We start from the raw sequence: 235132 nt of genomic DNA, 5'->3' as shown, positions 1-235132 counted from the left end.
GGCTTTGCAGCCAAGCACGGAAGAGGAATTAGAGCTGGGTTATTGTAGGGCTTGCACAACTTCTTGGCTTGTGTGATAAAGACCATTCGTTGCTTGTGTTCCACAAAACCAATTTCTCTGCCTCCTGGTTCCCTCTCATTCCCAGGCCTGGCAGTATATTTATGACTTGTTCTTTATTCTGGGGATGAAGGGCAAAGCTCCCATCCCAGGAACAAAGCTCAGGCACAGCTCTCCTATGGCAGATCCATCTCAGAAGGCCACAGACTTCATCTTCTCTGAGCAGGGCTGGACTGACACCCCCACTCCACCCATGGTGGCCTTTCCCTTTGCCATTAACTTTCCTGGATGATTGTTTTCTTCTTCTGCCCATCTCTTCAGGGTCAGTAGACAGCAGAGTTAGGGGCAGAAGTGTTGAAGAGCCAGTGGCTGCTTTGTTAATATGCAGCTGAGTTCAAAACATTCCAAATAGTGCTGCAGCTCTGCCCAGAGATCTTGGGGAAGATCTGTGCCCACAGTCGGCTTCCTCCAGACACAAAAGGATACATTCCTGCTCTGAAAAGCTTGCAGGCCAAGGAATTGTCAGACTGCCTTGCAAACAAACAAAATGCCCTGAGGACAATGTTTGTCCTCTCTTGGTTTCTGGGTGAGTTATGCAAATGGATAAAAAGTAACCTCACTTGCTTCCTGCACTCCAGCTAACTCCCTGTGACAGTACTTCTAGAAAAAAGAAATGGCCAAATACTGGTGATATTACCTGTCAGACTGAGAGTGGGGCAGGAGTGTCCCTGAAGCAGGTACCCTGTGTTTGTGTTTCTCAGTCCATCAGAAGCCAGGAGATGCTTTTCTGCTTGGTCCCCAGGGAATGGGTTGGGATTAAGCTGACTTAATATTGACACTTTGCAGGGATGCTTTTGTGAGCAAACATACCACAGGCTTCAAAAATAAATTGGGCAGATTTTTCTAAACCTGCTTAAAATACAAAACCTGACAAGTGGTTCTGCATCATCTTAGGAGGGGACAGCCTGCTTGGAATGACCCTGCCTTAGCCTCTATGTGCGCATACACGTCACACTGCTTGCTGCTGAGATCCTCTCCAGTGGCACAGGGATATCAGGAATCCTCCAGCTTTGCTGTTTAAACACTGCTGTGAAACTCAGACTCTGTTTTTGTTTAAATATTTGCAGTTTTTTTGCATAAGCTAGAAGGCGATTTCCAGAGCTAGTGATCATTTGTCAGTTATTTAATGGCTGAGAATATACAAATCTCAAGACGTTTGTATTTTAAGTGTCTCCAGAGACCTTCAAACACATCAAATAACACAGAAGCAGCCTGGGATGAAGTGGTTTCTTTAATGCCACGTGCCATGTGGTGGTTCTGCTTTCTGCATGGTAGGCAGCGGGTAACTCAGGCTGTGAGACTGGGCAGCCTCCCTTAGCGCTGAACACAGGATGTCATCAAAGTGTCTGTTGCCCTTCAGAGAGATGACATTTCAGGTGTAGTAATGATTTTAACTTCTTGCACTGTTCCTCATCACACCAGGAAGCAGTACTATTGCTTTTATTCCAGCTGCTGTAGTTACATTGCCTGGCCTTCCTCACACCCCAGGCTGTGCAGACACTGTGTACCAGACATGGTGGTGTTACTTCAGAAGTATCTTTGTTTATGACTTTGAAGGAGAACTGGTCCTGTGAGCTTCCCAAGGACAGATGGCTACTCTATAGCACCCTTAGGCACTGAGTCCTGCCTTAGGAGAGTGTCCTTTGTCACTGGCCAATGGAAACCATCCCACTCCATGTGGAATGCCATTTTGCTCTGTGAGGGGTTTCCAGTCTTCTGCCATGCATGCTTTTTATCTACAGTTGCTAAAACTCTTTGGAGCTTTTTCCACCCGTCTTGTGTGAAAGAACCTATTCCTAGTTGTTTCCATAGCCCTAGAGATGCAGGCTCTCATTTTGTAGTGTGAGAAGATGATATTCCAGGGCATGGTAGGGGCTCTGTTTTCAGAAGTAGCAAATGTTTAGGGCATTGGTTTTGAGACTCAGGAGGAAACACCTTCCATCTTGGAAAATTTCTTATGGAGCACTTGCTGAGTACCCTGTGGAAAAAGCTGCAGCTCTTGCAACCGTTGCAAGCTGCAGCAGTCGTTGCAACCCAGCACCATTTGTCCCACCTGCTTTTTCTCTTTGAAGTAATAAGCTACAGGTAATTCTGTGGAGTCTACTCTTAGCAGCAAAGACTTGCTCTGACAGCCTTTCCATAAAGATATTTGTGGTGTTCCCAGACTTCAGAGGTAGCCTCTGTTACTTCCACCTTTCAAAGATCCACTTGGTTCAAGTGCTGTTATTTACATGATGGATCTGGCATTCCAGCCCCATGCTCAGTTTTGTGCGTCCTGGTGAAATCCCAGGCTGGCCAGTGCTGTGCACGTGTTCTTTCGGTATACCCTGGCTATCATCTTTCTCTGTTACCACGGGGTCTCTTGACCAAAGTACATGCCATAAAGGTGAAGAATCCTGCTTCACCTTTCAGCCTCCAGCTGCCACCCCCAGTGCCACCTGTCATGTCTCCCCATGTCCTTTCACAGCTCTTTTCAGAACAAATCCCATGTCCCTGGCCACATCATTCCTCTGCCTCTTGCCTGTGCTGGCATAGCTCTGATCCTTGGCACTGAAATCAAGGGAGAGTCTGGACTTTCCTTCAACTAGTATAGGAGAGTTGTCCCTTCCTCATGTACCTCACAGTCCTGTCATCCTCAATTTAGCCTCTTCTTGCCACTTGCCTACTTCTGCTGTAGTTGGGTTTGCTTTTTCTGACCTCTATGGTTCAGATGTGCTCTCCAGCTCAGTCTGAGCACACAGTTTATCCTTCACAGAAAGCTCACTTGCAATGGCTGTCTTCTGACCCATTCCACACCTAGAGCAGTCATGGCAGCATCCTGTCCTATGCTAGAGCATAGGACATAACCCTTTATGTTCTTCCTTCTGTCCTCTGGATGTTTGTAGGCAAAAAAGACAGGAGAAGATGATTTCTTTTTGCTCAAATTAAAGGATAATTTTGTATTTATTTCCCTACTGGGCAGATTCTGAGTACCATTTTGTCATATGGGCTGTTTTAGAAAGCTAGTGAAATGCAACTATTTGTTTAGCAGCAGGAAAATCAAACAAAAGTAAGAACTATGGGAGATTCCTGGAAGGGCAGCAACAAGGGCAGGTCAGAAACTCCACTGCAGGATAATCATGAGCAGCAGAATGGAAGTAAATGCTTCTTGTTCTTGGGTGCTTTTCCATCTACTTCAGCTGTGTGAAATGGATCTTTCACATTATTGCTCTGCATATATAAACCTGGTATTGTGGAAATGTAGATATTTTCCTTGTTCCCTCTGTGTATACTGTTAAACCCCACACACCACAAAAAAAAGGAAAGAAAAAATTCAAAAATGGACTTTGGTCATACTGATTTTCACACAGCAGCAACTGCTGAAGGTCCTGTGAGGCTGCTCTTAAAACCATTTCAGAAGCTATTAATGCTATAAAGTAGGGAGAACTTGGACATGAACATGCAGACCCTCGCTTAGGTTCCAAAAGCTGAACGGTAATATGGAAAAAGCAGAAGCAAATTTCCCAAGTGTTCCCACTGCACTGATTATGATGAATGGGAGACAACATCAGCTGCATGCCCTTCCTGTGTTACACCACAGGCACTCTCAGATGGTGTCCTCACACTTTGCAGCGTACACCGGGTGGAAGGGTAGTGGGTTCCCACCTGTGCCTCACATGATGGCAGTACTTTGCTGTGTATTCACCTGTGCATATGTTCCTGGTCTTGTGACCCAGTGAGAACCAAGTATGCCTCCCCCCCTTCCACTCTGCACCACATCTGCCTCATCCATGTATACAGACAACCCTTATGGTTTCTGAAAACAGGGCAAAACTGGGGAAAAAAACCCAGAGATGGTATCTGAACTGCTCCTTTATAGTCATTTCACGTGGCTGTTTGTTAGTATTCACCTTTAAGCTACAGAAGTGCTGCAAGTGCTAGACTGGTTCTTCAGGACAACTCCCAAGGCACCCAGGGGAGCAGCAGGAACAAAAAGTTTTCTAACACGTGGCTCCAATTTCAGGGAACCACCCAAAAATGACTGATATATCTCTGCTGTGTACTAGGCCTTCTGGGAGAAGATGCTCCCCACAGCCCAGTGGCAGGACTTCCATGGGCACTGGGAGATAGTTGCAGGTTCCACCATGAAGATGAAAATAGCCCATGCACTCTCACAGGGAGGTGCCTCTAACCACCAAGAAGATAAGGGAAATGCAGCTTTTCCAAAGGATTCATTTTCTCAGCCTACTCTGGCTTTAGCAGTGCAGACTTCCCAGTGCTTCTGGATCGGGCCATAGCCCTGAACATGATGTGTTCATTCCTCAACATGCCTGCCCAAAGATGAGATGTGGCAACACGATGAGAAACTTAATATACAAGATCTTTCTTGTCAAACTTGCAGTGTTTCTTGCTAAAATGGTTTACCTCCATGCCCCTAAATGTGAACCACTGCTAACCAGATGTCAGAGCTGTCCTCTGGCTCTGCAGAGTGCTGTGATATGGACGTATCGAGCAGCCTCACCACCAACATCCATCTGAGCCACAGCACTCAGTGAGACCAGTCTGCACTCTGTTTCTTTGCTCAAGCCACAAGAGATTGCCATAAAGGAGCTTGTTCCTCTGTCCCCTGTCCTAACCTGTCTCTCAAGACAGGCTAAGGAGGCCTTGTCTCTCCTATTCCTTTTCTTTCAGCACATCTGGCAGCACGCTGCTGCTCTGTGTGTGCATGTGTGTGCAGGTAAGCATGGAGGGAAAATAAAAATTAGCCCAGAAGCTGACATGTAAAGCTTAGTGCTAGCCCATAGAAAATTAGTAGCACGGTCTGATCCACGCAGGTCCATTACTGGGCAGTCCCCATGCCGAAGGTATCTATTCACAGACCAGCTGCATGAGTTTTCTGTGCATCAGGGCAGTCACATTTACCCAGTGCCTCACCAGTGACTGGTAATGAACATGCTGAGCACTGCTGGCAAAGAAAGATCAACCACACTGCAACAGAACAGGCCTGATATATTTTATTGGCATTACTGGTGTCATACTTGGGAACCACAACCCTTTGTCAGACTATTAGTGTTAACTTGCATGACAAGTATCAGTGACCAACTGTATTTGAAACATAGTTAAAGTGCCTAGAAATAATAGGCATCTTTAAAAAAAAAGGAAAGGGAGCTCATTCCATCCACTCAAGCCAACCTTTAAAGATCTTACATCTTAAGCAGAACTGATGTACTGTAATTGTTACGTGGACTTTAATGTAACCTCTACAGCAGCACACAGACAATGCAGTTCTCTCATTATGCACATGCTTTAGAATCGTTTATTTTAATGCTTTCAAATAAATATGTTCCATGCAGCACACCGCAATAAATAAGGAGCAGCAACGTTCGTATAGTACATCCATTCATAATGTAAGTCACCATGTGATACACCACATCTAAAGTCTTTGGCCCAGTCCCATACAGTGAAGCACACCACATCTGCACATAATCATATCTGGCTTCATATGGATTTAATAGGACTATGCCAGAAGGGCAATGTGAGCACAAGTTTAACCAGGGGTTCCTAGGTATTAAATACAGCTACTAAGTAGTTAAAAGGCAACAACTAAACCCATAAAGGGTTGATTTGTCTTTTCTTTCTTACTTTTCAGACAGAAATATAAAGTATGAAACTGCTCTGGATATTTTCAGCCTTGTGTAAAGCCGTGTGATTAATATGGAATGCTTTGAGCAATACTGGCATGTACACTGGCATCAAAAGCCACAGCAAGACTGACTCTGACACTGAACACTGGCGTACTCAGCGGGAGAAGCTGCTGTTCTGGTGGGTGCTGCTCCTCTCCCTCTATGTCGAGAGCTCCACCGCCCCCTCTTCCTCGCTGTCGGCTCGGTTGGCGCGGATCTCCACCAAGGTCCGGGCAAAGCGCGTCCACTCGTCATTGTGTGGAACAGCCAGCTGCAGGACAAACCAGCGGAGAATTAATTAAGACACTGGTGGTGCATGACTGGTTCTGACCCTGGCCCAAAACTGAGGCACCTCCTTTGAGGAGAGCTCCTACCACAGTCAGCACGGCTGTACACAGTGAAGCACCAAGGCAGTGCCTCACCAACCCGCTGGAGGCTGCTACCTGGGATGTGTGGCCAAGTTCACATGGCACATCTGGCAGTTTCCTATTCAAGTACCAGCCAGAAGGAGCCTTTAGTCAGTGTCAGAGCAAAAGGCTTTATCTGCTTGATTTTGTAGTGCTGCTGCAAAATCTACCCCTTGGTTAAAATATTTCAGATTTTCCCAACAACAGCAAGGCCTCAATCTCTACAAGTACACATAGGTATGTTTCACTTTACATACACAAGCTGGCCATTGGCAGTCAGCAAGCCTGTGCCCAAGTGTAATTCTTTGTAGGACCCAGGTCAGTGTGTACAAGGTAACAGAGCTTTTAAAACACTCTGTTGAAACTATTTTCCTGAAGTTCATTAAAACTCTAAGTAGTAAAATAAATATATTGTGTTATTTTAGTTACCCTCCTCTATGTTAAGGAATTCATAGTTACAGGAAATGCATTACAATGGAAATGTTATACCAACTGGATACTGCATTACTAGTCTGATTTTTTTATATCGTCATGCAAGATCCATTTCCATTTAATACCATTGATGTTTCTAATGAAGAACTCTTGAACATTAGGCTTCAAGAGGGACATGTAATCTAAACAGCTGAACTTACAGACAAAATGCTTTAGTGCTATGGCAAAATAATACTGCAGTCATTTCCAGCTGGATCCAATACTGCAATTTCTGGAAGATAATGCAAGCTGGGATTGAGATAATTAAAAAGAAGAAAAAACAAAACAAAACAAAACAAAACAAAAGACCAAAACAAAACAAGCACTTTTCTCAACTTTGTTCTCATTAAGCCAAATTCCAGAAAACAGTAACAAGCATCCACATGATCCATGCAAGTTTTTACTGCCCTCCTGAAGCGCTGTGATCACGTCCTGCATATAATATGAAAGAATAACTGTTTCAAGACATTATGCAGTGCTTCGTACTGAAGAAGGCAACTATTTTGGAAACTACAGGAAACTATAATAAACTACTGTCCACCTTATTAAATGGATGCCTTTGGACTGAAGAATGGGTATAACCATAGCTAATCCAGTCAGTACTACCCAGTATTCAATCTGAACTGACTTTAATATTTTAATACACCACAAGAAGTGTCAAGCAGATGGTCAGCTAACTGTGTCCATGTGGCACCAGTAGGTCATAGGCGCCCATGAGGCATATGATACATTGTACTGGAAAACAGTCAAATTATTCTCTTCTAGTTACATCTTGACTGGATACACAGAATTGGAGACTAAGAAAAGCATCTGTTACATGACCAAGCTGAGGAAAGAGTTTGTGTATATGTCCAAGATTACCTGCTTGTGAAAGCTCCACATACACTGCTGGAAGTGTTAATCGTATGGCCAGGAATTTGTAATACAAGATCTAAACATCTCTGTATCTCACTGGTGATTATCAAGTTTTTTTTTCAATTATTTTTTGATCTAGCTTTGCCTCTACATCCAGTATTTTGCAGAAAAGTGTTTTTTAACACGTCCCATATATTGCACATGTATTATACATATATCAGTGACTGAGTTACATTATGTAGGGCTGGTGTGCAAGTTTGGGGTTTACAAACAGTTTATAGTACAGTTAGCATTAGCTGAGGCTACAGACTGAGAAATGCAACCTGTGAAAAAGCCATTTCAACCCAGTTAATATAGGCATCGCTGCAGTCTCTGGGTCTTCCCTTCTTTGTCTTCCATTTCTGGCATTTTTCTCCTTTACTTCTCCCAGGAATGGAGACCAGAGTTACAAGAGTGAATAATTTTAGACAGCTGTCTCGCACGCTCACATACACAGATGTGGAACTGGGATGGCCTATACTTGAAAGACCCCTCTGTTTTTTAAAAATCCTCCAGCAGAAGGAACTGTAGCACCAGAAGAGAGGTCAGTGCATCAGCTCACAAGTACCTGTAGCACATGTTTGGCCACAGCCACACACCTAGACTGGCTTCTGTATAGTAGTAAGGGGCAGTACAGAGATCCTGATATCAGAGATGGAACCAAAACCAGCCATGCAACCATCTCCTTGTTATTACTACATCTCCTAAAATATTTCATTTCTTCTGATGTGTACAGCACTACCATTTGTCAAACTCTTGAATGAAATGAGTCTCACTAATTTCAAGTAGAAAAATCTTTAAAGTGGAGCAATATCCTAGGCAAAGGACTTTCTGAATCTAATAAAGCATCACTGCTCCTTGTCTTCTAAAGTCTTTAACAGCATTACATTGTATTAAGTGGCTGAAAAAGACAATATGTCATTCTAAAGAAAAAAAATCTAAATATATTTATGACATTGAGATAATTTAATTGCCTTTACTCCACAGCATGGCCACAGACAAATAAAATCAAACTCCAGGCTATTAAAACAACTTGGTATCTCAAACTTCAAGTGTCTCCCCAGGAATGTATGCATTACATGCATTATTTTTAGCTGATAGTGTTAGCAATGTCTGTGCCATTTCTAGTGACTCAGTTCACAAAGCAATTAATGACTGAAGTCAATACCTTTAGCACAGAGGAAAAGATATTCAATGCCCACATGCAACCTAATTCCTTACAACTTCATCTTATTTTACCTTATTTAATCTCATGCACTGCATCATGTTTTCAACAAGGGGCCAATCCTGCTAACAGACTGTTAGTAGAATAAACCTCTCTAATATAAATTCCTCAGGGATGCAGGGAAACCTTGGCAAAAATAAAGCCAAAGGAAAAATTGTCTTTTATCCTCCAAACCCCTTCTTTCTGCAAAGGCCCCAATACTAAACCACAATAGTTATACAGGAAAAGACCACAAATAAAAACAGAAGTATCCACAAACTCCAATTCAAATTCTTTTCTGGATTAATGCTCCCCTTCCAGTCATTTTCCATTCAAGCTCCTTCATCTGGGCACACTGACACCCACAAGTGCTGGAGACTTGGGTCTATCTGTGGGATCTCCCTCTCAGCTTTTCTGCACATATTTTTTCTGCAAACACCATGGCAGAGGTGGAAAAAATGAGGAGATACTCCATGGAGGAAGGGCAGAGGTTTAGAGCTATCTGGGTGTTCCTCACTCATGTGGCAATTTCTCTGTCCACTTCCAGTTACTACAAAGCAGCATGTGTTAACTTTCATGTCATGATTTTGATGCAGGGTAGAAATGTTCACCAAACCACAATAATTTAACATAATTACTTATTTGGGTCAGGTTATTTGAATGAACTGATGCTAAGGTATGGAGCAGAACAAGATCATAAAAGCTATTAAGTGTTTTCCTCTGATCCCTTTACAGTGAAAGGCGAATGCTACCCACACCTAATTAATTGACTGAATTACCCTGCTTTAGCTTTAACATCATGGTACGTTTAGGTTGCATCAGACATAATTCTAATGAGGAAAACCAGTATTATCTATAAAGAATGGCTGCTAGGATCTTCCTCACAAGCACCCATCCTTGCCTTGCTGATGTGTCACCATTCTACATGATTTATCCAGTAAACAACCAAACTGTGTCTCACAGAGCTCTTGAACATTCTGAAGCTTGTGTTTCTTGGGAGGTCACTCTAGCCAAGCACTTCACTTACCTGTCAGCTTTCCTGCCCTAAAATGTGTCCCACTCCCTGCTAGGACTAACCAAGAAGATGGTTTATGTGCATCTGGTAGGCATGCGACAGTGCCCCACCCCTGCGGCTCACCAGGGAGCACAGGCAGCACCAGGCATGTGAACTTCACCAAAACCAGCCTCCTTCACCTTCTCCGGGAGCCAGAGACTTCCTCTGTGTACAGATCTTCCAATCCATGAACCAGAGATTTGACAAATGCAAACTGTATTTCTGTGTTTTCCTAGAATCTGTGCAATTAGCAACTTCACTGAACACTACTACTCTGAAAACTGTGACAGAACAGAGGAAAAGGAGATGCTCTGACCAGACATCTCTTGATGCTGTCAGAGCTCTGAGTCAATCCCAGCAAGCAGAAAAGGAACAAAAAAAAAACCCAAAAAAACAGAGCCTGAAGATACAAATCAACATCAGTTTCATTTTCAGATAAACTAACACCTTCTAGTACATTTGCTCTTTAAAGTTAGGGAAAAGGAAAGAAAAGGAAAAGGAGAAAAGGAAAGAAGCAGAGAAGGAGAGAAGAAGAGAAGGAGAGATTTTTGAGACAAAACTCCCAAATCTCTGAATGTGCCTTTTAAAGGAATCTATCCAGATGGTTGAAACAAGATATTACAGCATATTTCAAGACTTTTGTGTATTTCCCTCCTATCCATCTTTTTTATGGCTGAGAGTGTGTCAGATGAATTTGTCCAAATCCCTGTATAGCTTTAGTTTCCCTAAAAAAAACACTTTCCAGCCAATGAATTATTCATTGAGGATATTTCACTTTACTTCTGGCTCCTTGCCTTCCCTGAAGCCTCTAAATCTTTGGGATGGGAGAGTGGACAATCTCTTCCTGTCTTCATCCCTCTAAGCTCTTGTCCATCACAGTTCTCCTTTGAGGGCAGTGGACTCTCCTGAGAAGGAATCAAAATGCAATTTCAGCTCCAGCAGCCACCTCCACTTCAGAGGAACCAGTCTCCTATAAGCTCAAAGGGAGCACAGTCGTCTATGTTGAACCTGTTCCATTGCCTTTTAATGACTGTACCTTATGGGCGTATTTGCCTGTCACTGAGACTCTAGCTCATAACCTGCAGCACTGATCACTGGTGAAATAATTGTGTGATCCCAGTCACTAGTTTAGTAGTCACTGTTTTTTGGCTTCACCTACAGCTCAGAAGCCTCAAAGCAAAAATAGCCATGGGAAGAATCTCCTCAGCATTGTCAGTGACTGCGAGGTTGCTGTGAAGGGGCAAGGTTTTCCAACCAGCACGGCCTATAATGCTTCTGACCCACATGTCCCGTGGACACAGGTGTAAGTGGAGAATCTGGCAGCGAGCAGCTACACCACGGCTCGGAAGATCTGCAGAGCCTGTGGTTGCAGCCGGCCCGCGCCGCCCTGGTGCCACACACTGTTTTCAATTACCAGTTTGCAGACGAGCCGGCATGGTGGTCCAAGATACACTCCAAGGGTGATAGCAGCTCCCAGTTCAAAAATCTGTGACCCATTCAAACATTTCATGGAAGCAAAATGCTTTCTTATTTTTGGGTGAAGAACAAGCTTGTTCTGATCTAAATTGATGGCTTTGTTATAGCTAATCACCATGCTCCAGAAGGTCAGACACGTTCTGATTTACAAACATCTTTCGTTAGTTACATTTGGGTTTGTTGCTGTTTGAAGGCAAAAGGTGATCTTATTTTAGACAATTCTGTTCACTTGTCTCTGCTTCCACAGAGCTCTATATGGCATAAAATCTCATATATAGCAGGAAAAATAAAAACTATGTAAAAATTGATGTTCTAAAATAACCTGTTGCTATTACAATTTTTTAGAAGGGCAAGTTAAACAACTTTTTACGAAGGCAAGTTGAAGCCATCTCTTTGAAGAGATAGCTAATTAAAACTTACAAAATACTCAGATTAATCTGAGCTTGTGGCAAGTCTGGTGAACTAGTGACTAAAATCTCAGACTTCAAGCTAAGTTATTTGTGTATGTGGCTTATCACCATTTTAATATTCCTTCAATTCAATTTAACAGCATCATCAAATAAACACAGCTTCAGGCAAATGTAGTTGCAGCTGTATTTTCTCTGAGCAAAATTTTTTCCAACCTATATTGTCCATATAAGTGCTGAAAATAAATCTGCTGCAAATACTTTGAGCAATAGATTAACATCTGAATTCAGCTATGACATTGTAGGTAAAAGTGTGTTTCATGATGATAAACTATTTGAGCTTGATGATTTCTAAAAAGTAGAACAATCACAATTTTCTGGGTAAAAGACAGCACTTGCAGAATGAGGATCACAAATCTCTACAAACAATAATGAACAATTATAGTTCCTCTTTCAGAACTGATCCTATCTTCTGGAGTTCAACAGATGTTTTGTCACTATTGTTGAGGTGAAAACAGATATGAAAATGTAAATATTAAATATCTTGATACACACATACAGCAGGCAGGAACACACCTATTCTGGCCCGGTCTTGCCCCCCAGAATCAATTACAGGCTGCCTTTGATATTTTTCTCAACCTATATGGATATTTTATTTCCTGAAAAAGCCTATATTTTTTCAGGCAACACCCTATGCCACACACATGGATGGAAACAAAGTGGGAGGTAATATGCAGTGAAATGGCCACCAAAGTAACCAAGAGCACCCTCTCCACATAACTAAAGTACCACTGTGTTTAACTCTTGGGAGAGCCGAGCATCACTGTTAACAATGGATGAAACCACTGGCAGGAACTCAAACCCCACATACTGCATGCAGATGATTTTAATAAGATACAGTGTTTAGACCACAAAGGATACACTCAAGAGTAGCTCTATATATATTTGTTTACTTAATTGAAGGGGTGGAATACCATAGGCAACCTAAATACTGCATTTATTCTATGCACAGCAGTCAGTCTAGTGTCACAGACACAATATACACCACCCTTCTATGAAGTTAATTATTTAGCCCTCATCTAGATTAATGTCTGTTGTGATTTATTTCTTTGCAATTCGCCAGCAGGGTCTGATTTAACTAGTGCTGCCTTAGCAAAAAAAAAGACAAAATATTAGCTTGTATCAAAACCCCCCAACTTAAACAATAACCTGAATCAATGTTCAGCAAACTCTGATTTTTTTCATCTAAGGAGAACAGTAACTTCTGAATTGTTATGCAGCTGATGCCAAATTATGTTTTGAATACCAAGCTAACAATAGTGTTATTTTAATAATTTATATGTAATGTGCAAAGATATGCTGTACAAAGGGCCTACATTGGAACCGAACATTTGAATGCTCATTAAGTCTTTTCTAAACTTAGTACTCTTTGTCTGCATCAGTCATCTTGATGCCAGTCTAACAGGAGAACAAAATAAAACATAGCCTATAAATTATACATACATGACACATAAATGCATGTTAACAGAACATTAAGACTGCAGACTGTAACACTTCAAAGATAGGAAATGTCAGAGTTAAGACTAACTCCCTCAATTTGAGCATGCTATTAATTTTGTGTTATGGTACTGTCTTTAATCTGAAAAAAAAAAAAAAAAAAAAAAAAAAGAAGTAAGAAACAACAAAACCAGAGCTAGAAGCAAAGACCAATTATGGAAAACTTCAGCCTGAAGTATTACAACTTGATAGGGCATATAGAAAAGAAAACACAAGGAAGTAGGAAGTATCTTTAATTGTAGACAATGCTACAGTTCCACCTCCAAAACCAGAGTTGGCTTAAATTCTCCTGGATTAACCAGAAAGAATGATGTCCAAGCTATCAAACAGATAATGCCTCCCTCAACTAATGTATCAAAATGCTGCACTTGATATCAACTATAGAGGATGAAACATTCAGTAATCATCAGTCATCCTGAAAGAGTTGACTTCAAATTGAAATTTCAAAAAACTTTTATTTCCTTAAATCACCTCTTATTTTTAAAATGCTATGGCTGACTACAAGTTTATAGCTTGTTCTTGAGCCCACTGCTTTCACCAGTCATATTGGGAGAAGCCTCTCTTACGCATCTCCCTGGAGGGATACTTTCAGTGGCAGACAGTATTGGCCTGTAAGCCCTTGGAAACAAAAGAGGTAATCAGCAGAAAGACCAGCTGCCATGCTTGAGGAAATCTCACAATTTTGCTTCAACAGAGGTGGTGACCTAAGTAACAAAGTTCTTGCAGTTCCTGCCATTCCACTTCTTCTGTAATGCCATCAATTTACAGGTGGATTGAGGAAAACAGTGAGGCATGCTGCCTGTCGTTCACCTCCTATGGGGATCTCAGCCCTGCTCCAATTGTCATTTCTCAAAGTCACTGAAAAGTCCTGGAATTTTTTACATGCGTTTCAGGACATTTAACATTTGGAGCGAAGGCATCAGGATTCCTCCTCTACCAAATTATGTTATCAGTTGTCATCATTGCACAAGAAAGCCTAAAAATACCAAATGAACTAAACTAGAAGGTAAGGAGCCTTCGACCTGTTCTTTCCAATACCTACTTTATTTTTTTTTTACTGACAACTACATTGATTGGAAGAATGGGCCCATCGTTCTCACTTGAACTACCAGAGCTTCAGCTTGTGGTGTAGCTGCACTGGCAAAGGTGCCTCCCTGGAAGTTCAGCTGAGCGAAAGACTGTTGCCTCAGGGAAGAAATAAATCAAACTCAGCTCAGCTTGCTTCCCATCCAGACCAAGCTGGCCATGTCCATGCCATGATTCACACCAGGAAACCTGTCAGAACAGGAACTGTAAAGGACTTCTGCCACAGCTTTCTGGCTCTCAGTTGGCAAATGGACTCTCACCATAGCAGCTTATAAACTGCTCAAAGATTTTAATCAGTGGGAGAGTTGCTGCCTTCTTGGGATTTTGTACACATCCCATTATCTGCAAGAGCTCACCCATCATGAAATAGCAGTGGGTTTTATTTTGTTGTTTCTTTGTTTATTCTAATTCAGACACAGATTATTCCATCACTTTAAGCACTGCAGTACAGATTTCACATTTAAATTAAACACAGAATATAGAATTTTAGCTACAAAATAGGATGTATTAAGGCCCAGAGTTATCCTCAGTTGATATTTTAGCTGTTACTTTCCAAGTCATGAATTAAGTATTTTTTCATATTCAAAATACAGACCATTCTGCAATCCATAAAGACTGAAAACATAGTTAAGGGTTCTCAAAATGAAAACTGCTACTGGATGTGACAGGTTGAAACCACAGAAGCCCCCTGAAAAAAATTAATTATAAAAAACAGCTGTTGTCTCAGAAGTGTTTTAACATCACAATGGTAAGTCATGGATTTCTATGAAATTTGCAAATTGCTGCACACAAACTGAGTTTAAACTAAATTTCATACTTGGCAATTTTCTTCTTCCATACTCTCTGTTACTTAAAGCTATGGATATTTTTCAGTAACATTTCTTTTTATATCAGAAAGGGGGTAAAAAATTTCAGAGCAATAGACTATCTAGATATTTAAAATATCTAGATAGTTGTGTCTGTGACACAACTAACATGTACTGACTACAGCTGTGCTCCCCCACAGTGTTCCACAATACAGGGTTAGGATGGGGGCAGACCAGCTAAAGCTGAGACCACTGTCTCAGCTACAGCTACCACAGAAAGCCTGGACCCAGATTCTCTTCTCCACTAAGCCTCTTGACAAGCTTTTGGGAGAAGCAGTAACTGAGGAACTACTAGTGAAGCCCGAGCAGCGTCCATGTGGACAGATGGGTATGTCTGATCTGGGCTTCCCTTTGCTCTTTTTCTCTTGCCCTTTACAGTGCTTCCCAGCACAGCAGGAAAATACCAGCGGGAAGACTGTCACACACAGCTCTCCTTTCTCCCCCTCCTGCAGGCTGCACTGTGCAGAAAGGGAATGATCTCTTACAGATTCTCTTCTGCTGCTCTCATCACTTCGTTATCTGAGTGCCTTCCAATAGTGCATTAAGCTACATGATTAACTCCTGTCACATGTGGCTTGTTCTCTCTGATCCTCTCTGCAGGGGGAGGATCTGGGCCTTTGCAGAGGCAAAGGAAACATAAGTCAGCTTTAAAAGTAGTGTGCAAATGAATAAAAAGGACTAGGGCCAGAGTTCTGTTGGTTGGTTGACTGGGTTTCTTAAGGTTTTTATTTTGTATGATGAGAAGTTGAATAATTCTTCTAAAAGATATTTGTATCATATTGGAAACTCATGTCTTTTTACCCCGTGAAATTCTCTGGGGATCTACTAAGCTATCTCTGGAGAACTACTGAAATATTTTATCATAAGCAAGTGGAAACTAAGAATAAAGAATCAACTGAATTTTTAAGATGACCGTTTAAAACCACTATCCTTTCTGTCTGTTTTCACTAACACACATTTAATTCCATTGTCTAATCAACAAATGAGAAAAAAAAGGTACTTTCATTAAAAATCTGACACTTCCTCCTTTAATTTTAACAACTAACATTCAGATAGTAAAATCGAAGTAGAATTTCATGTCCATTTATCTAGAGAGAGAAACAGAAGAAACTGTTGTTGCCAGGAATAAGCAAACATCCGGGCATGGGCAGGAGAGTGACCCTGTAGACCAGGTGTAACCCACTTCTGCATCACACACAAGCACATCACAAAATCCTGGGGACAGACTCCACTTTGAGAGGATGTCTGTCCCATCGTCTCTACCCACTCTGGGACTTCTGCCTTCTGATAGTTAAAAATATTCTTTTAATTTTTGTCTCGAATACATGGCCAGCTTGCAGTCACATGCACTGGTGGCAGCATGTCCTCAGCTCCCCTAGGTCTCCTCCTCTGGCCCCAAGCAGTCTGCAAGAACATGGAACATCTCTATTGCCACCAGGCTCATGCTTCCCTGGCTTAGTCACACCAAGTTCTTCTGTCCCTTTCTACAGGCTACTCTCCTCTCCCCATAACCCACATCCATATCCCTCTCTGACACACTTCAATAGCTCTTTTTTAAAATAAAATACTTCTTTAAACGTAAGAGTAAGGGATTTTGCATTCACAGTGCAAGTAGAATATGACCTGGAAGAGATAAATGGGGGAAAAAAAAGAAACACGAAATAATAGAAGGTAGATGAGAGGCTGCTTCTTTTACCACCAAAGGTGCAAAGAGCATTTGCAAAGTTTTGATCTTTTAAACAACACCAGTTTTATGAAGCTGCTTTGTAAGTCTGAAACCCACAGTGAGGGAGACTGAGAAGGGCAGAGAGCCAGTGATGCCACATGATACGCAAGAGGTGGCAGAGAAAGGGAAGCACAAGGGCCCAGGCTGGCACTGGAGATAAAGATCTCCAATCCTCAGTAACCAGCCTTAGGTAACTCGGATTAATTAGATCACGGCTCAGTTTTCCCTCTTGAAACGTACTTCCCTAATAAAGATTGTTATTAGGAACATAAGCCTCCATTCCAGCTTCTTAAAGTACCCAAACAGACTGAAATAACAAGGTAACTCATATCCCTTGCCATTTCTTATCAGATTAATACAACCTCACTGACAAGCAAACAGCCATCAATAGGTGTCTATAGGGAAATTTATACTCAGAGGTATAAACTTATGCATTTCTATTTATGGATGTAGCTAAGCCTCATTTTAAACTGTAGAAGTATATAAACACTTGGTTTTAACTTATCAACATAACATTGTTTTTCTACAGAGGAATAAACCAGTGCTTACATAAAGACCTCAAAGCGTTCACAGTAACCTAAAGTAATGAATATTGTAATGAGAAACACAAGTATTTAGGGTGATAATGACTGGACTTTGCTCTACTTAGATCAGCTCACCCCCTATGGAGGCTACCAAAGCTTAAAGATTTTATCACCCTAGTAATCAGCAATGGGTAATGGCCTTCATAAAACACAGTAATTAAATTGACTGATTTCAAACTAGTGCGTTTTTTTCATTAGGGAGTTCTTATTTAACCTACTTCAAAAATCCCTTTGTGAATACAGACTGTATCAGTCAAAATTGAAATGATGAGGGACAAGGAGCTTGTTCTGCTCAATATTTCAGACTATCAAGTAAAAAGCTGAAGTTCCTAGTATTTTATTTTGTAATCTCTAAATGCTTCCAGTTTTAAAATCTTTCAATTTATAAAACTGGGGGGAAAGAGGAAGCAAATCAAAACCATAGGTCTTTACATTTTCCAACAACGCTTAAGAGATTCTGCTTTCTTAAAACATGTTTTTTAAATTCTCTAAGGCCAGGGTTCCAACCTCCCTAGCAGTAATATCAGTGGTGAAATTTAATTATTTTTATGCCTGGATTGAGCATGTTCTTGTAACTACTGTGTCTTTCTTAATGTTTGAATGTTTTTGAATAAAACTTGGTTGCAAGCACAACCCCTTATCATTGCTCAAATTTGCCTTCATGATATGTGTGTGAGCCATTAATCTGTTCAAAGAATACTTGTAACTCAACACAGATTTTAAAATAAAATGTTTTATGGCAAGTCTCAACTCTGCTTTTGTGGCAAAAATATTTCCCAACTCAATATATGCTCTACAGAAGCTTTAGGATGGCAAAAGCAAACTTACTGGAAAATCTACCTGGATAACCACATGACACAAAACCTAGCTTCATATTTCCCTCTCTGGGCTACAGCAGTTTTTAACTGCATGAAAGAGATGCTGGATATGTGTTTTCTGCATGAAATCTACAGTGAAACACAGGGATCACAAGACAGAAGTACAAAGTACAAATGCTTCCCCACTCTAGCCAGAAAAAAAAAAGTGACTCAATAGTCATGCCAAAATGTGAGAGCTGGTCATAAATATACTTTTGTTTCTGACTAGAACCCTAAGAATCTCAGAGCAGCTGTTAAAGGCTGCTGAAATCAAAGGAAATTATTTTATAGGCACCAGTGGGATATCCTTACTGTACCACTTCATCCATGTACTTCAGGGCAGTTACCAGCTCCTCCCTCGCTGGTCACGTACTTGAAAATGAGATATGGGATTAACACCTGTGATGGAGCAAATGGGGAAGTACACAAACAACCTAACACAGCAGCCCTAAAAAGGCTTAAGGCAGTATTAACTCTGAAACCTATCAAAGTCACATAAACATCCATAGGATTCTGATTTCACTGCAAGGAAACAAGGATGGAGGTAATAACCGTACAAAGAATCCCAGGTAACCGCTTTGTTGGCAGAGCCAGTCTTCCTGGATGGTCTTGAGAAAGACATTTTCTTACTTCTCTCCAGTCCACCTGTCACACTAGTTGCCTTTTAAAAGCATGACTAGAACTAACTGTCTGAAAGACTGCCAAACAGATGCAACAGTTTGTCCTGTAACCACTTTAGCAGAATAGTGTACTGCATTATGCTCCTTGTGATTACAGTTTCAAATTCTGTGATCCTATGCTGCAAACTTGTTTTATATTTTATTAGAATGAAATAACAAGTCATTCACTCACAGTTTCTATCTATGTACTCACAGTGCAAGCAGAATATGACCTGGAAGAGATAAATGGAAAAAAAGAAAAAAAAAAAAAGAAATAATAGAAGGTGGATGAGAAGCTGCTTCTTTTACAGATGAGAAGCAAAGGTGCAAAGATCATTTGCAATAAGCCAGGTAAGCAACAAACATGGTTGTTAGAGAATATTTATGACAGCAGGCACTGCATAACATCACTGAAGCGTGCACAATGGGAACAAGCTTTCTAGAAAACGTATCTGCAAAACAGACATGCAGTTAGGCGTAACTATCAATCACCTGAACATGTGAATAAATCTACAGGCAGTGGTCTGTGCTCTGTTGAAATCAGCTTCTACCATACAGAAAACTTGCTGCCCAGTAAAGAAGCCATAAGGCCACAGGAGCTAAAATATATTATACAAGCTATCACAATAATAATATCACAATTACTATGCCAGCAGAAGTTTGAATACTTAGATCGTACAGAGACTAAAGTGTAGGTACAGTAATTTGCTATATGTACTAGTTTAAGATCCCATCACACTGAAACAATCTGATTTTTACGTATTTGGTTTTTATTTCATTTCATAATTCACATTCTTTAAAACAGTGCTTACTGATCCACCAGAGCACATCTATATGGACTGTTTAAGTCTCTTCTCTGCTGGAATTGTGTGTGTGTAACTCCCATTAATGCTAATGGGCATAAAGCACACGCATAGAGGAGAAAATAGACCTCTCACTGTGAAAATAAATGTGTTCAGTTATTTTCAGATGTGATGCCAAAATCAAACAACTAAAAGTACATAGTCAAAGGAAATAACACTATATAGGCCTAACTGAAAGTGTCACCATTATTTTTAACTCCCTGGTCGTGGACCCTGCCATGTTCTTCATGTGTCTGACATTTCTTGTTGTCATGAAGACCATGACTGGATAACATATCAACATGGGTCAAATCCTAAATTCTTACACAAGTGAAAACAGCCCTGATCCCACACTTCTTACCTTCACAAAGGATGCAAGGTTAGGCTTTATGTCTTATGTTTTTCACTTAGGTCATATGTTTTCTTTTTATACCATATGGGTTAATAGCAGCAGTAAACTTTACTGCTCACTAGGATAGTTCCTTAAAACCGTGATGAATCTATCAAAGTAAAAATTCCTACTACTTAATTTTTTCCTTAATGGTTGATAGCCTGATGTTTTCTGCTCTGATTAAAATTCACAGAGTCAATGCTGTCTAAGAAACAGGTAAGAAAAACTTTATCTAGCAAGGTGAAATTCAAAGATACGATGCTGTATTAAAATACAAATACAGGATTTTTTTCTTCTGCTGGAACCAGTGCTTTATGAGTTTACAGCTGATCTAATGTGACATTTGGAACAGCCACAAGTAAACAAAGGTTTTTAAAAGGGTGCAGTAGAGGTGGAGCATTAATGATTTTAGTGAATGTATTTAGGGTCTTTGTAAAGTGGCCTGCTGACTTTCTAATGCAAGTAATCGCACCCATCTTCCCAAATCAGGGAGATGTATCTTCAAACAAGTGGATGCTACTGAGTTATCAGCCAGGCAGAGGTGAGTTCTTCCAGTGATGAGGCCTTTTCAGAAGCTGATGTTGTAGGAGATGAGGAGAGTGATACTGCTGAAAGGTCAACTTTCAGAGCTTAGTGTCAGGATTTGCAACAGTGCTGGGTCAAATAGGAAAGTTAGCTGCTGCTGGGTGCTGTATAGTCCAGCTCCTAGCCCCCTGACCCCAGCTACGTGCTCATTCGTCTACTCCCACAGGAGTAATTTCACGGAGAAAAACAGCCCAAACAAAACAAAATAAATAAATAAACATATAAATACTTCTCTACTGATCCGTCCTTCTCTGCATAATGTGAGTGGTGACAAGCCCTTCTACCTGCACAAAAAACTGGGCAGCAAAGCTAAGGATGGCTGACAGGAGAAGAACTTTTCCTTTTAAACTGTCAGACCAGCCCCATCAGATCCCAGAATCAAATTCCTACAAAAAGGACAGTCAAAGGAGGACCCCAGCTGAGCCAAAAACTGGCCAGTGTCTGTACAGTGAAGTAAAGCAAAATCCTTAAAGGCTGCCATATTTCTGTACCAGACACTTCCAAGAGTACATGCACTGGGAATCCCCCACACATCATGCCTGAGAACAGCTAACAACTGAATCTCTCATCAAGGAGCTCTTTACAGACTGGCCTACAGGCTTAAGGACCCAAGAGGCTGCTACTCACTGTACATGCCCTTGGTTCCAGGCTATTGATCTCCAAAGTATTTCTGTATCTCACTTGAGGCTTTATAGTGAGAACAGTTGGCCTAGAGAATATATGAGCACCCTTCTCTTTTAAACCAGAAAAAGGCACTAACAACACAGCAGCCCCAGCAGTGCTGCAGTCCAGATGACCTCTCCTAAATGTCATGCAGGAATTACTGCAGAGACGGATACTGCCTGACTGAACCAGGCAACAAATTAGTGAGCTCTTTCATTCATTACAGAAGAGCAGGATTGGCAATGGTCTCTCAGTAGCCGCGTGGACAGACATCCATTGGTTTACTTAAGCACATGTGGAGCTGAGCTGGAGACAGTGAGGCTCTGCATGGGTAGGGCACACAACATTCCTGAAGCAGAACTCTTTATGTAATATTGAACTGAACTCACACAAATCAATACTGTTGAATGACTCTTTTCTTTTTCAAGTAATAGAAGCCTGTCTTTCTTTTTTATTTGAGTGTATCATTGTGACTCATTTTGCAAGATGACGTGTTACTACACATAGGAAAGGTCAAAAATGTCAATATTGCTACTTCTGCAGTTCTGCAATATCTGCAATTCCATATTTTCTTCTGGGTGAGCTTGCAGGACTAAATAATCCTATGAATGATTTGGTGTATGATATGCAAAAAGAGACATTTCTACAGCCTGTCTAGACTCTCAGACAGGATCAGACTGTGCTGTCATCAAAGACATTTCCACAGCCTGTTGTATCGCTTGAAAGACAGAACAATCATGCAAAATGAAAAATAAATAAAAACAGCTGACCTGCCAGTGTCACAGTGGAAATCTGAGCACAGTAACCTTAGACAATTTAGAGATTATGCTAACAACATGGCAAGAAGTTTCAGCAAACATTTGTAAGGAAGGGCAACTCCTGCACTAGCGAATGAAATCCAAAAGATGAGTCATGCACAAGCGATTTTGCTATGGGCCATAAAATCACTTTATGAGAGTTACAGATAATTCTGTATGCATTCTATAATGTTTTCCTACTGTGTAGAGATGGGTATCTCAGTATCCTATCACAGATAATGATGGAAAACAAATTCTCTACATAAAATCTGATTGCTCAGAGATTCACCCCTACCTGTTCCAACGGATTGTAATGCTGATGGAACACTTTTATACTGCATTTATCAGCAAAGAGTTAGATTCATCACTGCCAAACACACTGCAGTTTAGATGCTTGTTATAAGATGTAGCAGGGTGAATTGAGAGCAGCCTTAGACACAGAATATGCATCCTACTATAGTCTATCACACATGCCCCTACTATCCTTCAAAATGACACCTCTCATTTCCTGCTGTTAGTACTTTTGCACATATTCGGACATATGAAGCAGTATCAAAAGAACAGATGCATTCTATGCATGTCAGGCTGACAAAAACTTAGAGCAATAAGCCAGTCATAAAATAAAAGACACTGGAGTATAAAAGATGAACCCTTAGGACCAATTTTAGAACAGCACTGCCTCTTTTTGCACCTCAATTTTTTTTTTATGTTCTTTTAACTTTTTCCAAATGTACCCACAGGATCATTATTAAAAACAGCTTGAAAAACACTGTAAGCTTTCAAAAGAGACTTCTCTCATAAGACTTCAACAAGTTAACTCTTTTGCAAGGTAGCTTGACGATTAACACACTGTTGGCAACCAAAATGCAATGAGGACTCCACTGAAAGAGTAAGACAGATTTCTCTCTTAAACTTGGATGTGGCAGTCTCCAGGAGTTGAGCTTAAAAATAAAACACAAAACCCAAACAAAACAAACAAACCACAAAAAAATCCCAACAGAAGATACCTCTCCAACATCATAGACCCATATGCGGCCTTCTGAATCACCAACTGCTACCTCCTTCCCAGCCTGGGCCCAGCGGACACGGTTGAGGGCAGACGCTCCTTCTATGGTGACACTGGCTGTGGGAACCTGTTGAAACAATAAGAACAGGAGGGACAATAAAATCACACTGCTTACAAACCCAGGGGTTAGTTTTGAATGTCCTGGATGAGTCAAAGTCCCTCAGCATTGCGGGAAGAAGCAAACAACTCTCATTGGGGCGAGAAAAAAAGCAAAAGGTTTCATTGTTTCTTTGATGATGTGCTAAAAAGGGGAGAAGAGTAACAGATTGCTTGGAATGAACAGTAAAGGGCAGTAAATGAAACCATGTTTTCCCTCCCTGTCAGCCCTGGAAACATGCAAAACCAAGTATTTTTTTTCTCAAAAGTCACTAACACGACTAAGAACCAACTGAGAGCAGGATTTGGCTTGAGTCCTGGCCTGGCTTCTGACTCAAGCCCAGATAACCTGACAGTCAGCAGACACATCTCTGTATTCATGCTGACACATCCTTTGAATCCATACTCACCTCTGTGGCTAGATGCAGAGGTTGAAACTTAGGTATTCTATCAGAAAAGTCCTGAGCTAATCACTTTAGAGTGAGGACATGGCAGAAGTGAGAACAGCTGAGCTGACATTTTGGAACTCCTACAATATATTTCCACAATTTTCTTTTACATCCCCAGGACATTATTTTTGCTTTAAATGGATGCTGTCTAATTCCTAAACCCCCTCCCTGCCCCATGTCAACCAACTTAACAGGTGATCCACAAGAACACAAAGATTCTGGTTAATGCGTGGGATGAATAAAGCAATGAACATGATCTCAAGAGAAGTATTTGTCATCTACACTGGAATGAGGGCATCAAAAGATGCTGCAGGAGGAAGGAACTGTGTGGGTGTTTGTCCCAGATAGGTGGATCACTCCGTTGATTTAGGTCACCTCATATGACAAATGACAGTAACCTGCAAGCCTACTAATGCTCCACCCGGCTGCCTTTAATAGGAGAGAACCTGCCTGAGCAAGGAGCCTGTAGCTTGGCATAACAGTCTTCCAAACAAGGCTTTTTAGTTTCAGTGCCTTTTAGGTCAAGGCAAATGGGATATGATAGCTGCAAAACAGCTCCTCAGCTGCATCCATCTAGTGGGAAAAGGTTTCAGTAACATCGCGAGATAACAAAGGAGTGACCCAGGATCTATAAATGGGCATAGAATGGAGAGCAGTCCAGGTTAAAAAAAGGTAGCTGGACAAGAATCGGAGTCCCAGCTACTCTGAGAGGAGTGACCAGGTACTCCTGTCCTCACTGGCAGTACAGTGCAGCAGGAGGAGGAAGAAAGCAGCTTGAAGGTCATACTAAACCCTGGTCTGAACATTGACAAACCGGCAAGATTAACAAAACCAGTACTTTGCTGACTTCATCTCAGATCTCTGACTGTGAGAACCGAGACAGGTCTAAAGATCCTGGAGAAAAATAATTTTAAAATTAACATTGTACAACTCCTATGCTGGTCTCCTCCTCTCAGCCCTAATGCCTTCATTGTGTCACACCAGATGAGTGACAGCAGGAAGCCAAACCTCTGCAGACTTGCTGAGACTCTTGTTGCAGCCACAGCCCGTGCACTGCCACGCCAGCAGCTGGACAAGGACCGGGAAGCCGGGCTGCTTCCCTTGACTCTCCCCCTGGAGGCTCCCTGCTCCCCACCACCAACCCTGACAATCCAACTGGCACCTCAAGTGCAAGAATTCTGCTACAGCTAAAGCATCACCTCGGCAAAGGACTTCACAGTAGTGTCCTGAGCCCCACAAGAGAAATGAAGGAGGATTTTGTTTGCAGAATGATGAATGATGTAGAAATAATGCTGGATACCAATCAGAAAGCAGATACCATCCTCCCCCCCTTTAGGAAGTCATTCAAATGCAAATAACTACTGGGCTCATCTCCCCATTGTGCAAGGCCTAGGTCCCATCCAAGGCAGTATTACCCAAAAAAGCTGGCATGCACTAACTCCTTGTCCCGTGTCTGTTACCTAAGAAGAGTCAATGGCCTTAAGCTGACATGGAGTCATTGATCCATTTTAAAAATCACAGTAGAAAACAAGCAAGTTTTAGTGCTGTGATCACGGATTTCTGAGAAAAAAAAAATCCAGACAAAGTTAATTTCTTAACATTTGGGAATGTGTTTTTTCAAACAGCTAAATGCCACATTGTAGAGGACTAAGCCACTAACCAGCTACATTTCTCAGAAAACTGCAGATCACGGATATATGTTTCATGTAGAAATATACAGTGTATATTTAAGGCATTGAATTTTCACAAAATCTTTCAGGAGGCTGTAATACATAACTCTAGAGCTGGGGTTTGGTTTAGGTTTTTGTTTTTGGGGATTTATTTTTTTTGTTGTTAATACAGCATTCTTTTCAGTGTTCCACATAAAAATAAGCATGAATGCTGCAGACACAAGACACAGCCCAGACTTTTTTCAAAACCCAATGGTTTTGAAAACTCCTGTTACTAATCCACAAAGCTATCCAACAGAATAAAAAGCAATACTGAAACAGTCTTTAAAAATCCAAAGAAAAACCCTTTTCTCCAGTGATACGGAGAGAAATATAGTTAAACCATAGTATCTTAAAATAGATTTGTCTGTTCTCAGTAGTGATAGTTTAAATTACACATGCCTGTTTTAGATTTCAAGGTAAGAGTTTATTTATAATGGTAGCATTATGTTTTAAAATCACATTTGGAATACCTTATAAATTCTCTGAAGTTGGTGCTTGTCAGATTTTAAACAATTTTGAAATGAAATTTTAACAGATAGCAGATTAAGAAAGATGCAGTCAGAAAAACCTGCATGATAAGAATATAGCTTTTTATTATTATTTTTGTTGCCTATGTAGTGTCAAAACCTGCTTGCAAATACATCTGCTACCTGTTTCTAGATATAGTCACCATCCTCACCCTTTAAAAGAACAGGACATAACAGAAGAAATAAGCAACTTTTAAAGTCAGTTTCGTATCAGATCATACATAAATAAGACTCATCAAGCACCAAGAGATCTTCTCCAATCTTGATCAAAAATAAATGTTATGGATACATTGGTAATAAATCAGCATTTGCTATCCTGAAGCTTTTTGCAAACCTCACTACATTGATCCATAAAAATAATATTCAGTTTGCAAAAGAACAATGGAGTGAGTAAGGATTTTTTTCTTTTCAACTTTTTTTAATATGCATTTATCAGATATAAAATGAAATATGATGATTTTCCTTGCAGTTACAAAAATAATTTCTGATATGCAGAAATAAACATGAAGTACACCAATAGCCTTGCAACTTTGCAATGAGATTTTGAAAATAATTATTACACTGATTAAATCCTTGGTACAGTCCAATGATCTAAGTTATTTGGTCAGAAAACATCTAGCTCCCAGGAAAAATGTTTTCAATAAATACCGAGAGCATGAGTGGAAACTCTGCTGCGATTCAAAAATTTGAAGGTAGCATATTGTAACTAAACCCAGGTGCTTTCTTAATTGATTTTCAAAATGATACCTAAATATTAATGCGGCTTGTTTCCCACATTAAACAAAGCCAGGACTCATTAATAATAATCACATTTAGTTCTTACACAGAGATTTTTATCAATAGCTAGCAGTTAAACACAGTAATAGACTTGTCATTTTCTACTGTCTTCACAAATACTTTGACATCACATATCTGACATCTAAAAGTAATAACGATCTAAAAAATAGGTGTTTCAAGATCTCTTATTACAAAGGCAGAAGTGCTGACAAGGAGTTTTTCTTAGCAAATAGCTGTGCAGACTTAAACAGCATAATCAATTACAGAAATCTGGAAAATTATTAGCTAATTATGACCTACCAGACAGAGGGTAAAAGCAAACAACGATCACTTTCAGTTACGATGCTCAGAACTGTTTGCACTTCTCTCTTTCAGAGATACTTTTGTTGCTTCTCCCGCGTAACAAAACTTCACATCTATTCAGAATCTGCCAGTTTATCATTTATATTGATTTTTAAATTTGTTTCATCACTACTCAGTAAGTAAAGCAAACTATATTTCTGTGTCCAGAGACCCAAATTTGATTTTCATAAAAATACAAAACTTGGATACCATGGAAATAATTCCAGTCTGATCCTTACATGAGAGCTGATTTTGACCTCTCAGAACGGAAATAATTTGTGAAATCAGGGGGTGGCCTTACATGCAGAATAAAAGCAGGATGAAGCTTGAAATTAATTTTTTTTTATGTTCCTTTATATTTATATGTAAACACACTGAAAGCAGCAGCGGTTTGCTATGTACAGCTTTATTATTGATGGGAATGGGATCAAGCAGTCCAGACTAATTTTTTGGAAAGAAATTATGGTCTCCTTGAGTAAAATGGCAAAACATCAGTTGATTTCAATTTCAGCCCTGGTACTTGGGGGGAAAGGGTTTTTTTTTTCCCTCAAAATGCTGGGTTTTATGCTCTGTGTTTAAGCCTGCATTAATGAGAACACCTGAAGGATATGTCCCTCCCTTCCCAAAATAAATTCTTAGGAGACTCCTCCTGAATATCCTCCAGCTGTATGTGCTCTAATTAAAAAGGCTGCACTGCTTCCTGCTCAGAGCACTTCAAAAGGCCTCACTGCTCCCCTTGACAGTGCAGTGCCCGGTGCTGGTTCCTCTTACCTGTCCATGCTTATTTATGGCAAGCAGCACTCACTGGAAGCCATAAACTGCGCCCATATTTTACTCTGACTGAAACGCATAGCAGGTTTATGTGAAAGGTGTATTAATGATCCAACTGATCTTAAAAAAAAAAAAATAATTAAAAATAGGGTGTAAGGAGGAAAATACTGCTGCTTGCTCTTCCATCTTCTCTTTTTGGGATGTAAAAATAAACTCGCCAGCTAATATGTGGCCTTCTATTTTTTTATAGTCTGTTCTTAGTTTTACATTGCATTAAGTAAAAACAAAGAAGACTTAGTGTGTGGAAAAATACTTCAATTTTTGTGCTCGAAACTGATTACTGGCCATCTAAGATTGACCTCAGGTGATTATAGGTTTTCTGAAAATCATTTTAGGGTGAAACTCAAATCCAGAAAAAACCAGTATCAATTTAAGCCTCCGGTGTTTTTAAAAATTTGAAATAATAAGAGGAGAAACCTGAGGTTTGGCACATTTAGAAAGATACTCTTCTAAAAAAAACACAGTGTTTATCAGTTTCAATCTTTGCTAGAAGTGCTCCGATTAATCCTTTCTCACCAGTGAAATTCAAAGGCGAGACCTTTCCTTTCCAATGGTCCCCACTATTTAGCTAATAGCGGTGAAAAGAAAAGGTAGTTATTTGCATTTTTACCTTTAAGTTCCACAGTAAAGTTTAAACACAAAAAAGGGTGAGGGTGTAAAGCCCCGAATAACATGCGAGAGATACCCTGTGCTTAAAAGACTGAAGCAGAGTACCCAGCGACTCAAAGGTAGGATGTGAGGGGAGATGCAGGGGCACACGCTTGGTTTCTGATCCACTGGAGACACTGGCACGGGGCTTCCAAGTTACAGTCCCCAGAGAATGTGGCGCAGAGGATAATGAATTCAGAGGGTGAGGAAGTTTCGCAGTCCAACACGCGCCCGGTCCCCGCTGGCAGTGGCGGCGTGGCCGGGCTGCCAAGGTGTGACCCCCTGGGTTTGGGCCGGAATCGCAAACCCGGCTCTCGGAGAGTCAGAAACGGGGCGAGGGGATAAAAAAAAAAAAAAAGAAAAACAACAAAACCTGCGGAACGGGCGCGGTTTAAAAGTACACCTTAAAATAACAGAGGGGAAGGAGCCTCCTCCCCGAGCCGGCACCGCGGCATTTAATTGCGTTGGCTTTCTGCCGGGGGTGCCGGAGTCGGCCCTCCCGCCCCTGGCAGGTACCGAGCGCCCCAGCCCTGCCGCAGGGGAGGCAGCGAGGGAGGCGGGAGGGAGGGAAGGAGGGAAGGAGGGACGGCAGGCGGGAGAGGGGGACGGACGGGCGCCCCCGGCAGCGGGACCTGCCCTCCCTTACCCTCCCCTCCCCGCCGCGCCCCGGGGCGCGGGCGGCGGCCGACGCCGGGTTGTCCCCGCCCCGAGGGAGCGCGGCGCCCCTTGGAGCCCCGGCGGGGAGGATGGCGAGGGGTGCCCGGCAGTGCCGGCTCTCACAGGGTTAAGGTCTCACCCGGCGCCCCGCTGCTCGCCCGCCCGCGCCTTCCCACCGCCGCCGAGCCGCCTCACCTCGGTGTCGTTATTCAGGTTCCACAGATCCAGGCGCCCCATCCCGTCCACGCAGGCGAAGAGCGCGGGATGCACTGGCGACCACATGACATCGTAGACATAGTCGGCATTGTCTTCAAAGGAGTAGAGCGGCTTGTTGTGCTGTAAAAGCAGAGAGCGGCATGAAGACTTCGTGGCGCTAGTGCTGCCTGGGGCTGTCTGGCGAGTCTAATTAAAAACTTTGCACATTTACAAAGTGTCATAAAACTTCCCCAGATGAAAGGTCCTCCGTGAAGGGCGGGACTGCGCTTTAATGGGGCAACAACTGTCCGGTGGGATAAATGAGATGCCCGGTGTGAGGGGTGTGGGACGCGCGGAGGACGGGGCGGGGAGAGCTCCCGCTCCCGGCCGGCACCCCGGCGGCGGGAGGGGGTGCGGGGGGCGGTGCGGGAGGCAGCGGGAGGCAGCGGGAGGCAGCGGGAGGCAGCGGGCACGGACCACCGCTCTCGCCCGAGCCCGGCGCGCCGGCGGAGGCTCCGATAAGGATCGTGAGAGCGGCGGGAGCAGCGCGGCGCCTCCGCGGCCCCCCGCGCACCGCGGGCGGCGCCTGACACCTAGCGGCGGGCGGCGGCAGCGCACCCGCCCCGCGGCCTCGGGCTCCCCGCGCCCGGCGCGCTCCGGAGGGAGGGAGGGAGGCAGCTCCGGAGGGAGGGAAGGCTGTCATCTGCAGCAGGCGGGGAGTCGGAGGGAAGTTAGGAAGTACACCAGGAATAAAGTGTAATTGTCCCTCATGAATTATTCATCGCATCTGGCTTGTCTTTAATTTTTGCATAATGGCTTCGCTAATCCCCGATCAATTAATGAAAATGAAATTTGAATGATAATGAAAACTCCAGAGATGAAAGAAATTAAGTATTCTTATGGCTTATGACAGAAATCTAAACAATGGGACTTCTCCGAGGGTCTCCCTGAGTGCCTCTCTCTTCCTGCCGTTCCCTGCCGCCTCCCTGGCGAGCGCGGCCCGGCGGGACGGGCGCCCGCTGTCCCCCGCGGTCTCCCGGCTCCGGGAAATGCAGCATCACTGAGCGAGCTGCCTAAGTGTCCAGGTCGCACACGTAGAGCATCTCGGTTAGGTCCCTCTGGAATGCACCCTCGTGCATTTTACAAAGGAAACATTGTCCGAAGTGCCTCATTGCGTAGCCATGCATTATTTTTTTCCAAAAAGTGGAGTGACCAATTGCAATTATTATATAGCTTTCCTCTCGTATATTATTAATTTAAAGTGATAATGCAGTTGGTTTGACGTCTATTTACAGACGGGTCCTTGCTAGTTTTGGTTTTGGTCCTCTTGCACCCCATGTTGCTTGGATGGATTTTGGGGCTGGAAGCACTGAAGGGTCAGCACATGGGACAGGTGTGTGTCCATCTCTATGCTGCCATGTCTCCGAGTATTGGTGTGGTGTGTTGCTGTTGTAGCACTGTATTGTAAACAGTTCTGTAATATTTCTGGCCACCAGAGGTATCATAAAAATTACTGGAAGTATTCAGAGATTTAATTACATTACTCTGTCATTTGAAAACATACTGAAAATACATAGGGGAAAATACATACCTTCCAGAGGCTGGGTTTTCCACTGCTTGAATTAATGAAAGATGCTTTGATTACAGGACCGGGTCTCAAATTTTCGTAACTGGCCTAATGGTTTTTGTCCATTTCTTAAGACTAGAAAACATTTTGTGTAACAATGAAATGAAATAAGAGCTTGACCTTATTACCTCGAATTTGTACAGTATTTTAGTTTCTTTTCCTGGGCTGGAGTTTTGCAAAAGAAAATTTTAAAATTACAAAAAATATTTTCGTTCCTGAAGAAAGTCTTTTTGTCCAAACACGTGTCTGCTTACTGTATTATCAGTGGAGTTACTTATATGTGTTAATGGAATTACTTAGCCTGTGCTAAGCTTTTCCAGGGTTTAGGGCCCAATGAACACCAAACTTTTGAAGAGGCAGAGGTATTTAATGGGAAATTTCAAAGTGAATCTTTACAACTGTGAGCTAGGAAATAGTATTTAGAAAGAGCTACATGGATTCCCAATGCTGCACTGTGGATTTTCACTGAAAACATCTATTAGATTCAGATATATCAAGTGTATAAATCCTGGTGGGCATTGAAGATAGTAATATGCCAAAATAAAAAGAAATCTGGTCAACTGCTAGATGGATGGTATTTTTCTTATTCTTATATATGGGAAAAGTGTTGCACATATAGCACTTAATGTCATGGGAGAAGTAACAAAATTCCACAGAAGTTAAGGGCCTATTAAGACATCAATCAATCCAGGGCAGATTTCAATCAGCGTTTCCTTTTTGTCAGCATATCAAAACTTGTTTTGATCTTGGGTGTGGCACTTTTTAAATGTTTTTTTTTTTAGTTCTGTTACATTATTTTCCACTTCATGCCTAAAGACCAAGGCATTAAAAGGAAGGGTCAGGAGATCTGGTGCTAGTCTATAACTTGCTGTACACATGTTGTGTAGTCTCTGGGAAATAGCTTTAGCTGACGTGCCTCTGCTTCCCCGTTATCAAAATAAAAACACTTTCAAGGTGCTGGGATTTGAGGTGAAAAGCCTCAAATGCCAAAAATGAAATGCCTTTACCACAACAGTGGAAATATTCAGTCAGTTAGAAAGTCAGAGGGAAAGTGTGGACAACAGGAATAATACGGCTTTTGAGAAAGATCTCAGACATGCAAGGAATGACACACAAATTAATGGAGCAGAATAGGGTGTGGAGCACTGCAAAGAAATAAGAAATTGCAGGATTATGAGCAGCCCAACCAAAAGGCAAGATGAGCTGCTGTGTGGTTGGGAAATCAAGGAGAAATCATATGGCAGAAATCACGCAGTGGCAGTGGAGCTGAGTTACACCTTCATACTGCCCCCAATAACACTGTCCTCCCAGCTTGACAAGCTGCCAGTGAAAAAAGAGAAAGTATTTCCCATACTGTCTTGTCTTCTTGCACTGTTTAACCGGAGAAGAACACAACAACTGCATATGGTCCATCTTGCTTCATGTCCTGTCTCCAATACTAACAGTGACTGGCCTTTTTAAAAGTTGACATTTCATCCTGGTCTGAGAGCAGTGATGTCAGTTTCATTGTGAAGACTCCATTTCTGAGTTTAGGTGTGCGTATAAATGTTCACAGGACTTCCTTACTGTAAGCCTGCTTCCTTACAATGGGCCCAGGCCTGCAGATCTTGTAATGCAACAATTTATGAGTAAGAACCTCTACCGACTGCTTCTAGAAAATATTGAAATGTGGAACCATGTAAAGGTCACTTTAAAGCAGTTTTAAATTACCAAAACTTCAGACCTACACAATCCATAACTAACATATGGCTGCTATTATTATAAAACAACTGAAATTTAAACTTGATGAGCTTTCATTCTTAAATATGAACCCACTCTGTTATTCTATAGAACAGAAGAAAAAGTTTAAAGCAGTGTCTTCAGAAAAACTTGGGCCAAATCTACTTATTACTGTAAAAGAAGAATGTAGGGTGAATATACGGCCCTAAAAATCAATGGAGTTTTGCCATTGATTCCAAAAGGACATGCTTTGAGTGTTTAGTGGAAAAAGCAAAAAGTCAATTCCAAGATATGTGGGGTTTTTTCTCATTTATTTAAATATGTTATCAATCATTTATCCTCAGTGTTTGTATAGAGGCATTGTTTAAGAGGACAATGAAGAGTGAACATTTTATATACCCGTTGGCTGTCTAGGAAGTAAGACTTGTCTATGAAATAAGAAGCTCATCTAAATAAATTCTACACATTTGTATAAAAGAGGGGTTTTTTTACACATATAAATTTGTCCAGTCTATTCCACTTATTTGCATAGAATTTTCTTTAATCCATGAGGTGCCACACATGAAGTAGCTAATTATCTATATAAAGGAATGTATACATATACACAGGTTTTAACTAGCATCTGACTTCTAAAAAGCCATGGAAAAAACTATTGGCTTTGCCCATTTCATGAAACGAGCATTTTTTGCATGTTGCTACAATTTCTGTGGTGCCAGCTCCACTTAAAGGTACTTTCCTAGACTGTACCTTCAGCAGTACAGATGTGACACCACACACTCTGCTGTCTCCACTTCTTTCTTTCTACTCAATTGTCTTCCATTCTAAAGGTCATAAGCCAAACACCATACTTCTGGCTCTCACCATATTCACAACAGCCATCAGTATTGTGCAGTACTTGCAGGTTGATTCAAGCTGATTTTGTTTCTCTAGGTGTGCAACAAATACGACAGATTCATTAGCCCTTGGCATAGAAACTTTCTGAACAAGCTAATGCCATTTCTTTAGGCTCAAGATGAGGCTTTCAGGCACTTGGAAAGAGCAGAGCCAGAGTGGTCCTGAGCAGTGTCTGTTCCTCTGTTTGGCCCATGAACAAACCAGGGAACAGGAGTTGGGAATGAGATGATCTTTACAGACCCTTCAACCCAAACCATTCTATGATTCTATGAACTTGGTCCCTGTGAGATGAAGTATTCTATAAATAGTCTTTATTAATTAAAAAAAAAACGCAAACCACAACATGCAAAATGGTTTCAAAGAAAGCCATTTCTTTCAGCAGAGATAACACATAGGGAAGGTACAATCTTCTGTCTTTCTTTAAAGTGAGTGCTGCACTGTCACACTGACTAGATGATGTGAAAGAAACTGGGACAGGGAACAGCTTGTGGAACTTCTGCTCAGGCTAGGATCTGAGCTTGTCCAGTGTTTTATAGGCCCAGTCTTCTCCATCTTGAAAGAGACCTCAGTATTTTGCTGAATCCAGGCTCATTGTTTCCCTTCTGATGGTGCCACTTAACCAGGCCAACTCAAAACATGCAGAAAGCATAGCAGAAACTAAAAGCTGCTGGGAATATTGAGTCAAATACTCATCAAATTGGCTCTACTCTGGTCTTGACCTTTCCCCCTTCAATGGTGTCCTTGGGACACCAGCTATTAGCTGTTTAGGGTTACTTCTCCATACCTCTTATGGTGAGGAGTTCAGTCCTCTGCTCTGTATAAGGCTCTACTGCTCTTGTAAGCTTTCATGTTCTCTGTTTGTATGGAGTCAAAGAGGCCCTGCTTTTCATTCGGACTGACTGATCTCCACAGGAATTTTGCAAGTTCTGGACTATCATGTTTCTCCCAAATCTGTTTTCTAATAGTTACAGTGATCTAGGATTATCCAATAGCTCCTGCTTGGATGCTATACTTGTGGGCCTTGACTTAATTCAGTTTATGCTCATTTTTAAAAGTTACAGCATTCTCAGGAATTGTTATTTGATGTCATAAATCAGAGGCAGTAGTTACAGGTACATCCCTGATGGCTCAGCAAAGCCTGTCTGCATTCTCCACAAAGGGTATCATTATCCTACAGACCCCAGTCCTATGCAACTCACAACTTGTAGCCTGCTCCACCTTTTCCAGGACTAGCCAGACCTTCAAAGGATGGTAATGGGAAAGCAACAGGGTCATGTTCAGCTTTAGCCACCCAATGTCACTGGCAAACTGAGGTACCCTGAACTGAGTCACAAAGTCCTTTACCTGCCTTAAAATTCCTTCTGGCTGTCAGTTTCAGTGCCGGAATGCAGATCCACTGGCACTCAAAGAACATTTCACTGGGCTATGACCTATCTGTATGTTGTGTCACCTCACTGTCAGGTAACTACTAGGTCGCTGAATCAAGTCTAAACTGACTTGATTGGCAAGATAATACGCTTAAGTTTTAGATTCAGTAGCAATAGGGGGAAAAAAATTAGTGTAGAAACGATCCCTACACTCTTCACAACCCTTTTGTTTAAGTGCTGTAGTGTTGTTACACTGATTGGGCTTTGGCATTCTAAAAGTTGCAGACAGACAAAGCAGAAAACTGTTCACTTTTAGGAATTATTGTTCTTGTAGAGATGCTGAAACTGTTGCCTTTCTTAATTGTCAGTAATAAAAGAAAGTCCAATATTTTTGCATAAACATGTGGGAATTATTATGGATAGAGTAGGGGACAAGGGTAAGACTGAAAGGAAAGGGGCTATGAGAGCAGACCAAGTCTGGAGATAACCTGATGATTACATATTTGTGGTTTCCTTCAAAGTCAAAGCGCCACAAGTGAGTATAAAAGTAGGAAGCAAAGGAAAAAAGGCTCAATGATTGGCACAGGCGGTTTTAATGAGAACTGATCTTAGTGTCTAATACTATGGTATGAAGAAAAAATAAAAGAACTTGGAAAGTCAGACAGCACTTGTCTTTTAAGAGCATCAGAAATTCAAAGGATAGAGCTTTTGAAATCTGTGGATATAGCCTGGAAGCTAGTTTTACTGACAGGTAAACTCCTTATGTGGTTAATCCTTCTTAACTCTTTAAGTACTCAGCAGAGGTGCAACACATTCTGGCTGTGCTGCTCTACTTCCAAAGTTCTCTTCTACCATGCCTTTCCATCTACCCAATGGAAAAAGATCTTTTTGTTTTCTAAAGAAAAAAAAAACCAAAAAAAAACAAAAAAACAAAAAAAAAAACACAAAAAAAAAAACCAAACAGAAAGCATGGCATGTTTCTTTACCACTGCATATTAGCTGAGGAACTATTTTCAGTGAGTTTGATATAAATGCGCATTACTTGATGCCTATGTAAATTTAAATTATTTAAATTATTTACTTGCAATGGACGAACTTTAAAAATGTCAGAATGTATGTAAGGCAGACTGGCTTACAGTGTTTCCCAACTCACTTTTATCCCTAGTTCCTGCTGGCCAGGCTGGTGTATTATTGTTTCTGTGTTTTAGATCATCCGGTTTAATTCCTAATCTGGAGCCCCTCTTAGTCCACAATTACAAGAATTGTGCCTATGGGTTTCCACTCTGTGAGGTTTAATATTCTCTGCTTCATTCACCCACATCAAACTGGAGGCAAGTGCAGACAGCAACACTGGAAAAGCCTATACAGGTATCTGCCATTTGTTCTGTATTTCCTCAGACTGCTGACTTCATTGCAAAATGCTAATCGAGTTTTCCACCTTTTATCTAAAACACGCTGTAAGCAGGGCAATACTTTTTCCTAAACTACTTATGCATTTGTGTCATAAGACTTATTTAAAAATACTATTGTTTTCTTTTGGAATTTCTACCTACTTCTAAAAATGGCTCAATTTCTTTTAAGAAGCTCAAAACACTATAGAAAGTCCTACTGTCCTTGCCTAGCAAACTGATTCATGGTTTCTGTAGTTCATACTCCTGCCTTTGTATTACTGTATTCCTGGATTATTTTTCAGAGAAGCTCTTGAAGGACTTGCTGAAAATTATAAGCAAGGCATGTTGATAGAAGAATCACCAAATCCTGGTCAGAGGAAACACAGAGTGAAACACTGAAGGGCAGATTTGGTCTTCTACCTTCAGTTGTCACTCCCTGTTTATATCCCACATATGGATGGGACAAGGAAGCAGAGCTGGAGAGTGACTGAGATGATTTGGGAGAAGCTGGACCGGTGCTTTCCTGTCACGCAGGAGAGGCAATGGCACGCACGGAGGTCCTGCACGTACCTCTTCTGGGGTCAGTGGCACTGTCTCCCTGCTTCAGGCCTCAAGTTGTTAAAGAGAGGTAGTTTAGCTCAAATTGCAAGGCGAGGAGAGGAGTGGGATAATGTATCTGCGGTTTGGTTGGGTCCCACCCCTGTGATTCTGACAGGAACATTCAGTATGAGGCCCCTGAAAATTCAATTTTTCTTTTTAATGGAAAACGCTGCTTCATCGCAGGGTACCTGGCCCAGCCTTGCGTGTGTACTCAGCGATTGCCAGGCTTTCAGGTGACCCTGCTGCTGCAGTTCAGCTGCCAGGAAGCTGGAGCACAAGGAGCACTGCAGGATGGCTGACACAGCCTGATGTTACAGCCCTGTCTGCTAAACAGTCAAGATTAGTATTTGTAGCTGCTGCCACCAGGATGCCCGCAGAGCTTTCATGGGTCAGCAAGCAATGATTTTGAGGCTAATTATTATTGAAGATGACTTCATCTTGTAGGACTTTGGACACAGTTCCTTTTCTTTTTTATTGATAACAAAAGTCTCTCACGTGGCAGAGAAAGGATGGCTGCCTGAAGCAGGTGGGAGAAAATTTCCATTAGGGAAGAAGTCCTGGGCTTTATATACTCATAATTGTCCTGAAATGCTTCACTATTCCATGCGAGCTTGATCCTCCAGTGTAATTCTGCAACAGAACTGTCAGTGGGAGGTTTGCATTTTGATTTCAGAGAAAAAAGGAATGATGACTTTGTTTTGCACAGATTATATAAGCTCCTGAAATCCAATTCTGCTTTCCATGTGCAAATAGAGCTTTCACTGCTACAGCTGGATTTATATTAGGGTTTTCTGAAATACAGTTTAGCCCACTGAGTTTTTAAAACTCAGTATTTTAGATGTTTTATTTGTGTGTGTGCCATTGTTCACTAAATATATCACAAAGAAGCACCATGTTTCATGTCAGTAAATTAAGTATGTTGGCCAGCTGATGAATATTTTCCTAACACTTATCAAATATGGCTACACAGGCAACTGAAATCATGAGAAGTATTTCAAGTGAAGAACTTGGGACTCATTTCAAGCCACCTGACTTGACTTTGGTTTTGCTCTTTAAAATTACCTAGAAAATACCTTTTTTTTTAATAGTTGGATGAGAGCCAGACCTCTGGCTCCAGAGGTAAAGGGCAAAACCTAAAAAAATCTTGTCTGAACAGGCAACTCCACCCTCTTCCCCAAGTCAGCTTGGCCTTCTGACAGAAAGTGTGCTCTGAAGCAAATTCATTCATTGCCTTGTTTTTGGATCAAACTCAAAATTCTGAACTCACACCACAGAGAGACCATTTCCATGAAATCCCAGCATGCTATTTTATCACTCTTTGTCATTCTCTATAATCAAATAAAATTAACATTTGGACAGTGATTAATCAAATTAATAATTTTAATTGCTTTTATCAAAGAGAAAAGAAGGAGCTTTGTGTGGTAATGCATCAATGAGGGAGACCATTCTAGTCAGGTATCCAAAATAAGAGGAGTGAAATTGTCCCTTGAGATAGACATTTGAGCCCCACCAAAATCAGTCAGAGGGAGGAACAGTAAAGGATTCCACAAGACTCTGGCTGCAAATCAAGGTGCATATGTATATGTGCATGTGGTATGGGATAAAGAGGCTGATTCCTTCCTGGTAGTGGTTTGGGAGAAGACAGGGTAAGAAGACAGACTTGGGAGCTCAAAAGTGCTGACATGTCTGCCAGTTTAGATATGGCCTGAGGCTGCCCAGATGCAAAAAAGCCACCAAAAGCTACAGCAACTGATCCTCTGCCAGACTTGGGCTCCTGCATAGACAGTGGTGGGCAGGAATGGTGGGCAGGAAGAGATGTCTAATGTATGCTGTACGGTTATTTCTTTCCAGTGGCTGCATAAGAAACCAAAGTGTGAAAACTCTATATAATAAAAGATCCAGGATGATCCAACTTCATATGAAGAATCATCTAAAATGCCTTACATGATTATATGAGAAGATATGGGCCAAAGGTGACCATAAAGTAGTGCTCTGGTTCATTCTGCAACACCCTTTCCCATTACAGTAAATTTGGTCTATTAAGTGGATCTGATCAGATCCCATCAGCAAGGCTTCTGGGGAAGGGCAGAGGTACCTGTCTATAGGAACACCACCACCACCACCACCACATGCTTCTTTGCATTTTTCTAGAGGTAGGCTTCAGCTGGACCTTGGAGGAGATGGTGTTCAACTCTAGGCCAAATGAAAACCAGTGGAGTCTGAAGTTACATGCTGATAGGAAGGTATGACAGGTAATTTGCTCCAAGAGACAGAAGGACTGGGTCATACCCAGGTTGTTGACAAGCACAGGGGCATAAGATATTCAAGGTACAGAGATGTATGTGAAGGCACATAGCATAGAAATGAGAATGTTTGCTGTTTAAAATGTGGTTTCTCAAAAAAGCTCAACAGACTGGAACAGCACAGCATACCAGAAGAGAAGAGCAGCATGTGAAGAGCATAAGAAAAAGAAAGACAAAGGAGAGGGATGAGGAAGACGCTACCATTGATGCACGTACTAGTAAAGCAAAACTGAGCATAGACACACAACGGGTAGCCTGTCACTGAGGGCACACATGACCTCTGGCTCCATTAGACCCTGCTACTGGTTATGTGGTGGCCCTACTACCAGTCTGCTCAGCTCTGAGCCTCCTTCTGATTTTGGCATTACTACCACTACTTAAACATTAGGCAGAGGGAGACAAGCATGGATGGGGATACAGCAATGTTGTTACAGTTATTCCAATCTCTGCCCATTTGAGCATGACTTAGGCATAGGTATAAGAGGAGAAAACTAGTCATTAGCACCTCTCCTCAGTGGAAGGCTAAGAGCTAAAGAAGGCATGTGAAGGATGAAAAAGCTAACAGAATCCAGCTCTCTGTCCAGACCCTTATTAACACCCTTAGCAGCAAACAAGCCATTTCCTAGGCTTTAGATGAAACCAGCTTATGTTTTGCTATGTTTTAACAATTCCAAGACAGCTTCCATCTCTTAACACAATATCAAAAAATTTGCTCTCCAAACAGCAATTGCTGTAATAATAACAATACTTACATTTCATTATTTAACCTCATGCTATTCATTCATGAGGATTAGTGTTTAATTAATTAACAACACTTAGCATTTCCACTTAGCACTTTACCTCTTCAAAGCATCATACCAACATTACTTAATTAAGGGCAGAGCTCCACAGACACTTCACATCGGGACTTCCCTTTGAAAGCTCTGCATCTAAGACTTGCTCACATGGTGTAGCATGAATTCAAGCTGAAAGCCCTGTTAACTTCATCAGGAACCAGGTAATGCCGTGGTTATCAAGTAACTATCTTTGCAAATTCTGTTTCTTTTCCTGTTGCTTCTGGTTGCTTGCCATTCACACAGGGATCTAATTTTTGGCTAATGTGATGGATGATAAAATGAACCTTGTGCTAGTGTTATCTACAAAACGCTCATTCATCCGCTAGTGAAAATCTTATTTGCAGTCACCTGGTTGAACTGCCTTTAGCTAGAAAATGTGTTAACCACAAAAACATTATAAAATGTAAAGCGAGAGTTTTTAAGGGAGATGGTGCTTTCAATCCATCAGTCAAATGCCTGCTATGAAAGTGCCTTTCTTGTAAGCACCCCAGGATACTACACAACATCAATAGACAATATAAACACAAAGCTTTTATGGTTCACTTTACAATTGGACATTGACTCTGAACCTGTGAAACAGAAAGGAATTGAATTTCATGACCAAAGAGGATAATGTGCACAGGATTAAGTAGACAACGCTGGTAGAAGCAGGAAAGCAATATGGCTTTGGATGCTGATAGGGAGATTAAATTTACAAATAAGAAACTAAAGGAATAAACCAATTCTGACTAAAATTTTGTTAGCTAGCAGAAGCACTTAATACTTTATATCAATCCACTATTTTTTTTTCAGAGCCCACTGATTGACTGAGCCTAGACTATGAGAACTGAACAAAGAGAGCCTTAAATATGTAGTAGCTGCAGCCAAGAAAATTATTCAGACAATATGGAAATAAACTTCTGATGCAGTTGAATGGGGAGAAAAAGAAAACATTAATCACAATTCAAGAACTTGTCTAGTGTCTCAGAGAATGTTTTCACAGGGCAGTGGCTGGCAGGGCAGCAGCCAGGGGCTGCTGCTGCTGCTCAAACCTGCTCCAGAAGAGTGATCCAAAACAGCCATGTAGCTTCCAGCTCTGAGCTGTGCTGTGGTGTGTCACATGCACATCACAGCTCGCCCAGCTCAGTCAAACAGCTTTCTCAGGAAGCCTCTCTTGCCAGATAAGCCACAGCTTGATAGATATCAGAAATTTAAATTGTTTGGTTCTTTGAAAACTGATTTTCTTGAACAAAATCAGACCCACCATTCCATTCTGGCACTAAAATATTCCACAAGGAGATAACTGTGTATTACTATCTGCAGCGTCTTTGTGCCCAAAATGTGCTGTGTTAGTGTTACTAGTAACTTCTAAAGTCCCAAGAGTTTAAAATAAAAATCAGGCTTTATTATCCCTTAATGCAATTTCATTTAAGCTGCAGATGAATGAGACCCTTATTGCCATATTCCGCCTCAAGCTGACAGCTAAATACCAATCCAAGACTTTGCTGTACATGTGTGATTGGAATTCAATACTTGCCTTTCATCTTCCCTGCACTCCCCACAAATTCTTCGCCCCTTACGCAACTTCAGCGTTCTCTTGCTCCCAAGGGAAGTCACCACTACCCAGGACTCCCTTGTGTCACACACCAAATGGCCTATCTAGCCCCAGTGAGCCAACATCTAAGTTGTCCATCCCTTGGCTATCCTGCAGCCTTTTCAGAAGTTTACCACCTAGGAACCATCCCAGACCCATTCCAGCCTGCCCATGTCCGCTCCTCTGGATTACTTTTGCATTGGTTAAGGCTGGGTCTGGTGATGTATATAGTTACATGTGAATTAGGTAAATCATGCACCTTTCTCATTATGAGTTTCCTGAAGTGTAATGCTCAAGACAAAACCAACAGCTGTGGTCATTGCTGATTAGGAAAAGATACCTGTTAATTAGCACACACATTGGATCAGGCCATTAACAAAAGCATTGGGAAGCTGCTATGGAAGCTGATTCAAGTTACCATCTAGGTAACTGCTTCTTTTTCCAGCACAAGGCTGTCACGTGAGCCCTTCTGATCACTTTTATATTTACATTTGCTGTACATCTGTTCTAGCATCTCCAAGCCCTGATGTCTTGGAGGAACACATGCTGAGATACTTCCTGACTGTGGTTAGCTTCCAGTATGGGAACTCTGCCGGGTGCAGCTCAAGATGTGAACCAAATGCAGACATAAAACCAACTTGGTTAAGGCAAGAACCTGACATTTGGAAGGCAGTTCTCTACTCTGGTGTATAAAAAAAATAAATTTAGATTACTAAATCTAAATAATCTAAAATAAATTTAGATTATAATTAGGATTTTATATCTCATTGTCCTATTTCACTCAGCCTGTACGATAAATCAGGTTATTCTGTTTAGTCTGTCCCATGGAGTGTTGGGGTTTCAAAGTTTCACGGGACTGTGCCATTTCTCCTGTTCTGCTGCTCTCTCTGAAAGAGGTCATGGACAGACAGACACAGAGTAGTCAGCAACAGATCCCTGGTGTTCATGAATGTCAGTTCCAGCATGTACTTCCTCCCTGCTTCCAGTGTCTAATGTCATTGGGACATTTTATACTTTTTGGCTATCACAGCCTCCTCCAGCAGTGAATTTCACAAGTGATATTGATTGCACTAAGTTGTACATGCACTTCTCCTGTTGCTTCATCAGAGGAAAGTGTTCCTGCTCCTGCACCACCACGGTGCATAGTATTAGCCTTGCAATTTAGCCTGCACAGGGAGTGCTGAATGGATTGTTTGATGGCTGGGAATACAAGACATCCTCATCTCCTTGCCTTGTGAAACTGCTCAGTGCTAGGGTTAATACTGAAATGAAGGCCCGCTAAAGGGCAAGGTATGCTCCAGGGCAAATATGATTGGGAGTTACTACACTAGCTATATATTTTACTTACAATTCTATCACTATGCTCATTCCAACCATAGCCTTTCAATTAATTGGTTCTTAGGACTTGATAGACAGTACTAAAATATTTCTATTCTGACAACAGCATTTTTACAAGTAGAATTACTTGTCCTAGCCCAGCTTGGATTTCTTACCTTTGTGGTCCACAATTTCACTGTCCAGTCAAACGATGATGTGACGAAGAGATGGGAAAAGTCTATTGGACCCACTGCCATATGACAATTGATTCCTGTGACAGGTCCTTGGTGGCCTTCAAAAATTTCACCAATGCCAGCTTTACTGCAGGAAGAAGAAGGATTTACATTCAGAGAGTGATTTACCACCTAGGGCTTTAACATAACTTTTCTTTATTGTTAAGGTCTTGCTTCCTTTTAAAGTTCTATTTAACCTGCCAATCTCTCTCCTTCTGCTAAGGACTTAGACTGCAGAGGTTTACTCCACTGGGCAAAATTAATGCTCAGAATCGAGCACAGGGAGAATTTCTCTTACTTCTGAAGACTTATGTTACTGACTTCTACATACACTGTCTAGTCCTGGAGATTGAAATAACATTTCTGTATAATTATAAAATTCTGAATTGTAATTATACTATAGCTTATGCCTCTGAGTAAGCCATTATCACAAGGAATAACCATTAAAATAAAAATGCAGATATGTTAATGACTTATCATGGGCAATTCTTTTTCTCTTAAATATCTAAGATAACTTTTCACAGCAGTCAATCAAGTCACTAGGAAGTAAATGCTTTTTCACAAAAAGTGAAGAAACTGATCCTGTGATCAGATATCATACAGTCATTACTTTGAACAAGGGGAGATGTGTATTTCATCAGCCAGAGGCTGGAATAACTATTAGGAAGGAAAAGTACAACGCTGTGTAAGAGACAATGTGCACAGTTTTCTTCTTCCTGGAAGCAAATGATGCCCAATCAGTTGTCAGTGCTGTCTCACAGTGTACACAGAAAAGGGAATAAAGAAATTACCCTTTTAGCTAGATTATAGAAAAATTGCAAGTGGAAGAATATACATTAAAAATAGCCACAGCTCTGATGAGCCTGTCAGCCCTGTGCCAGTGGGAGTACAGTGTACTGAAAGGAGATATGGAGCTGTGCCAGAGGAAACTGGTCCCTCATCCAGCTGGTGCAGTGTCCCCTCACCTCTCCTGTGTGGACAGTGTGGCCTCATTTATGTTCCCCTGCCAGACCTCGCAGCATGTGTTGGAGCAGGGGGCTGAGTCTTGCTGTGCTGGATACAAAGGACACCTCTTATTTTATCCCAGCTATCTGCCATGTAGTCAGTGGGGTAAGCGGAGTTCTGGAGCACTGAGAATATCCTGGGTGTGTGCTGTGCTTTGACACACCTTTTTCCAGAATGACATATGGCTCTTCACTGTGCTGGGCTGAAGGACACAGGAGCATCTGGAAGTAAACCAGGGATGATAGCAAAAAGCTCCAGGAAAGACAGGCAGGAGCAGAAGAGCTTTTGTCAATGGTCAGTAGAAGGGCTCTAAAAAGGCGTGCTAAAAAGAGGATCTGGCACCTTCTTCCTCTTGTGAGGAACAAACCAGGCAATTCTGAAAGTTCATAAGTGAGAAATGCCCTTGGGCATGCTTCATTCATCCAAGCAGCCCAAGACTCATTCAAACCATGAGCTGCCACACAGCCTATCAGTATATGCCTAAATAGCCACAATTTTACAACAGTGTCAGTGGTCAGGCTAAAATAAAAATATTTTAAAATAAAAAAAAACATTGAACAAAACATATGTAAAACAGTGTTTATAAAACATTTGGGATGTGTAGAAGCCTTGCAGTCTTAAAGCACTGTATCAATGTCTTTTTGGTCAACATAAACTCAGAATAAGATAAAATATGAATTCAGAGAACATTGCGTACCACTGGCGGGGATGAGCTCCAAGTCTGTCAGTGGAAAACCAGGCTTTTGTTCTTTACAAAAGCCTTTCAAGTTTCCCAGAGATAAAACTACTACTGGAAGCTAACACAGAACACTAGCATCCTGCAGGTTTGCAGGGTGCCAAACAAGGAACTTGCAGTATCAAACTACAGCCTGGGTTATATTATGCGTGACCATAGTGTGAGAGAGCACAGGATTCTCTAGAACCCATGTGGCACACTGTGACTGCATGTGTGTTATTAAAGGAACCAGGCCCATGGTGGCTTTTCTCTGATTTATCCCTGTGGAGACTGAAGATGGAGTTGAGAATGGTAAAAAATAAAACAGATTACCATCTGATATTGGTTTAGGCTGGATTATCCTGCAACAGAAGTGTGTCCTAGGGCTTCATTTGACCTGTGCAGACATAGACACCTGCATCTCAGCTAGGTGTATAAACCTGTACGCAGCTGTGTAAACCTCCATCTCATCTCATCTCATCTCATCTCATCTCATCTCATCTCATCTCATCTCATCTCATCTCATCTCATCAGTGAGAAAGAGGCATTTCTGAGGGTCCAGCCATCTTCCCTCCAGGCACACGACTGAAAAAGGTAAAGGAAGTCAACCTAAGAGTAACCATTACTCCCCACCAGCTACACAGGGAGCCTGGGGTAACTGCCCCAGTATAACAGGCTGTAGCAAAGATGCTCGAAGTCGGAGAGCTCCTGTGCTAGTCACAGGAACAGTACAGACATTGTTAATCCATGAGAAGAAAACATTGAACACTTCACACACACTTGACAATCTCTCATCGACACAGGTACATGTTTTATAAGTACAAAATGCTGAACTTCACCTTCCATGACGACAGGCTGTGTAGACTGTTCCCTCTTCACTGCCCACGACAAAGTTATTGACATCTCCGGTTGGGAAAGCCATTCCTGTGACCGCCACTGGTTTGGACTTATTGTATACCAGCTCCATGCTCTCCTACCAAAACAGGTTTTGTTATTATGCTGGGATCCTCCTTTTGTTAGTCTGGGTTGGGTTTTTTTAAAACTGAGACTTAATATATGCTACCCCATGTAATATTTCTAAATATTTAGAAATATTACATGGGGTAGCAGGAGAGGAAGATGAAATCATTTGACCCCGTCACAGGACTTTGATTTCTACATAAGATGTTGTAAGAAGATGCAGTGTCACAAACCAGGATGTGCCTGCCATCTCCAGTGCTGTCTGTCACACATATGAGACTGGAAGGAAGGCACAGGTCTTTTCTGCATCATCTTAAATCAGCCAGAGATGACAGCTGAGAATTTAAAATCTAATGGTGCAGAAACTAAAGATAATACCTTAATGGTTACATTTGCCAGCCTCAGGCTTTAATAAATCATGCAATACCCTTCTATTTACATTCTGGAAATCAGTTGTCAGGAAGCACTTGCAATATCGCGTGCATGTGAGGCATTTATTTCACTGTGTCATTTGTCCCTTTGCAGAACAAAATAAAAAAGTTGGGGTCCTGTCACTACCACCATTCAAAGCATTGCTTTTCAGGGATTTTCTGAGGTAACCATAAACACTCCCTCTAGACTCCACCATCAAGCTACAAACCAGCAGGAATGTCTTCTGTTTTCATTTGGTAGCTATATTTTAAAGTAAATCAGCATGGCCATTTTTGCAATTGGAAATAAAACAACCGTGCAAGTTTGTGGCTGTTGCAAGATGTGTACGCTTTGAGCAGATTTTGCACAACTTTTTAGTTTTTCAGCCTAAATGGTGTAACCCAAGAATCCACAAAAGGCCTGAATGATTTCACCATTTTCATCTTTAGCTATTTAAGTGGTTATATTCTCTATGTTTAAAAGGCCTATGCTGCTGTTCTTCTAGGGCCAAAGCTTGTACGGTTTTTCTCAAAAGGGCTTTTTTGCTGTAAAGAAAATGGGTATCCCTGTGAAAGGAGAGCGATGCAAACCCACAGAGAAATACTTCTGCTTGGTTTATGCTTTTCTTTGAAATAAATTTGGTTCTATTATAAAGGCAAAACAAGGCATAGAAAATGCATTGGGAGACCACCCCATATTTCTGTAAACATGTGAGTGTGAGAGAGAGAAATTCTGTTAATATGGGAGAGAGACCATGTATTTTTGTTAAAACCTTCTGGGGTGAGATCATCATTTGGTGTCTCTGCAGGGACATGGCCATAGACTGTGGTGGATGCTCTGCTCCCAGCGCCCACACCATGACTGTACACAAGTGCTCTGGAGCTGTGTCTTTGGAAAGTTTCAGATTGACATGCATCAGCAACACTTTACTCCTCCCAGTTTAAAGCTATAGCATGCAGCTTGACGTCAAGTGCTGTGCCTCTCTTTTCTAGATCACCATGAGCCATGTGCCAAACTTCAGTGTTTGGGCTGTGTTCCCATCCTTGTTGAGAGCCAGATTTGGAGCAGGGAAATTCCATTTGAGTGATGAGATACTGGAACTCAGATGTTCACAGATCTGTGCTTCAGATTTCAGTAAATGAAATTTACTAAAGTTTCATTTTAGTAAATTTACTAAAATTCCAATAAATGAATATGCAGGGGTGGGATTTATCTTCCTCATGTTTAGGTAAGAAACTGGAAGGCATTAGAGTGCCTGAAGATAGATGCCTGGGCCACTTTAGATGCTTCCATATCGACTGTAGAAGAGTATTGGTTTCTTACAGTCCCAGGGCACAGCTACCAGTCCCACACTGTTGCCTTACATGAGCAATGTAATGTCGAAATTTGAAGCTGGTCTCACTTTGAGTAGAGGAGTAGATGTAATGACTTCCAGAATACTCCTCCACCCTAAGATAGGACAGTTCCATGTCCCAGGGTGGGTATCTGAAATGTCTTTTCACACTTGGATGGGATGAATCACCCTGCAGAAGTACCAGTCTCTCTCTACCTCAGCAGTACAGAAAACTTGAATTTCTAACTTAGACTTGACACATCAACTTTTAGATGGCTGAGGTTAGGATAGAGGAGTCCCACCTCTTGTGTCAACACTGAAAAGCAAGTAATTCAATAGTAATTGCACATTAGTGCATGATTAATGGAATCATTATAGGGAGTTTCTATGCAGCATTTTGAAACAAGATCAGATCCCATGATGCTTAGTAAAAATTATATTAATTTTTTTCTACAAAATTGTGTATAAAAATGAGTGATGTGTTGGAATAGAAAATGTACTTCTTCAGAAGATAACACTTAAAAGATGCTTTCTGTACACCTTTTTCAGCATTGGATTCTTTGTTTAGTTTCCATTATTATAATCACTAGTGGTTTGGGCAATTTTCCTGCGTTTCCTTTCATTTCTAATACAAAGGGGGGGGGGGGGAGGGCGGGAAGACGATAGTAGCAAACATTCCAGAGGGGGAGAATTAGTTCTAAAACTTTTGATTTGCATTGTTTGTTCCTTTGGCTACTGAAGGCTGCCAGCAAAATAAGTTTCTGAGTTTCTGACTGTGCCTTGGAAACCTGCAGTGCCTAGGGTGTGTTCAGCAGCAGTGCAATCTAGTCCACATTTGTTAAAAAATGCTGTAGAATAAGTGCAATTTATACCACAGGCGACTTCTGTAATTACCATGCTTTAAAATGGACTATTTCATTTTCACTTGAAACTGACCTATGTATTAACGTATTACAATAATTACATGATTTGTGGTAAAGGAAATGGGGTTTGGCTCTTAGCAAAGACTGCTGGAAGCAAGCTGTACTCTTTCAAGCACATCCACTGGTTTTAGTTTGTATAGGATGCGAGATTTTGGCTTTTAGGAGCTATGTTCCACTATGCAAGTATCCTGCTCTACCAAAGACACTTTTTCCCCCCACGTTGGTGAAAACAAACCCACCTGTGGAGTTGAGAGCATGTCCAAGCTCCAGGAGCACATTTTGCCATCCGTAGAGACAGTAATAAGATTGTGTGCATTCTGTGTTCCAACTACATTCACACAATACACAGGATGCTGAAAACACAGAACACTGAAGTCAGAGAGCCATTCTTATATTTCCACAAATTTCTAATGTCTCATATGTTATTTTAAAGAATGATTAAGTAGTCACACAATGCCTAGAAAATAAAAGACTCAGCTTTTGCCAGATAGGAATTATTTTGGTTGGGTTTTTGTGTTTCTTTTTCATTTAAATTTTAAGAAGTACATTATGGAGGTGGAAATGTTTTCAAAGTTTCGTTTTCCTCATAATAAAACAGCCCAGCTGAGTAATGCTGTGAAAATACCAAATTATGTGGATGAGATTTCACCCACAGGGATATGTATCATTCTACTGATGGCTTTTGACACTGAAAATAACCAGCAGAAAGAGGAAAACTGTCCAAATGGAATAAAAATGAAAACTTTATTCAAGAAAACAGCTGCATAAAACTTGAACTCTGTCAGAATTTGGCTTGCATGCTAAATATTTGCAAATGTAGTCCAGTTGAAGAACATGAACAAGCCCATCAATGTTCTTCAGCATCGGCCAATACACCTTTTAAAATCTGTCACTGTAAGTGGGGAGTGTCTAGATTTAGGGTGTTACACCTGGTTCACCATGATGCAGTCATTCCATGGAGGCTGAATTCCAATTAGTATGCATAATGAAACTTGGCCTATTCCTTTTCCAAGGAACCTGGTAACACTTTGAGCCTAAAGTGTCATCTGATATCTGATGGTGACATATGAGGGATGGGTCAAGTTCAGCAATCTCCAGAGTGAAAAATCAGTCAGACTGAGCAATAAGATTTAATTTCCTTTGACCAGTACAAGTGGTACTGCTAAATTAAGGGTTAGAAATATACAAAAGTCAAGCAAAGAAAAATTTAATTTTTCTGCAGTGTTTACCAATAGAAGACCTGCATCTCCAGAAGGCAAAAACAATTTTTCTCTAATACCTTGCTTAATTAAAGAAAATTAGGACCAACTTTCAGGAGATCCCTAGGGAGCTTCTAAGCCAACTCCATGTAGTGTTAGGAATGTAGCATTTGGTCCTGCTGAAAGGAATGGCAGAACTGCCACTTACGTCAAGATCCAGCTGCAGATCACCTACCGAGTCAGTGGGGAAATGGTAGAAATCCTCAAGAGCTCTGGCTCACTCTCAGGTTTGATTCCTGAGTGGGCCCAGTAAATGTCCCCTCTCCAAGAGCAAAAGGTGCAGCACCTGTACAAACAGTGTTTGTGCCCACACTGAGATGGACTAAGCAGTTGCCGCTGAAATAGTATCTTGTGCTTGGAGGCAACCTGTACACACCAGTAAGTCACAAGGTCCATTTGATGCTAATTTTTTTCTTTCTCTCAAGATTGTCAGGCACCTGGTTTCTCTCAGATCATCAAATGGACCCCAATTGGTCCCTCACATGTGTCTCACACTATTACACTCCTATCATAGACTTTCTTGCTTCTTAAGTGTAAGCTAATGACCCCAGTGCTAAACATGGTAACTGCATACTGATGTGTGAAATAAGCACAGACCTATTTTTTTCATGGGCTTTTGACCTTCAGTAGACCAAACAGACAGAGTGGGTGGGAGGAAGCTACAGCAAGCAGTGGAATATCTAGAATATTTAGTAGGGGGGAAAGAGTGAGCTATGTCTTTCCAACAGCACCTCAGTGTGTCAGCCCTGGCTTTAATTAGGGCTACCAGCCATCAATTTAATGCACAATAAAACTCATGGCAGAAATGAAAAGATGTAAGGAAAGCGGATGAAAAAGACAACCAACTGTACGTAACAGAAAGTCTAAACAGGCTCCTTCCTTTCAAAGGGTTGCTGCCAGCTTGCTTTTATTTATCTTGGAAATGAAATCATCATGCAGAAAGGTTTTGTCTTAATTAAAATTTCCTGTTGTCCCAAGTGCAGATGTGTGGTGGGTGTGAAAGGAAATTAGTGAGTAAGCTGTGGGTAGAATTCTCTTTCCTGGTGAATCCAGGCAGTAATCAGTGATACTAAATTTCAGGAAGGTTTAAGTCAGGGAAAACAACACGATCTATCTGTTTCAAATAAACAAAGCAAGAGAAAGAAAAGAGAAAAATCCTTTTTTCACATACAGCATGAGTTGAAATTAAAAAAAGACTATTCAGCTCACGTATCTAGCAGTACAAAAAGTAACATCATTAATGTAGCATTGTCTTGATTTAATTTTTTTTTGGCAGTAAGGATTCAAACCAGCCTTTTGCAACCAAGACCTCATTTACAGTTTATATAAGTAATTCTTATAAACAAATATAAAGTAAGCAACTCTTATTGTAAAATCTGAGCACTCCTTAAAACATCATGCTTCCTCATGTTAGACTGTGTAAACACTAATTTATACCAATCCATGACAGCACATAAAGTGCCCATCCACCACTGAAAGTAATTTATTTATATTTTTCAAAGGGAAAACATTGTTTTATTGTTCTATTGCAATAATAAAACTGTTTTAATATATAATTCCAGGAGGTACAATTTTGCCTTAAATGATTTTTGAGTGTAAACAAATTACTTCCCATTAATCTTTGCTTTTCCACTAGATTTTGAGTCCCAGTTGTTCAATTTTCAGTGACAGTCAGCTTCTTGCCACTAGTTTTCTGGTCTGCTACATCTCTAAATTGCACTTCCAGGAGAGACTGTTTCTTTTCATGCAGATTGAACAACATTACTGGCAACAAAATGAGCAGAAACATTAGGGAAATGAAAAGCAATGTTGAAGTTGCAAACCATGGCACAGATCATTAGATAATTACATCAACATTCATGATAGTGGAAATTTAGGGAACAATATTGGTATTGCCTGGCCCACTAAGCTTGTCTGTGCACACCTGTAATTTTTAATATAGGAGACTTGCAATCATAATACTGGCCCCATACTGAATCTTCAGCGGTAATTCACATGGCATGGCTTCTGGAGTTGTCTTTTAACTCCAGGAATTATACTGTCACAGTCAACTGAAAGCTGAACCTTGATCTGCAAATTCCAAACATTAGAATCACAGAATTGTAAAAGCCGGAGCTGCAGAAGTACTATCACTTTGTCTGAAGTTTCATTCTGCTAGAACAACATTATCATCTTATCTCTCAGAATGCTTTGTCAAGTTCAGTTCCTTTTGTTACAGAAAATCTGCGGTTTTCTGCACCCTTATATCATACTTTTGCATTTTTCTCCTCCTTTTTAGTTTCCACTCAGGAACTGCCCTAAGCTTGCTCCCAGGATGAGGTACTCCACCTTCCATCTCTCCTGAAGAGTCTGCCCATGGCCAGACTCTGGAGGAGGAGAGCTTAAGAATGCACAAGTCGGTTGTGCAGGATGGACTGGATGTCAGTGCTGTAGCAGAGTGAGGACACTTTAGCAGGGCAACCCAGGCTTGTCTCTTCCTCTAGCACAATATGAGGATTTTGCAGTGTAAGAGACTCTCCTGTCACAGACATCATCCATGTATCACAGACGAAGTCTCTTCTTTCTCAGGCATTTTGTGTTACTGCTCTGCCCATTTCTCTCCCAGACATCACTAGAGCCCATTGCCACCATCAATAATTATCTGTAAGTACCTGTGTGTGTCAGCAAAATGCTCTCCTGCATCATTCTATTGAAACAAACTCTCCCTCAGTGTGCAAACTCGGCCCTGTGGCCCTGTCTGGAGCAGAAGACCATGGCAGGGATTTATGTGTTGCTCTTTTAGAAAACAGAAGCAAATTGCCCCACTTTTTCTGAGGGCACCAGTGTCTACTTATAAGGAATCCACTATGAGACCCTCACAGGTGCCTAATCTGATTCAAAGGAGAAGTTTGTGTACACCAAGACAACAATAATGACTCAAATTGCCTGCCACGTCAGACTGAGAGGCATACAGCCTCCACAGTGGTCTGGCTCTCTTTACAGACAATGGGGACAAGACTTACAGTGCCACTGTGCTGGTACATGGGTGCCTCACTCAAGTGTTGTACTCAATCCTGCCTTCTTTCTTGGAAAGGAGAATAACGTCCTGACTTGGTTGTACAACATGTGATGATTAAGCACTTACAAGAGGTGGTTGTTAGATGTCTTAGATCTTAGATCTTAGATCTACTTTTTTCCCTTCAAGGGCCACACTTCTGTTTTCATCTGTGTGGCAACTAGCAGTGTAGACACAACTAGGCAGCTGCCTTTCCCTGCTGACCATCTCCTCTAAGGGAAGAGGAGGTGATTTTTATCCTTACCGTGTGAGCAGCAGCAGATAGGGGAGTTCTCTGAACTGGAGTGCGCCTGTGACTGCGATTATCCCACAGGACAATTTGGCCAGAGTATGTTCCACCAACGACCAGGTTTGGGTGAAAGCGGGCAAAACAGACTGACATCACGGAGGACTGGAGGAAAAGAGGTAGAGAAGAGAGGGATTACATGGTCAGCCATCTTCAGTTGTCTCCCTAGGGAAGCACACTGTAACTAGCATTTTGTATTTTAGGAATCACTGTATCAAGTTTATTCATACTCCTTGCACACTAGTAATTCTACTAAAGCAACAGGAGACATGCAGAGAACTAACTTTGACCCTAAAATGTGTTGTCCCATTGGTCCCAGGAAAAATACAAGATGAGTCTGAGCATGATGCTAAAAACCTGAGATAACCTTTCCATGACAGTGATGGTAAAGTGCTTAATTTCTTTTCCAGAAGTGAGAACTTCAACTAACCAGTTCCAGCCAAACAGAGAATGGCGTCCTGGCCCATGACATCCCATCAGGGAGAGCTCTTCCCCTGTTTCTCCTCTAACTTTTAACTCAGGCAGCTTTCAAGTCTGTGAAAAAAAGCCTCCAAAGTTCACCTCAAGGTGTGCTGTCTTGAGAGCGTCAGCTGACAAGCTGTGTCTCATTGTTGGATCAATGACTGATTCCTCTGCTACCAAGGTCTAAGAACAAAGGGAACCACACTTTACACTGTTTAAGCAGAACTGAGTTTCTTTCTCATCCTAATGACAGCTGAATTATCTTTGTATATTTTCTTTAGCTGGGGATGCATAGGAGTCAGACAGGTGTGATGGGTACCCTGGCTACTTGGTAGAGCGCCCCACAAGCCAGTATGGAGATTGTTATCTATCCCAAATACCACTTTTCAATGTCCTTAAAATAACACAACAGCTAAAGTCCTCAAGGGAACAGTCCCCAGACCTTCATGTGCCTACAAGCTACAGCCAAGAGCAAGAAGCAGTAACTCCTTCAAGTCTTCCATGCTCTTCTTAAATAATTACTTCCCATTTTTATATAATTGGTCCTGGATGATATGTCTTTATTTTATGAAAATATTTTTTTATATATTTTAATGACTGGATATTTTGAAGTGTTGGCATTCCTGTCTGGGAACACAATTTACCCAATGACAAAGGGTTGACTAAATTACTATATTTCATTTGCATAAAAAGCATGGCAGACATTTAAGTAAACTTTGTTGAATTAGGAACACTGGGACTGCCAAGCTGAACTAGACCCAGTGTCTACCTAGGTAATGGCCCTGTCTCTGGGAGAAGTGGATGGGGTTGTAAAACCTTTGACATGGGCAGATGTGTTGCCTCCTTTTCCTGCTGCTCCTCATGAGGATTTCTAGTGGCTAGAGACAGATTTGAACTCATGAGAGACTTGAAACCCCTTCTGATAGGGCTAGAATTAATTATGCTAACTAACTCTTGATGCCTATAACTAGGTTATTAAGAACAAAGTAAAATGGGAAGTTTAAACAGTTTTTACTGAATTCATGTGGCTGCCTGATATCAAATGTTTAAAGCCAGATTATATGCTAAGTGAACGTAATAGACACACTTACAGCATACAGCAGTATATTTATTGCTGGGTTTTTTTGACCTAATAAGATAATCAAGACAATGAAAAAAACTGCCATTACTTTTTTTCTTCCCCACTCTCTCTGGATCCTCCTGGCCATTCACGTGACATCTTTATACTTTCCCCTCTTGACTAATGATTCTGCATACATTTCTGTTTTGTTATATAGTCTAGCACCTAATGACTAGATGATTAGTGTACATAAATGCCCATTTTAGTCTGTATCAAAAGGCTTGAGCACAGCAATTCCATTATGGTCAGTCATAGCAATGAGAGGTAGCTTCCAAACACCATTTCCAAAGGACCTAGCTTTACAGAAAAGAAACTCCACCCCCAAGGAACAGGATGTCGGTACTGTTAAGAGGGTTTTAAAATGCAGCTACACTGCAGCTGCCATCCAGTTTCCACAGATCCCCCCCACATTATAATTAAAACTACCCTACAGCACATGTTCTACATTTTATCTCTTTGTTTAATGGCTTCATGAGTTGTTTTAATCAACCTCTATCATTCCTTATAACTAAGCTGACAGATATTCTTACATGAAGTGAAATAGTCAGATGATTTTAAAATAGTACAGCTCCACCACTGGGTACACCCCACAGCAGCTACAAGGCTCCACATGTATTTTAAGAAACCCCAATTCAAACAGTCATTCCACAACAAAGTTCCCAAGTTTGTCCCAAACAAACTTAGGAGACTCTGAGGCAGGGCAAAGAAGCCAAGTGGACAGTGTATTTTTAAAAGTTCTGCTTTCATGGTTAGCATGTTTTTGCATTTAGAATGCCAGAATACAGTTGAATGGTCAGGATATAAACTGCTAAAGTGTGTTTTTCATAAAGTTCAAAAATAACCTACAGACATGACATGGGCTTGAGCTCTTTGCACTGCTTCTAGTTTTACATCTCACTCCAAAGCAGCTTGCAGTCTTCAAAAGGTGAAATGTTCACATCCTTTTAATTATGTCAGTATTATTTTTCTATCCAATAAAAAAATATGTCAAATATTAGAATTTAACAATTTAAGGACTCCATTCCACAGCACTTAATACAGTGATTATTTTCTTAAAATTAATGGCAGTACTCAGATGAGTAAGGGCTGTAAGATTAAGCCCATTCATTTAAGAACTTGAAAAGCATTCATTTCTTAGTCCTAATGGGAGAGAGTGGCTGACAGGTCTCCAGTCTGTCTGAACAGCTCTGTGCTCAAGGACAGCAGCAGAAACCATTCCCTGTAAGCCTCTTCTGCCCCCAGGCTGCTTCTTGTTTGCCTGTTCAAGTAGTCTTGCTCCTCTGAAACAGCTTTGCCACTGACTTCAAAGGGGTAGGAACAAGCACATGGTCAGGTTTTTAAAGTAACAGCATATCCTTGGTTGCACTTCTGCCACACCCTTCTAGGATAATCTCATGGCACTTTCCAATAGCAATGGTAAAGCTTTGCAGTTTTTCAGTTAGGGATATTTTATACTGTAGGTGCTTAGTTACCTGTTGCAGAGGACAGAACCAGCTAGTTTCATGGGATATGGCAACAGCACATAAATAAATGTAGGAGGAATCATGTTAGAAGCAATTCTACATGGAATTTAGTGTTCACAGCAGAAAAGCAGCCTTTAAGGCTAGGAGATTCCCAGCATTATCTTTTTATGGGTGCCACAAAACATCTGTCTGAGCAACTGTTGGGACCCACAAGAGACAGGCAAAATTGCAGTGTCTGGTCATCTGCATTCCTCTCAATGGCACTGTGCAGTGAATCATTTCAGTATTTACTTCAGCCTAATGCTCAGGTGTTTTCTCCCTCTGTGCAAAAACAACCTACTGGATTTTGCTGTTTCTGTCTCTCCTTAGCTTTCTCAGCGGCCTTACTAAAGTATTTCTGGTGCTTCTGGCTTTAGTGATCTTCTACCCAGATGTTGTACTCTTAGTGGGACAAACAATACTGGTGCTGCTGCCTCGTCCCTTGTGCATGTTCTGCCTCTCTGTGGAGGCGAGCAGATCTCCAAGTGCCGGAGGGGGAAATCTGAGTTAGTTCCATGTGGGAGCACTGCCCAAGCATAAGAGAGAGCTCAGGCTGCTAAACCTGGGGATTTTGCCTGGCAAACAGGCAATCCTGCTTCTCAAATGCTAAAGCTTCTGCTTCTAGCTGCTGCAAGAACCATGCTGAAAACATAATTAAGAAACAAAATATGAGATGTCCATGTTCTTGTTACAGCAAAGAGAGGGCTGGGCCTCACAAACAGAGGTGTTGCCCAGCCCTTGGAGAGGTCTGCAGTTGCGGGGAGGAAAGCAGCACTCTTTGCCCCCTGCCTTGGTGGGGGGTCAGGTCATTTCAACCCGTGGGGAGGAGTACTGTGGAGCACGGCTCCATATCATAACCTTTTGCTCATCAGTCCTGCTCTGCCTCCCTGCTCCTTCTCTCCCTCCCCACTAATGCATAGATCCAAACAGGCCTCCAGCCCTCTTCAAGTGGCTGGCAAAGCTGTTTTTTATTTTAGAAGTTTAATACAGCCCAGATTTGGATTAATGATGGCATATCCCGTCAACCACAGGTACACGTGCTTGGGACAGACAGTCATTTAGCTTCTCCCTACTGAGAAGCCTGACCTCAGTACCCACATGTGATGTGTGTATGGCCCTGGAGACTCGGCTGTCTCTGCTCATGTCTTATGCTCAGATGGCACTCTGCCCAGCCACCAGTCAAACAAGTTCACAAAGACCTGGGTGCTAAATATAATAACTCTCAATAGGCAGTAACTACTGCCTTCAGCCAGAGCTCTTCTGCAGGAAACCACCCCCAGAGCCAGCACTGCCATACTGGTGCCATATGCCTACGCCTGACACCAGATGTATCTCAAAACAATACTTTGTCAGTGGGAAGAAGCAATCCGAGGAGTTCACAGGGATTTCTAGGCTCCAGAAGACCAGGTTATATTGCAGCAGGTTCTCAGGAAGCTCCAGGGTGAATTTTCTAGCTGAGCACATGCATGTGAAAGAGCACTACCATCAGTGGCATGCTGCTGTGGGTCACTCTGACACTGCAGGCAATGAAATCAACTGCAGCTGAGTTCACAGAGTCATAGAATTTGCTGAATTGGAAGGGACCCATCAGGATCATCAAGTCCACCTCCTGCACACGACCCATTAAGAATCACCATATGCTGAGAGCCTTGTCCAAACACTTCTTGGACTCTGTCAGGCTTGGTGCTGTAACACTTTCCTGGGAAAGCTTGTTCCAGTGCTCAACCACCTTCTGAGTGAAAAACCTTCTCCTGATAACCAACATAAATCCCTCCTGACACAGCTTCATGCCGTTTCCTTGAGTCCTGTCACTCGTTATCACAGAGAAGACATCAGTACCTGTTCCTCTTCTACCCCTTATGAGGAAGTTGTAACTGCAATGAATTCTCCCCTCAGTCTCCAGGCTGAACAGACCAAGTGACCTCAGCTGCTCCTCATATGGCTTCCCCTCAGAGCCCTTCAGCATTCTCGTGGTCCTCCTTTGGACACTCTTAATAGTTTAATGTCCTTTTTATATTGTGACACCCCAAATGTGCAAACATTATTCAAGGTGAGGCCACCCCAGAGCAGAGCAGACAATCCCCTCCCTTGCCTGGCTGGTGATTCTGTGCCTGATTCACCCCAGGACACAGCTGGGCTTCTTGCTGAAGTGGCAGATCCTTTTCTGTGCTTGAGGGACTGAAAGTAGAAGGACAAAGTGGTGGTACTGCTCCTTAACTAAAACCATGAAAAGGTGCCATACTCATAGTTCTTCATCCATAGGAGCTGAAGAACAGGGACTGAACCACTGATCACACGTCTGTGCTCCTGAGGAATAAATAAATAAAGAGGAAGGCCAGAAGTACACATGCAACTTACTCATAACCATTTGTTCTCAGTCCTGCTCATTAAGAGCAGCATTTACAGTTTCTAAGCTCTCACAGTCCCCCTGAGAGCTGCCCAACCTTCTTCTGACCAGGCAGTCAGGAGACTTTTTCATTCTTGCATTGCTATACACACATATATCTGGCCCCCTACATCATAGGGATGATATACTTCAACTGCAAATGAGGATTAAAACCATTATCTAGAAATAAAACAACAACTGAATTATTAAATAAAACCCTTTTTTCATGGCTGGACATGGACTGAGAATAATCAAGGAAAGTAGCAGTATGAGATCTGAACACTTTCTCTGGTTTAGGAACTTTTCTCTGGTTTTGCACCACAAAAGGTGTGAGATATCTTGAAAGAGGCAACTTTAGGGTGACTTTGCTCTTGCTACCGAGATACCTGGTATTGTACGCTGAAATAGAGGCTGTGTTCCTTCCAAGAGTCCTGTTTATTTTTAGTTCCTGTTATTGTGAGTTTGGATATTTCTTTATTTCATATAACTGTCTAAGTATAATTAGTAGTAATAAGAAAACAGCAGAGAGAATAGCAACAGAATTACAGCTGGTTTTGAAATTAAATTTGGAAAGGAAGTTAAAACATCATTTATGTGCACAAAAACCTGTACCAAAGAGATAATCTCTTAAGTCTAAAAGCTTCAAATTCCAAGACTTCTGCTCCTCTCCAATTGTCTTCCTATTAAACTATGAAACAACATCTGAAAGATTTTGTGCTGGCGATTATTTGCGGTACCATACAAAATTCGTCTCTACTAAAAATAAAATAAAAGCAGTTGACATCCTTCACATATTAAAAAAAAAAAAAAACCAAACAAACACTTCTTAAAACCAAATGTCAGAACTCTGTTTAATTAAAAAAAGGAAGTTTATACTTGGTTATGTTGAGTGTCGACATCTACCCCTTTGATTTACAAGAGTATAGACGGGAAAGAACAGATTGCTTTATTCAAGAGAAAGAAAGGAGGGAGGGGGCCCAATGTGACAGGAAAGAGTGTAGGCTGTATTAACTTCAGTGCTTGTTAAAACATGAAGGATTAATGGTAGAAAGGGAGGGAAGAATTGTGAATGTCTCCAGTTTAGGATCTTCAAAAATGTTTGGGGATTCTAAGAATGTCTCACCAGACCACATGAAAGCTGTACAGAGAGATTCAGCCACACGACTGCTCTAAATCCAAAGCTGGTATTGCTCCACTTATACCATCAAACCAATGGAGCTGAAATGTAGCCACAAATTAAATTTATTTTTATTGAAAAAGTACTAAGTCCTTAAAAATAAGGAAAAGAGTATGTCAGGAAATGCAGCCTTTCTTAGCTGAGTTTACAGGGTAGGTAACTCTGGCATCTAACCTCAGTGCTGACATCTGATTATTGCAGTAGAATCAGAGTACTCTGCCCAAGTCTGCAGGAAGGCAATATCCAGCCTTATGACTTCATTTTAAATAGAGCAGAAAGATGGAGCTTTCTGCTTTCATCTCTGTAACTGCAGGTTCAGCCCATGTAACTACAAGAGAAAAATAATCAGGAGAAAAGTTCACAAGCTGCCTTTGCAAACAGGAATCTATACTTCAGCCCTTCTGCAAAGTGTATTTGCTGTTATTATTCATTCAGCAGGGTCATGGTGACTCGGAAAACCACCAAAACTTCTTGCTGTATTGCAAATACAGGTAATCCTGATACTTCTCAAATTTAATACAGGGAGATCCTGCGTGCCTTTATCCATGACTGAAACAAGGAGTCAATTCAGTGACCCTGAATTACTGCACACACATGCAAGCCTGAGAATACAGTCTTTGCTGAGCATCATACTGTCTTTGTTAGACTGATGATGAGATCATTAAAGCCTGGAGAAATAAGGAGTAATTTCATAACAACAGCACATCAAAATAAAGTTTTCTTTCCACCCAACTTCTTAGATGCTAAGTACCCAAATATGTTTGTTTTCTCTGATTAGGACCTGGCTGCTTATCAGATCTCAGGGTCAAACAATTAATGTCAGTCTGCTTGCATGTTGGAGAAGCAAGCACTTGGTTTGTCTATTTTACTTAGGTCATGATACTCTACAGTTATTCATGAGCACTCTTAATAGTTTTGATTGAATTATTGACAAGCTTGAAGTGATGGGTCTACACCATCATTTCAGACCTGGAGCCGAGGATATGTGTCTCTGGGTGGAGCACAGAGACCTTCTGCCCGCTCATTCCACAGGCTGGCCACAATTTAGAGCAGATGGTAAGTGTCAGCTTGAGCATGGCAGTCTGGCATGCAGCTTGCATGCAGCAGGGCTCACTGGTTTCAGCTCAGCATTAGCCAAAGGCTTCTGGACCAGAGCTGCTATACATGTAGGGTCATGGCGTCACTGCCTGCCACCACTAACGATAGCTGCAAGTTGTGTCGCACAGAGACTACTTTATTATGATGGGTTTGCAACAAAATCCCTACTAAAGCATCTCAGTCTGATGAAGGCCTCTAGAACTGAGCAAATAATAGCATTACCTGAAAAATTCACTTGGGCACAATGGTTAGAAATGCCAGATAAGCATCTTATTCTAAGCACTGCAAATGAAATCAGATCTAGAGAGGCACATACTCAAAGCATCATGCAAACCAAAGCCTTCTGTAAGTGTTGCAGTTAGCCAACTCCTAAAGCATCTCTGAAGGTGAAGCCACTTCTATATAGCAATTACCTGGGGAACCTGGCCATGAAGGACAAATCCAGGAATTTTGGTCACTCTTCCTGAATTACTTCTGTATATTATCTCTCTGATATTATCCAATATAGAACATGGGTGTAACCTTGGCAGTCATCCCCATGCTCATAAAGCGCCCCAGCCATTTGCCTCAAGACTTAAGCTTCTTAATGCTGCACACTTGTCCAGGCAGAATGTCCTTCCTGCTGGAACCAGGACCAGGTGTCAGGAGTGAGGCTTAAGAGTCTCTTTCTAGAGGTGTTCCCATCTAACACTATGCAGAAGTAGAAGAGATCCCCCAGAGACTGAGCTTAGGCTGGGATTTTGGTGTCCTGGACTCTTCTCCTAACAGTGAAAGCACAACAGATAATCACTTGACAGCAAGTCCTGGAAATCCCAGAGTCAGACTTTAGAGAGCCCACAGAGGTAGCAAATTCCAGATCTGAAGAACAGGAATAGAAACATAAGTTATTCTCATGCTCTGGGGATGGTTTTGTGGTTTCTATGGCAGCAGTTCCTCAAACCAATGTGTCTGATCAACCAAACTAAGTGAAGCCACAGATGAATTAGAAACCAGTACAGATGCTGCGAGAACAATTATCTACAACTCAGCCTGTGAAGTTGGGGTGTAGTAGTCACGACTGCTAGTAAGAGAGTCACAGATAATTCTCAAGTGTAGCACTGACTCCACACCCCTACAAGAAATGCAAAGGCCATTAGAACCAAGGCACAGTCAGAAGATCAAATATATTGAACCAAGAATACTTTAAAGCCCCAGATGAGGAAAGAATTTGCTTAAGTCCATCTCTTCTCAGAAGTCCATGAACTTAATTGTAATTAATTCTTCTAAGATCTCCATTATTTTAATGACTCAAAAGCCTGCTTACAGCCAAGCAAATTGGTAAGTGTTTTCCTAAACAAGCAATTTTTAAATTCAGGCCTTCTGAAAGCAAATGACCTTCATTCTGTGAGTAAAGAAGGACATCCTGATGTTCAGATGGTCCTGGGAGGACTCCACAGACTTAGAGACAGTCTCAACTCAGCAGACTTCCACATCAATATCAGACAGGGAAGGGAAAACAAGTATGAAGTGTCAGAGACAGACTCACTGAATTGCCAGTGTTGGGAGGCACATCTAGAAATTGTCCAGTCCAACCCCTAGGTCAGAGCAGGATCAGCTGGAGCAGATTGTTGACGGCTGTGTGTGGCTGGGTTTTGACTGTTGCCATGGATGGAGACTCCACTGCCAGCTCATGTTGAGTTTCTCATCAACCAACATCCCCAAGTCCTTCCCCTCAGGGCTGCTCTCAATCCCTTCTCAGTCTAGCCTGTATTTGTTCTTAGGACGTTGTACTTGGCCTTGTTGAACTTCATGAGACTCACACAACCCACCTCTCAAGCCCATGGAAGTCCCTCTGGATGGCATCCCTTCCCTCCAGTGTGTCAGCTGAACCACACAGCTGGGTGTGGTCAGTGAACACGCTGAGGGTACTTCAATCCCACTGTCCATGTGTCTGACAAAGATGTTAAACAGTGCTGGTCCCAACCCTGACACCTGGGGACACCATTTGTCACTGGTCACCCCTTGGACATTGAGCCATTGACCACAACTCTTTCAGTGCAACCATCCTTATTCCTTGAGTGTTCCATCCATCAAACCCATGTCTCTCCAGTTCAAAGACAAGGATATTGTGCAACACAAGGTGAAATGCTCTGCATGAGTCCAGGTAGATTATGTTAGTCATATGAAGAATAACAGGCTTTTATATTTGCCCAAATCCATCACTTTCACTGATGTACCTTTTATAGGCAGTGTCACTATGTAATTGGAAATAATTAGAAGTAATTGAAAATTAATTTAACATTGCACATAGATGTGAGATTGAGAGACTGAGAGGCACAAATAAACAGCTATCTAGTGGAAACACTGAAGATAACACAGGCAAGTCTGTATTTAAGAATGAGGGTGGAAACATCAGTTGTTTTCATACTGTTCATTTCTCCTACAGTAAATTACTGTAGAGATTCTAGTATCAGTAGCCTGATTCTGCACCCATAGAGCATTAGGAAGCAGCTAAGATCACAGAGGAATAAATGAAACCCATTATAGACAATTTTTAATTCCCCTTTCTCCAAACAAACCTTAGTTTTCTGAAATTTCACATCCTGCTTTCGTCACCTGCAAGGCTATGCTGCTTGGTTTCTGCAATTTTTTTTCCGTAAGTAATCTTGTAGAGGAGGAAGGATTGAGATAAGTGTTTTCCAGTCTCAGGGTGAAAGCCTTAGGAACACTAAATCAGCATAGTTACACCATGTACAGTTGCTGACTCTGGAGTATCAGAGGACCACCTCTTGCCCAAAAACCAGCATCCCTGGGTCATTCACTCGCACCAGTGATGGGACATTTCATGATGCATCTTTATCCTGCCAGAAAGAATGGATTTATCCCAGAAAACTCATGTCAGTAGTTCTGCACAACTCCAGTCCAAATTTGGCTTAATAAATTTATTTAATAGACTAAGAGATGTAAACATGAGATAGCAAATGTTAAGCATGTTTTTCTCTCCATGAAATGAAAATGACTGGTGATTTAGTATATGTTCATGAACAATATGGAACTGAAGAGGGATTGATATTTTTCTTAACTACTGAACAGTGTTATAAGAGCAATCAAATGAATTAATCACAGGTCCTAATGCACTCTGGCACATTTTGTTGTAGAGATAATGAAAACACTCTGATCTCTCCAATATGACAAATGGTTAAAAGCATATTGCTTCTTGTATTTGGGACATTTGCTTGTCATTTTATGCTAAAATAAATACACTTTAACTTTTCTTTCTCTTTGCCCCATGGGAAACATTTTCCAAGGATAATATCAGTATCTCAGCCACGTGGCACGTGCTTCTGCTTTCCCTTTGTGGGAAGCCAGGAGTGTTAATCATCATTAAATCAATGTTGTCCATATACAAAAGTTCTTTTTAAGGAAGTCAGTCATTCAGTCAGTCATTCAGTCATTCAGCCATGGGAGCAGAGGGCGGAAAACTGTTGATTTTAGACTTAAAGCAGTGGACAGTTGTATCCTGGGATGTAATGATGGATTCCTTGGTTTCTGGGGCCTTTTACAGCAATTTAGAAGAGTAACTGGTTTATATTTTGTGCCAGGTAACACAAAAAGAGGCTTCACTCCTCACACAGAGCTCCCACAGAGACAAAAATCATGAGGTGAAATAATTTTCTTGAATTTGGACCAAATGTACTCTTCATTGCAAGTAGTTTGCACTGAGAACAGTTACATAACCCAAACAGAAAAGTCATGCCTATGGCTGTTTATCCATCATTTGCAGTGCATCTAGGGAATTGCATGGTATTTTACATCCTTTTTGGAAAAAAAATTCAGTGGAAGGATCTCAGTGACTTATTGATTTCACATCTGATCCTGCATTTCTTGTTCACCTAAAACCCTTTTAGCAATGGGAGTTTCAAATATACAAAAAATATTTTAAATGTAATGTTCGTATCAACAAAGGAAAATTGGGTTCTTTTTTCCCTTCCTTCCTTTTTACACTAGGTCATGTTGAAATGTAACCAAATCAACAACTTCTAAACTATAAAACAACCCCAGGAACAATTGCAGCATTTGGTGATTTTTTTTCTCTGCAATTTTGGGATAGTGTGACAAATCTGCATTTTTTTATCAACAGAGATTTTCAAAATTCTGAGTTGAACGAAAAATGTCATGTGTTTGTAAGTATCAATAATCTAAGCCATCTGCAAAGGAATGGTTTTGCAAAAGCATCTCTTTCAGGACACTGTGGATTTTGTCACTGCTTGAGGTTTTGGCAAACCATCAATATCACTATAATTTTCTCCTATGAAATATAGTTTTTTACTGAGTTTTTTTTTTTTTCCCTTAGCTAGCTAAAGTTTAAAAATATTGCATGTCTAACTCGGCAAAGTCAAAAGTTAGGCTTTCTCTGAATTACATATTAGATGCCAGTAATTCAGAAAGGTATAATGTCAGTTATCAGTGAAATAAAGAAACTAAAAAAAAAAAAAAAATTGAATGTTCATTGTATCAAGTAGCCAACATATTCTTTATATTTGGTCTGAAAGGAAACTATGGAACTTAAGAGAAGCAGCATCTTTAAGTACAGGTTCATTGCAAACCTCTATTTTCACACTTGCAAAAAGCACAATGCTATTGCTAGTAGTGACAGTGTATCATTTAAGTGTATGACATCTACCCCCTCCAAAAAAGGCTTAGATGTGAGAACAGCCTGAAAGTTTCTATCCAAGACAAGCAAAGTTGTCACTTCCTAATTATTTGGTTCATAATTGAAATCTCAGTTTCAAGTGAGGAAGATAATCTGTTAAACCTTGCTCTAAGCAAAGGAGCATTCTGTGCTAGCAGACTTTGTATGTATAAACACAGTCCTCAAATAATTCAGAATGTTAACTACTAACAGGGGAACCACACCCACCTTTTGTAATAGCAGTCATTTCACAGACTGACATGGCTACAATTATTTTGTTATACAAATTGGCTTTGATGGGTGTGTCGCTCTTCAGGGTTCTGTACAAGGCAGCAAGAGATCCAAGTCATTATGGAAAAATCGGGTTACAAAGGATTTGTAAAGATACAGTTAAAACCCCAGGGAAGGTATGCAACTTTGTGACATCCCTTAAGTCGAAATAATGATGCTTATTTGCTCTCTGACCTTGTCTGGAAGAAAGTTTCCTTCTCCCACTCTTCTTATGAAAAACATAATGATTTGAGTTCTGTGCAAATAAGTCAGGTTTTTGAAATTTTAGGACTGAAAGGTGAAGGGCTATGTGGAAAATATGGCATGCTTCATTTTGAACTGCAGATGCTAGTAGATTCCACGCTAACAGCTGTGGCATTTCAGCAGTAAAGCAAGATGGGTGATTTCAGGACTGGCTAAGACATTGTGGCACCTGAGCCAGAATATACATTTTCACATTTTCAGTGCCTTTTCTGTCCTCCCCCACCGATGTCTTTGACAGGAGACAGGAGGCTCTGTCCTTTGTACATGTGGTCCTCTTTGTCCCCCTCTACAAATCTGCTGCATGCAGGTCTCTCCTCTCACCTAAAACACCAAAAACCTTGGTGTAGTTCTTTCTAAGTACTACACTTAGCCTTCAGATGTGAGTGCAACTTCTACTGACTCACACACAATCTCTCCACAAGTACTAGGGCACTAATCTTAGGCCATGTGATAGGTATTTTTAAGCAACAAAGGCTAAAAGTGGTGTAGCCTCCAATGGGAGGAGCAAAAAACCACACCTGGTATCAGCTAAGGACAAGAGGGAAGAATCCAAGACTAAAGCCTAAGAGACAAGACGTGGGCACTTGCTTACTGACATCTTCATGGCACAAACTGTGCTCTGTATTTCCACATTCCAAAGAGAAACATGGCAGAGGACAGAAGTTTTGAAACAGGAACAGAGTAAGTATGTCCTTCTATCACAAGCTGTAGCTGAAACTCTCCTTCTCCGTCAGTCATATAGTAAGAATTAGAATTTCCCCCAAACTGTAATTCGAAATGGCACAACTATTCATCTACGTTAATTATTACAGTGTGCAGATAACCACACAGGCACAAATGTAAGAGCAACAGTGTCCCCAAGAAAAGGCACAGCAGAGCTTTACACAGCTCCACAGAGATCATCCTACCAATCATGCACAGCAGGAAACAAAACTGAAATTAAAAAAACCAGCACCTTTATCTCTGAAGAAGCCCCCCTTGGTATGACTGACAACATTTGGGTATGTGTTACAAAAGCCAGCAACAAATTTGGGACCCTGGGTGCTGAGGTATTCCCACTATGACAGCTGTCTCAGTATCTTCACAGGCAGACAGTCAGAGGCCCATTTACCAGTGAACTACTATGAAAAAAAGGAGGAATCTGATTCATGGTTAGGATCATAGGGTCATAGGGAAACTCAGGCTGGAAAAAAACTTTCTCTTCCAAAGAAAGAAGGGGTTTGTGGTTTTTTTGGGAAAATTTGCAGTCAGCTCAGAACCACATGTCTTCTCTGACATTTACAGTCCTTTAAAGACTGATCACAGGTACCCTCTCTCACTAGAAACTGAGGAATTAGGTAAGTCAGCTCTGAAATTGAACATGCTGGATTTTTTGATTGATATTACTTAGGAAAGTTTGTAAAGCTTAGAGAGAGTTACGGGTCTTTCATTTCTTGTATGTGTCTGAAGAGCTGAATCCTTGCTTGAAACTTAGTGCTAACAAGGTGAGGAAGTTTTTGTGGGAAAGCACCAATATAACTACAAGAGAAAATTTTCTTCATTTTTAAAGTATTCCAAATATACTTTCTGGACCTTCCTAAACTTCTTGTAGTATTTCTTTTCTTTAGAAGCTCTAGAGGGACTGAGCTCTAGTCTGGCTTCTACAGAGGAGGAAACTCAAGGACAAGAGGAAAAGGAGGATATTAGTCATTCAGGCTTTTACCTCAGCCTGTTCCACACACAAGTCTTGTGGATTTGGGCACCCAGCACCTTTAGAAGGCAGGCTGCTGGAGCAAAAGGCACATCTGAAGGAATTTATGTTGATTTTGAAAGAGCAGACAACAACAAAGAAACCAGATCAGGAAAAAAATAAGGCAACTCTGGCCAATATCAGCCACTAAATATAGCCTTTCACTTACCTCAATGCATCTAATTCTAAGATATGCATTTATGACTCCATCCATTTAGTTGAAAAGGGAAAGACCACACCAGGATAAGCAATGAAGAGTGGTCAAACACATAACTTAATGGCAGTGTGTGGAAGCCACTACAAAAAAGCTAGGGGAGAATGAAACATTTTGTGGTGCAGCTGAGTAGCTGATTCCTGTACCCAATCCACCAATATTTTCCAAGCATGGACATCTCTTCTTGAAATTAAAATAGAAAACACAAATCCTCTTTCCCACAAAAAACCTGACAGTTTAGTAAAAAGATGGAACTAACCAAGTAAATCTGACTGCATAGCATTTTAGGAAAAGGACAGAAATAGCTGCAGCTATTGAAAGTGATATACTTTTGAAATATTTTTGTGATTATGCTAAAAGTTGATCTGACTCCTTGAAAGAACTCTTAAATGGTTACTGCTTCCTCAAATAAAAGCTCCTTCATATGTGCTCTCCTGCTTTAAAGATACACTGAATGTAGTTGCTTCTAAGTGTCAGATCTGTACTTCTCACTGTCGTTTTGAGACATTTGGAAAAGACATAGCTGACAAAGAGGAAATTAGAAGATCAGGAAATAATCCATAATAAATCAAAAGACAGTCAATGCAGTAATTTCTTTGTTCCTGTTATGATTAGGTTGGATGTAGTAAAGCAGAATTCTTTACTGTCCAATGCAGAGTCCTCCAAATCAGAAAGTAACATTCAATTTGGTTTATTTGCATGAAACTAATATCTTTAGCTGTCTTCCTCCTCCACTTCTCCTCTCCTGAAATGATGGATGTTTGAGGCTGAGATCCAGATACCTCAACCAACTGTAATAAAACTTCCTCAGTTCCAGAAGAAAGGGAATGGTTTGCAATACCCTCAAGTCCCTTAGGTACACTGATTATTTCTTTTCTTTGTGACTTCTGTCTCTGCAGATCAGCTCTAACCCAAAAGCTATGAGATCTGATAGAAGAGCAGTGCTGTACACATGCTAATAGGCCCTGCTGAAAGAAGGTGTATAAAGCTCAGACTATTATCTACTAGCCCATCTACTGCAAACTGTGAGTTCTCATTTGCCTCACCTAACCAGATATGTTGCTGCAAAGTTTCACATACTTCTTCAGGTCATTCTGACTTAGAAAGCTTAGATCAGACCACTATGAAGCAGAAACAATATCAAGGGCAGAGATGATGAGTAGTACAAATAATCCTCATAATGAATGGGTAATGTAGATTTTTATTTGTATGTTTAGGGAAAAAACACATTAAGAACATAAAAGCACTTTCTGAAAAAGACAGAAATATTGAGAAACTTGGTTGGTGCTACTCTATCAATCAATGGTACAGGAATGTTCACATACAAGGCCAGCTCTGTGCATTGCAGAAATCAATATAGGCTTGAGCACATATTGAGTCAGATCATCAATAACTGTGAGATACTATTTTTGTTTTTGTGACTCCCACCTAAACACAAACCAGCAGTAGCTGTGAGAAGCAGTGTGAACCACTGCTTAAAATTCTCCCATCTAAACCATGGGAGAGTCAATGTGATTTCCATGTTGTTCCTGGAATTCATTCCATGTCAGGATACTGCCAAACCAACCCAACTAGGGTTGACTCATCTGTGTGGTTTCATAAAGTACTTCTGAAAGGTATGTGTCTTGCCTTTGGAATGCTCTGGATTACACCAAGAGTATGTGATGCTCCAGCATGGGGGAAGAGGACATCCCTGACTCTTCCCTACAAAGATATTCCCAGTCTGCACTCTGCAGTGTTAACTGCACGCTCAATTTATTTCTCACTACCTAAGGAGAACATTGAGCATTCATTCCTTTGGCAAACGGTATCACCCTCCCAGTCCCGTTTTGCTTCTGAGACAACAAATTTTGCTTGCATAGGAAAACAAATGAACAAATTGCCCAATCCCTCATTCTTCCATGTTTTCCTACTTCTAACCTTGTGGTAAAGAAATGTATGATGAGCTACAGAGGAAAAAATCTGGGAGTCACAGCTAAAATACTGTCAGCACATAAAGCAGAGATATAAAACCCCAAAGAAGGGCAAAAATAAAACACATAGGAAAAAATATTCCATGGGAGGTAAGAGTAGAAGCCATCAGGACTATTTTAGAAAGCATCTGATAGAGCACATGGCAGTACACATGAATTAATGAGTAAGCATGTCCACTTGGCTAATTGTAATTTTTCCTTTAATGAATATTAACTAAAATTGAACCCAGTATTTGTAGCACAACACATTGTAGAGCTATCAAATTTACAACTACTTAAATTGTATTAATGAGACAACAAGTTAATATGACTAAATTGGGTAAGAATTTCATATTTACAGAATACACCACTCCTCACATTTGAGGACTGAAATCAAATGGAGTTAGGAAAGACCATCCTTGCCAGTAGATTTTTACATAATTGTCTGTCATGGCTGAACTTTAGTTGAAGACCCTTGGTTCTGGCAACTTTCAGCATTTCACATTCTCCTATGTAAGATTAAAAACAGTCTCAGAAAGAGGTAAAGAAAATGAAGAAATTCCATGGTACACATCTGGATAATATATCAGGAAAGACAGGAAAATATTAAGGGTTCTAGCTTCAAGAATTTACCAAATGTGCACAATTGGTATCTGAAGTTCTCCAGGCTGCAATTCCAGCCAGCTCTTTAGCTGCTTCACAGATCTATCTCTATTGATGTTAGCAGAACTCCTGAGGTGAAATTTCTTAGAAGTTTCTCAGAAATGCCTTCATAAACCTATTTATTGACTTGGCTTCCCAGAAATGTCTTGCAAAAGCTCATTGACAGTCACACTTGAAATGAGTTTCTACTTCCTTGTGTCTTGCTCTCTGAGCCCCAAATATGGAAAGGCAAAACGTATATTAGTCAGCATCTTGTAGGATTTCTTGAGACCACTTTTTAGTCATTGGGAAGGAAAATATAGGCCTATTGGGGAAATACACTGTATTTCCCCAACAAATGTCCACAGTACTATAAAAAGTACTGTGTTTGTCGTATGTGGGCAACCCAGCTATAACAGTAAGGTGTGTGTTCATCTCTAGCTGTTGGGCTGGACTGTTGTAAGGTCATGTATTTGGTGAAACAAAATTGGGCCTCTCTCTCAGAAGGCCTAGAGAAATAACTGAATCAGGACTGAATAAGGGAATGTTTCTCTAGCAAAATGGTTATATAAATGATATGAGGCTGACTAATTATACAGTTAGTTTCCACTAACAGAATAACATGATGATCTATAGAACTGAAATCCAGACTATGAGCTAAGATATTACTCTTTTCTTATTTTCCATCTGAGTCAGTTACAACAAAACCTGTGTTCAAGAGACCAAGTTGCATACTTTTTGCTTTCCCATTTAATCCCATGTGGGTATCCCCATCTGATCTGAAGATAAGCAGAAGATACTCCTCATCAGAAACCCTATAATGGTGGTTCAAAGACAGATCCAACTCATAATGGACTTATAATGCAAATTATCTATGGTCAGTTTAAAAGGAAAATAAATATTTCCCATGGGCAGAACTGATATTCTTTAGCTGGAAAAGAGTGAATCCAGGATACATGTGCAAGCACAGTGTCATATATGTCTCTCAATCCACAGGTTTTAAGGTTCCAGTTCTAAAAGGGAGCACATCCAACAGCATGAGGACTAGACAGAAGTTCAGCTATGCCAAATCCCTGGCCACCACTTTGTCCTGTGTGTGTTTTTCTAATGGAGAGTGTAGCCTGTCTCATTGCTTTCAATGCAGCAAGTCATACCTCTTTTGTTTAAGTGTATCTAGACAGAACTTTAATGGAACAAATTTTTATGTCTTTAGTCAATCTTCCTCTGTCTACACAGGAGGGATACCCTGAATCTGGTCATTATTTTGCAAAATAAATCTAGTTTAAGGATTATCCTTCCTAGAAATGCCATCTATTCTCTTGGAAATTTTGTTCAAAACATTAAGCTGCGTGTATATCATAGAAGAATCTGAACATGGGATCTGAGCTAAGACTTAAGCAGTCTGAAAGGTCAATGCCAATTCAGCATTGGCTGTTGAATATGATATCCAAGAAAACACAAGTCCTCTTTCAAAGGTAATACACACACACACACACACACACACATATATATATTTATGCATATAAATCTGTATGGCATATTTGCAGGCCTAAACTCTTTGTGAAGTTGTTTTTCAGTATAGCAAATTAGAAAAATATGCCCAGAATTAAAGGTTACTTAATCGGGTTGAAGCAGCTACTTCAATTCCAGCAACTCCCTCCCACTATGTTACATCTGATAATGTACCCAAGTCCAAACATAAACTTAGTTCAAAAAGATGTTTGGTCCTCAAATGTAAAATGACACTTAGCATACACAATTAGCCAGGTAATACATATCCTTCCAAGAGAAGCAATTTTTACCACAGAATTATCTGCATTTTACTAATCTCTGATTGTTAAGTTTTACTTGCTGAAACTTTTCCATATGGCTTTTTGAATACCACTGTCCTGTGTTTAATTACCTCAGAGGGATATTAATGAAGAGATTTGAAATTTGGCCCAAGCCCTGTTCCACAGTTTGGACAGTTTGATGGAGATAGAGGCACTGAGCTGAACACTTCTGTCGATACGAGGCTGTGCCATTTCACACATAAAAGCAGTGGCAAAAGAGGAGTAAACAGACATACAGAAATAAAACACTTAACTATTTTTGAATTGTCCATAAACTTCTAAGGCAGAATAACTGTAAAGTAGCACTGAGTGAAGTAATATTTTGCTGACTTAAAGGACAGTCAAACTGACTGACCTAAAGGAATTGTTGGAGTAGTTCTTGAAATCAAGACCATTTTGATTAAACTGGAAGTCAGACACATGTCCAAAAATGCAAAGTTTACTATTCAATTTTAAAGGCAAAACATGATATTGAGCAGAACCAAGGCAAGGGTAGGCAGCTTGAGTGCAGAGGACGCGAGGAAGTTAACGTGGGTGGGAAAGCATGTGTTACTGCCTGGATGAGGAAGTGGTACACCACAGTTACTTCATAAGTGCGAGGGATTTATGAACTAAATCTCCTAGGGACGGTTTTAAGTAGACAAAGAATGACATGCAGCCCTGACAGGCTTTTGTTTGAGAAGGCTGGTTGCCTTCTAAAAACACTGGACTGTCACTTGTACTTTTACTAAATATGCCTATTTTTAACCTTAACCTTTTCATGGAAACAGTGAAGCAATGCACCATGTAGTAAATTGTTTTGTCTAAAGCATAAAATCAATGGCTTCCTCAGCCTTACCTGACAATGGAACACATATTCTGGTGTGGTTTTCTTGAACTTCATATTCCACACCAAGGCTACCCCATCAGGTTCATGTGGAGCATCTTCATTATTGTTATAAGATGCAACCATCAATTCAGGGTACTAGAAAAGAAAAGAAAATGCAAATAAACTAACATGGATAATGAAAAACCTACACAAAATCATATCAGACAGAAATAACCTACAGTAAATGTACAATATCTGGTTTTAATTAAAATAAATGCTAGTTCAATCATATTATTCTGCTTCATTTTGGTTTTACATTTTACTCATCCCTAACATCCTTAAAGCCCCTGACACTTGCTCTCTATCAGTTATTCTAAAATATCACAAAGGCAATGTTATTTTCTGCAGGTAATTCTTAAGAAAAGACAACTAGCAAAGTATTTGTAAAGGGAATGAAAAGGAAGGAAGAGGAAAAATTTGAAAGCTTGAATAATTTTAATGTATTTGCTCAACATCCCTTCAGGGACAAACTGCTGTCTTAATTGATTTTGATAATAAAACACTATGACCATAGGGTTGACTTGCTTTTATTCTGAAATTCATAATTTTTTTCAGCATTCCTGAAAACTATTCTTTCTTATTTCATTATGCACTCTTATTCTCTTATGCACAGAATCAACTTGAAAGCTCTTCTTGATGATTCAAATGGCAAACAAAACATTTTCTTCACAGAAGCTCAATTTTGCAAGATGCTGAGGTCATCTTGTAAAGCACAGGGTGACCTTGAATTCCACTGAGTCAGTAAGATTGATGCAATAAGCACTCTAAAATCAGAGCCACACTTTTTTGTATATGGATTATCCACTGTTGTAGAGAAGTAGATATGCAACACCCATATTTATTTGCTTTGTTTATATATACAGATATACATATATACATACATAATATCATAAATGAAAAATCAGAATTTCACACTGTCTTGATGATCTTGCATCATTTTAAAACACGGTAAGCAGTAACAATTTATCCACAAAACATCAATTACTTTCTGTCTACATAGTAACTCCCAGTTGTCCACTCTCAAATGTTTGACACTAGGCACATCTGACAACCTCTGTCCTTCCCTCTAAGTAGGCAAATACTTAAGAGGGATAAAACAGTGGAGATTATGGCATGTCCAGAGAAAAGCATGTGGCTTCTGCAGACCAAATAGTCAGCAGCTCAAGTTGTGCAAGACCTACACTCTCTTCTTGTAAATTACAAATGCTTTCCCTCAAAATTTCTCAGTATCTGCAAATTATTGTCACTTTTTGTCTTTCCCAGGTAAATTCCTGCCAAACCATCCACCACTTTACAGGAGAACAGTGCAGCTGGTAGATTCAAAGGAAGCAGGACAAAGAAACTCTCATTTGGGAGTTGTGAATTTGGTCCAAAGGCACTTTAACAATTAATAAAACCCCAAACCACCACCCTTTATATCATTATTATTGGGGTCTGAACCTCTGCTCTCAAAATCCATTTGGAAGAAATAATGCACACAGCTGTAACTTCTGCCACCAGCAGCTGTTGCTTCTCACATTCTGTACACTTCCGTGGATAATGGACCACAGAGATGATGATTTTTCTGTTCAAGTTCATCACTCTGAATAAGACTGGACCCATGTGTGGAAGAATCAGCAATGACACATGGACACCACAGCCTACCCCTTTCCCATTTTAAGAAAACTGACTAGATTGTACCTACATCCCTCCGGACCCTGGCTGCTGGCACAGCTTGTAAGAACGATTTAGCACCCAATTCACTTGCATGGAATTTAGAGGCAGCAATAGACCTACCATATCTTCTCCCTCATCAAGACCTGAGGGGCACCTGAGGGTGAATTAATCCCACACCTGAGATGCCACCTCTCTGGACACAGTTGTGCCAGCCCTGCCCTCAACTGCTTTCATTCATCTCACCCCTCTCCTCTCTCACTCCTGCAACAGAGCTTACAACCACTTCTGAACTGCAAGCTCAGCTTCTCCTTTGAACCTTTTCATCCCACACTGGCCCGTGGCCAATTAAACAGAGTGTGCAGGAGGCTCTTGACAGGACATCACTGGGGACCATTCACACGAGTGGCTGAGCCTGCAGTCATGAAGGGGCAGACACGTGGGCAGGCAGAAGCAACAAGCCCTCCTGCCAGCATGACTACAACCAGCTAGGATGTGTGACCAGGTCCAGAGTACCAATTTTGAAGCACTTTGGGGCTGGTTCATGCTCCTGGGAAGTTTAGTGGGCATGGTTCGCAGCACGTCTGGCCGTAAACAGACACTGAGTCAAATCTTGCTGGTCTATTGGTAGGTTTTGCAATCAGTTTATGTATTTGACTGGAAACACAGTTTAAAGTTTATGCAGATGCTGGGGTCATACCTAGTTGGGTAACACCATTATGAAGCTTTTTGACTCTTAAAAAAACAGAGCTAAGCACAGTACCCTAAATCCTCTCTGGCACTGCACACTCCAATGCCCCACTCAATCTACTTCCATTTACACAGTTTCAGTCCTCACTGGGTGCCCAGATGTCCTGCAAATGAGAGCAACATAGAAATGGTGCTGTGCAAAACCTCCTTCAAGGCTGCTGCCTGAGGGTCAAGAAAGACACATCACTATCCCTGAGACCATGATTTTCTTGGCTTTAGGTGATCTAAGTTAGCTCCCATGCACAGAGTAAGGTGCTATCATTCTTTGTGTTTACTCTCAGTCTGTTGAGCCTTTCCCTAAGATCCTTAAGCACCTAAGCCATTTTCCTGTTGCTCTGTGAAAGAATCAAGGGGCTAGAGGGTTAACTTGAATGGTATGAATGATCCCACATGTTTGAGGCTGTATTCTACATGTGACTGGGAACAGGGTAACTTGTTTAATCAATGCATCAATGTCCTTTGTTTGATTAAGCTTCTATTTGCCTCCAGGCTGTTTCGCAGCAGCAGTTTTATCGCAGAAAATTGAGCAATGTGTTCTGCAGTTCCCATGATTATTCAAGTTATTCTTTGGCACAGTGGACACTGTCATGTCCTGGAGCATGTGTGAGCAGCAGAGCTAATGGTTAGGTGAAATACCTCTGTCTGGCTCCTGCTCTTGTCTCATGGATACAACTCAAAGCGGGAAGGAGAGGAGGCAACTCCATACTCCCAAGCTACTGTAGGGCAGCATGCAGAAGCCCCGCACATAGAGAAGCCCCTGATGGGGTGCCAGGGAGCTGAGCATGAGGAGTTAACAAAGAGGAAAGCAGGAGGGGCCACCCTGGAACAAAGAGGTGGGAAGCAGAACATGCCTTCAAGCCCCAGGGGCTGAACAATTACATTTGGCAGTGCTCTTCTGAGGCGGCTTTTTTTCTTGCTGCCCTGGGAATACAGTAAGAGCTGCCTGTTAGGAAAATATCAGATAAGAATTCCATGTAATTTCCAGCCCCTGAACAAGTGAACAACCTAAGATAAGTGTTTCCTCAGGCTTATATTTGATTTCTGTAGAAATCCATATGTGCTTAAAGGCCACCCACATCACAATAGTGCATACCTGTTGCTAGGCTGATATTTTGTATGAAAGCAAAGGTATAAATCCTTCATTTCACACATGGAGTGCAAGCTGGCTATTACAAGAAGCCTCTCTGCAACTGGCTGTTGTGCACCACCCAGACCTCCTCAGCCTAGCAGCCATGCTCACTGGGACCCCCCGACTCTTCTACTCTCTGCAGCCTCCAGGTCCTCTGTGCAGGCAGCTGGCCCCTTGCCTGGGAAGTACCCAGAGGGATGGAAGCAGCTCTGCAACCTTTTCAAGGGGAAAGAGAGAAGCATGGATTGAAAGTCCCCGTGCTTCTTATCCTGTGGCATGCCTGAGGCTGGGTTTGGGGCCAAGTAGCCAGACTGGCTTGTGCTTGCATTTTTGAATTCAATGTCTTCTTGAAGCAGTTTTGTTATATTTGTATGGTGGATTTAGGAGAATAGTCTCCTTGGTTCTCTCCCCAGGGAAACCAGATGCTTTGCTCCGGGCCAGAACCTAGGAACAGGCTAACAATGATGAAACAGGACAAGGGGGGCTGGAGTACAACTGAAACCAAATTCATTTAACAGGACCTGTGATGATGTCTGATAATCCCAGCTCCCCAACAGAGTAACTAATTAAACTTGTTTCTGTACTTTGCTGATGCAACTGCATTGGAGAGCTTTTGGAGAGTTTTGGAGAGCTTAAGCAGGTCTATCATCAGTTTTATTTTCCAATGACAATGCTTTGCAGTGCAGAGAAAACTGGGTGCATTCCAGGCATGCTGCCTTAGCATGACCCAGAGCAGCTGCAGCCTCCTCTTCCATCACTTGAAGAGAGGAACCAGCAGTTTTTGAAAGACCTATTTTTAATAATTTCAAATTGTTCAGATACTTTCACATTTTAAGTTTTAGTATATTAGAAAAATTAATTTTATTTCTCACAATTTTGTAAAAGTTTTATGTGCTACTATGTATAGTTATGTATATTTAGCAAATTAATTTTAGTTAGTTTAATTTTAAACCTTTTGTCCTAAAAAAAATTCCATTTTTGGCTGAAGTACCGAAAGGGAGAGGAAAAGTAAAGACTTAATCTTGGTAGGTTTGTTAACCTAGGGTTTTAACACAACATCCTGATTTTGAAGACCAAGTAACATATACAAAAAAAAAAAAAAAAGACCGTTTCATTATCGTTCTCCACTCTTCTTCACAGTGAAAAGTGCTTTCACTCACACAGGGCCCAGCTGTTATCTCAAAAATAACATCCTGCTCTGCATAAAGAAGAGCAAACAGAGGCTGCCCATAAATTTTATAGGGGGAAGTGGAAGTGATATGGAAACATATCTCCCAATGCCACATCTTACCTGAAGAGACCAATCCATGCAGGTGACAACACGATGCTTGGACCAGTGCTCATCATAAAATTGCCGGTTAAAGGAAAGGTTGGCTCCTGCTTGAACATCTCTGTGTGAATTCAAACAAAGTGACAGATTTTCAAGTACCAGGGTTCAAATGCTGTGAAACTCAGTGCAAAAGTTTTTGACTACTTCTCAGATCTCTGCTCAGCCTGGGGAAGTCTGCCACTTTGATTTAATTGCTCTCACTGACTGTCTGGCTGAGAACGATGCAACAAGGAACAAATTTTAGGTCTGTTTCACAAAACCACATTTTTTAATTTCTCACTGCCTGCCTGACTCTTTGGGGTCACCCTGGGCCATCTCTGCCCTCTTTTTCTCCCAGGATGAACCTGGCCCTGGCATTCAGCTCCCACTCTTCTGAACCTTCACCTCCAAGCTATAACCAAACCTTTCTTACTTTTGACGCCTAAAATGTTAAAGGTACAGCACCTTCTCCCAGAGATGGAGACAGCAGATGCTTTGTGACACCATAAGGACAGGCTGAAGCTCAGTGCTGGTCCAGCACTGCCACACTGATGCACTTAGCAACATAGGGATGCTGTTCTGGGTTAACCTCCAGTAACTTCCATGCAATACATCTACATGAGGCTTCAACAGATACATAGCTGTTGCAACCTAAATATTTCCTCTCCAACTAACAAGTTTTACTGCTTTGCTCCCATATCAATTGCTGAAAACAAAACTTGTCACTTCTCGTCTTAGCTGTTAAGATTGCAAATGCTTTGGGAGATCATTTTCACCCCCACAATGCATGGTTTAGTGGGATCCATTACAGACCTGAGGCAGTGGTAGAATATAAACAACACTAGCTTGAATTTGTGAAAATATCATAAGCACACACACGTACACTGTTGGAATGTACACATTTACATGTAAATGTACACACATCTATCTCTTTCAGTTATTTTTCCAGAATTTTAAATTTCATCCCAAAAATGAAACAAAAAAATTAAACCAGCTGAATAATACATCAAATTAAAAAACCTGCCTAAACTCAGATCAATAAAGCACAAAGCTATTTTGTGCATGACAAAGTGACTCAGGCCTTCATGGAGAGATTTTAAGCTTTTCTTAACAATAAAAATGTTAAATTTTGTTTAAAATTAAGGCTCCCTGTTATTGGAATTATCTTTATATAACTTATTTTGCAGAAGCAAAAAAAAAAAAACCTCCCAAACTGACCCATCTTTCTCTTCTACATCTCTGCCACTATAGTCAAAGAAGATGTCAGAATCTTCAGCCAAAGCTCGCTCAATTACACGTATTGTGCGGTCAAAAAATATCAGGAATTCTTCTGAATGGAGAACTTGTTGCTTTTCTTCTTCTGTCAGTTCTCTAGGAGGAGCTTGAAAAATGAAAAGATGTAGTTAGGAGTATGACATTTCACCCCTTTCCCAATGAATCAACATCTTCAGTGGGGTTTTTTTGACATGAAAGCTTGTTGTAGCCATGTCAGGAGAAAAATCAAAGCTTTACTCTTAAAATCACGACTAAGAAGTTTTTAATATGTCTAAACATACTCCTGTATATTACCAGAATGTAGCCTTTACACAGAAGAGATCCTGTATCTTATGTATTTATTATTCTGAAATGGAAAATACTTAAACCCCCCAAATTAAATAAACTCAGTGTTCCTATTTCAGGAAATGGCCGTGACTGACGTTTAGGCAATACCTAACTGGAAAAAGCAGAACACTTATGTAACAGAGGACCTGTCAGAGGAGCTGAAGATAAAATAATCTTCTTAACTTATACTACAGTTATTTATATTAAAAGTTCTCACATAATCTCTCCCTTCAGTTCTTCCAATTTCTACTTGGTGTCACTGATAAATTCAGAGCTTCAGATGCTTCAGAGCTGTTGTGAAGTAAAGAAGTGAATAACCAAAGATATTCTCTGAGGCAGCAAAATTGAAAGCAACCAGCCAAACAGCAGTTTCTTTAAGGCAGTGTTATTCCCTGCAGAGGAATCCTAAGACCCAGAGCAACAAATGTCACCGAGCCACGGGCAAAGCTGCCTTGGGAGGGGTAGGGGCTGTCTTGGGCAGCAGTAAGAATAGCATGTCTACCCCAAGATGAAGTTGCTTCTTTGCATGTACACAGAGCTGCTAAACCTTTACTTCCAATATTTCCAGTTTGGCCCTTCATTTGAAAAACACTGTCTTTAAAGGATGCACCAATGCAATGTCTCCATCAGTTTAATGACCTGTTGGTAAATTACAACTCAAATATGAGCATCAGAGGGAATCAAAGTTGGGATGCTGCTGTTACTACAGTAAAAAATTCTGTTCTCAATTGCACTATCAGGGTCATATTGATATTCTGGCAATATTGTATATTGATTATGTATTTGCCCACACGTGCTTTTGAATCATCATTATGGTTCTATTTCAGAATTACTTGTATTTCAAGAAATGACATTAGTATCTTTACAGTTACCCCAAATCAACCTTGCAACTAGCCTAAATTCCCAGCACAAAAAGCTCTGTTGACAGAGAATTTTGTTCCAAATTTATAATTAGGAACACAAACAACATATCATAAACAGATTTACTACAAAACTATAGAGACTCCTACGTAAGAGTTTAACAGGAGATCAAAGGTCTCTTGCATTTAGCTTTAGACTACAGATTTGAGGTGTTTATCTGTGAAAATGACCTTGCAGTCTCTGTAGCCCATATTGGGTTAAAACACTGGAAGCCAAAAAAGGGAATTCAGAGAACACCCACCATACAGCAAAGTTTAACTCCCAGCCCTGTCATACATATCTCAATGTTTAATTAAACAATGAGTGACACAGTTTCAAGCTACAGCTCAAAATGATTTTCTAGTTTCTGTGCCATGCCACACAACTTCTTTCAGTGATCAGGCAGATGTGGCCCTTGCTCTCCATCTGATTTTCATTGGATGGAAATCATTGGATTCATGCACTCCAATGCCCAGCTGGATGGGCACAATGCCACCACCAGCCCCTGGGGCAGGAACAGATAGAAGGGCACGGCAGGAGGCAGGAGGAGTGACATGGTCATCACTTCTGTAGTACTCAGCTCCCCTGTTTTCAGCACACCTGCTCTCAGAGTTGCTGTGGTTGGGAGAGGCTGCTATCACCACGCATTGCCTCAAAGCTTGCCTCAAGTGGTCAAAGCGTTAGCTCGGAAAGACAAAATCTCTGCACTACACCTGAGCTGAACAGAGAGGGCAGGAGAAATGCAAAAGGTGGAGGAACAATTTGGCCCTCAGGAGCCAGAGCAGCTAAAAAGCTACAAACTTTAGCCTTTGATGATCTCCTATGGCCTTGGCCCTATCTATCCTACCAGCAGGTTAGTGGTTCCTGTGGAGCTCCACACATCCAGAGAATATCTGCATCCCCTCACATGGTGCCCCTGAGTAGCGGAGCGACAATTACCAAGGCAGGAGCACAATTTGCCCCTGAGTGCTTTACACAGAAGCAATGCATGTGAAAGAAAAAGCATAACTAGCAAGAAGTACAGCTTGACCTATTGCAGCATCCACTGCTGAATAGTAATTGGCACTGAGGGAACTCATCTGGCAAGGAAGCCTGTAATGAGGCAATATCCCATCGTCACCACTAAAGCATTGCTTTCCCAGAATCAAAGACAACAAGCATGACAATGCAGCAAAATGGCATAAAGAGGGGGAAAATAACTGCAAAGGCAAATGGAAAACTCGTGTTAAACTGCTGCAAATGGTAAAAATTATTTGCTAAATCAAATCCTCTCTACAGCTTGGAAATATAAATTTATTACTCGGCCATTTGCTGACTATAACTGCAAAGAAAATACAACCCAAAATCAATAGAAAGGGAAAAGGCAAAAAATAAACAACTTGGGAGCTGTGGAGTGCACACAAGCAGTGGAGAAACACATGACTGTAGTTCTACCTCAGCAAAATCTGCCTTGCAGTTAGCAATGATCTGTGGGAGGCCAGCAGTCTATTAAACCATCAGGAACACCTTGGGTAAAGTTTTTAGGGCATAAATCAGCTTACCTCATTCATCTGACTGACACACCAGATGCCCCCTGGCAATATTAAGCTTCATATTTTAGCCTTATTTTCTTCTTTCATTCGGCTGCCTCTGAAGTTTTATTTGAGGCAATCTCTTCTTACAAGAATGTTATCATTACTTTTTCCAGTATAAAACATTGCTATAACTACTGTAAATACATGAAGTATAAGCAAAAAATTCCAGACAGGTTTGTTCTTTCAAATATGGAGGTTTTCTAACCATTTATCTTTCAGAGACATTTCCATTTTCTCCTTCTCCCTGTCTGTCCATTACCTCAAATAAAATAAAAAGAACCTATGTAATTTTCTGCAATTTTTCTTCCGATCTGGGAGCTTACAATGACTTTGATCTCAGCTTTCAAGAAACACAGGCTCTCTTCAAGGAAAACTGAGAAACATAAGTAGCTGATCAAAGTGTGTTTTGTTTTGTTTTGTCACAGAGACCTGTGTGATGTGACAATATCTCCAGAAATTCCCTGTAAGAATACAGCATTTGTCTTCAAGTATCTGCTCTCCCTGGCATAAAACCCAAACCAACTACATCTAACCTTCTGTGCTGAACAAAGCCCAGTGCAGTGTGTAGTTTACCACTGCTAAAAGTTACGTGCTTATTGCCTGGAGTGCCATGAAAACTCCTGCAAAGAAAGCTCCGTAGTTAGCTTTTGTTTCAACACCATAGCTTCCTCATGAACTGCTGTGTCTGTGCTCTAATCTCACCCAAAGGAGCTGAACCCATCTGTGGCCCTGCAGAGCTCATGGCAGGAGGATCTGTGGTGCAGCCACCAAGTCCTGCCTGACAGGACCACCAGGGATTCTGTCTGTCCATGCACCCACCGAGACATCGATGGGACCCCACAGCCACCAGGAGCCTGCTCTGCAAAGGCTGGGATGTCAACAGCATGTACCAAAGAAGCCCTGTGTTCATGCTAATGTATAATACTGTACAAAACAAAAGGGAATTGACATTTAAAATTAAATTGCTGGACAGAGTAATATATGCACAGAGGGTACCACAGGGAAAGAAATTGTGAGGTGTATCTGTAATGAAAGATATTATATACTTATGCTTGAACAGGAAGGTCTAGAATATGAAACAACAGTTGAATATGATGTGAAAACAACCAATTTACTCAAGACTTATTTACAAAAATAGGAATATTTTATCATTTCATGTGACTTAACATAATCCGCAGAAATACCATAATTCACATCAGGTTCTTTGTCCATAAATTTCTTTGGACCAAACAGAAAGAAACAAAAAACAATATTAAAACATCTTGAATCTTTAGGAACGAAGATAAAATTGCTGCAGACTTGTTCCTATTCAGCAGAAGCATGTTTGTAGTAAATACAACATAAATAGTTGGGATAACAGTGCAGGAACAATATTAGAAATATTCAAGTACCAGAATTTGAATATTCTCTCGAGGGAGTTAAAAAACATAAAGAAACAAAACAAAACAAAAAAACCCATCCCGCATTTAAATAAATATAACAAAGATTCTCCTGGAATCTCAGCAATTCTAAAAACCTGACAAGAGAAATGAAAATTAAGTCCATTGAAGGAAAAAAAAAAAAAAACCAAACCAAAAGAAAAAGACCAAAAGGAGTAAGTGAATGAAAGAAAGGGCAAACTAATAAAAACAGTAAGTAAAGCAGGAAGTAGCCTTGTTATCAACCCAGAGATATAATGAGAGACAGAAGGAGATTATTAAAACCCCTTTAAGAGCTGTATTATTTCTTTCAGCATCTATTTAAATCCATGAAAACTTTAGATGTGCTGACGAAGGAGGATGTCTGAAAGGCACAGGGTGAGAACTGCAAGGTGCGAAGGGGCTCTCAGAAGCTTTCAGTCCTTGCCTGCTGATACCTCGTGATCCTCCTGTTTTTCTTGTGCTTTGCACTTTCATGTCAGTCTTGACAAATGCCATATCCTGCTTTGCTGTGTCCCATACCATGTTTTGATATATGTCATGTCTTTGTTGTGCTGGCAAGCCCCTTCATGGCATAACCACTAAACATAAAAAGGAAGAATTCAAGCTTTATTTAGGGATTTTTAAATTCTGGAGTAGCAAGTTGCAGAGCCTTAAATTTGATACTGTGCCAGGTAGGGCTGTTCCCACTGCCTGTGTTTCTCCAGGGGCCATGCTGGGCACCATCCCTGAGCATGCCTGAGCTGTCTGTAAGGATGGGTTGGCACACCTGAGCTCACTGTGGTGTTGGTGGCAGTGAAAGCATGGTGTTTCTGGCCATGACAAACCTCACCACAACCTGTCTTGCTTTTCCAGCATGGATGCCTGAGCTGTTGAGAGCGAAACCATCTGCACCAGCCCAGCCTGCTCTGTGGACACCTGAGTTCCATGCACAAAGCCAGGGCAAGAGCAGGGCACAGCAGGTCGTTGAAGCTGCAGATCCCAGCCTTTCCCATCACAGTGTTTCGTGCAAGTTTCTGTGGATATGCCCATGGCTTCAGATAGATGCATGTTGAGGCCCACTTTTAAGACCTAGCCCGTCCCATTGTTCTTGTGGTTTTTACTGACACAAAGAGGATCCTTAGGTGGAGCTCCAGAGCTCTCTGGTGGTGGAAAACCCCATCCCACTTGATGCCACAGTTTGGGACCAGTCTCTCGTTTATGTGGTCAGGAGAGGTTGGGAATAGGCAGAGCCCAGCCCAGTTCACTGTCAGGTATCCCACACTCACTTCTTCCAAAAACAATAGGGAGAACATGTACCTGAGACCTGGGTGGCAACAGGCAGCCCCACAGAAGGAACACAAGGTGGTCCCAAGGTTTCATACACTTGAAGTGCTCAACGAGTCAGTTCTTCATCTCCCACTCCACTTTTTGGGGCTCTTGCTGTTCCTCTGCCCTTCATGCCTCCATGGCAGCTCTGCAAGAGGTGCCATGCCAGACAGGCTGCCCCAATGCAGGTGCACTGAGGGCCTTACAGTGATGCTGAGACATATCCAGGACCAGGGTCAGACCCTTCAAACACCCCTGGCTGCTGAATAATCCCACCAAACCCCATAGAGCAACTCTGGGGTGTGCGGGGGGAAGATGAGGAAATTAAGTATGCAATAAATGTCTGAAGAGTTAAATTGAACTACCTATAAACCACATAGAAAAAAAAATCCTGTTTCCTCTTAAAATACCATTATAAAAATAGAGCACTCTTGTCCTGTTGGCTTGGAGAAAGGGAGACTGAACAGACTGCATCCAAACTTTATTTTTTATCCTGACCAAATTTTGAGTTATATTCATGAAAAAATGGTCTGCCTTTCTCTTCCTGCACTTCTCTCTCCCATGGATTTTTTTTCTTAACACTCCTATAACTCAAAAAAGGCCATGCTGATTTTTTTTAATCTGTTAAAAAATGTGCTCCCTGAGCTGAAACCAAATTTCAGCCCAGAGCAAATTTTTACGGCTGGGTTATAAATCCCTGAAAAACAGGATTCATAATGGAAGTGCTGACACAGCCTTAACTACTATATAGCAGTGTGAATGGCGCCACTATAATGTCTATTAGAGATTCTTTAAAAAGTTTGCAAAATATTGTCTTGCCTTGCAGAGAAAAAGAAGCCAGAGTACTTAATGCCAACATAAACATGCTTTTAACCCATTATGTGCTAATTTGCAGAAAAGCTATTAATTCTGAGTAGGCACACAGAGTGCAGCACCGACAGGAAATGTTCTTCTAAACTCCTGTTTGACTTGTAACATGGTTTTAATCACTTCCATGAAACACAAAGGATGGCTTCAAACTCTGAATGTTGCTCAGAACATGAGAAGGGTGATTACAACAGAGAGGAAAATGGGATTTTGTAGGCAAAAGCGGTAAAGCCAACCGGGAGAGATTGACACCAAACACTAAAAAATGGGCCTCCGTTCCTTGTCAGTTTGGGGACGATGGCTTCATTTGATTCACAGCATTTAATGCCTGTCAGCAGCACACCCCTATTTTATCTATCACAACACATACTACAGGTCAGGTTCACTTTCTATCAGACAATGAGCATGTTTTCTTCTTCCTTGAACCCAGTCAGATGTTAGCACCTCACAAAATCAGTTTTGCTGAAACGAGCTGTGCCTTGCTTTTACAGCCTGCAGTTTGTGTGCCTGAGGCCAGCCCAGATGATCTATTGCTCCTGGGGGTCTGCTAGGCAGGGAAGGGGAGCACTGCCCTCTGACTAAAGCACAGCAAAGAAATAAAAGATGTTGGCAGTGGTGGCTGGTGAGCAAAGTACATAAAAGACTAACTTGAAAACCCATTAAAAAAGTAAAATAAATCAGTTCAGGGTTCTATTTAGATTTTTTTCTTCTTTGCTTCTTGCAGGAGTTTGTGCTTTCTCCCATGTATAAGCATTAGCATCACTTTTCTGTGGGAATAAATGGATGTGAGATAAGCTTTAAGTTGAGTACTACAGGGACATTAAGCAACCTAGGACAGTGCTTATGCACAGGGTGCAGTAGTAGAGGTTTTTATGGCTTTTTGTTGCCATCAGTAAAAGAGATACTGTGTTAGGTCCAGTGACTGCAAAAGTCCATATTGCAAGTTGACCTCACAGTTTTGAAAAGAAGAGTAATTTTCATGAAAAATAAAGTTTTTCTATGTTGCCACATTTCTTGCTCATGTCCTCAGTCCTGCCTTTGCAGACTTGCCTGACTCCTGTTCCTGCTGTCTGCACTGGTCCCCTCTGCCCATGGCATCAGTGGCTGGGGCCAGTGGAAGAAGCAGAATGATGAGGAGCAGGAGGACTTTTATCTCTCCACAATTGCACAAGGACCTAAACAAGCAATGAACACTACAGGATTTATGGCATGGCTGATTTCTGTGATGCTCTAAAGAGGGAAGAAAGATCAATTTATAATCAAAATGGTATGGTTGGTACTGCAACTCACTTCAGTGGGTGAGGATAGCAAATGTGGGCACTGTGTACCAGATTAATTATTTTGGATACTGATGAAAAGATACCAGTCTCTCCAGATAAGAAATAAGCATCAGCTACTGTATTCCCAGTTGAAGATTTCATGGGCTTCCATGTAAAATGGCTCCATATTTTTCCTCTAGTGAGATTATCCTGGGAAAAACCAAGCTGACAGAATTATCCTGGTAATGATCACCATAGCAAGAAATAACTTAGGCCCTACCTGAAGAAGTAAATTACCTTTCAAGAGGTTAAACAGAATTTTGAGCGGACCTGGCAATACAAAAGTAAGAAATGCTGGAGAAGAAACCCATTTCCTTCTACCCTTCTACAGCAGCTGCTGCTGTTTCAGTTCTTTTCCCCTACTCAACACAGGAGTAAGCATTGACTGCTGAAGGCATTGACACACTAGAATAGCCAATACCGTAGTACATTTCTAGATCAGGAACACCAAATTTCACATCCTCCTTCTAATTTGAAAGCTAAGACAGGTCCAAGGAAAGGAAAAGAGATACCAAGCATATCTCCCACATCCAGTGCTGACATGCATGACTTAAGCAAGTGTCTTGTCTGCACCAGAAGCAAGTAGTAACCTGAATTTTTGTCTCTTATATCGGTGCAGAACACCTCAATACAGAGTAATGGACAGAAGGGCTAGACCTCTGGCTTCAGAGGGTTTTTTTTAAGTTCTTTGAGGCTGTTCCAACAAAATGTTTTGATTTTGACAGAAAACATTTTTCAAGTGAAATTATTTTCTGCTGGAAGATTCCTGACTACCACTAGGTTTAAGTTTGCTCCTCTCAAGCAGACAGACAGTTATGGGCTCCAAGTACCTCTGAAGACCAACAAACTTTATAGAGCTGCTGGAATGCCTGGCATTCCCATTTTAAATCTTTCACATAAGCCAGAGGACAAATTAGTACCAGTATGGGATCCAAGAATCTCTACTTCATTTTCAAATTATAAGGACATGTAGGACATTCTTCTAAACAGCTCCTGCCTCATGCCTTTCACAATCTTCTCAGGCCTACTAGCTGTGTCTCTGGGATACAATTTTCTGCTTTTATGCTACTCATATGGTTTTGAATCAATAAAACTGGTGACTGTTTCAATTTCAGTGTTCTCAATAGTGGAAACTACTTATGAGAGTAGCTACTGGCAGAATCCCGTCCTTTAAACATCAAACATCATCCTTTTCATTTTTTAAAGTACCTTCTTTCACTTCCTGCTTCTGGTCTTGATTTTCTGTCTCTAAGTCATCCTGTGTTTTTGGCTCCACCATCTCTTCGTCATCTTCATCCTCTAAAAAAAAAAAAAAAGGAAGAAAAAGATTTGTGAGATTCTCCTCCTTAAGGGGCCTGGAAATTGTCTGACTTCTTTACAATTATAAAGTGGTAAAGCAAAGTGCCCAATACGTGGAACATGTACATTTATGCTCAGAGTGACACTCTTAGACATTTCCCCCCTGACTGCAAGATAATCTGCTCACAAGGGCACCTACCACTTCTGCTCCCTGTAACTTCCCATCTCAGATGTCAACTGAATATCTCCCTGACCTCGGATATGACTTCTTGGATGGCATGAGAACAGATACAAATACGTTTCAGCCTGGCAGCTATTCCACAGCTGGGACACCTGCTATCCAGATACCTCATTTCCAATTCAATTCTCGCCAGATTAATTTGTCTTTTGACCTACAGGAATAGGTTAAACAGAAAACTGACCTCAGGTCAGATGCCACTAGCAAGGAAACAAGCATGGCACAGTTCTGAAAAGTCATCACCATCAACTGGGGGAATATAGCAACCAAAAGTGGCATTTGGAGCTTAGGAACCATTTTTGCATTAATACAAATTTAATGAACACTAAAATTTGACACATGTCAGTTACTACTGCCAGATGTTTTAATGACCTTTCCTGACCTATGCAAATACATCTCTCCCTCCCCCTCTCTCCCCACTCTCACATGTTCTCATTTTATTCAGGAGGGCAAACCATTGATTCCTTGATGTTTCTATGAAGTTACAAGGGTTCTGATTGTCCAGACCAGAACATAATACAAGCAGAGCTGAAAAGAAAGTGATGTACCAAAATGGCTTGGAGTCTACCTAGCCCTCATTACTTGTTACCAGCTTGTTACAGCAATGTGATCCATTTTTCCTGTGCCCTGGGCTGGCATTCAACACACTCACATTCTTGAGAGGATAAAGACACACAGCTTTCTAGATTTTGTGAACTGTGAGGAATGAAAATAGAGCTGGTCCTAAAAGTATTTAACAATTAGGATGAGTAAATCCAGGGGCTATGGAGGAATTATTTTGCAGTTATTCTGGAGCTTGACATACCACCAAGGCATATCAAACATCACTGGTGCCCTGTATTGGTGCATGGCATGAGAGACCACATGTTGTCCTGGCCCTGGGGCATTCAGCCACCAGGAAAAACACTGCAGTTCCTCTGGGGCTTTCTGAGCAACCTGCTGTCACCATACAGTTCCTCATGTCATGGTGTTTCTCCAGGCACACTTCCTGCTCTAACCTGCCATGTTAATGGGGAAAACATATCATGCTTCTCCAGCTGGTTCGTTACTGGCACCTTCTGCTGTGAAGGCTGGCTGTAATCAGTCCTGACTTCTTGCGAGATGCTGGTGCTGACAGGCTGCATTCAACCAACAGGAACATGCAGCTGTATTTTATTTTCAATAACGTAATAGGCACCGTACTATTCCCACCACATTGCCTACCCTAGAACTTCTCCCAGAAGCCCAGAGGGGACATGTTGCTAGCTGCCATATGGGCCATTAACTTAAGAGTTGGACTCAGTGATCATTGTGGGTCCCATCCAACTCAGACTATTCTGTGTCTCTGTGATTCTGCAGTATGCTGGCTGGAGATCATGGCTTAGCCACATGCTGTAAGGAGGTGTCTCAGCATGGACAGACATGCTTTTCCCTATTGGGAAACAAGGAAATCTTGGCATAAAATCTGCCATCACTCCCCTTACTACTAGTGACTGTAGTGGGGAGAAAGGGAAAGCTCATCTCACAGCCACCAGGGAGGAGGGATAACCATGTGTTTCCCAAGCTGGAAATGGGGGGAGGAATCCAGCATGGATGAAGAGGCATTTCCAGAATTAAAAGCCACTACTAATGAATGCCACTCCTTTATCAGGAATTTGTCAGATCATGGAACTTGAGGTGGAAAAAAGGTAGGGTACTCACAATGCCTCCCTTTGGTGCCTACTTTCCCCTAGATACCCTACACAGAAGAACTAAGGACGAACTTTTAGAGAGCAAGCCAGGGCGGTTCAGTTTGGCAGGGTAAATACATTGCTCTGTCCACTGGCTGAAAGACAGATAACATCCAACACAGTCAGCAGAGAGTTGGCGAGAGGAGCTCTCATGCTGTGCACCCATAGGAGGGGTAAAAAAAGGTCCTTCTGCCATTGGTCTGTGGTGCTAGGGAAGATGGGGATGCCTGGAAGAGAGAGGCACTCCCAGTTTCAAAGAACAGGTGAGAAGTGTGAGTGCCTGGTGCAGCAGGGAGTGAATAATCTGCTAACCACAAGTACCAGGCACACACAGATAGGATCACAATGCTGTACAGATACATACACACAGACAGAATTATGGCAGATACTAACAAAACCAGCTGCTACAGAAGTTTTGTGAGCCTTGCATTAAAGGTTTTCATTCCCTAAAGCACCAACTTTTGGAACCAGCTGTTTAATTATGGATTTCTGCTTCCATTTTTAATCTATTTCTAACGTGCCAGCTTGTGCAGGGAAGTTTCAGAAGCTGAAAGGTTTGGGAAAAATTTCAGGCAGCAAACTGCCTGAAAACTACAGCAATATTCAACTGAAATGATTGGGATTTTTAAGGCTCCTTGCAATGCTTTTTAAAACTTCATTTGCAATTTGGTAGTGGATAGGGATGATGTAGCAAATTTAGAACTTGAGATTTGGTAGCAGGTTTTCAGGTTGAAGTGAAGCAAATTTATCCCTGTTTCCTTGATCCCTCTGATTTTGGGCATCAAATTATTTGCTTGCCTATAGCCCTTTCCTGCTTCCAATGCAAAGTAGGGATAAATGGAAGTAAGTAAAGGTTATTAAAACATGTCATGCCTTTTTCCAAGGGCACAAACATCAAAATAGTTTTACTGAGAAAGCAGTGCAAGAGTTTTTAGCAGATTAGACACAGTTTAGATGTCCTTATTTATTTACAGAGAAATGTATACACATACATAGAGAAATTCAGCTAAAAGAATGATAGGCTTGTGAGTCAAATGCTAAAATCTTAGCAAATGCCAGAATTTGGATTGTCTGGGCATGATTAGCTCCTTTCCCCTCCCCACGTGTAGGCATGATGACATAATTCTGGAATTTCCTCCCTCTTGAGTGGTTGGCTTCATTTTCTGGGTGCTCAGCAAGAGACACCTGGGGCCTGAAATGCAGAAGTGCTGAAAGCTGAAGTCAACTGGCCCTGTGCTTTGAGTGGAGAAAGTCTTAGGGAAATTCTACACATGCAAAGGCTCCCACAGCTCTCTCTTTCAGCTTTCACTGAAAGTTTTCATTCTGACATTTTTGTCCTTTCTCCCCCTGCGCTTAAGTGCTTTTCCAAGATGGCAATAATATTGCAAAAAAAAAAAAATAGAATTCTCACCCTGCATAGATGTTTTGCAGAGACATGTTCATCAGGATTTGTGGCATATTATGATGCTGTTGGGAAAGCAACAGCAAAACTATATCTTGGAAGTGGATTAATGTTTTTTCTGTGTTCAGTGTAGTACTTTGATCATCTACACTAATATGAGGTCTGAGGCCAGAGCACTCAATGGAATAAGATTAAAAGCAGAAAGGTTAAAAAACTGTCCTCCTATTGACTGGCTGAAGGAAGAATCTGTTAAGGGAAAAAGCCCTATATGTTCTCATGTAAGTAAAATTGTATCATCCTACATATTGAAGAGGGCTAATTAAGAATGTCCGAGAAATCTAAAATCTAAATCTGCATTCTGGACTACCCAATGTTGCTTGGCTTTGCAACCTAAATATTTATTTTATATATATATATATATGTATATTTTACACTATTTAATACCAATGTATGCATCCTCACACATGTTCATAGCACATACATTTGCTTTTGTTAAGTATGGTTATGCATTTGTACTGCACATACACATACATTAAGAATAATGGAAATGCTTCAGCATTCATTTTCCTGTGTTTTATTTAAAGGTGACAAAGATAGCATTTACTGTACATTTACTGGAGAATCTGTTAACATCTAAATAGTTATTCATTTCCACATGTGCCCGCTCAGATTGCAGTAATTTTCCAGGGAGATGAAGAAACTTGTGTAGCTCCTGAACATGCATAACCTTTCCCTTTTAAGAGCATATCTAATATTAGGAAGTTTAGAGAAATAACTTTTTAGCTGCTCACATGACAGTAGTAGGAGTCTTCTAGTCACATTTGGCAAACAGAGATGCTACCAGCACCAGTAGTAGTGTTACACCCTGTTCTCTTCTGAACAGGGTGTAACACTATCAGAACTCAAATGTCTATTAAAGGAACCACATGAAAAAGAGCTAGTAATGAAGAAGTGTATAACACTTCTCCTTTGTAGCTATAAAAGGACTTTGCAAGGAGGCTAGCTTTGGTATGTCTATTTACCACACAGAAGCTGACAGACAGACCCACTCACTGCAGATCACGCAGTAGGCCAGCGGCTTAGGGAAGATAGAGTGGGCTTCAGAGTTTCAGCCTAGAGTCCTGCCCACTAAGGCCACCCTGCCTTCCATAAATAAACAAATCCTCAATGGAAATTATTATTAAATGCTTGGATAATGATGTTTGTCTGCTGAAGCTGGTGGAGCCATATGTGGGATTAATACAGACTGAGATAACTGGATCAAAAATGTTTTCTTCGTAACTCAGAGTTTGATGACTCTCCAGGCTCTAGGAAGCAGCCAAACAGTCTGAACAGTGCTTGACAAAGTAAAACTAGAGCAATTGTTTTCATTTTGGTCTTAGCTTGAACACTCCTGCTTCTGTTCCAGAAGTGGTCTTGTCTGTCTAAAAGCTTGTCTGTTTTTCCCAGCTCTAGAAGTTGCCCTAATAAGAGTATGACCTCTCCCTACAAACATGTTTTTTTTGGTTTTTTTTTTTTTTTTTTTTCATCTGGGTGCAAATAATAATCTTCAAATGTTATCCAACTACTAGCTGCAATGAGCCTGCTCTATGCCTAGTCTTTGCCTTGGACATCACAACCACTTGCAATAGGTGATACAGGGGAAACCTTTGTGAATACATGGCCAACTCCCTGGCAACTGCAGAAGAAATGCCCAGATGTGCTGAATTGGATCAGATATTCACAGAGAAAATTCATCATTTTCTGATGATCTCAGAAAATCAGACCCTGCATTTCTGCAGTGCTGGACTATTTCATACCTACTTGGAGTTTCCAGGGCTTTAAACCACTGTATTTATTTTTACAGCATATAAAAACATACCAGGCACATTCAAGACAAACTAGAATACTAGAATAAATAATTGCATCTGAGAGGACTACACATAACATTGGCTTAGGGTTTTAATTCTTGAGATGAATACTGTATTGCCTTTTTTGGATTGCCAGTTTCAGGAAGTCAGCACTGTTACTGCTCCAATAGATTACTAAATAGCTGATTTTTGGGGGGATTTATGTAGTTATGGTCTCTACTCTGCTAACACACATAGCACCAATTAAGCAGCAGGCAGCATGTTGTACATTCTTCTTCAGTGGAGGATTTACACCTCCTCAGACCTGTGACTCTGAAGCTAAGAAGTTGCAGCTTCTGTGTGTTGTTTTTAGAATTGACAGCTATATAGAATTAGACTGATAGCTCTGGTTTTAATTCTGGGTAGGTACAAACAATCCCTTTGTTAAAGACACAGCTTTAAAATCACAAGTTAATTAGCATCACAATTATATATTTTCTTGACTGAGTCAGTGGGTTATTATATGGGGTTTTATATCAGCATTGACATTCCTTTAGTGCATGAGAAGGTTCAGCCATGCATATGACACATTCAATAAAATCAAGTGTCTTCACAAAAAGCAGACTCCATATTTGCAACTATGAACTACCAGAAACCACTGTATAAGTTTTATACTTACAACTGTTCAAAATAACTTTGCTTCTTCTGTTACAAAAGAACTACAAACTGAACAAGGACAAATGCATTGTATTTATATTGGCATATAAGCCTGGACCAAACAAGTTGAATACTGTTGGCATTTTCCTAAGTAGGAGTTAAAACACTGTCTTTCCTTTTTGAATGTGTTCTTTCCATCATCTTTTCCTAGCAAAATATGCAACAAGCAAGGGAAGCCATATTTTTTCAAATAGGACTGTCTGACATTCCACATTTTTGAAAATCTATGATTTGCAATTTGGCTGAATGACCTATTTTTCATATAATGTCATTTTTTGAAATATGTCCAGTTTTTCACTTTCATCTTTTGACTGCCCTTTGAAGCAAGAAGATAATTAATTCATCAGTGGATCTTGTTTGCAGAGTGGGACGTGAGACTGGACGTACATTGGACACATGTTAGTCATCCCAGATGGAAATATTCTTGCATTAGGGCTCTTCTTGGCAATAGGCAGCTGCCTTCTAAAATGTATTTCATTTAACCAAAGCAAGGAACACTACTCAGACCTCAATACTGAGAAAAAAACCCCACAGGTGAACAGAACTTGCCCTATGCTCCATGAAACAGGCAACAAATTTCAGATGAGAATTTAACGTGAGTTGGAGCATGCAAGTATATTTGCAGTCAAGAATCATATGTATGTAAGGTACTAGTGCTCACTACCCAGAAAAATCCTTAAATGTGTGTTGGAGGAACATAAAAAAGCTCTGTCTCATCCCTGTGAAGTTCCTCATCCCTGTTGCAGAACACTCCCAACATACCATCTTGTCCTTGTCCAACTAGCACAGTGCTTTCCAATGGCCATCAGGTGAAAAAAGAACAGTAGAAAAAGAAAGGATAGATCTGATGAAAGAATTTCTGGAACCATCTTATGGCCACAGCACCTATAAAACTTGAACAGAAGTATGTGATGTTCTTCCTTCATTTTCCAAACATGATCTGTCTGTTACTTAACTGCAGTTCTGCAAGAGCAAGAAAAAAATCACGGTGCTACAAGAACAGACTGCCTTCAAACTCCATTGATTTTGTTGTCTTTTGTCATGGTTTGTTATCAAAGTCCTGTGATTCTCTTATGCAAAAGAGAAGCTTTGAAGATTGGTAAAATACAGGCTGTAGGAATCATACTACTTTTACCAGAGTAAAGTATATTGACTGAGTAATTTTAAAGAAAATGTTCTAAAATTTATGCATAGAATAATATAATGCTTGGCACACATATCATTTTAATCCAGAAGACTGCAAGGCAGTTCTCCATGAGATTAATTTATTTAGCCTAACATCTTCCACAGTAAGTAGACTAGTAATGATACATCAGTTTTAAAAGTGCAAGACTAATGGAAAAATCCTAATTTTCTCGATTCTTGTAAAACTAAGTACATCTCCCATATCTCTGACACATCTAAGAAGGGTTTTCTGATCTCATCCCTTATTCTGCAATGCAAATTTGCAAGACTTCACCCCTCATCCCATAAAGGGCAGGTGTTATTACCAACCATTACAACCAGATCCCCAGAGTCCTCCTCTCAGGCTTCAGCTATCCTTGTACAAGCGCAATGAAGGAAATACGTATTTCACCCCAAAAACAAACACTTAGCCTGGCTGACTGAGAGGAGTCATTTAGTTCAGAAAATTTATTTTGCCTACAGCATAGGCCATGCCTGTGCTATTGCCACTTAAAAATTTGTCCTGAAATTTACTACACTTCCCTCTTAAAACAAGCACAGCATAAGTAATTTTTACTCAATATTTCTTCACAAAGCTCTCGTTAACAATTACCACATTCAATTACTCCTGGTCAGGGGATTCTGAGGTCCCCAGTATATGATTTCTCATAACCATCTCTTGATCTAGGGTTACACCACTCAGCTCCTGTCCCTATGCCTCTTCCTGACTTGTGTTTGCAGTCAGATTTCTTTTTGGTACATTATAAAGACAGATCTTATTTTTCCATTTTGTGACAAATGACAGACTAACAGAGCCAAATGGCAAGAAAATGTCACAGAAAAATTTGTTTTACAGTAGCATTTCACTAAGCTCTTCGTAGCCCTGACTTCAAACCTTTGCACTGGTTCAAATCTTAGGATCACTACTTCAGAATACAATCATTTCTGTACCAATTAAAATGGAAAGCTGCTTCTGACTCTTCAGAGAAGCATTTCTCTAACCCAAGGAACTGATTTTCCAGTTCCTTGGCCTGAACACAGTTTTCAGTTGTGGTGAGAGTCTAAGAATTCAAAGTGTCCCTTGTTTTTAGTTTCTGGTTGGTCTAGATCAGACGTGGATTTTTCTCTCCTCTTTTGGGCTGTTGCAACACCACACTGGTTGAAAGCGTTTTTCAGTCCCCAGAGAACTGCAAAGTACCCCTCTGGAGTCATCACCTCTTCTAGCTGACTCCCTTTTCTCCTCTCTTTCCCTCTCCAAATCTCATGTTCAATTCTATTGTGCTTGAAAATATTCCAGCTGGAAGATGTAACACAAAAAGAAAAGTACAATAGTTTCCTTTCCTTGGCCATAGTTGGGCCTTCAAATAAAAATGCCAACATGAAATAATGTTTGATCAGCAGTATTACAGTAGCATTTACAAACCTCCCGCTCCAGAACCAAATAGTATAAATTTAAAATACCCTGTTCCAGTATAACTTCAGTTAAACTTGAGGAAGAAAAGGATGGAGACCCTTTATTTCTGTGGATGAAGAAGGGGATTACTAAACCATGCAGATTTTCACAGGCTCTGAAACCTGTGAGGATTTGTTCCTGCTGTGCTGCTGGAGGAAATCGTGTCATGCCAGCAGTGTGAAATGACTCCTGCCATGGGAAAGGGCACTGAGACACGTGGCAAACTTCTGGATAGGGCCTGCTCAAGTCATTTTGAAACACTCAGATCATGCAATAGTGTTAAATCACAAAAAACTTAAGTATGCTAATGAAAACCAGTCCCCACAAGCTATGGCATGAGCAGCAATTGTAAAACAAAAGCTGCTTTCACATTAAACACACACACACACAGATGAAGTATCTGGCACTTACACTGTGCCTGATACAGAGGTCAATCGTGGTTGCCTCAGCTGGGCAATAGGTACTTAAAACTTTAAGTACAATGTACACCAAGTGAATTCTGTGAGATTGTTAATTCTGACATATAGGGGACTAGGACTTCATTCATAGACTCACTTATTCCAAGTGCAAGTGACTTTAGACTCCACTGGCCACCTCGTCTATTTTCCACTGTGTTTTTGCACAAGAAAGATTACAAAATCTGGCTGTTGTAGAAGAAATTAATTCTCCACTTCCAAGCTGCATCTCTGCTCATGCAGCCATACTTATATGCCTTAGGTCAAATTTTTCAGCCCTGACTCTGGGTTTAACTTCTCCTTCAAGTATTAGCATGAGTTCTGGTTTTTCAGAGTTTTTCCTTTGTTTTTGAACATGAAAAAAAATGTTCAGTTCAAAGCCCAGAAATCATCTGAATGGCCACACAGCTTTTTGTACAACCATTATTTAACTTATTGTGCCATCTTTTCCGCAAATCTCCCTATTTCAGTTCTATGGCATTTTATGAATAAAACCCAATGCTTAAGATGTAGCATGTTTTTGTAACTGAAATATCTGACAGCATGAATTTCTACATTTACACACAAACCTCAACCGATAGAAATGGAGACAAGGCTGATAATATATTAAAACTGGAAAGGATAATTGGAAAAAAAAACTATATTTATAAACAATTACCACAGCAAACAAACAAAAACTCCTCTCTTTGTCTCCTTGACACACACATGCATACATTTCACTCAGCACTTTAAAAATTACCATTAGTCATATGGCAACGGCATTTTACATGAGCAAAGATTAATTTCAACATTTTTCTTAGGAAAAGGCAGGCAAAAAGTACTTTATTAAAAATTTTTAAACTACAAAAGAAATGCTGGGTCAGGTCTCGATGAGTGTGTGCTTATTAATTTTATAGGCACTAAATGGACCCCACTTAATTCTGTTTCCCACTGACGCCACTTCACCTTAGTCACTGGTGTTAGCCATGATTTGCATCAGCGTATGTGAAAAAGGAATTCCCGCTGACAGTTTTGAACTTGCCATATTTTAATTTAATTTTCAATTTATGTTTTTGTTCTACCACACTGGAAGAGGAGAAGCTTCCACTTCTAGACACTCAGTTGCAGGGTATCCAGGCGAGCAGTGCCTTTTGGTGGTAGAGAAACCAGGGCACAAGCAGATCAGCTTCTTGCCCAAAGTCACTCCTGAAATAGATACAGATGGCAGAATAAAATCCTGGTCTCCTGGTTCCTAAACTGATATTTCAGCCACCGCTTCCCCTGAGGCATGTGATCAGGGCTGCTTTGGAGGCTGCTCAGCCCTCATTATGTTAAACCAGCTGTTAAAAAACACAGCCGGTTTCCCCCAGCTGCTTGTTGCAGCCTGTTGGGAGAGCACCCCGCTCCCAGCACTGCTGTCCCCAGGGCTGGGAACCCCCTGCCCACGCCCTCCACCCTGACCCCTGCCTTCACCTCCTGCCTCTGCAGCTCCTGCACCCCTCTGCCCACCCTGGCTGCCTCTCGCCTCCGCTCCCACCCTGCTCACCCCTCTTCTGCTCAGGGTCACACTTCAAAGTCTCCCGTGCCCCCAGGAAGGCCTCTTCCTTCCTCCTGGCCCCTCTCCAGCCTCCCTGGCATTTGGTCTTCCCAAAGCAGATATCAAAAATCCCCTACTTGCAATCTGGGGCTTTCTGCACGCCAGGAGCCCTACCCACCTGCAGATACCTGCTTGACATAGAAATGCCCTCTGATTTGGATTCTCAGATGAACTTCTAGGTTTTTTCTGAGAAGTTGAGTTGTAAGACATTAATTAAAAAAAAAAAAAAAAAAAAAAAGAAGTAGACAAAAACCAACCCCCATCACCCACGTTCACAAGTGCTATGGTTAAAACCCCATTTATCTGTTGCAACTTGGAGGATCAGGTATGTTTCTCTGTGCTTAAGCTCAACACACTTCAGTAGGTTCAGATGTCCAAACAGGCAGACTGCACCTGCAGTTGGGGTACATGGGAAGATTCAACTGCACCACAACCACCCACTGGAATATGCTGCCTTTTCCCCTCTTCACAGTTCAGAGTCATCAGGGAAATAATTTCTTTCCCTCTTTGGTAAATGGGTGCTATGAAGTGCCATACAATTCCTGTCTGTAAATTAAAACCCTTCCTTTTCTCCCAAAACACTGCCAAGACCCTCTCCTGCAAGCCCTTGGAAGCTCTCAGCTACAGACAGGAGCTTTAAGTCAGGAGAACAGTATGAAAGCAGATAAAAAATGCTGGGTTATGCTGCCTCATGATCCTTTATTTGAAGAAGCACCTCTGCATCAATTTTTTTTTTTTGTTGGTTTTTGCTTTTTTACTTGGAAAGCAAAAGAAAGAAGCTGCTGGCTTCTGCCCCTGTGTCTTTTCGCTGTAACACAGCTCACAGCTGTGAATTTACATGTGTTAACTTGGGATGCCACAAACCAGGCAGCAATGAGGTTGTCATCCTGATCTGAGGAAACACAACGTGCATACACGCCAATGAATTTACTGCAAGCAAAGCGTTTTGCTGTGATAATTCAAAGCAGATTATGTTTCATCAGTTGACTCTTCCATCTATAGACAGATCACAAAAGCCAGCTATGCTGGAGTCATATTCTGTCAAAAAGGTGCAGCTCCATAAAGTCTTTTTCTTTTGCAAAATGATGCCACTTTCTCTGTGGAATTGGGAGAATTATAAAAAGAAACCAAGATAAAGAGGCAGTCCTGGAAACATTAAAATGGCCTGTTCTCACATTTTCTGAGTGGATTTTTTTTGAGCCTTCCGTTAAAAAGTACTTCTTTAGACTACTTTAAAATATGAGGTAAAGCAAAGTAAAATTGAAAGTTTTCAATTTTGTTAAAACATAGATGTTTCCATACCCAGACTAGAAAATAAGGCAAAATTTTACTTAAGGTGGAGTGTCAATACATTGGAGCATTCTTTCAAGCTGGTACAAAATTATATTTTGAAATTTGAAATTTCACAGCACTGCATGAAGGAGAGATTCCCTCTGGGCCTGACTTTGAAGCAGCCACTGCATAAGGGATGCAGTCATACTTGAGTGGCAATTTTAAAATCTGATATTAAAGCAACATAGAAGCACACACTCAACTGGGGATAAGGATGCCTTTCATCAACATAATGATAAGATGTCTATTCCTGTGATCTGAGATTCCCTCTCTTAAAACTTCAGGTTAATGATTTCTTTTAGATAGGACCAACTTCAAGTCCTGCTTTCAATTCTGAGTGCCTGAATGCAAATTTCATGTCATTTCAAATGTCCTGAGAACAAGATAACGGATAGTGGTAACAAACTTGAGGGACATCGAACAGGAGATTAGTAAACAGGTATTTATTGCTTTTGAAGCCTGATGCTGACACTTTATATTTGCATGCAGAACTCAAAATGAACGGGACAAATGCATTATGAAGTCAGTAAAGTGCTTCCAATTCGTCTTGATGGCTCTTGCATGGAGAAAAATTGCACAAGCCATGTCTGACCAGCATCTTGGAAACCATTGTCCTTGATGCCTCTATGGTTACATGGTTGGATAAAATAGGAAAAATCACCTCAACAGAGGTGTTTGTTTTGGGGGTAGGTATTGGGGGTAGTACTAAATTCAGCAGCCATAGCAGAACAAATAGAAATTGTGAGCTTTCCACTACATTAATGAAACTTCATTCAAAAGGTGGAGTGTAATGTTCTTCCAAGATGGATAATTCACATAAGCTGTGTGATTCAAACACTCATGTCTCCACACCAGCTCCACACCTCCTTGGGATTTATGTTTTATTTCAGTTTTCATCAGGCTGCTTATGAATGACCCATGACAAAAGAGTATGTGTACATTTTTCTTTTTCACAGGTCCCTGTTAATGAGGACTCTGTTGCATTAAGATAGTCAAGATTGTCTCTGGCAAAATGTGTTGAACCAAGGTGTTTGTGCCTGCATAAAATTAAGCCACAAGTAAAGCACTTACTTCTGACAGCAGATTTATAATAGGAAAATCCCAGCAGGAATGAAGAGTTACAAACCCCCGTTGTAGACTTTTTCATAAACTTCACCTTGATTTAGTATTTCAAACAAGTAGCAGGAAAGGCTAACAGCAGAGGTAATCCTATCATCTTTTCTCCAACAGCTCCATTCCATCTTTTTGACTTCCTCATGCTGCTAACATGAATTCAAATCATCTGTGTTTAAAGTTAAATACAGTGATTGACAGATCTTTGTAGTCTCAGTTCATACTGAAGATTATTCTAGATACCTATCAGTTATTACTACAAGCCCTGTCTGATATTCAATACCTACAGGGAAAATTGTTTTTAACAGTGTAATGTCTGATCTATTTTGAAAGCTATTTTAAAATAAGAAACTAACTATAACCAGGTGGCTAAAATCTAGACAGGTTTTTTTATAGCTTGATTTTTGGGGAGAGAAGGTTGAAGATAACAGCAGAACTGTCTTACACTGCAGTAACAACCATGATTCAGAGCAAATCACAGACAAAAAAAAAGCATTTTGTTTTGATTCCATTACATCAATTTCTGTAAAAACACCTATTCCAATTACACAGGACACAGGAAGGTTTAGGGGTTTGCTCCTAGCTCTTAGAACAGACTCATGACAGTACACACTGCTATGAAGTAATTGCTTCCTTTTATGAACACAAGCTCAGTTTCTGTGCTAGAAAACTGGGATGCTGGAAGAGACTTCTGGATGTACTAAAAATCTTACTGTGGACAAAAATGTGAAACAAAATAGCAAATGCAGTGGTCAGACCAGTCACTGTGCTCAAGGACCTGTGATGCAGAAAGGCAGAAGGTCCTACACTCTTCCATGAACATCTGCTGTGCCCAGCTCTGCCGACCCCACGGCTGTGCTGAGCGACAGCCTTGCTGCTCCAGTCACAGCATTCCAGAGCAGGCTTTGGGCACAGGGAGATCAGCTTTGGGTGGGAAAGCATTCTGGTCAATACCCTGTGCTCACAGGGAGGAAAGTGGAAGCACTGCTCTCTTACATGGGCAGTTCAGCAAAGATGGAAGATGGAGATGGGTGGCTGGGCAATGCCAGCTAATGCCCATCATTGTTTCCATAAGCTGATTGCTCCACTTCAAGGCAGGCTGTTCCCTGAGCCCCACTCTTCCCCACCACTCTATTTGCCACTGAAAGATTTTGAGTTAGTTCTCGCCTCATTCTCTCAGTGCTTTCCTCAACAGAACTGAAATGTAATGGCACAAGAGAAGCAGCTTGGCACAAGCAGCAGGCAGGATGCTGCCCTCAAACACCACCACTTTTCAGAGCTCCTACCAACATGACTGAGATCCCAAACAGACCTTTGTGAAACTTGATTAACTTTGTGCTCATGGTTAAATGAATCTGAAACTGTTAGACAAGGGCTTAACAGTGTTGCTCAGTTCAACAAAGCCTTTTCTGGTTTTGTGACTGGGATGTGAGGAGCAAGCACAGCTAGTGTGTTTTGGCTGTAAATCATGGTGGGGAAAGAATAAACAAAACTTGGGAACAGAGCTTGTGTGTCTTAGGTTAGTTGGGATGGTTCAGGCTGCTAAAAATTCCTAGTGGCTTTTTCAAGATTGAATCTACCCCTAGTTGTTATTCTGTGTGCTTAGCAATGAAAAAAAGAAGTACAGAAGAGTTGAAAATACAGACTTTATAAAGCCATACTCAGCCCCCTAAAACCAAAGGCAGTAATGGCATCAGTAAATGCATCAGTAGTTTGGCCAAATCAGAAAGTAACAAAGATGGGCAAATTCCATCAGCAGAGTGACAGCTAAAAATAATCTTGCATGGAAATGTGCACAAAAGTTCATTTTTCATGCACTGGGCAAATAAAATCCGATTGGTTTTTGCATTCTCAGTATTACCCCATTACCCTTCATGAGAGCTTGAAAGAAGACGATGATTTAAATAAGAAGATCCTCCCCTGTTTGTCAAGTTGTCATTTTTCCATCTGCAAATAATGAAACATAAACTACTCTGAAAGGGAGAGAGATGGAAGGGAATGTGTTCCATGGATCTGTGGAGAACCACATAGAAACATATACAGAAAAAGAAGCTGCAGCACGGAGCACTTCCTGACCTCCTCTTGGCTACAAATCTAAAAGAAGTCTCCAAGGCAAGAAGCATGAAAGAGCTTAAACAAGAAACCCTTCAGAAGTACAGCTCTTTGCTGCATGAATACCACAACACAGGGAAAATCTGCTGTGTAGGAGTACAGTCCTCCCACTTGAAAAGAGCTGGTAATGCCATCATGTCACGGAAAGATTTTCTTCATGGCTTTTGTGCATTGAAGGCATTAGCAAAGTGGGAAAAGTGTGAGCTGACAACTGTGCGAAGAGTTTCTTAATTACATTGTAAAGCATGTCTCATTTAAGCATGCAGCAGAACTAATGTTAAAAATACATGTCTTCCCATATAAATGGATGTGAAATCAGTGCAGATTAATCTAGCAGATAGTGCACTCCTGAGCTCTTTACAAATGGTAAGAAGTTAAGCTTCATCAACAGCACATTAGTATTGCTACCACTCCAGCTTCTTCCAGTAGTGTTTGCTGCAGCAAGATTCACAGTCCATGGCTGGACCTTGATATAAGTCAGTCCATGCTCCAGCATTTGGCCAAATGTTTTGTCTGTACTGCCTGTTCATCGTTTCTCAGTTCACAGACTCCCAGTTTGGGATGTGTTGACCCTTTCCTATTTAGCCATGTCTGGATGTCTGCTTGTATCTCCTGTGCCACATGGTTTCAACCAGTTACACCCAACTTGCTGGTGGTGGTGGTGACATTGGAGCTCAGATCAGTGTCTTTATGTGCTCCCACCCTACTCCACATGGGGATCAGAGCTGGCTTCCAGGTGTACCAGACTGCAAGCCAACAGCCAGGCAATATGGAGCACCAAGGCATTCAGCCTTGAGCAGAGGCTCAACCTGGGAACCCTTATGACAACAGAAAGAAATAGTCCAAGTGTCTTGTCCAAGAGAGAAGAGAATTGAAACCAGGGCTCTGTGTTTGGGTCCGATACCTTACACAAAAGACCTTTGATTTGGTCTGAGTGACCAAATCAAAGTCCTTAGCACCCAGAATGTGGGTAAGATCTGCTGGCTTTCGAACTAGGACTACTGCCTGAAGACCACACCAGGATGATGGGCTTTGCCATTAAGGCCTGACTTCCCAGATGTGCTGGAAATTAACATGCTTACTCACACTATTTCTTTTTGTTATATGTTGGTGAATAGCAGCCTCCATTTCTGTGCATGTAATTTTTGTTATTTCAGCTGGTGTATCTGTCACTCTGCTGAGCCTGCCTAGCACTGTAAGAACCAGAGAATGTCCTATACAATTAATGACACAGGCACCTGTACAAAATCCTTACATTAAATAAATGCCAGAGTACACTTCCCTCTGCCCCCAGTCCTGCGCATGGAAACCAGAATTAAAGGCCAGACTTGCTCTCGTTCCCTGCCTTTGGAAAAATCTAACTAGCAATACTCCCCTCCTGCCCAATGATCCTTCAAATGGCATTTTCCTTCACTGGCATGCTTTTTAATTTGGGAAGATGTCACTACAGGAAACCCTTTTTTCCTTTCCTTCACTTGCCTTGGAAGTCCACTGTAGCAAACCCAGAGCACGGGCTCTGGCTCTTTGTGATGCTTGCACAAGGTCGAACGTGCACACGCAAGCTCCCACACGCACGCCCAAACACACGGAGCAGCTCAGCACCTCACCCTGCTTTGGGCTATGCTTTGATACAACAGGCACCGGAGCCTTGCAGCGTGGCAGCAACGAGCTGCTCCAAACATGCTTTGTGTTTTGTCTCCAGCGGAGGTGTGGCGGAAGCACAAGGGATACTTTATCATTAAATGCTGAATATTTAAGCCCTATTCCCCTCCCACCACACTATTTAAATCAGCAATGCAGTTGGAATGAAATACAACTCGGCTTTCAAACATTTTTTTATTTAATTCAATTTACTACCAGATTGATAGCTAAACTCAAAACAGATTTTACCCCTTTTTTTCCTGGATGGGGAAATAGAGATGACCAAGTTCTCTTTGAACTTGGTTTAAAATGTTTCTGTTTTTTTCCTATTAATTAAAAGGAAACAAACAAAAAAAAAGCAATTATTAAAGTGGTCTGTAGCCTATTTCCAGTATAGGATTCATTGACACGGGGTGAAGAGCTGAGTCTCTCCAGGCCTAAGGGACAGGTGTTTCTAGTACTAACACATCGGGTGGCTGGCTCAAAAAGAGAACAAGATCTTGAGTGAACTTTTTATATTTATGAGCAAGCTTTCTCTAAGTTAAGGTGTGCTTTGGGTGGTAGGAATTGTGATTTTGGGGGTAGGTAGCTCCAAGAGCCACCAATATATATAAGGAGAAGACGTGTAGGATCACAAGAGATATGGCTGAGAAAAGAGCATACTCAGTCATCATGTGTTGTACTAGCTGATTTTTGGGAGGAGTAACACCAAAGTAATACTTGATCACCTCTTTTGGGAATGACATGAGTAAAGGGGAATGGAAATTGATAACAAAACCACAATTTCCAGTTATGTAAATGCTAAAATTCACCAGGTAGAAATTTCTAGCAGTCTAAGCAAGGAATAGTGAGACTTTTTTTGAGTGATCCTTCATCAGAATGGAAGATTTAAAAGGTTGTGGACACAGGGCACACAGTTCACATGAGGAAAAGTACTGCCTCAGCTCAGCTTGGACTGAACTTGTTCTGCCAACAGCTCTGTTCTTAACCAGAGACGTTTAATATTCACAGATGTCAATTTCGCCTCTTTCATAAACATTCATTGCGTATTAATACTCTTCTTAAAGGACTTTTTTTTTCCAAGTCTGGTTTTGGTGACTGTCCCAGAGTTCAGACATTTCTCCAAAGTTTGGAGGACTTCATTTCAACATCTATTTTTTTTTTTCTGAAAGTTCAGTGGAAATACAAGAAAATCTTTCTGCTCTCAAATCTCCATGTCCTGCAGGGGCAGATCTCCATGTGTTAGGGCAGTATTTAGCAGCTTGCTCACATTTTTTTTCATGAGTTTGCTCAAGTGCAAAAGGTAATAGAGGGAAATGATGAGTAGATGATCTCCTGAGGTCCCTTCTGGCCTCATGCATTACTCGATTCCGTGAAAACTGACTAAGAATTACATTAACTGGGTCTTCAAACGTAAGAGCTGTTTAAATTTTGGACAGACGAGATTTTTTTATTTGAACATTCCTATTGCCAGCATATACTAATAAAATTCTACATTTATTTTATTAGTAAATGCATTTCTGAACAAACAAGTACCGTCACAGTGTTTGTAGCTGAGGCCTCTGTTCAGGTCTTTGACAGCCTGAGACCAGTGTGCTCTCCCTGCAGTTGCAATTGCCGGTATCTAGTAGGAGAGTGGAAAGAGCTGTTCTTTTACTTCCGTAATTCTTCCAGAGCCTACAGTAATGAAACACATCTAGAACCTCCTTCTACATTTCATTTTCATTCAGAGGCCTATTTTACACACCCCAAGCACAGCTCTATTTCACACCTCTCTCATAATTTCAGTGAGTGCAAGTCCAGGCACAAAGCAGGCCTGCTTCTGAAGGACTCAGTCCTGCAATGTCTGTTCATGCTCAGTTCTGCTCTGATATTTAAAAGCCTCCCTTTAGAAGTACTTTACAATTCCAAAGTCAGAGTGAACTGTTTTATGTTCGGAAAACTGCTCTGTCCTCACTAGTAGACCCAGACTTTCCTCCATGTGCACAGGAATGCAATAAACATACAAGGAGAAAAAGATCTACGAGGAAAATAATTTAGAAATCAAAGGGTCATAATATACCACTTAAAGTATTTTGTGGATTAAATTACTGAATAATAATGAAAGACGAGAGATTAATGACAACCTGGTCCAAAGACCTCTATTTATACCCAGGCCAAACAAAATGGTAGGCAGGTGCAGTGTATCCCTGAATCCATAGAGAACTTCTGTCTGCCCCTCACTTTTCAACCCCATTAAAGTTATTATACATGCTTTGTAAAAAGACAAAAAATATTTCCCAGAGTTAACAACAAATGTATTTTATCTTTAGTATTTACCTCTATCAATTACATTTTTGGCAGTATTATAAAACAACACAGGGCAAAAAAATCTCAATCCATTCTAAGTAGAAATCCCTGCAAAATTGCTTTCATCTTTGTTTAGAGGAAATCCATACAGACTATTAAAATATCTTCCTTTTTGTTCTCTTTTTCTTTCTTCCTGGTGTGAACAATCTTCTGAAATTTTTTTACTCTTTTAAGAATTTGAAAAATTTTTATTTTGTTCTCTGTATTGCCACGGCAGTGTCATCACAAAATTGCCAGAACAGAAAACTTCAGCACAACAGCGAAGAAAAATCCCCAACATTTATTTCCTGCTTCCAAACAGTTTTTTAAAGTTCATGTTAATGCCTTCTCTAGCTCCTGTTCCAAAGGTTCTTCTCTTCTTATACAGATTTTTGTTGCACATTCGTACTTTGTTATGCTACTTGTTCTGTAAAAAATAGAAAAGCCCCGACAAACTGATTTTCTGGCAACAAGTTTGCTCATTTATGAATTCTTTTAAAAATGGGGTGCTGGGGGGAGGGGGGGAAAGATGCCATATTAGAAACTTAAGGCATCACATAGTTATTTTATTTCCCCCAAGCTATAGTTCTTCGTGATAAATAACCACACCAAATGTACCAATGAAGATCAGAAGACTGAACATAATGGCCTTTCCAAGCTAAATCATAAACAATGGCACATTTATTGCAGTGTTTAAGTTTTTAGGAAGAGTAATGACTGGAGAAATGAATGATACCAAGAAATGGTCTTGAGCACTTCTGTGAATCAAATTCTGTCTGATGGCAAGAAACATTTGCTACCTGAAAGCTGTTCACCGGAGTATACAAAGTACAAAGATGACTTTAGTCTAATTTCTAACAGACAAACACCAACAACATACTTCAATAACGTGCTGTACATTGAAGTGTGGTGAGCCAGGATAGACATAAGGAGTTTTGTCAAAGAACTTTGATGAAATGCAGCCTCTGGCACAGAAAGAGCATCATCTTAAGGCAATTGCAGGATACCTGCAATTTTAAAACTCCCATACAACATATTTTAGTGATTCTCTCTGCAAGTGACATAGAGCAAATGCAGCAGACATCACTGCAAAGTGAAGCCCTATAGAGAGGAACACAGTTTAAACCACTAAAAAGAGTGGGAGGAAAGGAAAGAATGGGAGCTCAGCTCTATAAGCCTTTTTTAGGCCAAACCCTAGAAAATCAACCAGAAAGGCTGCGTGCTCAGCACTTCGGGTAACCAGGCTATTTGTTTAAGTGCCTGTATACAGATTTATGAGTCAAAGTTTCAGCTCTTTATAAATCCTTAAGCACAATGGCAGAGGGTTAATATTTCACAAGTTCTCATGTCTTAATTACAGGAAGAAAGATTAGGTGCAAATCTACATTGTAGAGAAGATTTTCAGAAGACCTCAGTACCAAAGAAATCCCAGTATGGCCACCTTGAGGCTTGTAGAGAATCAATTACAATGTCTACTTATCTTAGACCTAAATAAGACCTAAATGTATTTACAGCCATGACCCTAGGACTCTCTCCCTAAATGCATTAAATACATAATTTCTGTGCTTACTACTTTTAGATGGGCTGTGTAAGACTTGCCCCATCTTTAAGGTCTCAGCTCTGCCCTTTCATCTCAACTGAATTTCCCTATCACATGGTGGTTTTACAATTCTAACTTCATCTCAAAACTGCCATTGCTATGTGAGAGCCAAAAGGGCTGCAGAAGACACGGGTGTGCCAGAGGTGACCTGGATGGGTTGCTTCTCCCCAGACCTGTCAGTTGTCCACCAGACCACTCTTCTTATGTGAAGCCACAGTCTTCAACACATCCCCAAATCAGGGCCAGATTCAAAATACTGGGTGCTGCTTGCACAGCTTTTCTCAGAGGAGACCATATCACCATATTTCTAAGGACCACTGCTTTCTAAATAAATGCGTTGCTGAAAGAAGTCTTGAGGAGAGGGGTGGAGAAAGGAACTGGGGTGGGGGGAGAAACCAAGATGAGGGGGATTGACTAAAACCAACCTAAGGAATATTTTTCTTATTCCAGCATGAAATGTTGACAGAATTAAATGTGGGATTAAAAAAACCAACCTTCTAAAGCACAGTTTCATGTTACCTCCGCAAGAGTTTTGATTCCACTTATGAGACTTCCCAAATGAAAATGCTGGCTGTGTGCCTGCCTCAAAAATACATTTTTTCCTCAGCAGAGTGGGTTTGCCAGTTGTCAATGCCATTTCTTTGCTAGCCAGCAAAATACATTCATACTCACAGCAGGCAATTACCATTCTTTTCTCTACTGGTAAGGGGCATGACTTCACTCCTAGGTTGAAGATCCCTGGATCCTTTCTGTATTGCACAGTCTAGTTAGCCAGTGTAATTAACCCTTAAAGCAAATGGAATAATTATTTCCTTTCTTTTTAAAGAAAGTTTAAATGGTTTCATCTGAGAATGGCTTTACAAAGAGGTGATCCGTTCTACACATTTGTGGCCTGTTCTGCTGGAAACAGAAGCACCACTGGAGTGAGGCTGCCTCGTATCACGGCTCAAAAACCTCTGTTACAGGCAGCACTCTGAAAACAAAAAACACCAGTGATCGGATCCAAAACTTCTTGAAGTTAATGGGAGCCTTTTAATTAGTTTCAGTGTCTTTGGGGAAAACCCTAAGGGCAAATATTCCTTTTTGAAACTTGTTCTCCAACTCGTGGGGCTGGGAGGTGGTATTTTTCATGCATACACAAGAGTGTGGCAAATGCTCCCAAAGTGCTCTTATTACAAGCCCCAAACCATACCGAGAAAAGAAAAAAAAAAACAAACCCAGAAGTCTCTAGATTAGAAGTCTGATCTGCTCTGTCTGATAAGAGCAATATTATTCCAGTGAACAGTGAATGCGATAGTGCTAACAGAACTGGACACCACACTCACTTTGAGCCAATGTGGAAATTACTAACACTAACCATTGAAAGGGGCCACAGATATAAAATAAAAAAAAAAGTTAAAAGAAAATTCAAGGCCCTTATATGAAAGCAATTGTGAATTCAGCTGCAGGAGCCAGTTGCTTAAAAATGCAGAGAGATTTGCTACAGTCAGATAAATCTTCCATATCACAGCTGGGAGGTTTGGGGATCAAACCACTAGACATCCACATTAATTTACACAATTCATGGATTATATCTTTCCTTGTCAAGCAGAAGCACTATTTCTTATTTCTACCACTGCATAGCACACACTCAAAAGCCAGCATTGTGCTGCAGACAGAAAGACAAACTCCAAAATTTATGTTATCACAGCACTTCGCTCAAAGGAACAGAGTTATCAGTTTTTACCCCATGTTTACACTACAAAAAATGGGATCAGAATCAGCACCATAGTACATGGGGTGCAACTTTCCAGACCAAATATGGTCCTGGAGTTATGTAGAACAACCTGTCTGTACCAGAAAATGCAGACAGCTTCTTAAGGGTTACATTTCCTTTTTACATACTTCTACATCAAAACCATATTGCAGCACAGCCCGGGATTCAAACACATCCTACAAAAACAGGCAGCATAACTCTGATATTGAACTCCAGCCCAGTTTTAATTGACTGCCAGCTCTCAGCCACTTCCTAAAGCTCCAAATAGCCAATACCAATGTTGTAACTTCTAAATGTGTGCTTCTCTCAGCTGGAGACAAACTCTAAGGGCTTCAGCTTGCTTTTTGAAATATAAACATGGTATCTTAATTCCCACAGTGGAACTCCACCTTTAACACCTTTCTGAACAGGGAAAAAATTTAAGGAGGGCACAAGGAGGCTGTTGCTTATTAAGAGGATATCCCTGAAGTATAAACAACCCAATATTTTCACCATTCATTGACAAATAATTTCCAGTGCCACTAGTAAAATCCCTCAGAAAGCTCTTCAGGCACTGGCAACAGGGTAGACTGATAAGTATTTTTAATTAATGCCACTGTAATAATGTGTTGCATACGCTTACGATGGTATTTTCATGCCGATCATTAACAGCAAAATGGTTTTCAGTGCATGCTACAGTTCTCAAAAACATGAGTCTATGAAACTCAGAAGCAGTCTACAAAACTTGGGCAAGAGAAATGTTTAATCATGGGAATTTAGGTGAACACTACACACTGTACATTGCTACAGCAAGGACTGTCTGACAGTGCATGAACATTTTGTCCTAGATAGATGTCTAAGAGCATTTCTAGGCTTTCCACGCTAGAGCAAGTTTAGGGAGCAAGCCAGCTGATGAAATAATTTGGAAGCTCTTGAGTATCTCCCTTCTTCAAATGGTTATTCCCCACTTTGAATGTCCATATTTTTCAAATTCACACTTCCTCTGCAGAACCTTCTCAGGGGAGTGATCAACAAAATCACATCCCTTCAAGCTGGAGTAAATCTTTAGGCAGAGACCAGGGACTAAGACAGCAACGCCAAGGTCTGGAGGTCTTGCAGTGTGCTAGCAGTAGCACACAACAAGAAGCAACACTAGTTTTCTTTATTTATAGGATTGTCTGAAAGGTTTCAAAAGTGCTGTGAAAAACATAATGTCACTTCCTGAAGCAGACATAGAGACATATGAAAAACATGTTCTCCAGCCAGCCAGAGAATGAGGTTTTGGTAGCAGCGAGGAAGCCGCATCTGTCACTCTGGGAAATGTGTTTAAAAGAAAGCTGAGTTCCAGTCCTGGCTCACAGTGTAAGGGGAGTGGTGATTTAGTAATTATTTCTCTTGCCCATTATAGCATCTCATGCCTGCAAAGCTTGCAGAATATTGGCACTATCCCAAAATATCTCCAGCGCTGATAAGACATCACCAAGCACCAGAGTGTAATGATGCATCACCACCTCCCCACACAGCAACATGACATGAACATCACTGAAGAACAAGACAGTGACTTTATCACTGAGTAATTTAATTGATGACTTGAGCTCTAAATAGCCACTTCCCTTCACCTCTTCAGCTGCATCCCTACTTCTAAAGATGTCATCCACACTGAACTAGCACTTACTGTTGTGATACTGATTGATGCTTCATGGCAGCAAATAAAAGGAAAGAGTTCTGCTGGAAGTTCATTAACTTTAAGCTAATGCATTTCATGATAAACAACAAACTGAATCTCTGGGGGAGGGAGAACAGCTTTGATTAACAGGAGATCATCTGTAAAACAGCAGGAATGACCAAAAGCCATATGGAGCAAAGTGTGAAACAGAGGAAGATGGAGAAGTTAGAAGAATGGAAGAGAATACTGTCTCTCAGCGCAGGGCTGGCAACACAAAACCTCCAAGAGTTAGGTTCCCTAAGCATATATTAGATAAACTAGGAAGTCTGTCCCAATGGGTGCCAGGGTGTTTATTTATTTTATTCCTTTTCAGAAAAAAAAAATACAAAGAAGCTGAGGGGAGACCTGGATATGAAACTATGTCAGTTCATTTCACATACTCTGACTCCCATAATCTTTTTGGTCATCAGCAGTTTTAAGATAACTCGAGTGATAAGTTTCTTCTTAGCCGGAAGAGAAGCTGGGACCCCACTTCACAGTTATACAGTCTTCAAACTCCATGAGCTTATACACTGATGGAGTTAGTTTCCTTTCCCACCCAATCTCTACTCCAAAACTGCTTTCTCGACTCATGCCTTGGACCAGCTTTGTCTCTTTTTATCATCTACATATCACTCTAGTATCATCTACATCCTGCACTCAAATGCTTGGTTAAAAGACTCCCACGTGGTCTGGACTGAAACAAAACTTGTGACCCTCTCCATATTTCTAGGTGTCATTGCATACCAAGACTGAGGTCTCTTAAATCTCCCAGACTTGGGGAATGCAGGCAAATTCCCACAGCTGATCAACTCAGAATTGCACAGGTTTCTAAAATTCCTCCAAATTTCTTCATTCAGTCTCTAAACAGAGTAGGGATGTAGAACATGTAGGTACTTGAAGCTTAGAACTACCTTTTGGTTAATTATATAGTTGATTATGTAGGACTCTGTTGGCTGACATACATGAGAGCTAGGGCATTCCAGTTAAAAAAAAGTAAAATAAGTAAAATAAATAGAAAGACCTACTGCCACAACGTGGCAGGATCTAGGAATGATGAGAAACAAGGTCCTCTGGCTTCATGTGTGGCATTTACAATTTGGAAAACTCAATGCCACACATGAAGTACAGTAAAAGTAACAGAAACAACAAAGTAGTTCTTGGTTTCCTTATTTAAACACTTCAACTACAGCTGGAAGCTCCCTTTCTGCAAAAGCAACTCAGTCAGCACAAGCCTTCTGAACTCTTTCACCCGACTTGCCTGGTAGAAAAAATATAGTTTCTTGCTGCTCTGTAACTGAATTTTTAAAAGTATGTGTGTATATTTAGGGTTGTTGAATTATGGAAACCAGAGCTACACCCGGCAGATACTCCTCAAAAAAAGAAAAGGCTTTTGTGCATTTTGATTGGAATGACTGCTAAAAATACTCCAATGCAGCTGTTTAATTTGCTATAGCTTGAATGCTAGTTTTACACTTTTAATTGCTACTATACAAAATTCTTTGATTGCATTTGATGAAATTAAGATTTCCAGTGTTTAGTGATTAAACCCGGGGAAGAAAATGTAACCACATGCTAGTTAAAATGTAAATTGTCTGTGCTGGGAAACCTAGGTAAAAACCTATTCAGATAGTTGTCAGAGCTCTAGTTATATCTAGCTTGATAAACTTCTCAAAAAATGATCATTCTACAGTATCCTAAGGGTCAAAAAATGTATCATGTGTCTCTTACTAGAAAACCTAGATTACACTGCAGTCGCATAATTTTGCATTTATAAACTAAGGATAAAATGAAACAGCAAGTGTCACATTTTAAAGACCCAAGAGAGCCTGGTTTAGGTAATTTTGTGGGTGCAGTTTTTACGCGCTGGCCCTCAGGCATGCAAACACTGGGATTCACACGGACAAAACCTATACGCTGGGAGTGCGCAAATATCATGTGTATAAATAAGAGAGATGTTTACAAGAACACACAGAGCTTCGTGGTTGAGGTGTTTTGCTATGCACACAGACACACAGGGTTTGAGCTCTCCTGGACCCAGGCCGAAAGCCACCCGCATTTAACCACATGTTCTTTTGTGTGTTGTACCTTGACCACCTCAAGGCAAGAGCCTGCTGGGGAGAGAGCAGAGTTTCCACCTTAGGACATCAGAGTTCTCACTGCACAAGCACTGTTCAACTAGTCTTTCTTTGTATAAGACGCATGCCACAGCCCTTCTGTCTCTAAAATTTGAAGTGCTCCAGATTGTTTAGTCTTACTGTAATGATGCTACAGCAGTCGTGCACTTCATCTGATGTATTTCCTCTATCTGGCATAGGTGACTGTTGTGTCAATATCTGGGATAATGAGGCTGGTGTTCAGATTATATTCTGGGAACTCGAGTCTGTCACCCCAGACAGTGCTACTCAAGCATAGCTCTGTCAACAAACTAAATATATACTGTTCTTTCAAACAAGAGCAAGCCATATGAAAGGGAAAGTTGAAGTGCCAAGGAAAAAATACAGTGGGTGTTACTGGAAGCATGTACCACAGGAGCATTTGCTCTCACAAAGTCTATAAGAAATACAGCAATGACTAAAGCATGCTGCTATCTATTGCAGAATCCAAGTCTTCATGTAAATGCACCCCAAGTACTGGACTTTGCTGCTGAACAAAAACCTGCACAGGGACACAAGGAATGCACACAAGCTGCACAGGGACACAAGGAATCTAACAGAAGCCTCTGCTCTTATGCATGCATGCAGAAGGCTGTACTTAATTCAGGCATGCCATTTTTTTTATGCTGTTACATTTTTACCTAGTAATTATATTACAAAGGCACATAGGGAAAGGACAAGCACACAAAGCACACGCTCCTTCCATTTTCTTCTTCACTGCAAAAATGCCAGCATTTGAGATGATCTCTGACTGAATCTTACAGTACTAAATTCTACCTTCTTTTAGGAATCTAGTATATTTTTGCACCATGGAATTTTACTTAACCAAAATATTTTATGTCAGGCACAGCTCCTGAGCACTATTGTCTAGTGTATAAACTCTAGCCATACTTACATACAGCCATCTGCAAAAGCTTTATAAAGTCATTTCTTACAGTACCCCAAATGAAAAATGTATGAAACCCTATCTTCATGTCAGTATGTCAGTTGTGCAGCTCCCATGGATTACAGTAAACGTGGCATGTACATCCAGGGTTTTTTGGTTTGGTATTGGGTTATTTTTTGCTTTTGTTTAGTTTGGGTTTTTGGTTGTTTTTTTTTGTTTGTTTTTTTTGGCATGGGGGTGGGAGAGGGGGTTTAGGATGGGCAACAAGGAAAACATTTGGCCTGAATACTTGCAGAAAGAATTGGACTAGTTTCCTAGCCCAGAAATCTGAAGGAGGTGCTGTGCAAAGATTCAGTGCAAGACTGGGATCAAAACACAGATGTGTAAACTCTGTCTCTGGCAAGGGGCTGATCACGGTGTCCCTGTATGACATGTTACTAAGGGTAGGAAGGGGATAACTGTGGGACAAGAGTTCCCATACATGCTAAAATTCCCTGTGCAGCCCCATGCCCGTGCATCACCCATGCTGCAGCATGTGCTTGTGTATGACCCAGAACGTGGAAGAGGTGAAGCCTGAGCTCCCTTAACCCTGTAACAGAGCGTCCCTAGATATGTCCCACAGTGCACACTATGAATAGTGGGAGCACAGGTAGGGAAGAGGGCTGTTCTCTATGAATCAGCCCCAGCCCCATGTGCCTACACACAGCACAGGTGTAGCCAGCATGGTTTCAGAGAAGTCCCACACTTTCTTTGCATTGCTTTCCCTGCTACAGAGCATATAGGAAAAGCCTGACTTGTCGACTTTCTGAGTGTGTAGCCATGGCTAGAGTATTTTCAGGAAACCACACCAGAAGTATTTCCCCCATATGTTAATAGAAATGGCACCTGTATTAGGCAGTAAAATCCCTTATGTTCATTTTGCTACATCCTCTGGCACTGATGCATTTAGGTCCTCAAAGGCTCTTTATGACTTAAGTCAGTCCACTCCTATCCTGCTAAATATATGGTTGCAGAAGTTAAATAAATGTCATTAGGAAAGCTGTGATCTTCCCTCAGTCATCTCAGGCATTTGCTAAATCTGCCTTTTTCCATGGTGTTTTCTGTGATCATTTTGATGCCTGCAGCTCCAACAGAGGTAGTAACAACAGAAGCACTTGTTTATACAAGCCATGAAGAGCTGTCTACATCAGAGTACTGCTCTCTTTTGATCTCACACACACTTACAGTTTTACCTATTGAGTCCATTTTTTAAACTGTGACCACTTTTCCCATCATTCCCAGAAATCTCAACTCATTAATGTCAAAATAAAATTTCTTCTGATAGACTGTTTTTTTTTGGGGGGGGCAATAAATACAGAAAAAAAAAATTCCAGTTTCATGATTCTAATTAAATAATTTAGATTCTACTAATGGCACAGACATATTATAATGACGGACAATATTTTTTGATACAAAGCCAAAATAATAATCTGGAGAAATCCTGTCTCATTAAGTCTGAAAACAAGTCAGATTTTTAAGTGTATGCTGTGGAACTTACAAAGATAAGGGTCAACCTTGCTGTTTATTGATTTTTACCAGAAATACAGATTAAGAACTATTTCAATATTTTGTATTGAAGATTTGCATTGAAGATAGAAGCTTATTAAAATTATAGTGAGCAGCAAAACCCATGCACTCTGAGGCATGACTCATGTTTTCTTCTTTTGAACTCCCAGTCCAAAAGCAGCATGCGTGGTAGAAGGCAGGGGTTCATTTGCCAACGCATGACATTTTTCATGCTGTCACAACACATCTTGTGCCAGCTAATCTGCCAGCCAAGAGTGGCACCCACCAGCTGCAAAGGATGTTCATTACCTCTCCCAGTTGGTGGGAAAATGCCATGTAGGAAAAAGTTTGGACACATTGAACAATGATGTTTCTAATAAGTTATTTGTAAAAAAGCAAACAAAAAACAATCCCTTATGACAAAATTGTAAAGGATAATATAGCAGTGACACAAAGTCTTTCAGAAATAATTCATTAGAATATAAATATTTATAACTTATACATATTTAAATATAAATATTAAAATATTCTTATGCATGCTCTGGCACAAAAAATACTGCAAAGTCTGTATAACCAAAGCAAAAGGTGATGAAATCGCCTGTACAACTTCAATTCTCCCTCCCTATCCCTCCCTCAAACACTGAAGTTACCAGGGTTGCACAGATGTTTTGCAATCATAACACAGGGCCAGAGGATAACTGGTAAGGTCACCTAGAAAAGGGGGAATGTAAACACTCTTTTTGGACCTTCATGAATTGGACTCTCAAAATAGGAACTTCAGGCTGGAAGAAAAATGAGATAATCTGACTCCACTGCTCTCCTATACTATATTGGTTTGGGGTTGCCAGTGTCTTCTACACAACTCAAGTTTGTTTTACCTGCTGATTTTTTGAGTGCCACTCCAGAAATGGTAAAGAGATCGAAAGTCTAACCTGGTAAGAATAATTTTACATTAAGCAATAATAAATAAAAAGAAAATATATTCTAGAGGTTTTAAGCAAACCAGCTAAAGATTTTCTTCTGTTCCATCGTGAGAGAGCAGCACACTCTACTGGCTGTTTCCTTGCAGTTTTCTAGATAAAGCCTTACACATTACTGTAAATCAGGATCTTTTACTGTTCCACTGATACTATCAGAGAAAATATGGTGTAGCTGGAAGAAAAGGAAAACTGAAGGGTATAGACAACAAGTCCTGCTTCTACCACCGGTTCATGTTGCTAGAGGCAAAGTCATGTTGACTTGCAGCACTGCAGTTTCCATTTTAATAGAGCAAGGAGAATGAAACCAACCACTGCAATGCACACTGACCTTCACAGTCTAAAAGCACAGACTGAGAGAATTAGTGCTGTTCCAATATTCACAATGAAAACACAATGGTAGAGGTTTGTTTCATCTTTCATACCAGCTCAGTAGCTCAAGATTCTTCGACGCTGTAGCACAGCACAATCTCAGGAGAATGATGTCTGTATACTTATCAAGATGTTTGTGGTTAAGCTTCCTCTGTTCTTTCATTTTGCCTCTCTGTGCAAATACACCATTTTGCCTGGGAAGTCTATAACTGATGAAACTGAAGACTGCTATTTTGCTGATTTTGCATGGAGTACATTACAAAGAGATGTCATTCACTCTCAGGAAAAGTCCGTCTCAAAGGCATGTACCCTACATGCCAAGTTGTGTGTCAGACCGCAAGAAACAGTTAAACTGGTGCTCCAGTGTTGTGTGAGGTTTTTGCTGTTAGCACTCAGTACACAGAATCCAGTTTCATGTATCTGATGGGTTTAACATGTTATTCCCTTCAAAATATACCAATTCAGTACGTTCCCAAAACGTTACTGTTAAAAAAAAGCTCGCACACTTAAACATCCCTCAATGTCATATGCAGAGAACTAACTCCTCTTTCAGATTGAAATAAACTAACCTATTTTTAAAAAATCTCAGCTGCTAAAGCAAAAACATTGGTTTTACAAACAACTATCAGTAGTCAGTGTACTGCAAAAGTTTGAAACAAATATCTAATTTTAAATTTCTGCAACTGTTTGTAGAATATCACTGCTACTGATGCCTTTTCTTCCTTATAACGGATTACACTAACTTCTTTGTAATTCAAAAGAACATGGTTTCATTCCTCAACTACACCTTTGCATATGTACAGACTACTTAGAACAGTATTTAAAGAAACTTCCAAACTGGAGATAAAGAATTAAAACAGATGACAAAAAAGTTACAAAACCCCAGATCCTACAAACAATTTTGTTCATATTTACCTAGCAAACTTTTCTTAATAGCCTATTACTTTCCTATAGATTCACTTAATGACTTTGCCTTTTTCTGATTGCAGATAAAGAAATACAACCAAACTCTTACAGATTCTACAAAAAAGACAACATGATTGCAAGAGACTTGCATCCTTTTATTCTACAGAGAAAGAAACAATTCCCTGGGGGTCACTGAAAGTCAAACTGGCTCGTATGTGCAGCTGCAATTTTTAGTTTATATGAAAACAAATCAACATCATGTCCACAAAACTTGACTCTTTCTAATAGCACCAAGCTGAACTCCCCTCTATCAAATTCTCAGCAGAATTTCAAGTTTATTTTTCTAGGTTTAGAAGAGATTATAATCAACCAATCACAGCTATTAATAGAGTATCCAGCCCTTTGATCTGAAAAACTGGACAAGAGCTTGTTTTATGAAACTACTTTACTGTGTACAAAAGAATATATGATCAAGAACAGTATCCCAGGAAAATAGGTAAGATGGTTTTCAGAGAAATTTTGTTTCAGAGAAATGGGGCAACTGGCACTTTTCACACACTTCTTTCTGTCTCACAGCTAAGGAGGGATGAAATTTAACCCTGTAAGAGAAGCTAAATCCTTCTGGTATTATAATTCAACCAGTCAGACTTCAATTCCTTCGTCCTTAGGGCTTGATTCAAAACCTTTTGAAGTCAATAAAAAGACTTCCCTGACTGCAGCAACTTTGGCTCAGGTCCTAAGCCATGCTTCTCTACCTTTCACTCACCCTTATGCCTTCACACCCTCCCAAGCCTTGGAACCAGTGTGCAGCCTCAGGGCTGCTCTAAATTACTTTAGCTAATATTATCTCCCAAAGAACTAACTGGGGGGGATACAGCATCAATCTATTGTACCTTCTCCTCTGCTGTATCTCCATAATGACCTCAGAAGAATGGTTGGCTTGAGACAACTGAGATTTTTAGTGTACCAAAAGAATTCATATCCAGAAACTAATTCAGCTGTTTTTATTTTAATGGCAGAAAATAATGCCAGATTCTGTCTGGAAACAACTACAATTAATCTCAGAAAAAACCTTTCTCCCAGCCCTGCATTCCTTCCCAGCAAAGAGGACCTACTCAGAGTTGGGCTCTGGGAGCCCTTCACTGCAGGGGAGTGCATGGCATAAGGCCCTCTACATGCCAATAGCACCAATTAACAGAACAGACACTTACAATAGTAAGGGTTGGATGCACAAGGACTCTCCTTTTTTATGGCCATTACAATCAGTCTAAATTTATAAAGGTAGCATTCACAGTGGCCATTACATGTTTTTTAAGTGTCTCTAAATCTGACTGAGTCCTAGCAGGATGCCATCCAGAACCCTGGGTTCCTCTTGGAGAGGTGCTGCCTTTCTCTTTTTTCCTCTATAATCTCCATCTCCATGGTATTCTAGGCAGCCATGCATTATTCAGCAGAGCACTGAGTAGTGTGAGTGACATTTGTGGGTCCTTTTTCCCTTCATATTCTCATCAGAGAGAATTATATTTCATTGTTATCAGGCCCAGTGTAATGGTCAGATGGCATGGACTGTTGGCAGAGCCACTTGCCAGAAACATCTCTCCCATTGTCACGTACATGTGTCAAAGCCATTTGACCACACAAGCATTTCCTGAAATACCATTTTATCTCACTGCTACTGAAATTAATTCCATAGGTCTAAATGAGCAACACAAAGGAGCTGACTACTGAACTCCATAAAAATGCAGTCAGTGCAATTATGATTGAGAGTCTAACAACAGCAAAACCAGGATCCAGAATAGAGGAAAATGTTTACCAAGAATTAGGATAATGGGATATGGGTCAGTTGTGTTCTGTTTGTACATCTAGGCAAAAATTAACTTCTTTCATAAAATTATGTAATTTTCAAATCCAGAAGTTTCTTGTTTCTGGTAAAACAAGAAGTGCAGAACAGCTGAAATGCAGATTTTACATCTAGAGAAATGCAAATTTTACTGCAGAGAATATAATATACAAATATATCACTCTCCACAGCAGAACCAAAAGTGTATTATGCAGAAAATCATCCACAAAGCTGTACAACCACCAAAGCCATTGCTTTTGCTAGTTCCTGCTCACTAATTTTCAACCTTTCTTTTAAGTGTAATAATAATATTGAATGGGTCCATTTTATTTAGTTACCTCCTTTAAGATAATGTGACAGTCTACCAACCTGTCTGCATGTTCATACCATCTTAATTTGAATTAATGAATTGCCATAACCCCACAAAAATGACAAGCTATGTTCATTCTGTACTGTTTGTACTTTTTACTGTTTCTTACCTAAATTTGTTCCAAAAAATGTTTGCGTAATCACTAACAGAAATTCCGGAATACGCGCAGTCAAAAAATTCCTCTTCAGGATTTTAAAAAGCCAATGTAGAGAAGAAATCTAATGATCACATCAGCTTATCATCAACAGACACAAACATATCCTTCTAAAATAGACTCTGAATTACACATTAATAAACATCTAAGCTGTGTGGAGTTATTTCTATCTTGCGACCCAGTATTATTTGAAAGCTTGATGAAACATAAGCACAGCAAAAGAGAAATGTTGCTACAACCTGCAATTGCATGAAATAGGAAGTAATCAGGGGTCTGCCTAGTTTTAGTTGCACCATCTAAATGTGGAAGACAACTTTGACCACTGAGAAGTGATTACTAAGCACACAGCCAGCTGCATGGATATGTTCTCTTTCCCAAAGCAACTTTCAAACACTTTGCCTGCTGCGGAGCCTGCCAGACAACGTGTCACACGTGACTGTGTTCATGGGCCAGTGACCCACTGTGTTCTCCATGGCTGTTGACTGCTGACATGGGTGGGTTTGCTCCTACCTGAATTCAGCCCAGTTTAAGCAAGCCATTTGGGCTTTCCTTGTGGTCAACCGGCTGAAATAGGCATCTCCTAAAGGCAGCTCATCCCACCTTAGATTCTTATGTTGCTGCTCTCTAGAGATGTCCCTGACTACACAGGCAACTCCAGCAACCAAAGCAACAAGGAACTCCATAGCAAGCTGGGTAAGACAGATGCTATGTTCAGGGATCAGGCTGCAGCTGAGATCTTAAAAGGGTCTGGCTCACACAGCAATAAACACAGCATCCACTGATGTCTTTGCTAGGTGCTTCTGGACTTCAGGAGAGTCTCCCAAAATAACCACTGGGCTGGAGAATAGTCCCTGCTGTGCATTAGCATCTTACTCTATCCTTACAAGTGGTGGGTTTTGTCTCTTCCTACTTTTATCTACATGGATTTGATCCACTGGTGAATAAGAGAAAACCTTGTAATATTTGGAGAGCCAGCTTATGATCAGGACGTTTCAGGTACTAGTGTATCTACAACACAAAACTGCTCAGCTGTAGCTTGAAATTCCTATTGCACTGTAGAAGAACAAGAGAATAGTCTGTACAACTGAACAGCAGCAAATTCAGACTTGAAAGGAGGAAATACTTTTTTCAAACAAGGTGTAATTGGACCTTGGAGCTCATTATGACAGGATGTTACTGGGGTTATGGTCTTATGAGAGCGCAGGCATGTACTGAAACAGTAGTATCCAGGCTTGTAATAGTTAATGCTTAAAGGAAGAGTATGGGAACAAAAATGAAACCTTATGCTTCAGGATTTAAAGCAATCTCAATTTACTAAGAGAGATCTTTTCTGAGTGTGATGAAAAGAGGGAGGAATTATCCACCTCTGCCTGCTCTGAGCTGCTGAAACATTTCTCTGAAATACCTCATTCTGGATGTTGTTGAAAATAAAAGTACTATATTGAATGGATCTCAGATTTGATCCAGGCTAGTATTTATGTTACCAAATATCTCCTGTATATTTCACTGTTGATTGTATACTACAATAGATTGTACTGTATGCAAGGTAGCTTTCTTTAAGGACAGAATATTCAGATAGATTAACCAACTATTTTTGTTTATTTGTTTACTTTGGTGTCAGAGATGTCTTTTCAAGCCACATATATTTTCATTTCACATGAAGTGCAATTAGACTTTGGAGCTCATAATTCACATCATCTCCCTGGAGTATATGTATGTAAGAAAAGATTTTGTATTTTCAGCTGTCTCCGAGGATCACAGAGATCACAGTTCAAGCAGTTTAGGCAAGGATATTCCTCTGGGAAAAATGGTAGGCTGTGAACAATTCCCACTGACACTGCCAGAGACAGTACATGTAAAATGATGGTACATGCAGCCCAAAGAAAATGTGAAGGGCAACAGTGAAGGGTTGCACATACCCACAGAGGTTTCAGCCATATTAAAATAAGATGGATTATTGTTAGTAAGAGGTGAGAAATTTTCCCCTCATCAACTAATAGAAGGCCTGGAATACAGAATATGCTGAATTATGTATTTTGCTGGGGAAAGAACTGGAAATATTTTCTAATTGAAAAGGAGACAAGTGGATTTAAAACGTATCGTGTTTTTAGACGACTACATTTCCTCTGTATGGAAGAAGAGGTATAAATATTGCATTTGAAAAATGTCATGTTGATAAAAAAGCTACAGTTTCACCAATATAAAATATGAATGTAAACAACATGTCTGTCAGACATGGCTATAACATACTGCTTAGCACTGCTAAGTTATAATATGCACCTATAGTTGTTAGTTCTCTTAATGAAAGAAAGACACTGCATAAATTCTTGAACACATGTTTCACTTTTCCAGCTGCCTTGTGCTGTAGAACATCATGTTAACAAGAAGTGATGCTAACAAGAAGCTAAAACCAGTGTAGCAAATGGGGCATTTAAATATATATAAACATACAGACATTCATATATAAATAGAAACTAGCTATTTTGGGGAAATGAATGGATCCCTAGACAGACATATTTCAGTTTAATATTAGCTATATTTTCCTACATGGTAACCATTACAGTCCTGCTTAATCAGAAAAAAAATTGTTATGCTCACTGCTAAAATGGAAAGTCAATATTCAGCTATCATCTCTTTTACGTTCAATATGAAATTTTGTCTGTCAAGCACAGGGAGGAAAAAGTATATGACTTTTGACATTTTTCTTCAGTCACTTCAAATCAAGATTTGACACCTATATGTGTTAGTAAAAGGTGTGTGTGTGTTGATGTTCAGACCAGTGCCATAAAGACTGCCAGCATGCAATGGCTAACAAGGTCAAAAACCCTTAACCTATGTTTCAATAATTAATAAAAGAGCATGTTTTAATACCATCTTCAAATGTATTATACCTGCATTGTCTCAAAGAGGTTATTCTCTGTTCTTTCCTGTGCCAAAATCAATGTTTTCTCTTGTGATTTTCAGTCTCGACTCAAGTACAAAGCATCAACATCATTATTTACTGAGAACTGCAGCCCAATATTGCTGCAGGGTGGCATACTTCTATCTAACCAGCACATCATAAAAATGCTATTCTGTTTGCACCATGCACTAAATACTGACTGCATGGTCATATGTAGGCATTAAGTTATCTTTCTTCTGAAACAGAAACAGAAGAAACTAAAAACAAATCAAAGGGACCTACATAAAACAGGTTGAGATGTTCAATACCTGATGATGATCACTAAGGAGTCTGTAAGCTTGAGTACCTGATTAAATAGAGAGGGAAAAATGACCCCTTGAACTTATAACCTACTGGGGGTGGTTTCTACTGCAGTAACACCCCATTTAAACCCTGTGGCTACAGTACATCTGCGGTTCACTGGCTATAATTACAGCTTTAATACTGTAACTGTAGCAAACAAGTCCCATGGTGTATTAGACTAAACACACCAGGCATTTTGTCCTCTCGACTACAGCCTGTTTAATGGCATTTCAGGCTCCAGCACATAAGTCTGCTCTTGGCCACGCACTCCCAAGCAGTTAAAGTTGGCCTGAACTAGTTCCAGAGGAACACTGATCCAGCCCAACTGGGTATTGGACAATTACTTGAGAATATCATTTAGGGTTGAAACCGATATTTATCTAGTGATTGAAATCAGTTGGGAGCTCAGATACTGTTGTGTCAGCATTATGTCTTTCCTGGAGCCTTCAGCACTGTTGGTTTGGCTTCTTCCTACACTGGGCATTTACAGCTGGGCTGACGTGGCAGCTGAAGAAGCAGCACACTGAGTGTATTTGTTTGTGTTTTTTTTTTTTTGTTTTTTTTTTTTTTTTTTTTATTATACTTCTCTCTTTGTCCTGGCCTCTCTCCTGAAAAAAAACCAAACACAACCCACATCAGGAGAACTGAACTCACTTTGACTATCCTTTCCTTTTCAGAAGTCTGTCCATGCTCCCCTCTTGCTGTGCATTGCAGGCAGGAGTCCAGTCCAGAGCCAGGGACTTACTTTGAGCCTCTTTTGTTGGACATGTTGCAATGTGCAGCCTCATCTCTATAAATTCTCAAAGAGAAATTAGTATCTACTTAGGGTAAGTGACCTGGGGGAAACTCTTTAAATGCGACGTTTCCCTCTGCCTTGATCAGCTGTGCTGGCTTTATCTCTGCTGTTAAGGACTGGCCAGTGGAGTTCTTGCTGCCATGTCTCATGATTCATGTATGTAGATCCCTGTCATCCTCCCTTTATTGAGAGGTTTCATTCAGCCAGCCCTGTGCAGAGGACCAACTTTGAATAGCTTGAGTCTTCCCTAAATTCTGCACTAAAATGAGTCATTAGCAGTCATACCCTTATCCTGACCTTCAGAGTAATAGCCAATTTTATTTTCCAAGTAGGATTTCACTTCTGCTTTCTTTCACAAAATTACCATTTTCCCAGTTTTCTGATTATATCACTTGGTCAGTGAAACTTCATGGTCCTGCCAATGCTCCTGCCTACCACAGCTGGACATTTCCCTTACAGACTTTTTATCCTTTTTTTCATGTTTCAAAACCATTATTCAGTATTTTCTCCGATATAGCATATTTATCTAAATGCAGAGTGACCCTGAATACAAAGAAGACCTGACATTTTGCCTGTGAGTTGGAATTAGGCACCACTCTTTAAAGCAAGGCCCTTCTTTTGCTCCCCCAACGTCCATTCTTGAACCTCTATTCCTCTGTTCCCCACTCTCTTTCACAGCTCCTCCCTTTTAACTGTCCTCTCCCATCACCATAAAACACCTGCATCCACATTCCCATTTCTTCACCTGGAGACCCCAGGGACACTGTTCTATTCCTACAGGCACTGCAGAGGCTTGAAGGGGGCATTTACTTGTCTGTGTGTTAAGTAAAAAGTCCAAGCTCTTGATCACAAAAAACCCCATGGTGAATATAAGAGAAGTATATTCTTATACTTGCCTTATAGAAAAAAAAAAAGCTTTGTTTGTTTTTTTTGTTTTTTTTTTTTTGTTTTTTTTTTTTTTTGTTGTTTTTTTTTTTTTTGTTTTTTTGTTTTTTTTTTTTTGTCATTTATTTGTTTTAATGTAGGAGAAACAGTCGATTTAATAAATTATCAACAGTATCTTACATCACAACCAGGGGCTGGTGGGAGCTGTTTCCACCAGCTGCAGGTAGAGAGAGAATCAAAGATGGCCACTTATGGCCTCAGACAACAACTACCAGCCAAAGCAGTCACGGCATTTCCTTAAAATATTGCAAGAGCACTTGGCACTCACTTTGGTCAAGGGAAAGAGCCTGCACATGAATATATAGATGCCCACTATATATCCTCAAAATAATGTAGGTTAGAACTTTAAAAATATTATATTACCTCTAATAATAATAGTAACAGTTCACAGGATTGTAAGTACCTTTCAGCCTAGGTTATCAAAACACTTTACAAAGGCAGTTAAGTAAGTATCATTATATCTATTCTACTCTGATGTGACAATGACTTTGTGTCAGCTATAACTGAAGAACAATCCAATACTTACCCATTATTCAGCTTCCCAAAATAACCTGCAATTCTCTAAGCAGCTCTAACAGGAAAACGAAGTTACAAATGGGGCAACTAAATGATTCATCCAACAGTAAATTTAACAGTTTATTCTCCTAATGGACAGAGCTACCACCTTATTGTACTCACTCTGCAAATAATGACAACGTGTATCGACACCTTTTCACCCTGGATGTTCGCAGAGCCCTGCACAAATTCTGCAGTAACATCTGAGAACTGCCACATGGCAGCACAACACAGCCACCTCTGGGAAGGAATGCAAGCAGCATACTGAAGCAGAAAATAAAAGAAAAAACCCACACAAACATTAGCTTTTTCTAATTGAAATATGAAAAGGAGCATAAATTCTCAGTGTAGAAAAATAGCAGAGCTCTTTTTGGTAGGTAACATGAAAGTTACGGTGAGACAATCAGTTGAAGAATTCAGGGGTTTCCTAAATAAACACAAAAGCCAGGGCCCCAGCAGGTGGCCAAGTTTGATATTCAAATCTAACATTTTACATGTGGAGCTTTCATTAGGACAAGGTTACCACATGATGGACAATCTGTATATATTTGCAGATGTGGCATGCAGGGAAGTCAAACCTGGGCAAGGAGCATAATTCACAGCAATCTCTCTGCCCGAGAATAGCTGAAGGCAATGTCCAATCAAAGTACTGTCAGTGCAGCGCTCGGCGAATAAATGAGTTGCTTTGACAGGAAATTCCAACAGCAATTTTAATTCTGATCAGGCTTCAGGAAGTGGAAAGAATAAAAACACATCAATTATAGTGACAGGAAGTTTTAAATCACATGGCAAGCAGCTGCTGCCAAAGGACATGTCTGCCAGCTTTGTTAAGAAGTATGGTATTTTGGTGCGACCAAAATTTTACACCAAAGTTTTACAGGCTTACATCAGTCTCTAATTGCATGTTATCCCACTACAAGGGTAAGGAAAATGACACAGTGCAGACAGCACATCATCATTACAACAAATCAGAGAGACCACTTTTTTTTTTTTTTTTTTTTAAATCCTGACCCAAACTGAGCGTATTTATAACAACTCCAGAACACACCACCAGTAATGATACGGACCACAGGCACATCTACCTCAGTAAAGCAGGCAATCCCAGCAGCAAGGCAGAGACCATCCTTTCCTGAGTCAGCCTCAGGCTGCAGAATGATCAGCACTTTAATTATTTTACATGCACTGCCTTTTTTCATTAATCCATGTTGTAAACAGTGACCACTGCAATGAATCAGTGCACACTGAGAGCAAGCTTGAAGTTTGCTACCAAGCCTGACATTTGCTGATGCTCCTACTGTATGTTGCAGGCCCAGATTACCAAACAATTTGCTTCCATTATATGGGCGCTTTTCCATGTTCCCTGCGCAGTACCATGTAAGGCTAGATTTCTCATCACAGAACCACAGTCATAGAATACTGATGGTTGGAAGGGACCTCTGGAGATCAACTAGCCCAAATCCCCTGCCAAGGCAGGGATACCTAGAGCAGGTCACACAGGAATGCAGCCAGGCAGAACCTAACAAAGCTGGCCTGGGAATGGTGGGACTTGGGTGGACAGAAGGCAAAGATTTTAGGCTACATTGCTAATTTGCCTCTAGAGGATCACGCTTCAAATGGCTATCACTTCAGGGAAAGTCATTCAAATGGATGCAAATTGTTCTGGCCCCACTTTCACATACACTGAAAGCTGTCTTATACAGCACTGGGATGGAGAAGGGCATTAAAGCTAATGTAAATGTGATTAATAGTCTAGCAAAATGCTGTAAAGCAGCCCAGCTGCACAGAGGACTTAGAACACTGAAATAATATCTGGATATCTGTTTTATCAACAGGTATTTGGTAATTGGCTTCAGCAAGTATTTCTCTGCTAGAGTCCAAGAAGGGAAATGTTATTGCTGCCTTCATGACACACATCTACAGGAGGTTAGTAGGACATGGCAAGTGCCATTCAAGGTAAAGTGACCAAAGAAGTGTGTTGAGCAGACAAACATTGATTGACTCATATCCTACCTGGATAACTGATTTCTATCCCTCACAAGTGAATTTTATCCTCTGCTGTACAGCTTCCTGACTCAAATAACTCCTTCTGTCCCTTCACTGAAATCACTAAGAGGGTCAAGGGTTCAGAGCTGAAGAGTGTTTCAGGGTGGGCAAGTATAGGACAGAAAAGTTTGCCCTCAGAAAAGGAAATGTTCATGAGTTTTGCTATTCACATGGACACAGCACAGTACTTTCTAGAGTACTTTCTAAAATGCAGAAAGAAATAATCAAAAGTGACAGAAATACTTATGCAGATTTAGCAAAGGTCACCAAAAAGTGTGTCATTTTAACAATACTAACAAGCTTTCTATAAAGTTTTGCTTTTCAAAGAGAATACTTTTCAGTGTAAAGACTACTGGAGGAGAGACTTAAACTAACTATACATAACATTTTTCATTATGCCTTTGGAAACAGTGTGAATACTGGATTCCAAAACAAAGAAAAAAACCTGTCAAGATAAGACATGATATATCTTTTTATTTCATTTTAACTTCTACTTAAATTGTAAAAGAAGCTAAAACATGAAAGTTCTCATAGCTTCCTGCATAATTATCCACATTCGGATTTCTCCTCAGAAGAGATTCTGTGGGCTTTGATCCAGGGATTTTGAGGAATTTAAGGGAGATAGAGGAGCCAAATCTCATATTTCATCTGAAGAAAATATGGTACAATTTGCTTATGATTTTAAGGATGTTCCGTGCATGGACAATCTGGCCTGAAACCAAAGACAAGGAAAAATATAGGCAGACTTATTAAATGTCCATTATTTTTGTATGTCTGTTTCTATTATTTTTTATCTTTTTTAGATTCTCTTTATATTCTGACAGAATCAATGTTTCCAATCCAAAGAACACTTAAGGATCTCCATAGTGTATCTTACTAATTGTCCATATTTTTCATCAAAATGATCCTATTTCACCCTAAAATGACACCAGTCTATGTACACACAGATTAATGGTGAGTATGGTGGTGCTGCAGGGTTGATGGTGAGGCTTGATGATCCTAGAGATCTTTTCCAACCTTAACAATTCCATGATTCTATGATTTGTATATATTGTATGTGCAATACCTGCTAATGACCACTTTGGCTCAAAATGCCTTTTTGCTTCAACTACCTTAAACAGGCAAAAGAGTAAGTGGCACAGATTTCCTGTTTCTGTTCTCCACTATTGTCCTGCCAACAGTTAGGAATGTATGTGTACAGACCTGCTCCCAAAATCCAGCAATGACCTTAATCATCAAGAAGTTTCCCACTTCGGTCACCTAGAAGTGTACCTTGAAAGACAAGTGTCCTATGGCACACCCTTGGATCTGTGTTTGGCTACCCTGACTTCTTATCAAAATGCTTTTAGCAGCACCACTTTCCACAATGTTCTTGTTCTGCATAAGGGCTGGGGCAGGCAGTGTTGCACTTCAGTTGAGCTGAGAAAGGCCCCCTTTTTCACCCTAAGAGCATTCTTCAAGCCTTTGTTTCTGTGGCAGTTTCACATGCCAATAAAACCTGCTACAAATCAGATCCTCCCACATCTTCCTCCTTTGTTAATTAGCCACTTCGTGCAACATGCCTACAAACCATGAGAAAAAAAAAAAAAAATTGGTTTCAGTCATTTGACTTCTTTCCTGCTTGATTTCTTCTCTGTTTTTTAACAGTAAGGCTACAACCAGCACCTGGACTCCTACACTTTCTTAGGGCCCTGCGTTTCTGCTTCAAAGGACCCACTGGCTCACTGTCAGACTGCCAGTGTTCACAGGCTGATAAAAGACTAACAGCGTGTCATGAGTGTACACAACTCAGGCCTTGTAGTCCCAAGCTCTAATCCTTCTTAGCTTTCTTTTACTCTGTTCTCAAAACTGCTTATCAAAAGTAACTCCAGGAATAAAGGGTACTAGTTAAATATAATGTTGTTTTAGATCTGGAGACCACAGGAATATAGACCAATGCCTAACAGTTTGACCACTTGACAACATTTACCAAAGGCAAAGAGCAGCACTGATTTACCAGGAGGTGAGTTACAGAGCCTTTTGATGTCCTGATTGATACTGCATACTGAAGTGCAGACCCCCATTATGTATGACAAAATTATTAATTTTTACAGCTGTGTGATCTTCCCTTCATGTGGCTCTGCCTTATGTACCGAGAAACTTCCACACCACAATGCACAGGGTGGCAGTTCTGAGACTGCCACCTTCATGCTCACACTAAATACAAGTTGTTCTGGTTTACACTGCACAGAATCTAGTCCACCAGCTGACAACAGACCCCCCCAGGGACAGAATATGACACTCAGCTGCTGGTACATTTAGTCCAGGAGCTCCCTGTGTTAACTGACAGAAGCTCTACCTTCCCTGAAGGGTACATTGCAGCTTATCAGAACAAGTTTATCCGATTTGCTCTAACGAACAAAGCTTCACTGGAGACTGCAGTCAGAGCATCTGGAATCAGGAGCAATGCAACAAGATGACTCATTAGTCTGTGGTCAGACTTTTTCCCATGTAGTACAGTCAGCTCTCATATCCTTTCCTTCTTTTACCTCCAGGAGCATCCTGTCAATTTCTGAGGAAAATACCAACATGTCTTTGTGGTTTTCAGGACTTCCTTCACTTTCTTCCAATTATTTCTTCATTTAATTCCTTTTCATTTCTTCATTCTTTAGAGTCTCATATTTATCCACTGTGAAACCCCCCTCCCCGAGGTTCCCCTGATGGGGAGACCCTTGAAAAGTTCTGTGCCAGGATTGAGAGATGAACGGGATTTTTGGTTTTTTCGGTCTTTAGGTTGTTGTTTATTTTTCCCCATATCAACAGTTTAGTACATTGTCTACATACTAGACTTAGCATGCAAAGAGAAAGGCACCAAAAAACTGACAAGACACACAGGTTCAAGGTCTTTTAAAACTATTTTGTCCAATTAACTCTTAGAATGTATTTTATTTCTACCTTTCTACCAATAACTAATTATTTGTCTGTTCATGCAACATCTGCATTGCAGCTTTTTCTAACCAATCACTCTGTGCCACCAACACAGCAGAAGATGGAGAAGATGAAGAACAAGAAGGAGATCAGACAATGCCCAAAATCCTCCATCTTGTGTTCTATTTATCTCCATACTAAAAACCCAAAATAAGTTTTTCACCCTGTGATAAACTATACTACTATCTATTTCACACACTCATAAATTCCAATTCATCCCAAAATCTTGGAAACTTTCTCCATGGACGAAGGTTAAAAGTAGTGTTCTCCTGGGGATCAGGACTTCTCAGGACAGGCAGAGAAATATTCCCTGTGCCCTGGATTCCAAAAATCCACCTTTTTTTTCTGTTCATCATGCTTTCTTTTTCATGCCTATCACCAGGAAGTATTCTTCAGCTTTTGATGCTCCTTTATCTCTTCAGCTCTTCGTCATTCCACCAAGTGCCAAATTTTTCAACATTTTCTCTAAAGACATTTTCTGATTTAGCTTATGACTGGTCCTCTCCAACATCATTTTGTTTCTTCATCAGGTGGGGAAAAACAGATATGGTGATTTACTGTTGTTATTACTATTGGCTAAACCTTAGAAAACTGTGTTAAAAATCACAGGTGGATTCAACACTGAGATCCCCCACCCAAGAGAACAGTCTCATCTCCAGGTAACCACTGACTATTTGTTTTCCAGCTGATACACTTGTACTCCTGGAAAGCCCCTTTTAGTCACCTTCCAATGAGATTGTATAAAAGGCTCTCCCAACCTCAGCGAGTTGATCAATGATATAAAAGGGTAATGCTGATACAGGGTGATTTTGTAACCAGTTTCCCATCCAATTCCTCACAACTATTAGAACAAGACACATTATTTATGAAGATGCCTTTCAACATTCATCTCAGTTTTCAAGTCCCTGCAAAACCACTGGAAGTCTGTAGCCTCCATTGCAGACACTTCTCCAGGGATCATGCTACTCCCTGTAGAGATATGACTTGTTCCTAAGTCCTATTCCTCTGGTCCAAGACTTCTTGCTTCATTTGTTCCTTCCCTGAGGAGCTTGTTCAAGATTCTTGCACAACTGAGATCTCACCATCCAAAGAACCACAAAAATACAGCTCTGTGTTTCAATCTGGCCACACCCAGACTCAAGATTTTGAAAAGAAAGTGCTTAAAACAAATGAAGAGCCTACCTCTTTTAGCAAGAGCTTACTTCTGAACAGAAGAAATACCGATTGACAGCTTGCAGGAAAAGGACACAGGTCACTGCCCTTTGTAGAGACCCTGAGTGAAAGCCCTAACACACAAGAGATTCAGAAGACTAAAATTCCACTAACTCTAACCAGCTATGGGAAAGACCCAGCTTGTTGCAGTGTCTCAGCATGCCTCATAAAATGCACTGAAACATTTGCTAACGAGGCTATCTGCATGTTATTGTTCATTTTTATTACACCAGCACTAGGAGTGCCCATCAATATCAGGACCTTGTGCCTGGTACAGATGTCAGAGTGTTAACCAAAGAACACATCATTCAACTTTCTACCCCCAACAGAAGCAGTCAAATAACAAGACCCTTTCATGTCAGTGTGCCATTTGTACAGAAAAATGCTCAGCAGCATGGGTCATAAAAGCTAGACCACAAGGACTGTTTCAAGGGGGAAAAAAAATTCTTAAATTTATTTTAAGATTCATATCTATGCATTCATGCCTGTGCATTTAACCATATAAATAATTTGCTTAAGTGTAAGAGACCTGCTTTTAAAAACTTCACCACTGTGTCATACCATGGAAACTACCTCAGGGCTACTAGGAAGGGGGTTCAAACATCCCTCTTATAAAACACATCATTATGCATTAGAGGAAACTTCATTCAACAGAGAAGAATGGCACACCAGCTGGAGGTGAACACCATAAACCACATAAAGTTTTAATTAAATTCATTAAAAATTCTTTGTCTCTCACTGTGTTTGGAGGCAGATAGAACCCTTTAACAATGGCCAGCATACAATCAGGTTTGTCAAAACTAATAATAATACAAAAGCATTTGCTTACCCTGGGACATTTTGAAAAAGTTTGAGTAACTGTATTATTTTTAATATGGGACATTTATAAATTATTGCAAGATGTGGCCAGTATTGGAGCAGAGTTGCTGTTTCTATTGTTCATTGGATTGACAAAAGGTGTTGGTAATAAAATGCACATTTTTAGCAGTTGCCAAAGTGAATCAACCTGGAATACAGGGAAGAAGCATATTTTCCCCTTAAAACACACACACACACACACACACACACATATATATAGTACATATATTTAGTAGGGCCTGTTGCTACAAAACAAGGGGCAACTAATCTTTTAAACTAAAAGATATCAGGAAAAGTTTTTTCTCAATGAGTGTGGTAAAACCCTGGTGCGGGTTGCCCAGAGAGGTGGAAGATGCCCCATCCCTGGAACCATTGAAGGTCAGGTTGCACAGGGTTCTAAGCACCCTGATCTAATTAAAGATATCCCATTAGAGGGGTTGGCTTAAATGCCATTTAAAGATCTCTTCCAACACAAACTATTCTATATTACAGCATGTTTTCTATAGGAAAAATAAACACACTCCCTGCCCTTCAGAGCTTGTAGTCCATCAGCAAAACAGGATACAACAAATGAAAGTTATAGCACCAGATGCCCTCCTGCAAACACATACATGCCTGATATCAGGCAATCAAATATGTCAGAGGACTAATGATGAGCACAGAACATGCATAAATATTTGCAGGATTAAGCCTGCTAACCAGGGTAAAAGAGGATAGCTATTTGGTTGCCTGGCCCTTATGTAAATGACTTTGTTTTTCAAAGCTGGAAAGCCTAGCAAAATACTTTCATATTTAATCAAATACAAATAAAATGATTCTACAATGTACTGAAAGACTTCACATGATGAGCCAGTGACAATGTCAGCTATTTAGGCTCATGGCAAGCACTTAATTTGGTCCCAGTCCAGGTCCCATTTTAGTCAGTGGGAGTCTTTTCGCTGATTGCAACATGAGCCTTTGTTACTAAATTATCTCAAGCTGATGAACTGTGAAACAGAAAAGGTACTTTTACTAACCTTTTCTAATCCAGATTCATTAAGGATAATTGCAAACTAGTACTAACTAATTCAGTAATTAGATCTGAAAACATCCTCGCTGCATAGCTAATACCTAAGGGTTGGGTATTAATTTTTTATATCATCAAGACACTCTAATACAAGAAATATCACAGGTCAAGTGAACAATCCAACAACCTATGTGATATGGTTGAAAGTGACGAAAGAAGAGATGAAAGCATATATTCCCCATTCTACACCTCAGTAAACAAAGTTGTGGCTTTGTCCATTTCACAGTCATGGTGCTGTAATTTCTAGATCTAGATACTTATCCACTTCATACTCAATGCTCTTTGGGGGAAGGAATTTCATGGGCTTTACTGTACAGCAAAACTCGAGCAAAATGGGACAGAAACATGCATTTGAGGAACTACACAATATGCAAACCAGACTGATGTATCAAAATAAATGTTAGCAGATAAAGTGTAGTATTGAGTCTACACAATAAAGTCCTCTGAATAGTATGAAAACACTACTTAATTTAAGACATAAAAGAGCAAAGTATTTTTTCTATTTTTTCTCTATACTATTGCCTTTATCAGCTGGGAAACTGCTGTCCTCAATTACATAGGTTTCAGAAGAAAATAAGGTGCCTGCTTTTTCACTTTTCTTTCACAGAGGCCCAAGAAGCAACTTAAAGGGGAATAGGTAAGAGATGAAGGAGCTCAAGAAAAGAAATAGCAATAACAGCAGTTCCAAAACTGTTTCAGGGGGATGACAGTAAAATAACACGCTTACCCATATTCCCATCACAAAGTGGTGGGACTTACCTAAACTTAATCACCTAAAAATTAAGGTTATCATTTGAATGTATTGGCTAAGTCCTGTAAGCAATGGAGAAAGGCACAAATAGAAGATAATTTTTCCAGTGTTATGATAAATAGAGTAGATAGGGTAAATTGCCTTCTAGGAGGTTCTGTCTCACTCTTTTGAGTATGGAAGTTTACACAAACAGGCTGGGCCCCTCAAGGTAGAGCTATTGCATGTGATTACACTGAACTACTGAGGAAGCTCAACAAGGATGCAGCTAGTTAGCTTGGGTACTAGCACTAGTCATGCTGCCAGATCAGACAGTTCTGTGACAGCTAAAAATCATAGTAAATTAGGCTGTTGTGAATTCACTTAGTTCATGTTTAAGCTTTTAGTGGTCTCTGCTAAGGGAAAATGAAGACATGGGTCTCTGACTCTGCGCTGATTTTAACTCAATTTGTGACTTACTCTGAATTACACATATAGAGTGTAACAAAGATAAAACTCCTGAGAATTACACCATTGCTCTGAGCCCAAGGGTATCACTTGGCAGGCAGTGAGATCTTGTAGTGGTCAGCTCTGTGCGTATATCTACAAGTATTTGTAAATCTACAGATATAATACAGATAGGTAATACATTATGTAAATATTGTATCTATAGCTGCACCTGTAAGTAAATACTTAAATAACTATATAAATGTATCTGGAACTTCTAAACACAGTTCCATACACAGACTAGAGACAATAAGAGAAAAGAGAGACCAGATTCATCTCCTGTTCACTCTCTGCCTCCATCCTGTTACAACCTAGGAATGGCAGAAGAGATGTTTCCCAAGCACAGAGCGTCATGGTACACTTCTGCCTGCACACTCCACCCTAACTCTGTCCAAGGCATTCTTGAAAATGGAAGCTCACTGTTCACTAGACACCCATTCATAACTGCACAAATGAGAACCAGATGTAAATTTGTTGTATCTTTGCTTAAATAGCAGCTCTTACATCCCTAAAATGTATGTAAACATGCCTAACTCTTAGGAACCCTGCTTTCTTGGAATTCCTGAATCCAAGCTTTCTGCAGTACCCAATCTAGCAAAGAGGAAAAGGCAGATTATAAGAGATGCTTATTCCTGATCAGTTCGAACTGGGAGCATGTTACAGCATACCCAGTTGACATCTGGACCAAATTAACTAGTTCCACTACTCTGGAAACTTGGGCACAGACTGAAGGACAGTCTGGGCTAGGGTCCATATCCCCCTCACAAGACTGGGTTCAGCTCTTTTGGCCTCAATTATCCCCCCCATGTGAATCTTAGCATATCTCAGGTCACAGGTAAGAAGTCTGTGAAACAAATGCAGGAGGAGTTTGTGCTGTCTCATTGTGTAAGATGCTGTGTTTTCAACCTGCACGTTATCTGTGACGCAATGCCAGCACACAGAGAATTCTTCATGCAGTCACAAGCGAGATCTTTAGTGCTTTCTGTGTTTCACAGCAGATGAGTGCTGTTTTGAGCGTGTTGTTGCTGAGTAATTGGTGCCTTGGAGAGGAAGAATGAACATCGGAGTGGAGATGACAAGAAAGAAAATATGAAACAGCCATGATTTAAGGTTAAAATTTCAAAAATTCTCCAGTTGTGCAGCTGGGGCATGACCTTCAAAGAAGCTCAGCTCCAAATCAAGCAGTGAATTCTGAGAGAGTCCTCAAAACCCAGCAGCTGCTACTGAGATCAGTGAGTATTCAAAAGTACAGGGATCTGCTTGTGCCAATCACAGAGGAGCTGAACCCACACTGAGCTTGGATGTAGCCAACTTCACAACACAATTGGGGTGAGGAAAAAAAAGGAGTATCCACAGCAACAACATGCAATTATAGACTTAAAATAAGTGTGAAGCTTCATGGCTCAAGCTCAACACATTTCAGAAAAATGATGATTATATTTTTATTTCCTGTGTGCTTTAAGTAGGGTATTAGCTTGCAGGAAGAGAGAGGGCTGGTTTGGAGATTTATGGCTAGGACTTACATCTGAAGTAATTGTGGCTCTGAGTGAATACATGCTAAGTTTATTTTAAATAAGATAGATGAGCAAGTGACAGCCTGGGTCTGGTTGAAAAGTGACATTATTTGTGGAGACAGTCTATTGTATTGCAGCAAAAGAGAATTCCATCTTCTATTAATAGTGGCCAGTGGGAATTCATGCTGAGATTTTTACTTTACTGACATGTCCATTTCATTAAAGGTTTCTTCATCCAGATCCTTTCTTCAATTTTCAGAGTAACTCTTGTGTGCGCGCAAGCAAAAGGATTCTCTGGAAAGGATCCAGCTACTACTGATTTTGAGCAGGGATTCTCAAGTATGACATACAGATGAGATCTACAGTTTGCCTTTAAACTAAATATAACATGGCTTTACATGACCTTGGAGCAGCTCTTGGGAGGGAGAAGGGGGCCCTGGGGTGTCACTGGAGGGCTCTGCCCAGGTGCTCAGGTCAGAGCGTGAGGACGCACCTGGTGAACAAAGACTCAGCTTGGGGTGCATCCCCATTGATCTTCAAGGCAGGCACTCATGTGGGGTGTGCCAAGTTCTTCACTCTAGCTAGCCCAGGCACTTGGCTCCCTCTCCAGTTAGTCTGAGGGCAAGCAGCTGACACTGCTCTATCCAAGGCAGGTGGCCTCTCCTATGGAAATGAGCCAATTAAAGGAGACTATAGAGGGGCACAATTAGCCAGCTCCTTAGGCTGAGGCTCAGCTATAGAATTGAAGATAGAGAGGTGCTGAACAGGAGAACTTTCAGCTGTGTAATTTTTGACCCAGTACATTAGTACTGTGGGTTAAAACAGGGGAGGGGATTTTGGCACGTGAATCTTTTTCCTCTCTTAGAGTCCAAGTGCCAAGGATCAAATTGAGAAGTGTGAAGTAACCAAGCAGTTTTCTGTACATCTTTTTAACACCACTAATGAAGGCCTTTCCACATTATGGCCTGTGTCTATTTCAGCCCTGATTTTGTATCTACTTACAGGATTAGAAAGATTAAGTGCTAATTAGAGCGCTGAGGATTAATAACTGTTACTTCTGCAATTCACATTTTTCTTAATCTTGTCTTAAATTCTAGTGGAGATTGGTCAATGTTACAAAGCCAGAATTTGCCAAAGGTTACTAAAGACATAATAGAAGGTGCTGGGTATTAGTTTTCTTGTATATACTGAATAGGCATCACCCATTAGTCGAAAGAAGGAATTACAGGAATGGCAGGAAAAAGCATGCTTTGTTTCTGAAGAAAACAAAAAGGCATGTCTTCATTGTTCTGTTAACCCAAATTTCACCCTTTTTACATTTTCAGATCTGAATCTTCTCATTTGAGCATTGTAATATGTATACACATTGCTAATTCAAAGGCTATTCAAACACTGATGAAATTATATATTAAGTGACAACTAGGAACACATGAAAATAGCAAATAAAGAAAAATTGGCCGCTGTCATTGCACCGACTGTTGACTGGGGAAATCATGGTGCTGTTCTTTAGTGGGACAATTTCCTTGTTCTCATGTTAAAGCTAAGTTGCAACATACTACTAGTCATATATTTGCAAATAAGTTTAGAAATATTTTGTTGCTTGAGGGGAACATTTAACAAATCAGCTCAATACAACAGTTGTTCATGTGTAAAACATGGCCAGGATCTTTTGCAGAGAAGAAAGACTTAGAGGAAGGTTTTCATTTCCAGCCAACAAAGAATTCAATTTGCATACAGGTGTTACAGGGCTTCTCTCTGAATTCATGGATCACTGCTAGTTTCAGATGTCAGGACACAGAGATGGGTCAAAGGCACTGCGAGATGACTTGCAGCTAGTTAAGGGAGTCTGAGGTCAGGGCTCTTAACATCAGCTCTCTTGTTTTCCATCAAGCAACACCAGATGTACCAGGATCTCATTCAATCACTTTATTTCCCACTGCAATTAAAGGAGCAGGTTGGTTTCCACACAAGGAACTGACTACAATGCTTTTTGGATTATTCTAGGAGAGAACAGCTTCCCATCTCTTGGGTGGAGGATGGTATCCACTTACTTAAAAGCACAGAGCAAAGACCCATTAGGATCAAGAAGGTGCAAGGAATGGTGGTACAGCATGGTCCTTCTCCATGCTGGCTGCAAAGGCTATGAAGCAATATTGTTTTCGTGCACAGAACGAAATTGCACAACAGTCCCCTCCAAGGCAGCACAGGCCAAAAACTGGTTCCTTGTTTCATCAAGAAGGCAGTTAAGCTTTGGTTTATTCCTCATCTTTTGTTGCCTGAATGGTTTAGAGAAGGCATGGTTCATCTGTGACAGGGTCTGTTGTTCTCCCTCCACCCTCATAAAGAATTAGCAGATATGCTTTCTTGGCTTGCATTTAATGCAGAGGTACTTTGTGAAAAAGAAACCAGAGTCTGCAGAAGGTCAGTGACACTTTGGAGCAGGAAACTCCCATGTGTATGTACCTGGCTTTCAGGAGACCTGCCCAAAATTTTGTTAAGATTGTGGAGGAGCTGCAAAGAGTCAAGTTACTTGATCCTTGTGTAATGAAATGATCAAGAAAAAGTCTAAGATCTCTAAAGAGTTTTACTTCTTCAGACCTCCAACTGTGTGTGACCAGAGGCAATCTTCTCTGTTAAACCAGTTCTTAGTAGATAATTCCCTGAGAACTACTGATGCTTAATAAATTGTCAGATCTGCTTGTTCAAAACAGTTTAGCATTAAAAGGGCTCCCTGCATAAGACTATCTGAGAACCATCTTAAGAAAAGCCCTTTTCCAGAAGTCTTTAGTGAAAACCTGGAAGGAGAAACAGGGAAGGGAGCAAATACTGAAGCAATGACTGCTGATTAATATACTATTCGGCCACCTTTTAGAAATGGACTGGGACTGTCTTGCAGAAATACTGTTTGAGACCAAGTCTCTTACATATTTTAGGAAAACAGACGTTTGATGTCCCTTTCTGCACTCAAACACCAAAGCACCCATGACCAGACTGTGGCCTCTTCATTCTTCCTCCTAGAAGAAATCTTTACAAGTGTCAAAGATATTTTTCTGCACAACAGAAACCAGAGAAACTAATTTCTAAAGCCAAGTCCTTATTCTAATTCTGTACCACATAAAATTACCATGAGCCAGGGGGTGAAGAAAGCCTTCAGAGGCTACATCCAATGTCTGTATCTTGTGAGGAGTGGAATACACAGACCCACCACACCTGGTATCTGCCTGTTGTGGCTGTTTTGGAATACATGTATCTTAACAAATTGTATACTAATTGTACTTCAAAAAGAGATTGGCAATAACAGTGGTTTGCACCTGATTTCACTAGTGCATCATTGCTCTGAGTATCTATGGCTGATTTTTCAAGGCTTTTTAACATTTCTAAATAATATATTTTTTCCCCCAATTTCTGTGCAATGCCTTGGTCTCTTCTCACACTTCTGTCATCAGCACTTGCATTCGTACATCTCAGTCATACACCTCAAGCACCTTCTGTTACATATAATTCTTGCCTCAGACAAAAGATCAGGCGAGTGTTTTTCCGCAGGTCACTCCAGCATTCCCACATCCCTCCCTGCCGGCGTTCCTCAGGCGCGGCGCTTCACCGCTGCACCACCAGAGGGCGCTGCCTGAATGCCTTTGAAAGATTTTATGTCAAATTTGAAATTTTAAAAAAATTTACAAATCCACCTTGGAAACCTTATTATTTAGAAAAGATGATGCACTTGTGACAGGAGGAAAGAGGAATTATTGAAAGACTACTATACAATGCAATGCCTCAAATCTTTGCACCGCTTCTTTCTATCCAAATAGAAAGAAACTATCTTTCTATCTCGTACAGTCTGGTACAACAGTACAAATTAAGTTTTGTTGATTTAATCAAACAAAGCCATCTTGAATCAGAGTGCTTATGTCAGCTATTGAGATCCACAGTACAACTCTGATGGACTGCAGTCTGAGAAGAAAAGGCAAACCGGATTTTTTATAGCTAACTAAGAACATCTAGTGATACATGGGACCGCTTAGGATGAAGCATACAAAACATTATTACAAAATTAGTGTCCATTAGTACAAATCCTAAGACTCTGTTTTTTTAGAAAAGTTTTTCTGCTTTAACACTGATTCATCTTCAGGTTATCTTCTCTTTTTAATAGTGATTTCTATCCTAGTTTTGCTTTTCAGCACCTCCTTTTGTTTACAACAGAAGGTCTTTGCTTTCCCCCAGGTTATGTCCAATTTCCATCACACATGATCATGTATCCTGACACATATGTTGCATGCATGGTAATGCACAAATGTGCATCTGCATTTCCCATTAAATGAGGCATTCAAAGCTTTTCTTGGGTCCAGATTTGTCCTTTTGAGACTGGAGCTGAGCTTACAATTCTCTGGAAGGGAAAAGCCAAAGAAAGCTCTTTAACTTAAACCCCAGCTTCTGATCCACGAGCTCTAGCCAGACTGGCCATGGGAAAGCTCAAGTATGATCTCAGTTCTGGGACTGGCTTTTCCGAAGTACAGCATGCATCCACAAAGCTAGAGCTGAGTTACAGTCAGGCACAGCAAGGCACGGCAGGACTGGGGCAGAGTTTGCTGGGCTAGAGGTCTGCTGCACAGTACCCTAAAGCATGTACAGAGACAGATCTCCTCACTGATTAAACCTGGAAATCTTGGACCTTGACAATCAAAGTATAAATAGAATCAAAGTATAAATAAAATCCATATTATCCACAGACTTTATCATGGAAAAGATAAAATTCCAGAGGTCTGACTTGCTTTCACAGCATTGGAGCTTGTCAGTCCTAGTCACAGATAACTTCCCACCCAATTACCAAAACTCAAAGCAGGCCACAGGTCTCACATGATGCCAGTGTATCAACTCTTTAAGACATACCCATTTTACTCAATAATGACAAACCTAAACCAATATGGTTATATAAAGTGCTGTCTTATCAAGTTTGCCAGTGAAGAACTAGTTAATGCAATCAGTGGCACCTAGAGAATTTTGGCTCACCCTACAGTAGGCACTTAAAGTTTGGTATCACACACAAACAGGCTCATGTGTCTCATGAGCCTGACTGTGAGAGAAATACCCTCTCTTCCCTCACTGCTTTAAAAAGGGTAACTTTCATAAACTTTAGTTCAGAGAATTACACTGTCAGATACACACAGAACCCAACCCAGCCTCTGGAACTCCTCCTCCATTTTGCCACTTCATTCCAGCCTACTTCCAAATGGAGTAGAGAGCTTATTTTTCTTTTTTCTCTAATAGTCAAAATACCCTTAGTGTTTGAAAAGCTAGATAAACAGATGGATCACAGGTCTCAGTTGTGTTCTTTGCCAGAACTGGGCTACATTTGTGACATAGGATGAGGTTACCCTGCTCAGGAGGCGAGTATGGCAGATAATTTTTTTCCCCCCATGAACAAATATCTGTTGAAGATGATAAACCAATGAAGTGCACATGACTTCCATTGCTTTAGAAAGTCAGATCTTCTCTTGTACACAGGACCTACTCTTTCAGGAATGCATTTCTGACTAACCTATTTGCAGTGACAGTCTGTCAAGGCAGAATGTGAGAACATCTCATTTTATTGATGAAGTAGTTTCTACTTTGCAAAAAAGGAATAACAACACTCCTGACACCAGACAGCAAAGCCAGAAAGATCACAGAATTTCTCCTTCTTGCAGCCCTCAGTTTCTGAGGGGACCCAGATCAGGGGATTATCTCCCTTCTCTGAGATTTTACCTCCTGGCCTATTGAAGAGCAGAACAGCAAGCTGGAGATGAGGCAGGCACCTAGCAGAGCCTGAATGTGCAGACTGTTTTCCTGTCGGAAAAGGTGGATGGCAGGCAGTCATACAGAGCTCAGTCCACTGTTGCACAGCAGTGAGGTACCCATCCTGGGCAGAGGCTAGGCCATGGCTTTTCTGTTTCTCTTACGTGCACCTTTAGCAAACAGCAGGTTTGCAGTGCTTTGGAGGGTCCAACTATTGAAGGCTACATGGGGCTGCCACTCCTGAGGTGATGTGAGAGCCTCTGCACTATGAGGGAAGTGTCCCAGAGACCTCTCAAAAATATTTGGCATGGTCTAGGTCTTAATCAACTCCAGAATAGAAAAAACAACACTAGTAAAATGTCCCTCAATGCCTACAAATACCTGAATTCAAGTTCAATTATAGCAGGAGGAAGGGGAAAATAAAGAGCATGTTTTTTTCTCAGGCTCCAGAGCCAAGATCTGTGTGTTTTTGAAGTCGTCCTGCAAGGAAGAAAAGGCTGAAGCTGTGACCTAAATAAAGCAAAAGAATTAGGTACTTGTGATCAAAGGATTGAATGATGCATATACACATCTCCCTAAATAACAGAGTTGGTGGGGGAAATGACATGTCATTATTCCTCTGAAATAAAGCAAATTACCTGCTCTGAAAAGAGGAGTTAATCTGCTTTTTTATACAGTGAAGAATAATGCCACACTATTTCTTCTAAAATTAGCAGCTGACAAGCTGAGACTTCAGTGCACATAGCATCTGGCACTCTGGCACCACATGGACTTACCAGAGTGAACCCTTCCTTTTCCAGTTTTATAAGGTTTGGTGGGCAATAGCCATTACCACAAAGAACATCCACTGAGCTGCAGAACAGCAGTAAGTTTAAAGTACCTCAGAGTTTCTTTCTCGCTCTCTAGAGAAGCAAATGCAGAAAACCTAATGAGGATATTTTGAAAAAGTTCAAGAACTTTGAATGGACTCTAAGTCCTCTTTTCACCCATCTTTCCAACCAGCTATACCCTTCATTAGCTGTCTTCCAAACAACAAGCAAGCATGAGACAATCTCACCTTAAAATTCTGCATTTTGACATTTCCAGTATTTAAGGCAGGCAGCGAAAAGTGAATTCCAAACACTGAAGTCAGACTCATCCAAGTAAATAAGTTTCTTGTTTTCTATTCTCAAACTCTAAGGCTTCAGATGCTAAATAACGGAGCCCATAACCATAGTAAAGGCTGAACAATTTATCTTGAAAAGATAATGGCTATATTTTAATCACATGAATGCATAGAAACAGTGTAGAGACTTCTTCTCTAAGCTGTTCTCCTGAGGAATCTCTCTCTTCTGTCCATGTTTAGACTGACAGTATGAAAGGCTCAGCACTCATAAAGAGGCTTGGGAGATTGGAAATCTGAGAATTCATTTTCATCAGACCTGGGAGACCAAAATCAGAATGCTTATTCACCCCCTAGAGAATTTCCAGTTAAATAGCCTCTCAATGGAATAATCAAACTTTCCTGAATCTCCTTTACTAATGCACCGCCATAATCATATCCAAGTTATATGCAGAGAATTCCCCAGCAGCAGATTTGAAAGGAAATGTAAGTTGCACTTTCTCTCCCTCACACTTCTGAAGGAAGAGATTGGTTGATATTTCCTCTGTGTTTTAATATGTAAAACACCACCATTCTTGATGGTTTTTCCTTGGCTGTGATAACAGCAGATAGGAAAGATAACAAATCCAGTCACCAAACCCACATACTTGACCTCTTCCACCACATTTTTGGCCCAGGCAGTTTAAAGTGCATGATGTTATATGTTTGCACTTATCTTCTTTCACACAAATGAGGAACAAGTGACTTTCCTCTGTGCTGGGAGGACCAATTCAAACCACACTGCCTTCTCTACTCATTGTCCTGACTGCCAGGCTCCATGGCATCACACTGCTTGGGTTTTTTTTTCTTGAAAAGTAGGGATTGTCCTCTTGTCTAGCAAGAAAATAATTTTGTAATAGTTGAAGAGTTCCTTGGGAAAAAAGCAAGATCTTATGGAAAGAAGATGCTTCCTTAAGTGAGCCTGTCCTTTTCAGAAAGGCAGGTCAGCTCATGAGTGCTGGAGTTGTAGGTCTGGGGGAGGCAAACACAAAGCCATGTCTTAAATTCCCCATATCCATAGGTGCTTGCATCGGATAAAGGCCATGTGTCAGAGAGGAAGGACACCCTCTCCATCTGAGCTAACAATGAATTCATGATAATGCTCCAGGCTTGAGCATCAACTGGTCCTAAGCAAAGAAGACAAAGACTCAGGGGCAAAACCTATTTTCTTCAGGGTTCAGCAGCCCACAGAGAAACAAGCAGAGATGAGCTGGATTGACCCAGGGAGGCTTCTGAGACAGCTTCTCCCTATGAGCAGGCAAAGCACTCTAGACACACTGCTCAAGGAGCAACATCAAAGCAAAAGGGCTGACTGTGTTCGAAGGCACTATTTCAGTCCACAGATAACCAAGGTAAACTTATGCTCCAGAAAAGTAGAATCTGAGCAACAAGCTCAGCGGTTTCTATTTCTGCTTCCTAAGGCAGACCTGGTTACCCAGCTACAAAAAAATCCCAACAACAACTGGCTACATTTATCACTCTTATTTTCCCTGACAATACCTTATATTTAGACAGATTTACCACCACCACCACCTTCTGAACCTACTCGAGTATTTTTCTTCTTTGAATGAGGCCCAGTAAAGTTCTACACTACCTTCTGCAGGAAATTACTCAGTTGTTGAACTTTTCTTGATCCTTCATTGTAAACATCAAAAATTATGGTCAAGACTGCTATGAGTTTTTCTTCTTCTATCTGCTTTGTTCTAGTGCACAGACAACATCAGGCTAATGTACTGTTCTGCATTCAGTTTAAATGATACCACTGACCTGCAATCAGCCATTCTGCAGTACAACAGTGGCAGATCAGCAAGCCCTTGCCACTCTGTGTATTTACTTATCAACAAGAGAGCCAAACAGCCAACAAACAGCTCCATGAGTACAGGTGCCGGCATGATGTCAGCAGAGAGAAAGAAAGAAAGACTGTCCACATCAAAGTATGTGAACCTTTTTCAGTACATGGAGCTAAGCTGCAACTTCTCCCTAAGCTTCACCTACAGCAGGGGGACACAATTACCCCAACCAAACAACTGAGGGCAACTTTCCAACACTGCCTCTTTACAAAGCACAGAATTTATAACTTCCTTGAGAAAGTATAAAAAAATGAATAAAGTGCAATTTTAATTATATTCATAATGATTTATTTTAAAAAACGTTCCCATTAAACTGCTATCTAAGCACAACCCATTGTAAGTCAGAAATAGTTTGGTTCCACCTGCATTTAAATTGATTTTTATAATTATTCTCATCAGAACAGCCATTAATCACATAAACAATAGCTGGCTTGCAGAAAACACATGATAAGCAGCTATGTTATGACTTGCTATTTTTTTATTACATTCTTTAAAATGTTTAAAAAGAAAAAGAAAAATCTTACCTTCAGATTGATGTGTGGCCAGAGGTGTCTGCGTCTCCTTGGAATATGATACCACCTCCCGAGGTAAGAAATCGACCTGGGTAATCTTTGACACCCCTAGTTTGTGCAGTCTGCGTCTAAGATGAAATACACAACATCACAAGGTTAGTCATGTTAAATGCAAATCAGCAGCAGGAACAAATGCTTGCTGTTATGGACAGGATAAGAACACTTCAGTGTTTGTAAAGGTGAAACACAAAATGGTATGCATGAGAAGAACCTCATTGCAGTGAAGAAAATTAACCCGGGACCACTTGCCGTAATAAAGTACAGCTGTTGAACCTCTAGATCATGCTGCTGACAGGGACTGCAAATGGGAGAGAGAAATGGCCTGCTTGTGTCCCTCTTAACATGCAACAGAATTCTCTTTCATACCATCATTACTATGATGTTCTGTCTGCTCAAAGGAGTTCATACTCAGCCTGGGATACACCGTTGTGGAAAGGGTACAGTGGGTTTAAACCAGGATGAATTAGACTGCCAAATGTTCAGCTGGGAGCAATAATAGAGTTTTTAACTGGCAAGGTGTGTAATTTCCATAAAGAAGAAGATTCTGCCTTCCACAGGAGGCATTCATAGTGGCCTTGAAGTAGGTTTATGGAGTCCTAATGCAAGGGCTGGAGGACAGCTAAAACACAACTGGAGCAGGGCAACTATAGCCTTCTATTTTGCCTACTTCCCTTGCTTTAAATAAACCATATGAAATAAATCAGTGAAGCAAACTAACTGTAAGTGGATAAAGGAAAAAGAAGAGAGGCGGCTGAGCATGGTCATGAACACTTTTAGCTGTGCACAGTTCACTCAGCAGCAGGAGAAAAATCAGTTTATTTCCTGAATATTAATTGACTGTCTGCAGGGAGTGAAGAATATAAAAACACTTACTTGGAAGTGTTTTACCAGGAAAAAGCCAACTTTTAGCAGAGAAATAATGCAAACACAATAAACAAATGAACTAAATAAGGCCAGTTACCTAAATCAACAAATGTGAGCATGCTTGTGCATTTATGGGGAACTAAATTCCTGGACACAACGTTTCTCAACTTGCCACATTATTGAAGAGAACAATATGGAAAACCAGAAAATTCTTACACATTATCCATATCCTCTTCATTTTCCAGGTTGTCAGAAGAGCAGAAGTCATAGGGGTTTTGATCTAATTAATTTACAGTGGTTTAAGTATTCAATTAAGATAGATGTCTGAAAGGAAATGGAAGTCTAAAAAAAAAATGTTGTGATTGGGGAACACCTACTGAACTTTTCAGCTGCATCAGCCATTTTCTTTTTTTTTCTAATCTATTTTACTCCTGGGTTGTTATTAAGCTGACTGCAATTAGATTCAGCAGGTAATAGGTACAAATCAGCTGTATTGTGTAACAACCCACTAGAGCAGAAACAACTGTTGTGGCTCTTAGTCTTTCCTCTTTTCAAAGAAGAAAAATTAATGTCTCCCTCCTTAAAACCATCTCTGACTTTGCCAATATGAACAAAATCTACAATTGTCTAAAAACTCTACAGAAAAACTTTTACCTCATTACTGGGGGCAGACAAGTTTCTTCAGGTAGCAAAAATTTTAGTAGTTTTACATTTTGTAGCTGCTTTAACTTACGGTCTGTGTGAATTCAATCTTTAATAAATATCTCACCCCAGCAAACTCTCATGTGCTTTTCCCTCCCTCAGCACCAGATGTACAATCTCTGCTGCCTTCTTGGTCAGTTTGACTTCCCAATGTAACCAGTGCCCTGCTGCCCCAAGCTACTCTTTCCATTTACTGAGGTTCTTAAGCCTTTGCATTGAAAGAGTCTCTTGACAGCGGTCTTGGTAAACATAATCCCTAATTAATTATGTGTCTAATCTGGAACTAATTAGAACCTCACCTAATTCTAAAACAGTTTCACATGAGGTCACTCTGTATCTCCTGGACTGCCTGATGATGGGGAATATGACCCTAACAGAGAGCTGGATTTAACTGCTAGTTGGGTGGATTGAACCTCTGCCCACTGTGTCCCAGAAGTGAGCTACTTCCCACGGCACTGTGCTGAGACAATGCATGGAATTCTTCATTTGAAACACTTCCAATTCAGTAACTGCTGGTGCCTGCACAAATGCCTTGTGCCACCCATATCCTGTACTTACTGGTGAAGACTGGGAGGCCCTTCCTCATCTGAACGAATGTGATCTATTGATTGCTTTTGCCTGTGTCAAGCCATCTCTAGTTGTTCTTGTTACTAAAAGTTGGCCTAGCCTTTGGTCCCAAGCACTCAGGGACAACTGGAGCATCCTTTCAATATCTGGACTTGACCAAATATGTGCTGTAATGTTCTAGTCTTCAGTTCTTTTTAGGGCAACATTAAATGGTCTATTGTTTTCCCATCCCCATTTTTCATCTGAGGTGCTCATAATTCTAATAAATTCAATAAATATTCATCTTAGAGAACACATAAGCTTTGAAGGATTCCTTTCCAGACTGCTAATGGGATGTTAGTAGAATAGTGACTAAAACCCATGCATTAAAACTGATTCTTCTGTCTATAGGTATCATAAGAAATATGTATCTGCTAAAAGTGTTTTGAGACACACATTTAAGTGTTTAATTGAGACATTAATTGAGACAATTTAATTGCTGACTGAAGGATTTCTTTTGCATTGGTTTTGTTGGGGTTTTTTTTTACTCTAGTCTCAGGACACCAGAGGAAAGTTTAACTCTGCCTTGGGTTTGAAGACAGTTTTCTTTCAAAAAGGGACAAGACTTCCATTAAAATGTATACCTGTGGATTTGCTCTTTGGCATGCTTCTTTTCTGTCTTTGCACTGGCTGCTAGTAATTTATTGAAGTCTCTACATACAGAGTTATCTTTTCATGGGTCAGATAAAGCAACTTGCTTTGCACAGCTGTTTGAGAAACCTTGCTCTAGGAGTCCTCATCTTTTAATTCAAACTTCTGTAAAAAAAAAAAGCTGGGATTTCTATAAAGTTTCTGTAGGTTAAAATAGTTCAAAAAACTACCTTTTTGGTACAGCCCAGGTAAAGTTGTAGACGTGTGATCTATTTGAAGTCACACTTGTCTAAACTACAAACATTCCTAGGAGTTCTAGATATGGAGAAATATTTCTGTTTAGAAAACTCACTGGATACTTTCCTTCTGGATCTTTTCTGGTGAATAGACCTAACCCTAACACACCAAACTGCAGCTGGGAGCACTGCCAATCAGCAGCTAAAGGGAAGCTGTTGTTTTTCTTACAGAATGGTGAATGAAGTAGCACATGAACAAGCAGAAGCACGAGAGAGTTGCCTGGAGACTCAAAACAGGCAACCCTGTAAGTTCATTTGTAGAACAAATTTTTCAGAGCAGTGTTTTGGTTTTACCTATGACTCATGCTCTGGAGAACTTGAGGTACTGCTACCCACCCTTTTAGAGGAACAGGTTATCCTAAATGCCTCTGCAGGCAAGCATTTCTACATAATTTAAATTAATTTTTTTTTTTACTTGTTGGTCTAAAGAAGTTCAATCCCAAACTATAAAATATTAATTTTAGCTCTATTAAAATTCTTTAAAAGCTTCATAGGCCTGAACTCAACGAAGATAGCACTTACTCTGGGACTATGATCATACTTAAGTGTACAATTTTAAGCACATGCACAGCTCCTAAGGGAAAAGGGGACATTTTTACTACATGTGGAAACAGCGTAACTATAGCAAGCTGAAAGGAGGAGGAAAAGTATCTTGTAGATGATTCAGAGAGAACAGTCTGAATCAACAGGTACAAACAAGATCAATGTAACTATACATGCACATATATGCCACAACAATAACATTTCATCTGAAATGAAATAGTTATTTGTATTGTGTTTCAGGCAACAGAAATAGCAATTTATCTTTTCATAAGCTTGTTTAAATAGCTGTTTTTTTTCCCACAAGTATGACTTTGCTGAAGCTCCTTATTTATGAAACTAAAAAAAGGAAACTTAAATTATGATCTTTTTGAATCAAAAAAGCAAATGAAAGTCACGCACAACCAGCTCAACTAGGAAGCATTTTCAACATAATTCCTGCAAAGAAATGATAACAAAAAGAACTGACATATACCCAAGTTCAGAGTCAGACTGGAGTTGCAGCACTGAGGGGTCTGTGTCCCATTGCAAGGTCCTAGGGTGGTAATCAGCCGTGCAGCACGAAGGGGAGGGAAAAAAAAGAACACACAGAATTAACTGAAAGGATGAACAAAACCCCATCTCCTTAGTTACATGCTCTATGTAGTACATTCAACCTCCAGGTGCAAGCAACAGCCACCATATATCAAACTGAGACAGAGCAGGCAATTTAATAAAATTACATATTATTGACAAACAGAGGAAAGAAGCTGGATTTTCTGTCACATATTGATTAATGAAACATGAGTTTGGGTTTTTTTCCTTTTCCTGAAAAATTATAACTCTTAAACTTAGGTTGATGGATTCACAATAATTTGCAAAATATGCAGGCACCATTTTTTTATGTTTTTATGATAAGGTAGACTGAGGACTTGCCATGAACTCCACTGAAGAGTTTATCCCTTCATACATTCCTGAGACAGACAGTAATCCATCCTGTACAACACTGCTCTGGGCAGGAGCATCAAATAGTGCATATGACAACAAATAGCACACTGATACCAGCTCTGACATACTCTGAGGGCATCTGGGACTAAAAAAAAAAAAAACCAGTTCTTCTTCTTCTCCTCCCAAGAAAATTCCTGGGGAAGAGGCTAATAATACATCTAAGAAAATCAGATCTATGACAATCTCCTATGGACTGCTGTCAGATGAGGCTATCACCAAATGTATAAATGTTCCAGAAGTGTGGTCTGAAGTGAAGATGCTGCTCCTTGCACAACAGTACAGTTTCCCATGCGACCAGCTCTAAAACACCTTGCAAACACTCACAGAGCCTTTAAACAATCTTGTGAAATATTCAGAACCCTTCAATTTAGAAATGCAAAAACTGACATATCAAGGCCAACGTTTTAAAAAATGCCTGCTCCTTCCCTGTCTCTCTCTTAATTTTACCTTATTTTTCCACACTCAGGAAGACACATCTTATATGCAAAAAAACTGCCAGAATCCATGACAGAATCAGGAACACACAACTGACTCCTGAGCACCTTTTCCTGTAGTATGAATGCTAGATTATGCATTGCTCTCACTAGCAGAGGCTAGAGCAAAGAAAAGTGCTCCTTCCCTAAGCAAGCAAGTCTTCATGAAGACATGCTGGATAATGATAGTTGTCAAAATTAAAAACTCCCCTAATTTCTCCTGAATACAAATTCTGAGGATATAGAGATATAATATTACCAGGTTCAGCCAAAACCAGCCATATAATCAGCTGTGGTCAGTATACACAAGTCTTTCTGCAACAATAGCAACCTCTGCCAATGAATCACTCACATAAACTAACAGGTTACTGAATTAGTTCAGAAATAGATCTATTAAAGCCAAATAATTATTCTACCGCCTATCCTTAGTAAACTCACCCATTCTATAACCAATGTTAACTCATTCTCTGGAGAGACAGACAAGGGCATGTGCTGTACTCTTGTCATTTCAGAATGAAAAAGAATCAATCTTAACACCCTGTGCATACAAAAAGAATTAAAAACTGTAATGCAAAGCTGCTTTCTCATGCAACATACGGGCACTCATTTCCCTCAACTTATGATCCATAGTAATATTTACCAGGATAAAAGACTTTATACTGATAGAGAAAGGCTTCTCCAAAACTAAACTGTATTACAAAAGGTCAGAGATAAAATAATACAGCAAGAAAGAACAGATTTTTTCCCTTGTAACTTGACTGCAGTGTAAGTACAGTGGAAAATGGACATAAGATCTGAATGCCTGATGCAAGGCACAGGCATCAATGACTAATGCATTATAGATACTCCATTAAAAATTCTACCTGTGTGAAAATTGCTCTTGTAATGTCACCAAGGTCAGTTGCATATATTAGGACTTGCTATATAAGTGCCTGTTTCTAATTTTACTGCTGCCTAGGGGCTACTCATACATTCATGTCCAGGTTTTCCAAACTCTTAAAAGAAAATACACATAACTCATTTCAGTTTCCTACCCCAAACATTCACTTTCAAACCTACAGGATTTGTAGGCTATTTCACCAGAAAGAACACCATTATCATTTGATTAAAGCAACTGCTTGCAACAGGTCTCTAGAAGTACAGTCCCTATGTTCCACCTCCAAGAACCCAGGCCAGGTCAGAAGAGAGGGCACCTTTACCTGGCATCGAAAAAAATGCCAAAAAAAAAAAAAACAAAAAAAATTAAAGATCTCCCACACTCAAGACAGCACTCAAATCCCAAAACTATGAGAAGAGCAACTCTTATGGTATGGGCCATCACAGGCAGACATGTATAGAGACTTTCTTCCCTTAAGTATTTATTATCTGGATTCTCACACACAGTCTTCACCACTCTGGACACTGATACCTACTTTTAATAGCAATTCTCCTTGACTCCTAATTATATCTCTTTTCTACAGTTTTAATGCATCTGCAAAACATTTCCCAGATTTGTGCTCCACTGTGCATCACTGTGTTACCACTTGCACAGATGTGAGAAAGAGATGAGGAAGCAATCTGCTGAGTTGTCCTCTCCAGCTTGGCTGAGCAATGCTATCACAGAAAATGAGGCTGCATGTAACAAATCTTCAGGTTTCAAGTCTCTTGCCCTGGGAGACAGAACATCAGTGGCTACACTGAGGTAGTAAAGGCTGGAGAGCACAGGGCTGTGTTTCAAGGAACACTGTTGATTTACTCTTTGTCTCTCCCTGGCACCTGCAGAATGTCATCACATCAAAATGAAAGTGAGTGAACAGTGAAGATGTGATCTGGACCTGCAATTTAGCCAGTTTCCATAGCAATAACATCAAAAAAGAAAGAAATAGATTCTTTAAGGTTTAGCAACCCAAAAATGATGTTGAATAGCCTGTGCTGTCATCCTGACTAGAAAATTAAAGCTAATCTGTTTGTGGTGAACAGACATTGCGTGCAACATTCCTTGATCATACAGATGAGCATCGTAGTTAGGCTCATTCTCCTGTGGACTCTCATCAGTGGGGATTTTGAAATGCCACTGGATCTCAGCAGAAAAGCGATTGCCAATCTTTTTCCAACTAGTTCATTAGTTCCTCCTCCAGACACTTCTTCATGAGGAAAAGGATTAGGTGCTGTTCCTCTTCTTTTTTCTTTCTTACTTCTTCATAAAAGAAAACTGCAATGGCTTGATTTCAATTCACCCAGAGACAGAGGCAGAGAAGGTAATGTCACAGACCCTGAGGACAAGTGCATGGCCTAGGAGTCAGCAGTCAGGCTGAGGTGCTCTCACTCTGGACCTTTCAGAGAGCACAAATTGCTCAAGGTTCCCCTAAATGGATTCAAAGGATTTTGGCACAAGTCTATGTAGAAGAGATGCAAAACATTTTGGTTGAACATTTTTATGGGGAAAAGAGAGGAGCATTAGACCGAGCAGGTAAAAGTAGTGCTCCCTAGCACTCTCCAGTCCTGCAGATTTCTCCCATGGGTCAAGGGAGTGACACAGGCTTGGCAAGGACCCCTGGAAACTCACTGAATAGCACAGTCAGGGCTAAGCCAGATTGGTCCACTTCCCCCACCCAGATAGCACTGACACTATTTTCATTAGAAGTACCCAACATTGTTTCAGAGCTGGGTGCTGTATCAGTCTCCCACATAGTGGCAAACAATAGCCCTGTGTCATGGTTCATCCCCCTTTGACATGTTCAGTGCACAACAGCTGACCCTGGCTCACTGAAGGATAAAAAGCTGCATTACTAAATAACAGATTGTTCTAGAGCAGCACAAAGGGAATGAGGGCTGTTAGATGTTGCACTTAGAATACAAGGTACAAGTGTTATTACCTCTCTTTCAACTGATCTGCTTTCACTCTCCTCCTTTAGATAGACATCTCAATAACCTATTTTTTCTCAAATTTAGGAAATTACTAATGCTGGTGCTGTTTCAGCTCATACTGCTGAAGAAGTACCAAATAAGTTTGACACTTCATCTTTTAATAACCTGAAAAAAAGTGAACGAGAGGAAGAGGCCCAGATGTCATATATTTATTAAAGGATCGGATGGTGAAACAACACTTATCTCTTCTGAATTCAAGTCCAAAGTATTAGGAAGATATTCAGAGCACAGCTCTAAAATGATGGAGAACTGTTAAAAAATTTAAGGTGGGAGGAATTTGAACAGAAGCATTCCTTTTTCTGTAGCATTATTATTACCATGGAAAAACAGGAACTGCCATATGTTTCCATGCTCTGTGTAACCTTACCTTCAGAAGATTTTATTCTGATTGCATAATGTCAATTATGTAGATTAAAAATGTGGAAAAGACTAAAGTAAACTAAAAATAAAATAAAACACTTGAAACCTTTTGGAAAATTCCCAACATCAGAATGCATTAATGAAGCATAGATTCTGACATCCAAAACTGTCTGGAATCCATGAGAATTCTTCAGCTGATTTAAGCAACTTTGGGTCTGGCCTTAACAGTAGTGTATGAAACACGAAAGGCAGCAGTTCCAATACATATCCTTAGTAATCTGCCATCATAAAATGATATTTAGTATCTGTAATCATGATCATATCACAACAGAACTTGGCTCTGGGTAAGTGCCCCAATCCAACACTTTTCATATGCAACATACCGACAGCTTAGTTGTGGCTCTGCTTCCCTGCAGCCAAAATCCTCCCTCATCTGTTGCTGATGATGCAGAACATGTGTTCTGCATGATTTCTTTTCTCCCCCAACTCCCCTTTCCCAGGTCAAGAGCAGCCAGGCCTGAAAATCCATGCTTTTTTAAAAAAGGCTCCTCACAGGAATAACAACGAAGTCTGCTTTCCCAGGGGCTTCTTGCAGGGCAGAATCCTCTTTGCAGCATTGCAAATCACACCTTCAAGCAGAACTGGAGGAAAGCAAACACCATATTCTGGCATCTCCTGTCACCAAGAGCTGTTGTGCTCTCCAGACCAGGAGAATACTGCCCTGACAGTGTACTGAGACCTGAGGTATCTCCTGAACTGAGATACCCATGTGTGTCCCTAATGAAATACCATTAGATTTGACAGGCCCCAAACCAAGCAGCAACAACAGTGTCCTAAAATGACCCTTTGTATGGGAAATAACAATGCCCTCCTAAGCCTAAAATTCAGTGGCAGACTGTGCCATGACTCCACAGATTAGGCTGTGCCAGGGTTTTTCAGCAGTCAAAGGCTATTCCACTAAGCAGAGCATAGACTGTCACTAAACTGAAGCGAAGAGACCAGAAATGAAGGTGGAACTCCCCCAGAGCATATGGGCTCTGGCATCGTGTAGGAAGTCACAAGGCACCTTTGCTTACCAGAGCAATATTTCTAAAATTATGTGAATGTGACTAGCCTCATTCTCCCCATCTATGGTAGGAGAGGGTCTTGATGTTGCAGGAGGTGTTTATACAATCTTCAGGCACCTAAATGAAGGGCTCCACCAGTGAAACATTACCATGGACTCTTTCCATACAAACAGGAAGGCAGGAGATTGCTCCATGCAGCAGTTCCAAGCACCCAATTTAGACTCCAGTTGTGAATAGGTTTTAGAGCTGGTTTGTATCTTTACTGTTCACTCTCACTTTGATCTGCTGAGAAATAGATAAGGAAGCAATCAGCTGGTAATTGACAGCCTGCAGGCTTCAGTCTGCTTCATGTTTTCTTTTCTTCTAACTTCAAATGCAACTAGCAAAAGAAGTGAATTAGGAAAACCGAGCTAACCAACAAGCCCAAAACTGCAGAGAACACAAATCTTGCTTCTGAGTTTGATGTAAGGAGGAGCCTCATGTTTAAAATAAGAATTTTAACCCTAGATTACAATTTCCAAAAGATTCAGAATTGCTTACATTAGGAACTCTGCACTTCATACTGATGGCATGTTGAAAAACACATTACACCCAGCTCATACAACCTTAAAATACTGGATACAACAACTGTAAGATAAGAGACCTCTTTTAAAATCACCACAGAATAAAATGCTAAGACATGTATGAATGCATTTTTTCAATATGATACCAAATATTGTCAGCAAATTGCAATCCAGTAGTATTTGTAGTTTCAATGTGTAATCTATCATGTATCTAGACCACTTTTTTTTTTTTCAGTGTCTGAATATTGCCAGAATGAATTTAAGGCTGCATAATTATTTACCTACTTTAAAGAGTTCTACCTAGTTTGTTGTGTCAGTTTCTCCAAAGCTACTAACTTGCTGCTGATTAAATAGAAAATCTGAGCTAAGAAACTGTTGATGAGAAATTACTGCAGATGTTTAAATATATGTGTACAGATAAGCTATCTGTTTTTATTCTTTGCATTCTACATTTTTATAATTTTATTTCTCTCTCTGTTTTTGACTTTCTGATATTTTTTTTGTACATTTGAAGTGTATCTCCAAAACAAACTATATAAAAAAACAGGAAATTCAAAGCTACTAGTCAGAGATGGAAAAGTACCACTTGCCTCAATGGATGGTTTACATCTAAGCCACTATTCTGCTGCCATCTGTGCTCTGTTTTGCAGATCTGTTCCACTTTGAAAGGATTGGCAAAAAGAAAATACCTTCCTTGTGCTAGTTGTTTTCTGAAGCACACTATAAGCAAGATGGCTATCAGTAGTTAGGGAGGATTTGTGTCTCTCAATGCGACGCTCACTTGTGCTTGTAGAGCAGAAGTCTGCTCTGACTTCACTGTGCACTCTTGTGTTCAGAGCTGGGCTGCTACTGCTAATCATAAAATAAAATGCCTTAATACATTCAGAGAACAAGGAGTTTGGCATTGCTGCTGGAGCACAGCCAGAAGGTTTTGCTTGGGTTTGCATTTACACTTCCAAGCAGGCTGACACCTCTGACTTCCAGTCTTCACTAATAAAAAGAGCAACTCTGACCTCCCTGAGAGCACAGCACTGCCTGGCAACCGTAAGAGCCCTTTTCAGGATGGCATGAGTTCAAAACACTCTTTTTTTTTTTTAAGGTATATTTATGAAAAAATCATGGACAAATAATATTTAAAACATATGTGTATTTCAAAATTCTTCTTGAATCAAGGCTATGCAACAGTTTGCAATTTAATAGTTTTCAAAAACCATTTGACTTTTAAATCAGGGTGAAAATTCTGGCAAGCCTGCAATGATACGGACATATCACAGGACCAACACCTTGCTGATTCCCATTTCACAGAATTCCACTAATTAAATCAGAAATTTAATTAATCCAATCTGCTGAATTTATCTGCTATATTTGAAGTCTGTCCTTTGGTTCAGGCCAGTATTACAGATCTCCTGGTAATATCATACTCACACTTTATATTCTATAGCTAAAGAAATCTTAGTCTGCAAAGTTATGCTGGTTTACCAGGAGGGTCACTGTGAGCAGTAGGCTGGATCTCTGAGGACAGAAGGTCAAATAGTTAGAAATGACACAGATTTACTCTGAGTGCTAGATACCAAAATGGTCATTTTGAAAGTGCAGTAATAAAAAACAAGGGGGCAAGGCACAAGTTGTTTTATTCCCTTAGCAAACCCTGAAAATTCTTTTTCAAACACTATTTTTGTCTTGGTTTTTATACCAAGAGTAAGTCTTTACAGCAAAACAGAACTCAAATGATCATAAATGTAAAGAGAGAACTTGGCAGGAGAAGTTTTATATGCTATCATTTTGTGCAAATGCTTAAAAGGAACTTCAGTACTCACATTAGGCGTCTTTGATCCAGGCTCCATGGATATACATATAAGGAAAGCTTTCTCATAAACTTCAAGGGACTTTGGGTACAATTGCATAAAAGACAAAATCATATTTAATATTCAAATCTAGGAAAGGCAATCCAAAACCTGTCAGAGGACTCAAAGAGGCAACGCAAAGGTTGGATCCTGCAACTTTTAGGTCTGGTATTATTCAGCTGAAGAAGAAGGTGAAAGATTTCAGCAAATTTTCTATTTTGTTTTGATACTAAAATCCAGTAACTACTAGCTGGAAGAAGTGCTAGTGTTTCACTTCCTTTATACAATTTATTTTGTGGTTGAAAAAGCAAAATCATTCCAAAAGGGATGAGATTTTTGCTACAATTAGGGTTGAAACAAGAACTCACTGTATGAGAGTTATCAAAAATTTTTCAAATTAAAAGTCAGACTGACTTTTAATAGACCAGCTCAGAAATTATTTTCTGAGTTTGAACTATTAAAGTAAATAAGTACTTATAAAATTTATGATTCAAAATCAGTTTTAAATGGAAAACAATTTATTTTCATAGGTTCTGCTTATGGAATTTTTTATATAGCGTATTTAGACTGTTTCAAAACTCCTTGGGGAAAAAAAAAAAAAACCACCAAACAATATCTCACCAGTGGTAGCAATTCCCACTCTACATATTTTTAGGAAATTCCTAAAAATTGCATTACTGAAATAGTTACTCATGGAATCTTTTTATTTTTTCAGATAAAACATAAAATTGTGAATGGAAATTTCCTAAGGTCTTTTTAATAGGCTAGAGAAGGAGAAAACATCAGTATGCACGAACTGTACCAGTTTAACTATGCTAAACAATTTAACATGGGAAGTGATCTTACACAATTTAATTAAATTAAGATGAAATTCAGTGCAAGCAAACTGTTTAAGCTGAGCTGGCCTCAGCAAGTAAGATGTTTTGTTTTAAGAGGATTAGTGTTTTAGTCCCTAAAATCATCTGATTGTCTGACTAAATATATGATGATATGCCTGTCAATAACTAAAGAGAACTAACTATAGCTGGGCTGATAACCTAAATGGTTAAGAGGGGCTTTATATATTAATATTATTTTCTTCTGGATTCAGCTGGGGCTCAGGTTTCCAAGGCATTTTACCAAGCACCCTGGGAATGGCAATCTTTCCTTCTCCTTTGATTTATAGCATGGAGATGCTTGCTAATGAGAAAAATAATCAAAGATCTGGAGAACTGAACTCTATCAATCCTTTAGGAAGGAAAGCATGAAAATCCTTAATGATGCCAGAGACTCACATGCTAAAAGGATTGCAGATGATTCTAATTAATATGGACCATTCAGACTTTGTAACAGGCACACACCAAAAAACACTCCCTACTTTCTAGGTCAGATATACAGACACTTGAAAACAACTGCCAAACACCAGTCCCTAAGGTGTCTGTTTCTGTTTATGGGCTAAAAAAAAACACCCCCCTCAAAAAAAAAAAAAACCAAAAAAAAAAAAAAAAAAACCAAAAAAAAAAAAAAAAAAAAAAACAAAAAAAACAAACTGGCAGGGAAAGGCTTTAGATATCTAGGGCTAAATATTCATTGAATGTAAAGGAGAAGGATTGTGGTTCTTTTGCAGGGAGAAAAGGAGGGAAAACAATGTAAGAAATCTGCCATCCAGCAGCCTTGCATCCTAACCTATACAGGGCGAGCCATGATGTGCAAACAGCCCAACACAGCCACCCACTGCTATCCTGTAAACAGGCTGATGTTGGGAAGTGTGAGAGATTGCAGCATCGCTTTAAAAAGCAGCAGAGTTCCCAGCCTAAGGACAGCAGAGACAGCCAGGGTTTCCCCAGGCAAGGGGAGGAGGCTGACACTGTCACTGCTTCACAGAAGCCATCACCATTCAGGTCAGGAAGGCTTAAGGCAAGATTTGGCCTCTAAGTCTGCTGGAAACTGTAAAATGAAACGTGTGCCAAACGATTCTGACAATGAAGTTGTGGCAAATTAAATGGAAAAAAAATGTAACAGCTGGGTGTTACTACTTTCTGTCCTACCATGTGACAGTGTACACCCTATGCCAAGACCAAAGCCACCAAAACAGACTGGCAACACAGCAGCCCAGAGGCATCCCGTTTATCTCTAGCCACCAAGCAGAAAACTTCTCTTGACTCTGCAGTGTGAAAAACTGCCCAACAGTCCCTAGGGTTACAATCCTTCTTTGTCTGAATAAAACACCATGTAAACAAAGTTTGCCATGAAGTAGTTATTTTCCCTCAGTCTTTCCTGTAGTTCCCTTAGAGTCTTCGCATTGTTCTGTACTTCCCTTTGGCTCAGCCCATTTCTGAAATAAGTATGTCACTAAAGCAGCCATTTAGAAAGCATTTTGTACATATAAATTGATCTTACAAAAAAGCACCATAAAGGAAATAATCCACTACATATAACTGTTACAGCTGCTGCTCCTGAGGCAATACATCACAGGCCCACTCATCCTGGAACAAGTGAAGAAGGATCCTTGTCATTTCTGAATGTGGTAACACAATGAAATGTTGGTAATGCAAAGCTGAGTGGCAGTGATGAAACAGCATCATTGCACAGAACCTGTCAAATGCATTTACTTAATGATAAAGCAGCTAAGCCCGAGGCAATATGGTTCTGCTGGCAGTGGTTTTAGCAGATCTTTTAGAAACATGTTTCTGCTAATGTCTGTGAGAGATGTTTACTGCAGCTAAAGAGAAGATAGAAAATATGCTATATGGAGTATTAAAGGTCATCTACTACAATAATCCAACCTTCCTGTGCAAATGAAATAGAAAACAGAATCTACATTTTTTGCCTTCTTTATCTGTCCAATTAAACAGAAAACTACACACTTAAACGGGAGAATGGCATTCTGATACCCTTTCTTCAGCTTGTTAATGTGCTATATTACTGTTATAAGTAAGAAGCTATCTGAAAATTAAAACTGAGTTGCCAAGTCTGATTTTTCAGGAAAAAAGGACAGAATCCAAACATTTTGATGACATGTACTCATGAGAGATCATAGAACAAAAAGTATCTTTCTGATTTTAAATATTATGTAGTAAGAATGCACTGGAGTAGAGATATATTTTTTTAAATTAGTGATTAAATACAAGATTAAATACAAAACTGTAAAATAATTACATGCTTCGATTCATATGGTGCCCAGATGCTCCAGAGCTATCTCTTTCTTTTTGATTGTGTATCCGAAAAGCCTGAAATGTTTGTGTTTGACAGTCAGACATGAAGTAATGTGGGATTAACACAAGACTGGTGTGTGTGTTTAGATGCTGCAAAATAAATCAGAATACCTAATATTTATACAAAAATGAATAAACAATATGCTGCAGAGAAAAGGGACTGGAATCATATCTGTTTATTCCTGCACCAGGCCAATGCAATCTAAGAGTGAACATCAACACATTGAAAGAAAACATATCCTAGTGTATTTCTTTTTATCACAAATGGCTCAAAGTGGCCATGGTAGATGGAAGGAACACAAGATCACATCTGATGAAAATATACACAAATGCAGACTAATACTGTCAGCAAACTTCAAAGCAGAATGAGAGAGAAGAAGACATGCTCTCAACTCTCTTTCAGTAAGGACATCAAACCTAATGTGACAGCTGCTACAATATTCTCTGGAATACAACTGGGGACATTCAGAGGTCACAATGACTGCAAGATGAACTGATGTAGTGGACAAAAAAATCATGCCACGAGCCAAAGCCAAAGGCCATATTGCTTCTCAGAGTAAAGTGCTCCAGCACTGAAGACAGCTGCTCTATTTCTAGGATTGCTCATTTAACATATTTTATGCAGAATTAACAAACTAGTGATGATGAGACAATCAGGATTCTAGAGTAATCTAACTTCTCCGGCATTTTACTGCTACAAAATCTCTTTGAGAAATCCAGTTTCCCTTTATTTTTTGTTTTCTTTGCTACCTAAGGTAATGCTCAAACTCATTCTCACAGGAACTTTCATTAAATATTTAGAGCTTCATCCGAAGAAGGGCTAACCCTACTTTACTGCAAGTACACTTCTTATACTGAAGGAAGTTAATCGATTTCAGTGCATAAAACTTATCTTAAAACCTGTGATATCAAAGGAACAACAACATAAATCAGGTAGGAACTATTTAAACCAAGTATTACATTGTACCCTAATCCAAATAAGAGCAATAATTACAGAATGAGTAGCTGTAGCCAAACAAATCCACAGCACAGTCCAATGGGCTATGAGAGAAATAGCACAAAATAATCCGGCTTACATTATTTTACAGCAGATAATGCACCATTTTGAAATAACCATCCTCTGAAAGAAGCCACTAGATGATTAATAGCTTTGTCTTTATGTGAGCCCACAAAATAATCAGGTACCTAAACTTATGCACAGCAAAATACACAAGTTAGAAAGCAAAAGAGCACAGATAAAATTCTTGCAGAAAGAAGGGCAACCATTAACCTTTACATATCCAAGACAGCTGAGCCTGGTGCAGTTCACTGAGCAGATGGAAGGTAGGAAACCTTACACCCAGGCTAATGGGATTCTCATGTTCCCCAATGCACAGCAGGAAGTGCTGCACGCATGGGACTCCACTGGACACAAACACACACACACACATAATTCACAATAAATGAGATGCTACTGTGCAAACCTACTACTGTAGGATAGCGAAGCTATCTGGGAACATCCTACATGTTCCCAGGAACACATAGAAGCAGTGAAGGATACAGGGCAAAATAGGCCACAGAGATAAATCACACCTTGGTCCCCAAATGGAGCTCCTCCCAGTATGCCATATGCCAGGTGAACACAGGACCCCCTGTAGGTAACATGGGCATCCACACCAATGCAGGCTGGTGTGAGCCCTGAAAACCACCCAGCCACAGCAGCACCTCCTCCCAGGACAGATGTATTTCTGCTATCTTATGTTGGGTTGACGTGCAAAGTGCAGATGGACCCTCCCTGAGCAGGATACAAGGTCTTTCCAGGGAGCTGCTCAGCCCACAAAACCATATACTGCACTGCCTGGCTCTGAGGCACTGTTCAAGGTTTGTCCTTGTGCACTCCCTCAGACAACGCAAATCCAAAATTCATGGCTGTGAGTGCTGCAAAGACGAGATTTACAAGTGCCTAAGGTATGCTGAGTAGCAGAACATACCTCTCCATGGGCATGTTTCATGGTGCTTCAATTATATTAGTTAGCATCCTCTCTAGCACACTAGGGTAGCAAAAGTTCAGAGTATCCACCAGGGAGCTGTATACAGTTATTACAAAGAAGTTTTATGTTAATAGAGGCAAATTTGTGTTTCACACTATGCTACAGCACAGGACCTCTCAGCAAATGCCTTTCCCTCAGCCTTTTTCTTCACATGCGTTCAAATCTACATTGAAGTTGTGCATGTCTGTGCATATGTAAGCTGACCATCAGCTAGAGGACACAGGGAATCATCAAAATGCTCAGAAAATACTAAACAAACCAAAACACTTATCCCTAAAGAGCCAAACATATTCTATTCCAAGGAGAATCTCCATGCAATCCTGCAATACTGTCTTATGAAAAATGAGACATGTCTGAATACATCACATAAGAAAGCTCTGTGAACCAATGACCCATCCATTCAGAGATGGTATCTTCTCAGGCTATGTAATTCTTCCATCCTATCTGTGTAGCACAAGCAACACAGGCATCAAAAAGAGCAAAGTGGGATGTGTAAAGCAATGTGGAGACAGGTAAGTTGCTCTCTGAGCTACAACTGGACTCCAATGAATTGTTCAGCATAGCCTGGTAACTAAGAGCAGCACCAGAATCAAAGTGTAACACACCTCTGCCTACCCAGAAATGATCCCCAAGACCACAAAAACAGATAGAAAATTTGGCTCTCCTATCCAGCTGAAAGCATTCAGTCAGCAGTTTCCAGAACAGTTATCCATGTAACATCTGCTTATTCTTATGGTTGCTATCATGGGAAGCTGAATGCTGCTCAAACCTAATGTTTTCCCAAGTGACAAATAGCAAAATGGTACTAAAGATTAAGCAGCAAAAAAAAAAAAAAAAAGAAAACATAGAAACCTGGGATGAGGAAGACAGAAATGGTTCCACAATTCAGTGCTATTACAAAGTCCACCCCATCTCTTCTCCTAATACAGTGAATGGCATCAGAGAAAAGACAGCACTGCTGTGGCTGTTGTGCTGGAGATAATGGACAATGGTCCTGAAGGATAGCAGCACTACTAGTCTGTAGGTCGCATGGCAGAAGTGACTCCAGTGACCATGCAGCTTTTCTTCCTGTGCAACAAAAGGGCTGTACAATTTTATGAATGAGTTGTTGTTTGACCTATTATCTGCCTGTTTGCCACACACATTATCCTGGACCAGCAACAACCAGTGATAGAAGATCCCACAGAGTCTTTAGGTAAATTTTTTTAGCAATGAATTTGTCTCACTATTGATTTTTTTTCTGTTTTATATTTCTCCAACTTCAATACCAAGCACTTTGCTGCTTTCACCTTTTCAGCTGGAGGAGCATGTTTGCTCCTATGTAGCTATTACACTTGGTGAGCAAGCTACCAGTTAGTTTTCATCCTACAAAGTAAGATTGAGATCTGTGGTTCCAGGCCTACAACTGCTTAACAGTGTTCAAACTCTCCAGTTTATAAATTTTTTTTCCTGAAAAGCAGATGTCATAAACCTGTGTTTCTGGCTGAACTACATTCACTTTTATATAGGAAATCACATATGCTTACTGATCAAAGCGTATCACAAATATACTTGGTGATAATGGGACCAACAGATTAAGTCTGGAAACTACCAGAAGTACCAACAACTCAAAAAAGTATGAACACAACCTAGTTCTGTACCAGAATCTATTCCCTCTTTTGGGAACACATGAAGATCTCCTGCATTCCTCAAAGCTTTCAACAGAGCTCTCTCCTGTAACAAGCCAAAATCTGTGACTTCACAGCTTTTTTTTTTTTTTTTTTTTAATTTTTTTTTTATTATCCATCATCTTCCTCCAGGGGGGAACACTTCAGCAATGAGTAATCAGACTGCCTGCAGGATTTCTGCCAGGCTGTCTGAGTGAGCTTGTCATTTCTGCAGCAGTTACCAACAGCAACAGTGGACAAGCTGTGATCGCTGAGCTTGGGGCATTAGCAGCTTTGAAACTAATCTGCTCTCCCCTAAAGCCTGAGCTCAGCCTAGTACAGAAAAGGGAAAGATCTAACAAGCATGATGGCATTACAGGAGATCCAGCAGAAGTGCCCCCTCTATCACAGAAAGTGAAATGGAAAAATAAATTAAAATGAAGCAAGATAACCTTGTTTATACAGATACACAGGCAATAATATATGCAGTAGTCAAAATAAGTTAGATGCATGGTCTGGACACCTCTCAGAGAAAAGAGCTGAGGTGGTTTCAGCCTGTTTACCCACTGTGATGACAGTTTTACAATATCTTCCTCACCAAATCTGACCACTCTATCACACATGCAGGCTTGAGTGCACCTGTTCACACAAACACTGAGCACATCTACCTGCACCCAGTGACACTAATTCAACTAATTGCCACTCAATACTATCCACTGGTTACAGACATTCCCCAGGGCCTGGACCAGAATTTGTTTCCATTACCACAAGCCAATCGATCCAGGCAAAGATCTGCAAGCAGCCTTCCTGGCATGCAGTACAGACCTTTCAATACCTGAGAATATGCCAAGCAAACTGGGAGACTACAAGCAAGGTCTTAGGATTCCCACTGAATTCCTGGTATGGCCACAAGAAGCTGGAAAATGGATCCAAAATGAAAGCCCACAATGCAGAACATCATGAGCTCAGAAGAAGGGGACAAACTCCATTATCCACTGAAAGAATATGTGGTCATGTGCTTTCATTGCTCGTTGCTGACAGACAGCCAAAGTGCTAGCATGGGTAACAGCCAAATAAATTCTTCCAAGAGCCTTTTTTTTACCTTAATGGTAAAAAAATTATACCATTAAGGTTCATAGGAAAAGCAGGAATTCAGAAGTCTCCCTCCAGTTTTGTCAGAGCTTCATACAGGACTGTGGTAAATACCTTCATCCTGAAAAGCAGGCTATACTTTGCTTAAAAACGATTTTTGTTCTACTCAAAGTACTTTTGACTTGTTGAAATCTACTGCATTTACTTATGAAGTCAGAATTACACTATTTTCTGTGTTTAAAACTGCTATATCTTACAGGGTAGGGCTTTTCACTTAACAACTTACAATTCTTCTAGAAGGTAGACCTGGGAGCAGGGCTGAGCTGATTTAATAGCACTCGCACAGCACCCACATTGCAAGGGAGAGTGTCTGCATCTGGCTTAAGGGGACACAGCATACTTTCTGCTTATGGAAGTGTGATTTTTCTAAGCAGCAGGATGGTGTAGCATGAAATCCAGTATCCTGAAGCTCTGTCACATTACAGTCTACGTCTGGAGAGGTATAATATGATGTCTAATGAGCACTGTTAACTACAAAAAGCAATCACTGCGCTTTCAAGCCATTAGCAGAGTCTTGGCTCACAGACTTGGATGAGCTGGCAGCTCAGCCCTATGTTGAATTAGTGTGATACAAAAAGAGCTATTAGGATCCGTCTTTTACATTTCTCAAAACATACAGTATAGCTGCCTATATACAGTATATCTGCTCTTCTTACTTGAACATACCCTTCTTTACCAGCAGCATCCTCACAGTGTCCTTTCTTTCCTGTTCCAGAGAAAGAATTATTTTGGGATTGCCACTTCATTTTTTATTTCCCCCATGGAAACAAAAATAATATTACTCTTGTTTCCATCCCTCACACACATTCCACTTTCCAACAAGAACAGAGCTGCTCTGCTTCCATTCTGCATGAAACTCTCCAATATCCAGAGTTTCCAAGGCAGAATTGCCAGCGGGTCCTGGGATGTTTCAGCCTGTTCCTGTCCAAGCTCTTCTTTGCCACTGTCAGTGGCACACACTGCAATGAGCAGTCACAGCAACCTGAGGCAACCTGGTGTTATGTGAGGAGGAATTCCAAGGGGACTGGTTAGGTGAACAGAGAGAACTCAGCATGAATAACAGGTTCTACCTCTGCACACATCTCCCTTTTGTCTAGTGCATTTCCAAACATCATGAGAGCTTTCTGTAGGACATTTCAGAAGTTTAAATTCAGCTCTTGCTTCCACTATAAGCTTGGAGCTCAGAGTTTAAGATCCATTTGCTGCATGCATTTATTTGCCTCCCATCTAAAACCACTCTTGCTTGATGGTAGCACCCAGTGGACAATGCAGAAACAAAAGTACACATTCAATACAGCATGATCTTATTTACAGCAGAAAAGGAAAAAATGGGGAAGTAAGTCTGTTAACTCTGTATCTTACCTTCCTATGGGTCCCAGATCCCCTGAGTCCTGGCTGCCTGCGTCACTGGGTGTGCTCACTGATTTCGAAGAGGGAGACATAGGGGTTGGGACTAAATAATGAAAATAACAGGTATCCCATGTTAACACATGCAGCGACTGCACTGATGAAGAGCAGTGTCAGACAAATCAAAACCAATGGACCAAAATGATAGTGGATGAATGAGTAGGAGAGTTTGAAATGGTGAAAGCAAATAAGGAAGGAAAGAAAAAGAAAAGGAAGAGAGTCAAGTGAATTTTAAGTCTTCTGGAAGTGTTAAAACTGACATGTATCTAGACAGGACTGAAAGCCCAATGGGAATCTACAGCTAATCAATGGAGAAAATACCTGTGGAAATAAAATAGTACTTGTTTTCTTGAGTCTGGTTTGAAGTTGACTCGCAAAAGATTTTAAAGGTATGAAGAAGTATCAGGGGATTGTCTTGTCAAAAAACTAAGTGAACTCTTCTGGTAAAGTCACGTAGGCAACAGAACAAGCATACTTTTCAAATTCTGAATTTAAATCGAAAGCCAGTGTCCATTCGATATGCTCTAAGGCTCCAGTGTGGAAATGACATCAAAAATAAAAGCTAAATAAGGAAATCAGCTAAGTTAAAATCATTTCCCAAAGATGCTGAGAATACACAGTTTACTTGGTGATTGTTTTCTTAAGTAATGTAGGTCATACAAAATATCCATTTTGGGTGGGACATGATTTCAACACTCAAGGAAAAGTTTCCCTTGGTTTAGACACTATTTGCCCAAGCTCTTGAAATGATTTTCTCTTTGCCTTTTCAGGGCTTTTGAAGCATATTTCATGCAAAGGCAGTTTTGTTTCCTGAAACAGGAAAGGAAGTTCATAGCTCAAGGTCAGCCCAAGTTAAAGCTCTTCAGCAAAGAAATAACAAATAAAAGGGTAAAAATATCCTGATTTCTTTTAAAATGGTTTCTCAAAAGTATTAAACTTTAAGAGATGGCTCCAGTCAAGATTTAAAGCAAGTATTCTTCAAAGCAGCCACATTGAATAAAACACAAAAAGAGGGTTTAATGCAAAAGCAAAGTTTCCATTTGGTTTCAATCATGTGCATTTCCTTCTATAGATTTAACAGAGTAAAACTTTAAAATACTTTGTTATGCTTTACAATGTATAATGACAGACCTGTCAAGAGATTAGGATTTTCCATATGGTCAAGCATTTAATGCAGATTCTCCCTAGAGACTGTCACAGAAATGACTGCAGCATGAAAAGTGAATTCATCTTCGTGACAGCCCTTTGGCAGGTTACAGGTATGTCTGGTTGTTTACACATTCCATATTCACAGTGAGACCTGCCACCGTGTGAAGGTGGAATTAAATCCTCCTTTGTATGTTAATTGTGAGTGTATGTAAAGGGAACAAAAGACTATTTTTAACTAAAAGGAATCATCTTACATGTGAATTTACATGTTCTTTTGACAGTTTCAAACACAAAAAATTAACTAAGATAAAAACTGATAACTTGTAACATGAATATATGTGTTTGGTTAATAAAATTATAAGGACATATATACTCATCATATATACTCATTCTTACATAAAAATGAGTATTTGTAATGCTATACATTAAAAATATATCTGATTTTACCTTGGACCTCACTTTTGTATCATGATATAATTTAAAAAAACATATTTTATTATACATAACAATAACCTAACCATTACTTGTCAGACAATTCTTCTGAGAAGTGGTATCTAAACGTTTCAGTCACTCTACCATAACTTATAAAAATAGTAACTTTTCTCAATAAATGTTGGTTGATGCAAGTAATTAATTTAAATTCCAATTCAGGGTGTCACTACCTACTTGCATATGCATCCAGGCACCTGTACAAGGTGCTTTCCTCAATCAAAACTTCAACATTTTGTCAAAATTTAAGTTTCTCCGCTATATTACTGGCAAGAATAACCAGGGGTAAAATCCTAGATTCTGTCACAAAGAACTTTATGAAAAGCCTTGATAGCTCCAGAGGGGCTAAAACGAGTGAGAGTGATCCCAAATTTGAGGGAGAGGGGAAGGGGAAGGGGAAGGGGAAGACGAAGGGGAAAAGGAAGGAAATTTCTCGCTTCAATAAATGAGGCAGAGCTTAATCAATGTAATCCATACTCAAATACTGTATGTATTTTTAAACTGAAGACTTAAGGTTCTAGAACAGAAACATCGAAACCAAAAAAGAGGTCAAGCACATGAAACCAGAGCAAAAATCTAAAATAGTGTCTGTTGATAAGCTTTTTTCTATTTGTGATTTGGGTTTTTAAAATTTTGTTTCTCCAGTTTTGCTCAATTTTAAAAGAAACTCAGTGGGAGTTCCCACATGACTGTGCTTCTCCTTCCTTACAAATGCTTAATTTGAGTTTTTGAAACAAAACTTGGGGCTAATGAAGTACAGCACTTATATTTTTGAGTGAGAAGATAGAACAGTCCATCAGAAAAGAAATCACTGCTGGTATGCAAAACCAACCTGCATTATGTTCATAAAAATTCTTGAATAAATGAAACAGATGTTTTTGGCAATGACAAGTACTCAAAAATGCCATGAGCTTGTATACGAGAATGGTATGGCAGGCATTCAAACAGAAGAGTTCACTTCACTAATACAGCCAAAAATCAAAAAAGCCAAGCATGCTTTAGTAGAAAGAAAGCATTAGTTGTGGCAGAGCTGAATGCTTTACAGTGTGCTTCTCTTAAATACCTAGAGGTGGTTCTGGGGATATACCAATGCTCTGCAACAAAGCTTCTGTCTCTCTTCTTTTACGGTCTAGGTCAGAATCTTCCTGAGCTGGCTCCTTCTTCTGCTGTAGATCAGCCTGAGTTAAACCAGAAGGAAACAGAAAAGTTTATTTCATCTATAATCAGCTCTAGCAATTATATGTGTAGAAATATTTGTATGCACTACTGCTTAGGTACAATTTGAAATTCATTTTGATACTTTTAGGTAATTTATAACTCAGATAATTTATACTGTATATATCAGTAACAGTAATTTTTCCTAAATGGATGGCAAAACTGGTCTTTGCAAGAATTTTTGCAAGAATTTTTACAGGACAATGATGGAAATTTTCTGCCTCTTACTCAGGAGGTGCAACTTACTCAACTAACATAAAAGCTGACCACAGAACAACAGGTATCATTACCCTGAATAAAACTGGCCCTTTCCTATTTACTTTAGGATCAAGAAAAAAATTTCTTTGCATTTCAGTGATGTAGCTTAAGGTCCTCCATTTGGTCTCAAGCGCTTGTTGGGAAAAGAAATACTTACCATTAACTTCAATATCCAAGAGGTGCAAAAGAAAGAACTGACATCTCTAAACTAGGACTTTGGCAGCTCTTGGCCCACTAAAGGTCCACAAGATCCTTCCCTCTCTGCTTAGCAATCTCTACCTCCACGGAGCTTCCACATATTAGCCTTCTCCTATTCTGATCTGTGGGCATCTAAAAACAGTAGGAGAACCTGCATTAGCCAGAATCCTATATTGAGGTTGCCCTTTCTGCTGAAACCAGAGTGCTGGAAAAGAGGACTTGCACAGCTCCTCAGACTGGTGTTGATCTTGGTGCAGGCACAACAGAAAACCTAGAAATTCAGAAGCATCCCCACGTTCTCCAGTTTGGAGACAGCCAGGAAACACTGATTTTGTAGTCAAGGCCCAGGCATATTCCTGTGCTCAGCTCTTCCCATGAACTATCTCCCAGCATGCAGGGTTGTAGACAGGTCCCTTTGTGAGTACATGGCCAAGCACCTTTGTGAGTATCACCTTCACTCCTGGACCCATCTGGCACCACAGCACAGCCCATTTACACAATAATGCACGGTAGCATTATTTGCAGGCAAGTTTCAACCACCACAAGTTCTCCACAAGGCATAAAGTCAGAGTCAGGGGATGCAGAGAAAGGACCTAATAGCTCCCTTGAGCCATTAGCTCAGCCCCCCTCCCTCTAGTTCTCTAGTAATGAACACTGAAAGCATTACCATTTAAAGATCTGCTTATGGAGGACTTCCCCAGTGAGTGCAGGAGCCTCACTGGGGTGTGTGCTGTAACTGCACAAATGTGGCTCAAATGATAAAAGATTAAAAAGACAGCCAAAACTGGAATGCTGATTTCTTGGATCACATCACATTTCCAAGGTAATTCCATGAAATTCTTGTACAATATTAAAGTGTCAGTTTAAAAGGAAACCAGTTATTAGTAAAGGATAACAGGTGCTTTAAACTATAGTAAGTGTTGACATTTGAAGGAAAGGAAGCATAATCACTTAATGCTTCTCTGACTTTGCATGAAAATGAATATCCACTCCCTGTCAATTCTCACCTCTATTCCACTAAGTGACTGAATAAAAAGAAGTACAAATCCCTTAATGATAAACCTAATGCATATTGTCAAGGACAAATAAACTAATATGTCAATCAAACTTTAACAGAACTGAAAGATGCACCCATGCCAGAAGATGAAAATGCAATTGCAATTATGTTTTACTTTACTGGAGAATAATAATTGTAAATCTGTTACCTTAGCTAATAATCAAACTAGTCTTCAGAGTACAAAAACACATATTTAGATTGTAATGGCTTGAAAAAATGTGAATGTCCTCTTTCTGTCTTTCCCCACTCTCCACTCCCTTTCCATTGAAGGAGAGCCCAGGAAAAGGCATTGTGGCAAATCAATTTTTCTTTCTCCATACACATGCACATCATGTTGTCTAAACTGTTGTCATTTGACAATGCTGTGGTTTTAAAAGCAATTCCCTCACCCCAATATTCTCAACTTAAAAAAAGCTTTTTGATTTTCAGGTTAGTCTGACATGGGTTTGAGTATCTCATTCCACATGACAGATACCTTGGGGCATATAATACTGAGATGTCAAAACCTCAGCAATCCCCTTGTGCGTGCATAAGCTATCTAAAAGGTGGTTTTGCAAATTTACCTCTTTTTTCTTCCTTTCTTCTTCCTTCCGTTTCTTTTCTTCTCTTATCTGAGCCAAACGTTGTTTTTTGCGCTCAAGTTCTGCTTTTAAATCACTTTTGTCTGACATTTTGACTCTGCTGGAAACAAAAATATGGAAATCAAGGTGAAAATTGAATGATTACCATATTTACTGAAAAAAAAGTTAATTATATCAAAAGGAGGGCTTCTAAAATTGCAACAAATATATTTCTATATAAACACTGGTCCTTGGACTATACTGACATTGTAGGAAGTGGAGTATTTTCTTCACAATTTTCATTTCAAGGAACTAGATCAGAATATCACCAAATGTGATATATTTTCAGACTGCCTCTACTACAAAATTACCTTTGTGAAGCAAACCTGTTGCTGTTCAAAATAATGCTTTCAAAACGAAGGTAAAGTCTTTTGATTTCAAAAGACTTTCAAAGTGAAGCTAAAGTCTTGATTTCCACGATCTTCAGTAGATCTGCCAGAGTGTAGAACTCAGATCCACAAACAGATTCCAAGTACCAGAATCAGAGCTGCCCCAAACAGCCCCATACTTCTTAGACAAGTAATAATTTTACTTGCAAAAAATGGAAACAGGAGAGCTTTTGCTTATGCAGGTGCTTTGTACAGCTGCCAAGCAGGATCCTGTCCCACCAACACAGTCCCACACAGACCATCAGTTCAGCCACAGTATCCTTCTCACATTCACCCCTTCAGCATGCACTCTCACCAAGCTATGAGCTATCCTGCCCAGGAATCTTTTCCACCCTTTCCAGGGAAAGCTGGGCCATTCCCCCAAGAAGCTACAGACAAGGAACAAAAGCCCAGCAAATCAACATTTCTCTTTAATAAAACAGCACATTGCTCTGCCAACAGTCTTGTGGTCAGGTCATCTTTCCAAGAGGCAGGAAACATGCCTAACACTCCTGATTTGATGCTGACCACACAAAGTTGGCAAAAACATTTCTTCTGAAATACTGAAAGACCTTTTCCACCATTTAAACCCACTTTTCTTTAGAATAGTGATTTGAAGTCACAAATACTCTTTTTCTTTTAAATCTCTATCAGCCTATACTGATGTACATGAGCTTTCAAAATGAAGGGTAAGGAAATAAAAAGTCATTCTATACAGATATAGAGCCAGATCTTTAAAGAAGATACAATACCAATCTTTTTCTACAGTTGTAAAACCCCACCAGTGTTGCACAAATCCATAACTTAAGTCACAGATTATTTATTGATTTTCTAACATCATAATCATTATGAACTGTAATCTAACTGTATAAATAGTGATTTTCTTATTAGGACTTTTTTTCAAGGACAGATTAATACAGCCATTCATGAAAAGAGTTAACTGTGCCTTTCCCGTTCACACATCACCAATCATATCCTCTGTTGCAACTCAAAATCAATCAGATCAATGGCAGTGCCATGTATACGCAATGGAAGTCTATTGTTCACTTGATGCATGGGAAATTTGAATGTCAACTCTCCATTAGCATAATGAGAACTCTGCTCATATTACTGCCTGGATGGGTGGATGACCAGAGAGTAAAATTATCTGCTAAAAATTACATGGCACTTTCACCCATCATGAATTTCACTGCAGACATCAGCTTCCTCCTCAAAATCATAAAAGCCTGATAGCTAGCCTGTGAAACAGAGGATATTGTAAACAAAACATCACCTGCACATTAAGCACAATCTTGGCCCCAGATGCTTTGTTGTCTTTGCAAGCATTTTCCTTAAAGGAAAGAACAGAATAACATTTGGAATCAGACAAGGAAACCATTTAATGAAAAGGACAGGCATAAGAGCAACCTAAACTCCAGCTCACACTGTCACAAATTCTGCACTTCAGCAGAGCTGCCCATGCTGGCAAGGCACCCTTTCAAGGCCAGGGGACTATGGTTCCATCCACAACAACTTCCAACAAATAATATAGCTAGGAAGGACAGCTACCAACCAGTGGGACAACTGGATACACTGGCTGCATGTGGAGGACCACAATTTCTTTATTCCTCTATCACTCTCATCCTATCCATAATGGCAGTGCTATCAATAGGAGAAAATCAAAACTGTCAGAAGAAAATTGCATTTGATATCAAGAAAACTAAGCAGAAGCACTTTAATGTTTGTGATCAGCTGACATCAGTGAGCTACTTTTTTACATGAGAAATGCTCATAGGAAGAAACAAGCATTTTAATGGAAGAGCAGGTAATGTTTTGCCTACCAATCTGTTCAGGATTCCTGTGTCTCTCTTAGATATGGCTGAAATCCCATTTGAAGTCATTTTCCTAATCTGTTGCACACATTTGAATTCTGATTATGAAGTTACCCCTCAGAGACCTTTAGACTAGAAAGAGTTTTTGCATCCTTTTAGCTCTGCAGTTTGGCAATAGAGAGAGAGCTCCCATTTCCATGCAAAAAATATGCAAATGAATTTTAAGGCTACTGACAGAAACCCTGAGGGTTTGGCATCCCTTTCAAGCTGTTTGTCAGATATCAATGAATGGCTTTCTAAAAATTCATTCCCTTAATATCAGGGAAGCTAACTGGCTTTTCCCCTGATTAGAGCATCAATAGTTTAATGCCTGGCCCCTCTTTTACAATGCTCCAGTCAGGGTGATCTAATCCTATTATAACTTTGCTCTATTTTTAACAAAATAGATCTTATATACAACAAAGACGATGTATTAAATTTCCTTCAAAGAATGTTGCCAGTGCTCAGTTATAGACTTTCATCCTGAATATATTATAGTCATGCCTGAGCCCCCCAGACAGCTTACCAAGCTGCAGGCTGGCTATTTACAATTTTAGCACAAATTGAACATCAAGGGTATGTAACCACCTTTCTTAGATGCCAGCAAGCTGGTAGCAAGCAAGGAGGCAAATGTACTTATCACTCTGCTTGGCATTAACCATGGAGTTAACACTGTTCGTTTCTGGGAGCAAATTTCTAATAAGTGCCATTCTGAGTGCCAAAAGGCATGCCACACCGAGAGAGATAAAGGCAAACAGTAAAAGAGATTTACTTTTAACATTCTTTGTAGTGCAGAATGACAGCCCAAGGCTTATGAACAACCTAATCTCCAGCCTGGGAGAAGGCACTGGTCAGAGGAATCGCTGAGGAGCAAGCACATTTTGTACTGAAGCAGTTAAATCCCCTGTGTGGGAGAAGGAACACATAGGAACAAATACACAGAATGCTGAGTAAGTGTAGAAATAATTATCATAGCAAGGCAACAGCCTGGAACTCCCCTGTTCACGAGAGATGCAAAATCTTAGATCTTAGATCAATTTTTATTTGTTTGGCCAAGTTTATTGTCATGGTTTTAAAAGGGAACAGAGAGTCTTCCCACTCCAAAAGTGCTTACCACACTTGCTAGCACAGGTTCTTGTTATCAGGACCTTGCACAGAGAGCACCTGCCTGTACTCCCAAAAGCTGGAGAAAATTCTCCTTCCTTTGAGATACTGAAGAAAGGAGTTGGCTCCTCATGGCATGCCTTTTAATGAAATGGAGTGCTCCATTTCAAGATGTCAGTTTTCCCCATGTACATTAAACATGCCTCAGAGTCCCCTCTTAGGCTTGGAAACACAGTTAATTCCATTTACACACCAGACCCAGTGTGATGACAGCTACCCTGTGCATGTGCAGCACTGGCTTCCAGGGACTGCTTTCTGGGACTTCACTATCTACTGCCTTAGCTCACAGCATCCTGGATGCCCACAGTGTACAACGCAGAGCTATCCCTACCATCAGTACAGGTAAAATCAAAAGAGTCTGGGTATCCTAGGACATGATTCCACTTTTCCTAAAGCACATGTTTAAAAGCAGCTAAGATCAAGCATGCCCCAAAGTCACCAATTCCTCTTTAATGATGATAAAGGGCCCTGGGTGATCTACATTATAAATGTCACAGACAGGGTGAGAAGAATCCGATCCTTACAATGCTCCCAACAGTTCCTTTTAGCTTGTCACTGTATGAAACAAGATATTTGAAAGACAATTTACATTAATCTTAAAGTAACAATCATGTTTGCATAAACTTCTCTGTTGTACACAACATATTCCAAACTACTCCACTAAGCTCATCCCACAGGTAGTAACATCTCATAACCATCTCATTTGTGGGAGCAGTAAGAATGTAAATATGCAAATAACAGCATTTTATCCTCAACAGGACTAAAAGCCATGCAAGTACTTTTTACATGTGCAAGCCACTTTTACTACAGCTTTATAAGCTACAAGGTCTTTATCAATTATCAATATCACAATATTTAAGCAGATATTTTTTCAAAGCATTTCTATGAACACTTAACAGCAGAAACAGTCACAGGTATCTAAAAAGTTTTACTTGAATTTCAGTATCAATAAGTTGATACTTAGAGTAATAAAACCAGAAGAACCGGTACAAAGAGTTGCAAGATGTGTACGTAGACTAAATATAGGAAAAAATAAGCCCCAAATGCCCTATGTATATAAAGTAAAATAAAAAGATAATTACAACAAGTGCACTTTTAAAGTAGGAAAAGTAAACAATATATAAGATCTCCCTTCTCTTCCAGCCTGTTCTTTGTATTTGCTAGGATAGCATTTTGCCTGCATGTTTTTGCCAAGCTCATCTAAAAAGGAACTTAAGTTTCCAAATCTCGTAGCCCATAAAAATTCCTACAGATTTTACTCCTTTTTGGTGTTTGCAGGATTTTTACATGCTGCTCATTCAGTAGGCTGCACTAGAGTAGAAATTTTCCAAAAGGAGTAGAAATTTTACCCTTCATGAGCCTTGAGGTCTTTCCTGGTTTGTGAATTCCTGTCTTTTTTGTTATTATCTCTGTTGCAATCACCAAGGGGGTTCATTAAATACTGTTACATATGGCATTAGTCATGCTATATAACTAATTATCAATAATTGATTCATTAATGAACTTCTCTGAAATAAATAAGCAGCATCTAGGATTTAGAGATGCTGTACATGTATTATTCATATGCCTTCATAAGTAGCCAATTACTTGAGTCCAAAACTGCAAAACATATCTGTGTGAAATGCAAAGGATGTTGCACAATAAAATATATTACTCAGTGATTTTGGTTTTAAAGAATGGGTTTATAGAGTAAATGGGAGTACCATTACTATTGAAACTCTGACAAATGAAGTGTTCCACTGGAAAAAAATTATTTATTTTTATAATGTACTGTATTTATCTCTACTTGGCACAAATTAGCATCTTTCCTACAGTTAGAAATATTATATATTTTTACAATACAAAAAAAATCCCATGAGATGTACCTATGATTTCCACAACTTTAAAGTGTGCATGCAAAGTATGAAACTGTACAAAGCAGATAAACAGCTTTGGTCTGTAAGAAACCAGACGGAGTTGGTACCCTAGTATAAATGTATTCTAATACATCACATTCATTTGAAAATAATGTTTGAAACACACTTCAAATGGGCAAGAGGGGCTAGAAGCATCTCAACAGCAATTTTTAAATAAACATGAGTGCCTCTTTTCTCATGCATCAGAATTTGTACTTGACTTCAGTAGAATAACATAAATAATTTTGCTAAATGAGCACATCAATGTTTACGAAATCACAACAATGAGCAAATATTTGCAGCTGCAAAAACTCAGCATTTGCAGTATGTAAAAGAATCTCCCATGTGTGATGAATTCAGGAAAACACTAAGTAAAATTGGAGAGACTAAGTATTTTTTCTACATAACCTTGAGGCAAAATAGTCAGGCTTTTTACACTGCATCTGTGTATTTATCTATAAATAAAAATGGTTGTCAAGTGTTACATTTCAGGGAATGTACCATTTTTATCCTTCAGCTTCTGAACATTTCTAGCAGATGGGCAAAGGTCTTGTACTTTGTTCTGTAAAGGTTTACAAATCACAAGCATCCAGAGATTTGGTTCTGTGCTTCCTCCTGGTTGCTACGCAACAGGTCAGCACATCTCCAGCCTATTTATTTTGATGCTGTCAGGGTATAAGATATGTACCCACAACTGCTTAGTTACACATCCCTTACAATCTATTGCTATTTAATCTTTTCACTCTTGTTCTTCCATAATGGCTCTACTACAAAATTAACTCAGTTTCAGTAGAATTGTAGGGTTTCCACAAGGCAGCATGTGAGCAGAACTCTACTACTGCCCATTTTTACAACACCAGGAGTAGTGCCAATGAAGCAACACCTTCTTGTCATTCCTATCTCTCATGCTCCTTTAGTCTCTTAAATTTACCATGATATTTTCAATTCCAACATGATGCCTCAGGTTTTAGCTTTTACGTTTTTAGGATTCTGTGCTGCTTTAGTGTCTAGTTCTGAGCTTCATATTAGGGGATGTTAAGCTCTTTTCACAGAGTAGGTGGACAAAACAATTCCTTCTCTAGCTGGGAACCAAGGACAAATGAGCATAAACAATGACAGAATGAAGAGAGAAAAACAAGAAGGATGGGACTTCATAACCTGAAGCTGTAATTGGACAATTAACTCCAATATACTAATGGACAAGAACTTATAAAAGTGTGAGACCCCGTGACTGGTCGTCCATTTTGTGACAATTTTGGGTTCATCTTGGGTGTAGCCCTGGCTGGGCTCTTGTACTGCCCAAGGTGGATCTATTGAGGCCTCCTAAAAAATACCTACTTAATTCTTTAACTCCGTCTAGCCTCTGTTCTAGGTCAGCCTTCACAAGACATCAAACAAACCTAGTGCCATGGAAGAGCCACCATGGAAGGCTGAAGGGAAGAATCTGCTGGCAGCAACTCACTGGAGATGAGCAACAAACACACAACATTCCAGCAAGGAGCAGAATGAACTCAAGGACTCATACTAGCATGTTACTCTAGCAAAACTGCTGCACATCTTGCACCATATATGCTCCCTTTATATTGAATTCCACAGAACTAATTGCATATACTACCTCAAAGAAAACTGAATTTTATATAGGTCTTTCAAATGTCTTCGATTTTCTCTCAATAAGCATGAATGAGCACAGTTAAAACTGTACAATGATCTCAGATGTGCTTCTGTGAGATGGTCCTCAATGATGCACCAGCCAATACTGATTTGTACTTCCTGGGGATCTGACTGAGGAATTGTGCTCCAGTTACAAAGAGCAGATATTTTTAACAAAGCAACAACTTGCATGCTTGACAACAATTAGATCGTGTAGAATAGAAGATTCCTAAGCATTCTTGGTCACTGCCCTCTCTATCAGCTTCTGTCTCTGTTATCTTTTACTGTTTGGCTGCAATAACACCCAGGATTCCATATGTGGCTCTGTATATGGCTGGGAATTGACATAACAAAATTCCAAATTTTGTGACTCTACGTTCCCCACACATTAACTAGTCTTTCTCGTTGCATTGTGTTATTTTCTGTGAATTTCCCAGCTTGCTCCAGAGTGGAATTGCAGGATGAACAGATCAAGCACAGCCCTTCTGAGAAGGATTTAGGGGTGGTGGTGGATGAGAGGCTGGACATGACCCAGCAATGTGCACTCACAGCCCAGAAAGCCAAACCAAACTGGGCTGCACCAAAAGCAGTGTGGCCGGCAGGGTGACAGAGGGGATTCTACCCCTCTGCTGTGCTCCAGTGAGACCCCACCTGCAGTTCTGCATACAGCTCTGGGGCCCCAGTAGATTGACTATTAGGAAGGACATGAACCTGTTGAATTGAGTCCAGACAAGGCCACCAAGTTGATTAAAGTGATGGAGTACATCTCCTGTGAGGAAAGGCTGAGAGATCTGGATTTGTTCAGCCTGGAAAAGAGTGGACTTTGGGGGTGACCTAATTGCAGTTTTCCAGTACCTGAAAGGAGCCTACAAGAAAGGGAGAGAGACTTTTTATAACAGCTGGAAGCGACAGGACAAGGGGAAAGAGATTCAAACTGAAAAAGAGTAGGTTTAGATTAGCTACTAGGAAAAAAGCTTTTACTGTGAGGGTGGTGAGGCACTGGAACAGGCTGCCCAGAGAAGCTGTGGATGCATCATCCCTGGAAATGTTTAAATGCCAGGCTGGATGGAGCCCTGAGTGAAAGGTGTCTCTATCCACTGAAGGGGCCTTTGAATTAGAAGATCTCAAAGGTCCCTTTCAAACCCAGCCATTTTATGATTCTGTGACCTAACAGGATAATTTAAAGGTGTTTTCTGACATTAAAAGACAACCAAATGTAAGCTGTAAATTGGTAAGATTTTAGAGATGGATAATGTGAGAGAGGTAACAATCTAAACCTCAAGCTGCAGGTCATTAATCTAGAAAAATAAGAGCCTTGTATTTCATGTCTTCGATTTCAATTTCTTTGGTATGTATTTCTTATACAATGATCATCTGCTGCTCTCATTGATATGACCACTTCTTCAAAACCTATATAAAATATCTTGTTCATCATAACAGTACCAAAATGCCTCCCAGGGGTAAATTTAATGATTTACTGAAACCTAACATTGAATTTTGCTTCAGGTTGTCTGCTAGTCTCTCCTAAAGTGGACCAAAGAGTCATTTTCTCCATCCTGAAAATATTTCAGCCATTAAAACATGTAATTTCCTTCCATACTGGGGGCTAAAACTGACCCCTCTGACTTTTCCACCCTCCTCCTGAGATAACTCTAGTGGTACATGGCCACAAAGTGATACTTAAAGCCATTTACCCAAACATGAAAAATGCATGCTCTAGTGTCTGCTTCTTAACCCAGATATGACAACTGCCAGAGAGACATCAAAGAACAAGCTATGCTGCCATCACACAGGTTTTGCTGGAAGACTTACCTAGATACCGTTTCTTTCTTATAACAAAATATGCTTTGCTTTGCCGCTGATGTCTGTAAGGATGTAACTAGGTTAAAAATATTACATATTGATTTCAGCTCTGAAGTCAAGACAGCTAAAGATTTAGAAAGTAGGGAACAGCTCTTGCTATAAGAAATATACAGAAAGTTCTCAAAAAGTAGAACAAACAACACTACCATTCTCTTTGTACTTCCCAGGGCTTATCTGGCAGTACTAACAAAGCAGATGAATGCTCAGAGCCTGCCTTGGCCAAATATCCCTGTTGATCGACAGAAGAGAAAAAAGGTATGTCTAGATAACAAGGCAAGATGATAAATGCAGATGTCTAACAGCATGATTTAAAGGACATATGCAAAGAATTTGAATATGAGAGAGGACTAAGAGTCAAGAAATCTATTCCATTTACCTTTTCTGCAATTAAAACGTTCCACCGAAATAGGAGAAACATGTTTTGGGGTTTGTTTATTTGTTGGTTTGTTTGTGGTTTGGTTGGTGGTGGCGGGGGGGTTGGACATTTTCTGTCTTGAGAAGACTGAAACCCACATTCCTAGAGTGACTGTTGGCTAATGAGTGAGAAGGACTAGAGGAATGGGGATTGCATTCTTAATCATCGAAGCTATTTTCTATTAATTTCTTTTCTGCAAAGATTCATTGGACCAGAAGAAGCAGATGCGAGAGAGCGAACATTAATCCCTAGCAGAGGCCCCTGGATTCTAGTCTTTGTTTCAGGGTTAGTTTATATTATACACAGTGAGTGTTTAGTTTAAAATACAATGCTGTATTTAGTATCTGGAGCTAAAGACTCCTGTTTCTTCCCGAGCAATTGAAGCAAGGTGATAAAGAGTCCTTTCTATTTCTCCCACATGCTCTGTTGCATTCAAAGAAACTTTAATACTTTAGACTTATGTGAAGCAGCTTCAGCGGGAAAGACTGGAAAAGTACTTAGTGCAGAAAACATATAGGTTGCTGGTCAGAGCACAGATGAAGGCAAATATCTCTTTAAGGAAAAGTAAAAATTACCTGATACTCCTTTACTTTAGGTGAGTCCCATTAAAACTAGGAGCAGATGCTGTCAGCTGCAGCTCAGCATGAAGCGCACAGTCTGGCAGATGGGCTTGAGGAACTAGAGATGAACTAGATGGAGCAGCCTCAGAGAGACAGGGCAGACACCTTGGCTGTGGAGTCTGGGAGCTCAAGGGTAAGAACACACTAGAAAAGGCCAAAAAAAGGTGAAAAAGTGAGTTTCTAGAGACTTCCTGTGCTTCAGGAGCCAAGTAAGAGCCAAGCTAATTTTTGAGGACAGAAATTTTAGTTTCTGTTTCCATACCATTTCGTCAGTTTAGATGCAGCTGAGCTTCCCAGGCACCATAAGAACTTCCAGTTTGGGGAATTCAAATATGCATCCCAGGTTTAAGATGTGGACATGCCCTGCACTTTAAGCAAAGCCTCCTACAAAGGCAATGCTGGCTGCACGTGAGCTCTTCTCTCCTCCACACACACATATCTCTCAAGTGTCCTGGCTTCCACTGAGAAGAAGCTTTGCAAAATGGGCTGACTGAGAGCAAAAGCAAACAAGTCCCTGTCCTAAATTGTGGGGCAATCGCATCCCTGGAGCACACTGCAGGATACCTCCAGAAGCAAGCCTTAGTGCATGGTCCAGTACACCAGGACCTTGGCTCCAGAATTTGAGACCAAGACATTAGTTAGAGACCACCAGCTCTCTTCAAATGGGGAAGGCGATATAGACAGTTTTGGAAAATATATCAACATTTACTAGTGGCTGTCAAAATACTGGACCACTGAAGGTCCACAAGGCAACCAGAAATGATCCATGTCTGATTTTCAGCCACATCAAACTGTTAAACTACAGATCATTGCAGTATCAGAAGAGAGAACCAGAGAGAGCCAAGGAGTAATTGGGTAATAGTTAAAGTTAATCCTCTAGCAAAAGTGGACATTGCATGATATGAGAAAGCACAGCAGTGTTATTGACATATATATATACATCCATACACAGTACCTCAAGAAAAATAACACAAAAAATGGAGGCAACCAACTTTAATTATACTTACTCCTAATTCATCACTTGATTTAGTAAGATCAGAAACTTTCTTGGGAAAAAATGAAACTTAATTAAACTTTACTGAATGAACACTGAGGAGGCATGATCTCCATTTAAAGACTTCAAAATCCACACTAGTATTAACTAATATAACTGCTACATTTTATTATAATTTTGTTCAAAAAGACTGATATGTTTGTCAGTGTGGGAGTCTAGAGTTTTTTATTTCCCTGACACTGATAAATAAACAATAAACCCTATAAGTGTTATGTATATAAAGGCTGCTGTAAAAGATGTGGACAGCACCAGTAATAAGGCTGAAACACAGAACTTTTTCCCTCTTAGCCCCTAACAAAGAGTATAATTTACTGTCATCTTTTGAGTTCTATGCTTTAAGTATATGGGAAAAATCTTAAGGCTCTTTAATTTATAATTATCAGACAAAGTACTGAATTTGCACAAGGTGTTTTTAAAATATTTTCAGAGGCCCTTAAAGGCTGAGAAACTAGGCTTTCCTGCATTTTCTTGCCATTCAGCTTTCTGTGAAAAAGAAAATATTGTGGGAAATAAAGGGACACTTTTCCCACGGGCTCTTTCAGTACAAAGAGAGAATGGCATCACTGTTTTTTTTATTTTGTCTCCAGTACAATACCCTCCTATCCCATCAGCACAATTTTTCTTGTATTATTATTACTACTGTGGAGATAGTGAAAGGCAAGAATACAACATTCACAGGCTTTGCCAAGTGCAGCAGATTATGTACATGAATAGCTAACTGCACACTAGGGGGTATGATTTAGGTCAAATTTCTTGTTTCATTCCAAGGTTATAGATTTTTAAGCCATTCACTGTTTAGTGCACAACACAGTTTACAGTCATAAACACATATAACCTGGACTATCTTTTCTCTGATTTTTGCAGAAGTAATTTGTGCTCCTAGGCAATAAAGACTGGCAGAAGTTGATAGTCTGTAACAAAGTGTAAATAGTCTGTAAATAAGCGTGTGACAAAGCTCTATGAGCAGGTTGAGCTAAAAAGGACAAAGAATTAATTCATTTAGGAGCAAGCTAAGATCTGAAATAAATCAGAATTATGATACAAACCACCTTCTGGTTCAGCAATTGCTTAAAATGTAACAAGAAACAAACTGATGAAAGAAACAATAATGTCATATGACTTTGAATAGTGAGATTAATGAAAATGGCAAATCTTTTATATTACTTAAAGAGAAGGAAAACATGTATTATGAAATGTCACATGAGTTTAGATAGTCCCCCAACTTTGTGCTGTGATAGATAATCTGAGAAGAAATTATTTCAAAAGCTCAGTGTCAGTGGAATAGTCTTTAAACCAGCACAGACAGGTTTAAATATAAGAAAACATTAGAAGCAGTCTGGGTTGGTTTGTTGTTTTGTTGCTTTTTGTTTGGTTGGGTTTTTTTTCCCTGTAACTCTGCTTTATTACATATTTTAATTTCTGGAAATATATAATAGCAATCATTTGAAGTGTCTTTGCCCCAATTACCAAGTGACCTGGTAACCACTCTGATCCTAACACTGGTGGCCTAATGTGCAAAACACATAACAAGGGCATCCCTTGAATAGTAAGAATTTAATACAACTCTCTATGCCCTTTAAAAGCTAAGATCTGTTTTAATGGGTACAAAACAGAAGGGGTGAATAGTTTAAGGCAAGAGAAATCCATATTTTCCCAGCATGTGGTCTAAGACCTACAATGATTAACTTTCAATACTAACACGGCATAGTTTCTGTACTAACATAGTATAGCTTTTTCTCTCAAATTCAGCCTGAAAATATTAGAATCAAGGAAGGCTTGATATAAAGTGATATAAATAGACAAGAAATATATCCTCTATTATACTTATTTACATTTAATCATACTAGGTAGTTTTTTGTCTTTGCCTTACTATAACTCCCCATTGTTTGAACACAAAACACACTACATCTTTCTGCTGGGCTGAAGGGAAAAATTAATAACTGAGGAGAAGGATTTGGAATTATTTGTACCACATCACAGCTGGAGGGAGAAAAGACCAAGGAACTAATATAATTTCTATGCTAGAGAGAGAAAACAAAGGGGAGGGGAAGGGAAGGCAAGCAAGAAGGGAATGTGATGTTAAGACAAGTATTAAGTAAATTATAAAAGGGTAAGCCTCAAAGAATGATAGTAAGAGGGAAAGGAAATGTGAAGAAAAGATATCACTTCACAAACAAAAAGTTAAGTCCTTAGAAGATTCCTTCTGTAATTGTTTTCTGCTGAGTGGCAATAAATGAGCCTTCTCCTTTAAACAAATTATTGATTAATTATTCTAGGGCCAAGCAGGGACAGACATCCAGCATCTGGGGAACACAAAGCATAGAACTGCATTGCTTCAGAAGGTCTCCCAGGAGGTCTGTTCCTCAGGTTGATGTAACCTGTCTCTCCAGATCAGCTGATTCACATGCATGAGAGCAGTGTTAAATATAAAACATGTATTTATACTGTGCGATTAAGAGCCAAGAATCACAAGAGACATCTAAGCAGTTATTATTCATCAGGTAACACAGATATCTGCACACAGGTCAATGCAGCAGTTAGAGAGGGACTCAAAAGCTCTGTTAAGTCAATACAAAACTCTCATTTCCTTCAATAGTGTTTGGAGAAGTATCATGGCTTTCAAACAGTGAGGGCAGCTGACTTCTGCCATCACTCTTTAGGCTCAGTTCACCACCAGAGAAGTCAGAGAGAAAGTCCCATTACTGTTAGCAGTGATAGGGCTGACACCTCTGTCCTTAAACTTGAGCATGGAGTTACAGTGTGCTGCCCACAAAAGGCTTCAAGAAATGGTTACTCCTGCTCCATGCCTTCTCCATGCTGCACTGCACTCCCAGATACTCATTAGCATGCTTTTGTCTTAAAAGGTACAACAAAAAGTGATGAAGATGCACAGTAAAAAAGGAGTATAGCTCAGGAGAAGTCGGTGCATCACCTGTCACAGATTATCAGAGGTGTCTTGTATCTGTAAGATCTAGTGGCTCACACATTAGTCTGCTTCACAGCTTCCTGCAGCTCCTGCCATCTGCCTGGAAGTAGCCATTTTCCCAGAAAAGTTGGCAAGATGATTCCACATAAAATGAACAGTACTGGGGGAGCAAGCTCGTGTATACTGTCTTATTTTGAGGCTTGCAGATGGCCAAGTGAACAACAGCTCCCAATGTCATCTCTAACTAAAAAGAGCTAGCACACTTTCAGATGGATTATTACCAAGTAGCAAAGGGACATATTGCATCAATCTGAGATTTAGACTGAGTCAGGGTCTCTTGGTGAAGCAGTACCATTCCTGCATTACCATTTCTGCATGCTCACAAACAGCTGAGGGGAAGACCATTCAAGCCCTCACCTGTCCCCCATATGGACATGTAAATGTGTACTCACCTGCAGGACTTGTGTTGCTCTGACAAACAGAAATAAAGCTGCACTGGCAAAAGCATAGTTTTACTAACACAAGTTGCATCTGTACTAAGGGCATTTTGCCATCATATTCCATCAGTATTTTGGCTGGAAAATGTCCCTTTTAAACACAGATTACATCTAGAGTCATTATGGCTTGTTTCATTTAAGGTTTTTAAAATAAAATCGGTAAGTATTAGATGAGTATTACCCTGAGAAGTCATTATGTCTGACTATGGCTGCAGAAAGCCTGAGACTCTATCTTTGCAGATATGAATTACGCTGGCGCACCTCAGTGAGGATTTCAGTGTTACTTCCCTCCAACTTCTCTCAAAATTAAAACCCATGGAAATGACAAGGAGGACAATCCTGTTAACATCCCACCATCACCTCCAAGCAGCAACTCATTTTGGCACTAGGTGTTGGTAACTCTGGTAATTCCTAATTACTACTTCTGCTGCCGGTCAAACCAAGCCAAAGGAACTCAAGAGAGCACTTGAGGCATAGCCCTGGTTAAGTAGTCATAGAGAGTGGCCACAAATATGTTTAAAATCTCTGTGAGAAGTTAAGTTTGAGGAGCTGAAAGATACCACATGATTAACTGATTCACTAGCAGGAGTAAATTAAGCTTTCAAAAACAATACTGCCTTTCTATACCCTTATGTTTTTTCTACTTCAATCCCTTATCTTTTTCCCTTCCAGCCCATTTCACATCATTGTCCAATATCCTGCAGTGGTGGTGCCTCTAACACAGCCCATTATTAGAGCAACTAGCTCAATCTAGTATTCTCCCTCTCTCTTCTTGCACACTGGAAAACAGAGGGAAGCAAGGAATGCTTTTTGAAACCTGTCTTACAAAAGAAAAGAAGACCAGGAGACTGAATCTGTTAATTTATTTGAAAATAAGGCAGGTAAGTTCTTGTTGCATTGTTTAGAGCACCTACACTGAAGACAGCTGCTAAAGCAAGGCTTTTATCTATGGGAGGTATAACAGGAACCAGAAACCTGAAGCTGGAAAAATACACTGAAAAACAAACACATTTCAATAATGAAAAAAATAGCCACTGAAAGACATCACAAAGGAGGGCAGTTCACTGCCCTTCCTTCTATAGAAAGAGCTGGAAGGTCAGCTTCTTAATTTAAGATCTGCTGGGTACAAAAGAATATTTCCCTGAGTGTTCTTTGAGTAGCCAGATCTCCAAACTTCCCGTAATTACTGCACATGTAAGGTGTGGTTTATTGCTGCTCCTTTAAAGATTCCTCTCCTAAACTGTGGATAAGGCAGCACTACAGTTAGTGAATTTTTATGATAGACTAATTAGAGACAAAGGTGCTCAGAGTTGAGAGAAATCTAGCCAATCTAACTCTAAACCATCTTTTGGATTTCCATATACCTGGCCCTCAGAAGTCCTGCTTAACAAGGAAGATGATGGTAAGTCCCAATCTTCAAAACAGTCTGTTCACAGAGAAGGTACAGAAGGGACAACACATTTGGTATTTTTATGAACTATAAATGGATGATTTTGGGAAAAGAAAACAAAGCAGAGGATGCACTGGTGTCACAGTGAGCACTCCCATGGGGAGAAGACCCAGATGTAGCCCCAAAGTTTGTATTGAAGAAACCATTTCTTGCAGAAAAATGCTGCAGAGAAATTATAAAAGTAATTTTATTTGCCTTCACTAAATATGGAGAATGTTACTAGAGATGCCATCTCAAATGAAATAAAAACAACAAAAAAAAAGAGCTTAAAAGAATCAGAATAGCAAACATGTAACTTTGCCCCCTTAACTTAGCAAGAACAAATGAGGCACTTCAACAAAGCACATTGGTAGTAACAGAAATGAAAATCCCCGATTGCTCTGATAACACCATCTATCAGGAGACAGGCAGTCCTGGGACCTGGGATTTCCATTTTGAAACATGTTTTGCAGTCCCATGCTTCATGATATTTAGTGCAATTTCCAATGTTATTTAAAGTCCTCAAGCAGAAGTGAAGCAGAGACAAAATCCTGTATGTCAGGATAAATTTCCAGGTACGAGTGCCAAAGTCACGTGCTAACTTCATGTCAGGTCCTTCCATCTCATGCCCTCTATATTAGCAGGCTAGATCGCTTGATCTGCCAAGAATCCTATGTTATATGCATTTATAGCTCAAATCTGTACTTTCTGTCAATGGCAGTATTGACAGAAAAACAAACTTTCTTCCACTCCATAAAACAGGGGCTTTGTCTAGGAAATCTGGGGCCTTATGTTCTCTGCTGACCATGGGGGATTCCCGGGATGATGTAACTGCAATAACATCCTTTTGAAAATCTGTTTCACTGGACTACCAGTGAAAAAAGGCCTCTGGCTGACTCCCTCCTTCTCTCACCCTCTTAGGGAATTACCTTAAGAAGGAGGAAAGATCTATTTACTGTCCGCTGTCGTCCTGGACTTGAGCAAACCCGCTACTGCTCACGCTGTGTGAATAATTATAGACGAAAAACTTTTACCACCCCCCTTTTGCTTTAAGCTGTTCGGCGCACAGGCACCAGCCGGGAGCCTGTGGCCGCCACTCGCAGCCGGGGCCGCGAGGCGCCCCAGGGACCGGAGCAGGTGCCGAGGCCGGCGAGGCTCGCTCACCGCAGCCCTCCCGCCGACGAGCAGCCAGGCCGCCAGAGCCCACCCGCGGCGAGGGCCGGCCGGCTCCGCGGGCAGCCGGGGATGCCCGCTCGACCAGCCGGGGATGTCCGCTCGCCCAGCCGGGGATGCCCGCTCGCCCAGCCGGGCCGCCTGCCAGGGGAGAGCCTCCGGCGGCCGCACCAGGCTCCGTGGCCGCTGCGCATCCCGCGGAGCGACTCCCGCCCCGCTCCTCCGCCGCCAGCGCCGGGCCCAAGGGCAGCCCCCACTCGCCCCTCCGGTCCGGCCCCGCCGCGTCCCGGCCCCGCCGCCGCGCGGGTGCCTCACCTCCGCCGGCGCTCGAGAGATGCGGAGCGGCTCCCGGCGCCTTGCAGCCTTCACCGAGCCCTCGCCGCCGGGGGAGCAGAGGGATGCCCCGCTGACTGAAGGGCTGCTGCCAGTAGCTGCGCCCTGTCGTGCCGAGCCGAGCCGAGCCGAGCCGTGCCGTGCCGCCGCTGCGGCAGGACCGCCACCGCCGGCTGAATATGCTGTCTCACGGTGGACAGGCTCCTCCCGAGAGCTGCTGCTGCCGCTTTCCTCCTCCCGCCTCCTCCTCCTCCTCCTCCTCCTCCTCCGCCCGCGCGGCCCCGGTAGAGACACCCCCGCCGCCGCCCGTGGGACCGGGGTGGGGCCGCGGGGGGCGCGGGGCAGGTGGTGGCGGAGGGGCCGGCTCAGGGTCCCCGCCCGGCCCCCCAGCAACTCCGGCCTGAAGTGCGCTCGCTCGGCTCCGCGATGTTCCCCTCGCTGTCACCCCACAGTGGCGCAGGCTTCGCCCCAGGAGCAGCCGAGCCGGCAGCTGCGCGGCTGTCAGCACAACACCGGCTTCGCCGTCAGCCCCACGACAGCCCAGGCAGCATCCACCGCCACCTCCACAGCATCCTGACACCATCGCATGGCAGCAGCCGTCAGCCCCACGATAGCCGAGGTAGCATCCCCACCACCATCCTCATGGCAGCAGCTGGCAGCCCCACAAAGGCTTAGCCATCACCCTCTAAGCTTCCTAGGATATCCTCCCAGCCTGACCATCACCCCCACGGCAGCCTGGCCATCACTCCCGTAGCAGCCTAGTCAACTGTCACGGCACCAGGCTCCTGCTTAGTCCTGTCCCTTTCTGGAAGAACCGGGAGAGCTCCAGAACAGATGCTTTCATGGTTAAATAAGGACAAGACTGCCCAAAGGCAGAGGTTTTGTTTTGCCTCTGTTTCCTCATACCATTCAGGGGTACAGGTACCAGACAAGAGGGCCAGACTTCTAGCATTGCCCCTGCTTCTCTCCACACATGGAGATATCCATCTCCTGGGGGAGAGGTGCCAAGCAGAGCTATTGGGGATAGTCCATGTTCCTGCAAAATAGCACCCATCTCCAGTGGAGATAACCCAGCTTCCCACTCCCTTATTGCACACAGGTATGCTGCCCACACACGAGGAAAACACATACCTTTTGGTACCATGGTTTGTTCGCTAAAAACATGATGTCCTGGACATAACACTCACTGTTGTCCATCCCTCTGGTCCAAGAGGTACCCTCCAGAACCCTGTCCCTGGAGCCTAATCTCTTGTTTTCCTTTGGTGGGAAACACTAATCCCAGCTGCTGTCATTCGAGGTCTAGGACTTGTCCTGGGAAGAGTGAGGTATACCCAGCCCACTGAAAAGCCATAAAGGATTCACATCACCTCCAGTTCCTGCCAGACCTAGACAGACTGCACCTGGCCAGGAGACAAAGAATCCTGAAAAGGAGCGAAAGCCTCCATTGCTGGTGTGGATACAGTAATGAAATAACAGATTTTCAATTAAATTGGAGTTGAATCAGGAAAGATTCATCTTTTGCTCTCCTGTGAAGTCCTTCAAGAGCAACATCTTCTGCTTCTGCAGGTTGGAGCATGTGGAAAACAAACCTGTAGTTTTAAAGGCACAATTTGACAAGTTTTGAGTTTGGCACATTTGGTTTGCAATTCTTCATTAAAACAAGGCCCTTTCAATATCAGACACCCGAAACTGAACTTCAGAAACTGATTTTTGCTTTTGAAAGTGTTAGAGTGTTTGCCTTAGCTTTAGCACAAATGCCATAGGGTTTGTTTAGGTTCCTTTGAATTGCATGTCACTTGCAAATTCCCTGCAAACTCAGCGGATTGCTTTAAATTATTCCTGACCTAAGAGGGCCTTGGAGACATTTAATATTCCTGAATTGACAGATGAGGCTGGTTCGCCATGGAGCCTGATGAGATTCTGCTATTGTTAAGATGCTGTCCTATCCATATAACCATGATGTCATGGTATCACACACATATCATGACATCACATTGAATGATCATACCAAGCATACTAATATATGTCAGAAATGGGTTTCCAGAGCTTGTTAAGCCCTAGATTTTTTTGTTACAGAGTAATGGTATTTTGTGGTTCTAGTAATAACTACATGAGATGTTTCTTAAAAAAATCCTGTAAACCCCAGTTCAATGGGACACAATTTTGATATCTGTTATATTCACATTTGCCAGAGGTGATTCAGTCTTTTGAAAATATAAAAATAAGGATGGAAATGTATGTGTCAAAGAAAAAATGTTTAAAAATCCTCATCAAACATAATGACAGATTTGGTAAAATTATTATTTAAAAATGGGGAATTATATACAGAAGAATTCAGAAATAACTTCAGTGGCCAGGGTAGTATATTAACAAACCCACAAATTTCTCCTCAGAATAAACTGTTGTAAGAAAATTTGGAGAGAAGCAATCCTAGATAGTATAGGCTAGGTGTTCCTACAAGTAACAACCTCCAGGAACTCAAGAAAAATTTATGAGCAGCCCACTTAAGGAATAACAAATTTTCCTATAAGTGATGCTCTGTCCTCTTTTACCCCAATCTCACAATTTTCTTCTCTAATCTTCCATAACAAAAGGTCTCACCATTTTTGTGGATTTCTTGCTCTAGTCATGGAAAGTCTCTATTAGTTGTCACTGATTTTATGAGGCAGGGATAAAATCTTCATACACCAAGAAGATATTATTATATTCACTTTTCAAAACAAAATAGTTATGATCAATAATGTATTTGTAATTCCTTTTAATGAAAAATATCTAGTCATTTCAGTATACCCCACTAATTTTACATTTTCCCATTGAACACAAATCCATAATATTATCCAACTCAATATATTCTCCTAGTAGCATTTTCTGATTACGTATTCTTAGTCATCAGGTGAAAGTGCAGTAGCACAGAGTTAACATTATTTTCAAAACTTCTATGTTCTGTGAGTTCAGAAGGTGGTTATTGTAGCCCTAGATTGCTTTATGAGAACAACAGAGGGCAAACTGGTCAGCAATTACAGATGTCTGACAAGCTGCCTTCTCTGCAGCAGAGGTCAGTTTTACATGGACACGCACAGTGACCATGCTGTCATCTGAAGAGAAATCAAAGATTAAGGGAAAGTCTGAGGTCCATCACAGACTATGGATTGTGTAGAAAAAGGCCACTGTTAAAATTACAAAAATTCATTGTTTGCCTGTCTCCCCTCTTCGAACTTACACACATGTAAAATGTGTGTAAGCTAGAAGAGGGTTTATGTGCACATTAATAAGTGCAATATGTGGTTAATTGCTATATTGGAAAAGTTCAAGGGAAAACAATTTGACATGTTTTCTTTTTGAACTTACTTCATGAAATGTTGTTCACATTTAAGTTATTAATGAAGATGGGTATAAGTTGATCTGGCAAACAAATAGCTGTTTATGATGCAACGTAAGACAAATAATTAGTAATAATTAGTAGTGCATTACATTTCCGTGCCTTAGGCACCAGCAACTCCTGCATCACAGCGGGCATTAATAAATGAGCAAACCTTCTAGGAAGTTTGTGCCACTTGAAGGTTAAAAATTAATTTCAAAGCAGACATTTCTAAGGCTTAGTGGAAATGGGAGCGCATTTTAGACACTTCGCATGGTAGGCATAACCTTGGCTTGGCAAATAACAAAGGATGTTACAAAATGCCTTCCAGCTTTTCAAAAGCAATGATTTAAACAAAGGATCAAAAGGCAGAATGAAAGTTTTAGAAAAAGTGAGGAATATCACTTCTGAAGTCAGGTTTACTGCTATAGCAGTAAAGTCACTATAGAGCACTATTCCACATGGCTTCAGAAATCTTTTCTTTACAAGTGAACTAGTTAGTTACTCATGTAAGAAATGTATGGGTAGTTGCTCAGTTAAAAAGGAAAAAAATTAATAGGAAAGTATTGGAGAGCTTTTTTTACTGTTTGCTGAAATCAGTTAGATCTCCAAGCAGATCACTAAGTTGAAATTTCCACAAGTCTGAATATCCACAATACATTCAAGATTAAAAAGGAAGATTTTAAATGTATCTGGTACACAGTCACTAATAATTCCTCTGTCAATTGATCTCCTATTGGTAGATTGCCAGTTCCAAGATCTTTGCTGAAACACATGTACAAAGCCAGAAAACTCCCACATATCTTAAAAAGGATAAATTCCTTATCAGAAAAAGCATCAGTAATAAGAGATGATGTATACAAGTAGAAGGTAAAGGGAGATCTGTGTCAGGTGGGTGAGTTCCATGCTGTTCTGGATTTGGGATACTCTCCAAACATGTTGCAACTGTGTGCTCCTAGAAACAATTATTTTAGTGACAGGCTCTTTTCTAAGCCTTTTTGCTTTGTTCCTTTGTTCCTCATTTTCCTATAACATTGTCACCAAAAATTCAACAGTTCTGTACATCTGAAACTGGATCAGGAATCATCAGGAATCATTAACTTGACTTCACATCTGAGACTCTGACTGTTAAAGCACGTAATTGCCCAGGCTTCTGATTTTGCACCTGTAACCAAGGTACAGAAAAGGCCTGCAAGAAAGAAAGACTCTAGAAATTTTGTTACTGCCTTTGTAAATAGCAGGTGCTTGTCATGTAATGCAACCAATTCCTTTTATTTGAAAAGATTCAGTATACTGGGAAGGGCTTGGAAACACGTCAGCAAAGCAGCGAACCTGGGAAGGAAGTGGAACATTCTAGGAGACACTTCCTGGCAATGGTCATGCAGACTCAGCAGCATGGAGAGGACTTCACGCTTGAAGGGTTTTACTGTGCTTTGCTACTGTGCTTATGTTTTGAATTACTGAGGAAGCTGCAAAAGGAGAGAGAGCTCCATAGCTTGAGTGGCAGTGCCTGAAATTGAAATGGGCTTCAGGCAGGACTGGACAGTTTAGGGAACACAGACTCTGAAATGCTGTCTTAAAGACCAACTACACAGTTGTCTCCACTCACCTCTGAGTTCCTGAGAACTCAATAGATTTGTTGAAGGGAACAAAAGAAAAGTCTGAGTTTATAGAATTACCAGCAGCACCCAGCCATCTTTACAATTATTGTGCTCTTTTTATAAAAGGTTGTCTCATTTCCCCACACCAACTTTGGTTTGAAGTCCACACCTTTATGTTTGATTTAAAACAACAACAATTTGCATTTTTGCAAACACCAGAGGATGCTACTCCTTTATAGGGTTCTTGAGATCTTCCAAATATTAACTTGAAGCTTAGCTTTACCAAAATTAAAATCAGTGATACATACAAGGTGATGCATGAATGTCATACATCACGAAAATGTATTAAAGTGTATGAAAGCAGATAAGTGCTATTTTTGACAACAAAGTCAACATTATGGCAAATTATTCATATGATTAAAAGTAGAAGTGCATTATGCAGAGAAGATTCTAAAGGGAAGTATTTATTTAAAATGTCTCTTTGAAATGTCCCTTATTTTTCATACTTTGTTCTGCCCAAGACAGTCATATTTGCTTGCCTTTTCATTATGTGCTAACAGTATGTGCTAATTACAGTAGTGATCTGGATCTTTGTGGAAGTGGCCATCAACATGTCAGTGCACAATGAAAGTTTTCAAGCAGTATCCTAGCTCTGAGTTTATGCTGTAGTGTCAGAAAACCACTCATCTGGGCCTGAGGCATCCAGCCCTGGCCATGGCTTCCATTTTTTAACCATGCTTTTCTCATACCTACCCACTGCTTATTGAAAAATATGTCTGTAATTTTTCTTTTCTCTCACCCTCATTTTTCCTGACTTAAAGTCTCCAGATGAGGATAAGCAGCTATGCTTGCCTGGAGGCCTGGATGACACTCACAGAGGGAAGATGAAAGCAGCAGCAGAGAAATATAACAGTTTAATCTTCTTAAAAGGGGATAGCTGATAAAGCAGTTCTGGGGTGGGCTTGTTCCACTGCTTCAAAGTGCTGTTTGGTTAAGGGAATTTATTGTTGCACTGTGTGAGCATGATTATTTCAGCATTGCTTCTGATCCCAAATAGCTGTCATTGCCTAGAGTTGTAGATGGGTATGTATTTTTCTCATTGAAATCTAAAAATAAATACTGGAGGAGTTGGGGAAAATTTCTACTGAATGCTATGAGCTTTTAGACACAGTAACCATCATACCACGGAAGCCTAAGGGAAAAGATACGGCAGCACAGATTGTTCCACCAAGACAAGGCAAATTAAAATTCAGCAGACAAGTGGTCTTCATACCCAGGCTTTTAGAAAATCAAATCAATTATACATTTCAGTCCAGAGGAAGGAGGCTGCTTCCAGACAAACAAAATGAATAGGACTGCTTAGCATGACATGAACAGGGCTATCTGTCCTCACACCACAGTGGAACAGGGTGCTGTATGTGTGGTATATAGCAGGTAAGGTGATTTGGAATCCCTCAGCTCACAGGACACTGGGATTATGATTTGGAACTTAAAGTAGGCAAGCATCCAGTGTCAGTTTAGACATTGTGGTGCATGACAATGATTCACCTTGACTTCCCCACAATTTTTAACACACTCATGTCCTGAATGAGATGTCTGTGCTTGGTAGGCAGCACAATTCCAACATTTTGCTTTGAAGGATGCTTATGTCACTCTCATGTACATACAGATAACACATCTCCACTAAGCCTTCTTATGTAGACAACTCACGCCCTGTGCCACTCTCAAGGACTGTCTGCCCGCTCTCTTCAGGTGTGACAGAATTATGTCTGCACCAAAGGCATCTCTAGAATGAAGTGCCGGGCACAAGACTGAATCTTATCCACTGAGAATAAAATCTCCTGCCCCACTCTTCTTAACTTGGAGGTTAGTGAAGACTGCAGAAGAGATGGAAACAGAAGGCTTAGTTAGGAAATTGTACACTAGATGGTTTTAAAGCCAGTGACAATTAGAGTGAATAGGGATTAGGGAGAGTTAGGGCCTGGGATAAACTTTAGTTCTGGACAGGGTCAGAACAAGCAGCTCTGCAAGATATAGGCAAGGGTCCAAAAGCTATAGGCCTGAAGAACTAAGAGGGTCTAAAAGTCATTGTGGCACCTGCCTTGTTTACTTGGATTGTAGTAGAGGAACTCATCCCTAAGACTTTTGAGGAGGAAAGGTCTGGCAGCTGCTGCAGAGGCTGAGGTGACAGCAGCTCCAGGGTTGGTTCTCTATGAATAAATGAGAGCAGTCACAGCACAAGCATTCCCTGAGTGTTAAAGGGAGAGGTGGTGAAGGTCAAAGATGTTGCTGCAGTGATGTCAAGTTTAGATGTCAATCTAGTATAGCCCAGATGATGTTGAGACAGGAATGGAAGGAGGAAAGATGCTATGTCTGTACTCCCACCCAAAAAAAGGAGTTATCTGCCTGAAATTCATGGTCCTAAGCAGTGGCAAGCTGTGTTACCTCTGGGGCTGTGATCATCAAGTACAGCAGGGCCTCACTTGAGTACTGGCTTTCCTTCCATCACCTTGACAGAACTCATTATTTGGAGGGCTGGGATAGTAACTGACAGTGGGAAATACATGGTGAATTACACAGTTACAACAGTGCTCTGCAGTGCCAAAGAGTATCAGCATTTTACTGTGGAATAGGTGCTGTCCTCTGTTTTCTGGAGTACACTGGACATCTTTAGAAACCAGCCCAAAATATGAAACATTTGATTGAGAAGATAAGATCAAGGTCATGCTAGAAGAACAGCTCTTTTTATGGAAAGCTGCATGCTGGAAGTGATGAGCTACAGTGGAGACTAGGGAGAGAAGGGGAGTATTAGGGGGGTCAAAGTTGGTGTTCCTAAGTCTCTCTTACCTTCTGGGCAGTTAAAAGTGGTCAGACTCTGTGGTGGCCAGATCATCTAAGTGCCCATCCACAGACCATATTCCCACATAGCCTGTGAGACATCCAGCAGTGATCTGCAGAAAGGAAAAACCTACAGTCTGGTCAGATAATTATTGTGCATTGGCCTGGTGGTGTCTCAGTGATGAGTGATCAGTAGTGTTGTCATTAGTAGACACCTTGTGTCTGCATTGATATCTTACTGCCTGTCATGCTGGATGCAAAGACTTGTGTTAAATGATTTGTTTCTTGCCCTATGAACTTACTCCCTCACTGCAGCAACAATGTCACATCCCAGATTAGTCTGTGCACAGGCAGCTGCAGAGTGGAGCATCAGTCAGATGCCACCTGAAAACCCATGCACTCACATTCCTTATGGGATCACGTGAGCACAGTGCAGGGCATGTGACAATCCCCAAACTGTCTGTTTGTTCATGATGCCAAAAGTGAAGGAGAAAAGGGAATTCTTGACAGAGTTATATCATCTCAGAGGCCCTATTGGCACTGTTGGCCTGCTGGAAGGGGTTGTTTCCTTGTGGAGGAGGGAGAAGCCATGCTTTGGAGAAGCTAAGACAGGCACTGATTTCATACATACACACTGTTTGACCTGCTTACAGCGGGGCTATTTAGCATCATCCATCAGGGCTGATGCAGAGCTGCCATAAGTCTAATTGGCTGTATGGTGCCAAGGGTCTGAGGAAAGCATGAAAGAAAAGACCTCAACACAAACTTAGGATCACATTTTTCCCATGAAAACATGTCTATCATCAGACAAATCTGTCAGTGTTGTCATGACTCTTGCACAGTATTTGCCCAAGGAACTGCTTGGGCAAATACTGCACAAGCAGTGCAACTCGTGCCTTGCTGCGAGTCTGTCCTACCCCAGCTATTCCCGAGATAAGGTATTTCTTCTTGACATATTTTGGTATTATTGGCATAACGTAGTGATTGGCTGAGGTGTGGGAATCCTCCACTTGAGGCTGGAGATCTGCTGTCCCTAGTAGTGCTGCTGCCCTCCAGCCCTGCAGTGATGCTGGCATTTCTGTGACCTTATGTTACAAAGGGAGGGTTTCACTGTTGGGAAAGAACATGGGCTTCCAAGGTCTTTTTTGCTTCAGGAGAGCTATGTAGGCTACATGGGAGAGGGGTCTCTCAGCAGCTGCCCTGCAGCCACCTTGGCAAGCAGCTCAGGGATGCTGGAGCACTGAACAGCTCCACCTGCAGACTTCAGTGCCTCCAGGCTTCCCTCTGAATAAGCAGAGAGGGAGGTACTTGCTGCATGACTGAATGCAGGCCACGGCTTTGGGAGATGCCTGGAGCCTAAATGTGGATGACACCTTTTAGTCAGAGGAAGTACACATCAACTGTAGCCATCCATTGTAAAATACCATGTAAGTGCACATTGTGAGAGATTCACTTTCTGTCATGGCCTGCTCCTGCGCAGTCACAGCTAATGGCAAGGCAGAGGCTTTGCTGCAGCTTTGGAACTGTGTATTTCACATGGTGTGCCACCAGCTTATATCTCAGCCACCCTCCCCATTTCTGTGTCAGTGGCTAGTGCTGCCCTTTTTTCCCTGGACTGCACCTGCTGTGCAGTGTTTTCTTTAATACCTTCTTTCACATAATTGCCTGATAGCTGCCTGCAGCCCATATCTGCTTCCTGCATCTCACCATTTCCCAGCAGCACAGCTGCCAGGTCTGGCACATATTGCTAATGCCTCTCCAAAACCATCCAGGAGTAGTAACTCATTAGCAGGATTTAGTTTTTGAAAATTAACTGTCAGGCTTTGCAGTACAGTACAGATGTAAAATCCTCCTCGCCACCAGCAGCTTTTTTTAATGTGCTATAAATACAACTATAGCAAGGCAAAATGATGTTTACATTAAATTATGTTGAAAGTATTATAAGCAGCTTAGGAGTAAAAAGTTTACAGAGGGGCTGCAATTGTCCCGCCATTGTATTACACATCCTAAAAATCCTGTTCCAAGGTTACACAGGAAAAGAAAACACAGCAGATCTCTTAAAGATCTAGAAAGGCACTGTTAACTTTACACTACATTAGTATGATGATGGAGTTTTGTGTTTGTAACCGCTGATCAGAGTAGATGAATTTATAAAGTCATACTGCTTTTCAACACATCCCCTAAAAAACAACCCTTGTGGTATTACTATAAAGGTGTGACAGAGTTAATAGAAAAGTAAGTATCTGTGAAAAATGTCAAACTGAACCAGAGGAACCATTACCTATGTCACACTCTACTCTAGGAAGATGAATGTATCCTCGCCTCAGCATGTTTTTCTCACCATGACTATGATGAAAGTAAAAATAGTTCTGTGATGTGTCCAGATAATATACACACAACTCTCTCCAGTATAAAAAAATATTTTTTACAACATGATCAGATACTCTGCTTTCCACTGATTCATCCTATATATACACTTTTTAAAAATTACTATCCTAAAGACAGCTAATATTCTACCTTTTAATAAAGATTTTATCTTCCCACTTTATCTGAAGAATGTTTTCCTATGTATAACAGGAAACTTCATTTCAATGAATTTCAATGCATGCTGAGATAGTTCTATTATTTAATTCTATGTATTTTGGGTTTTGTGGGTTTTATTAATATTTGAGAGTATTCTATCTTTGTTCCCAAACCTCTGACATGCACATCAGCTGTGAAACAAATTGTGCAAAAAGTTTCAGTGAGCTGTATTAAACATGTAAGCACGCAACATTCCAGTGACAAGCCCCTGTCTTTTTACAGAAGCCAATGATGACTACATGGAAGTCAGTACCAAAATCCCCTTGCTCAGAGTACATGTAACGTGCATTGTGCAAAACTTAACACTGAACAGATATGTAGAATCACCATCTGGTGTCATGTTGAAGGAGAAACTTTTGCATTACATACCACTGCTATGCCTCTGCAATTATTTCAGATCACCACCCTCCTTCAAGGCAAGCTGAGTTATGTACAAAGTGACTCTTGAGGTATGAGATCAGTCTGGCATGGCTATTGACACAATAACAGAGAGGCCTGCATTTGGGAACCTCATAAACAGATCCTTAGGTTTGTGCCATTGATATTAGTCCCAGGTTCTGCTACCCAAAACTGCAGCCTCTTTCATGTTTTGTGATCTCTCCTCGCAGAGGTGCTCACTGTAAGTGTTTTTCCTACCTCTATTTAAATAATACATTTTCATAATAATTTTCAGATAAGTCAGGGTCAATCAAGTTGGTTGATGGGAAGCACTTGGATCTTCAGTCTCCAGATGAAGTGGCTGGGATCTTTTTCAGAAGAGTGAGCTGCTCCACAGCACCAGTCCCTGAAAAGCCAGCATCTCATCCACTTGATGATCCTGCTCTCCATCACACACACCATACACTCCGTTCCTGTATACTTAATATTATGTCCTTAGTCCATGAACCCATTCCTTTAATTATTATCGCAAAAATAATTTTACCATACATTGCTTTATTAACCATCAAACTTTTCAGGAAGATATGACGGGTGAATGAAAGAACATTGTTCCATGGCAGAACAGATACATGGTATAACAGAGTAACTGGGACAGCCACCATTCATTTTTATTTTTTTTTCCCATTTAAATTCTTATTTAATAACTTTTATGTCTAAATTATAGGAGACAAGAAAATCAGTCCTAATAAGTCATTGCTTATTACAAGAACACCACTTTTGTTTCCTTACTCAACTCTGTATTTTGAATTTTTCAAATACTCATGTTTGATACACTGCTAGTAAAATACAGTTATTCAGTATTCTCAATACTCCTATTTATTCAGGCTTCTCATTATATATCAGAACTTCCATTAAGACTTTAGACATTGATTGATGCTTGATCTTCCATTAGTACGAAGGGGGTTAATACACAGAAAAGGAAAATAAAACACCTCCTTAACGTGTGAGCATTATAATAAAGCGAGTATCAGTCAATTATTGCTACACAGCGCCATGTTGCCACTAGGTGTCAGGGTCACAATTCACTCTGCCCGGGCAGCAGGACCACAGGCTTGCTTAACTATGGCTCATGTCCCTCAGGGATCGAGGGATAATTTTATCTACGCTCTTACACTTCTCAGTTAAAGGTTTTTAAATGGCAGTGGAACTGGTCCTCTCTTTGAGAAGATCACTGTTGTGAAAACTCTGTGTACTGGTGCACTGAGCTCTGCTACCCTGGTAGCCATAGTGAGGGAGTTACAAATAGAAATTAGAGGCAAAGTATAGAGAAAGTACAAGACAAGGGCAGAGCGGCAGACATTGTCAGCCTGGACTGCTGTGAGGCCCTTGACACTGTCTCTCATAAGAAACTCACAGAGAACCCAGTGAAACATGGCCTGGGTAGACATACACAGTGAGGTACACTGAAAACTGTCTGAACATCTGAGGCATAGAGTCTAGTCAGAGTCTAATTAGAGAACCAGCAGTGTACCTCAGGGGTCAGGGCTGGATCTAATTCTGTACAAAATCTTCATCAATGGCTGGATGACATGGCAGAGTGTACCCTCTGCCAGTGTGCAGTTGACACAAATCTGGGAGCTGGGCGAAGTGGCTGATATACCAGAGGGTTGTGCTGCCATCCAGAGGGAACATGACAGGAATGGGTGAGCAGGAAGCTTAGGAGGTTCAGTAAGGGAAAGGGCAAATCCTGAGTCTGGGGAGGAACAGCCCCATTCACCAGTATATGTGGGGGGATACTCAGCATATAAGTGTCTTTCAAGTAGAGCTGGGTCCTGGTAAATGCAAAATTGCACATAAGCCAGCGATGTGCCTGTGTTGCAAGGAAGGCTGAAGGGATCCGGGGCTGCATTAGGAGGAGTGCTGCTATCAAGGTCAAGGGAAGTAATCCTTTCATTGTAGTCACCACTGCTGAGGCCACACTTGGAGTACTATGTCCAGTTCTGAGGTCCCAGTAGAAGCAGACATGGACATACTGAAGGAAGTCCAGCAAAGATTTCATACCTCTCATCACCAACCCCTGGGCCTGGCCATTCAGCTGTTTTTCAAACCACCTTACTGCTCATCCAGCTCATATACCAACAGCTTGTTTATTAGGATCTTATGGGAGACAGTGCCAAAGGCCTTACTGAAGTCCAGGTAAACAATATTCAAAGTTCTCCCCTCATCTACCAGGCCAGTTACTTCATCATACAAATTTCTCAAGTTGCCCAAGCCCTTCCCCTTAGGCAAGCCATGCTTGCTCCTTGTGATTTTTTTTTGATTGTTCATGTGCCTGGGATTGGTTTCCAGGATTAGCTGTTCTGTCACCCTCCCAGAGATCAGGGTGAGGCTGACCAGCCTGTAGTTCCCTGGGTCTTCCTTCTTGCCCTTCTGAATGACAGAAGTGACATTTACCTTCCTCCAGTGTTCAGGTACTTCTCCCTGCCATCATGAACAATCAAAGATCATTGAACGATTATTGAAAGTGGCCTCACAATGACATCTGCCAGCTCCTTCAGCATCCTGTCAGGACCCATGGACTCACATATGTCCAGTTTGCTTAAGTATTCCCTGATCTGACCCTCTTCCACCAGGGGTACATGTTCCCCGATCCAGTCTTTTCTCCTGGTCTTCAGGATCTGGGATTCCTGAAGGCTAGTAAGGATGGAAGCAAAGGCATTCTGTATCTCAGCCTTTTCCATGCCCTGTGTAGCCAGATGCCCCAATTGATTGAGCAAGGTGCCCACATTTTCCCTAGTCTCCCTTTTGTCACCTATGTACTTATAGAAGCCCTTCTTGTTGTCTCCATCACCCCTTCGTCCAATTCAAATCCAGCTGGGTTTTAACTTTCCAAATGCCATCTGTCAATATTCAGACAATGATTCTCACAGGTATTCCTCACAGGTTACCCATCCTTGCATCCTTTTTGTGTTTGAGTATGGCCAGGAACACCTTGTTTATTCACATGGACCTCTTGAAATTTTTTTCTGAGTTTTTATTCATTGGGATGGAACAATCTTGAGTGTGTAGGAGGTAAGCTTTTAATATTAATTGTCTTTTTTAGCCCCACCTTTCCTCCAGGGCCTCATCACACAGCATTTTTTTCAAGATCTCTGAAGAGGCCAAAGTCTGCTTTCCTGATATCCAGGGTTCTGACCTTGTTTTTCCACCCTCCCTGCCCTTGGGATCCTGAATTCCACCATCTCATGGTCAGTGCAGGCTGACCTGCACACAAGTCTGTCTTTAATCTTCAGATTCCCAACAAGCCCCTCTTTGGTGAGGATGTGGTCCAGCAATGCACTTCTCTTAATTGGTTTCTCTATCACTTGGAGGAAGAAGTTATCATAAATGCCTTCCAGGAACTTCCTAGCTTAAGTTCTACAGTGTCGTTATCACTGTTATTCTGCAGGTAATACTATCTAAATCTGTGCTGTATATCGAACTTCTTATGCAATACATTTAACTCTGATGACATGAACTGACTTCCATGGCTTTGGCGGTCCTTTGGGCAGGATCCACAGAACCACCCAAGATTCCTTTTGCCATGTTTTCTGAGGACCTCTTTGTGTGCAGGGACTGAACTTGCGACTGGACCCTTTCTATTATGTTTTATTATGTGTGCTGTAGATAAGATTCCTGTTTCATTTTTAACCATAACAGACACCATCAGAAACATGAGATAGCCTGCAAATAATACAGAAAACAGTGGGGAAAATGCTCGGGAAAAAGAAAGATTATTTTTCTGGAATCTGCAATAAAGTAACCTCCAAAGTACTTACAGATTTACTACACCCTGTAGAACTGTCTGTTGGATATATATAATAATATTGTGACAGGCTGGTTTTGGTAGCATTAGCCTGAAGACCTTTCTTGGAAAATTGTTCTTTTTGCTCAGAAATCTTCAATTATGATTCAAATAACTCTTTAGCTAACACCAAATACATTTGAATTCCCAACTATACAACTGAAAACAAATAAAAATAAAAAGAAATAAATAAGAGTCTTAAGTAGGACTTTGCAACCAGGCAAAACAAAGGATCAGCATTATAAGAAGAAAACATTTCAGGATCTCAGCAGGCAACATCCTTGAGCTTAGACAGTGCCACACAGGAATATCTAACCTACACTGGGTTAGCTGTCATGACATCCTGCATAGCCACAGAAATCTGCTGGGGTGCAATGTCTCAAGGAACACAGACAGAATTGATCAGTCAATAATGGCTACTGCCCATTTCAAAATCTTTTGCTTTCTAGACAAAATAACTCTGGTTTTACAAAATTTTGCTTTCTTTTTCTGTTGTTTATTAGAATATAATTAACTTAGAAAGTTTTCTCTGATTATTTACCAAGAATGGCTACAACACACATTTCTTTTAACATCTATATACATTATGTTCGCACAGTGCACAGCAGGATTTCAGGAGCAAACTCTATTTAAAAGCACTTAGCAGAAACTTACTTTTTCTGGGCCAGTAAGAATGAGCCTTCCTGTTTTGCAACAGTTTCCCTAGCAGAAATTTTCACTATGCCAAATATGGGGTACAATAGTGTCTGTCTCTTCAGTGTCAGTCTGGAAGTCAACTTTCTGAAAGAACAATTAGTTGTCCATTTAAGACGCTTTGAGCTCAACTACCAGAAACTTGGGCATGTAAAAGGCACATGTCAGTTCTAAAATAATTTCCTTTATCTGATTTTAGACAGAAAACTTGAATATACAGAATAATATCAGAAGAATTATTTTCAATTCCAATGAAAATTTTAACTTTCAACTCTATAGCATTTTCCTCCAGAATATTACAGAATGTCTGTGTTGAATGAGAAAATAGGTTTAGCCCTACCAGAGGCTGAGATTAGATCTGACGACTTGATTAGAATCCTAAATACCCAGTCTATTTCTGTACACCTATATCATGTTTTCCCTTACCACCTCTACTCAGAGCCGAAATATAAACCCTGCTGCATATGGATACGTGTTGGCACACCAAGTTCTCAGACAAATGCCAGTGAATGAGAAATTGCTTCTTTCCACAGTGGGGAAAAAATTATGTGTTATGGAAATATTGACACTTCACAAATGAGAAAAATAATGTGTCTTCAATGAATTCAGTCATAAGGAGGAGAAAAGGCCCATGCAATAGTAAATATTTCTCATTTTATTGTGCTAAGTTGCAAGATGATATTTAAGTACTGTCTGCTAGAGTAAAAGAGGAATGCCATACTGTTGCATGGCTGCCTAGTTTTCATAAACAGGCTGTTTCTAAAGTACCATAACTACAACTGCCATGGTTCTCAAAGAAACTAAGTTGTCCCAGCTATGTTTATATCTCCTTCATATCTTCCTTAAACTAACAAATTTCTATTTATGTGAGCTAGTAGCTTTGGGTTTATGTCATGCAGCAGATGTAATCCAGGCTCTAATTATGTCTAGAATTAGTTCAAATGCTCACAACCTGTTTCGTTGGAAAGTAGATTACAATAATATAGTAATATACTATCTTGTTCATTGTCCTACACACTTTGCGTCTTTAGTGCAGAATTGTTCTGGACTTTCTTGTAGAACTAGGGTCAATACTTACCAGTATTTTGCCAAGGAAAAGAAGTCATGTGAGTTTATACTTATGGAAAATTGATATCCTCAAAAATCTTACTGTTCACATTGGGACTAAAGTTTTCACAGAAATCAGTACCAAACCATTGCCCTATATGGATATCAAACCTCATTTGAACTCTAAATTAAATATGTAGCATAAAACCACTCTGTTTCTTTCTGTCCTCACACATAAATATGAAATAATCGTTGAAGTAAAAATAGCAAAGTGACTAGTGCCCACAAGAAAATTCATGACCTGAGTACATTGACGAAAATATCACCTGAGTACACTGTCAACACCAGACCTGCCCATGTCCAAGCAGATCCCACAGGATGCGACAGTATCTAGCTTCTTTCAATTTTCTTTTTACTCTCCCAACTCTTAGGGTAATTCTTATCCTAATTCTAACACTACTATCCATCCTAATATAAAGCATAGGATATTGGCTCTCAACAGAGTGCTGAACATTGTCCAAGGGCAATGAGAGCTGGGAGTGAGGATTTAGTGCCCACCTAAAACTCACCAGCTTTCCACACTCAGTCCAACCCCATTCCAATCTGTAAAGCCCTTGACACAGGGCTTCACACAAAAGCATGCCTTCAGTGCCTTCCAAGTCCAGCCCTCACTCCAGCTATGCCTACTGTTGTCTCTTCACAGCTGGGCAGAGCTCTCCCATCCCTCAATAATATCCCTGTGCCAAATGGGAAGCTTTTGTGCAGCTGACTGAAAAGTGACTTTCCTAAAAGATAAGGCACAAGGTCTTCCATTCAGACACCATCACCTTCTTCCCCAAATCAACCCTCTTCCCTACTCTACTCTAAAGTGCAGAGAGGTGCCAAACCTCAAACTCAAGGTGTGGGTGTTGGCCTGCATGGATGCCAAACCTCACAATATCCCAGGGACCATTCCTAAGTTAGCACAAAGAGAGATGTCAGCTATGCCTGGGTTCTCTCCTCTAATTATTTTAAAGAGGCTGTCAAGCCATCTTAGACTCATTCTTTTGTGATTATTTACTCAGACTACTTTTTCTTCTAAAAAATCTTCAGCTTCTGCTTATTTTGGATACCACTTTACAGTGAGAGATGCCTTCACTGTCTGATCTTCAGACTTGATGTCTGCAGTCAGCAGCAAATGGTATCTGTGTATTGCTCCCTCCAGATATTGATTAACTGGGCAGAAAGCTGACAGTCTTGATCTGGGAGCTAACACAAAGGCCAGGGTGGGGTGTGAAAACCTTTCAAAGAATTTTGTTTAGCTTAGAGCTAGACAGTTGCTACAGAACACATAATTTATGCAATTCCTTGAAGGACGTTATGGGCCTTACCATGTTTCATGAAATTTTACTGTCTGGATTGAAACAGTGGCCTGTATCTGACTCTCTGCCGAGAACCCAGTTCTAGAATTTAGGCTAATGTAGATAACAGTTACACCTGTAAAACATCTAGGGAGTTTCTAAACATATATATGTCACTGAGTCATGGAAAAGCCCAAAACACTGTTCATCCTGATAGGTAGAGCATCTATCCAAAATCTGAAGGAGTAAGGAAAACAAAGATGTTTTGACTGGAAAAAACCAGAAGGCTTGCATGCCCTGCTAGGAATAAAGCATGTAGCAACTTACAACCCATGTCTCATCTTTTGACTAATCTTGAGTATGGGTATTAAGTCCACTTTTTCTTTCACTTTCCTACCCCTCTCCAATACCAAAAAACCCAGCAAGATCATCCCTTCTCAGTCATTAGCTATGAGGTGCTTTAGCATAATAGCAACTGCTAACCAGAGTCCTATATATGGTGGTATGAATGCTAAAAAGGCCTTGATGAGATCTCTCTGTGGGACACCCATCCTGGGAGTCCACACTGTACGGACATGGGTGGGATGGCTCAGTGAAGCTACCTAACATGTCATGCATGCCTAGTCTGGGAAGCTCGCAAGAGCTGTCTGACAGAGCATGGTGGCCCCAACAACTGACTAAAATAGCAGGAGGCTCTTTTCACTGAGATCCTGCATAAAGCAACATTCAATCAATTAAAAATTGCTATGCAGAGCTCCATCTTACCTTTCTAATATTTTCTTATTACACCTGGAGAAGAGACAGGCAGTTCCAAAGCTAGGTGTCCCTCACTTCCCTCCTGGACACAGAGTGCACTCAGATGTTGGTCCTCACATGGGGGAATTATCAGTTCCTCCTCCTTTTCTGCCCCCTGGTTGCTGGCACCAGATCTCCCTGATGATCTCTCTCAATTCAGATATCGCATGTTTCCTCTGACAGTCCACGAGCAATGATGGACATGACATTGGCAGAGCACTTTAAAAATAGAAGTATTGCTTATTTTACCAATAAAAATATAATAAAATATAAATAATTTTAAATAATGCTATTTATATTTTATTATATTTTACTTTGTTCTTAGAAAGAACAAAGCATACAGAGAAAAGTATTTCAAAACAAGAACATGAATGTCTGGTTTCTTTTTCCTTGCTAAAAAGGTGGCCTGGTCACTGACTTCCTCAAGTTAGATAGCCATAAGAAAAAACATTTCAACTCATATAATTAATCTATACATAATGTAGGAAAGTGAACAAAAGGCAAATCAGACTTAAAGAAATAGTTCCCTTGAAGTCTTTAGAAAATATTGAAAAATTAAAATATGAACCCTAAAACTGACTTTTTCCTTTCAGTGTGCCTTTTGCTGTCTTCACTCTTACAATGATTTGATCCAGTTCCCACTTAAAACTACAGCTGAAATGACTGGAAACATTTAACTGAATGCAGTGGACATTGGATTAGGGCTTCATTCACAGTCATTCACACACTATCCAGTAACCGGAAATAACACATGCACAACTTCCCTCTGGCTGAGAAGTTAACCCATCACTTCAAGGATGTCCCAGCAATCTCCTCTAGTATCTCAAACACTATGCACATTACTTAATATGTGCATCTGGCAATAAGATTTCCCACCATCCTGCTGAAAATCATCCACTTAACTCATACAACTCATGAGTTACTATCTGAACTCTGAGTACAGAAAACTACAGCCAGCTCTTCAGCAATGCAGTAGTTACTGAGCATACCAAGCCTGTTCTTTCCTGTAAACAACCTCTCCTTAATGTATTTTCAGACACAGCTGTCAGATGCCCAAATACTTTAAAAAGGATTTGAAAATCTGGGTTGCACCCTACTGGTGACAGCCCAGTTTCCCAGTCATTACACAGAACAAACCTGTTCTGCAAGCATAAAGGCTTTTTGTTAGGCCAAATCAAGGTTATGTACAAATACCTTGACAACACAGTAGTTGGGATCAGACAGTCCATACACTTCTACTAGAATGGGGAAAAACATCCTTTTGACCATGCAAACAGTAAACAGTGTATCAGCCATAAAATTAGATTTTTAAAAAACGCAAATGTTAATAACTTTTTAAATGAAGAAAAAAAAAAAAAGAAGAAGAAGAAGAAGAAGGCAATTGCATATCTCAATGCTAGTTGTGTTGCTCAATGCACTTCTGGAAAACATGTTCATTAAAATAAAAAGAGTGAGACAGAACAGGACCAGACAGGGTCCCTTTCCAAAGGGAGCTGTGGATAAAATAATTCAACTGATGTGATTACAGGGGAATTGTTAGAGGATATTTACATAGAGGAAAGCAATGCTATTCTGGCTCTGGTCTGGGCCCCCTTCAGCATTTCCCAGCATCCAGCACACTCAGGCAATATCTGTGTCATAGGGCATACCCAGTGTCATGCTACTGCCTTTTTGGTCCCTTATCAGGATGACAAGGGACACTTAAAATACCACCCTCAGACTACTGTGGTAAATGGCACGCTGACTCAGGACAACTGTGAGATGCTCTTAAGGAGAGCTAAAAGGTCATTTGCACAGCTCATGGACTAGAAATGTTAGCTACTACCTAGCGCAGTAATGCCAGCAACCGTGACGTTAAGGCAGACGCCATATCTTGCAAGCTGATCAATACCAGTATAAATTTTATAAAGCTGCCAGGAGCTTAGATTATGTTAACAAAAACAGCAAAGAAAGAACAGCCAGAAAAGATACTGAGAAGTAGGAAAGATAGCAAGGCACACAGCCCTTATGACAGCCCTGAGAAAAGAATCAGGACAAACAGCTTTGGATGATCTGCACGTGTACATCTATTCCTTTGAAATGCTGGGATATGTTTCTTTACCATAGAGGGGGAAGTTAATGGAAGAGGTAGTGAATGGTTGGAAATAACATGAAGTGATTTATGTTCAGGTGAGAGCAGCGACTCGCAACTCCCTCAAGCATCAGCATTTAGTCTCTAAAGTATATAAATTACATACTTGGGAAACTGCAAGTTGCAGGTTGTAGCCTTGTTTTATTTGGCTGTCCTGACTTTAACTGGGGTTCAATAGATCCAATTTTTCAATTTCAGACCATTAGAGAGAAGAAGGAAAGGAGGTTGTAATTTTTTTGTCTTTACTACCTTGTGATCTTTTCAGCACATAAAGGTCACCTACAGCGGATGTCAATAATCACACTCTTTACAGTTTCCTTAAAGTTCATAATTTTACAGAACTATTTCACAGGTTACTAAACCAAACCAAATTACTTCTCAGCAAGAGTGAATTGGTGCCTTTCCTATATAATTTTATGAGTTCCCTCTGGGTCTTCTCTAGTCCAAGGATTTGAGCATTTGGCATAAGATTTGAAACATGAACTGACTGTAAAGGACTGGAATTGTCTGGATTTTTCAAAAGTACAATATTAGATATTTTTCTCCAGGGATGGTTAAATAGAGACACCCTTTTTATTTGAAAGAGAAAATTCTTGGAGTCAAAATGCTCTTTGAGCAACTTCAGATGGAAATTTATCCCATGCTTTCAAGAGTACAGTTCAATTCAGCATGTTGTTCAGACCTAGCACCTAATTTCTCAAGTTGCCATGGGTTCATAACTCTGACTGAAATCCCTCAGACCTGCAAGGTCCTGCAGCCTTTATTAAGAGCCAGAAGTTCTCACACAAAACTACAGACTGCTTCTCAAAATGCAGTCCAACACTTTTTTGAGTCTTTCTCATGGAAAGGGCAAATAATACCATATCCACTTACTGTATTTCACAAAAAGAGGGGAAATGTAATGAAGGTTTGACTAAGGGGAATGTGAAAGAAATGTCTTTATTTGTTCAATTTTACTAAATTGCTGTTTTTTCCTCCAAGGCCTTGAAGAAGGTAATTTTCAGCAAAAATTACATCCTAACTAGGATTCTTGGCATTGCTTTGATTTGACTTCTTTTAACTGAAATGCTTAGAATTTAAAAACTGTTTCCATACACGAGAGGTGATAAGCACGTACATCATTCGATGTGCATGCTGTAAGCCCAAAATACCAATAAAAATAAACACAAATACACTTGTTTACTTTAGCATGGCATCACTCCCATGCAATATTCGTTTCAGTATCTTACTCCAATTAAATCCCACATTGCTTCTTTGATAATATTCTTATCTCTCTTTCCTACATTTCAGCATAGAGGGAGTTGTGAAAAAGGAACTGGTTTTCAGGATTCTGTGTAGCATATCTGAACAAAAAGCAGAAGGAAAACTGGTTCTCCAACACCCAGCCCAGGTGAAAGCACTGCCCTTCCTCTCAGCACCTGCTGAAAGCTAGCAAGGGCTCTTGTGGTGATTACCAAGTTTCCTCTTGTCTAGAGTATCTTCAAGGTTGTTTACCTTGGATTTATTTCTTGATCTGAATATTGAAATTTCAAAACATTTCTCTAGTACTGATGAAACAGAGAATAAGAAGCTTATATTTCTTTCTGGAAATGAGGAAATGCTCAAATATTCAACTTTACTTAAATATGTATTCATAATGAGTATCCACAAAATGGACGGCTTAACAACTCTCACTTCAACAGTAGTTTGTGTGAGTGTGTAAGAAGAATGAATATTTTTGAAACCAATGCCTGCAAACTTATTGTTGATTATTTGTACCCAGATATTATGCCCCAGATAATAGGGAACGAAGACTTATATTTGCGCATATTTTTAACTTTTAAATAGGTAAATATTTCAGAAATTTCTTCCTTCAGTTTTTTTTTTTTTTTTTTTTTTTTTTTTTTTAATATCTAGGGGTATTTTCCACATAGAAACAAAATTAAATGTATGTTCATGAATTGCTGCATATAAATGTAACCACCACGGTAAATTTAGAATATTGGTGTAATTTCAGTAAATGAAACAAAGAAATATTAAAGTAGAGTGGGTTTTTATGTCACTTATGACAGAAATCTTGGAAATCAAGTACCACCATAATTTTGATGATTTTTTCATTTTAGTGACTATTAGATAAGCACTACATTGAAAATTGAGTTTGAAAATACCAAAGTGGTTAGAGTAATAAACAATATTAAAAGAATTACAGTAACAAGAAAACATACTTAATCCTGCATAGCAGAACTGCAGATTTTGTTTAACATACCACGAGATTTTGCCACAATAAATGGAGAGAGGGAGAGCTCCCTTGTTTAAACTGTAGTTAATGTTCCAGCAATGTTGCATTGATAATTTACCCATTACTTGTTAGTCATGACAAAAAAATATTTTGCACTTACTCAGACCCAAAGGCAAAGCATTTTAATTGTGCAGTGCAACATTTTTTATTGTACTGGCTCTTTATCAGGAATATTTTAATACACAAGCTACATTTTCATATTTAATTGCAGTTTTCACACCTTAGCCTGTGGCTATACATTTAATCAAGAATGAAAACTCCCTACTGTGTAGACAAGTCCGGTAGAGTATGTTATGGAAACACAGCCTTTATGGTATTTATGGTGAATTCACAGTATCTGTGAATTCACACTTCAGGGATAATAGTCAGGATGTTGCAAACAAAAAACAAACTTCCCTTGGGTAATCCAAAGCATGAAGGAGAGGCAACATTCCAGAGATACCATGAGCCCTTTGAAAGAGTGGCCAGGTAACACCATAGAGAGCCCTTTTCTAGATGATATCTTGGCTTACTATTTCCTAGACTAAACTTCTCATTCAAGTTCATATGATGTGGACACTAAAATAAAATAAACTCTTTCAAATCTGATGAAGGAAGTGCTGAGAGAGAACAACTAGGAATGCTTTCTAAGATCAGCCTCAGACAACATAACCTGGAGTAACAGTTTCAGGCTCCAATTTGGAGCCGAAACTCAAGCCACCACATCCACTTTACCAGTTGTCCTGTTACAGTCAACAGCATCAAGCGCATCTGATAGAAAACTTAGCAAAAACATCTCCACCCAGAGCGATCTACTCTGAAAAAAAAAAAACAAAAAAAACCCACTATGTGTATCAGTTCAAAGCTCCTGACCCATGTAAAGGTTACAGGTGAAGCTAGAACTCCTTCTTCTCAGGGTGAGGTGTCTCCTAAAAACAAAAAAAAACAAAACAAAAAAACCCACTATGTGTATCAGTTCAAAGCTCCTGACCCATGTAAAGTTACAGGTGAAGCTAGAACTCCTTCTTCTCAGGGTGAGGTGTCTCCTAAGACATCTAATCCAAAGCTTTCAATTTGAAATATCCTGTTCCACTAACCCCATTTCCATATTCTTACAGAAAAACATAACTGTTAGATGAAACATATTTAGACCTTAAAAGATGTATTTTGGTAACATTAACTTTTTCCCTGACTTTTCACAAGGTGTCCACTTTTTCCCAGGTGATTTTCTCCAGAGCAGGGCAGTTCACAGTAAAGGCAGCTGTGGCCCAAAGCGGCAGCTGTCCTGATGACACCTTTCCTCTTTATTTTCCTCTGCATCCACAGCTCTCATGGAGGATGCCACATGCTCTTCCACAAGAACTGCTACAGTAGTCAGCTAAGGCTGGAAAAGGACATTATTTTGTGTCTAGCTATGTACTTTAGATCAGTGCCAGCCCACTCTGAAAGCCTAGCTTTATTTCCTCTGCAATGGTATACTTGGCTGAAGATTACTATCCCCTACTTAGTAAGCAGCCTCCTGAATTGTGACAAACATTTCAAGATAAACACTTTTGAATCCTACTTTTATCACAGTTTGAGTCCTAGCTTTATTTCCTGAATGGTATAGCTATACTCCAAAACAGTTTTTTTCCCTCAGCTATCTCTACACTCCTAGTTTAAACACCCACAGTTAATCTCGTGAAAGCCTCTAGCTATTTTTTGGAAAAGCAATTTTGAAACCAGCAATCCAGTCTCATTTTCCATGATTTTAAAGGAGGTAACAGATAATTTCAGACATGGGTAACAAAGACAGGGTATGAGGAAAAAGGATGTCTCGTGTTCAGGGCTGCTGAGTTGCCATGTTTACAGCTCCAAGCAGGCTGCTGACCAGCCACAGCTCCATCTGTAAAATGATCCAGCTACTGTACTCTTGACTTTTGCAAGTTATGAGCAGCCACAGGAGATTGTGTAAGTGCTGGAGCAGCTGCAGAACCTTTCCCTCACTGAACTACTAAGGAGGCATGCCAGCTTGTTTGTGTGCTCCTCCACAACCTTTCACCTACTTTGGCTGTTTTGGCTGTACTGGGAGCCCCCAGCAGCTTGACAACTTGTGCAGCCACAGCGTCGGGTGACAGAAAGATGAGAACGGGAAGATATGACCCTTGTTTGTAATGCTATTTTTGTCTTTTTTTCCATGTAAAGGGCCACATAAATATTTAGAAAACAAATGTATTAGTAGGTTAAAGTATCAATCCAATTCCATAAATGCAGACCCATCTGCAGGCAGAGGGTAAGCGTTTTGCCCTTGGTACAGCTGGAAATTTCACAAGGTGCTGTGAATATGACTCACGCACTTGTCACCAGACTGCTCCGCTTACATTCAAAACTTCCTAGTGTTACCATTAATTTCCACCCAGACTTACTGCTCCTCCTGGGTTATTATTTACCCTTCCTTACAGAAGCTGAATTAGAAGTTGCCTTTGTCCCTAGCAGAAAATGTTAGTCTGGTTCCATATAAGAAAAAAAACTGATGATGTTACCTGTCCACCTGTTTGCCAAACTGTCCCTCCTAAGCATTTTAACCAAATTTGAACAGATAATCAACTCCCTACAAACTCTGTACAAACTAGCAGGTGGTTTACGGAGGAGAGATTAGAATTTTGCACTACACTGGATAAAAGGGAGGGGAAACTCACCCAGACTCATTCTACTAGAGAGTAGCAACCACACCACTAGTCATCCCACATATTCTGGCTGGTCAGGAGAGGGCACTCATCCCAGCAAATCCTATTGGGTCTCCAGCACTTGTTGGGTTAGGAAAAAGAGCCTTACATTTTTGTCTGTCCCCACTAAGATAAAGGAAGGGCAAAAGCAACCATGACAGTTTCTATTAGACATCAGCAACATGGTCAGTTATTACACATGCTGGCTGACCAGGAACACGGCTCTGACCTCAGTACAGTACATTGTGTCTCCAGCAGGGTTGAGGACATAAGAAACATGAGGCAAGAGACAGCTGATTGCAATGGAGAGCTATTAGGAGACAAATGGACAGGAATCCAGGCTTCATTCATTCCACTCTTCTGGACCCATCTGTTGTGGAAAAAAGCAAAATGTTAATGCAGCTCCATTTTCTTAAGCATAGTCAGCAAAACATTACTGTGACCAAGCAACTGCAAGTGTTGTTACTGCCTTTTCAAAACTTGCCCCAGGGCAGTTCAGAAGAGGAAAGTTAAAATAGCTAATCAGCAGAAATGAGACGCCCTCTGATGAAGACTGGAGTTCAGAATTTGGCACTGTCCTTCATAGCCATTGTTCTCTGACACCTGCACTTAAAACTGTCACGTGTTTCAGAAGGAGGGTGAAATGGTGGTTGGAGAGGAAATAAAGTGAGAACACTGCTAAAGATATGATAGATGGAGGCATTATATAAAGTGGTTACAATTTTCACAGACTTGTTCATCTGCATCTTGGCTGATGATGAATCCTCATATATTGTCATATTTGTGCCTAAAACTTACCTGTCTTGCTCAACATTCAGGACATCCATAACAATTACTTCACAGATACATAGTTTATATATGCAAGAATGAAAATTAATGCTGTTCAGAACCTTCTGTAACATATAACCATCATACAAAGAGCAAGAAGCAAATCTGAATTAAGAAGGAGACACACTTCTTTTAGAAGTTCACCTGAGGAAAAAAAAACCTCAGTTGTTATGCTGCGGATTTGTAAAATTCTTATAGAAGTTTGTTTTGATTTGAAAAACACCCAGGTTTTGAATTACTGGAGCCTTGTCCTTTTAACAAATGGGGAAGGCAACATGCTTCCTGTATTTCCTGCAACTACAATTTTACCTTTGTTCACAGCTAAACAGAATATATAAGATATTTGTTCATACCTTACTGCATATAACTACACAAAAAACAATAAGAAAACAAGTCGCTAAAAGAAAATTAATGCAAACAACAGAAATTGTTCTTAGTAGACTATTTCCCTATTCAGGCTGCTCACAAAGGGTATTTGAATTACTTATATTAAGCAGGCTGAGCACACCAACCGATTAAATAAAGTATCTCTTAGGAATAGAAATAGTGACCTTATAAACTGCAATAACTGCTACTGCAGAGAACTTTCTGACCCAGATTTTTTTGTAAAGAGTTAATTTTGAGGTTCCTTCTTGTCACCGATTAGTGGCTTCAGGAAGAAAGTGGAACTAAACAAAAGCTATCTTGCACGTTTCATGGTTTAAACAAATTTGTATGATTTTCATTTCTATGACTCATCTGCAACTTGCAGGCAAACTAAGTTGAAACAGCCAAAAGCAAATACCAAATTCTGAAATTTTTAACTTTTGGCAAGGACAGGAAAAATCAAAGTCATTACATTTGCTGCTATTTGTCTAAATTTTGCTTCATTTCACATTTCATATGCCAACATTCGATCACTGCGGTAAACCAGAATATATCTCATGGAAAAATAACAGAATAACTCTCTCAATAAAATAATAAAACAGGGAGCAATAAAATAATAAAACATAAAGTACAGTGGGAGTAGAACATAAGTAGGGATAACAGATATGCTAGGAAGACAAAAATGAGATAAAGTTAAAAAAACAGTCTAATGACAAGCTAAAGTATTTTCCTCTGTCTATTAAATTAAGTGCACAGCTTTCTTGTGAAGAATTTGATCTTCCTTCCCTTGAAAAAGAGTTTACATGTTTGTGTGTGTAAATATATGCATATAAAATTGGACTGGAGAGTTGTATGCAAATATTAGGGCACGATTATTTTACTGCCACATTCTCCTGCTGTTGCAGACTAAGTTTTCAGATGTCAGAAAGGCCTCCACTGACATGAATTCCATTCTCCAATGCCTTATGCAAACCCTGCCTTCAGAGAAGTGGACTGGGCATGCTGGGAAAAGGCCAGGCAGCACTGGAGATCCAAGCTCCTTCCCCAGCAAAGAGGAAAGGTGAGGGGGCTTTTCCCAGCTCGACTGTGACCCTGGGAGATGAGCTGTCCCTGAGACTATGGACACTGTGTCAGCCACTGTGTCAGCTCTAGTGACAGTAAATAAAGGCCACATGCTCATCTGGAGCCCCTGTGTCACCAGCACAGCTGTCGTCGGGTATTTGGTCACTATTAACCAGGTCACAGCCATGACCTCCAGGTCGACAGCCTGCGGCTGGGATCTGATTTTGCTCCCTTTGCCTTCCATGCAGTCGGCCAGCCTCTGCGCTGACCCTGGAGCTACCCCGCAAGCACCAGCACTGCCAACACCGCCTGTACGAGTGCAAACACACAACTCCCCCGGGTACCATCGCGCCGCTCAGGCCGGGCCACGGCGCCGTGCACGGCTTGCCCCCGAGCCCTGGCGCCCCCCGGCTGTCTGTGCACAGCCCGCACGGGGCCGAAAGCCGCAGGCCTTGAGGGGCGAGAGCAGCATAGCGTCCCCGCAGCTGGGCACGACCACCCTGCCAGCCTCGCCCGGCCCCTGCCCGGTGCACAAGGTCACCGCGGGCGGCGCGGCAGCAGCACCCGCCGCCCCGAGTGCTCCGGCCCCGCAGCTGCCCCCCGGCAGCCCTGGCACTCCTCGCGCCGCTGGCGAGGCGCCCGGCGGGCGGGGCCGGGCCGGCGGGCACGGGGAACGCCGCCAGCGCTGTCACGAGGGGCCCGGGGGGGCGCGGCCTGCCGGAGCCCCGTCCCCCCGCGATTGTAAATAGAGGCGCCACGTGAGGCCGTCCGCCACAGGCGAGGGGACGGTGACAGTCCCGGAGCCCGCGGATCACTGGCTCTCTCAGCGATCGCTTACCTGCCACGCACCCGCCGCCCCGGCAGCGATGAAGGCCGCCCGCATCGCCCTCCGCAGCGCCGCTCCGCTGGCAGGGGCCAGTGCCGGCAGCAGCAGCGGCCGGTTGCCGAAGGAGGTGGAGCAGTTTTCCCGCTTCTCCCCCTCCCCGCTCTCCATCAAGCAGTTGTTGGACTTCGGTGAGAGTCGGGAGGAGCGAGGGGGGAGGTCGGGGCTGGGGGACAGCTCAGCCCGGTGCTCGGAGGCTCGTTTCCCCATGGAGGAGCGAGCCCGGGGGCTGCCGCGGGGGGTTCGGGAGCGGCGCTCTGCGGGACAGAGGAGGCGGCGATCCCCGCCCGGAGCGGTCCGCGCTCAGCCAGCGCTGAAGTCGCTGCCACCCCCCGGCTCGGCTGCCCAGCGCCAGGGCGGAGGAGGGGAGCGGGCCCGTCGGGTATTCCCAGCCCCGCCGGGAATCTGCTGGCCCCTGGGTGGTGGCGGCGGCGGGGAAGTCGTCTCAGATGGGCACCCCCGGCCGCAGTTACCCGCCGGCCAGGTGCCAGGGGCTGGAGACCTGTGAGTGCCGCCATCGGAGCTGAAGATGCGCTATAACACGGCTTCGGCGGTGTTCGTAGGGTGCGGACACTGAGAGGGACATGGGCTGCGGGGCGTGTTCGTGCTCCGCTTACATGGAGTCGGGAGGAGCCATCAGGCGGAGCGAACGCGCTGTTCCCAGATCCCATTATCGCTTTGGCAGCTCTGGCGGCTGTGCGCACATTATACTACCAGACGTCACCCCGAACAACCTCCTGTTTACAGAAGCCGGAGTGCTTCTTAGGGGATTGCAATTAAGTCTCATGTCTAAATGGGAACAGTACAAGTATTCCGTCCAGGAACACGCTGTGTCTTACTGTCATGTAAACAGCGTTCTGCATAAACATCTAACACCTAACACTTAGGTGAGTGGGCCGGTAAAAGCTTAATGATTGCAGTGAAGTAGAGTCCTGAAGCTTATGGGAAGTCATCAGTCTGTATTTGCATCTTGAAACTTTCTTAAACAAAAACTGTGTTTTGGGTTTATTCATAGGCTCGACTAATGGATGTGAGAGAACTTCTTTCGCTTTTTTGCGACAAGAACTTCCTGTGAGGTTTGCAAACATCTTGAAAGAAATTGATCTTCTTCCTGATAAATTACTAAGCACTCCATCAGTAAAATTAGTAAAAAGCTGGTAAGTGTGAACTGCTTGAATTCAGCATGCAAAGTTACACAGCTTTGAGAACTTTGTTGTTACAGACTTTTTTGAATAGTAGAAAGTATAACAAAATAGAAACAAAGTAGAAATGCTGTCACTTCATCAAATATGAGTTGCAAGCTGTTACACACTGTCCTTTTCTCGCATACTAAAATTAAATTGAAAACCAATATGATTATAGTGTTATCTTTAAATAGGAAATGGTGGGCGGGGACTTAACAGTTTGAAATAGCTAATAGAGAAGGGAGAAAAGAAAACGTGTTTCCACACAGCATTACTGACTCTGAGACCCACAAAAATGGGAAAGGAGGCTATGTACTTGTTTTGATCTCTCACTGATGGAATTACTAACAGAGCTTCTATTCCAAAGTATATTGTCTTGACCTGTGCAGCAAATGTTTGAAACTCAATTAACATAACCTCTGCAGTTGACACAGTGGTTGAATCTGATTTAACCTTGCTTACTGGCACAGTTGCAGCATTTGCCAGGATGGCTGACATAAAGAGCAGACGTATTAGAGTCAGATCTAGAAACTCTTCTTAATATAGCAAACTGTTGTGCCTTTGCCGTATGCGTCAGGGCTGTCAGATGTTAGTGCAAGCAGCTCAGCTACTTAGCTTCTGCCAAAGCTGATCAGATTTGGAAAAAAATTTCTTAAGTGGCTTCCTGATTGGCATTGTCATTTGGATCTTCTTTTGAAATACATCTCTTCTGAAGAACTATAAAGGGGATCCTACATACCTTAAGTGAGAGCTTAGATTCCTCTCTGGTGGCGGGCACAAAAAAAGACTTAAAACTTCTGGAGTTCAGGCAGTCAAGAAGTGTCTATCTGTCATTCCATTGTTGGTTGTAACTTGGATATTTCAAAGATACTTAAAACTCCTAGATGACTTGTTAGGACTAATGATGTGCATAAGACAAAGTATTTTTTATATTGCTAGCTTAATAAAAATCAAATTAATAGCGTATATTTCTTGTGTTCTTTTCCAATAGGTACATCCAAAGTCTACAGGAGTTGATTGAATTCCATCAGAAAAGCCCAGATGACCAAAAAGTCTTATCTGAGTAAGTTTTTCATGTTTTTCTTTGAACTTCGTAGTTCACATTCTACTTTTCACAGTATATTGACTTCAGACTGACAACCATGATGAGCTGAATTTGATAATCTAACAGGAAAAGCTGAACATAGAACAAGCTGGTCGAAACCTCAGACCATGTTTAGCAGTATTGCATATATATATAACCCATTGCAGCTTAATTTCAAGGTCATGTTACCCCTTGAACTGTCATGACAGTGAAATACAAAAAAAAAAAAAAAAAAAAAAAAGATCTGTGCAGTCATAGCTCTGCCTTTTTCCAAGATGTCAGATTGGGATCTTTTTCCTTTCCTTACATTTTCCTCTACTCAAATAAATGAGTAAACAGGTGGTGAATTTGATATGGCTTATTATACCTTTTGTTTTAAAAATGCCAAATGCTTCTATGGTAGGTCAATAAAGAATTACTTTTAAAAGAGTAAAAAAACCACACTGTATTTTAGTATTAAGGCTGTTAAGCACTTAACTGTGCTGGTGCTAGATTAGATAATTACATTATACAAAGCTTGCTTCTATCTAGTCTGAGAATGATGTTCTAAAAAGATTTTTTTTTAAACCTAGCTTTATAGATACTCTAATTAGAGTGCGAAACAGACATCATGATGTGGTTCCTACAATGGCACAAGGAGTAATTGAATACAAAGACACTTTTAAAGTAGATCCTGTCACCAATCAAAACATCCAGTATTTTTTGGATCGTTTTTACATGAGTCGTATTTCCACACGGATGCTAATGAACCAGCACAGTAAGTAGAAATTTTTACCTGAGAAAACTTCAACCTAATGAGTAGCATGTTAATGTAAATACTTCTTAAAACTGCTGGAGAACCGCTTTACACGATTTTGTGTGACACTGAAAACTTAGAAACTGAATCTATCACTTAAGAAAGTAATGGGAAAACTTGTTTTCTAGACTACAGAACAATTGAAATAACTCTTTTGTGGAATATGTAGGGATATCGTTCTTTATGTCTGAAAAACCTTTAGATGTGAGCTACAGAGAAGCCAACATAGTTTGCTGACAGTAGATAGCATTTTAACTCATAAAAGGCATAAACAACATTCAGTATTTTATGTAATTACATGTTGCAATCACACTGTATTAGTCTCAATTTTGGGGCTTTTTTTAATAACACAGTATTTGGGATTAAATGTTGTATTATTCTCATGTCAAACAGCTCTTCTTTTTGATGATAAATCTGGCTCGGGACACCCAAGGCACATTGGAAGTATTGATCCTTGCTGTGATGTTGTTGAAGTAGTGAATGGTGCGTATTCTCAGAGCTTTAACGTGTCTCTTCCTAATCAGTATCGCTATCTGATTGCAAGCAGTTTGGGTAGCCAGCTTCAGTTGTAGAGGATGCTGACTGGCTTTAATTGAAATAGCTGAAAGTAGTCTTATCAAGGCATGAGCTTTTAGAGGACAGAATTAAAGTAGCAGTAAAAAACCATGTTGGAGTAAGTCCTAGCGAGTGACAGATGAGGTAGGAGCTGAAGTTGTCTGAGGTGTTGAGATTGGTTTTACCTACCGGTAGATAGCAGATGCATCAGTTCCATACAATTATCAAACTGTACAAAGATTTGCTCATGCTTCTGTAATTGCCCATTGTTCTCAATTTTCAGTGCACACAGTGGATGCAATGTTATCATTCCCTTGAGACACATTCCAGTCTTAGACTGTCTAACACCTTAGCAGCTAGGGCGGTTAAAAGCTGTATTCTGCTATGCACTAGAATGAATTTTTACATTGCTTGTTATTGTACTTTATATAATTTATTTAAATAATTATTTCAGATGCTTATGAAAGTGCCAAGTTGTTGTGTGACCAGTATTACTTGACATCTCCAGAACTGAAACTTACTCAAGTGAACGGTAAGATAAGAGCCTATCGGTAGCCAAGACTGCTGCTTCTACTGAGTCAAAAGTCTCCCAATTCTGTAACCTTAGTGCACATACCAGTTGATCTGGCTTGGCCTTGTTCCTCTTCATTTTCTATTATAGGCACTTCATCTAACCTCCCATGTTAGAACTCAAATGTTGATGTATCTTAAGCACAACATTTTTGAGGTACCATTTATAAATTTGAGAAAAGTCAGACAAACATGTACCTAAAGCAATAGAAGTTGCTAGAGAGGACCTCCATATCTGGAGTGAGGAACTGGGGCTGCTGACTGAAATGCTGGGTGTGGTCTGAGCTACCTGCATATGTCTGATGACAGCAGTCTGCTTAATGTTTGAAATCCTTTATTTATAAAGAGGAATAAATACTTGATTTTTTAATTTGTTTATTTGAAAAGAAACTTACTAAGCAAGTGGCAATTGTAATCTAAACACTGTTATGAATGCATAAAGCTGTTTGCCAATTTTGGAGGAGGGAAACTTGATTTATTTTTTTGTTTGTTTTGGCAATTTGCTCATAGTAAAATTTGGATACCATATAGAAAGATTTCATCACCCTTTTAAGTGTTTTTTTTATTTTTCCTTTCCTCTAGGAAAAGCTCCAGGAGAACCAATTAGCATTGTATATGTTCCATCTCATCTTTTTCACATGCTTTTTGAGCTCTTTAAGGTATGTTAGTATAGACTGAGAGAATGAAGTGGGTTGTGGGATTGTGGCCACCAGTAGCCTTCTGCTTTTAGAGATTACATCTGCAGGTTTGCCCTACTGCCTTTTCTGTGGAGCGGACAATGTATTTAAGGAGTAGTGAGTGCAGCTGAACTTCAGTGCTGCCAACATGACATACAGAAATCTGGCAGCCTTTAGCAACTGCTGAACTTTGGTCTTCTCCAGAAACCTGTTGACTTTAAGGGAGTTATTTAATTTACAGTGCCTGAGTTAATGTTGAGCAAGAATATTGTAATCTTTCACTCAGAAGAGTCTTGGCTATGCTTAGATGCTTTAAGGTGTGACACCTCCTCTCACACCTTAAATGATGTTAAATCTGCTCCCATTATGCCAAAATGCTAAGTGTCCCTTGGAAACCAGGCACTGATAGGAGTAGAGGAAAATTTTGGCTCTGTGTAAAAGGCATATGGTTTGAAGTGTATGGATTCAACAACCTCTGATCACAGTAACCTTCTTTTCCATAGAATTCAATGAGAGCAACTGTTGAATTCCAAGAAAACAGTCCTACCCTTTCTCCGGTTGAAGTGATAGTTGTTCTAGGGAAAGAAGACCTGGCAATCAAGGTATTTTGTTGGCCTACTACAATGGACTTACTGTAATGTTTGTTATTATACATGCATAGCTAGTTCTATTAAAAGATCTGGCCTCTGAGAACAGGTTGAAACACTGTGCATCAGCACAAGAGCATTCCCTTGATGATATGAGCCTCCATGTAGCACAATTATCTAGTTGAAAAATAATGTGCTGCAAAAGAAATCTTTGCATTTATGACTGTTGGAAAGGTGTATTCAAATAACAGCATTTTAAATACCATTCTTAGTGCATGCTTATTGTTAACTTTGTTCTCTCTTAAATCAGATCTCAGACAGAGGAGGTGGTGTTCCAGTGAGGAAAATTGAGCGGCTGTTTAGCTACATGTATTCCACTGCACCAAGGCCAAATGTGGATGATGGTCGAAATACCCCTCTTGTAAGATACTTTCAATACTCATGTTGCAATTAGGTTGTTTTAAGTGCTGGTGGGTTAATAATGAAGCACTGTGTCCATCCTGCTGTTTTGTGGGGTATTCAAAGATTAACTGTGCCCCATAAGTATGAATTTATGCTTTCTGAAACAGAATTTTAGCATTTAGCTTAGTGGACAAAAATATGCTTTTAAAGGCATAAAGAAAGAGGAACATTACAACCTGAATCTAATTCCCTCATTTTTTTTTATTTCCTGCAGTCCAATGACACTAATTTACTTTGTCTTCATTCTCCACTCAGTCCTCAAACTTCCTGTAGATCTTGTAATCTTCCTGGACGCAAGCACAACTGGAACAGTCTTTTAGATTTTTATGTTTATCTCCCAGTAGAAAGCTCCTTTTATTAATCAATCTGTACCAGCAATAACAAAGGAGGGAAAAATACTTAAATTTAATGTGTAAAAGTGGGACATATATATAGACCTTCCATCTTCCATGAAGACCTTTTTTCTTGTGACTTTGGGTTTTTAATGGTCAGCTTCAGCATTCTCTATGAAACTGGTTAGAGATTTACGTTTTCTTCTAAGAGACGAGGAAATTCAAAGGATTTTTTAACAGCTTAAAAATTTCTGAAGACTTTCCAGCTATTTGACTTCAAGCCATTAGAGCTAGTAAAAAAAAATTAATTTTATGTTGTACTTTATTTTTAGGCTGGCTTTGGGTATGGCTTGCCAATTTCTCGTCTGTATGCTAAATACTTTCAAGGAGATCTAAATCTTTACTCCATATGTGGTTATGGAACAGATGCTATCATCTACTTGAAGGTATGTATTTAAATTTAGTTAAAGACAAGATTACTACCATTAATGCAGTGGGATAACTGCTAGTTACCATTTTAAGGTAAACAGATTCTCTGCTCATGAGTAGCTCTTGTTTTTTCTTGAGAAATGACAGATTTCGTAACTGGTTTTTAAGTGGTATCAAAAAAGTCATTTGGCTATAACTAGTCTATTTGAACAACTACTAGTGAGAGCCCTGTTGGTTTTCAGATTGTGTTAAGGTGCTATCTGTTTATTCATGGAATACAAAGTACTTGAAGAGAGTGAAGTAAAGGTATGAGCAACAGATCTGGTTTGTTTACTCTGAAAACCAGAAAGTCTGTATAAACTAAACCCTTAAGGAGTCAAGGTGCTATTCAACATCTGCCGTATAGCTCCTCCATGGGATTCAGATACCACTGATTTTGAGCACTGGGCATGTAACTTGCACTGCTGTTTCTATAAGAAACCTGCTAACAACCTTACATGTTCTTTTCTATTTTCTGTGCTTAATCATGGGAAAAAGTTGCGTTGAATTCCTCTTGCTAAACTGAAAACACTGAAGCACCATCAGAGCAGAAGTAGGAAAGGAAGAGACAGTTCAGATATATTTATGTAACACTTCTATTGAAAAAATTTCACTGGAATTCTGCAAATCAAAGTCCTTTTCCATGCATTCCTGGACCATCTTGAAAACATGTTAGAGGGTACTGCTTAAGGCCTATGAAAAATGCATAAATAGGATGAGATGTTACTGCAGTTGTCCTACCAAATTACCCAAACCAATCATAGATACTGAAGCACATAAACTACCACATCTATTGTAGAAACATTTGTGCGAATAACTTCTTTTGTAGGGTCACTGGCTTAACACTTTAGGCATGCTGAATGAATTTTTGCTAAGTGACATTATTGAGAGATATTAATCTGATCCTTCTTGACTTTTAGGCCTTATCAACAGAATCAATAGAAAAACTCCCAGTTTTTAACAAATCAGCTTCCAAGCATTACCAGGCTACCTCAGAGGCAGATGACTGGTGTGTCCCAAGTAAAGACCCAAAGAATATGGCAAAGCAGAGTGCAGCTTCCTGAAGAGAAGTTGATATCGAGACATCCCAGGGGATCAAGCTGGCTTCAAGAGCAGCATTTGGAAGTATTCATCTACCTTCAAACAAGCAAGTTTCAGGACTAGCAGAAGAAAAAGAAGATAAGAGTATCATAAACCTAGGCTGTATGCACTGAATCTGAAACCTTGCTGTGGACTTCAGGATGAGGATAATAGGAGCACATATGTCTTTAAAGAAGAGCTGTGTATAGAAGAAAATCAAGCTATTTTTTTACTATGATCAAAGACTTGGTGTGGTAGGGGTGTGCAATTTTTAAATCCTGTTTAATGCTTGAATTCTTAATACTGACTGATAAAAAAGTTATGCTGATGCATATTTTTCTCTTAGAATAGTTATCAGCAGTTTATCTTATTACAGAACTTCTCAGGTAGATAGATAGCATCCATACTTTAAAGTTCTATTTATAACACTTGGAAAAGATCCACTTAATATGGCAGTCTTGTAGCAAGATACAAACACCATTCAAGTACAGCCTGACTGGAAAAGAGGAAGCCCTGGGAGGTAGGGAGAAAGTTCCATTAAAAAAAAAATCTATTCCAGTAATAATTCTTAAGTGGTCTTCATCTTAAGTGATGCTTTGCTCTGTGGTACACATTGCTAGATATTTTATGTTAAACTGTTCATGGGAAATCAGCCAAGTAGGACTTCTATGCATAAGGTAAAAAAGAAGAAAATCAGGGTATTTTTAAGACCTACTGGAAAGAAATGGAAAGCTACTTGGTTGTAACAGCTCTAACATTAGGATACATCTGGCCTATGTCCCTGTTTTCTGGAGAATATGTGCCAAGTCAGTTAGGATTTTCCAAGAACTGAAGTCAGACATTGCAAGTTGAACAGAAAGGCTTTGGTGATAAGTATTGTATAAGCATGTTTAAAACACAGTCTTCTGTGTTTGTTTCTGTTGTGCTGTTAGATTAGTGGCTCAATACATTAAACCAAAATCTGCCAATTGTCTTTTTCAAATTTGTATTGGACCACATCAGCTCAAAGACATACATAGGGAATCTATACCCTGAAAGCTGTGGCTGAGCACTGAAGGTCTGTTGGAAAGGTTTTCAGGAGTGGTGTTGGAACTGTAAAAAATTATTATAAGGACTGTTCATTGCAACGGAAAGGGCTTAGGAAAGGTTTCAAAATGCAAACAGCACTGAAAACTACGGGAAAGCTTTTATGAAGAGCAAAATAGGGGGAATTCCCACAGGAAAAGTGTCAGTAGGAGAGAGTTGTTCAGAAAATGTTCCATTCTCAGTAAGCTTCTTCCTTGCCTATCTTCTTTCTGTGTTTTCACTTTTGTAAGCAAGATAAACTTAACCAGTGCTAAACTATTGAATGTTGCCAAGATGGCCAGTCAAAAGTTCATCAGGGCTCTAGTATATTACTTGAATTTTTTTTTTACTAATTATCATATTACCGTCTTTTTATGTGATCCTTTGCAAAAAGTTGCAAATGCAGTAAAACATCCTGCTCAGTATGATAGTCTTCTATTAGAGATTTCTATTTGTTGGGCAGAAAATGACTCCATATTCCACTGTGAATCTAAAATGGTTTTTAATAGGAAGCTACCTTTGCATTCTTGAAGTCCTGTTAAGATATATTTCTCATTGAAAATTAAATATATTCTGATATGCCTCATTTATTTTAAAAACTAATTTTAGATGTATTAATGATAACTGGTGAGCATGATGACCTTATACTGCATCTAGGCTGTTTTTATCCTGGTGAATAAGCTGCAGTCACCAAAATTCACCAGATAATGCATCTGAGCTCAGCTCAGTGAATGATATGGCTAATAAAAAAAAAATACCTTTGCCTAGAATATACAGGTGTAAAAAAGATGCTTTCACTGTCATAAAGTATTTGAGTATTTGTTGATTTTTGAATGGAATACAAGGTCAAAAACACATACCAAAATAGTCATTGTTGTCAAGTACACACAATTTATACCTTTCTGTCTGCATCTAGTAATGCTTGAACCTGAGTTATGATCTGATGGTACATTTGTAAAACAGCTGCAGCTGATTCAGTTAGTAATTTCTGTTTCAAAGCAGCTGAGGCACATATGTGCTGCAAAAATGTTTGTGATGCTGCTTGCAGAGCAAAGCTGCAGAACATTAATGATGCAGGCAGAGGTTGTGAAGCACTTAAAGAACATACATGAAATTTGTGTAGTATTTCAAATTATGGCTATCTACCTAGATAATAGAGCACCTTTTCCAGCATTCACTGACTTTTTATTCTGAAAGCAGAGCTGTAGTTTTAAGTCTTTTACTTGGATGTAGATGTTGAAATAGTTTTATAATAAAATGTTTTAAATGCTTGTCTGTGTCTTTGTTTTTTAAGAAGTCTGATGCAAGCAAGAGCGTTTTATTTTAAGTCTTATGAAATGGAGTTGAGAAAAACAACACTTATACTGTGTCAGGTACAGCAGGGGGGAGAATTCACTCGAAGAATGATCTGCTTATGCTTAATGTTGCATTGGTTGAGAGGTTACACAGTTACACAGTAACTAAAATCAGTGCATCACCTTACCTATCTCCTTACTTTTTAATTAGGGGGTATTCATAGGAGGTGAGGATTGGGAATCTTCCATCAGTGCCTGTTCTACACTCTAAAGTAGTTGTCTTTTGTTAAGTTTTAAAGAATATGAAAATTGACTAAGAAAAAAAGACATCCATCACTGGGTTTATATCTAACAAAAACTAAAGGGATGGCTGTCTTTCAGCTCTGAAGCAATGGGACAGCTGGCTTTTCATAGCTGATGTGTAAGAAAATTGCAGTGCTCAGATGGTGTCATGACCCAAAAGTCCTGTACAACTGGTGCTCTAGCAGACTTGTGTTGGCCTGGAGCCATCTTGCATCTCCCTTAATTTTAAAACAGATTAACTGTAAAAACATACGTATATACTTTACCTGAAAGAGGAGAGATGAAAACCATCTTGACTCCAGATGTCTAAAAGTGGCAGCAAGTCTAAAAGTGACAGCCTTGTGTACTGAGTTTACCCTCCTTAACAATGAGGGTTTCACCTTCTTAAGGGTTTTGACTTGTAATGCCAGGGAAGCAGATTACATGGCATCCTGTTTTTGCATTTTGCAATTACAGAAATGTACCACTCTGACATATCCCAGTATGCCAGGTGTGTTGGGAGAAACATCCCCAAACTAAAGTACACCAGGGACTTTAATAAACTACTACAGCAAACAAAAGGAAACCAACAACAAAAACACCCATTTTGTTTTCCCATCAATTTTACCATTCTGCAGTCTCTATAGACAGGACTTGCATATTTCCTGTCAGGTTTTTCAAAGCAGAAATACACACACGTGCATTTTATACCTTGCCTGTGGCAGGCTTGGGAGCAGGGATGCCCAAGTGGAGCGGGATGTCTGTGCTGCTGTCTGTGCAGCTCCCTGTTGAGCACATGGCCCCAGCAGACCCAGGACTCTCTGCAGCACACTGTGCACAGACCATCCGTCCCAGCCAAGCTCCTGCAGTCTAGAAGGCAAAACGTGGGTTTTTTCCTTCCCTGCACAAGCCCAATGGGTAAGAGGCCATGCACCAGCTCTTTGTCACCTTGTGGGGCTGGCTTGTTGCTGGCATGTCAGGGGGGCACTGGCATCAGCACATTTACCCACGGCTGAAGAGTGTTCTGGTTTCACAGGAGATAAGCAGGTGTTGCACTTTTGCCCTTTGCTCTCTGATTGGGACCTTACACAGCCAGGTTCCTGATGTCAACAGAAACCACACCAAAGCACCCTGTGTTTTCTCTTCCAGATCATTAGCTAAAAAGTGTACACTGATTACTGGTTAGTGTTACTGGTGCCTTGGGCACATATCCAGATTAATCTCCCTGGAGCCTTTATACACAGTTGTTCATTATCGTTTCCCTATCACTTAACCAAGTTTTTAAATCCACCAGACTTTGCCCTTTACATGCCATAATGTCCTTCCCAACGAATTATTACAAAACAAGCTTTGCTACCATTGATGAGAAACACTATTGGACTGAAAAACAGTTGGGTTTTTCCCTCCTTCTGGCAGCAATGATAACTTTAGAGGATCAGGTATAACATCAAAGAATTTTCTGCTCTTAAGTTCTTTAGACATTTTGGCAAACAGGAGGTAGAACATGGCAATTTATGATCCCTCAGCTCAGCTAAGTTTTGGGGGTGGGGATGGTGAAGAATAAGGGGCACACTTCTGCATTAACATCTTTGGGTTTGTATTTCCGAGGAACTGACAACACAATTTTAAATGCCTATATCCTGACCCTGTATTACAGGCCCTAAGGCGGCTTTGCACATCTGTGCTGTCGTACACATTTGGACAGAACAACTGACTCGGTTCCTGGCTATATTCTGCTGCTCCTCACAGTCAGCAAGGAGAAAGGACATGTTGGTAGGCAGCTTCAGTCAGTCCTGCTTCTCTCCATTCACCTCAGAGGGAAGAAAGGGCAGAAATACCCACGGGCAGTCTTAATTCTTCCTTGCAATCTCAAATGTTGGGTGTCAAAGCAAGTAGCTGGAACACAGTTCTGGGTCTTCAGAATATCCTGAGGGCTCTTCATAATATAAGATTTTTATATAAACAGAAAAATATGTATGGGAGGTATGCATGTATATGTATGATCAGGAGTTGCTCATCAGCTCTCCTCAATATTCCTTCTGCAACTATGAAAGAAAATCAAAGCAAAGTGCAACAAATTTGCCCTTCTAGAATTAGCACAATTTCCCTGTGTCACTCTTGCTTTGCAGCTCCTAACAGGAAGAGGAAAGAAAGGAAAGCATCTGTCTGATTTCCTGCTGTGTGAGGGGCACAGCCTTGAGGAATGAGTCTCACTGCCTTCCTGGGTGTCATGTCCAATTCAAAATGCAGACAGAATTGCAATGCAGGAAACACAGCAAGAGGAGCGACCCCTAATCCCACTATTTTGAGCTGCTGAACATTCTCCTGGAATGTGACAGAGAGTTTCTAGTTTAGAACAGGTATGCTTTAAGTTACATTAATGTGATACAGCCCTGTCTGCAAGGCTCAAATGAGAAAATCGAGGAAAAAAAAAAAAAAAGACACTTGTTTACATTGCTGTTATAGGTTGGACTTTCTGTACTTAGTCACATCAGTGGACTGGGCCTGAAAGCTGAGAACCTTGGCAAGGGATTCAGCACACCAAGTACAACTCCTTATCATGACACTGTGTACATCATGATCTCTGTGTGTGTGCTGAGGTGTGAGTTGGATAACTCAGATGCCTCTCATGACTAGTGTCAGTGTATCCAGAGAACCCCAGAAAGCTCTTCTGAAACAGACACCTACTTCTGGTGTCTGAATAGCAATCCTGTCTCCAGTGGCAGAGTTCAACTGACTGTAATGGAACCCCAGACACGGGGGCACCTCTAGACACCTGTATTTAGATGGCTTCAGCTGTGAGCTGGCTCCCAGCTCATTCAGTTACCTAAAAATAGACACCCGGTCCTATATGAGGCAGGCTGGAGTACTCTTCCTGTCTCTCATCTGTCACTCTGGAAGACAGAGGTCTTCCAGAAGTCCTTTGTCATGCCTGCTAGTCCCATGCAAATACCTTGTATGGACAATCCTGGCTTTCTAAAGTATTCATGAATATTTATGTTTAGGTAAATTACTCAAGTTCTTTTACTAGTTCTGTGTGGTTGTGGGAAACTGTAAATACAGAGCGTAAAATTATATTGCTGCTGTGTCATTGCTGGCCAAGGTGGATATATAATGGAAAATCCCAGACAATATTTATTCTGCAGCAAATGCCAATGGGATCACTGCAGATGAGCTGGCTGCTGGCACAAACTGTGTCAGCCTGGAGCTGCCTCTGTGCCGCTTGCCATCACTGACATTGCTGATCTGTCTGGGTTTGGGACTGGTCCCAGGGCCACATGATCACAGGAGACAGCATGAGGCTCATCACTCTGCACCCCACAGGGCAGCAGCGCTGCCAGACAGCTCCGAGCCATGCTTACTGCTCCTGGGACAACCAAATACCAATTGCTGAGCAGACCTTTTACAGAAACTTAGGAGCTAACTGTAGCTGATGCTGATTGTTAAATGCCATGAGGCATACGGATAAATCAGACACACTGAAAGCTCTTTTTTGTAGTGTTTATTCCTTAGAGTGGTTTTCTCTTCCTAGCAGCTTTATTGCCCACAAAACTCTGGGTTGATTTTTAACAAATTAACTGGAAAACAGGTTTGAATACCTGCCAGGGCTACTTGTGGTCTCCTCCAATCACTGTGGCATGCAGCAGAGTTAGTAACAGGCATTGCAAAGACTATTGGTGACCCAGCGCCACGCCCCTACTTACGAAGGGCATTACAGGTGGAATTCAACCTTCACACAGGGGTGGATCAGATGGTTTGGACCACTCTCAGTGTTACCAGGCTTGTGTCATTGCCTCACAGACCACAGGAAGCTGTTTGCTCAGGCATAAAACTATGTTTGTGTTGACACAGAAGCACTTGTTTCTGCTTAGTTAGGGCCTGTTATAAAACCTTCTGATCTCACAACTTTCCCTTGCTTCTAATCAGCTTCACCTCAGGTTTTACATAAATACACAATGAAGAAAGCTTCATTTTCAAGCTCTGGCCAGGGACACCTGAAGTTTTCATTATTCATGTTATTAATGGAGATGCCCAGAAGTCTTCTGCTGGTACAAATTTGTTCATGTGCTTCTCCTCCATGGCCTTGCCCTCTTGTTCCTGTGTTCTTCCTACTCCTGCTACTGATGCCTGGCTCTGCATGCTCTGAGCCCATCTTCTGTAGCCAAAGGATGGAATCAGTCTTTTGGAGATATGTCACACTTCCAAAAGCTTTTGATGATTTTTCAAGGACACTGGATGGTCAGTTCACTTAAGGAAAAAAATCAAATTGTAACACCTTCTGCATATTCCATATTCCCTGCATATCTTCTTACATAGATGTTGTTTTGAATGGCAACATCTATGTAAGAACAGCTGAAACAATGGCAAAATTATTCACTGGAGTCCCATAAACTGATGCAGACAGACCTTGGAAATTATATTACAGTAATCATGGCTTCCTGAAAGAGATGTTACCATCCTTCTCCAACGGATGGTTCTTGCCTTTTCCTTTGCAGCAGAACGATATTCCTCACCTCTGAGTATTTATCTTAAGTGAGAGGATGTGTCTTGACTTTAAATCTGAACTATAGTAGTCAAACAAAGCAGAGAAGAACTGGGGATCCTCCCAGTTCGTCCCAGGAATAAACATATCCACTGCCTTAGGAAATGAGAGTTTTGGAGGGAAAAGGTCTACCCTTACCAGGAGGCTGTTTCAGAAGAGGGCGGTTTCTTTTCATAAG

At 40.5% G+C, this 235132-nt stretch overlaps 2 protein-coding genes and 1 long non-coding RNA gene across 14 annotated transcripts; 2 read left to right on the top strand and 1 right to left on the bottom strand.

The window, feature by feature from the left end:
- Positions 1-5089: 5089 nt before the first annotated feature.
- Positions 5090-191407, bottom strand: DYNC1I1 (dynein cytoplasmic 1 intermediate chain 1). Of its 10 annotated transcripts, none has more exons than XM_053981009.1 (18): positions 191248-191407; positions 183809-183979; positions 173972-174089; positions 171744-171858; positions 168998-169139; positions 151888-151947; positions 147766-147881; positions 88640-88729; positions 79661-79823; positions 78425-78524; positions 73572-73697; positions 53372-53518; positions 49053-49166; positions 46026-46159; positions 43410-43554; positions 29607-29747; positions 23314-23439; positions 5090-6051 (listed from the first exon to the last, which is right to left on the bottom strand). In XM_053981009.1, exons 3-18 carry the CDS (start codon positions 174077-174079, stop codon positions 5941-5943), a joined length of 1938 nt encoding a protein of 645 aa, XP_053836984.1. In that variant the 5' UTR covers positions 174080-174089; positions 183809-183979; positions 191248-191407; the 3' UTR covers positions 5090-5940. The 10 variants fall into 10 exon arrangements, with proteins under 10 accessions (XP_053836984.1, XP_053836969.1, XP_053836993.1 ...); XM_053980994.1 differs by having other exon boundaries at positions 183809-183972; XM_053981018.1 differs by having other exon boundaries at positions 173972-174086; positions 183809-183972.
- LOC128809243 (uncharacterized) lies at positions 137976-144775 on the top strand. 3 transcript variants are annotated; one of them, XR_008437665.1, is made up of 3 exons: positions 137976-138196; positions 138738-138817; positions 144694-144775. It is a non-coding gene; the product is annotated as an uncharacterized LOC128809243 (long non-coding RNA). The 3 variants fall into 3 exon arrangements; XR_008437667.1 differs by lacking the exon at positions 144694-144775 and adding an exon at positions 139804-139944; XR_008437662.1 differs by lacking the exon at positions 144694-144775 and having other exon boundaries at positions 138738-138880.
- Positions 191408-219831: 28424 nt separating the features above from the next.
- PDK4 (pyruvate dehydrogenase kinase 4) lies at positions 219832-230105 on the top strand. The gene is made up of 11 exons (XM_053984484.1): positions 219832-220105; positions 220990-221131; positions 222150-222221; positions 222815-222999; positions 223432-223521; positions 224048-224125; positions 224746-224822; positions 225344-225442; positions 225738-225848; positions 226554-226667; positions 227610-230105. Exons 1-11 carry the CDS (start codon positions 219958-219960, stop codon positions 227751-227753), a joined length of 1260 nt encoding a protein of 419 aa, XP_053840459.1. The 5' UTR covers positions 219832-219957; the 3' UTR covers positions 227754-230105.
- Positions 230106-235132: the final 5027 nt, after the last annotated feature.

The sequence above is a fragment of the Vidua macroura genome, chromosome 1 (genome assembly GCF_024509145.1).
Source record: "Vidua macroura isolate BioBank_ID:100142 chromosome 1, ASM2450914v1, whole genome shotgun sequence".
NCBI lineage: Eukaryota > Metazoa > Chordata > Aves > Passeriformes > Viduidae > Vidua > Vidua macroura.
The sequence above is the reverse complement of the archived record's forward strand: the minus strand, read 5'-3'. Positions and strand labels throughout refer to the sequence as shown.

Coding starts and splice junctions, on each gene's coding strand:
- PDK4 (XM_053984484.1), top strand. CDS start 219,958: ATGAAGGCCGCCCGCATCGCCCTCCGCAGCGCCGCTCCGCTGGCAGGG. Junction 224,126..224,745: donor GAAACTTACTCAAGTGAACG/GTAAGATAAGAG, acceptor CCTTTCCTCTAG/GAAAAGCTCCAGGAGAACCA. Junction 225,443..225,737: donor AAGAAGACCTGGCAATCAAG/GTATTTTGTTGG, acceptor CTCTTAAATCAG/ATCTCAGACAGAGGAGGTGG.
- DYNC1I1 (XM_053981009.1), bottom strand. CDS start 174,079: ATGTCAGACAAAAGTGATTTAAAAGCAGAACTTGAGCGCAAAAAACAA. Junction 147,882..151,887: donor CAGTCTGACTCTGAACTTGG/GTATATGTCAGT, acceptor ATTTCATCTTAG/ACGCAGACTGCACAAACTAG. Junction 78,525..79,660: donor GATGTAGAAGAGAAAGATGG/GTCAGTTTGGGA, acceptor GAATTCACACAG/AGATGTTCAAGCAGGAGCCA.